This window comes from Equus asinus, chromosome 3, assembly GCF_041296235.1.
Source record: "Equus asinus isolate D_3611 breed Donkey chromosome 3, EquAss-T2T_v2, whole genome shotgun sequence".
Taxonomy (NCBI): domain Eukaryota; kingdom Metazoa; phylum Chordata; class Mammalia; order Perissodactyla; family Equidae; genus Equus; species Equus asinus.
In genome coordinates, this window is record NC_091792.1 from 78,201,724 (window position 1) to 78,490,081 (window position 288,358).

Consider the following 288,358-nt stretch of genomic DNA (forward strand, 5'->3'; position numbering starts at 1 on the left):
CATGATCAGGCAAGGGAAACAATAGAAAAAATGAACAAATGGGACTACATCAAACTAAAAAGCTTCTGCAAAGCAAAGAAGACCATCACCAAACAAAAAGACAACCTAACAACTGGGAGAAGATATTTGCAAACCATATATCTGATAAGGGGTTAATATCCAAAAAATATAAAGAATTCGTACATCTGAACAACAAAAACACTATCAACCCAATTAAAAACTGGGCAAAAGATCTGAACAGACATTTCTCCAAAGAAAATATACAGATGGGCAACAGGCACATGAAAAGATGTTCAATATCATTAGCTATCAGGGAAATGCAAATCAAAACTACAAGATATCACCTTACTCCTGTCAGAATGGCTATAATTAACAAGACAGGAAACAAGTGTTGAAGAAGATATGGAGAGAAGGGGACCCTCATACACTGCTGGTGGGAGTGCAAACTGGTGCAGCCACTATGGAAAACAGTATGGAGATGCCTCAAAAAATTAAAACTATATCTACTATATGATCCAGCTATTCCACTGCTGGATATTTATCCAAAAACTTGAAAATACAAAGGCATAAAGATACACACACCCCTACGTTCATCACAGAATTATACACAACAGACAAGATTTGGAAGAAACCTAGTTGCCCATCAAGGGACGAATGGATAAAGAAGAGGTGGTATATATACAGAATGGAATACTACTCAGCCATAAGAAATGATGAAGTCCGGCCATTTGTGACAACATGGATGGACCTTGAGGGCATTATGCTGAGTGAAATATCAGAGGGAGAAATTCAAATACCATGTGATCTCACTTATAAGTACAAGATTTTAAAAAACGACAGACAAAAGCATAGAGACAGAGATTGGATTGGTGGTTACCAGAGGGAAAGTGGGGAAGGAGAAAGGCAAGTGGGGTCATTAGACACATGTGTGTGGTGATGAATTGTAATTACTCTTTGGGTGGTGAACATGATGTAATCTACACAGAAATAAAAATATATAACAACGTACACCTGAAATATGTATGATGCTATAAACCACTGTTACCACAATAAAATAAATAAATAAATAAAAAATAAAAAAAAGAGAAGAATGTTCCTGCTGAACTCTGATTCCTGGTAGGTGTTAAAGGTTTTGTTTCTAGAAGAGATTTAAAATTTTCTTTTAAAATTGCCACTACAGCTGGGACACATTATCTGTAACATCCAGTACAGTGCTGAGAAAAAACTCCTGCTTATAGTTCTTTAGGATGATCTCATAGTGACTTTTGATAAGTTCCTGTTCAAGTTTACACACAGGCTCTCATTTCTATGTGAGGAAGAAAGACTATTGCTGAACTCAGCCTGCCAGGAGCAGGAAGTGAAATTTCCCAGGAGAGTTTTTTCTTTTTAAAGATTGGCACCTGAGCTAACAGCTGTTGTGTTGACAAAAATAATCCATAACCAATCTATAAGTAAAAATTTGACACAGTGTATTCTGAGCTGAAATCTGAGGACCATGGCCCGGGGCCTTTCTTCCCGAAGGAAGAAAGGGCACCAAAGAAGTGGGGTGCCCAGAGTGGTTATATACCCCCAGAGAGGATGTTTCACATAGGATTGAAATGTCCCTTTTACAGTAGTCGCGAGACTGCTCTGTCCGCACAGCGATTGATGGAAACAGCAGGTAGGTCTGCTGTCTCAGTGAACGCAGCAGGGTGGCAGTCTGTTGTCTGCAGCTGGGTTGTCACAGGTGAGCTGGGTGGTCCAAGGTGAGTGCAGCAATCAGTTCCTAGCCTAAGGAAAGATGCTTATCCCTAAGGAAATGCCAATGTGGGGGGAAGTTGCACCTTTATCTCAAGGGCCTTTGTTCTTGCCACAGGAAATGTCTAAGCAGATATGCAATGCGTGCTCAACAGCCACAGTCAGGCCCTTTTGGAAAAAACAAGGTCAGGCCGAATTAGGTTTATACCAAATGGCTTGCTCATATACTCCAATATATCCTAATGCTTGCCATTTTTATTTGTCAGTTGCCAATCTTTTCTTTTTCTTCTGCTTTTTCTCCCCAAATCCTCCCAGTAAATAGCTGTATGTTTTAGTTGTGGGTCCTTCTAGTTGTGGCACATGGGACGCCGCCTCAATGTGGCCTGATTAGCAGTGCCATGTCTGCGTCCAGGATCCGAACCAACAAAACCCTGGGCCACCGTAGCAGAGCACGTGAACTTAACCACTCGGCCGCGGGGTTGGCGCTCCCAGGAGAGTTTTTAACCATTTCTCTACAGCTGGGAGAGAATATCTATAAGCTCCATTAGAGGAAAGTGCACTCTGCAGAATCGCCATGGCTTCTAGCTGCTTCAGATCGCCTAGGTAAGGCTCACACAGTGCAGTTCACCGCTTTCACTCAGGCTCTCCCATGTCATGGAAGCATCTCCCTGCTGATCTCAGTTGCCTGTAGCTGTGAGGGGACTTCTTCCAAGGAGAGATTTAAAAGCACTCACTGCCCCTGGGACAGATGAACTGTCTGTTCATTCAATGAGGGTACATGGTGGAGAAAATCTCCTGCTTGTGGCTCCTTAACATCTATTGAAAAGTGACTTCTAACACATTGCAGTTCAGTCTACGCACAGGCTGTCACTTGTATGTAGTGAAGGAAAACTGTTGAGAAGCTCAGCTTGCCAGGAGCTGGGATTGACATGTTCCTAGGAGAGCTACCAAAAGTTTCACTACAGCTGGGAGAGAATAGCTATCATATCCATTCAAGGAAAGGACACCGTGCAGAAAATCTCTGGCCTGTAGCTTTTTTGGATCACCTGGTTAAGTGCCTTCTCACACATGGAAGGACAGGGGCTTCACTCAGGCTCCCTATCCTCTGTCATGAAAGCACGCTCCTGGTGAACTCAGCTTTCTGTAGCTGTGAAAAGTCTACTCCCAAGGAGAGGTTTAAAACCATTCACTACAGCTGAGACAGATTATCTGTATATTCATTCTATGAGGTCACATGGTCAAGGAACTCTCCTGCTTGTGGCTCTTTAGGATTTTCTTGATAAGTGACTTTTAATTCAGTGCCAAGCAGTTTACACCCAGGCTCAAGGACATGTGATGAATGAAAACTATTGCTGAGCTCAGCTTGCCAGGAGCTGGAAGGGACACTTTACTAGGAGAGCTTTTAAACATTTCACCAGAGGTGGGAGTGAATACCTATAACATCCATTCAAGGAAAGCACAGTGTGCAGAAACGCTCTGACCCGTAGCTGTTTAGGATCATCCTGGTACGCTCCTTTACACACATTGCACTTCACGGCCTTCACCCAGCCTGCCTCTCCCCTGTCACGAAATCATATACTGGCTGAACTCAGCAGCCATGTAGCTGTGAAGGGACTTCCAAGCAGATATACAATGCGTGCTCAACAGCCACAGTCAGGCCCTTTTGGAAAAAACAAAGTCAGGCCGAATTAGGTTTATACCAAACGGCTTCCTCGTTTACTCCAATATACCCTATTGCTTGCCATTTTTATTTGTCAACATTTTATCAATACAATGAAACACTACGTAGCCAGTAAAAAGAGTGATATAGCTCCTATGTGTACTTTAGAAAAGCATCCCAGATGTTTTATTAGCTGAAAGAAACCCAAGGTGCAGAATTGTATGCACGGTAGGGTCGTATTTGATATTTTCAAAGGACATTTATATGTCTTGATAAGCATACATGATTTCTGGAAAGATACACATAATATGCCTAGTTACTTTGGAGAGTTCGATAATGGATCAATCTTTTATTGTATAGCAGTCTCCCCTTATCCGTGGTTTTGCTGTCTGTGATTTCAGTTACTTAAGGTCTCTCACGATCTGAAAATATTAAATGGAAAATTCCAGAAATAAACAATTAATGAGTCTTAAATTGTATGCCATGCTGAGTGTTGTGATGAAATCTCACGCCATCCTGCTCTGTCCCTCCCCCCGAAAATGAGCCATCCCTTTGTCTAGCGGGTCCACACTGTACCCACCACCTGCCCACTAGTCACATTAGCAATCTTGGTTATCAGATCAGCTGTCAGTATTGCAGTGCTTGTGTTCAAGTAACCCTTATTTTGCTTAATAATAGCAAAAAAGTGCAAGAGTAATGATGCTGGCAATTTGGAAATGCCAAAGAGAAGCCATAAATTGTTTCCTTTAAGTGGAAAGGTGAAAGTTCTTTACTTAATAAGAAAAAAAGTCATATGCTGAGGTTGCTAAGGTCAATAGTAACTTTCATTACAATATGTTGTTATCATTATTCTATTTTATTATTAATTATTGTTGTTAATTTCTTACTGTGCCTAACTTGTAAATTAAACTTTATCATAGGTATGTATGTATGGGAAAAATCATAGTATATTTAGGGTTTGGTACCATCCGTGATTTCAGGCATCCACTGGAGGTATTGGAATGTGTCCCCTGCAGATAAGGAGGGACTACAGTATACTATTTTATAATGATTAATATTTTAACTATGCAAATATTAAGTAGTTTCATTCAACTTAAAGAAACTAGTTAATAGAAAAAAACAGTAAATATAAACGAGTTTGCTTGTTCAAGAAGTGTTTTGGTTAACAAACTGTGAGCTAGTATGGACTACAATTTTAGTTGCTAAACTGTGAAAATATTTGGCTATGTCTAATAGAATATAAGGTTAAAAAAAGTGTGTTTTAACTGGTTTTTTAAAAATAGTGGGAAAACTTTGCACATACTTAGCTGAAAGGAAGCAGCCTGAGAAGAGGAGGAAGGGATGTGCAGTTAATGAAAGAAAGTCTCTGATGACCCGAAAGGAATCTGTTCAAGAGCACAGAGGAGGATCAGCCTTCCACAACTGTGCTCATGGTTGTTGACATGGTTGTCTATGTTGTCATTGTAGCCACTCACGTTTACTGAAGATTTACTATGTGCCAGGCACTCTGTTATATGCTCTACATATGTTTTTTCACTTAATTTTCCAATTATGTTCATCAAGAAATATTTAATGAGCACGTACTATGTGCCAGATGTGATTTTAGGCTCAGGAGGCACCTGGTCAATAGAATAGAAAAGCACCTGCTCTCATAGAACTATGATTCTCTGAGGGCGATGGATAGTGCACAAATCTCTCTCTCTAGTCCTATCTCTATCTCTGTCTCTATCAGGTGGTGGTGAGAAGAGGAAAAGCCAGATCAGAGGAGAGAGAGAGTGATAAGGTGGAGGTGGGGTGAGGGTGATAGTTTCTTATGAAACACATTCTTGTGGGAAGAAGCAGACAATACAGAATAAACATGTAAGTAAAATAACATGATGAGAAGAGAGGCCACTTTAGATGGGGTATTCAAGAAAGGCTGAGGGAGGGGACCTTTGAGGTGAGACCTATATGATAAGAATTAGCCAAACTTAGCAGGTGGGAGAGAGGGCTTACCAGACAGAGGGACAAGTAAGTCAAAGAACCCAAGCTTGTAAGTTTGCCATGTGTCTGAGGCACTGAAGGAAGAAGGCCCCCATAGCTGGAACATTTTGGGCAGTGGAGAGAGGTAGATGGCGCCAGGTCCTGTGGGGCCTTGTGGGCCATGATGAAATGTTTGTATGTTATTCTATTGGTGAAGGGAAGCCTATGGAAGATTTTAAGCAAGGGAGTGAAAATGGATTCACTAATTCCTTCCAACAAGATTTTCCTTTCTATTTCACTATGAAAGTAGAAGCAGCCAGAAGAAACTTTGCACTGACTCCTGTCAGCCTGTCTACCCACCCACTTGTCTGTGCCCATTTCCCTCATCTTCTAGCTTGCAATAAGTTGAACAGCCGTCTTCCACTCTAACAGTCTCCCCACCGGTGCACTGGATCCTACCCCTTCCTGCATACTCTTCTCTCTCTTGCATCATCATTTCCCCTGTTCAAATAAACCAGTCACATCAGCAAATAGGTCTTAATTTCTCCCTTCTTGGATACCTAATAGATACTGCGAACTAAAAATGTCTGATACTAAATTCATGATCTTCCCCTCAAATCCACAGTTTTCCCCTGCTCAATCCACAGTTCTCTACATCTTAATTGATGGCAAGTCCAACCTTCTGGTTACCCAGGCCACAAACGATGGAGTCCTGTTGCTTAACTTCTTTCTCTCCAAGTTCACCTTCAAAGCACCTGAGAATTCTGTTGTGGCTACCTTGAGAATATTCCAGAATATGACCAGTTATCACAACTTCTGCTATCCATCTGATCTCAAACAGCATCATCTCTCTCTGAACTCACCTCCATGTTTCCATCTTTGCCCACCCCCACTGCCAGTCTATTCTCACCACACCAGTTTGAATGATCCTTTAACAATGAAAGTTAGGTCATGTTAATCCTCTCTCAAGATGCCCAGGACCACCCATCCCAATTTTTCTCAGAATAAACCCACAGTCTCACTGTCACCCGAGCCTCACCATAACCCTGCCCCTTGTTACCCCCTGGCCTTACCTCCACTCTCCCTTTTTTTCTCTCCACTCCAGCCACATCAGGTCTCTTGGCACTTTCTTGAATACTAGTCAGTCTCCTTCTCTTTTTGCTGAGGAAGATTAACCCTGAACTAACATCTGTTGCCAATCTTCCTCTTTTTTTATATGAGCCACCACCAAGCATGGCCACTGACAGACGACTGGTGTGGTTCCACACGTAGGAACCGAACCCAGGCTGCTGAAGTGGAGCATGCTGAACTTTAACCACTAGGCCATCAGGGCTGGCCCGACAGGCTCCCTCTTAATTAAAGGATTTGCACTGGTTATTCTCTGCCTGTTAGGCCCTTACCTGAGATAGCCATAATTTTTTTCTTCCACTTAATTCTGGTATCTACTCAGATGTCACCTTCTCAGAACTCAGTACAAAATAGCAACTCTCTTGTCTGCCACTTCTGTTTTTTTACTCTTCTTTTTCTTTTAAAAAATTATAACTTTCAGACATAATATCTATGTATTTATTTGTGTATATATTATCTGTCTCCTCCCACTAGAGTGTCACCTGTATGAGGTTAAAGACATAGTTTTTGTTTACTCCTTATTCCATGCACTTAGAAAGACTCTTGGGGTATGGTAAACATTCAATTAAAAATTTTGCTTATTCAATCACTCAATAAATTTGTATTGATGTAATTTCTGGAAAGATACATAGAATACACCTAGTTTCCTTTGGAGAGGAGGACTGAGTTAGAAAATAGACCTACCCTTGGTGGTGGCACCTGTGACCCCAGCCCACTTGAAGTGGCGATGATGCCTGCAAAGCCAGAACCCCCAGTAGTGGTGGTGCCAGCACCCCTAGAAAACCCAGGAACAGCAGTAGAGGCAGCACGAGTGACTCCAGCCCCCCTAGTCACAGTGGCACATGAATCTGCAAAGAGCCAGGTAGAAATGGCAGTGGAGCCTGTGACTCCAGTCCCCTCCAGCTAGAGCAGTGCCTGAACCCTGGCCCCTCACCTGTGGCAGTAGCACCTCTGGACCCAACAACTTCAGATGTGGCAGAAGTGGTCCCCAGCTCCTGCCTCATTCTCTCCCTGCCCCCATTGCAGGGGAGAACCCACAAACCAGGTAACACTGGAAGCAGCAGAGGGACACGCCAGCCTGGACCTTGGTGGTGATGCCTGCTACTGCTAAGACACCAGCAGCAGCAAGCCACCAGCAACATCGGAGGCACAAGCAGCACAACAAGGGCACCAAGGACACTGCTAACAGAGGCAGTGGAGGGTGAAAGTACCGGTTCTCAAATACAACCAGAAGCAGCTCAGAATCAAAGTGAACAAAGCATTACCTGAATAAGCAAGATACTCACTATTACAAATGCACCAGCAGAGGAAAAACTCCTCAAGCACCATGAAAAATTATGGTGACATGTTATTACAAAAAGAAAATGACAATTCTTCAGAAAGCAAACTTGAAGTTATGGAAGATTGTAATTTAACCAACAGAGAATTCTGAATAGCTGTCATAAAGAAACTCAATGAACTAGAAGAAAACTCAGAAAGACAGTTCAATGAACTCAGAAATAAAATTAATAAACAGAAGGAGTACTTCATCAAAGAGATTGAAATTCTAAAAAAGAACCAAGCAGAAATTCTGGAGTGGAAGAACTCAAAAAATGAGATGAAAAAGACAGTAGACAACACTGGAAATAGAGCAGACCATGTGGAAGGGAAAATTAGAGACGTTGAAAATAGAACTTAGAAATGATGCAGGTAGAAGAGGAGAGAGAACTAAGATTTTTTAAAAGTGAAGAAATTCTATGAGAAATATCCAACTCTATTAGAAAAAGCAACATAAGGATAAGGGGTATCCCAGAAGGAGAAGAGAGGGAGAAGGGAGCAGAAAGCCTACTTAAAGAAATAATAGCTGAAGGGCCAGCCCCATGGCTGAGTGGTTGTGTTCACGCACTCTGCTTCAGCAACCTGGGGTTTCGCTGGTTCGGATCCTGGGCACGGACATTGTGCCACTCATTGGGCCACGCTGGGGCGACATCCCACATGCCACAGCTGGAAGGACCTACAACTAGAAATACACAACTATGTACCACGTGGCTTTGGAGAGAAAAAGGAAAAAAGTAAAACCTTTGGAAAAAAAAAAAGAAGTAATAGCTGAGAACTTCCCAAACCTAGGGAAAGAACTGGATATATAAGTATGTGAAGCTAATAGAACACTTAAATATCTCAACACAAAAGGACTGTCTCCAAGACATGTTATATTAAAACTATCAAAAGACAGGGACAAAGAAAGAATTTTAAAGACAGCCAAGGAAAAGACAGTAACCTACAGAGGAACCCCCATTAGGCTATCAGATTTCTCAGCAGAAACTCTACAGGCCAAGAAAGAGTGGAACAATATATTCAAAATATTGAAAGATAAAAACTGTCAGCTAAGAATACTCTATCCAGAAAAATTATCCTTCAGGTATAAAGAAGAAATAAAGACTTTCCCAGACAAATGAAAGCTGAAAGAGTTCACCACCACTAGACCTGCCTTACAAGAACTGTTGAAAGGAGCTTTACTACCAGAAATGAAAAGGCAAAGGTAAAACTTTGAGTAAGGTGATAAATAGAGAGAACCAGGTAATTTCAAAGCTATTACAGAATAGGGTGTTAAACACTTAATTGTAGCATAAAAGTTAAAGGAGAAAAAACCATTAAAAATAACTAAAGCTACTTCAATATGGTAATGAACTCACAACATAAAAAGAGATAATTTGAGACAACAAAAACATAAAAGGGGAGGAGGAAAACCTGTATAGGCAAATCAAGATATGATGTTATCAACAGATAAAAGACTATTTTATCTCTGAGACATTGTATACAACCTCATGGTAACCACAAAACAAAAATCTAGAGCAGACACACAAATACAAACAAAAGGAGAAACTGAGAAACACATCACAAAAAAACCACCAAACTAAAATGGCAAGCAGAAACATAAGGGAAAAGAAACAATGGAAATATAGAACAACCAGAACACAAAAGATAAAATAGCAGTAGTAAGTCCTCATATAACAATAATCACCCTAAATGTAAATAGATTGAATTCACAATCAAAAGGCAAAGAGTGGCTAGATGGATTAAAAAACAAGACCCAACAATATGCTGCCTCCAGGAGACCCATCTCAGCTCTAAAGACAAGCATAAACTCAAAATGAAGGAATGGAAGAAGATACTCCAAGCAAATTGCAACCAAAAGAAAGCAGGTGTAGCCATACTTATTTCAGACAAAATAGACTTGAAGCTAAAAAAGGTAACAAGAGACAAAGATGGACATTACATAGTGATAAAGGAGACTCCTTCAAGAAGATATAACGTTAATTAATATTTATGCACTCAATGGGAGAGCACCAAAATATATAAAACAACTATTGACAGAACTAAAGGGAGAAATTGAAAGCAATATAATAGTAGGGTTCTTTAATACCCCACTAGCATCAATGGATAGGTCATCCAGGTAGCGAGTCAACAAGGAAACATTGGCCTTAAATGACACATTGGACCAGATAGACTTAATAAATATATACAGAACATTGCATCCAAAAGGAACAGAATATGCATCCTTCTCAAGTGCACATGGAAAATTCTCAAGGATAAAACATATGTTGGGAGACAAAACAAGTCTCAATAAATTTTAAAAGATTGAAATAATACCAAGCCACAGTTTTTCTGACCACAACAGTATGAAACTAGAAATCAACTACAAGAAGAAAACTGAAAAAAATCACAAAAATGAGGAGACCAAACATCCTACTGAACAACTATTGGGTCAATGATGAAATCAAAGGAGAAATAAAAAAATACAGAGAGACAAGTGAAAATGAAAATAAGACATACCAAATTTATGGGATGCAGCAAAAGCAGTACTAAGAGGGTAGGTTACAGCAAAAAGGGACCTACCTCAAGAAACAAGAAAAATCTCAAATAAACAGTCTAACCTTACACCTAAAGGAAGTAGAAAAAGAAGAACAAGTCAAGTCCAAAATCAGCAGAAGGAAGGAAATAATAACAATCACAGGGGAAATAAATGAAATAGAGACTAAAAAAATCAGTGAAATTAAGAGTTGGTTCTCTGAAAATATAAACTAAACTGACAAACTTTTAGCTAGACTCACTAAGAAGAAAAGAAGACTCAAATACATAAAAACAGAAATAAGAGAAGCCGTAACTGATACCACAGAAATAGAAGTGATCATAAGAGACTACTACAAATGGCTATACACCAACAAATTAGAAAATCTAGAAGAAATGGATAAATTCTTGGACCATACAACCTTCTGTGACTGAACTATGAAAAAAATAGAAAATCTGAATAAACAGAACACCAGTAAGGAAACTGAAACGGTAATGAAAAACTTCACAAAAAATAAAAGTCCAGGACCAGATGGCTTCACTGGTAAATTCTACCAAACATTCATGGAAGATTTAATGCTTATCCTTCTCAAACTCTTCCAAAAAATTGAGGAGGAGGGAATGCTTCCTAACTCATTTTAAAGGCCAACATTACCCTGAAACCAAAACCAGACAGGGACACCACCAAAAAAGAATATTACAGGCCAGTATCTCTGATGAACATACATGCAAAAATTCTTACCAAAATATTAGCAAACTGAATACAACAATACATTAAAAGGATCATACAGCTCAATCAAGTGGGATTTATTCCAGGAATGCAGGGATGATTCAAAATCTGCAGATCAATCAACATGAAAGACCACATTAATAAATTAAGGGATAAAAGTCCTTGATCATCTCAACAGATGCAGAGAAAACATTTGACAAGATTCAGCATCCATTTATGATAAAAAAAATTCTGAATAAAATGGGTACAGAAGGAAGTACCTCAACATAATAAAGACCATATATGACAAACCCACAGCTAACATCATACCCAATGGTGAAAACTGAAAGATATCCTTTTAAGAAAAGGAACAAGACAAGGATGCCCACTCTCACCACTTTTATTCTTTTTTATTGCGATAACATTGGTTTATAACATTGTATAGGTTTCAGGTGTACAACATAATAATTTCACATCTGTATATACTACAGCGTGCTCACCACCAAAAGTGTAGTTTCCATTCATCACCATATAATTGACCCCCTTTGCCCATTTTGCCCCCACATCCTTCCCCTCTGATAATCACTAATCTGTTGTCTGCTTCTAAGAGTTTGTTTCTGTGTCGTTTGTTTTGTTTTGGTTAATCAGCTGTGGGCTAATATAGACAAATTTTTCATAGCTAAATTGCGAAGATACTATGCTGTATCTAATGAGATAATACAGAGTTCAGGAAGCTATACTTTAATTTAAATTGAGTGGTCAGGGAAGGCAAAGATATTTGTTAAAAGATAAACTGAGGCACATTAACATTTTTTAGTTTATTTGAGCAAAAATTGATTTGAATCAAGCATCATCTAATTTAGACTGGATTGCAATATCTTCAAGAGTTAAGGAGAGCTTCCTGAACATAGCCTCATTTGCACTTACTCCTAGCCAGGGGAGTAGAGATCTGCTGAAGGAAGTGAACTTTTTAAATCATGGATGCCTCCTGGCAATTCCAATTTTTGTCTGTGGCTCAGGACTAGAAAGTTGACAGCCATGGAGGTGAGTAAAACTTAAGGGACTGTAGACTGCATGGGTGGTTTTATTCTGGTTGCCTTTATCTTGTGTCCCTTTCTTTGTACAGAGCCTAGAAGCAAGGTCCCCTGGGTTTGGAGCTGTTAACCAGAAGCGGGCAAATGGACCCCCAGGTTTGGAGAGTCTGGCATGATAGAGAAAGGAGTCAGATTGTCCCGAGAAATGGAGGCATTGGAAATCAGGGAGAAGTTTGTGAGGGCAGGGTCAACACCACTGTGGCAAATCCAACAGCCATGTTGAGGTGGGAGTACCCTCCTCTGCAGTGGCCTGAGATGTGTGAACAATGATATTATCTTTCCAGGCCAGAGCAAGACAAAACGTGAACAACCGCAACAACAAAAATAAAGACATTCATGGTGTAAAAATTAGGAAAAGGAAGGTCAGAGAGGGGAGGAGGACTGGAAAGAGACGTTCTCGATCTGACATCTTGGGAGGAAGCATCTACCTCGATGTTGGCCACTGCTCTTCCTACTTAATTTGATTTCGATGTCTCCAGCATTTGCACAGGACCAGATGTCAGGTGGAGCTTTCTTCGGTTGTGAAATGTGCACCCAAGTTTTGACACTTTGTAATTTGGCAGCAGAGTCATGGTCCAAGAGTACTTGGTAGGGTCCTTTCCATGAATCTTCCTTTTGCAAAAGCATTAGAGTAAAATAATATCTGTTTGGAAATGACAAAAGACTTAAAAATCCCCATGGTTAAAGATCTGATCAGAGTTCATTATAATGGAATTGACAAGGAAATTTTGTTATGTCTGTGACCTACGACATTTTAAGACAATTAGTGGAATTACAACTAATAACATTATACCAGGACATATCAGATTTTTAGGAATTTCATATGGCTTCTAGAACACATATTAATAACATGTGTCATACGAATATAATCTAAGAGTGTTTATCATCAGTTATTTGACAATGCTTCTGCTGTAATTTTTTTTTTTTAAAGATTTTATTATTTCCTTTTTCTCCCCAAAGCCCCCCGGTACATAGTTGTATATTCTTCATTGTGGGTTCTTCTAGTTGTGGCATGTGGGACGCTGCCTCAGCATGGTCTGATGAGCAGTGCCATGTCCGCGCCCAGGATTCGAACCAACGAAACACTGGGCTGCCTGCAGCAGAGCGCGCGAACTTAACCACTCGGCCACGGGGCCAGCCCCTCTTCTGCTGTAATTTAACATACCAAATAAGCCTATTAGTTTAATATCTCTCTTTTACAAAGTGAAAGACAAATCTTTTGAGATTTTTCCAGGGGCCATCTGAGAAATTTTAAAGTTATGTTGCATTCAAAAAGATTCCACTTAGAGTCTGATTTGGGGAAGTTGTCAAAACATCTAAAAGTTTGAACCATTGACTTGGGATCACAAACCATTATGAAATAACACTTCATTATCCATTTAACCAAAGTGACAATAGAAAAATTTAAAGTCTAATACAGAAGGTTACATAGTTGTAAACAAAACTTAGCTTTTTTAATATTGAGAAGATTGGGTTTTCTTAAGTAATCAAAAACCTAATAAAGACAATGTGAAGCACAGTAAATCATTTTGGTAAGACACAAAATCTTTGCTTTCAAGCTTTCCAGTTAGATTTAACCAAAAGGTAAAACAAACAAACAAACAAAAAAACCCCAAAAAACAAAAACTTTCACAACCTCTTATCAAGGGCAGACCATAGTCTAAGAAAACTTTGTTCTCTTAACAGAGTGAAACCAAATTCTAGTTTTGCACCAGTGCACTTTTGATATTAAAATTCATTGTTAAAAAACTTAAATAAATCCATGCCGAACACATAAAATTTCTTTCCCAAGATTCCTTTTTCTACAAACCTATAGCTTTTGATATCCATTCAGATTTTATCCTATGCTGTTTCCTCTTTCTCGTTCTGGAACAATCAGTCATTTTGCTTTCCTTACCTACTTTTCATATGCATTGTTTTCTTCCACTCTTGTTATTTCTAAATAGTTTTAATTAAATGTATTTATTAGAATTCTTGGCCCTTAGAATCCTTTATTCCTAGTGATAACTAAGAAGTAAGCAATTGTGGACTATTACACAAGCATTCTGTGAGTTGGCAAATTTGTAAACACATTTCATAATTTCTGGAAGTTTATCTTCCTCACAATGAATTTTTCAATGTGGCACAAAACATTGTGACACATTCCTTGCTAATAGACCACAATATCTTTAGTTACTTTGTAAAAGGAAGCCAAAAGTGGATAAACCTATGTTCAGTAATTAATGTTTCAGTATTTTATTTCATTTGGAAATGATCTAGACGTTCAATTAATACCCATTATTTAACATATTTCAGTATAACTTTAAGGTTTCAAGTTACCAAAAAAGATTTTGGAAACTATTTTTAAATAGATATACTATAAAGAATAATTATTGTTGAAAAGTTCACTTATAAACTTTTATCTATTACATTTATTTAATTCATTTGCTCCCTAAAAATTATGCTTAGATTAGTCATTAAAACATCACAAGATATTACACAGCTAATCATCATCTTAAGTTATCTTTCCTGCTGACAAATTCTGTAACAGAGAGAACATGAGCTTATTTGACTTTTGCTAAACCTAGGTAGAATAAAAGTTTTATATTTAATGCTGATAACTCTCAAGACATGCCTGTTTTAATTAAACCAAAAAACTTAAACTAGCTTTTATTTACTGAAGATTATTCTAGATCACATGAAATTGAAAAACATTTGGGTTAGTTTGTATATTTTTGAGAGTACACTTGATTTATATAAACTCTTGTTTGCCTTTAAGCCAACTAAATAGAGCTCTTTACAAATTAATTTTGGCAATACCGATGCGGGGTTGGTGAGCCGAGGAGTCGAAAGAAAGATTTCTTGGATTCTCAAGGTCTGGCAGTAGTGTTCTTTTATTTAGAGAATAGTGTGGAATAGCATGGGGACAGGATCCATGGGCAGTCAGAGCTGCTGTGTGGGGACAGGACCCATGGGCAAGAGGAGCTGCTGCTGCCACTTCTGCTACAAACATGGGTGGAGAGTAAGGCTAAATTTAAGGCATAGGTATGTGAGCCATCTCTTTACAAGACAAAGGAAAGAACATGTAAAAAAGTTAAAATGTTATCAGTGCAGGTGGGGTCTGGCCATTGGGTGGTCCCACAACTTTTAGATAAGAATCAAATCGGATTCAGTAAAGGCCAGAAGCCACCACCCTAAATCAGTTACATGAGGTTGCCAAACAGTAACCAACTTAAGTCCTTGCCTTCCCCATTAAGAGTTCCCAGAGATAAGGCCATCCTGCCTTCTTCCTGACACAGAGAGGAGGCATCTTTACAGATGGAGGTTTCCCTTACAAATGTAAATGTTTCCCAACAAAGAGCAAGCAAACTCCTCTCCTGCTCCTCGGAGCCTGCTTCTCATCTTCAGTTTTAAAATTAACCAGCCTAAAACCCTCATTAATACCATCTGGAGGTAGAAAAAATACAGATTTATAACATACATACATAGACAAACATAAACACGCAAACAGATCAAACAAAGATCTCCTAGCTTTTATTTTAAAATTTTAGCTGAGAGACAGGTATGGTAATGCAAGACTCACTAGTTTATAAAAAATCAGTTTCATCCAAGTTGTGTTTCTGGCAGAGGGAGTAAATTAACTGCTCAGATGGCTAAAGCTTTTTACTATTATTTGTGGAAGAGATTTTCAATAAGCCTAGTTTTCAAAATTGCCTTTTCTTTTTCTTTCTTCTGATATGAATGACCTTGGTTCCTAGAGAAGACCAGGTAGAATATTTACATTTCAAAAGGCACAGAGAAAGAATACAAGTTCCACTTAGAAGGACTTTTGTTTCTGAAGCCCAGATCCTTTAGAATATCTGCAAGTCTTCTGAGATGAATATCGGAGGTTTTGGATTGGTAAAAAAGAGAGATGGGCTTTGAATTGTTTCTAGATCCACATTTCTGTTCTTGTAAAGACTCAATTTGTAAGACAAGTATGGTTGTTTTTAATTTCTCAGAGAATGGGATTGCAACCAGATTAATATCAAGGAGGGACCCCATCTACCAAGCACATTATCCTCAGTTTGCTTCTTTATATAAGGGAGAAGATCATCAACTAAGATGGAAAACAAAAGATCCCTATGTTCTAGAGTTAGAGCTGTGTGCCTTTGGAATATTTTAGTAAATTCTTCCACAAAGATTTCAGAATGTTCTTCTTTCCCTCTGGGTATATAGTTTCATTCTAGCTTAGGGGAGAAGGCCTAAAAAATTGTTTTCTATCAGGCTCTAAATATCAGCTTCTTATTGGGCCAACTTTTGACCATAGAGATACTTAAAAAAATCCTTTTGAATATCTTGTCAGATTTCAGCCAGGGCAAATAGTGAATATTCCTGGCAGTACTGAACAACTCCATGGACACAAGAGGTGTCCTCAAAGAGGAAAAAAAGATACTACCTTCTCAGGATCCAGAGCCACTCTCCAAGATAATCAAAGCAAGAAAGAAATAATTCCCCTGAGAGCTGGCAACAGTGGGTAGAATCCCAGCTGCAAGTGGAGTGCAACCCACATTTCTGTCCAGCCATGTCCAGCTGCAGATGGGGTGCAACCCACATTTCTGTCCAGCCATATCTAGCTGCAGATGGGGTGCAACCCATATTTCTATCCAGCCATATCTAGCTGCAGATGGAGTGCAACCTACATTTCTGTCTTGCCTTATTGTAGGGGTCCACAACCCGATGATTGCCAGGCCAATTTCTCTGGCCACTAAAGGAGACAAACAATAAGGCAATAGTTATCCCTAGGAGGGAAAGGATCAACAACCAATGGGTACCTGAAAGCAGATTCATACTTTCAGTCAAGATCTAATTCTTACAAATGTTTTGTCCTGCCAATCTGAGTTTGGAATAGAAGGAATAATGTGAAATTTTACCTTCCTCTCTCAACCAGGCACCACAGATAGAGATCTGGAGGGTGACTTTGGTAAGAATTCTCACCCTTTGGCAGCTTCTACCAGTTTTCCTGGATCCTGTCTGCAGGCTCTGGAGCGAGTGGGGTGTCCCAGCAGGCCTCATCCTGGTACCAGACACAGTAGAGGAGGAAAAATAATTTTCCCTCTTCGTGTTTTGTGTTTGGCTGAGACCCCTTTTTCACCAGGGCATCTTCTAAATGGATAATCTTAGCTAGGTTAAAAGTTCTCCACCATGGCCACTATAATTCAAGACTGTCTTTGGTAAGGTTAACTTACTTGCCCATCCTTGAAAGAAAATTTTATCCACTCAAGGTCTCACACTGGACCCAGTCCAGCTTAAGTCACGTCCAGTCCAGACCCAGACCCAGCCCATGTTTTTTTTTTTTTAGATTTTATTTTCCCTTTTTCTTCCCAAAGCCCCCCGGTACATACTTGTATACCTTCAGCTGCAGGTCCCCCCAGCTGTGGCATGTGGGACGCCGCCTCAGCATGGCCCTACCAGCAGTGCCACCGCCGTGCCCAGGATCAGAACCGAGAAACCCTGGGCTGCCAAAGCGGAGGCGTGAACCCAACCACTGGACAACAGGGCCAGCCACCCCCTCCCCCGCCCCTGTACCGCCCAGCTTGTAAGTCGGACCCAATCTGACTCCCGTCAGTTTCCAGACCCAGTCTGGAAAAAGAAATGTTCAAATAAAGTTTGAAAACTCATAAAGCAAGAGCTGCAGAGCTAGGATCCCAGAAGGACTTAACAACCACCTCCAGAGGCAGCGAGAAAGCAGTGAGCTCAAGGGGCTCCACACACACCCACCTGGTTGCTCATTTCTCGGGGGCAGGCACCTTCAGGGTCTCCCTCAGTTCCCTCATTTAACACCAGGACTGTCAACAGGTACAGAACTGTTAAAAGACAAACTTAGGGATACTTAAAAATTTTAAGAGTTTATTTGAGCAAAAATCAATTTGAATTGGGCAGCATCCAATGTAGCACGTAGAAAGGAGCCCCGAGGGGCTGTACAAGATGAAAAACCTTTATAGGCTGAAGGGAGTGGGGACAAGGAAGTTATACTAGGCAAGCAAATTAGTTATTGAAAAGTCACTTTCCTTTAGAGGATGGAAGGGGCCTATCAGGCAGATTACCTAACTAGTGCTGGTGGGGTGATTCCTGGTTGACTGGTGTAAAGTTCCTTCTCTGGGAAAGCTGAACCTGTAATTAAGTTAAGTCTTGGTTTGATGACGTGGGGCTTAGTATAAGTGACTCCATTTTGGGCCTGTTGTCTTGTTTTGAACAGATTAAAGAACTTCAGTTATGGAACTTCTGGAGAGGGAGGCTTGAAATTTGGATGCAAGCTATTGCTCTAAGTGGTAATTAAAATTTTTGTTGATTAACTTTTTTCTTGCCTGAAAGATTAATACATGCATATGATAAAAAATTTAAGTAGTACAAGAAGAAGCACAGTGAAAAGTAAATATTCCCACATCTGATCCCTGAGTGCCAGTTTGTCTCGCCAAAGGCAACTGTGCCATTTCCTAGAGTGTTACCCTCAAATTAATCTGTAGATATGGACCTATATGTATCTTTTTCTGTATTGCATATCTTTTTATATAAATAGGTACCTGCTATACAGGCTGTAGTATACTTTGCTTAAAATATGATCTTTACATAAATATCTTCATTCAATTCAAGAAGGTAAAGTGAATTTCTGAGGCATGTTAATTGCACATACTTGCATGTTGGTGTTCTCATTATTTTTTCCCCCAAACTGTATTCATTTCTGCTAAAGCTGCAGAGGGCACCGTGGTCCTTCCAGAGGGAGGCATGGCCTCACATAGTGTTTGGCAGTTCTTGATTATGGTGCAAATTTTAGGGGTCAGAGAGCTCCTGGTATTACAAATATACATGAATTTGAAATACTTACCTGTGCTCACTTACTTTATGAATTTCATATAAAATTAATTGCAATGTATATTTATATCATTCCATCCCCTTCAACAGGAGTAATTTTTGTTTAATAGATAAACAGTGTTTAATTTCAAAAGCACAAGTCTTTAATCTTGCAACAATTATCTGCAATGATTACAGACATAGTGTCCCTTTCCTTTTAGTCATGGTTACAAAGGAGTTCAGTGGCAGATGGAAACTGTACTGGCTTGGGTCAGTCCAACTCCACCATTTATAAGCTATGCCACACTAGAAAATCATTTATCTTGTAATTCACCATTGTCCCATCCACAAAATGAGAAAATTGTATGAGAATATTTCTAAGGTTCCTTTCAGCTTCAATAAGTCTATGACATCTTCATAAAAAAAGAAACTTGCTAAAATTGAGTATGGATGAGTGTCAAATAGAATACAGATGTATGAGAGGAAGGGAAAAGCAACCTAGGTTACAGAGAAAATCTAAGGTAGTCAGAGTGTTGCAGAGGCTGATGGCAGTCCACCAAAATCCACTCTCCTCTTTCCAACCAGAAAGCGAGACTACATTCCCAGCTTGTGTTTGACAAATAAAAATGGCAAGCAATAGGATATATTGGAGTATATGAGCAAGCCATTTGGTATAAACCTAATTCGGCCTGACCTTGTTTTTTCCAAAAGGGCCTGACTGTGGCTGTTGAGCACGCATTGCATATCTGCTTAGACATTTCCTGTGGCAAGAACAAAGGCCCTCGAGATAAAGGTGCAACTTCCCCCCACATTGGCATTTCCTTAGGGATAAGCATCTTTCCTTAGGCTAGGAACTGATTGCTGCACTCACCTTTGACCACCCAGCTCACCTGTGACCACTCAGCTGGAGACAACAGACTGCCACCCTGCTGCGTTCACTGAGACAGAAGACCTACCTGCTGTTTCCATCAATCGCTGTGCGGACAGAGCAGTCTCGCGACTACTGTAAAAGGGACATTTCAATCCTATGTGAAACATCCTCTCTGGGGGTATATAACCACTCTGTGCACCCCACTTCTTTGGTGCCCTTTCTTCCTTTGGGAAGAAAGGCCCTGGGTTATAATCCTCAGATTTAAGCTCAGAATAAACTCACCCAAATTTTCATTTATAGATTGATTATGGATTATTTTCCTTGACAATGTCAACCACTTAACATATTTATTGGCATTTAATGTGTTTTCAGTCATTTGCTACTGTCAACAATGCCGCAACTGATAGCCTGATATACATGTCCTTGCACAGTCATTCAAATATATGTATACATTCTTAAAAGCAGAATTGCTCGCATAAAGGGTACATGCGCCTTCCATTTTTTGATATTGCCGAATTACCTTCCAAAATAGTTTTATTAAATCAATAGTGTTTTCTACTCCTAAACAACGAACAATTATTAGCAACTGCAGGTCATGTTTTTGGTGAGAGAAAGGAGATAATTCTTGATGCTTCTTAAATCAACTAAGAAAAGGACTGAAAGGAAATGAAATTGCCTAAAGAAAATGTTAATACTTTACTGGGATACATATTTAAAACAAAGGAAAACCAAGCACTATTTCTGGGAAAGAATTCAGAATCACTTTTCCACTTTCGCTAATAAAAGTTTGAGCTCATTACTAAGTGAGTTTTTCCACTCTTCAATAATTCTTTTCCTAAGTCAACCTTTTAGGAACTTACAGCCAATGGGAACAGGAGTTCAAACAAAAAGAAAGAGGAAAAACCTAAAACTCACAGTTTCTAAGGAGCACAAGATTCTTTTGTTTCTGGGCTGGGTAGTAACTTTCAACTCTTGTCGTTTTAAAGGTTTTTAGATTAAAACAGGAAAAAGTATGACTGTTTAAAGGTGGTAATTCTCTTTTGATTGTGGAAAAAAATTTCTCTGCCGTGTTTTCCCACCGATTGCGAAGTCTTCAAGGGTGGGCGAAGGACGGCGTTCGTACCGGCTGCCCGCCCTCCAGAGGCTTCCAGCAGACGGCCGTCGTCCCCGCTGCCGCCAGGACAGCCGCCCTCCGCGCCCCGTGGCCGCCTCTGCTCCAGACGCTGGAAACGCGCCTCCCCCGCGGCGAGCGTCCGGGGACGCAGGGGACGACGCGTGACGCCACGGGGCCGCCGCCCAATCAGACGCGGCGTCGCGGAAATTTTGACCTTTAAGGCGGCGCGGGCGTCTAGCCGGCCGGCGCTCGGCGGGATGGCGGAGGAGGCGGCGGTGGCCGTGTGCGTGCGCCTGCGGCCGCTCAACAGCAGGTAGGCCGTCGGCAGCTCGGCCGCTCGCCCTTGGTGCGCGGTCCCGGCCCGGGCGAGAGACGGGCCGGCCGGGGCTTCTCTCGACGCTGCGCAGCCGGCTCCCTGCGCGCTGGCCGCTGGCCCGGCCGCCCGGTGTCCCGGGGCGCGAGGCCCAGGCTGCTCGCTGCGCCCAGGCTTCGCTCCGGCGGCGGCTGGCTCAGCGTTCAGGACGCTGCGAGCCTGATATTCGCCCATTTGGAATTCTTTCCTTTTGGTACAGTGTAGACACTACCGTCGTTGCCCCGTGGATCTTACATTCTAGAGGAGGAGACACAGAGGTCATGAACCCTATAGAGAGAGCAGGAAGGGCAAGAAATGATGTCTGTTTGCTTCTCTAGTCTCTGCTCCTCCCTCAGAATACTAACACATTTTTGCATTTGAGAAATATGTGTTAAATGTTACTGTGTTAAATAAAGGGGAATATCAAGACGAGGACTTCCCTCTTGTCTAGGAGCTCATTATCTAATGCGTTAGAAGACAGCTCCGGAACAAAACCATCACGACACTGTGACAGGTGCTGTGACGGGCAGGTGGGGAGTGTGCCGGAGGGGTCATTAGCCCCACAGCGAGATGACGGCGTGGGAGACGGGCAGGGCTGGTGTCAGGAAAGTCCTGACACTTTTCAGGGAGAAAGAATAGTTACGTTACTTGATGGAAACGGAAGTCGGGGTATTCCAGGCACAGAGGGATTAAATCTCTTCTCTTGGGGGAACCTTCAGATAGTTGATTTGTCTTGAGTTAGGGTGTATATAGGAAGTCAGAGGAAGCAAAGGTTGAAGAGAGAAATAAACATGATCGAAGTCTCACGTGCCGTGTGTTGAGGATTTCGGATGGTTTTGAAAGATGTTAAGCAAGAAGGATAATCGGAGTTGCGTTTGAATGTATCTTTTCAGCATACAGTGCTGGGTGGGGGAAGGGCGTGAAGACCTTCCCAGGGACGCTCCGGTGAGAGGGCAGGAGGTCAGGGAAGCCCCATTGAAAAGTGGTGACCCCTTAAAGGTGGACTTTCCACATTTCTCCCAATTATAGTATAGGTCATTACCATCCTTTAAAATATTCTTCAGAAGACGAAATCTTTTAAATTATCTTTCATATAACAGACTTCAAAACTAGTTATAAAATGCACTGTTTTTATTCTTTTAGAGAAGAAGCTCTTGGAGAAGATACGCAAGTTTACTGGAAAACTGACAATAATGCTATTTATCAAGTTGATGGAAGTAAATCCTTCAATTTTGGTAAGCTTATAATAGCATCAAAAGTAAACATATTATCCTTTTCCTTTTAAGAGTACAAAAGGCTTATCCAGAATACTGGATTTGACATTAAAGATAAGACTAAGCCGTCTGTAAACTGCTTCAGTGGAAGATTTGAAAAATTGCTCATCCATCCTTTATGATAAGTAAGATAATGAATTGATGTTTAAAACACAGTTATAGTCATAATGCCTTATGACTGAAACTAACATTTTTCCTCTTATTCATTAGTGTATTTGTGGCCTAAGACTCCGTAAGCCCAAAATATGTTGCTTAATGTCAAGTCATCTTTAAGATCTTTCAGTTAGGTATATTCTTTCCACAATTATTTTCAAGAAAACTCTTTAAAGAATAAATAGTGAAGATATTCCTTCTTGGCTAGAATACAGCGGGTACCTACTGCCCCTTTTGTGGAGCTTGTCATATGGTGGGAAGAAAGACTTTAGACTACTAATTACACTTATGATGACATGGCTTTGTGGGAGTTTCTAGCAGGGGATCTAACTAGCTTAGGTACCCGGCACCTGTAGGATGAGCGAGAGCTAGCTAGGGCAAAAGGACTTGGAGGCCCTCAAGGTTGGCCAGGCTGATTTGTGTATTGATTTAGCACATTCTGTATAGTGCTGACCATGTGCCGGACACTGTTCTAAGCACCTCATATATATTAACTCATTTAATCCTCCTAACAAGCCCATGTGATAGGTACCTTCCCATTTTAATGAGGAACTGAAACGCAAATCACACAGCCAGCAAATGGAGGAGTCAGATCTGTGTTCCAGCCACACTGCCATGCTGCCACGTAGGCACCACAAAGCACAGTAAGGTCCCCTCAACAACCTTAGGAGTGAGAGTGATTAGGTTGTTGACTTAGTGTTATGCTAGAAAGCCAATATCTAAGCCTTTAGAGTAAAGATGTATAGAATAGAAAATGATTCCTGGTAAAGGACTATTTGATAGTATCAACATAAATTTTTAAAAGGTAGAACAGTATGTTCCAGAGATGATAAAACCAAGAACAAGGGATACACAGGCATTCTGACTCAAGTGCTGCAGGTTCTCAGTAGCTGTGTATGCTCACAAGGGGTTTGGACTCACCTACCTGTCTAAAGCAGCTGGTATTAAGATTTGAATCATCCTGCCATCTCTCCTTGCCCTGAACTCCTGACCCCTGGCAGCATTCAGATGGCACTTTGGTTTTCCATAGGGTTCTACCTGCAAGTGCAGATGTTGGTCATGGTGCAAGCCGTGTGAGCACTGAATTTCTCAAGACAGTTGATACATTTCCCTCCTGACTGACAAATCCATTTCTTGGGGGCTTTCTAATGTGAGCCCACCACTGAGAGAGTGGTCCATTTTTGATGCACCAACAAAGGAGAGACCACATCCTGGACTGGTGGATTCATCATGGCAAATGCTACCTACCCCCAGCCCTCAGCAGCCAGCCAACCAGCTGTTCTCTGTAACACTTCAGCTTGGCTCGGTGCTTTTCTTCCAATTGTCTGTGTTTCTTGGTTTAGTTTGAGCCAGGCCTTCTTGCTAGATATGTTATAAACACTAAAATTTCTCAAAGAATAGTAATAGTTTGCATTTCCTAAGTATTAACCATATGTTCACAGTAATTCTCTTAAGGAAGATAATATATATTCACTTTACAGGTTAGGGAAGTGAGGCACAGAGACATCATCCACGTTGCCCGAGGTCACATACCTTGTAAGTGACAGAACCAGGATTTGCAGGCAGTCTGATTCCAGATCCCCAGGTTCAGCCACTATGCCTCACTGCCTCTTGAAAGCACATAAGATAGCTGACTTGTGTTTTTTTGTGTGAGAACCAGCACATTTTACTTTATAGAGAAGTGTATTTTCAGAGGACCAATAAGTTGAAGAAAATATTGTGAGTTAAATATTTTATCATACCATATCCTGACAATTTTATTTCTTTGGGCAGCTACTAATTCAAAGTGAAAACACAGTTGATTTGTTTAGTTTAACTTGTGTGGTTTTTTTTTTAGATCGTGTCTTTGACAGTGATGAATCTACTAAAAATGTGTATGAGGAAATCACAGTACCAATCATAGATTCTGCCATACAAGGCTACAATGGTTTGTATCCACTGCAGAAACGTTTTATTTAGTCTTGGGTGTGTGTTCAACGGTATTGATAGTTTTACATACTCTCGATGCTTTTTCAATCTTTGTGTGTGTGTGTTTTTGTGTCCCCAGGTACTGTATTTGCCTATGGGCAGACTGCTTCAGGAAAAACATATACCATGATGGGTTCAAAAGATTATTTGGGAGTAATACCCAGGGCAATTCATGACATTTTCCAAAAAATTAAGAAGGTAAATAGCCAAATTTCCGGTACATACGGGTAAAAGCAGTCACCTCTTGTCATGGTGGAAGGAAGCAGGTTTACAGTTCTCTTTCGATTATCCACGGGGAAGGAAGAAAGGCATAGCGTACATTTGCTTTCCCCACAGCCTTGCTTTAGAGCTTAGAGTCCTTTCATTCTTTCCCTTGAATCCTGAAGCAGTGCTGCTCCTGTCACAAAGCAGGCATTGAGGAACAAGAAATCTTAACCCTGCCTTTGAGGAGCTGTCCGTGATCGTTCAGGAGCAGGAGAGGGTAGATGTGGTGAGAAGACCAGGATAGGCAACCTAATCAGTTAAGGCGGGTTTTCAATTTGTTTTTTCCTTACTGTTTTAATGATTTTTAATGTTCTTATTTGAACATCTGTTTGTAGGGTTTTATTTTAAGCTTAGAGAGTTGGACTGGGCACCCTCTTCTTCGAATTTTATGATGCCATACTTTTCATTATTTCTGAAACAATGCTTTTATATTTCTTTTTTTTTTTTAAAGATTTTATTTTTTCCTTTTTCTCCCCAAAGCCCCCCGGTACATAGTTGTGTATTCTTCGTTGTGGGTTCTTCTAGTTGTGGCATGTGGGATGCTGCCTCAGCGTGGTCTGATGAGCAGTGCCATGTCTGCGCCCAGGATTCGAACTAACGAAACACTGGGCCGCCTGCAGCGGAGCACGCGAACTTAACCACTCGGCCACGGGGCCAGCCCCAATGCTTTTATATTTTTGTGTTTACTTTTGTCAATATAGAACCATAGGATTTTTTTTGTTTGTTTTACAAAGATAACTTCTCAAAGAATATTTTAATGTTTATTATGAGCACATCAACATTCAGTATTAGGTTTTCATAACTGGGTGATCTCTGATGTTTTTACATACGTTTTCCCCTAGTTTCCTGATAGGGAATTTCTCTTACGTGTGTCTTACATGGAGATATACAATGAAACCATTACAGACTTACTCTGTGACACTCAAAAAATGAAGCCTTTGATAATTCGGGAAGACTTCAATGTGAGTAACAGTGGCTCAAACAATACAGTTACTTATTGGGATTATAGTTCATGAACATTAACCTTTACTTTCCATTATTTTTTAAAATGTCTCCTGTTTCTGTGATTTGTTTTTTGTTTTCTTTCTTAAATGTTTATGAGATCATCTTTTAAGTGATGTGTATCATTTTGAAATATTGACAGTTGTAATATTTTTGTGTAAGGGCCTCAAAAGAACAAGATGGAAGTATCAGGTTAGAATTTGGTGTGCTTTGGTATAGGATATAAATTGTAAATATCATAGATTTACTTCTTATTTTTATACAGAGTAATATTCTCCATTTTCTACTTTTAACTTCTACAAATTAATTCTGTAATAGTTTGCACCTTCTCTTGAGATGCACACTTTTAAGTGACTTCTATTTCTCTACTCTTCCCATCATTAACCTTGTTTCAGAGGAATGTATATGTGGCTGATCTCACAGAAGAAGTTGTTTATACACCAGAAATGGCTTTGAAGTGGATCACAAAGGGAGAAAGTAAGACTTTATGCTGTATTTCCTCAAAACACTTGTAGAATAGTAAAAACTATTCACTTGAATGTATTTAGGCTTCAAATCACACTTTTCACTTTTAAGCTACAGTAAAAGTTAATGTTTTTCTTTGGATTTTAATATATGCCGCTGAAATATGACTCATTTTTACAGAGAACAGACACTATGGAATCACAAAGATGAATCAAAGGAGCAGTCGTTCTCATACCATTTTTAGGATGGTGGGTAATTCTCTCTCTACTTGGTCTTTCCAATTAAGAAGACACTAATTTTTCTACAAGTTGCCTTTTCTGTCTAGATTTTGGAAAGTAGAGAGAAAGGTGAACCCTCTAATTGTGAAGGATCTGTCAAGGTGTCCCATTTGGTGAGTATTGGTAAACCCTGCTAATGTACTCTATGGGCCAAAGCAAAATTTAATTCAGCTGCTGGATGTTTGGTTTCATAAGAACTGTTAACTAAATAGGGAAAAACATCTATAAATTGGTAGTTTATTCTTATCGGTAGCATGAGATAACTAGTTAAAATATAGGAAAAATTCGGGGGTCTTTCTTCCTGTTATGTTATGGCTGCCATCTCCTAAAATTTAGATGTAATGGTTGTAGGAGTTGAGGCCTTTCCTAACCAGTAACGAAAGAGGATTTGGGTTTTTTTTTCCAGTCTACATTTAAAACTTAATCTTGGAATTTGGTGATTTTTTTTTAACTTAGTCTCAGCCAGTAGAATTGAGACTTGTGAGATCAACAGAAACCTAGATGGGATGGTTAAAAAATAAATCACATATTCAAGTTCGTTCTTAAGTACAATAAAAAAATACGTTTTATATTATGAGCACAATGTTTTATGGTTTTTATTTTTTTTAATGAAAAAAATTACATTTATTTAACCGATGGAAATGTTGCCACTGTTGACGATGTATTCAAAGTATGCATTCTGTAGATGGCACTCTCTTTGGTTTACAGCACAGGCCTTCCCATGCATCCTCCAAGTTGTGTTGGATCATATGCTGATTCACCCAGAGTTTCTTTTTGTTTTCAAATGGAGTGTTTCTTCCAATAAACTTTATTTTTCCCCCAAGGTAGTTTCTTTCTTTCTTTTTCTTTTTTCTTACTGTTCTGTTGGACATGCGTGTCAGTGAAAGCAAATTAAAATGAATTGAGGGGGTTTGCGGCATTCTACAGATCTGAAGAATTTATTGCAACAGGAGAAACCATTGTGGTCTTTCTTATCATTTAATTTTAACAGTCCGTAGATACTGGGACTTTTTGTTCCCCCTTAATTGCAATTTTTCTCCCAAATGGTGGGTTGAATTTATTTATTTATTTATTTATTTTTTATTGAGTTAATGATAGGTTACAATCTTGTGAAATTTCAGTTGTACATTACTGTTTGTCATTCGTGTTGTAGGTGCACCACTTCACCCTTTGTGCCCACCCCCCACCCCACCTTTCCCCTGGTGGCCACTAATCTGGTCTCTTTGTCTACATTTTTAAATTCCTCATGTGAGTGGAGTGAATCAGAGATTATCCTTCTCTAACTGGCTTATTTCACTTAACATAATTCCCTCAAGGTCCATCCATGTTGTTGCAAATGGGATGATTTTGTTCTGTTTTGCATCTGAGTAGTATTCCATTGTATATATATATACCACATCTTCTTTATCCATTCATCTGTTGATGGGCACTTAGGTTGCTTCCATATCTTGGCTATTGTAAATAATGCTGCAGTGAACATTGGGGTGCATAGGACTTTTGGAATTGCTGACTTCAAGCTCTTTGGATAGATATCCAGTAGTGGAATGGCTGGATCGTATGGTAGTTCTATTTTTAATTTTTTGAGGAATCTCCATACTGTTTTCCATAGTGGCTGCACTAGTTTGCATTCCCACCAGCAGTGTATGAGGGTTCCATTCTCTCCACAACCTCTCCAACATTTGTTAATATTAGATTTAGATATTTTTGTCATTCTAATGGGTGTAAGGTGATATCTTAGTGTAGTTTTGATTTGCATTTCCCTGATGATCAGTGATGATGAGCATCTTTTCATGTGCCTATTGGCCATCCGTATATCTTCTTTGGAGAAATGTCTGTTCATGTCTCCAGCCCATTTTTTGATCGGGTTGTTTGATTTTTTGTTGTTGAGTTGTGAGAGTTCTTTATATATTATGGATATTAAGCCTTTGTCAGGTATATGACTTGCAAATATTTTTTCCCAGTTAGTGGGTTGTTTTTTTGTTTCAATCCTGTTTTCATTTGCCTTGAAGAAGCTCTTTAGTCTAATGAAGTCCCATTTGTTTATTCTTTCTATTGTTTCCCTTCTCTGAGTAGACATGGTGTCCGAAAAGATCCTTTTAATACTGATGTCAAAGAGCGTACTGCCTACGTTTTCTTCCAGAAGCCTTCTGGTTTCAGGTGTCACCTTTAGGTCTTTGATCCATTTTGAGTTTATTTTGGTGAATGGTGAAAAAGAATGGTCAATTTTCATTCTTTTACATATGGCTTTCCAGTTTTCCCAGCACCATTTGTTGAAAAGACTTTCTTTTCTCCATTGTATGCACTCTGCTCCTTTGTCGAAGATAAGCTGTCCATAGGTGTATGGTTTTATTTCTGGGCTTTCAATTCTGTTCCATTGATCTGTGCACCTGTTTTTGTACCAGTACCATGCTGTTTTGATTACTGTAGCTTTGTGGTAAGTTTTGAAGTCAGGGATTGTAATGCCTCCCGTTTTGTTCTTTTTTCTCAGGATTGCTTGAGCAATTTGGGGTCTTTTGTTGCCCCATATAAATTTTAGGATTCTTTGTTCTAATTCTGTAAAGAATGTCATTGGGATTCTGATTGGGATGGTGTTGAATCTGTAGATTGCTTTAGGTAGAACGGACATTCTAACGATGTTTATTCTTCCAATCCATGTACATGGAATGTCTTTCCATCTCCTTATGTCGTCATCCAATTCTCTCAAAAAGGCCTTGTAATTTTCATTATATAGGTCCTTCACTTCCTTAGTTAAATTTACCCTAAGGTATTTTATTCTTTTTGTTGCTTTTGTGAATGGTATTGTGTTCTTGAGTTCTTTTTCTGTTAGTTCGTTGTTAGAATATGGAAATGCTACTGATTTATGCAAATTGGTTTTATACCCTGCAACTTTGCTGTAGTTGTTGATTACTTCTAAGAGTTTTCCAATGGATTCTTTGGGGTTTTCTATATATAAGATCATGTCATCTGCAAACAGCGAGAGTTTCACTTCTTCCCTCCCTATTTGGATTCCTTTTATTCCTTTGTCTTGCCTGATTGCTCTGGCCAGGACTTCCAGTACTGTGTTAAATAAGTGTGTACAGTACTGTGTTAAATAAGTGATGATACATGTCTCGTCCTGTTTTCATGGGGATGGTGCTCAGTTTTTGCCCATTGAGTATGATGTTGGCTGTGGGTTTGTCATATATGGCCTTTATTATGTTGAGATAGTTCCCTTCTATGCCCATTTTGTTCAGAGTTTTTATCATAAATGGCTGTTGGATCTTGTCAAATGCCTTCTCTGCATCTATTGAGATGATCATGTGGTTTTTATTCCTCAGTTTGTTGATGTGGTGTATCACGTTGATTGATTTGCGGATGTTGAACCATCCCTGTGTCCCTGGTATGAATCCCACCTGATCATGATGTATGATCCTTTTGATGAATTGCTGAATTCGGGTTGCCAAAATTTTGTTTAGAATTTTTGCATCTATGTTCATCAGTGATATTGGCCTGCAGTTCTCTTTTTTCATGGTGTCCTTGTCAGGCTTTGGTATCAGCGTGATATTAGCCTCATAGAATGTGTTAGGAAGTGTTCCATCCTCCCTAATTTTTTGGAATAGCTTGAAAAGGATAGGTATTAAATCCTCTCTGAAAGTTTGGTAGAATTCCCCAGGAAAGCCATCTGGTCCTGGGGTTTTATTCTTTGGGATGTTTTTGATTGCTGTTTCAATCTCTTGCCTTGTGATTGGTCTGTTCAAATTGTCTGCTTCTTCTTGAGTGAGCTTTGGGAGATTGTAGGAGTCTAAGAATTTATCCATTTCCTCTAGGTTATCCATTCTGTTAGCATAGAGTTTTTCATAGTATTCTCTTATAATCCATTGTATTTCTGCAGAGTCTGTTGTTATTTCTCCTCTTTCATTTCTGCTTTTGTTTATTTGAGCTTTCTCCCGTTTTTTATTTGTAAGTCTGGCTAGGGGTTTGTCAATTTTATTTATCTTCTCAAAGAACCAACTCTTTGTTTCGTTGATCCTTTCTACTGCCTTTTTTGTTTCAATAGTATTTATTTCTGCTCTGATTTTTATTATTTCTCTCCTTCTGCTGACTTTGGGCTTTGTTTGTTCTTCTTTCTCTAGTTCAGTTAGGTGTAGTTTAAGATTGCTTATTTGGGATTTTTCTTGTTTGTTAAGATGTGCCTGTATTGCAGTGAATTTTCCTCTTAACACAGCTTTTGCTGTATCCCATATGAGTTTGTATGGCATGTTATCATTTTCATTTGTTTCTAGGTATTTTTTCTTCTTTAATTTCTTCAACGATCCATTGCTTGTTCAGTAGTGTATTGTTTAGGCTCCACATCTTTGTGCCTTTCTCAGCTTTTTTCTTCTAATTAATTTCTAGCCTTATAGCATTATGATCGGAGAAGATGCTTGTTATTATTTCAATTTTTTTTAAATTTGTAGAGGCTTGCCTTGTTTGGCAACATATGGTCTATCCTTGAGAATATTCCATTTGCACTTGAGAAGAATGTGTATTCTGCTGTTTTAGGATGAAGTGATCTATATATGTCTATTAAGCCCAATTGTTTTTTCATTTAGCTCCACTATTTCCTTGTTGATTTTCTGTCTGGATGATCTGTCCATTGATGTGAGTGGGGTGTTGAGGTCCCCTACTATTATTGTGTTGTTTTTAACATCTTCCTTTAGGTCTGTTAATAGTTGCTTTATGAATCTTGGTGCTCCTGTGTTGGGTGCATAGATATTTATAAGTGTTATTTCTTCTTCATGAAGTGTCCCTTTGATCATTATATATTGTCCCTCTGTGTCTCTCTTTACCTGTCTTATTTTGAAATCTGCTTTGTCTGATATAGGAATTGCAACACCTGGTTTTTTTTTGCTTGCTATTAGCTTGAAGTATTGTCCTCCACCCTTTCACTCTGAACCTGTGTTTGTCCTTGAGGCTGAGGTGTGTTTCCTGGAGGCAACAAATTGTTGGATCTTGTTCTTTAATTCATTTTGCCACTCTGTGTCTTTTTATTGGAGAGTTCAGTCCATTTACATTGAGAGTGATTATTGATTCATGTGGACTTAATGCTGTCAATCTGTTGCTCGTTATCTGGTTTTCCTGTGTTTGTCTTCCTGTGTGCTTTAGCCTACCCATTTAATACTGCACTTTCTTATGCTGGGTTTCTTAGCTTTTTCCTTATTTATGTTTTGTGGCTTTGTTGTGTTTTTTAGTTTAGTGTCTACCCTGAAGTTTGTATTTTGAATCTCGTGTATAATATAGTCTATTCTCTGGTGGTCTCTTACTTACTTGGCCTAGACTAATTTAGTCCCTTTGCTCTTCCCCTCCTAAATTATTATTTTCATTTCTTTTTTTTTAAGATTTTATTTTTTTCCTTTTTCTCCCCAAAGCCCCCCAGTACATAGTTGTATATTCTTCGTTGTGGGTCCTTCTAGTTGTGGCATGTGGGACGCTGCCTCAGCGTGATTTGATGAGCAGTGCCATGTCTGCGCCCAGAATTTGAACCAACAAAACACTGGGCCGCCTGCAGCAGAGCGCGCGAACTTAACCACTTGGCCATAGGGCCAGCCCCGTTATTTTCATTTCTTATTCCAACTCGTGTTATGAGTTTGTAGTTAGAGTGATAAGATCCACTTTGCTTTGGTAGTTTCCTTACCTTTGTCCTAATGCTATAGGTGAATATTTGCTATCCTATTCTGGTTCTATTTATCTGTCTCCCTACTCTGTGGATTGTGTCCCCTTTCTCCCTTTTTTCTTTTTTCAGGTATGAGAGCCTTCTTGAGGATTTCTTGTAGTGGAGGACTTTTGGTTACAAATTCCCTTAACTTTTGTTTGTCTGGAAAAGATTTAATTTCTCCCTCACATCTGAAGGATATTCTTGCTGGATAGAGTATTCTTGGCTGAAGATTTTTATCTTTTAAAGTTTTGAATATGTCACTCCATTCTCTCCTAGCTTGTAAATTTTCTGCAGAGAAATCTGCTGAAAGTCTGATAGGAGTTCCTTTGTAGGTTATTTACTTCTGTCTTGCTGCCCTGAGTATTCTTTCTTTGTCTTTCATTTTTGCCATTTGTACTACTATATGCCTTGCAGTAGGTCTTTTCACATTGACAAATCTAGGAGATCTGAAAGCTTCCTCTACACACATTTCTCCCTCAATCCCTAGATTTGGGTAGTTCTCTTCTATAATTTCATTAAGAACACTTTCTGCTCCATTTTCCTTTTCCACGTTCTTGGGAATTCCTATTATCCATAAATTCTTTCTTCTCATTGAATCCGCTATCTCTCAGAGATTTTCCTCATTTTTTTTAACTCTTAGTTCTCTTTCTTCCTCTGTCTGGAGCCATTCGGCCTGTATATCTTCAATTATGCTAATTTGCTCCTCTCTGGTGTCTACACAGGCATTCAGGGAGTCCGTATTCTGTTTTATCTGGTCCATTGTGTTTTTCATCTCTAGTTATTCTGTTTGATTCTTCTTTATAATTTCAATCTCTTTTGTGAAGTAACTCCAGAACTCGTTGGCTTGTTTCTCTATCTTTCTCTCTATCTCATTGGGTTTTTTGATTATAGCTGCTCTGAACTCATTTTCACTTAGTTTACCTATTTCTAAGTTCTCAGGACTTAATTCTGTGTTTTTATTGTTTTCCTTCTGGTCTGGAGCTTTTATAAATTGCTGGATGGTAGAGGAGCGGTTTTTTCACATGGTGGTAGAATTGAGTTGCAGTTACAGCCTGTTGCCACTATATGGGGGTTGAGAGCCGCGTGTTTTGAGCTCTCCGCCTTCGGACAAGATGGCAGCACCCAGCATTGTTTGCCAGGGGGAGGGGCTGTTTTTCTGGCTCGCCGATCTGGATTTGGATCAGTTCTGTTTTCTGGTCTCCTGAGGCCCTGGGTTTATGGGGTCCCCACACACGGAAGCTTTCCCCCATCAGCGGGTTTCCACTATACCGGCGGCAGGAGTCCTGGGCAATCCCCCGGTCACGTGGCCCCTCCCCCACTCCTTCCCTCACCTGCGGCAGTGATCCCAGACTCTAGGGGAGGGAGCGAAGTTCTCTCCTACCCTGTTCCAGCTCCTCTGAGGCCAGCAGCAGGGTCTCTGTCCTCCGTCTTTTTGATACTCTAGGTCTCTGATCTCCTGGCATTAGGTTTATTAGCTGAAATTCAGTTTTTTTTCAGTCCTTTGTTGTAGTTTGGAGGGGAGAGAGTCCCAGGTCACCTCACCCCGCCATTTTGCTCTACCCACCCCGTCCATGAGCACAATGTTTTAGACTGTAAATCACTTGAAGGGAAGAGTAATGTCTAATTCATCTTTATAGCCCCAACACATCGTATGTAGTTTATATTCAATACCTGTTTGTTGAATGAGTGAACATAAGCATTATGCAAACACTCCTTACCACATAAGTAAACCTCCCATTTCCTTCTTGCTGCGCTGTATCAATTCTCTCTGTTTTTGTGCTTCCTTCCTATTCCTTACCATTATTACTTTATTCTCTGTCTTCAGGACCTAAATTCTTTAGCTTGATGTGGGATACGATTTAAGATTATTCTGTTTGGGAGCTGGCCCCGTGGCCAAGAGGTTGAGTTCTCATGCTGCTTTGGAGGCCTGGGGTTTCGCCACTTTGGATCCTGGGTGCGGACCCAGCACCGCTCATCAGGCCACGCTGAGGTGGTGTCCCACATAGCACAGCCAGAAGGACCTACTACAACTAGAATATACAACTGTGTGCTGGGGGGCTTTGGGGAAAAGAAGAAGTCGGGGGGAAGATTGGTAACAGATGTTAGCTCAGATGCCAATCTTTAAAAAATAAAGATTATTTTATTTGAAAACTTCAGGGAAAAAACGAGTAAATCTATAATATGTTTATTCACTTTGAGATTTTGAAAAATCACTCAAGTATCTAATTCTAGTTCACCCCAGTTATTTTACTACACAGTATAATGTCTATTATAATAGCCTATTCTTTCTTCAGTTTAGCAATAAAAAACCCCACAAAACCTAACTTCTGTTTTGTTTTCCAAACCTGGCCTGTGATATTTCACTGCAATTTTTAACTTTTCTCTTAATAATGTAGCTTTAATACTCTTGACATATTCAGTGATCCATTTGGTGACTTTTCTTGTGTTCTTTGATGTTCTATTATCTGGCGACCTTAGATATCATCAAGTCCAGCCCTCCAGCCTCCCGCTCACTCTAAGTATCTTCTTGGAAAGAAGTCTTCCCCAGAGTCATTTTCTGGCTCTTTGGAGGGAGTCTCTGAGTGTCTCCTGGCCTTTCTGGGAGAATAATGTCCAGGTTCTCTTAGCTCTGCTCCGTCTCTGTTCCCTTCTGTGGCTTCTTTTCCCTACCTTTCTAACAAAAACTCAGGCGTGTTCTGTGGCCTTTCTTACTTCCCCGTTGCCCTCTGACATTTGGTTCACATTTGTCTTTTGATGACAGCCATATATTTATTTTGTCTAGAGCTCTGAGTTCTAATTCATATCTTCCTAAAGATTGTTATAATGGTGTGTCTCACTGATATCTCAAATTTTAGTATGTCTAAAACCAAGTTATTTCTTCCTACCATGGTGAATATTCCTTTTTTCCAGTATTATCAGTGTTATCCTGGTCACCTAGGCTGGAAACCCAAGTCAGTTTCACCTCATCTTTTTCTGCCTTCTCTTTTGTCCCGTCATCCCCGTTTTTTATTGATGCTACCCTTTAGCATTCCATGGGTGTCATACTCAAGTCCTCATCTCTTGATTTACTGTATCATTCCCCTGGACCTGGCCCCCATGACCTGGTTTTGCTTCTTCAGTCTGTTATGCAGATTTCTGATGTCACTAAGCTTGTGTCGTGTCACTTCCTTGGACAAGATCTGGCCACTCTTAACCAGTCTAACTTGACGTCCTTCTGCTCCATGTGCGCTCCTCTCTTAAGGATAGGTTGGGCCACTTGGTATCTTTGAACACTAATGCTTATTCCCATCTTTATACCTAAGTTCATGCTGCCTTCACCACCACTTCACCCCTTTATTATGTATCTAGGCCATCTGTGGTAGATACTACACAGGAAAGGTGAGACTTCTTTGAATGTTTTAAAGAAAGAAGTATCTGAGACAGGACTCCAAAGCAGAAGTGTGTAATCACCTGCTCATCACTGGAGGTCTCCACAGAGACAAATAATTTAAATCTTTGACTTTCTTTTAATGCATTAAGAATATTTGCGGAGGCTTTACAGTGTTCTGAGCCCAGGACTGGGCTCTGAGATTAAAAGAGTAAAGAAGACATCCCTCCATACTTACTGTCTCCATGGCAACCTCCCTAGTCCAGGCCACCTTGTCTCCATTCACATTCCTGCCCCAGCCTCCTAACTGGGCTCCTGGCTACGGTCTTGCCCCTCTCCAATCTGTTTGCCCCCCAGGGGCCCAGGTGACCCTTGAGGAAGTTCAGTCAAGCATGTCACTCTTGTCAAAGCCGTCCAATGGCTTCCCATTGCATCCGAAAAACCAGCTTCTGTACCCTATCTTGTCCCATCTCTCCTTCACCAACTCTGCCACACTGCCCTTTCCATTTCTTGAACACACCAAGCTCATTTCTGCTTTGTGACTGGTGTGCTGGTTGTTCTTTAATCTGGAGTATGGTTCCCTTGGTCTTTGCAGGGCTGGCTCCCTCTTCTCCGTCCTTCCAGATCTTAGCTGAATTGGGGGACTTCCCCTGCCATCCTGCCCAAAGAGCCTGTCCTGTCCTTTCCTCTTCCCACTTCTAACACTCTGTTTAAATTGTCTGTATTACGCTTAACATGCTATGTTTCTTATTTGTTTGTCTTTTTCTCTCCTCTCACTAACTTCCTCCTCCCCGAGTCCCACCCTGTGCAGAACATAAGCTGAGAGCAGGGTCCTCATTTGTCTGTTGCGCTGCCATATCCCTAGCACCTAACGTGCTGCCTGCAGCACGACAGGCAGTCAGTTTTTTCCAACAATATTTGTGAAATGGAAGAGAGGCCCATGGTTTTAAAGATGCTACAGTGTGGTCAGAGACGCAAATAAGTAGCTCAACACAGTAAGTGCTATAATAACCAGTCATATCTATAAAGACCTCTGGGTACACCGTTGAAAGGTCAATTCATTCACGGTATAGGGAAGGAAGGATCAAGTTGACAAAGCTACACTGGGAAGGTGGCAGTTGCCTTTGGTCGTGAAGGAAGAGTAGGGGCAGACTAGAACATCAGAATCAGCGAAACACAGGGAATGGCAAAGGGTAGCTGTGCATGGTGTGGAGGGCATAGTCCGTAGTTCAGCCAGAGTTAAGAGTAACTGATGGACAGAAATGAGGCTAGAGCAACACAAGTGCCGGATTATAAAGAATCGTATTCACCATGGTAAGATTTCGAACTTTGTGTAGGAAAGTGAACCTATTCTGGCAGCATTATGGAGGAGGTATTATAAAGAAGGAACAAGATGTTGAGCTCAGTTTGACTCAGACAAGGGAAGGCTTAAATAGTGAGGTGAGAAACAAGGAAACAGATGGGGTGTTCAGATAAACCATGGGTTAAAAATGTTCTTCCAGTACTTTGGATTTTATTATTTCAAGTTACACTTCCTAAAGGTTTATTTTCATGTCTTGCAGAATTTGGTTGATCTTGCAGGCAGTGAAAGAGCTGCTCAAACAGGTGCTGAAGGTAATGAAAACTCATGAAATATTTTGGTCTGAACGTCCTCCTGTTCTTTAACAGAGTAAAAGTGCCACCATGCATTTTAGAGACTAATAAAGTAATGATAATTTTGTGATAAAAGTCTTTAACAGAAAAAGCAGCTTCCTTATCTGGCTTATTATCTGCTTTGTGCTGCTGTAGCGTTAGTTAAAAAGATGAAACTCTGTCGTTGACAGGATTTATAGTTGGAAAGCTCCTGAGAGTCCCATGAACACCATAATCAGTAAGGAAATTCAGAAAAGTGGCAGGATACAAAATTAATCTATAGACATGAGCACCTCCTAACACAACAGCCGGTTGGAATATTTAATGTACGAAAAGACCCCCTTTGCAATAATGACTTAAAAGGCATAATACCTAGGAAGAAACTCAACAAAAATTGTATAAGACCAAAATAAGGAAAACATTAAAACAGACCTGAAAGAGGTAACCAAACACTGAGACAAATGAAAACGCATACTTAGATGGGAAGTTTCAGAACCATAAAGATGTCAGGCCTCTCTCTGTGTTAGTTTCCTGCAGCCTGACATAGAGACACTCAGCTGAGTGTGGCCTGTACCCACCACACCAGTGGATCCTCAGACCTGTGAACAAGAAATAAATGCCTGTTGCTTTAAGCTGGCTTGTTAAACAGCAGTATTCCAGCAATAGCTGAATAACGCACCTGTGCAATAACTGCTGTTCAGAAGGATTTGTTGCAGTATTTTTTTGTGTACATGGCAGATTGAACACCTGCATGTCCCTCAGCAGGGTGCTAGGTAAATAAATTCTGATACATCCATACAATGGAATTCTATGCTGTAAAAAAGAGTGAAAAAGACCAATGTTTACCAATAAGATAGATGATATATTGCCAAGTGAAAAAAGCAAAGTGCAAAATAGTGTGTATAGTATGTTACTATTTATGTAAAGAAGAAAGGGGAAAAATTAATACGTATGAACTTGTATTTCTAAAAATCTCTAGAAGAATAAACTAATAATAGTTCTTGGTTAGAGCGATAGGAACTGGTTGAAAGGAGAATAAAGTGAGAGAAACCTTTTTCAGTAGACTTCCGTTTAAGACATGTGAGCATATTAACAGTTTAAAAATAAGGACTTTTGGTTGTGAACCTCTAGGAACTAACTTGGTTGCACGTCATTAGTTGCCTGTATTGGAGGTTTGGAAAAATAGATTTGAATTGAGGAGTTCGAGGAGCTCTTTTAGGACGTGGTGCAGACATGGGCTTTCCTGCATTCTTATTCTTTTCTTAGTCGTCTTTTTCGAGCTGTTTCTCTTGGGTGAGAGCCTTTCTGCTTCACGTGATGGGTGGGAGGAAGGGAAGGGCGCCTGTCAGCAGTGGGAGGAAAGGTGGGCGCAGATCTAATTTGAAGCACAGACTGTAGCATCTGACCCTGCAATTTCTAATTTCTCCCATAAATTACTGATAAATAAGTTCATCATCTAGTACAGGGGCCAATTTGTTTTCTTATTTATTTAATAAATGCAGGTGTGCGACTCAAGGAAGGCTGTAATATAAATCGTAGCTTATTTATTTTGGGACAAGTGATCAAGAAACTTAGTGATGGACAAGTTGGGTAAGTTTGTCCCATTGTACATTTACCTATTAATGCTTACGTTTTTCATTAGGTTGAAAATTATGATATTTCAGTGACACTCAAATAAATGTACTGATACCCCTGTATGTTCAAAAGCTTCTGTGATTCTATGAGCATGCGTTGCTTCTTATATGTATGACCGTGACCTACTAAATTTACTTTATATTTTAAATATTTTCTAGTTAGTAGTTTTGCTCTGCCTCAAGTAACCAGTAAAGAATGAATTTTTTAAACTGTAGCAAATTTAAGGTTCTGCGTTAAAAATAAACCACTTTTGTTATATAAAAAGTTTTACTCTTTTTCTCCCCAAACTCATCTCTCACTAAGTGGTTTCATAAATTATCGAGATAGCAAATTAACACGAATTCTCCAGAATTCCTTGGGAGGAAATGCAAAAACACGCATTATCTGCACAATTACTCCAGTGTCTTTGGATGAAACCCTGACTACTCTCCAGGTGAGTTTGATTTTTATCTCGAATCAATATGGGGGAAATCATCTTTCAGAAGGAAAAATTAGCTACTAAAATTAGGTGTAATTTTTTGTAATTGACATAACATACCTGTTAAAATAAAATTGGTGTGTCTACTAAATAGCATTCCTTAATCTTCCCAAACTTCAATCATTCATATCCTGCCTCCCCAATTTTTGCCACATCCAACAATATTTTATTGAAATTGACTTGATTTTTTCTTAAATAACTCACTTTTTAAATTTATCTTATTATAAAAGGAAACTTTCTATCAGTCCCATAAATGAAAAACTGGTTATCACTTGGAACAAACAGAAGGTGACCCAAAAAATGGGTGTGTGTGTTTATAACAAAATAATTCCTAAGTTCCTGCTAACAAATTGTTGCCTGCCTTTGCTCTGAGCCTAAGGCCTGTATTTTCTGTTTTCAAAAGAAAAGAAGAATGAGAACTGTCAGTAGAATAGCTGTCTCAATGAAGGGTTCAGTGTTATTTAATGGGCACCCTCACGTACCCAGTTAAAGTTACTTTTGACACTCATGCTCTAAGAAACATCACTTTAAGTAGCTATTGAGCGCTGGATCAAGGTTCTGTCAGAGAAACAAAGGTAGGAGATAGCGTTCCTGGCTTCACAGAATTTATAGTCTTATAGTGAAGATAAGACCTGTCTTCCAGCGTGATTTCCTTGGATTAAAAGTTAAGTGGCTAATAAGTAGGACAGAGTTCAAAGGAAGGAGAGGTGCTTTTGACTGGAAGTGAAGCTTCAGCGCAGAGGGAGCATTTGCCCTGGACTTTGAGGAGTAGATGGATTCCAGTGAGCCAGGGTGTGTAGGCTCTCTGTTGGCATCTGTCTTCAAGATATTTCTCTGACCCTCCTGAAGACTAGTGGCAAAGGTAAGTTATGGACATTGTTACAGGGACGTAGAATGCTGTGTGTTCAGAAGCTGTAAGCCACCTGGGAAGCTTTTACTGATGTTTCTTTACAAAAGAAAATTACAAGAAACCTAAATATTAATTAAACTAATCTTTTGGTGTCAACGTTTAACACTCTTGTATTTTTTCCCAGTTTGCCAGCACTGCTAAATATATGAAGAATACTCCTTATGTCAATGAGGTGTCTAGTGATGAAGCTCTCCTGAAAAGATATAGAAAAGAAATAATGGATCTTAAAAAACAATTAGAGGAGGTATGTATGAACTGTGTATTTCAGTAAAGAATAGAGATGGATTTAGAATTGAGATCTGCCTACATGCCCAGAGACTCTTAAATCCTCAATATCTGAGTTCTACAATCTAAATTTAAAACAAATAGTTTTTAACTAAGGAGAAATCAACCCGTAAAAACTTTACTATAAACTGCAAGATTTGGTTTCTTGAAATTATTTTAGATTTTGTTTTTCATTTCCAAAGGGCAAAATTTGAGATTTTCAAATGGGCCAAGTAGAGATACGTTTTTTTTTAGAGATAAAAACTGTCACAAATACAGAGAATTAGGTTAAAAAGAGAGACCATGAATAGTGTTTAAAACTACTTTGTTTCATTTTACATTATCTTGAATTCCTCTTCTAGCCCTAAGATAGCAATCTAATAAGATAGCATAATTGCTTGTCATTACCATTTGTTTGTTTAAACCATCATGGTCCCCAGTCTGTAAAAAACTTACATTTTACTGATCTTTTTAAAAATGACCTAAAATGTCAAATGGCGGTCTTAGAAGGATCTCTCTTCCTTTGCTATAGGTATTCAAGTCTCTGCTTTATGATTTCTCTGCCTATTTATATATTTTTAGTCAATTAATAGAATTGCTTTAACAGCATTGATATAATCTTATACATGGCATATAGAATAGTGACATGAGGAGAAATGTATATTTTACCCTATTATAAGTTTGAGAAATTATTGATTATGGTAACTGCATATTGGTGTTCTGCAGGTAGGGCATATTTTATTTCAATAAAATTCTCAGGCCAGCCCTGTGGCCTAGTGGTTAAGTTTGTTGCACTCCACTTTGGCAGCCCGGGTTCTGTTGCCGTCCGCAGACCTACACCACTTGGCAGCCATGCTGTCCTGTTGTCCCATGTACAAAATGGAGGAAGATAGGCACAGATGTTAGCTCAGGGCAAATCCCTTTCAAGCAGAAAGAGAAAGATAGGTACAGATGTTAGCTCAAGGTGAATCTTCCTCAGCAAAAAAAAAAGAAAAATTCTCAAAACTCACATACAAATTTATATTTTTTTAAACTATACTTTCAAGGTTTTAAAACCTACCTACATTTATTAACGTAACCCAATATTACATTCTTTAGGTTTCTTTAGAGACTCGGGCCCAGGCAATGGAAAAAGACCAATTGGCCCAACTTTTGGAAGAAAAAGATTTGCTTCAAAAAGTGCAGATTGAGAAAATTCAAAACTTAACACGAATGCTAGTGACCTCTTCTTCCCTCACATCACAACAGGAATTAAAGGTAAAATTTAAAAGACAACAGCTTCTTTTCTTCTTCTATTATTGTTTTTTTTAATTGCAGTAACTTTGGTTTATAACAGTATATAAATTTCAGGTGTATATCGTTATATTTCAATTCCTATGTAGATTATATCATGCTGACCACCAAAAGACTAATTACCATCCATCACCACACATGTGCCTAATCATGCCTTTCAACCTCTTCTCTCCCCCTTTCCCCTCTGGTAACCACCAATCCAATCTCTGTTGCTATGGGATTGTCTTTTGTTGTTTTTATCTTCTATTTGTGAGTGAGATCATACAATGTTTGACTTTCTCCCTCTGACTTTTTACTCTCAGCAGCAATACCCTCAAGGTCCATCCTTGTTGTCACAATTAGCCAGATTTCATCCTTTTTTATGGCTGAGTAGTATTCCCTTGTGTATATATACCACATCTTCTTCATCCATTCATCCCTTGACGGGCACCTAAGTTGCTTCCAAGTCTTGGCTATTGTGAATAAGCCTACAGTGAACATAGGAGTGCATGTATCTTTACGCATTCACGTTTTGACGTTCTTTGGATAAATACCCAAGAGTGGAATAGCTGGATCATATGGTAGGTCTAGTCTTAATTTTTTGAGCCATCTCCATACTGTTTTCCATAGTGACTGCACCAGTTTGCACTCCCACCAGCAGTGTATGAGGGTTCCCTTCTCTCTACATCCTCTCCAACACTTATTGTTTCCAGTCTTGTTAATTATAGCCATTCTGACAAGAGTGAGGTGATATCTCATTATAGCTTTGATTTGCATTTCTCTGATAGTGATGTTGAACATCTTTTCATGTGCCTGTTGGCCATCCGTATATCTTCTTTGGAGAAATCTCCATTCAGATCTTTTGCACATTTTTGAACTGGGTTTTTGGTTTTTTTGTTGTTGAGATGTATGAGTTCTGTGTATATTTTGGATATTCACCCCTTTTTTGATATATGGTTTACAAACATCTTCTCCCAATTGTTAGGCTGTCTTTTCCTTTTCTTGATGGCTTCCTTTGCTGTGCAGAAGCTTTTTAGTTTGATGTAGTCCCATTTGTTTATTTTTTATATTGTTTCTCTTGCCCAGTCAGGCATGGTATTTGAAAATATGCTGCTAAGACCAATGTCAAAGAGTGTACTGCCTATGTTTTCTACTAGAAGTTTCGTGGTTTCAGGTCTTACATTCAAGTCTTAAATCCATTTTGAGTTGATTTTTGTGCATGGTGTAAGGTAATGGTCTACTTTCATTCTTGGGCATGTGGCTGTCCAGGTTTCCCAACACCATTTATTGAAGAGACTCTACTTTCTCCATTGTATGCTCTTGGCTCCCCTGTCAAAAATTAGCTGTCCATAGATGTGTGGGTTGATTTCTGGACTCCTGATTCTGTTCCATTGATCTGTGTGTCTGTTTTTATGCCATACCATGCTGTTTTGGTTACTATAGCTTTGTAGTATATTTTGAAATCAGGGAGTGTGACGCCTCCAGCTTTGTTCTTTTTTCTCAGGGTTCCTTTGGCTATTCTGCGTCTTTTGTTCCATGTAAATTGTAGGATTCTTTGTTCTATTTCTGTGTAAAATGTTGTTGGAAATTTGATTGGGATTGCACTGAATCTGCTTTATTATGTTGAGGTACTTTCCTTCTATACCCAATTTATTTAGAGTTTTTATCATAAATGGATGCTATATCTTGTCAAACGCTGTCTCTGCATCTATTGAGATGATCATGGGATTTGTATTTTTCATTTTTGTTAATGTGGTGTATCACGTTAATAGATTTGCAGATGTTGAACCATCCCTGCATCCCTGGAATAAATCCCACTTGATCATGGTGTATGAAATTGTTAATGTATTGTTGTAGTTGATTTGCTAGTATTTTGTTGAGGATTTTTGCATCGATGTTCATCAGTGATATGAGCCTGTAATTTTCTTCTTTTGTGTTGTCCTTGTCTGCTTTTGGTATCAGGATGATGTTGACTTCGTAAAATGAATTTGGAAGCTTCCTCTCTTCTTCAATTTTTTGGAAGAGTTTGAGAAGGATAGGATTAAGTCTTTGAATGTTTGGTATAATTCACCAGGGAAGCCGTCTGGTCCTGGACTTTTATCTTTTGGGAGGTTTTTGATAACTGTTTCAATCTCCTTACTGGTGATCGGTCTATTCACATTCTCTACTTCTTCTTGATTCAGTTTTGGAAGGTTGTATTAGTCTAAGAATTTATCCATTTCTTCTAGATTATCCAGTTTGTTAGCGTATAGCTTTTCATAGTATTCTTTTATAATCTTTTGTATTTCTGAGGTATCTGTTGTAATTTCTCCTCTTTGATTTCTGATTTTATTTATCTGAGCCTTCTCTTTTTTTCTTGGTGAGTCTAGCTAAAGGTTCGTCGATGTTGTTTATCTTTTCAAAGAATCAGCGCTGAGTTTCATTGATTTTTTTTCCTGGTTTTTTTTAGTCTCTATTTCATTTATTTCTGCTCTGATTTTTATTACTTCCTTCCTTCTACTGATTTTGGGCTTTGTTCTTCTTTTTCCAGTTCCTTTAGGTGCACTGTTAGACTGTTTATTTGGGATTTTTCTTCTTTGTTGAGGTAGGCCTGTATTGATATAAACTTCCCTCTTAAAACCGCTTTTGCTGTATCACATAGACTTTGGCCTGTCGTAGTTTCATTTTCATTTGTCTCCAGATATTCTTGATTTCTCATTTGATTTCTTCTTTGACTCAATTGTTGTTCAATAGCATTTTGTTTAAGCTCCATCCATTTGTGGCTTTTCTGATTTTCTTCCTGTAGTTGATTTCTAGTTTCATACCACTGTGGTCAGAAAAGATGCTGGGTATTATTTCAGTCTTCTTAAATTTATTGAGACTTGTTTTGTGGTCTAATATGTGATCTGTCCTGGAGAATGTTCCATGTCCGTTTGAAAAGAATGTGTATTCTGCAGGTTTGGGATGGAATGTTCTATACATGTGTACTAAGTCCATCTGGTCTAATATGTCATTTAAGGCCATTTCCTTATTGATCTTTTGTTTTGATGATCTCTCCTTTGGTGTAAGTGGATTGTTAAAGTCCTCTACTATTATTGTGTTGCTATTTCTCCTTTTATGTCTGTTAATAATTGCTTTATATGTCGAGGTGCTGTTATGTTGGGTGCATAGATATTTGTAAATGTTAAATATTCTTGTTGGATCATTCCCTTTATCATTATGTAGTGCCCTTTGTCTGTTGTTACAGTTTTTATTTTAAAGTCTATGTTTTCTGATATGAATATTGCTACCTCAGCTTTCTTTTCATTGCCATTTTCATGGAGTATCTTTTTCCATTCCTTCTCTTTCAGTTTGTGAGTGTCTTGAAGTCTGAAATGCATCTCTTGTATGCAGCACATATATGGGTCTTATTTTTTTTATGAAAGATGACAGCTTAAACTTGATATATAGGGAATAGAATTGGTATTCTTATATGCTTATTATATAGCTATGTGTTTCTTATCCTTTGATACAGTATATTTTAGGAAAGAACCTTTTGTGTATTTGCCTATACCTCAACAACACCTAGAACGTTCATTAAAAATACTTAACCCTGATTCCCATATGAAGAGATCCTAATTCAGAAAGTCTGGGATGTAGTCAAGGAATCTATTTGCACTATACTTCTTATGAAATTCTAATGAAATTGATTAGGTGATTGGAAACCACAGGTGTCTAGAGTATGTGGTAATATTTTCTATTTAATGAAACAGAAATAGTAATCTCAGGAAAATTTATCTAGACTATAAATCAACATAGTAATCAAAATTCTGGCTTCCAGTCTGTGTGCTTTTGTTTTTACCAGAGTAGGGGTTTATTTATCCAGCAGATGTTTTGGGGAGTGATAGTGTCATGGTTAAGAGAATGGCCTCTGGAGCTGGACTTTCTGGATTTGAATCCCAGTTCTGTCAATTCCTAACTCTCGACCTTGGGCCCTTTCTTAAATACTTTTTGCTGCAGTTTCCTTATCTGTGAGAAAGCTTGATCCCCACCTCATAGGACTGATGTGACAATTAAGTGAAGTGATATATAGAATGTGCTTAACACTATACTCTCCATACAGCAAATCCTCAATAAGTGTATGCTGTTAAGATTATTATTAATAGACGCTACCTTTAAGTCCACCATACCAGGTAAATGGAAGGCATCAAAACCATCTGTTGGCTCAGCCATGAGTAGGAAACAGCCCAAGGAAAGGGGTAGGGAAAAGTATGCCGGTTAGACATCTACATGTACAAAAGCTTGGAGTCGTGAGAAAACATATTTCTTGGACTTAAAATATTCTGGTGGCAGGGGCATTTAAACCACATTGTAGGATTCGAACATTGCATTATGCTAAGGATATGGGAAAGCCTTGTAGGTAACATGATTGGAATTGCTGTTTAGAAAGATGTGGCTACTGTGTACCTACAATTGATTGGGCCTCCACAAGGCTTGTGGCTCTGGAGATGGAAAAAACATGGGTAAATTGGAGAGCTATTTGGGAGACAGACTCGACAGAACTTTGTGATTGTTTCAACATGGGGACATGGAAAGGGAGAAGGAAGCATCTAGAATGACATGCACACATTACTGGGCTTGCTGGATAGCTGGTAGCAGTATTTGTTGAGTTAAGGAACATTGAGTGAAGAGCAGTGGAGCTGTCCAGTGTTTTATTTGGGTCAGCTCTAGTTTAAGGTGTCAGGCAGTTGAAAATGCAAATATATGAAAATCAAGTGAAAGATCTGGGATGGAGATATCAATTTGGGCATTAACTACTGCAAATCCAAATTAAAGTCGTGAGAATGGATGAGCTTGCTCTGGGAGCATGTTGAGAATGAAAAGAACAGAGGGCCAAAGATAAGATCCTCCCAAACAACTTTTTAGGTAAAAGCAAAAAAGAGGAATGCCTAAAGGAGCCCAGGTTTAGCTCTAGAGTTAAGAAAGAAACCAGGTGAACGTGGTAAACTAAAAGAAGAGAATGTTGCATAGAGAGGTCACATTCTATGTCAGTGATGTCACGTTCTGCTGAGAAGTTAAATAAGACAAATATAGACTAAAACTTTTTGGATTTAGAAACAAGAAGCTCCTTCGCAAAAACAATTTGAGTTATGTATTGGGAATGAAAGCCACCTTGCAGTAGGCTGAGATGGCCAGTAGAAGGGTCTGGCCTTAGATAGAAGGAGAAACACTCCTTCATTATAACAAGGACAGAGGAAAAGGGTAGGAATCAATGCAAGTAATGCTTTTGTAAGTTTAGGCTTGTATTTTCTTTGTGAAATAGGAGGTTTAATTTTTCTTCTGTGGTGGCTGGAGATGGTAGAGACACAGTTTGTAGACCTGCTAAGGGTTTGAAATAGTCTCGCCTTTGTAGGGAATGGAAAAGAAAGCCAACGAGGGGGCAAGGAGTCTTGCCAGGCAGCCTTAAGGGCCCAGGTGATGTTGGTAGCCAGTCTTCTGGCTGTCCACACAGTGTTCAGGAGGCTAATAAAAGCTCAGATGGCAGTGTAATTCATCTGAGTGTACATTGTGATAGGATAAGTGTGGGGAACACAGAATGGGTCTAATAGTTTGAGACCATTGACCCAAAAATGTGATTGAACTGGTGATCTATAGAATCTAAGATGATGGGATGAGAGCCCAAAGGTAGCTGGCAGAAAGAAAACAGTGGATCAAGAGACTAGATGTCCCTCTTAAGCTAACTAGCTATAATGGGATTAACTGAATCACTGGGGTGGAAGGAGTTCTAGGTTTATGAGTTTCAGATGACAGGGTCCAGTGGCTTTGGGAGCGAATGGAGTTGAGCTGAAGGTCATGGGAATCAAGGATTTATATATGAATGTGCTTTTGCAGAGCAGGCTGTGGAAAGGGCTGGCCATTTCAAGCAGAAGCCATATATTCTGGGGACAACAGATAATCTTGACAGGCAACGCAGTGGAATGGGTGGTGGATAAGGTCTGAAGTTACAAGCATGGGCTCAGCCACCAATTGGCTGTATGACTGTACACAACTCATGCAAACTTTTTGGACACTCAGGCATCTATAAAGTGGATGTAGTAAGAGAGGATTGTTGAGAGGATCAAAAAAGATGAGATAATGCTTGTTCTAGTAAAGGGACAAGAGAGGAATATACCTGTAAAATATGGAAAAACACTTAGGCGGTGGTCAGAGAAAGAGAAAGCAGTAAAGCCAAGTGAGTGATGAGGACAGCTAGCTGGGTGGGACAAGAACCAGGAGACAGAGGTATCCCAGGAGGGATGAGGAAGAAGTAGAGAGACGAGGAAGAAGAGAACATAGAAACTAAAAGAAAATGTTGGCTAGAGAGAAGGAAGGAGTGAAGGGTTTGTTTTTGAAAAAATCAAAAGCAGAAAACAGAGGCTTGAGCATTCTTAAAGCCCAGTGGAAGAAGGTAGTGAAGACGACAGATAAACAGATACCTGAGGGAACAGAGTCCCAAGGGAGAACGGAAGGAACAAGATTAGGAGCGCTGGTTGGATCGTGAGCTTTATAAACTGGCAAAGAATTGGCATGGGAATGGCCCTGTGGAAGATTTACTTGCTGAGGGAAGTTCAAATGGGCTGCCTGTCTGTTCCTTCCCAGTTAAGGCTGGGTTCCCAGAAGTGCTTTTGGTCACTATGTTGGTGGCTGTGCTGTCTTCTGTAACACCAGATTACTTGAAGGATTGATACTTAACTAATTCCTTTCAGTAAATTTGCAGAAATTCTTGTAAGTAAGCCTTCAAATACAAAATGAAATTTAAATAATAGTTTCATCAAATTTATTATGAAGTTAACACTAATTTGAAAAGTTTGAATATGTTTTCTTATCTCAGGATGTCCTTAGACTGATAAGATATTAAACTAGGCTGAATAAGAATTCTACCAAGTCAATGGTTGTTAAAAATGGAAACTAGTTCCCTTGTTTTATGATGTTTGAGCCAGATCTGTGTGAGGTAATTTTGATTTCTTCTTCTTTAGGCTAAAGAAAAACGAAGAGTCACTTGGTGTGTTGGCAAAATTAACAAAATGAAGGATTCAAACTATGTAAATGAGTTTAATGTACCAGAGAATGTAACAACAAAGACACATAAGTCTGCTCTAACTTTAGGAGGAGAAATTGATGAATGTGAGTTCTTCTTCAACTACTTTTAATTATAAAAGTATCCCTATAAAGAGAGACTTTATTTATAACTCAGTTAATGTGATAAACACAGTTAAATAAAATGTATGTATTTTAGATGTGATTACGATGATAAAAATAAGTAATTTTAAGAAAGTGAACATTCATGAAGTTCTCTATTTTTTCCATATCTCTTAAGAATGATGTGCTGTAGTTGAAACATTTGAGACAGATATTTTTATTTTTTGTTTTTGTTTTAATCACTGCTCATTAAGTTAGTACCCATATAATGTCTGGCTTAAACTTTGCTAATCTTGAAAGGGTAGCATTTACACAGGAATCTGTTGCAAAGTTTGTCTCTAACATTATAAGTATTTTTTAGGGGCATTTAAAAATCTGCTTACAATGATTAAATCTCAAATTTAGAATTTGTCCTTTTAACCTATACAGTCGCACGTTGATTAATGATGGGACGTGTTCTGAGAAGTGCATCTTTAGGCAATTTTGTTGTGTGAACATCACAGAGTGCGCTTACACAAACCTAGGTGGTACACCCTGCTACACACCTGGGCTCTGTGGTACTAATCTTGTGGGACACCTGTTGTATATGCAGTCCGTCCTTGACTGAAACGTCCTTATGCCGTGCATGAATGTGTTGTACTAAGGATCCTACATTTTATCACTAATTCTAACCAGTGATCTTAATTCACACGAGAATATAAATGATCACATCTGTTTATATATTCTTGGCATTCATACTGTGAGCACATATTAACTAATTTGAGCTTATTACCTCAGATCAGAATTTTTTTAATCTTTAATTTGAGTTTTAGGAAACTTAATAACATGTTTATGGATAAATTTCTTTTCCCCCTAATTATAGCTCTCTATTCAGAGTCTGATATTTTCAGTAACACTCTTGATACATTAACTGAGACAGAGTGGAATCCAGCAACAAAACTACTAAGTCAGGTAACTTAAATGTATTTTACAGAACATTATCCTTTTACTCTTCTTTAAATTCATTTGTTATTGATGTTTGCTGTTGTGGCACATTTCTAGCTCTGACTGTTTCAGTAGTAGTTGAGGTTCTTATTAAGGCTTCCCCAACTTGTTACACTCCTCGTTGGTAACTGTGGCATACAGAGAGAGGCTAAATATTTCCTAAAGTATGGTAATAGGTAAACCTTTGCTTCTAGTTTTTACCAGCAGATCTTGGTATCTATGATTTTTTGGTAAGTTTCTGTTTTGCCTTGGGCCATCCCTTGAAGGTAAAAAGGGCTGATTTTAAAAGTATCAAAATTCTCAGGCATAAAGTAGAATGGTGTATCAGGGAAGGGTAATATTGCCAAATAATGCTGAAAAATGAAAGTAAATAAAATTATATAGTCTTATGAAAACTTTAAGAAATAAGGAATACTGTAGTGAATACTTTAGTAAGTTTAGATTCCATGTTTGCTTTCTAGGCTGCTAATATTCAAAGAAATATAACATAGTCATATAAATGTATTTGTTAAAGAAAATTTCATTTTAATTTTGAAATAAAATTGCAGTGATTCTTGGGAATTGTTATTATCATTAGCTAACCATTATAATTAGTTGTAATGGTTCTTATAATTAATTATTATGGGGAATTATATGCTTTTGTGTCCCTAAAACACTCTGGAAGGTTTGTTGTTTTTTTCAAATCCCTAGTGTTGGTTTAGTTTCTTTTAACTCATGGCTTACTCTTCCTCATGATGGAACAGAAAGCAGAAACAGGCCTCTGCTCAGCACGGTGAGGCCTGGCAGCCGTTGGAGTTTTAGAGGTCAATAAATAATGGCTCCGTGTCACTTCCTAAATTCAGAGCTGTCTGAGAAATTAAACAGGAGTCAAGCAGGTGGAGAATTACATTATTAGCTTTATTACCAAGGAGCTTAAGGATCTGTGGTCAGATGACTTCCCATTATGTGCCCTACTCCTACTCCCGACTGAATTTTAACAGTCAGGCACAGGCAGAGCATTTGTTTATATGATCTTTCTTTCTTTCTTTCTTTCTTTTTTAATTCTATCTCTTTGAAAATAGTCTTCCTCTATTCTATGTTAGCTAGTTTACCAAAAGGCAGACCTTCTGTTATGCTGTGGATCAAGCTAGACCATTGGGAAGATATTGGAGAATGGCCCAAACTACCAAATGATTCAAGGTTAAATGAATTATTTGACTAATCCAGATTTTAGTTAACAAAACAAAGAACTTGAATCCTCTCTGACTTGAAAATCTGGTTTTGTTTATAATAGGAAAACTTAGAAAGTGAGTTGAATTCACTTCGTGCTAACTATGATAGTCTGGTACTAGACTATGAACAACTAAGAAGAGAAAATGAAGAAATGGAATCGAAATTAAAAGAAAAGAATGGTTTGCATGAATTTGAGGCTCTAGAAAGAAAAGCGGAAAAAGATCAAGAGGTAAAAGATGAAAAGATGTGGAAACACAAAACTAAACTAAAACTACACTTTGTGTGTGTGTGAGGAAGATTGGCCCTGAGCTAACATCTGCTGCTAATCTTCCTCTTTTTTTTGCTTGAGGAAGATTGTCCCTGAGCTAACATCTGTGCTGGTCTCCCTCTATTTTGTATGTGGGACACCATCACAGCATGGCTTGACGAGTGCTATGTAGGTCTGCACCTGGCATCCAAACCCATGGAGTGCACAAACTTAACCACTACACCACCAGGCTGGACCCTAAAACCACACTTTTAAAAGTATCATTTTCTTAAAGATGTTTATTTCTAAGGTTGATATATTGAAAACCCAACCATTTTCCATTTGTACATACAATTTAGAGAATTTAAGAAATAATCAGTTCATTTATATTGCTTTAAAAATAGTTAAATCATAATTGTTTCACTTGTGCTTGTGTGCAAGAAGAGGAAGGAATCAAAAACATCTTTGAGCAGGTTTGGTGAATCTGCCTATTGATGAATTAATCTTGAAGAAATTATTTCCTGATAATTTGTATGTTATCAATAATTTATTGAGTATACCAGAATTGCTGCCTAGAGCATAGCTGTTTCCTTCTGAGACCAATATGAATTTTAATATCTAGTGAATGTTTTATGTATGGATACTACATATTAATGGACTTCATTTTCTTTAGAAAGTATGTACCTAAGTAGTTAGAACATTATTAGAATAGCTGGGAAAGCTGATTTTGCATGTTTCTTTTTCCATAAGAGAGTTATTGTAAAAATTAGTATAACTAATATCAAGTAGTTTTAATGGAATTTTTAGAAATGAAACAGATTAGTTAAATTTTCTCAGTGTATAATGTTAGGCTACATGTTAAGAGAACCTAATCCCCAAATCATCAGACTTTGGAGACAGAAATTGTCCAAAAGATTCAAGAGATTTCTTAGTGCAGAGAGTCATTTACTTAGAGTTTATAGACACGATGAAATTATTTTGCAGAAGTTTTGAACTCACTCATTTTTTGGGAACGAGAATCCATAGCTGTTATCATACTTGTGAAGTGATCTGTGATTCCCTCCAAAATTAAGAGCCAGTGTTTGGTGTGGTTAAAGTATGAGTTAATTTGCAGCTGCTTCTCAGATTTCTGTATGAATAGCCCAAAGGGACACAATCATTTTTCCTCTGTGTCATTGTTTAGTTTCTCACCCTCTTTTCCTTTTTAAAAGGAAAAAAGAATCCTGTGCCAAATATGTTATTTCCATTCTACCTACAAGTTAGTTAATCCTACATTTCATAGGTATTATATCCTAAGACGCAAAAGTTTGTAAGTTCTCCAGAGTTTCATTTACCTTTTTTAATATTCTCATATTGACAAAATGCAAAATGTCATGAAAAAAACAGTGGACTTCAGTCAGTAAAACTGGATTTTATTGAGAGGAGGTGGTCTGGCGTCGTGGTTAAGAACAGGTTCTCTGGGGCCAGACTCCATGGATTTAAGCCCCAGTTTTGCTGCTCCCGACCTCACTGCGGATTCAAGCCTGGCACGCATTATTGACAAGGCCTTGAGCAAGCACCGAATTTCATAGGGCTTCCTTCCTGCGCGTCTCCACCCCTGAGGTTAGATCAGGTGCTTGCCAAGGCCCCTTCGAACTCCAAAATTTCATCTAAGTTTTTGTGTATTTCTTATTATAAATAATATGATGTAAAATTAACTTCGGGCATAAGTGTAGCAGTAATTTCTCTAATTTTTTATTACGTCATTTATATGTTCAATTAGTAAAAACTGAAGCTCACTGAATTGTCACACTCAAAAAGATTACAAAATAACAGAATGTATGACTTGAATCTCACATCTGGATTTTTTTTTCTTTTTTAACCACAGTCAAAGGGGAAAATAATCCTATTCTCTTCAGTTTTTCTTGGACATAAATTGAAATTCTAGGTTCTGTAAGGTAACATAAAAGATCAAGTAATAAAAACTTATTCTTTTCAAAGACAGTTTTACAATATCCATTCCATTTTAAACTGAAAATATTGTAAGTTTATGTGTATGCAGTAAAATATGTTCCAAAACATATATTTTGGGGAAAAGTTTAACCAAAAAAGAGTAAAAGTCAAATTATGGCTTTAGGACCTATGTCATTGCTCTGGTTTGCCAAAGGGTTTCACCAAAAATCACCAAAGCTGTGGATAATTCTCAAGTGGGAATATCATAATATAGGATGTTTAAATAGTGATTTTAGAGGGAGAAATAAGGTCAGTATCATCAAGCTCAGGGAACAAGAGAAATTTCAGTCCTGCTGCTTAAGAAAACAATGCAGATTTCAGCTCTAAGTTTCAGCAGGTGAAATGAAATACTTAAGTTCTTAAGACAAAAACTTGATTTATTTAATTTTATAATTTTCACAACTTGGAGATTTTTGTCTTAAGAACTTAAGTATTTCATTTCACCTGCGGAAAATTACAGCTGAAATCTACATTGTTTTCTTAAGCAGCAACAGATTAACTTTTGATCGTATTGTACACTTTATGCTCAGCATCTTAAACAATATGTTATTGGAAGGTTACACTCAGATCTTTACAAAAGTTGCTTCATCTTTTTCTGTTTATGAGAACCAATACTTCAAATGAAGTGCTATTTCAAATGAGAAGTGGGAGAATTTTTCCTTCTAAATCTTTATTTTCTAAATATTTTCCAAAATTAAGAATGATCATTTAGTTCTTTCTTTTTGGTAAATGTGCTTTTCTTGCACAAAAATTAGAAATAGGCAGCTTTCTTGCACGAAAGTTAGAAACAGAGAAGAAGAGGTAAAAGATGAAGCCAGTTTAAATTACAACCTATACAAATGTCTAAAACTTTGCCAAACAATTGGGCAGCCACTCACCACATGTGGCAGCTGGGCACTTGAATTGGGGCCAGTCTGAATTGACTTCAGTATGAAAAAAGAATGTAAAATATTTCATTTTTTTTTATATTGATTACATAAAGAAATGACAATATTTTGGATATATTAGGTTAAATAAAATGTATTATTAAAATTAATTCTACCTGTTTTATTTTTTAATGTGGCTACTAGTAAATTTTAAATTACAAATTTGGCTCACATTATATTTCTGTTGGATGATACTGCCCTAAAATAAGAACGTCAACACTAGTCTGAAATCTGAAACTAGTTTAGGATGGAAACAGCCAGTCGCTTGCATTCTACTAGAATTTGCTTTTACTCTTTAAGGACTCATCTGATTATTAAGATTAAATAATTCTAAGGAAAAATATGTTTATCTTAGGAAATTGTAGTTTACTTGTTTTGAACACAAAAGTTTATGGTACTGAGATAGTTAATGCTATAGCTATTTTGATAGAAAGGAAACTTTAATAGAAATACTTATATCTTTAAGTATTCTTTATACTTTTAGACAGTTGGACAATGTAAAGCGATAACATCATCTTTCCAATATTCCCTGTGGAATAAACCAACAGGGTAGATAGTTGGTAATGCTGTGCATACCTCTGTAGCTTTGGTGAGCACCACATGGAACCAGCCTAATCCAAACCTGCATTCCAGATCACAACGCATTAACAAGCACGCCAGTGTAAAGCTAAATGGCTAATTCATGGGAAGAAAAAATCTTACGGGGTAAATACATTTATGCATTTAACTTACCCAAAACAAAAATCTATTCAGAGAATGTTTTTTAAAAGTTTGATTACAGTTCATCTCCTCCAAGTGATGCCTACTAATGTACTTTTGATGTTATTGTAACTTTATTAACAGATGATGTAACTGTTATTTGGGTTATGCTGAGGTTTTCTTCTTTGTTTTGTGGGGTTTTGGGATTTTTCGTTTGGTTAGTTGGGTTTGGTCTTTTGGGAGAGTTTTTGTATTTTTAAATAATGAGGTGCTCTGCTGCAGTAGCTTGAACAGTTATCTCTCAGCCCTTCTTACTGTGTTAGGTGATTCTGAAGCAGTGAATGAATGCTGTCTTTTTTTTTTTTTTGCTCTGTTTAACTATTGGTTTGCTCTGTTGCCTGTTCACATGCTCTTACAGATGCAACTAATTCATGAAATTTCCAACTTAAATAAAGAATTTAGTTAAGCATGCAGAAGTGTATAATCAAGATCTTGAGGTGAGCTTTTATGTTGATATTTCTGTTGATAAGGGACTAGAGCTATAAAATATACATCATATGTAATTGAACATGATTTCAGAAAAGAGAAGGAATTATATTTTTTAAGTATCAACTTTTAAATTTTACTGTCTAAACTATTAAATGTAAATTCTTTTTAATCCCTTAGAATTTAGATCCAATTAAATTGTGTTTCACTCTCCTTTGATTCTTTTAGAATGAACTAAGTTCAAAAGTAGAGCTGCTTAGAGAAAAGGAAGACCAGATTAAAAAGCTACAGAAATACATAGACACTCAAAAATCAGAAAATGTGAACATGGACTTGTCATACTCATCGGTAAAAATCAGGTTTATTTTGTTGTGTAATCATGTTGGCATTTATAGTGTACCATCACCATCATCATAGCAAATGCTTACGTTGAGCCTACTGTGTGCCGAGCGTTGTTGTAGTTGTTTTACATTTAGTATTTTATTTAATCCTATCACTAACACTATGGGAAAGGGACTGTTGGTATCATTGCCATTCTACAGATAAAGAATCGCTCAGAGAGTTGAGGACATCATTCTTTGAGTGCATGTAAGTAAGTTAGGAGTGAGCTTCCATTAAAAACCAGTAATTCAAAAAACATTTTAATTTTTTCAATTGTTTTATACAAATGCATGAAGAAGTATGTAGTTGATCTCAGCCAAGATATCAGATCTTGGCATTAAGTAACATTTGAATCTCATGGTGAAATTGTTAAATTTTTTTATTTGCTTTCAATCCACCTGATTACTTCAAGAAAGTATCTGTTTGATTCTAGTTTTTAACACCCTTTTTTAAAAGGCAACAGTTTCTAGCTAGAATTTTTTTCTTTTTTTAAAGATTGGCACTTGAGCTCACATCTGTTGCCACTCGTCGTCATCATTTTTTTTTTCTTCTTCTTCTCCCCAAAGCCCCCCAGTACATAGTTGTATGTTCTAGTTGTGGGTCCTTCTGTCTGTGGCATGTGTGATGCTGCCTCAGCATGGCCTGATGAGTGATGCCATGTCCGCACCCAGGGTCCGAACCAGCAAAACCCCGGGCCACTGAAGTGGAGCTCGTGAACTTAACCACTCGGCCACGGGGCTGTCCACTAGCTAGAATTTTTTTAATCTTAGTTTCTGTTGTTCTTTTGTTTTCATTTGAACTTGTCAGAGTACTTTTTGTTACCTTCTATTAATCACAAATGATTCTTTTTAAAAGTGTTGTTACTGTTTGGAGGCCCTGGGAAGAAAGGTACTTTCATATAATCTTCGAGTGTCTACTGACAGAGTGGCAAGCAGAATTGCCCACTTTTTAAAAGTTGTTCTTTATTTCTTTCTCTTTATTCATTCATTCATTCATTCATGCATTAATGTTTTCCCAAGGACATATGGTTGAATTCATGTCAGCTAAAGTCATGTTAAAATGCTGCTTCTCTTTAAAAATGACACAGTGGATCTTTTTATGTATTTATCAGTTATATTTTCTCTTCTGTGAGTTGCCTGTTCGTATCTTTTCTCTCTTTTGCTTTTGGATTGTTTGTCTTTTTTTTTTCAGTTTGTGATTTAATATTCTTAATTTTAACTATTAATTGCTCACCTGTCATGTTTTGGAGAGAATAATTTAAAAATACGTAGGAAACTTTAACAGGCTAGCTGAGCAACAATTGTGTTAATCTTTTTTAAACAATAACAGATTTCTTAAATTACAGTACTTCTATATATATAGTGCTTTTATAATTTGGAAAAAGATAACCAGAATTTTTAAAAATATTTTTATTTTCGAAAATGTCATTTCTTTTCATCTATCCTAAAAAAAATTTGGTGATTAACGTATTTTCACCATTTTTGATTTGTTAGGAATGACATCTGTGTGTGTGTTCTCTAAAGTCTTTTCCAACTCTAAGAAAGTTAGCTTTCAGGAAATCCTTTTTGTTGTGTGTATAGGAAAACATTCAAGACCTCAAACAGATGAAACAGACTCTGTTCGATGCTGAGGCTGTAGCCCTCGATGCCAAGAGAGAAGCAGCCTGTCTCAGGAGTGAAAATCTGGAGCTGAAAGAGAAAATGGTAAGTGATTTTTGTTATATTTATAATAAAGCAGTTGTAATGATCACTACATTTTTGTGAATTTGTATTGTTTCTCTCATAGAAAGAACTTGCAAGTGCATGCAAGCAAATGGAAAATGATATTCAGTTATATCAAAGGCAGTTGGAGGCAAAGAAGAAAATGCAAGTTGATCTGGAGAAAGAATTACAATCTTCTTTTAATGAAATAGCAAAACTCACCTGCCTTATAGATGGAAAAGTTCCAAAAGGTATTTTATAATTTCAGACTTACCTCTTTGCAAATCCAACTGCCTAAAGGATTTTGCACCTCCATTCCAATGATTAAAAGTCCATTGTTCTCTGATGTTTGTAAGTAGCCTAATATTAAATTTCAATATCATTTGGTGTCAGTATTTATAAGTGTTTCCATGGACTTCAAATTATAAAGGTTTAAGAATTATTTTTCAAATGAATTGGACCCGATCTTGAAAAAGGCGATTCAAGAACTTTTAACAATTGGATTACCTGTTGACCAACACTGGTTCTTTCTTTAATAAATTTTATATAATCTGATTAAGTAATCTAAGTTTGTATGTAATTTAAATTGTCCCAATAACTGCAAACTGTTTAATTTACCAAAAATATCCTAGATTTGCTCTGTAATTTGGAATCAGGAAGAAAGATTACTGATCTCCAGAAAGAACTGAATAAAGAAGTTGAAGAAAATGAAGCTTTGCATAAAGAAGTTAATTTGCTCTCAGAGTTGAAATCTTTACCCTCAGAAGTAGAAATGCTAAGGAAAGAGGTAAATATGTTTTTAAGCAAATAACTCTTACTTTGAAATAAAAACCCTTGCAATATTGCCTTAAATATTTTGCCATAGTTTGTTTTAAAGTAACAGTGAAGAGACTGTAAACATTTGACCCTGCTTGTTAGGAACATTTTCAAAGAATATGTAACAGTATACTTAGTAATGAGATCCATGTAGGGGCCATTTCTATAGTCCTCAGATGTAGTGCTTTTCAACAGAGATTGATGGCCCACCCTTAGTCTTTATCTTTTTTGGTGCTGTTGCTGTGGTCATATCACTATGTTGAATAAAGGAGAGTAAGGAGGTAAAGAGGGTGGCATTGATGAAGTTTTAGAGGTTGACGTAAATATTGCAGCCTAGTGAGCAATTCCAGAAACCTTCTGCCAGCCTTTCCTTTTTCTGCCTTTCTGAAAGAAATAAAAAGGACAAGAATTTGAGTACTTACTACATGGTGAGCATCATGCTAAACAACTTTAGCAACGTTATTTAGTCATCCTAAAAACTCTTTAAAGTACATGCTGTTTTTTAGCCCAACACATAGTTATGGATCTAAAAGCTGAGTTACACAGACCTGCCTCCTACCCTGAGCCTGTGGTTACAAGAGCTCTACTGTCTCGCTCCCTCTCCTTTGTCTCAACTTTGGCTCTCCTCTCTTTTTCCCACTTCCTTCTCCTTTATCTTTCACAATGATTAAACTATTTATAAGCTGGATATTGTTGGTTTAAATTAATTACTTAAATAATAGTTTAAATTTAAGTTATTTAAAATTTAAATTATTCATGGATTAAGTTTTTGGAAATCTGAGCTGCATTCAAAGCCTTTAGAAAGAAAATAATAAGTCAAATTCTAAGAAAAACCATAAGATGCCTGAAACACCATAAAGTTAGAAAACACTTTAGAATGATAGATAAGGAAATAAAGACATCCTAATTAAGTGTTTCTTCTCCACTCAATCCTTACTAGAACCCAAACAAAACTTTGATGGTAAAGTTAAGCAGGATAATATATTGTTATAAAGATGTGACAATAAAAATATTACCTTTCCTCAGTCAAATCTGTGCTTAATTTCAATGTCTTTTTTCTTTTTTGCAGATAAAGCTTTTCTTTTCCTGATAACTGCTGTAGTGGATCTTATATTGCTAACATAGCTAAATTTTATTTCTTTTCCGTAGATAAATGACAAATCTGAAGAGCTCTGTAAAATAACATCAGAAAAAGACAAATTGTTTTCTGAAGTAGTTCATAAAGAGAGTAGAATTCAAGATTTACTTGAAGAAGTTGGGAAAACTAAAAGTGACCTAGCAGCTAGCCAGTTGAATTATAAAAGAACTGATCAAGAATTCCAAGATTTTAAAAATCGACATGTTGAAACTGAGCAAAAGTATAAGATGGTCCTTGAGGAGAATGCAAGAATGAGTCAGAACATAGGAAATCTCTCTAAAGAAGCTCAAACACTTGGTTTAAGCTTGGATGCTTTGAACATGGAGGTTGGTACAACACACCCTCTATGGAAATGGTCTTTAGTTTTCTGGGGTTTGGCTTCTATATAGATGCCACAGAATGCTCTGCTTCTCACAGTAACTTTTTCTTATTTTAAAGCTTTCTTACAAAACCCAGGAACTTCAGCAGAAAACAGCTGAGAGTCAAGAAAGGTTAAATGAAGTGAAAGAGCTGAAGCAACAATTAGAAAGTAGAGATTCTAGGCTGCAAACTGTCGAAAGGGAGAAAGCACTGATTACTGAGAAACTTCAACAAACCTTAGCAGAAGTAAGAACCTTAACCCAAGAAAAAGATGGCCTGAAACAGCTCCAAGAGAGCCTGCAGATTGAGAGGGACCAGCTCAGAAGTGACATTCAGGACACCGTGACCATGGTGAGGCTTTGACAGAGTAAACTGAAAACTCAGAGCCTCTTCAAGACGTTCAGGAGCCATCAGTTATTATTTATGATCAAGCAGTAACTATAAAGTTATTTTCATTGTTTCACATTATTCTAATTGAAATTGTGTTCCCTTTCTCTGACAAAGAACATAGATACCCAAGAACAATTACGAAATGCTCTTGAGTCTTTAAAACAACACCAAGAAACAGTTAACACACTGAAAATGAAAATTTCTGAGGAAACTTCCAGGAATTTGCGTATAGAGGAAAACATAGGAGAAAATTCGGATGAATTTCAGGAAAAGGTAAAGGGTATTTCTGTTCGAGTTTTCATATACTATATGTGAGCTTTCTCCTTAACTTCACACACTTAAGTACATAATGGTGACCTCAATCTTATTGATTATTCACAGTGAATAACTAACAACAGTTTACAAGATTAGCCCTAGTGTCTTTGAAATAACTTCAGATATAACTGCTTACAATCAGTTGGAAAAGGAAAAGGCAAAAATGTTAGTTCAAACTTTGAGCTGATATTTTCCGAGGCCTGGTGTATTTTAAACATCTTTAAAAGCCCCTCTGAATTCTAAGAATGTAAGAAAGATTGAGTGCTTATTATTACTTATGGGTAAAATATTTGTTTTATATCAGATTTTGTGTACTAGTTGAGAGTTCACTATCGATGTGTGTGTCGTGTTCATGTCTGTTTCTAGAGCTGTGCTGTGCTTAAATCTCAGCTTATTCTAGGCAGCATGGTTCGTTTTGTCCTGAAACCTGGGGAGAAGAGCTGCTTTGTTATTTAATTATATACAAGAAAGGCTAGGATGCTAATGATGATTTTTTAAAAGGGAGGTATATTAGTCTGCCATCACAAAATATCATAGACTAAGTAGCTTAAACAACAGAAATTTACTTTTTCCCAGTTGTAGAAGCTAGAGGTCCAAGGTTAAGGAGCTAGAAAATTCAGTTTCTTGTGAGCCCTCTTCCTATCATGCAGATGGCACCTCTCCTCACATGGCCCTTCTGTGTGTGAGCCGAGAGAGCTCTGGTTCTCTTCTGCTTCTGGAGTGGACACCAGTTCTATGGGGTTAGGGCCCCAGCCATATGATCTCATTTAACCCTAATTACTCTCCTTAAAGGCCCTCTCTCCAAATACAGTCATTTTGGGGCTGAGAGCTTCAACATGTGGATTTTGGGAGGACATAATTCAGTCCATAACGGGATTGCCTGTAATTTTATATAACTGATTTATTTACAATGCATTTCTACTTTTCAAAAATGCCTTTTATATGTCAGAATTTTTTATACTATTTTTCATTGTTATTATACTTAATACTATTTAATCCAGAATAATTACTACTGGGAATTTAAAACGTTCACCAATAGGAGAATGGTGAAATAATCTTTCATACATCCATAGCTTGGAGTAGTAGTCATTCATATATATATATATATATATATATATGTATAAATTTATTTTTGTTTGTTTTGTATCTTTAATTGTGGTAAAATATACATAGCATAAAATTTACCATCTTTATCATTTTTAAGCAAACAGTTCAGTAGTGTTAGGTACGTTCACGTTGTTGTGCCACCAATCTCCAGAATTCTTTTTATCTTGTGAAGCTGAAACTCTATACCCACTAAACAATTCCTCATTCCCTCCCTCCTCTAGCCCCTAGCAACCACTTTTCCACTTTCTATCTCTCTTAATTTGGCTACTCTAGGTACCTCACATAAGCGGAATCATGCAGTATGTTGTCTTTTTTTGACTGGCTTATTTCATTTAGCATAGTGTCCTCAAGGTTCCTCTATGTTGCAGCATACATCAGAAATTCCTTCCTTTTTAGGGCTGAATAATATTCCATTGTATGTATATACTACATTTTGTTTAACCATTCACCCATTAATGGGCACTGAAGATTGCTTTCACCTTTTTGCTGTTGGGAATAATGCTGCTATGAACATGGTGTACAAATATCTCTCTGAGACCCTGCTTTCAATTCTTTTGGATGTCAGATTTACTGGATCATATTTTTTATCTTTTGAGGAACTGTCATACTGTTTTCCATCATGGCTGTACCATTTTACATTCCCACCAGCAGTGCATAAGGGTTCCAATTTCTCCAAGTTCTCACCAACACGTATTATTTTCTCCTTTTTTCACAGTAGCTATCCTAATAAGTGTGAGATGATATCTCATTGTGGTTTTTATTTGCATTTCCCTAATGACTAGTAATGTTGAGCATCTTTTCATGTGCTTGTAGGCTATTTGTATATCTTTACAGAAATGTCTGTTCAAGTCTTTACTCATTTTTAAATTGGATTGTTTGGTTTTTGTTGTTGAATTTTAGACATTCTTTATATAGTCTGGATATTAACCCTTTATCAATTGTGTGACTTGCATATATTTTCTCCCATTCCTAGGTTGCCTTTTCACTCTGTTGATTGTGTCCTTTGGTGCACAGAAATTTGTAGTTTTTATGTAGTCCAGTTTATCTCTTTTTGCTTTTGTTGTCTGTGCTTTTGGTGTCATATCCAAGAAATCATTGGCAAGATCCACTTTATGAAGTTTTTCTCCCATGTTTTCTTCTAAGCATCTTACAGTTTTAGTTCTTATGGTTAGGTCTTTGATCTACTTTGAGTTAACTTTTTTATATGATGTAAAGTAAGGGCCCAACTTCTTTCTTCTGCATGAGATATCCAGTTTTCCCAACACCATTTGTTGAAGATACCATCCTTTATGATTGAATGGTCTTGACATCCTTGTTAAAGATCATTTGACCATATGCAAAGGTTTATTTCTGGGCTCTGTTTTCTATTTCATTGGTCTATATATCTGTCTTTATGCCAGTACTGAGCTGTTTTGATTACTATAACTTTGTAGTAAGTTTTGAAATCAGGGTGTGTGAGACCCTCAGCTCTGTTCTTTTTTCAAGATTGTTTTGCCTGTTTGGAGTCCCTTGAGATTCCATATGAATTTCAGGGTGGATTTTTCTATTTCTGCAAAACACTATTAGGATTTTATAGGGATTGCATTAAATTTGTAGATCGCTTTGGGTAGCATTGACTTCTTAACAATATTAAGTCTTCCAATCTGTGAACATGAGACGTCTTTCCATTTATTTGTGTCTTTAATGTATTTCAGATACATTTTGTAGTTTTCATTGTACAAGCCTTTGCCATCTTGGTTAAGTTTATTCCTTAATATTTTATTCTTTTTGATGCTTTTGTAAATGGATTGTTTTCTCTATTTCCTTTTTTAATTGTTTATTGTTAATGTATAGAAATGTAATAGAGTTTTGTATAGTCATGGAATTTCTTTAAAGTAGACATCATCTACAATTGGAAAATTTCCAGGATACATTATTAAATAAAAACAGATACATACTAAAGAACAATTCAGTAAGATCCAACTTATGTAAAGAAACCTCTATATACCTTTATATACTATTACTCTATATAATGAGCTTCTTTTTTCCCATTTACTCTGGGGTACAATATTCCTGCCTTGGAAAAGGAGCTTTCTCTTCCTCTCTCCCTATGCTTCAGTCATTCTTTCCTAGAAAGCATTTTCACTTGCTCTGTATCTTGTATTCTCAGTTTATCTATATTTTGGGTCAACTATGGGCCAAAGGCACTTGACCTTGATTTAAAATTTATGACTTCCACTTTTATAAGGGGAAAGGTTTTTCAATAGTTTTTTGAAAATAAATGCACAGTCAGTAGCCGCTTTTAAACAAATGCAAAATGCAGTCACAGGGCCCCATGAGAAGGAGCAGTAGAGGCGGAGTGAGGGAAAAGGAGAGTTACACTCACCGGACCAGCCAGTCTGTGGTATTAAGTTCATGCTGGAATCATCTGTGTTGATAAAAGGGTCTAACTGGAAATTCTCCTGGGCCATTCTGTTCATCAGGGTTTCTGAAATCTGGGATGCAATGCTGAGGTGAGCTTGGTCTTGTGAAATCGTGTTCATGCTGGAATCACCCATGAGGATAAAGCAGTGGGTCTAGGGATTTCCAGATAAATCTGTTTATCAGAGCACCAGAGGGCAGCCTATGATAGCCTAGTAGGTCTATCATGAAGCCTCTAGGAGTGCCCATTTTCAATCCTGCTTGATGTGTCTCTCTCTGGAAATGAGTTTCTCTAGTGTGTCTCAACAGAAATTTTAAACTTTGTGATTAGTAGGCTTATTCTCATATAAAGGACACAATTTTTTTCCTTATTTAATAATTAGACCTATTAGATTTGCTCATAACCATGGTAGCTGGAATACTTTCTAGGCTGAGTTCAGTTTTGCACTTTGTCTCAATCTGCTTTGTTTTGTGTACATTTCCATATTTAGGAGTAAAGATGCAAGATTCTGAATTATAGTAGCTGACTGACTAATCCCAAAGACTCTGTGTTCCTGCCTTAATTTCTCCTGTAGTTGTAGTTAGCTCTCTGCTCATCCTTGTAGAAGCTCATGCAGATTGCCAAAAAGAAGGGGCTAACCAAATGAAATATGGTTTGTCTGTATCCACTCTAGAGAATTGAGCAACTACTAAAAATTATAATTTGGAGATTATGTAACAGCATGGGAAAATGCATATCATCTAATCTAAGTGGGAAAGAAAAACTAAAAAGGATCTTATATGTAAAGTAGTCATAATTGCAATGTTAAAAAAATTCTTTTAATAGAAGAAACTCTGGAAGGAAATATTCCCAAATTCTAATAGTGGTTGTGTGAAGTTGGTGTCATTGGATGATTTTTTTTCTTGTTCTTTTTTTTCTAATTAAATATAGATTATTACAAAAACTTTTTAAACATCTGTGACCAATATTCAGCTGAGTGTTTTTACTGGGCTAGTATAGGATTATATGGTGATACCCTAATTTCATACTGGTAACATCAATCTTTGTCTCCTTTTACCAAGGAGTCCATGTATCAGGTTACCTTTGGTTAAGACTTATTTATGGATAAATGGATTTATATAACATGCTTTTCTCAAGCAGTATATGAAAAATATGAAAAGGTGAATTATGCTACTATAATATGAAATATGTTTCTAACAAAACTCTTTTGCCCTCTTATCTATAATAAAACTCTGAAAATAAAGATTTGTTAGTAGTAGGGCATAAGTTATGGTTTCCAGCTTTTGAAGGAAAGAAATAAAGAGGGAGAGTTTAAGCTGGCTTACTCCTTCATAAAGTCAGGTTAACCCATCATACATGAAGATAGTTGTGAATTATCTATAGCTGTCCACATAGCTCTTACCAGTGAACAGGCACAAGAGCACGAGCTCTGGAACCAGACCACTTGGATTCAAAGCCTGATAACTTCTCTGAGTGACCTTGGGCAAGTGACCTACACTCTCTGGGATTCAGTTTCCTTGCCTGTCAAACGGAGATAGTAATAGTGCCTACCTTGTAAGGTTATGGGGAAGATTAAATGTGTCACTATGTGAAAATAGTGCCTGGTACATAATAAGTAATAGAAGTTTGGCTATTTTTATTATTAAAACTGTTACTAAGAAATTCTTCTCTAATGTATTAATATTTTAGATGGTTGGCATAGATAAAAAGCAGAGTTTGGAAGCCAAAAAAACCCAAGTGCTGATTGCAGATGTTGATAATGAGCTAACTGAACAACAGAGAAAGATATTTTCTTTAATACAGGAGAAAACAGCACTGCGACAAATGTTAGAGAGGGTTACTGCAGAAAAGGAGCAACTGAAGACTGACCTGAGGGACAGTATTGGAATGGTGAGATTCAGCAATGTGTTTTTGTCTTTGTATGTTTTAGATTTTTACAACTTTATTGAGGTATAATTTACATGCAATAAATGTATCTGATGTGAGTGTCCAGTGTGATGACTTTTGACAAATGTCTCTACTTGTGTTCTCTCCACCCCAGCAAGTTCCCTCCCACCTCCACCCAGGCAATCCTGATCTCATCCTCTGCCCCACATAGTCACTGTCCTGATGTTTTCCACCTCAGCTCACTGTCTCTTCTAGAAGTTCACACAAATAGAATCACACTGCATGTGCTCTTTTGTCTCACTTCTTTCTACACTCCTTTTTACTGCTTGGTAGTCTTCCAGTGTATGAATAGGCCACAATTTGTTTAGCCTTTCTCCTATATTGATGGAAATTTGAGTTATCTCTACTATTTGGGTATTTTGAATAAAGCTGCTATAAACATTCTCATACAAATGTTTTTATGAACATATATTTTTTATTTCTCTAGAGTATGGATCTAAGTGAAATAGCTGGGTCATAGGGAGATGTATGTTTAGCTTGGTAAGAATTTACTAGGCTGATTTCCAAAGTATAGTTGCACCGTTTTACATTCTCATCAGCACATTAAGAGAATTCTGATGGCTCCACATCCCCACCAACACTTCATATTATTGGTGTTTTTAATTTTAGCCATTTCTATTGGGTGTAACCTTGTTTTGATTTGCCTTTCCCTAATGACTAAAGATGTTGAGCATCTTTTTATGTGCTTATTGTGTATCTTTCTATAAACTGTTCTCTCAGTGATGTGTTGTATAGATTTCAATGTACAGATCTTGGACATATTTTGTTAATTGGTTCCTAAGTGTTTCTATTTTATTTATGCTGTTGTAATTTTTCTTAAATTTCATGTTTAATTGTTGTTAATGTTTGCCAATATTTTCAAACCTACTTTAGTTTTTGTTTCTATATGTGGGGGCAATCTAATGTGTAATAGATTGAAATTAATATTTTCAGAAGTTTGCTATGGATCACAGTAGACCCTGACCTTTTGTGTAATTTTCCATGTTTCTTAGGATTGTCTGTTTGGTCAAAGAGCTGAATGTAAATGAGTACAGACAAAAGTTGTATTTTCTTCTCGGTATCTGTCTTGTAATGTTTTTTGGTCTTGATACTTGAGAATGTCACTCTTTAAGCATAATAACTAAGATTAGTCCAATTCATGCTAGCAAAGGACGGCTGCTGTTTTGAGCTTGCTCAAAATCAAAGCCATCCCAGCATATGAAAAGCCTATAACCTGCAGTCTCATCGTCTATCGATGAAAGCTTAGAAACAGTCTCTTTTGGCTTCAGGGTAGAAAACAAGCAAACCTCTTATGATGGAATACTAAATCCAGTTCTAATTCTCGTGGTAGGAATGTAAGTTGAGCAATAAAGAAACAGCATAAGAAAGCAGATTCTTGGCATTTACATGATCAAAATAGACTCACTTTCTTTTTAAGTTAGTCTTTTCCAATATAGTTTGCCATGATTTCTCCATTTTCAGGCTGAGGTAAATGCTGATTTTTACCTGATTTCCTAAATGTAAGCTAGTGTCATTTAATCTCAACTTTTTAAAAATTCTAGACCATTGAAAACCAGGAAGAATTAAGAATTCTTAGAGGTGAACTTAAAAAGCAACAAGAGATAGTTGCACAAGAAAAGAACTGTACCATAAAGAAAGAGAAAGAGCTTTCTAGGACCTGTGAGAAACTGGCAGAAGTTGAAGAAAAGCTAAAGGAAAAGGTGAATTTTTAAAGTTATCTTCCTGGCCATATTTCCTGACTAAACTTTTTTTTTTGGTGATAAATTTTGGTTCTAATAGACCTAAATTCCAGAAATAGAATGTACCTCCCAAATGAACAGCTCTCAATGCTAATATTTTGGACAGTTTGAACTCACACTAGGATCTTAGCTAACCTCTTTTGTGTGTATTATATTATCCTAGAGTCTTTCAATGAGAGGGGGCCTTGGTTCATCTAAACTACTCATGATGTATTCATTCATTCATCAAATATTTATTGAGCATTACCGTGGGCCAGGCACTGTTCTGGGCACTTGATATACATTAGTCAGTAAAACAAAGCTCCTGCCCTTATATAGAGCTATATTAGTCATTCTCTAAACTCTAAGATTTGTCACTATTACCATCTCTTAGATGTTTGCAAGTTCCTGAATTATTTCTTTTTTAGAAGTAAGGTGCTGTTGTAATATAATTGTGTAAGAGCTAAGACTGTTAGAACAATTGTACTGCTCTAGTAATTCTAAAATGGACCCACTGATATCTTTCTGTTTATCCTAAGAACAGTGCTACATGCATTATAAATAGCGTAGTGTTTCCATTGTGCTTCTGTGGAATGTTTTTTTCCTAATATATGTTCTCTTAATTCTCATCCCTTTCACTATAACCTAATTGAATTTACTAAAACCTCCTGTCTATTTCATACTCCTCCCAAAGAGGTGATATCAATAGGCTTATGTAAAAGTTAATGCCTCAGTGTTTGTGTGGGCCATCCCCTAAAGACCTTATTGGAACTAAAAATAAATTATCCAAAAAGGTTTTAAGAGATGAGGAATTACAGTTTATTTGCCAGGTACATCTATATATTTAGTCAGTCTCTTTTCTTTTTAAATTTTTCGCATTTTTACTTTGCCTCCTTGATTAACCAAGTGACACTATGTTAGTTTCTTAGGACTTCTGTGTCAAATTATCATAAACTTGCTGGCATAAAAACAATGGAAATTTATTCTGTCACATTTCTAGATTCTCGAATTCCAAAATCATGGTGTCGGAGGACCATGCTTCTTCTGAAGGCTCTAGAGAAGAGTCCTTCCTTGCCTCGTGCTATCCTTGGCTCCCGCTGTCTTCGATAGTCCTTGTTCTGTAGCTGCATCACTTCAATCTCTGTCTCCATCTTCACAGGATCTTCTCTGTGTCTCTGTGCGTCCTTTCCCGTCTCTTATGAGGACATTCTCATTGGATTTAGGGCCCAACCCTAGTCCAGTAGGGTATCTTCTCAATCCTTAACTAATTACATCTGCAAAAACCCTCTTTCCAAATCGGATCACATTGAGGTTCTGGGTAGACTTGAATTTTGGGTGGGACCCTCTTCAGCCCAGTACAGACACTATGCCTAGAAGCTGCTTTACTTTCAGTGCTGCTTGTCTGTTTCCACTAGGGTAGTGTGCAGAGCTGTGATAATGATTCTCTCAGTTTGGCAAAGTACATTTTACATAAGAATTTTAAGATAATATGGCAAAATGGTAATAATAAAAACTTTATTTCTTAAGAGCCAACAACTCCAAGAAAAACAGCAACAACTTCTTAGTGTACAAGAAGAGATGAGTAAGATGCAGGAAAAGATGAATGACGTGGAGAATATAAAGAATGAATTAAGGAACCGAGAATTAACGTTGGAACGTATGAAAATGGAGAGGCTAGAGTTGGCTCAGAAACTCCGTGAAAATTATGAGGACATAAAATCCATAACCAAAGAAAGAAATGATCTACAGAAATTACAAGAGTCCTTTGAAGTAGAGAGAGAGAAACTTAAAGAATACATAAGAAGAATTGAAGTTAAGGTCAGTTAGACCCTTTTCTTCATCTGTTGTGTTTCCTTAAAACTGAGCCAATTGGGAAGGGGGGCAGTGTTGAGATGATGTTGTTAAAATATTCTTTAAACTTCACATGCTAATAAAGGGTCTGGAAACAAAAGAAGAACTCAAAATTGCTCACATGCATCTAAAAGAACACCAAGAAACTATTGATGAACTAAGAAGAAATGTTTCTGAGAAGACAGCTCAAATAATAAATATTCAGAAGAACCTGGAAAAATCCAGTACTGAATTAGAAGAAGAGGTTTGTCTTTTCTTCCTTTCTTTCTCCTTTGAAGGAAAGATAAGCAGTAAGTAGTGACTGAAGTCTGGTTTATTGATTTACTGGATATTATTTGTTGAGTATCTGCTGTGGCAGACACATCCCTGGGTTATACAAGTAAAATGGCAACAAGGTGGACAAAATCTCTGTGATCATGGAGCTTACTCTGTAGTGGAAAGAGGTAACTGATAAATAAGCAACCAACTGAATGAGATCACTTGAGATGATGACAAATACTATGGAGAAAATGAAACACTGGGATAACTGGACCAACCTGTTAAAAGCCTATGTGCCAGACATTGAGACTATGGCTCTGAATAAGACATTGTTCTTTCTCCCCTAGTAAAAAAAATCCTTCAATTCCAGTATGTTAAATGCAGAAATATGACATGCAAACTTATGTGGTATCACTAATGATCATGGGAAAGGGGAACCAATCTATGCATAAAAAAATTGAGAAGTAGCATTGGAGCTCATTTGAGAATGAGAACCAGTCATTTATTGGTATATAATCTGTTCAACTATGACTTTTTTTCTCCTGTAGCATTTGGAAACTAGTATAGAAAAATGGAGAAGCATGCAACTGACCGAATTAACAATTTGTTGGGAAAGTGCAAGGATTAGTTCACTTTGGATGTAAGCTGGAGAAAAAGAAAACTATGACAATATGACTGGCAGAACAGTCATGAGTAGCTTTAGTAGGAATCAAAGGAAAATGAATAAATAGGAGTTTGTAATTGTAATAGGCCATGAGGGTTCAAGATCACTTTCATTGCTCTGGAAAGAAAAGTTATGATAATACTCTCCAGATAATAACTTTGGTATTTTATGAATCTCAAAAGATCCCAGTGCTTCATGAGGAACAGGAGCTACTTCTTAATGTGGAAGAAGTCAGTGATACTCAGGAAACGATGGATGAACTGGAGCTAGTGAAAGATGAGTCCAAAACCAAGGATTCAACAACACTGGCAAGCACGGAAACGGAAAGGCTCAGGCTGACTGAGAAACTCGTCAAAAGTCCTGAAGAAATAAAATCTCTAACTGAGGAAAGAGATAACCTTAAAATGGTAAAAGAAGCTCTTCAAGTTGAACAGGAACAGCTGAAAGAAGACTTTAGAGAAGCTTTGGCTAAAGTAAGTTTCATCCTTTCCTCCTATTTAAGTGTTTTATAAGAATCAAGTCTTTGGGAAAGGGGGCATTTGTGTTATAGTTATGTTACTACCAATTTTGTTTAAATGTCTCTTAATTATGAAGTGATTGGAAACAAAGCAACTAAAAATTGCTCATAAATGCTAAGAAACTATTGAAACTGAGAGAAAATGTTTCAGAGAAGACAGCTATTTTCTTAAATATTCAAAATTTTTTAGAAAAAGCAAGGCTAAATTATAGGAAAGGATAAAGCGAACAAAGCTATTTTCAACCCTTCTTTAAATCTATTCCTCCACATCTCGTAAAGCGCTACCTTCTTCCTCAAGGCTTCAGTCAGAAGTCTGGCTGTCATCCCTACTAGTGTCCGTTCCTCCTTGCTCACTCTCTAATCCAAGACCAAACCTTGTTGATTTTAAGGTGTGTTTGTGTGAAATCCTCTTTCCTCTCCACATGGCCAACACCCGAATCTGAGCCACTATTCTTTCTTTCCCTGGCTTTCTGCAATCTCCTCCTAACTGGTTCCCCACATTCATTCTTATTCTTCTCTAATTCATTCCCCATTCGGAACCCAAGTGATCTTTTCTTCTTAAAGCCGTTTAATAGCTTATTGTTACTCTTGAAACGAAGACCAGAATCCCTCATATGGCCTGTGAGGCCCTGGATCACAGACCTGGCTGGTCTCTGGCCTTATTTCAGCTCCCTCTCCTCCTGCTCAGATTCCTGCAACTCCAGTCTACTGCTCTTCCTCATCTCATGGCTTTCACATGTTCTGGTCTCCCTACGTGCAGTATTTCCATACCCTCCTTTGCCTAACCATGGCTCTCATCCTTCAGATCTCAGCTGAAGATTTCCATCCCCTAGGAAGTCCTTCCTCACCACTCACAGTGGGTTAGGTTTGTTCTTAATACCCTGGGAGAACCCAGCACATCTGTTTGGTAAGATTTGGCATAATGTCTTTCTCCCTAAAGTATAAGTCTCAAAAAAGCAGAGATCGTATAAGTCTCATTTACTATTTTATCTCCAGCCTCTAGTAGGGTACTGATAACACAGTGAGCCCTCAATAAATAAATGTTAAATATCTGAATGATGGAAGAGTAGAAAGATTGCTCTATAAATGAGCCATTGAATCCTGACTTAATTGTTTTAGAAAATATCCTGATTTCTTTTCCTCTAAAATAAAATAAAGTATCTTTGGATATCAATTGTGTTGTGATTCTCTTAAGATCCAAGAGGCTCAAGACAAACAAGAAGAGTCCTGCAATATGAAAGAAGAAGACAATGAGACTAAGAAAATAGTGAGTGAGATGGAGCAATTGAAGGAGCAACTCCAAGCCCGAGAGTCAGCACTACTAAGAACAGAGGTGGAAAAGCTCAGGTGGTCTGAGAGACTTCAGGACAGTCGCGATGACATGAACTCTGTAGCCAAGGAGAGAGATGACCAACAGAGGCTGCAAGAAGTTATTCTGTCAGAAAGTGACCAACTCAAAGGAAACAGAGAAATAATGGCTAAAGTAAGTCTCACCCTTTTCCCCATGTGTGTGGTTTTTAAATAGTTTGGGAGCAAATATTTTCCTAAAAACTAAACCTTTGGAAAAAGGAGTTAAAATGTCGTGGTTATAGTGTTTCTATACATTTCTTACAATTTCCTTTAATAATAAAGCACCTAGAAAGTGAAGAGGAACTTGGATTTGCTCGTGGTCACCTGAAAGAACAGGAGGAAACTATTGCTAAGCTGAGAGAGAATCTTTCAGAGAGAGGAACCGAACTGTCGACCTCTCAAAAGGAATTAGAAACAAACAATGAAGAATTACAGAAAAAGGTAAATTGGGGGTGAAGGAACAGTGGGAGAAAACCTGAGGAAGGTACCTAACTGAATTGCACAGGTTACTGTGTACATTCTCAATTGTTGTGGAAAGCATCCTGGGTTTTTTCCTTTAAAAAAAAAATATATATATATGCATACAGAGGCCAGCCTGGTGGTTCAGCGGTTATGTTCTGTGGCATGTGTCCCACATATAAAGTAGAGGAAGATGGGCATGGATGTTAGCTCAGGGCCAGTGTTCCTCAGCAAAAAGAGGAGGATTGGTGGCAGATGTTAGCTCAGGGCTAATCTACCCCCCCAAAAAAATATATATATTATATACACACAGACACACACACACACACACACACACATAAACACACATGTTTTATGTATGTGTGTATTTTGGCTACTTAACTTATTTTATCATTATTTTAAGATCCAAGAGTTTCATGAGGAACAGGAACAGTTTATTAGCATCGAAGAAAACAGTGAGACTCAGGAAAAAATGAGTGAACTGGAACAATTAAAGGAGCAACTCAAAGCTGAAGAGTTGTCCCTACGAAGTATAGAAGGCGAGAGGCTTGAGTTGACTGAGAGACTTCAGGAAAGTCAAGAAGAAATAAAAGTTATAATGAAGGAAAGGGATGAACTGAAAAGGGTACAAGAGGCCCTTCAAATGGAGAGAGACCAACTCAAAGAAAACATTAAAGAAATTGTAGCTGAAGTAAGTTTCCTTCTTCTAACGTTTTTTGGATATAAAAATGGGGTTAAGGTGCTGACAAAGATGTTCACTATTAAGTTTTACTAATTTTCTTCTGATGATAAAGGGACAAAAAATGAAAGAGGAACTGAAAATTACTTATGTTCTTCTGAAGGAGTACCAAGAAACCATTAGTACAAGGAATGTTTCAGAGAAGACAGATCAAGGAGCAAATATTCAGAGAGATTTAGAAAATTCAGATGCTGAATTACAGGAAAAGGTAGGTCTTGTTTTGTTAAGTTGGGGAATGATGTCTGATTGTAGTGTACCTCAGATCCCTGTGGAAGAAAACAGTACATACAGTGGACTAAAATGTAAAAGTGATTACCTTTTTTTTTTTTTTTAAAGATTGGCACCTGAGCTAACATCTATTGTCAATCTTCTTTCCTTTTTTTTTCCCTCCTCCTTCTCCCCAAAGCCCCCCAGTACACCGTTGTATATTCTAGTTGTAGTAGGTCCTTCTGGTTGTGCTCTGTGGGACGCCACCTCAGCATGGCTTGGTGAGTGGTGCCATGTCTGGGCCCAGGATCCGAACTGCTGCAACCCTGGGCTGCCAAAGCAGAGCATGCAAACTTACCCACTCAGCCATGGGGGCGGCCTCAAAAGTGATTACCTTAATGTAGTAACAATTGTCTTTTTCCTAAAGATCTCTGCCTGTGTCCTAACTTGTTTTATGATTTTCTCAGATTCAAGAACTTCAGGAAGAAGAATATCAGCTTCTTAAGATGAAAGTTGTCAGTGAGATTCAGGAAAAAATGTGTGAAATGGAATACTTGAAGAAGCAATCTGAGGCTCAAAAGTCAACTCTGGAAAATATAGAAATGGAGAACGTAAGGTTAACTCAGAGACTCCAAGAAAACCTTGAAGAAATGAGATGTGTTACAAAAGAAAGAGATGACCTTAGGAGTGTGGAGGAGACCCTCAAAGTAGAGAGAGACCAGCTCAAGGAAAACCTCAGAGAGACCATAACCAGAGTGAGTTACCATCTTTCCCCATATAGTAAATAGGACATTTTGTCCTACAAGAGCCGTGGGCAGTAGGGTTGGTGGGAGTGTAAAATTGGTCCAACGTTGGGGAAAGCTGGAGGGGGCACATTTGGTAATATCTTCCAAATATTTCTGTGAGTTTATTCGTTGACCCAAAAAGTACAGTTGTAGCTATTTATCCTGCACACATTAGCACAATTGTCAAGGATATTTGTAGAAGGATAGTCATGGCAGCAAGTTGCAATAACAAAATAAAGCTAACAAAAAAATAGGAAAAATTCTAACTGTGCATTAGTAGCAACCTAATTAAATAGTGCAGCACATTTGGACCGTAGAATCCGGGAACAGATAGAGGGTGCGGTGCAGCACGGCACTGATCTGGCAGCATCCTGTTGGGGACAAGGGTGAGTTGTGGAGTGGTGTATTTAGCATGTATTGACTCCTAAAAGTAACTTAGAGGATAAGGACTGGGAGGAGTAGGGAGGGAGGGTAATCTTCTTACCCTGTAGCTTTCTACATACTGTTTGAATTGTATTACTCTGAATGTACTGTTTTTCTGTCTCTAAAATAAAGGACCTGGAAAAACAAGAAGAACTCAAAATTGCTCACATGCATCTGAAAGAACACCAAGAAACTATTGATAAACTCAGAGAAGTTGTTTCAGAGAAGACAGATGAAATATTAAATATGCAAATACATTTAGAAAACACAAATACTGCCTTAAAAGCACAGGTATTTTTTTAAAGTTGTTATCTGAGTAGCTGAGAGTTTGAATCAGGTCTTTTGTGTAAAGAAACAAGATATGAGTTAGCCTAAAATTGGAGACAAGTAAAGATTTGCCTATTAATTTAGAAACTATTATTTAGCTTTTTATCAAATCTATCTATATCATAATTTATTGTATGCTTATCTCAAGATCCAAGAACTTCAGGAGAAAGAACATCAACTTCTTAAGGCAAAAAATGATCTCAAGGAAAATATGCATCAAACAGAGCAATTGAAGAAGCAATTAGAGGCCCAGAATTCAACTCTGGAAACTATAGAAACAGAGAAGTTCAAATTGACTCAGAAACATCTTGAGAACCTTGAAGAAATAAAACTTGTTGCTAAGGAAAGAGATGGCCTCAGAAGAGTGGAGGAAACCCTCAGAACGGAGCGAGAGCAGCTCAGGGAAAGCCTGCGAGAGACGGAAGCTACAGTAAGCGATACTCCTTCCCTCCCTCGTGAGGAAGCGTGGGCTTTGCTGACAGCAGTGAGCCCTGCTTTCACATGATGGTGCTGCTGGTGTGAGTGAACTGATAGAAACTTTTAGGCACGTAACTTGGTATTGTTCTTGAAAATTGTAAATTCTGTAAGCAATATTTTCTTCATAGACTTTATCCTACATGTATACTTAATCAATTGTTAAGATAAAGAAATATATATATATACATACACATATATACACCACAGTGGTGTTCATTATAGCAATTTGTAATAAAAAATGGGATACAATCTGAATGTCCATCAGAAGGAAACTGGGTAAACAAGAGCAATATGTCAGAATACTATGCAACACCTAATAAAAAAATGGAATAGATTTGACCGTCCTAATATGGAAAGCCCAGAATGACTCTTAGGAGGAAAAGCAAGCTGTAGAATAGTGCACATAGAACATGTTTGCCTCTGGAAAGTGGGAGCAGGCTGTGGGAGGTGGGGACAGGGAGGAAAAGCTTATCACTTTCTAACAACAAAAATACAGAGTAAGAAGTAATAGTTTTATTATTTTTACTAAGAAAATATGTTATTTTCATTAAAAAAATACTAACATTTTAACATTAAGATATGTCACTGTTCTTAAAATTTCTCTAATGATGAAGAATCTGGAAAAACAAGAGGAACTAAGAATTGCTCACATGCATCTGAAGGAGCACCAGGAAATTATTGATAAACTCAGAGGGATTGTTTCTGAGAAGACAGATGAAATATCAAATATGCAGATGGATTTAGAAAATTCAAACACTAAATTACAAGAAAAGGTATGGGGGGAGGGGAGGGTTATTTGATTGGCTGTCTGACTTATTTGTGCCTATAATCCTCTGGGGATATGAAATAGTTTAGCCACATTGGAAGACACGTTGGCAGTGTTTACTGACACTGAACATGTACATGCCTGTGGCCCAGCGATTATAGGTATGTACCTGAGAGAAAAGAACGCATACTTCCACATAAAGATATGTACAAGAATGTTCATAGCAGCTCTAATCATAATAGTGAAAAACTGAAAACAACTCAGATGCCTTTCACTGGGAGAATGGATTTACACCTTGTGGTTTATAAGTTCAAAAATAGGCAAAGTCACCTAAGATGACCAAGGTCATGATAGTGGTTGGCTGTAGTAAGGGGGCACACAGGAACTTTTTGGGGTGCTAGAAATGTTCTATATTTTAATCTGGGTTGTTATTACATAGATGTAAACATATGTCAAGAATAATTGAACTATACACTTAAGATTAGTGCACTTATGTGTATATGTACATGAGTGCATCTATATACATGTGTATATATGCACAAGTATATATATGTATCTATATGTACACTTGTGTGTATATGTACATATGTACACACTTGTGTGTATATATATATACACTTACGTATATAATCTCAAAAGAAAATAAATTCTGTGTGGAATTATGCAGAATATTAATGAGTGACATTAGAAGCCTATTGTCTTAATCAATTTAGAAACTATTCTTTATACTTGTCTTAAAAACCATCTGTATCCTGACATGTTATTTTATGATTATCTTGATAAGATCCAAGAACTTAAGGCAAATGAACATCAGCTTTTTAAGTTAAAAGAAGATGTCAGTGAGACACAGAAAAAAATGTCCGAGATAGAGCGATTGAAGAAACAATTCAAGGCCCAAAGTTTAACTCTGGATAAAATAGAAATGGAAAACTTAAACTTGGCTCAGAAACTTCATGAAAATCTTGAAGAAATGAAATCTGTAATGAAAGAAAGAGATAATCTAAGAAAAGTGGAAGAGGCACTCAAACTGGAGAGAGACCAACTGAAGGCAAACCTACAAGAAACCATAGCTAGAGTGAGTTATACTCTTTCTTCCTGTCCAGCACACATATTTTTAATACAAGAAGCTTCCTTCTCTTTTAAATAAATGATACTGTTGGTGAAAAAGTAAATGTTATAGCCTTTTAGGGAGACAGTTTGACAATATCTTATTAAAAATTTATCAGCATATACGTTTGTTACAGCAATTCCATTCCTAGGAATTTATCCAACCAATATATTCACACATTTGGGCAGAAATACAACAGCACTCACTGCAGCATTGTTTGTGGTAAACAAAAGCTAAAAGCAATCCAAGTGTCCGCCATAAGGCACTGGCTAAGTGGGGTTTGTCTGTATAAGGGAACACTAAGCATAAGAATGGGACACTTTTTCTGTGACGTTGATCTAGAAGGGTGTCCAAGGGGTCTGAAAGGAGAAGAGCAAGCAGCCAGTTCAACAAGGAGCAGGACTAGGATGGGCGAGGTGAGGGACAGGGTCTGTACTCTCTATCCTTCCATACTGTTCTGATTTGGGGGTGGTGTGTTGGTGGTTTTTAACTGTGAGAATGCATTTTTTTACTTTAACTAGTTCATCATTAAGAAAAGATAATGTGCCTTTATATTATCATATTTCTCAATTTCTTCTAATAATAAAGGATCTGGAAACACAACAAGAACTGAAAATTGCTCGTATGCATTTGAAAGAACACCAGGAAACTATTGATAAATTCAGAGAGAGAGTTTCAGAAAAGACAACCCAGATTTCAAATATTCAAAAGGATTTAAATAAGGCAAAAGATGAATTACAGGAAAAGGTATTGTTGTTTTATTCTTTTGGGAGTAGTTGTGTCCAAAATTATTTGTAGACTCAGCAAGGAGATAGAAATAGATATATAGACATAGATATGTGCTTGTATGTAACAAATAGACTATTTTCCGTCCTTGAAGGAGTTCTGTTTGCATTCTAACTTGTTTTATAATTATCTCAAGATCCGAGAACTTCAGAAAAAAGAGCTTCAACTTCTTAAAGTGAAAGAAGATGTCAGTAAAACTCATTAAAAAATGAATGAAACGGAAGGATTGAAGAAGCAGTTTGAGGCCCAAAATTTATCTATGCAAAATGTGGAAATGGATAACTTACACTTGACTAAGAAACTTTATGAAAGCCTTGAAGAAATAAGAATTGTAGCTAAGGAGAGAGATGAGCTAAGGAGCATAAAAGTCTCTCAAAAATGGAAAGAGACCAATTCAGAGAAACCTTAAGAGAAATGATAGCTAGAGCGAGTTCAGAATCTACCCCTATCTAGTAACTATTTATAAGAAACAAGCTTTTTTGAAAAGGGTAGCAATGTTTTTACTTTTTTTTTCCGGGAAATTTCTACAAACGGAGGATAATGGGAAAACTATTACTATAACTTTTCACACAAACAGGCAAGTACAGTTTTAAAAGAAGCTAAAATCTATTTCAGAAAATACCATTTTAATTCTTTATTTTTAAGAAAAAATTTGTTAAATAAGCAGACTATTTTCTTTAATGAAATTTTAAAAGAGTTTTTAAACCAAGAAATAGCATTATTCTCAATGGAGAAATATTTGAAGGATTCGATTTACAAAAGATTAAATAGCCCATCTATCTCTACATGATAGGGTTAGACGTGGGCTCTTGTTAGTGACATTAGAAGGGAAGAAGGCAAGATGAATACAAAAAAAGAAATTGAACTGAATCCTCTAAAAAGTAATGTAAACTTCAGATCAATAAGAAAGTTTATGAAATCTATAAAAATCTTTTTCATTCTCATATTTCAATAGTGAAGAAAGAATAAAGTGGAAAACAGTATCATTTGCAATCTCAATAGAAACATCAGACACTTGGGAATCATATTTATGTGGACCCTAACTAAATTTATAAAGAGATTTAATTCATTCAACAAATATTCATTGAACCATTAGTCTTCTGGGTACTGCAGTAAATAAGATAAACAAATGGGAGAAAATGTTTTGTTTTGTACTTGTAGTCAGAAATACAAAATGTAGGCAGGGTATGAATTTTCTGGTCCAAGGTGCTGGGAAGAATATATGAATGGAGCTTGGAGCACCATGGACAGTACAGACAGTCGTGCTAGCATGTTTAGTTGGCAATAATTATTCTGATGCAGAGATCTGGAAGAGTAGGAACCAGAGATAAATCTAAAACCTAATTTGCAGCTATGAAGGTTACAGGAACAGATTCTGTCTCCAAAAAATATGTGGTTCTCCCACTTTTTTCCCCAATGAGTTGAGGTTACTCACTAAAAGACTTCATGATACTATTATTCATTTTCTGACCATTTTTTACATTTTTTTGTGTTACAAGTATAATATTTGATTCCATTATTGAAATAATGTACAATGTGTAATTGAAAAAGTAAATGATTAGACATTATATATGAATGGAGTTATAGCTGAAGCCTTGTTTATTTCTTTCCATCCAAGCAGGACCAACAGAACATCAAAGAGGTATTAAAATATGAAAAAATGTTGCTATGTGATGGAAAACAGCACCTTACAGAAAGCCTGAGAGAAAAGTGCTTTAGGATAAAAGTAAGTGCCCCTGTTCAAATTACAAATAAATATTGGGGCCCTTCCAAAGGCCTGTGGAGTCACAGGCACCTCTATGGAATGAATAGATAATGCTCAGTATTCTTCTAAACTTCATAATCTAGTACAGATATGTGTGTGCATACATGCATACATACACAAACAAAACAGTGGGGTTTGGGGCCGGCCCTGGGGCCAAGTGGTTAAGTTTGTGCTCCCGCTTCGGCAGCCCAGGGTTTCCCCAGTTCAGATCCTGGGCACAGACATGGCACCGCTTGTCAGGCCACGCTGAGGCAGCATCCCACATAGCACAACCAGAGGCACTCACAACTAGAATATACAATTATGTACTGGGGAGGCTTTGGGGAGAAGAAGAAAAAAGATTGGCAACAGATGTTAGCTCAGGTGCCAATCTTTGAAAAAAAACAGTAGGGTTTATGATTTTGAGGCTTCACTGGAAAGGTGGTATTTCAGCAGATACCTGAAAGGAGTCAATGGTTGAGACATACAGGTATCTGGTGGAGAGCAGAACAGGCAGGGAGAACAGCAAGGACAGAGCTCCTGAAGCAGAAGCTGCCTAGTGGGCTCCAGCAACATCAACAAGGGGGAAAGCTAATGAGAAACGAGGTCAGAGTTAACAGGAGGAAGCAGGCTGTGGGGCTTTTAAAAGACTTTGGGTTTTACTCTGAACGAGATGTGGATCCACTGGAGAGTTTTGACCACGAGAGAGACATGGTCTGACTTACATTTTAAAGGGATAGCTCTGATTGTTGTGTTGAAAATTAAGTGATAGCAGGAAGACTATTTGAAAGACTAATTTCAGTAATCATGCGAAGATGGTGATGGCTTGGCCCAGAGAGGTAGTAGTGGAAGCAGTGAGAAGTGTGTGGATTCTGAACATGTAGTGAGGGTAAAGCCAACAGGATTTACTGTCACCCCTATTAGAACACAAGATCCCTAAAGACTTCTGTGTGTTGTTTATGGCTGCATCACTTAGCACAGTCCTGACAGAAGTCAGCCTTCAATATGTATTTATTAAAAGTACAAATGAATGACTAGACAGTGCTGCTCCAACCATAAGGTGATTCCTCCTAAGACCAAAGGCAAGAATCCCCTCTCCAACATCCCAGATTAATGAACATCTATCTAGGTTTTCCTTAAATTATTAAAAGGAGAGCTCATTATTGTCAGAAGCCCCTTACTCTATTGTTTAGCACCCTGAACTAAATATGTTAATACCCGATTGAATGTAAAGTGTTCTTCCACCTGTGCCCTGACCAGCTTGTCACCTGTCTGGTCTCTAGAAAGTTGAGCTGCTGGGCCTAGGCCTAATGGGTGTCTGCCATACACAAGGCACTAGACTGGGTGCTTTACCTCATGAGACAGAGTTTATTGTTCCATTTATAAACAAAGAAATTGAGGCCCAGGAGGAAGTTTAGTCATTGCCCAAGGTCACACAGCTGGTAAATTGGTAAAATTAGGATTTGAAACCAAGTCTAAGTTTAAAACTTGGGTATAGAAGCATTTCTACAAATGTAATTTTATTTCCTTTAATTTATAGTGTCTGTATGTATTTTATAGGTTATATTTAGATATTATCTAACATTTTACTTAATTCCCTAGAAAACTTTGTGGAAATTATTGTAGTCTTCATTTTGTAGTTGGGAGAATGGCTCAAGGATTTCCCCAGTCAGGAAGTGACAGGGCTAGAACCTGAACTCTAACTCTGATAAAAGGTGAGAAATCTCAGATTCTAGGCAGATAATAGAACGTAGGTCATGTGATTTGTTGTCACTCGTTTTGATGCTGGCTCAGTGAGCTGAGGAGTCGAAAGAAACATTTCTTGGACTCTCAAGGTCTGGCAGTAGTGCTCTTTTATTCAGGAAGTAGCATGGAGTAGCATGGGGACAGGACCTATGGGCAGTGAAGAGCTGCAAACATGGGTTGAGGGTAGGGCTAAATTTATAAGGCATAAGTATGTGAGTTGCTTCTTTACAAGACAAAGGAAAAATTAGGTAAAAAAAGTATCAGTGCAGGTGGAGTCTGGTTATCAGGTGGTCTTATAACTTTGGGTAAGAATCAGATTGAATGAGGTCAGGATGTCCCATGCTTCTGTGAGGATGATATAGATTGGTGTGTAGGCCAGGAAGCCTTGGGCTTTTCTCCCTGAGGCATCCTTGATCCTCATCAGTTTTATCTGCTCACTCACACCATCTATTGTCAACAGAAGCTAGCATTCAGCCTTGAGCTACAATACATACTAGATTGAATTCATGCAAATTTCTCTTCCAACTTTGTAAATGTTCATTCAAATCATGGATGTTTAGAAGACTAAAAGAAAATGTATCAAAATGATAACAATGGTTGTTTCTGGTTTTCTTTGTTATAGCTGTTTTATAGAGGATTAGAATTGGCCACCCCAAGATATATCTCTTTGGCATGAAGATTATTTTGGGCTGGTTACTTTCAAAAACTGCAGACATGAGAGAAACTCTGAAAAGTAGAAGTTACCCTTTGTAAGAGACATTTACATTTGTAAGGGAAATCTCCATCTGTAAAGATGTCTCCCTCTCTGTACCAGGAAGAAGGGGGATGACCTTACCTCTAGAAACTCTTATCAATGCAGAAGGCAAGGACTTAAATCTGCATAATAACCTTACTCTTGTTTACTGTACTTGTCTGGTAACCTCCCATACTGACTCCCCCTACCCACAACATCCTCCTTTGTCTTTAGCTGAAGATGATATTTAAGGTGAGAGCTTCCGCCATTTTGGTGAGTTGCTCAGTTTTCCTGGGTCTCTCCCATGTATACATGTTATAAAGCTTTGTTTAATTTTCTCCTGTTATTCTGTCTCATGTGAATTTAATTCGCTGTCCAGCCAGAAGGACCTAGAGCGTGTAGAGGAAATATCTTCCTCCCCTACAGTTTAAACTTCTTAAATTTCCACAATGATTATAATTATTTCTATAATCCAAAATCGACAATAACATTTTCTTTTTGTTTTTTATACACAAAAGTCTCAATTTATTTCTGCCCTATAGAAAGTGTTAAAGCATAAATTTTGTTACAATTCCAGAGCTAGGACTACTTATTGTTAAAGTAGAATGAATTATTAAATTGAATGAATTCTCACTGCCTTTAGGAGCTTCTGAAGAGATACACAGAGATGGATAGTCATTATGAGTGCTTAAATGGACTCTGTCTTGACTTGGAGAGGGAAATTGAAACCCAAAGAGAGCTTTCAATTAGAGTAAAAGCAAACCTCTCACTTCCACATCCACAAACCAGACAGATTCAGAAACTTCTCGCTACCAACCAGAGATGTTCCATGGAGTTCCACAGAGTCATGAAGAAACTCAAGGTACCACCTGTTTTAGTAATATCTTTGTAAATATTGCCATTAATTTCAGTTACAAACCAGTATATTTAAGTCCTGCTTTGGGAGTTGGTGTATTTGCTAATTAGTACATTTGCTACTGAATTAAAGATGGCATGGGTCTGAGAATAGCATGTGCAGGATCCTCAGTGCATCTAGGACCTGCTCATTCAACAAAACCTGAGCTCTGCCTTTGGCCTTAACAATGTGTCAGGGTGCTGGGGAGACAGAGATGAGCAACCGCTAAATCTCTCCTAGTCCAGTGGGTGAGGCAGACATTTGAACAGGTGAGAAGTGCAGTAGTGGACAATGTCCTGGAGAACAAGTTGAAGACAAGACTGGACTGGAAGCTGGGCTCAAGCAGTAAAGCTTAGAGTTCATTTTAGAGATGAGGAGGGGTCACTGGACAGTTATTTTAAGTGGTGGCAGTAATGTGATCGGGTTGCCATTGTAGAGACTTCACTACAGACAAAGAAGAAATGAGTCTGCAGGGGATGATAAGCCTGGTGGCAGAGAGAAGAGACAAGAGGCAGTTACAATTGTCCTGATGAGATGTGATGGGTGACAGTACTATGGGGGAAGGATTCATAGGGATGGAAAGGATGAAAGAAGTTAAAGAAATATTTGGCAGTTTACAATAGTAGGTCCATGTGCTTGACAGTGGAGGGAGGGGAGGGAAGTTCAGACTGAGCCCCAGGATTTGGGCTTAGCCGGGTTTGTGGATAGTGGTGCCATTAACTGATAGAAAGAAAAAACGAAAGGGAGAAGGCAGGTGAGGCAGGAGGAGAGATCTGGTGTTTAATTTGAGATGTTTTGAGATAGAAATACCTATAATGGAACATCCAGGAAGAGAAACCAAGTAGGCTTTTAGTTGTGAATCTGAGGTTTGTCAGGAGAAAAATCAGGACCACAGATAAAGATGTGGGATCCATCAGCATTTGGTGATAGATAGTACAACAGGTGTGAATGAGGCCACCCAGAAGCATAATAGAGTGAAGATAAAAGAGAACTCTGGAAAAGATCAGTTCTCAAGAGGCAGTAGCAGAAAAGAGAGCAACACATGAGTTTGAGGTTGGAAAAGTCAGAGAGATAAGAGAGAACTGAGCAAAAGTGCCATTGGTCAAGTCAGTGGAGGAGAGTGTGTCAAAGATGAAGTGGTCAAGAGTGGCAGATGCTTCAGACAGCCAGAACATGAATGAAGAGATCCCCTCAATTGTTGACAATAGAGCTTACTGGTGACCTTTGTCAGAGCAGTTTTAGTTGAGTGGTTAGGAAAGAGGCCAGATTGTAAATTGTTAAGGAATGGTGGAAGTTGAGGAAGTAGGAAGCAGTATCTTCCCTACCTAGGTAGATTGCCCCTCAGGCTCTAATAGTCTTCAAAAGCCTAACAATCAGATATCCAGAACTTATTCATGAGGTCCATAGAACCAGGGCATTCGAATTCTTGTCCCCTTTAAGCCACACTTGACAGGTAAGTCCTGAGGCAGGGCACACTCACGTTGGCCACCCAGCTGACATAGGCAGGAGAGGATGTTGAAATGAATCTCACTGGGAAAACTGCGTGATATAATTAACCAAAAGGAGGCAATAGAAAAAGGTGGGTTTATAGGGAAAGGCATCATGTTACATTGTAAACATATTGAATCTGAGGTAACTGTAGGACATCCCTGAGGTAGCTCCAGAAGGAAGTCAGAAATAAGAAACTAGAGGTCTGGAAGTCACTCTCCGAAGACGCTGAGAGTAGAAACTTGGGAATAGAGAGAGGTTCTTCCCTTCTTCCTCACTCCTCAGAGGATAGAGACAAACAAGACAAGCCGCCCCACCTCTTAGTCTTGAGAGTTTAGAACTTCCTCTAAACGTGATAAAAGTTTCATTTCCCAATTTGTTTCATGTTTTCCTGCAAGTATGTGTTAAGCTATGTTACAAAGATAAAGGAAGAACAACATGAATCCATCAGTAAACTTGAAATGGTTTTTATTGATGAAGTGGAAAAGCAAAATGAACTGCTAAGTAAAATGCAGCATCTTCAACAAGATGATGATGTACCATCCAGAGAATTAGGGGACCTCCAGTTGAGCCAGAAAATGGATCTACATATTGAGGTATGATTTATTTAAAATGGATTTAATTAGATTTTAAGTCTTTTTATCAAATAGAAAGGTACCTCTTCATGTGCTTAGAGTCATTTTCATTTATGAAATTAAAAACAGCTTGCAGAGGGGCCAGCCTGGTGGCGTAGCAAGTGGGTTCCTGTGCTCTGCTTTGGCAGCCTGGGGTTCGCTGATTCAGATCCTAGGCGTGGACCTGGCACTGCTCGTCAGGCCATGCTGTGGCAGTGTCCCACAGAGAAGAACCAGAAGGACCTAGAACTAGGATATACAACTATGTACTACTGGGGCTTTGGGGAGAAAAAAAATAGGTTGCAGGATGACAGCTGGCCAGATGTAAAGAGTGCCAAGTCATAGACTAGCCTCCTTTCAGAACTACACAGATATAGAAAAGTAGACTTAATATCAGCAAGTAGGATTTCTTGGAAGGCCAGAATAAGTTTCCAAATGCCTTCTAAAACTTCCTAGATCTGTGACTGGGAGTCACAGACATTTGTATTGTAGCAACCCCACATGGAGTGTCCTGCTCTCACCCAGCAGTGTGAGGCCCCTGCAGTTCCCAGTATGCATGCAAGGCCTGCTGTATGCACAGAAAAGCTGCATCCAGAAGCACTTCAGACACTGTCACAGATTCATAGTTTCGAACAGGTTTTAAAAATGCCAAAAGGCAGAATTTGTAGATGTGCCTCTGTTACATAGCCTATACTGCCAAAATTTTATTATTTAAATTAGAATTATATTTCTAATATAATGAGGATAAATTAGAATTATGTTTACTTCAAAATATTAGAAGTGAAAGTTCAGTAAGGTTATTTTCCCCTTTTTATGATATTTGTCTGATATTTAGATAAAAACTTTCCTAAGATTCAGGAGATTCAATGCTTATTTTTCACACAGGAAATTCTCAAAGATTTTTCGGAATGTGACTTCCACAGCGTAAAGATGGAATTTCAACAAGTACTGAGTAATAGGAAAGAAATGACCCAGTTTTTGGAAGAGTGGTTGAATACTCATTTTGATATAGAAAAGCTTAAAAATGGCATCCAGAAAGAAAATGATAGGATTTGTGAAGTCAATATCTTTTATAATAAAAAGATAATTGTAAGTAGTACTTTTTTTGTGCTCATTCTTTTTTTTTGTTTGCTTTAACTTTTCTGCCTCATTCTTAAAAAGACTTAGAGCAACTTAATTTTAAGTATATTTTCTTTCATTTATTTGTATATGCTTCTTTATTTTTTTATTTGAAAAAGAGTGACTGTAAATGTGTTCTTCCTCTAACACATTTTGCTTCCTTAAGGTAATTAAATATATCAACTTGTAAAGAAGATAATAAAATGTTGCAGTATAACAATCCATTTCCACTGGTGAAACCTCAAATCTTGCCATTTTCCTCTGTCCTTTCTCGCTTCCGTAGGACCTGAGCCTTTTCCCCCAAGTATCCTCAAACAAGGTGAGATGCTAGCCTGTTTCAGGGCTGTGGGCAGCACCTGTGGTCAAGCCAAAGACAGCTCTAGTCCACTAATTAGTGAGGCCTTGTGCTTCTCACCTCGGTGCTGTTGCTATCATACGTGCTGATCCTTCAACTGTGAGGTTCAAACATGTGGTTTGTATCATTGTTCCCAAGGTGACCAGCCCTTGTGGACAGATTCATATGAACCAAGATTGCTTGAGATCAGTTTTATTAATTTGTTTTACTTTCCACTGATGAGAAGATTCATTCAGCTTTCTGAAGTAATCTCTACCTCATACACCTGGTAAAATTGTCATTAATCAGAAAGTTGCTTGTTATATAGGCAGTTGGAGCAAAGGGAGCTAGATTAATATTATAGCTCCTAAGATTGGTTTTATATTTCATTTGTTTGGGTAGTTCTTTCCTGACACTTTAATTTCATCTGGAAACTATACTTAAATCACATTGAAATGTAGATAACATTTTTAAAAAAGGTTTTCCTGTGGATAGTGAATCCCATTTGTCGAATACCCCAAGCTAGCAAAACAGTAAATGAGCTTTTAAAATAAAAAAAATGGTCCACAATCAATGAAGAAAAGCATAAAACCAGTGTTTGGGATAAGATAATTTCCATATAATTCAGTGTTTTTCTCATAATATTGAGGGCTCACTTGTGGTTAGAAAGTAGAGATTTCTGCTCTGTGGATCAGCATGGATATGTGGCTTCTTCCACCATCTGAGCATAGCAATTGATAACTTGGTGTGGTGTGGGGTCAGTAGTCCAGAACCAAGGAGAGTCCAGGGTGCCAGCAAGAACACAACTAATTTAGGATCCGCATCTCACAGAACTACCATAAAGCCACAAAGAAAGATACAGGTAAGGCCAAGAAGGCATTCATGATGAGAGCAAAAAGTACATCCCATAAGAATAGGAAGTAAAAAGATGATAGAAGCAATTTCAGAGTGAGTCAGCCTTTGATGTAACGAGGGTATGGATTGGCTGTGACTCCCTGCACGGAAATAGAAGATTTTCAGATTACGAAAAGTCAGTAAATTTTTTTCCTTATAAACACTGAGGTTTGAAATGAAAGAGGAAAATAGATTGTTATTAAGTTTACTGGGTATGCTCTGCTATTAGATGTCAGTTAATGTTTATATATGACATTATATATGTCATAACATACATAATGATTTTAACCTGACCAGTTCTTCAGATTCCTCTTCATATGTCAGTGCTGATCTAATAGAATGAGATTATCATCTTGCAAATCAATATGAATCCTCTCTAGTCCTTATTCTTCTTTTATTCTCATAATCAATATCCAGCGTCTTCTGAAATGTCAGGAACTGGTGCAAGCCACAAAGAATGTTCACATTCTTTTAAAGTACTATTCTAGAATGTTCTGAATAATGAATTTCAACATATGCCTTGTCCTAGAACTCTAGTATTTTCCATAGTGGTTTTTTTAATACGTAATTCATTTTAGAAGCTATAGTGTTGTCTTTACTACTCAATAGGCTATAATAAATGAATCAACAGAGTTTGAGGAAAGAAATGTGACCATCACCAAAGAATGGGAACATGACCTGAAATCAGTGAAAGAGAAAAATGAAAAACTGTTGAAAAACTATCAAACTTTGAAGATCTCTCAAACATCTGGTGCCCTTGTTAATCCTACTACACAAGGCGATAAGAATCTTCATGTCACATCAAGAGCTACACAACTAACCACAGAGGTATGAGATTTCTTATAAGATGTTTTTCAATTTGCAGCTTCATTGTAGAGTTAAAGATGTATCATATGTAACATTTCAGAGCAAAATCACAGTATTGAAGGTATTAGGGAACATGCATGATGGACTTGTTTTTTAAATATAGTTCTATTGGGGCGCTCACTCAACTAATTATAAAGCTACATGTTACATAAGATCTTACCTTTGAATTATAAAATAGAAGTAACTCATGCCTTAATTTGATTAATAGGTATGTATACCACTTAAGGTGTTATTACCATACATTATAAGTTTTCTAAATCATGTGACTTTCTATTAAATTATAATCTATGTCTATAGTACCAAACTAGTTTAGAGAGAAAGAGCAATTTAGCTTTTCTCTAATTATCATCAGTGTCTTTAATATTGGTTAATGTGATCAAAACAAAAATGGAAGAGGCTAAAAGTATAATAAATTTCTTATACAGATTAACCTGTGCCCAAGAATCAGTACATTATTTGAATAATCCAATAACTGTATTAACTGCCCTTACTTGGGAATCTGTACAGCAAACATGCTGTTTTATTTTGTTAGCACACACGTCTTAGTGGGGAACCCGAGTGAATTACAACTTAGCATTTTTACCAAAATAAATATTTATAATAAAACATCAACTGCCAGTTTAATAATTATTACTAGTGGAAACTAGAAGATCACTAATATAGAGTTTATTGATTTGCTGATCACTACAGACCTCAGTCAGCTGCAGAGGTAAAAATAGTGGAAATATGAAACCCATCTTCCAAAGCAATAAGATAAACAAGCACAAGGAAATCCCATTTTCAATGACCCCAGGAAATACCCCATCAGATAATAAATCGTATGTTATTAGTTTGATAATTAGGCCAAATCAGAGTAGCACAGAGCAGGTCAGTGATGTGGAGGTAGAGCAGTGGGGCAGGCAGAGAGTTGGGCAGTCCACCCAAACAAGTAGGAGAATTCAGTGCATGACAGTAGGAGCAGTCAACTCAGGGGGGAAAGATAGTCTGCTTAATGTTTGAATCAGAACAACCAACTAGCCATCTTAGAAGAATAAGTCTGGACTCCTACCTCATTCATTAAACAAAAGTAAATTCCAGGTGGACCAAAAAGAAACGTTTTCCAGGAAAACCTGCATGTGTGTATATGTGAACAGTCTTATATTATGAACAAATTAAGATATTTTTGTACTTATAAAAAACTGGAAATAACCTAAATGTTCATTAGTAGGTGACAGGTTAACTAGTTTATAGTACCTCCATGAAATAGGATATATTTACCCATGAAAACAAAAATGCGAGAGATCTATGTGTTGATAATGAAAAGATCTGGAAAATATATTATCAAGTGAAAATAAAATTTTTAATTTTTTAAAAAGCAGGAGGCCAGCCCCATGGCATAGTGGTTAAGTTTGCATGCTCTACTTCGGCGGCCCAGTTCATGGTTCAGATCCCAGGCACGGACCTACACCACTCATTGGCAGCCATGATGTGGCAGCAATCCACATATAAAATGGAGGAAGATTGACATAGATATTAGCTCAGGGCTAATCTTCCTCAAGCAAAAAAAGAGGAAGTTAGCTCAGGGCTCATCTTCCTCAGCAATAAAAACCCACAAAAAACCAGAAGTATATATTTATTGTTGTTATGTGCTGTAGAGTCAGCTCTGATTCCTGGCAACTCTATGAATGAGTGATGTCCAATATCCTGTCCTCAAGAGCCCTACTCAGCTCCTGTAGACTCACGCCTATGGCTTCCTTTCTGGAATTACGCCATCTCGTATTTCGTCTTCCTCTTTTCCTGCTGCCTTTTACTTTTCATCATGTCCCCAAGGTAGGATAGTCTCAGTTTTACAATTTTTGCCTCCAGAGATAGGTCAGGCTTAATTTGCTCTTGGACCCACTTGTTCATTTTTCTGGCAGTCCAGGGTATCTGTAGAGCTCTCCTCCAACACCATATCTCAAATGAGTCCATTTTTTCCTGTCAGCCTTCTTCACTGTCCAGCTTTCGCACCCACACATAGTAATTGGGAATGCGAGGGTGTCGATAATCTTGGCCTTGGTCTCTAATGATACTCCGTTACTGTTGATGATCTTTCCTGATTCTTCCATCGCTGCCCTTCTGAGTCACAGTCTTCTCTTGATTTCTTGGCTGCGGTCTCCATTTAAACTGATGACTGAACCAAGGGAAACAAAACCTTTAACAATTTCAGTGTCTTCATGGTCTACATTAAAGTTGTATAGTTCTTCTGTAGTCATATCTGTCTTCTTCATGTTCGAATGCAGTCCTGCTTTGGCTCTTTCTTCTTTCACGCTATTCTGTGTGAACTTTCTTCTTACACACTATTGTGTGTGTGACTTACTGTTTTTGTAAACTGTATATTCACATGCGTAGATACATATAGAAAATTTCTAGAAGGATACACTTGAAAGAGTTTAGTAGTCATCGCTTTAGAGTCAGTGGGGGTTCTGAGATGGGGGAACTTAATCTTAATTATATGCCTTTGGATTTTTCCACATACTTGTATTTTTCAGCATAAAAACTAGGTAATAAAAATAAAGGGAAAGATATGTTACATGTATTCCTCTAAAGTGTCAATTAACAAATATACTTTCTGTAAGTAGTGTTAATTTAAAATGTAAGTGCCTATTTAATATGCTTAGCACCATGCTAACTAGTAAATAAAATAAGTACTAACCTTATATAAAATCTGGGCCTCTTTTAGTCCTAAATGATCAGCTTCTAAATGAAAAAAATAATACATGTATAAATTGAGTGACATTTGGAGTCTCCATCTATCCTATGTTGATGCAATCTGAAAGATTAATACCTATATATGATCTTTGTTTCATATAAACTGTGATTCTGTCTTCAAGGCACACCTTATATATGTGTGTTTTTTTTAATAGAAGATTCAAGAGCTGGAAACTTCACTACGTGAAGCTAAAGAAACTGCCATGCAAAAGGAAGACAAGATTATAAAGATGCAGAAAGAGCTTGAGATGACTAATGATATAATAGCAAAACTTCAATCACAAGTTAATGAATCAAATAAATGCCTTGAAAAAACAAAAGAAATGATCCAAGTACTTCAGGTAACTTAAAACTCATTTTATAAATAAAGGCATAATTTTATAAATTATGCATAATAAATATAAATAAATGCATACGTTTATTTTCATGCCAAATAATGATTGTTTTCATCTTCCTGTAAAAATTATTTTTAAAAAACATAAATATTCTTGACAGTTTAAAATATATCTTATTTTTTTAATTTTTTTTAATTTTTTTACTTTTCAAAGTAAGGAAATTTTTTATTTTCACTTTAATTTCTGAATGCCAAAAATGTAGAGGATGTATGTTTGTATATCTCTAGTAGTATATTGAAACATTTTTTCATAAATATGTTTTTTTTTAATTTTTTATTATTGCAGTAACATTGGATTATAACATTATATAACTTTCAGGTGTACATCATAATATATTTCGAATTCTGTGTAGATTACATCATGTTCACCCCACAAAGACCAATTATCCATCACCACAAGTGTGTCTAATCACCCCTTTTGCCCTTCCCCCTCCTCCCTTCCCTTCTGGTAACCACCAATCCAGTCTCTCTTGCTCTGTGTTTGTTTGTCATTTTTATCTTCTACTTATGAGTGAGATCATATGGTATTTGACTTTCTCCCTCTGACTTATTTCACTTAGCATAATACCCTCAAGGTCCATCTATGTTGTCACAAATGGCCAGATTTCATCATTTCTTATGGCTGAGTAGTATTCCATTGTGTATATATACCACATCTTCCATTCGTCCCTTGATGGGCACCTAGGTTGTTTACAAGCCTTGGCTATTGTGAATAATGATGTGATGAACATAGGGGTGCATATATCTTTTATGCCTTTGTGTTTTCAAGTTCTTTGGATAAATACCCAGCAGTGGGATAGCTGGATCATATGGTAGATCTATTCTTAATTTTCTGAGGCGTCTCCATACTGTTTTCCATAGTGGCTTCACCACTTTGCACTCCCACCAGCAATGTTTGAGGGTTCCTTTCTCTCCACATCCTCTCCAACACTTGTTGTTTCCTGTCTTGTTAATTATAGCCATTCTGACCAGAGGGAGGTGATATCTCATTGTAGTTTTGATTTGCATTTCCCTGATAGCTAATGATGTTGAACATCTTTTCATGAGCCTGTTGGCCATCCATATATCTTTTTTGCAGAAATCTCTGTTCAGATCTTTTGCCCACTTTTTAATTGAGTTGTTGGTTTTTTTCTTGTTGAGACTTTCTTTTTATTTTTCAAAAAAATATGCTTCTTATCTAAATATTTAATACTCTGTTAGATAAGTACATTTTAAAATTATATTTTTTTCTACTTAATCCCCTGTTATTGAGTCCCACCTGGTAGCCTATGGGCTTAATCTAACCTGTTTTCTCTAGAAAGAGCAGAGTTGAAATGTTTTTGAGCTTGAATGCTGTTACACAAGTCGCACCCTCCTTCATCACAGCCTTCCTTCCTCGTCTGAGCCACAGCTACTTCTCACTCTTCTGCTACTTGGGTCGGATCCTAATAGGCATTTTGTTCACTGTTCCTGCTCCAGTATCTCTTCTCTTCATTCCAAAATTAGAAACAAGCCAAGAATGCCTACTCTTTTCATTATTTAACATTGTTCTAAAAATTCTGGTTATTTCAATGAGACATGAAACAGAGAGGCAAGAGAAAATAATCTTAATTTTTGTTTTTAGAAATTGTTAGTATAGCTAAAAACCAAGAAAATCAACTGTAAAGCTTTAAAATCTTTGAGAGTAATTTTTTAATACTTCAAATAACTAAATGATCACATTTTTATTCATTCAACAAGTATTTGTTGAATACCTACTATGTGTTGGTCATTGTTCTAGATGCCATGTGTACTGCAATGGAAAAAAAATAAAGCCTCCTTGAAGAGGCTTACATTCTGCTTCATGAAGTCAGAAAATAAACAAGTATATATGTTTGTTAAACGGTGAGAAGTGCAATGGAAAAATATTAAGCCAGACAGAGGTATATAGGTGCAGGGTGAGAGTGGGTGTGAGTAGGAGTGTGATTTTGTAAGGGGAGTTGAGGAGAGCCGCACAATTAAGATGACGAAGTGATGGTGTGAGCTGTCTGGTAGGGAAGGGCCTTCTAGGCAAAAGAAGTAGCAAATGCGAAGGCCGCAACACAGAAGTAGTTGAGATGTATTCAAGGAAACAGCAAGAAAGCCAGCGTCTCCTGAGCAGCGTGGGCAAGGATAGAAGGGGAAATAGGTGAGAAGTAGCAGAGAGCCAAATCATAAAGCATCTTGAAAGCTATTTGTAAGCACTTTGGGTTTTATTCTGGATGAGATGGGAAGTCATCAGAGGATTTTGGCAAAATGATATAGTCTGACTTAAATTTTTAAAGGCTGCCCTTTGAAAATAGAATCCAGGAAGGCGTGTTTGTTAGTGACGTGCCAGCTCCTACAACAAAGGGAACCACAAAATGCAATGGCTCAAACAAAACAGAAGCTTATTTCACACGTAAAAGTGTGGGTTCCAGCTTGGCAAGTGGCTCCTTTCCACATGGTCATTCAGAGGCCCCCGTTTCTCCCATCTTGTTTCTCCAGCACTTCCTTGGTGCTGTTTTCATCTGCATGGTTAAAGCCCAGTTGTAAGCTGTCCGTGCTCAGGCTCACAGAAAAGGGACAAGATGGAGAAGCTAAAAATTGTCTTAAAATCTGTACTCATAAAGGCTCTGGCCCAGAAGTGGCACATGTCTCTTCCTCTCATATTTCTTTTTTTTTGCAAAATATTTAGATTCAATTTATCAAAGAGAAAGCCAAACACGTACCTCTCGTATTTCTTGGAGTCAGAGATGATTCCAAAGTTTTTGGCCTGAGCAGCCAAGAAGATAGAGTTGCTACATACGGAAATGGGAAAGACTGCCAGAAGAGGAAGTTTGAAACCAGGAAAGTTCAGTTTTGGACATGCTGAATTGGAAATGCCCACTGGGGACACCCAAGTTGAGATATGACTTAGGCAATTGAATATCTGAGTCTGAGCAAGATATAGGCGAGAGGTTTAAGTTTGGGGAATCATCAGCATATAAAAATCATGAGACTGGATGAGGGCATAAGCATAATGGAGAGGAGATGTGGAGTAACCAAATGATACTGAGATGGAGCAGCCAGTGAGTGAAAAAGAAAAGGGGGTCTGGGCAACAGAGTGGTTCCAGTTTCTTCATATAAGTGAAGCTAGTGTTTCAAGAAAGAGGGAGTAAGCGACAAATTTCTCCACACTCAGTATAGATTGGTACAGGTGTCTATGGAGAGAGGAATATCTTTCCTGCATACTAAAAGTAACCATTTAGATAATATAATAGAGTATGCCATTGTACAGCATCCATGAGGAAAGAAAGCAAAGTATAGGGTATCCATAAAATCTTTATACAGTTTGAATTTTTAAGAATCTGTTTCTGTATTTTATATAAATATTCTATAAAATGCAACAGTATATTTAACTCGAGATTTGGCATAGTAAAATGCAAAGATATTAACTTTTAACCTATTCACCACTATTTTAATTCACCTGGATATAGCTGTCCAATATAATGTAGGGTTTATTAAGTGAATATAGAAGAAAGTAATTTGAACAAATGACTCATTAACAGTTTTGTTTAAATCTTGATACATTTCCTCTGTTGTATCTTTACAAATTATTTATATCAAGTAGCAGTAAATTTGTTAAAAATTCAAACTGTGCTAGTACTTTAGGGACATCCTGCACAGTGGGAAAAAAAGATCTTATTTATAACTGGCACAAAATATAAAATGCTCAAGTGACTAACCTTAACAAAAAATGAGACAACATATATGAAAAGAACAACAAAACTCTAAAAGGAAATATAGGAGAGCATGTGGTTTAAAATAAGAAATATGCCATTTCCTAGGTTGTAACCTAAATACTGTACAACCATCAGTTTTTCCCAAATTAATTTCTAAAGTTAATGTAATTCAAATCAGAATCTCAAAGGAATTCTTTTTCTGGTAGAGCAAAGAAAGTTTCTCAGCAGACTCCATCTAAAATAGGATGAGCAGGTGCTGTTCACTGAGAACACAGGCGCTCAGACTCCTCAGGCGGCTAGAGGATGTTTAAGGCTGTCAGCGCTTCTGAGTGCAGCTTGGGCACACGTCGTGTGTTTGAAATAAGGAATTCTCACTGTCTTTCATTTCTAAGAGAGTATTTCCAATTTCAATTTCTTTTACTCAAGAATTGTTTTAAAACTGTTATATATGACTAATTTATTTCATTATATTGTGGCAAAAAAATTACTGCAATTTCTCCATTTTTAGAATATATTGAAATTTTCTTTTAGGTGTCATAAATGAATAAATATTTTTAGAGTTCTTTGAACTTTTAAATCAAAATGTATACAAGTATATCAATGGAACAAAATAGAGAGCCCAGAAATATATACACACAAATATAGTCAGTTCATCTTTGACAAAAGAGCAAAGGCAATTCAATGGAAAAGGATAGTCTTATCAACTAGCGGTGCTGAACAACTGGACACCTTTCACAAAAATTAACTCAATTGATTGTAACCTAAATCTAAAACACAAAACTAGAAAATGCCTAGAAGATAACGTAGGAGAAAATCGAGGTGACCTTGGGTTTGGCATTGACTTTTTTTACATACAACACCAAAAGCATAATCTATGAAGGAAAAAAATTGATAAACTGGACTTCATTTAAATTAAAAATGTTTGCCCTATGAAAGACAAGCCACAGACTGGAAGAAAATCTTTGCAAAACACATATCTATCAAGAACTGTTATCCAAAATATACAAAGAACTCTTAAAACTCAATAATTAGAAAGCAAACAGCCTGATTTAAAAATAGGCAATGGATCTGAACAGACACTTCACCAGAGAAGATACACACATGGCAAATAAGCATATGAAAAGATGCTCCACATCATATGTCATTAGAAAATTGCAAATTAAAAAACAATGAGATACCACTGTACATCCACTGTATCTCAAAATATAATGGCCAAAATCCGGAACACTGACTACACTAAATACTGGCAAGGAGTGGGGCCAGGAGCTCTTGCTCACTGCTGGTGGGAATGCAAGTGGTACAGTAGCCACTTTAGAAGAGAGTTTGGCAGTTTCTTACAAAACTGACACCACTCCAGCCAGTCATATGCTCAAGGAGTCCCTGATATCAGCATCTGGTCCAGAAAGCCAGGGTATTTTACTGGTGCCATGACTGAGCAAATACTGGGCTCCTCCCAGAATGGGCTTATCTGACCTAGTCAGCAACCTCCTTAAGCTGAGCATCTCAGCTTTGGAAGCTTGCATCTTTTTAGTCTTTGCTAACTACGTGTGTGTGCAAATGTTTTTATAGGCACTGGGGGTAACGCCTAGAGGAATGAAGAGCTCTCTGGGTCCCTATTTAGATGGGTTTATTTTTGTATTCAATATATAATAGTAATCCATAGTATGGCTGTGGTAACAGCAATAAAAGAAATGAATGATTTATTCAGCAATAATAAGAAATGAGCCATCAAGCCACAAAAGACATGGAGGAACCTTAAATGCACATTGCTAATTTTAAAAAGCCCATCTAAAAACACTGCATACTGTATGACATTCTGGAAGAGGCAAAACTAGGCGAACAGGAAAAGATCAATGATTACTAAGGGTTCTGGGGGAGGGTGGAGGGATGGATAAGTGGAGCACAGGAGATTTTTAGGGCAGTGAAACTATTCTGCATGATACAGTGATGATGAACACGTGTCATACATTTGTCAAAACCCATGGACTATACAATGCAAACAATAGACTCTAATGTAAACTGTGAACGTCAGTTAATAATGTATCGATATTGGCTCATCATTTGTAACAATCATACCACACTAAGATGTTAATAATAGGAGAAACTAGGGGAGGACACGGGTATTACCGGGACTCTATGTACTCTGCTCAATTTGTCTATAAACCTAAAATTGCTCTAAAAAGTTAAACCTATTTATTAAAAAAGATTTTTGTATATGTTTGTATGTATATATGACTGATTTTTTTTCTGAGTCGAAGTAGATGTATGGCTAGATTGAACCAACCTTGAGTACAGAATATCCCCAATAATGTTATATAATATTTTGTGCCTTGAATTCAGTTCTACTTTGATATTTATATTACTGTTCATCTCTTGTCTTATTTTCCTGATTTACCTTTATCTACCCATTTCATTCGTTTCAACCTTTCTGTTTCATTTTGTTTAAGTATATTGTTTTTTAATTGGGAAAAATATTTGTTTTAAGAAATAGAAGTCATAGGTTTTCTAATTACACATTAGCTTCCAATAGCTTCACATGTACTTCACATCAAATATCTATTTGTTACTCATTTTAGGGTTAAAATTTGTGCCTTTCCTCCTTTTCATATGTTTGGAGTTTGCTGTTTTAAAATGTTCCTACTATATTAGGTAGTTAACAAGTCTTTGAAACTGCTCTAAAATTACTTTATTTCTCTTTTCTCTAAAACCTTTAGGACAAAGTTGCTTTAGGAGCTAAGCCCTATAAAGAAGAAATTGAAGAGCTCAAAACAAAGCTGGTGAAAATAGACCTAGAGAAGATGAGAAATGCCAAGGAGTTTGAAAAGGAGTATGTCTTTGTCTTAATTGAATATGACTTTAGTAGCTTAAACTTCCTTTCTAAACTGTATAAATTTAAAATATATTAAGATATTGTTATTGCTTTTTATAAAATAAATACAAACATCTACAGATTTTAAAGTTATTAAATTCTCATTATGTATGCAAAGGTTTTGAAAACAAGCACAATTCTGATCAATTACTGACATACTATGTCGTTGGATACTTCTTGTTCAATCATATAGGAACAGCTTAAAAATGGCCTTTTTTGTTTGAAAGTGAATATTAAGAACGTGTGTGTGTTTTTAGCAGTTTGTCTAAGGTTTCTGTTGGTTCTCTTAATTTCATTTGTTCTTCCTATTGTATTTTTGTGTAAGGTTTTATTTCCTTTTAAATTGTAGTACTTAGTGCCCAAGAGCATATTCCCTTTTTATTGATTTATTTATGTATAGTACCATATACAATAGCATGCCTAAAGTTCTTTGTGGTATAGCATAATGAAAAGAACATTAAACAGAGAGTCAAGGAAACTGAATTAGAAATATAATGTTGCCACTTATTAATATGTCACCTCTGACTCCTCACACTTTTTATTCTTCCTGTAAATGTTTAATAAATGTTTAATGATGATATCTAATTTTGCCCAAAAAGTCGCACTCTGAATCTTCATGCATTCTAACCAGCCTTCTATTGATAGGACTGTTGGTTTTAGTGGAGCATCATTAAAAAGGCAATTTTAGTGGCCAGCCCAGCGGCACGGTGGTTAAGTTTGCACATTCCACTTCGGTGGCCCAGGGTTCACCATCCTAGGTGTGGACCTACACATCACCTGTCAAGCCATGCTGTGGTAGGCATCCCACATATAAAGTAGAGGAAGATGGGCACCGATGTTAGCTCAGGGCCAGTCCTCCTCAGCAAAAAGAGGATTGGTGGCAGATGTTAGCTCAGGGCTAGCTAATCTTCCTCAAAAGAAAAAAATTTTTTTAAATAAATGCAAAGCAATTTTATATAGAATAGAATCAGCAGATACTTTCAGTCTCTAAGAAAGGCAGAAAGTCTCATAATTTAGCATTGCCAATTAACACTCAAGCAAATAATTAACAGAATGTCTTTTTCTCCTGGGTGCAATGAGCAGACTGTGACCTCTGACTGTCACCTCAGATCAGAGCTGCAGTCGAGTGTGCTTTCCTTACAGTGTATACAGAAGGTGCTTTTGGTTTTACGCTTTGGTAATTGTTGTACCTTCAAGAGGTTTCTAGGACCTCATGATAACAACCCAATTATTTGTTTTATGGTGCCCCTGAAAGTAATTTTGCTCAATATCCAGTTAATAATACCTATTGGGCTTTCAGAAATTTTAAAAGAATTGGTTTCTCAATGTTAAAAAAAAATTGCCCCTGCAGCCAAACAGAACACTTCCAATTTGATGGTGTTATTTATGGCTATAAAGTGCATGATACCAGGGGGTATCGTGAGGGCTTACCTACTGCTGCTTATGCATATCATATCAATGTGATGTATCTTATCAGAAAATTCTTGACAGCAGTTCTGTTTATTCTTCCATTAAAAATTAGTTGCTGGCCTTTTACATATTTCTGTTGTTATTCTTAATAGAATTACTTGTACAAAAGCCACTGTAGAACATCAAAAAGAAGTTATAAGGCTATTGAGAGAAAACCTTAGACGAAATCAGCAGGCCCAAGATACTTCAAGTAAGTAGAAAATGCTGATATTTCCAGATCTTTTTCCATCTTACTTCTCAGTATACTTACACATTTTGAAGACTGCTATTATATATATGACAGTCAAGAATAAACCTGTTAATCACTAATTTATAAAGAACTATTTTTAAAATGAATTCATTGAGATCATATTTATCCTGTGATACCTCCTTAAGTTTCCTGTAATCTCAACTATTTATCCATTATAGATTCTTAAAAACTATGAATGTAACCTGTGCGCTATCAGATCTTTACATATTAGTGAAGATACCTTCAGTAGTATACAAGAATGACTTACCTGTCAAGGTAGACGTACCCTTCCCAATAAAACACAAGCATATCTTAATAGATTTTAACCATGTGCACTGTAAAAACATAGTCAGTATACAGTAAATATTATCCTACTTGTTGTTGGTACTGAAAATACAGACTTGATGCTTACTGGCAAACTCTTTGAAACTTATCTTAGATACAGTTTTCAAATCTAATCATCAAATTTCTGCATATACATTCCTCAAACTGTATCTTTTCCCATATTTCTGTCTCTTATGTTTCATTTGAAAAGAGAGAATGCTGAACAGTACTTGGGGCAGCTTTGTGTAGTGGGTCCAGCATCGAAATAACGTCACGAACAGTTCTCTAAGCTGACTGCCCTCACTTAACAGCCTGTGAAATCATGAGGAGAACGCCTGACCTTCTAGATTGGATATAGACTTGTAAGGATCAGGCTAAAAGTTGTGTGTGAAAGCACACTGAAAATTCTAAATGTCAGGCAAATGCAAGATGATGTTTGTGTGTATTATTGTCCACGCATTGTCTGGTGCTTGTTTAGTTTGAACTGCCCTAGTGTCCATTGCAGGATAATTGCAGCTCCTACCTGGAAAACTTCAAGGGGTAAAAATAGAACTTTTGTTGTTAGAGAAGGGTCAGGATGATTCCTTCTAATTTGTGACTTTCAGGTACGTGTTGTACCTGAATTCAGAATAATTCAAAAGGAAATGGACATTGAGTGTCTTCCCCACACTCATCTTGCCCCTCCCTTGTAAACAGTCAGTGACCCAGTGGATCATTCCACTTTCTAAGCACCTCACACTTTTATGCAATTTTACCTAAAATTTACAAAACAGTTCTTTACATTACTTGTACACATATGGTGTAAAATACTGAATAGTATATTCTTTAATAGCAGTCTAAGGTTTATTTAGTTAACAAATACGTGTTGAGTATTGGGAGCACATTGACTGCCTTGGGGTGGACCCCACACACGCTGTGTGGTGGAAGCAGCCCTCCAGGGGACCCCACTGGCGTCGAGAGTAGACAGTGAAGGGCAGCTCCGACTGCTGCCGTCACCGTGAGTGATCCTAGCAGGTGGTGGTGGTGGAGGTAGTGGGTGGAGAGAAGCAGGGGTTCCGCAGATACTTAGAATCCATGATGGAATTGGCATAGGAGGTGAGGGAAGAGGAGGAAGTCAAGGATGACGTTCAGGGAGATGGTGCTGAGATGTTTTGTTTTTTATAGTGATTTATTGAACTTACTAATGTTTGCTTTATTGTGAACTTTGGAGATAATTAAAATTATCACCTGTCTGTGTGTTTGCCTCCCACAGTGATATCAGAACATACTGATTCTCAGCCTTCAAGGAAACCCTTAACCTGTGGGGGTGGCAGCGGCATTGTACAACTCACAAAAGCTTTTATTTTGAAAAGTGAATATATATGGCTAGAAAAGGAAATTTCTAAGTTAAAGCAGCAAAATGAACAGTTAACAAAGCAAAGGAATGAACTGTTAAGGTAAGATCTGCTTACCTGATACAGGAATTATGCTTATGGTGGTACGTGTGGGAGAGGATGATGCCTACACATGCATATATATTTTTTGCAGTGGGCAACCCCTCACACATATAGGGGAAGTAATTTTTAGAGCTCATGTAATGTGTCTTTTTTGAAAGGAATGAGAATATGGTAGCACCATTCCAGAGGTTTGCTATCCATCAACTGACCTTTTTTTTTTCCTGAGGAAGATTCGCCCTGAGCTAACATGCCAATCTTCCTCTATTTTTAGTATGTGGGCTGCCAGCACAGCATGGCCACTAACAGAGTGATGTGGGTCCACACTCGAGAACCAAACCCAGGCTGCCAAAGTGGAGTGCCCGGAACTTAACCACTAGGCCACAGGGCTGGCCCATCAACTGATTTTAGCTAAGCCTGTTTTTAACTAAGCCAAGAACCAAAAAGTAAACCAAGATCTTTGAGGGGAGCTTAAATATGCCACAAATATGCCCAAGTCAGTGAGGCTTTACTCAAAGGAGAATCCCTGAGGTCCATTATTGTAGCCCATTAACCTTTATAAACAGTTGTAAAAAATTTAATTAATTGGCTTCTACCAAAGATTAGAATCTTGTGCTAATCTTTACTAATGATGCAATAGAAGAAAAATAGGCATTAAATAAATATGCAAATAGCTACTGTTCTGTGTGAGGCTATTAAACAACAAAAAAAGCAAACAGGACATTATGAAAGGGTCCAACAGAGGGATCAGACCTTATCTAGATGTGGGGAGGGGCGGTGATCAAGAAACTAATATGTAAGAGTAGATCTGAAAATGAGTAGCAGTTAGGCTTGATGACAGGAGAGATGGCTAAGCCTTCTAGGCTGAGGGAACAGCATGTGCACAGGCTTTGAGTCAAAGAGGAAAGTGGAACAGAAAGACATGCAGTGTGGCCAGAGCATACAGAATGAGGCAGAGTAAGTGCAAGATGCGATGCCAGAGGCCACTGGTCCAGATTACACATTGCAGGTCATTCTGAGGCAGCTGGGGTGGTCTCCTAAATGTAACGGGAGGATTACCACCACTGGAGGATTTTAAGCTGGGGCCTAATGAGCTCATACGGCGTCTCTAGCTGCTAGAGCAGAATGGGGGGGAACCCAAAAGTGTGAGGTTGTATCAACACACTTGGCTGACTGATCAAAGAAAGGAGAGCAGGGCCTAGGATTGCTTCCCAGGCTTCTCTGAAGGAGTGAATAAATGCAGGCAGCATTTCCTGTGGGAAGCAACACTATAAGTAATCCAGAAAAGCACAGTGTAATATATCTTTTAAAATAACAAAGGTACATTAAAGATTCATCCATCCAGAAGACTAACTTATCAAATTATTGCCACAGAGCATCAGTAGATAAACCATGCTGGACGACATCACTGATTCATTTGAAACCTAATATCATACTTTTCAAGATTCTGTGATCACGGAGATTTAGTACAATTTTTCAATTTATATTGACCTCATTTCATTTTCTGAACTGTGGAAATAATCCAAACTTAGGAAGCATTAGGTTGAAATTAAAATGTAAATATGATAAAATGGTAAATTATATGTCACATATATTTTACCACAATTAAGAAAAAAAATTTTATGTAAATATGAATATATTTCTGGAATTGAGCAGTCTTACAGTCTCTTTTATTTTTCCCCACATTTAAGCAATAATCATCATCTTTCCAATGAGGTCAAAATGTGGAAGGAGAGAACTCTTAAAAGAGAAGCTCACAAAGAAGTGACTTGTGAGAATTCTCCAAAGTCTCCTAAAGCGACCGGACCAGCTTCTCAAGAGAGACAGCATACGCCTTCTCAATGCAAGGAACAGAATTTACAAGATCCTGTGCCAAAGGACTCACCGAAATCTTGGTTTTTTGATGGCCGATCAAAGTCTTTCCCAGCACCTCACCCAGTTCGCTATTTTGATAACTCAAGTCTAGGCCTCCGCCCAGGTGGGTAAATATACTGGTTACTTGGGGATCGGGGATAACGGTTGGAACTCATTTGTCCCCTGTGGCCCCAAAGGGCAAGTTTAGACAAGAGAAGATGTCATGGAGAAGCTGCACTGCAGAGATGTCATTTGCTGTCTCTGTGAGAAGTTTCTCCAAAGCACAGCACTGAAGTGAAATCACTTTTTACCCCGAGGGAAGTCTTATTCTGCCTCCTGAACCTTCAACTTTTCCCTCAGATAGACAAGCAGCTCTCGAGGACACAGAGAGACACCATCCTACAAACATAACTACTTTTACTGCAAAAGACCTTCTTATCAATTCAATGGGCCAGTATTTCCAGTAGCATTATATTCATTTTACACAAGCCAGATCATAGACTTATATCATTTACATATTCATTCAATGAACAGAAATTTTTGGTCTCCACCTATGTGTCACATATTGCACCCTGATGGTACATTGATAACCAAACCAGATATGGCCCCTGACTTCCTGGAGTTCACAGTCTAGTGCGTATAGACGGTGATCAAGTAGTCAAAAAAGGTACAGTTCTAGAGTTCAAAAGCCTATGAGTTTTTAATAGGTTGTTTTAGGAACATAAGGAAGTCTTCCTTGAAGAAGGGGACTGAGATCTAACAGGTTAAGGTGAGTTAGCTTAACAAAGAGGGGAGGGGAAGGCGATTCAGGCAGAGGGAACAGGGTCGGCCCAGCTGGGAGAGACCGTAACCAGGGGAAGGGTTGGAAAACCACGTGTGGCCAGAGCGCAGTGCACACAGGTTCCTCTGGGTGAAGTCGGTGAAGCCAGAGAGAGAAGAGCCAGATGCGCAGGACTTTGTGGGTTGTGGAGAGGAATTTTTACTTCATCCTGGGAGCATGCTAGAGGAAGCTGTTAAAAGATGTTAAAGAACAGCAGGAGAACATAATGGGTTATCAATTTGAAAACATTACCTCAGCTGTAAGGTAAACTGTATATAAGCTGTATGTTGTGTTGCAACCAAACGTGTTTTTTAATAAGATGACTTTTGCTTTCCATTTTTTTCTCAGAAGAACAAACTGCTGGAGCAGAGAGTGTGGATCCTCAGCCAGGCCCTTGGCACGCCTCCTCAGGACAAGCTGTGCCCGAGTGCAAGACTCAGTAAACTCTGCTGTCACTTTTCTAGGGGCCTAGTGTTCCTTATTTAGAAATGACTGTATTTGTTACTTTATTTTTCTATCCCTGGCAATGATGTCACAGTCCAACTTAATTTCAATTCAGTTTGCACTTTGCCATTAGAAATTGAGGCATTCCAGTCATTTAGAATGGTGATAGACTGCCTTCTTCCTGAATGTGGTAATACTTTAGAAGTTGAATTGTTTTATTTATTTATATATTTTGTGAAGAATAAAGTTATTGAAGGAAATTTCCAGTCTTTCCGTGTATACATAAAATGTATACATTTTCATTAATCTCGTTATCCACATGTGACTTAGATAATACATAAATTAAAGCATCATTTAATTAACAAAATTCCTAAACCTGGGCTCCCCGCAACACATAAAGCATCTATGGATGGGCTTCACACAATCTGTAAAACCTCTGAAATTTTATCTTTTGTGTGTGGATTCAGTTTTCTAGGATACTAGGGTCCCTACTTTCTTATAACATACTCTCTGAGAGGTCTGTTACTCTATAAGAGGTTAAGAACTGTGGTTTTAGAGAGTATCTGATAGTACTTTTATATCATATGACTTTGAAAAACCATATAAAACAGCAAGTTGCATAAGGTTTAGAACAGAGTTAGTGATTTCAAGGCATTCTTGGCTCTTTGGTAAGAAGACTTATTCAAAGGGAGAGATTATTAATTGTATCATAGCCATCACTGTTAAAGTCTATGAATTGGTTATTTCCCTTACCTTAACACACTGTCACAGGTTCACTAGGGTGAAGTGAAACTGTGCCTTCCTATAACGCTGTCCCTCAGGCCTGTCCCTTGGGAGTTTGGTTTCTCCTCTGCACCCAAACCAGACATGATTACAGAGCTGCAGGTTGATTCTCTACGATGTTCACTCCTCCACTGAATAAGAGTATTGCAAAGTAGTAGGTATGTTCACCTGGGTAATAAAACGACTTTAAGGCCATTAAAAATATAATCAGTCTTAAAAATAGATGATGACATAAAGAGATGGAAAGAGATTCCACGCACATGGATTGGAAGAATAAACACGGTTAAAATGTCCATACTACCCAAAGCAATCTACAGATGTAATGCAATCCCAATCAGAATCCCAATGACATTCTTCATGGAAACAGAACAGAGAATCCTAAAATTCATATGGGGCAACCAAAGACGCCAAATTGCTAAAGCAATCCTGAGAAAAAAGAACAAAGCTGGAGGTACCACCATCCCTGACTTCAAAGTGTACTACAAAGCCATAGTGATCAAAATGACATGGTACTGGTACAAAAACAGACACACAGATCAGTGGAACAGAACTGAAAGCCCAGAAGGAAAACCACACATCTATGGACAGCTAATCTTTGACAAAGGAGCTGGGAACATACAATGGAGAAAGGAAAGTATTTTCAACAAATGGTGTTGGGAAAACTGGACAGCCACATGCAAAAGAATGAAAGTAGACCATTATCTCATGCCATACACAAAAATAAAATGGATCAAAGACTTGAAGATAAGTCCTGAAACCATAAAACTCCTAGAAGAAAATAGAGGTAGTAGACTCACTGACATCAAACTTAAAAGGATCTTTTTGAATACCAGGTCTTCTCAGACAAGGGAAACAGAAGAAAAAAATAAGTGGGACTTCATCAGACTAAAGAGCTTCTGCAAGGCAAAAGAAACTAGGATCAAAACAAAAAGCCCACCAAGTGGGAGAAAATATTTGCAAATCATATATCTGACAAGGAGTTAATCTCCATAATATATAAGGAATTCACACAACTGAACAACAAAAAGACAGCACAATCAAAAAATGAGCAGGGGATATGAACATTTTTCCAAAGAAGATATACAGATGGCCAAGAAACACATGAAAAGATGTTCAACATCACTAATCATCAGGGAAATGCAAATCAAAACTACACTAAGATACCACCTTACACCTGTTTAAATGGCTATAATCACTAAGACTAAAAATAACAAAAGTTGGAGAGGGTGTGGAGAAAAGGGAACCCTCATACACTGCTGGTGGGACTGCAAACTGGTATAGCCACTATGGAAAACAAGATGGAGGTTCCTCAGAAAACTAAAAATAGAAATACCATATCCAGTTATTCCATTACTGGGTATCTACCTAAACAACTTGCAATCAATAATCCAAAGAACATATGCACCCCTGTGTTGATAGCAGCACTATCCACAATAGCCAAGACCTGGAAGCAACCCAAGTGCCCATTGACCAATGATTGGATAAAGATGATGTGGTATATATACAATGGAATACTACTCAGCCATTAAAAGAAGACGGATCCATCCCATTTGCAACAACATGGAAGGACCTGGAGGGAATTATGCTAAGGGAAGTAAGACTGAAAAAGACAAACACCAGATGATTTCACTCACATGTGGAATATAAACAAACACATGGACAAAGAAAACAGTTCAGTGGTTACCAGGGGAAGGGGGGTGAGGGGTGGGCATAGGGGGTGAAGGAGAACACTTACGTGGTGACAGACAAGAAACAATGTACAACTGAAATTTCACAATGATGTCAACTCTTATGAACTCAATAGAAATTATATATATATATAAGATCAGTCTTCAGATATCCAGTCTAGTAGAATGTTGCTTAACTCTTGAATTTGGATATCTTTCATTCCTCAGATTTGGGAAGTTTTTGGCCATTATTTCCTCAAATAAATCTTTTGTCCCTTTCTCTTTCCTTCTGGAAGTTCCATGATGCATATATTGGTCCACTTGCTGATGTCCCATAAGTACCTTAGGCTCTCTTCACTTTTCTTTATTCTTTTTTCTTTTTTCTTCTCTAACTGAGTAATTTCATATGACCTGGTTTCAACTTATTGATTCTTCTGCTTGATCAAGTCTGCTATTGAACCCCTCTGTGAATTTTTCATTTTAGTTATTTGTATTCTTCAGCTCCAGAATTTCTGTTTGGTCCTTTTTTATAGTTTCCATCTCTTTAATATTCTCATTTTGTTTGTGCATCATTTTCCTGATTTCATTTAGCTGTCTATTGGTGTTCTCTTGTAGATCATTGAGCTTCCTTAAAACTATTATTTTCAAGTGTTTGTCAGGTATTTGTTCATAGGTCACCATTTCTTTGGAGTTGGTTTCTGGAGATTTAGTTTGTTTCTTTGATTGCATCGTGTTTCTCTGTTTCTTTGTGTGCCTTTTGATTTTTTTGCTGACTTTTATGCATTTGAAAAATAGCCACCTCTTCCAGTCTTTATGGGCTGCTTCATACAGGGGAAGACCTTCATCAGTCAGCCCAGTTATAGACTGTGGGCCCTCTGAAAGCTTTTGGGCAGATGTGACTCTCTAGGCTTGTGTGTGTGATTTGCCAATTAGAGAGGTTTGCCAGTTTCTTTTTCAGGAGCTCATAATCTCTTGCTCCCTCTAATATCTGTCTGTAGTACTGCAGCTTCTTTGGTGCTGCATCAGGAAGCCACCCCACTCTCCTTTGTTCTCATTGGCCCCCAGGCATCCAAATTACGTCAGCTCCCATCAGCACCCCAAATCAGGTGAGATAGAAACCAGTCCCAATGGCAGCCCTCCAAAACGCTGGCACATAAGACACACGCTCTGCTCTCCTCCCTCCCTCCCTCCCGAGGATGAAGCTTCGAGTTGGGCACCTACTCCTGATGGTGCTGAGCCACGCTAGGCTCTGTCTGGTGCCAGACCATGCCAGTTCCATCAGCAGTTCGGGTCAAGTGAGACAGAAACCAGTCCTTCAGGCAGCTCTCCAAAAAGACGGAACTGTGAATGAATTTTCCTCTCTTTTCTTTCCCCTGCTCCTCACGATGGAGGAGCTGTAAGCAGGGGTGAGCTGTGCTGGCTTGGGGGAGAGGTGGTCGCAGGGAAAATGAAAGGGCTCTTCTGCCTAGTTTCAGGGTGGAAGTTGTTAGCTTTGCCCTTACCCAGGGGACTGCAACTTCTTACCTGGCTTCTGAAGTTCTCACAAAGATACTTTGGTCCATGTATTGCTGTTAAGACAGTGTCTCTGTCAGGGAAGAAGAGCTGGGACTTTGTATTCCTCCATCTTGCTGATGTCTCCCTCAGAATGTTGCTTAACTCTTATGACCTGAGTTTCAGTGTCATGATGAAAGATTGTGAAGGAACAATGATGAAAGTTAGCAATGGAAACTTGCGAGAATGTTAAAAAGCAGTAAGATGGTCAGACGACGCTAAAATCTGAAAAGTCAAGTCAGGACCAGAGAAGACAAAATACAGTATTGTTCATAGGAAACATTTTCTTGAGAGCCTAGCAGAATCATGTTCAGGAAACTTATTGAGAGCCTGCCATTCATACTCAAATATTTAACTACCTTCTACTGTGTGCTGATCACTGGTCTAGGCACCGAAAGGCACTGCCTTTGTGGGACTCATGTTGTAGCTGGAAAACAAATAACTCATACTTTTAATATGAGCTGATCACAATGTAAGGGTGAAAAAGATATGGTCCCTAACCTTAAACAAATTTAGTCCACTGACTATACAGGGGGTAAGCAAATATCTGCAATACCATGTGACTTAGGCGGTCGTAGAGTAAGCATAATTGTTGAAGATCTGTGAATAAAGGGAGGCTGAAGACAGCTGCATCGAGAAAGAGGTACCTGAGTTGGCCTTGATTAGGGAACTCTCATATTCATAAAAAGTCTATTCCAAAATCCTCAAAAGTCAAAGGAAAGGTATTGGCGCTGGCCCCATGGCCAAGTGGTTAAGTTCGCATGTTCTGCTTTGGTGGCGTGGGGCTCACTGGTTCAGATCCTGAGCGTGGACCTACCACCGCTCATCAAGCCATGCTGTAGCAGTGTCTCACATAGAAGAGCTAAAATGACCTACAACTAGGATATACACCTATGTACTGGAGCTTTGGGGAGGAAAAAAAAAAAAGGAAGATTGGTAACATGTTAACTCAGGGCCAGTCTTCCTCACCAAAAAAAAAGCATAAAAAAAAAAGAAAGGAAAGATGTTGTTAGGAACACAAGGAGCACAGCTGCGTGTGATTACAGTCATTAGACCCAGTGTTAGAAGCTACAGTGGGGCAATGAGAGACAGTTTTACCAAAGACCTTATGTGAACACAAGCAGAAACTAGGGCAGGGTTTTAAAAAATCTTTAAGGGTAATTTTTACCATCCATTATAATTGAATTTCTAATAATCATTCACATTTTTAAGTACAAATGTAACAACTATTGTACATGCCAAGTCCTTCCTCCTCACAACATCCCTGAGGTAGGTGCTATGCCTACCTTCATTTTACAGATGTGAAACAGGTTTGGTCAGCTGGGTAACTTACTCACTTAGCTGGTGAGGGAAAGATGTGGGACTTACCTGCATCTTTCTGACTCCACAGTCTGTTCTTAACCACTGTGACTGTTACGGATACACTTAGCTCCAAGAACAAAAAACCTGAAAAGTGACTAAAGTTTATTTTTCTCACATAAGAAGTCCAGAGGAGTTACTTTAGGGATTTTGTCTTAAGCCTGTCTTCAAGGAACTAGGTTCCTTTTCTTCCCTATTGTCCTTAGTGTGTGCCTCTGACCTCAGACCAAGTCACAAAATGGCTGCTAGGTCCCAAGGCATCATATCCACGTTCCAGGACCGCCCCCCCCCCAAAAAAAGGAAGGAGCAAAAGCCAAAGGCCTTTCTATCCAAGAAGAAAGGCCTCCTCAGAAACTCCAGCCCACATTTCATTGGCCAACCCTAGCAGCAAAGGAAGCTGGCAATTTGAGAGTTTTGTTTTCAGCCCCTTGACACAAATAATCCACATCAATCTACAAATCAAAATTGGGGTGAATTTATTATGAGTCAGGTCTGAGGACTAGCCTGGGGCCTTCCTCCCCCAAGGAAGGAAGGGCACCAAAGAAGTGGGGTGTACCGAGTGGTTATACACAGTCTTGGAACAAAGAGCATCCATCATATATGGCAGGAATATCCCTTTTACAATTATCGTGAGATGCTTTGCTGGCCCAGCAGGTCAGAGGTCAGTAGGTCAGTGGTCACAAGGTGGGTGGTCACACAGTGAGCACAGCAGGTCCATAATTAATCCTTAGTTTAGGGAGAGATGCATATTAAAGGAAATGCCGATGTGGGGGGAAGCTACCTCCTTATCTTTAAGGGCATTGTTCTTATCTTTGGGACATTGTAAGCGTTTAAAGCAGATGTACAATGCATGCTCAACAGACCTTTCTGGAAAAACAAGGTCAGGTCAAATTAGTTTCAAACCAAATGGCTTCCTCATATCCTCCAATATAGCCTACTGCTTGTCATTTATTTATCACCCTTACAGTGTAGGAGGCAGGGGAAAGTGAGTTGGGTGGGTGCTGAGTGAACCCACTTAAACAGCACGTGCACAAACAACCTACACACTCACTCTGCTCAGTTACCTGCCTGAGAAAGTTGGAGTTACGAAGCCTAGTGTAGAGGGCTCACGTGACCCAGTCCTTTCTTTTCCTTCTTGTGTCTCTGTTCTCTTCAGCCAGACTTGGCTTTTTGCTCTTACCCAGCATGTTCTTTCCTTGAAGCCTCCACACTCCCACTGAGGCTCAACCTGCTCCCTGACGCCACCGCCAGTGCAGTCAGGACGCCTGCATTCCGCCACTAAGCGTGTATTAGTGTTAGAAGAGACGGCGCGTCACAAGAGAACCACAACCATACCTTCAACGCGAGAGAACGTGTGCTGCCCTCTCAGCAATCATGTCAAGGGCCAGGAGAGAAGGCTCTAGTATCTTCAGTGACCTGGGCTCCTTCTGTTTCGCGGCTCTGCCGTCTTCCACATGCGACTTCTGCCTCATTCCATCTTGAACACCGCAGAACGGCACGTAGTAGACACAAACGACAGGGACTGAGAGGGGTCAAAGCCAAGGGAGTGGTTTCCAGTCCTGAGCATGCTGCGGGGGCTTTTTCCGCTTTTCACCGTTTACTCGGAGTTAGCAGTTCGACCTGAGCTCCACTAGACGGCAGCACGTACACACATTGAGTATACCAATGTGCGAATCCTTAAAAACTCAAGGAAACAGAACCAGCAAACTCGGAAGAAACCTGAACTACACATCCCAGCATTCATCATTAAGCGCCTGACTTGTCTGCACGAAGGTCGGTCTCCGTTTGCCGCTCGCGCAGTGACCTGGAGGACGCCATCCACCTGCTGCTACTCTAAAGTAAGATTTCCTGGTATTTTTTCAATGAAACTTTAAATGGACTGGGAAAAGGAAATGTTTAATTTTTATGTGTTGCTTTGCTCTGCACGTTACTTATTTCAGGAAATCTTAGCAGTTAGATCAGGATTAGGGTGCATTTGGAAGTCTGGTATCTTAAGTTTTTCAAAATAACCAAAGAAGAGAGGATTTTTCAGTGAACATTTTTCTTCCGGGTTCATGAAGACAGAATTCCCGAAAATGCTCTGCCTCTGATAACGAAAAATTAACACTTTGATTCCAGTGTTTACAGTAAGAAAGCCATCACGTTTGCTTTTCATGTTGGAATTTACCATTTCAGGCCATGTTTGCAACTCATTTTCCCAAAAACTCTGTTTTAGCGTGGCAGTGCAGTTGACCTAACAGTAAACCTTCGGCTCCAAACTCCGGGCCCAGAAAGGCGGGGAGGCCGCCCGGAGCCCGGCGCCCAGAGCCGCGGGGCGCACGGGCTCAAGTCACAGCGTTTGATCCTCACGCTCAGGACTGGGGGTGGGTAAAGGTTCCTGGAGTCTCTCATTCCTAAAGTACATATTGAAAATATCTCAACTCTCCCCAAGTTTAAAGTGAGTATGAACCTCTCGTGTAAGAAGGGGGAAAACCAGTGAAAATTTCGTTGCCTCAGAGTGGCTGGGCTTCTTGGTGGCTGGCGAGGGCGGCCGCGGTCGGAGCGCCTCCGGCAGCGGCGAGCTGGTCCCGGAGTCGGGCGCCGGCAGCTCGGGGCAGCGCTGGGAGCAGAGGGAGCGAGCGCCCGGGCAGGGGCGGGGACGGCGGGGCACCCCCTGGAACGCCCGCCTCCTGTCCGCGCGTGGACGCCGCGGGCCCCGGGCGGCCGAGGGCTGGACGGCAGGGGTCCGGGCGACACGAGGCCCGCTGGGCCGGCTGGTGGGAGACCCGGGTGCGACGCCGGCTGGGACGCGGGAAGGAGCGCGCGAGACCGGGCCACGCCTTCGCCCCGCGCCCCGCCTCCCCCGGCGCGCCCGCCCCCGCCTGCCTGACGCCCCCCGGCGCGCCCGCCCCCGCCTGCCCGACGCCCCCCCACCCCCACCCCGCCCCGCCCCCCCCCGGGCGCGCCCGCCCCCGCCTGCCTGACGCCCCCCCGCCCCGCCCCCCTGGCGCGCCCGCCCCCGCCTGCCTGACACCCCCCCCCGCGCGTCCGCCCACGCCTTCCTGACGCCCCCCGCCCCCGCTTGCCTGACGCCTGCCCGCGTGAGCGCCCCCGGCGGGCGGAGCCGCGCCTGGCTGAGGAGCACGGAGTGGGGCTCGGGAGGAAAGGGCTTAGGGGCCCAGGCCGGAGAAGCCGCCTGCGCCTTCTCGGGCGCGGTGTGTGTGCGCGCGTGCTGCTTGAGTGCGTTCGCTCAACGCCCTCCCAGCTCGTTTCCCTGCCTTTCCCATCCTGAGGGGGGAAGACGGCGCCCCCACATGCCGGCCCCCGCGGCTGCTAGGGCTGGCGGGTGAAACGTGGACCGGGGTTCTGAGCAGGCCTTCCTTCTTGGGTAGAAAGACCTTTGGCTTTTGCTCCTTCCCTTGGTGTTTTTTGGCGCGGATGCGGATATGGTGCCTTGGGACATAGCAGCCATGTTGTGACTTGGCGCGAGGTCAGAGGCACACGTTGAGAACAGCAGGATGGGGGAGAGAGCCTGGCTCCTTGAAGACCACCTCATTTGATCATCGTTTGACTCCTCGCCACCCCGACCTCAGCACTAGCCGTTCCGCGCGCCCTGCAGTCGGCACTGGTCAGACCTGATGCATGCCACCTTTCCCCCGGTCACAGTGTCTCAGTCCTGCCTGTCAGAAGTGACTGACTGTGGCTGTTAAAGCGTTAACTCCCGCCGGCTTAAGCTTGAGAAGAGGATCGGCAGCGTTATGGGGAGGCCTGCGTTTCGTCTGTCTCTCTCACCTGGACCAGGCCACATCAGTTTCCTCATCTGTAAAATGGGGGTATTGGACATGATTTGATTTTCCGGTTCTTTTGTTCAGTGACTTTCTGAGGCCGATGGTGAAATCTTTCCAAGGGACAAGGAAAAACCACAGATGAGAGCCAGCCCTGATGGCTTAGTGGTTAAAGTTTGGTGCACTCCACTTCAGCCTCCTGGTTCAATGTTAGCTTAGGGCGAATCTTCCCCTGCAAAAATAAGAATATAAATAAACAAACTAGAAATGATTGATGGTGCAAACCCAACGGAAGTTTACAGGACAGAAAGCAGGAAGGACATGCCCAGTGGCATAGCAGTGCGTGCGGGCACAGCGGGGAGGATGGGGAGGGGAGGACTCCACCCCTTCTGGATCAGCATTGGGTTCTCAAAAAACCGAAAGGTGGGTCAAGTCCAATGTCTGTCTCTTACTGAGTATCAGTTGAGTGGGCTGTGCCAAATGGTTTTGATGTACAAAGCTAGGTATCTAGAGTGGGCGCTCTTGGAGAATTCTCATGGTGGGAATATTTGTGCTGAGGTGCCATCTTCAGGTTCTTAAAGGAGTACATTGAACCATTCATTCTAGATGTTACTGCATAGGACCATGTCTACAGTGCATGCCATTAAATACACGTGTCTGTAGATTAAACCGCAGGTTCCGTTATGGGTCGACTTGATGGGAAGGTCATCGTCCTGACAGCTGCTGCTCAGGGGATCGGCCGGGCCACTGCCATAGTAAGTTACTATCTCTGTTTGCTTCCTGCCTTTGGAGGTGTTGAATCACGTGGACAGATCCCATGGCTGTTTAATTCTGCTCTACTTTTTTTTATTGGCTTTTGTGCTTCTGTTGTCTTAAGTTACAAAAATAAAAGTTGCTACTCCTGATCCCAGGCGGATGAAGCAAGGCTTACCTCACATATTTATTATGTGACATCTCATAACTTTTGACTCTGAGAACTTATTTCTTTGCCTCAGTTTCTCTGCACTGTAATAAATTTATTACAGGGGGCCTAAAGGAGTGCATAGCCCTCTGAAATCATGTCAGTTCAGACATAGGACTCCAGAGTTCTAAGACTATCAGGTTACCGTTACCTTTACCTTGTAATTTATAGCAGCTTCTTGCACATTATATTCCTCACCTGAGCTAATAATGCAGCTTAACTGTAACGGTAGGATATAGTTTGATATTTGTGAAAACACTAGTATACTCTTAGGAGGAAAAGTGTTGAAATAACCCATTTTTCTCATTATTTGGGGTTTAGTCACCTCAGAAATGGAATAAAGGCTATCAAATCACAGAATAGTAGTATTTTGAGAGGTGTTAATAACAGAATCCTAGTTTTTTAAAAACACTATTGTATTTGATGTTACTAAAAGGGACAAAGTCAGATGACAAGCACAATGTATGTCATGTTGTACTAATTAATGATAAAAATAACAAAGGGAAGGGCGAAGCGAGACTAGATAGTTTGAAATTCCACCCATGAATAAGGAAAACAATGAAAATAAGATAAAGGGAGAAAAGGCTAAAGGATTTTCTATTCATGAGAGCAGCTTAACCAAGTAAACAAAGGATTCATTTGTGTGTTGTCTTCCAGGCTTTTGCAAGAGAAGGTGCCCAAGTCATAGCCACAGATATCAATGAGTCCAAACTTCAAGAACTGGAAAAGTACCCGGGTAAGCAACTCAGCAGCTTGAACTTGGGATTCAGAGTCCATAAGGTATTATAAAAAACAGTACTCGTCTGCTGAAAGAAAATTACTTGGCTGGTCAGCTCCACCGGCCTTCTTCTTAGAGCCTGATTCTTTGATATCAAATCTATATTCTGTGAACCTACAGACAAAAATCTGTATACTTAAATATATAAAAGTTGTATACTTAAAATTTTTTTTATCCAGCATGTTGAAGGATTCAGTACCTAATTACAAAGTTGTATGTGAAATTTAACAGTTGTTGCGTTAACTTTTAATGACAACTTTCACTTCTGTGCCCTACTCAGCACAGTGCTGTCCAGTAGGAAAATGATGTGAACCACGTGTGTGATTTAAATTTCCTGTGGCTACATTTAAAAAGTAAAAAGAAACAGATGAAAATTAATTTTAGTAATGTATTTTATTTAACTAAATATATCTAAAATACCATTTTAACATACTCAATATAAAAAAAATTTATGGAATATTTTACATTCTTTTTTCATACTAAATCTTTTAAATTCACGTGTGTTGTACACTTACAGCGCATTTCAGTTCTGACTAGCTGCATTTCAAGTGCTTAGTAGCCACATGTGCCTGGTGGCTACCATATTGGAGACAGCTCAGCCCTAAAGTCACATATGATCAGAAACCCTAAGAGATCATGCAGATTATTTCGCTGTGTATCACCCCTTACTGCACCACACTGAACTCAACTCCAGCATCAAAGGACTTCAACTAGAGTTCCTCTGAAAGAAATCAGAACAGACAGCTCATTTGAAAGTTAATTCTTCCAGCAAAATAGAACAGGTTATATAATCAAATGCAAATTAGCACATTGAATTCATGAACGGAATTAGACTATGCTATTTTAATTATTGGATTGTTTATTTATTATTGGAAAATTATTTAATTTTAATAATAGGGAATTTTAACTCCAAGTCAGAAAAACGCTGTTGTACTGAAAAAGTACTAAGGGAAGAAAGTCCTCCCAAAACTTTCTCCCCTTTCTCTCCTTTTCTATGTTTATAATCTTTTCTTTCTATATCTATAAAAGAATAATAAACCATATTTTTTTTAAAAACATTAAAATAGTGACTTTCTTTTATTAGAGAATGTTTGGGGTTTTTTACTAACTATTACAGTGTGTCTCTGAGATCCAATGCTGGATCTCTCATGTCTAGCTTTCAAGTGTTTCATCCCTTCTCCTGGCCCCTCATTTCTTCTCCTTGCAATTTAGTGCAGAAATAAGTGATTATACCCTTGACTGACAAAGTTGTTTCCAATAAATAATGGAATTGACATGAAGGTAAAGTGCACAAATGGAAACAGTCTCCTGTCTCACTGCCCTGCCCTTCCCTACCCCTCACTCAGATAGGATTCAGTGTTCCTGGGGCAGTGACTCACCTCTGGGGAAAGAGCAAGCCTGCGCTCTGTTATTACTGCTGGCTCACTGAGAAGCATCTAATATAGATCATACTTCACTGTAAAGTCTTTTCTCAGAAAAGGCCTTTAGTATTCAATTTAGAGAGTGAAGAGAAAGGGAGGGAAAGAGAGGTGTGTTATTGGGAGTTCAGGATGGGGAGGATTTTAAGATTTTTATTAATGAGATTCTTAAGATTCTTAAGACCCTACCAATGGTCAACAATCCTATGAAGGCAAAATGGACAGATACTGTAATCTTTGTACTTCAAAGCAGCTACATCTACAAGACTAAACATTTTTTATGGGTATAAGTAAATAGTTTCCCTTGTTTTATGTTTCAGGTATTCAGACTCGAGTCCTGGATGTCACAAAAAAAAAAACAAATTGATGAGTTTGCCAATGAAATTGAGAGAGTTGACATTCTCTTTAATGTTGCTGGGTAATTCATAACTTTTTAATTTCATTCTCCTCACAGAAAGTTTTCTATGTCTTTTATTAAAAGAAATTTGATAATATGGCCAAATTATTCTTTGTGAACCCTAATATATTCCTTAGGAAATAAAGCTGGATTTTGGACAGAATTTTTGTTACAAGTAAGATTCAGCAAGTAAAACAGCCATAGAAGTTGACATGTGCTTGGGGCCTAAAGGCACTTAAGGATACTCAAGACAACTGCTACCAATCCAACGCTGTTGATCTACCTAAGGCTGGGGACAGGCTCACACCAGTGGACTTGTCACTGATGTTCCACTAAGACTTATAAAATAAAATTAAAAACTGTTTTCCAGGAGTGTCTTTAAGGCAAAGTATATCTGCCAAAAACTGAGTACTCAGTTTATTGAAATGCGAATGTTCCCCATTTGTTGGCACAACATTCTGGCAAGTTCTTTCTACCTCCCAAGCGCAGCATTTCTTATTAGGACAATTAATCCCAGCAAAAGAAGTTTCACTCTGTTGCTTTATATACAGCACAAAGAGAATGGCTTAATTGAACTTGATAGAGTAGTACCAAACTTGCTGAACCATGCTTGAAGGATGAGAGACTGGAGCTGGAGCAGCCCCATGTGGAGCAGCTAGTGCTTGTGCTCACTCTCCCTTTTCAGGCATGACAGTAGAGATGAGGACAGTTGAGGCTTACGCAGGACTAAGTAGATAGAGTCTGATGTTCCACTTTTCTTGTGTGGTGTTAACGTTTATACTGTGGCATTGATAGAAAAATCCTAGAGCCTTCTTATGTATTTTTATGATTCTTCCTAATCATGTTTCAGTATGAAAAAAGTCTGTCTATTCATAGTTTATCATGTGTTACAATGTATGGAAATTAAAGCAACAATTTATGATTATCTATTTTATAAATAATCTGCTCATCTTTCATAGAAGAATATATTCAGAACCATGAAAAAATCAACTAGCAAAATTATTTTTTGAGCATCTATTAAATTTTCAGCAAAGTAAGGGATATAGAAATATAGCATGTGGTTCTTGCTGTCATTTGATTGAACTGGAAGTACAGTGGTACATGGGAATCACAACTGACAATATTTTATAAGTAATTACATAATCTTGGTCCAGGGGACAGTGAAATCAATTAGGACCCCATTGTTATAAAGCTTCCTTGAGGAAATGTGACTTGGAAAATAGCAAAGGCTATTTTGAGGGTTTTCTTTTGTTCTGCTTTGTTTACTCAGTATGTCAGAACTGTACAGTAGCGATATTACTTTGCTGCCCTGAGATGGTGAGATACTTGTTTTCCCTGCAACTTTGATTTCCCTTGAGAATGATAAGTTCTTGCCACCTGAGGGCACTGCTGCTCTTGAAATCAGAGTCCACTGGGGCAAGTGTCCTCAGTTGTTTGTAATGGCGTTGATATTTCCTGTGCATTTGGTATAGAGCTTCTTATGTTTGGGGGCTCCAGACACTTGCCGCCTTCTTTTAAAAGAAGGATCTTGTTTTCAAATAACAAATTTTTTACCTTAAGTTGTTGAGACACTTACTTACCTAATGTACCAAGTGATACTATGTTTGAATTGTTAAAAGTCTTGGTTAGGGAAGGGACAATGGTCTAAGTCAATAAATGAAAATAAAAATGAAAAGGAAGTGGAATAGAAATCGTTTTTAATGATAATTTTTCCCCATTGTTTAATTACTCTTCCAGTTTTGTTCATCATGGAACCATCCTGGACTGTGAGGAGAAAGACTGGGACTTCTCAATGAATCTTAACGTCCGCAGCATGTACCTGATGATCAAGGCCTTTCTTCCTAAAGTAAGGTGACCACCACCAGGATGACCACCACGTTAGTCTCCAGGTCTCCATCCTGGGCATCCAGAAAGAATCCTCACATGTGCTGAAGAGTAATGGTAGTTAACGTAATGACTAACATGTAGTGAACATAAATACCAAGGCATTTAGTATAAATTAATTCGTCTGACCTTCCAGTTCATCCATTCAAAGAATATTTATTAAGCACTTTCTACATGCCAGGCTCCATTCTAGGTGCAGAAGACAAATCAGAGAACTAAACAAAGTCCCTTCTGTCAGGGAACTTCCATTTTGGAGAGGTGAGACAGGATAATATGTAATCAAATAAACATATAACATGTGAGGTAGTTATAAGTACTATGAAGAGAAAAAAAGCTCAGTTATTAGAGAGGTCCCAGAGGGCCTCACTGATAAGGTGAGATTTTCATAGAGGCTGAATGGAGCAACGGAGCTAACCATTCAGGTGTTTGGGGAGAAGCTTCCAGGGAGAGGGACAGCAGGAGGCCTGTGGGACCAGAACAATCCGATGAGGTAGGTACTACTTTGTCCCATTCACTGTACAGAGAAAGAAACTAGGAGGTTAAGTAACTTGCCCAAATCACATAACTAGCAAGTGGTTAGAGCTAAGATTAGGCACACGCTCTCAGGATGGATGTACCCCACTGCTTTTCTGTACCTTGAGTACCCTCCTTACTCTCCTGTCTTTAGCTGAGCCACTGAAGTTCCAGAGAGGTGAGAGACAGCATGTGCTGAAGAGAGAGTATTCCTCCTGAGTCTGCCACCCTTGAATTCTCCAGCCTTCACACAGCTCATCAATGTTTTTCATTTTGTTATACAAATAAGCTTTAAGTACCTTTTGATACAAAGCACCACACCAGGTGCTCTAGGGGAGACAGGTGTAAATATGAAAAATGTTGACTTCAAATGAGCTTGTAAGCCAGCAGTAGCAGACAGCACGGGCTCAGACAATGGACGGGTTGACTGTGTACAGAACCAGCTCAGTTCAAGGTTGTAAATTAAATCCTAGTGAAATGCAGAAGAGCCATTCTTTCCATCCATCCCTGCTGGATGAGATGACTGGAGTACTGAATGCTGCCCTGTGCGGGACAGGAGAAGAGCTTTTTAATGGCGCAGCAGGACTGATACTTTGCTCTGAACATTCAACCTAACGTCAAGAAGGATGCAGATGAATGCTAAAAGGAAAGTTAGAGAAATTGACTTAGTAACAAAGGAATTTGTTTTTAATCTATTTGTTTAGTGCCTAGAAGGGATCTTTGGGTGGGCCCACAGATTGTTGAACTAGCAAATTTTTTAAAAATATAAATTGCCTTTTTTACCTATCTGGAGGTGATGAAAATCTGTTATTTGGAACTTGGATGCATTTTTTGAAGGCTGGTCCTTAACACAGGATTTGGGGAGAAGCAGAGGCTGTGGTAAAAGGGGAGAGCGTCCGTCACAGCTGGTGAGACGTGTGAGACTCATTTGTAAAATGAGCTTGTTCGTGTCTGCAGTGCTTCACGAGTATCAGTGAGGAACGTAGGTGTGAGGCACAGTGGAGCTGAAATTTACACTTGTAAGTGTTAACTTTTAAAATATCGAACAATAACTTGCAAATTAGTGAGTTTGCCTGTGATTTAAAGCACCTTAACAATAATCCATATGAAACAATGACACTCGTTTGTAAAAAACGAAAAGAAAAAAATCCCCCAAAATATTAACCAGTGGGATGGGGAATCAAAAGGAGTCAGTGCCACTTGTTAAGGTGACCCTAACCAACCTGACCCCAAGGTCAGACTCTGGTGTCAAAAAACCTTCGGCACAGCCTGAGCTCTGCCCCTAATTCGCCAGGTGCCCTAGGAGATGGTACTTAGGCTCTCTCAGCATCTGTTTCTTCTATTTATTTATTTACTTTTTTTTTTCTAAGATTTTATTTTTACTTTTTCTCCTCAAAGCCCCCCGGTACATAGTTGTGTACTTTTAGTTGTGGGTCCTTCTAGTTGTGGCATGTGGGATGCCACCTCAGCGTGACTTGATGAGCAGTGCCATGTCCACACCCAGGATTCAAACCAGCAAAAGCCTGGGCCACCGAAGCGGAGTACGCAAACTTAACCACTCAACCGCAGGGCCAGCCCCATGTTTCTTCTGTTTAAAATGAGGGTGATAGATTACACAATCCCTTGCAGCAGTAATTGTCTAGGATCCTCTTGTGTTCGTTAACCATGACACACATATACCCAGTTAGAACTTTCCAGAGGAAGCCAGGATTTGGAGTCCAAGCAGATCTGCAAGGTCAGGTGGTCAAAATATAGGAACACTTGTAGGAAATTTCTGTTCATGGATAGACATTCCAAGACTGAAAGATCGGTCAAAAGGCAGAGGACAAATTGAAGATTCTGTAAGAGGTCAGTGCAGAATCCAAGGTCCACTAGAAAAGAAGATCCATTACGGCAAGGATCTGGGGAGGGCTTGGATGTTTGGGGATTTTTCCTCCTTTGCTGTATTGTAGAAGAGTCCCTAGCACACGGAAGTGCTTAGCAAATGTTGGTTGAATGAGTAAGTGAATCTAGGTTATCAGTCCAGGTTGGGGTCAGGCATGGAATCACTGAAGACCCAAGGAGCCAAGGTCTGCCAAGTTTAGGAGCTGAGTTCTGGTTGATGGGGACAGAAGAGCTGAGTCAGAGTGGGACTGACTAGATACAGCTAGAGGAGATCTTTAGAGACCTTTGTAGCCCTGCCTGAGCTTCTGGAAGATCAGTCCTATGTGGCCTTACTATGTACAGACACTCCACTTTATGGGCCACAGAGGGCTGCTGCTTGGCAGGCAGAGGGAGCATCACACGGGACAGCAGGTTCTGAGCTGGGGGTAGGAAGGCAGCATGGAGGGAGGCAAGGACTTTGGGCTGGAGAATCAGCAGACAGGCCCAGCCGAATGTATGGTACCAGTGTTGGGGCAGCAGTAGCATCTCTAGGCATGAAATTCTAGTTTGCCTGAGAGATTATTGCATTTCAGAAGATTGGAGACTGAACTCACTTAATAGCCCATTTTTATATATTAAGTTGGGCTGTATGTATTAAAAATGGATTATGTATGTTAATTATATTTCAATAAAACTGGAACAATAAAGTAAAATGGGTTATTTGCTAAAATGGATAAGAAAGAATAATTTTAAGGCTTAGTTTTCAACACCATTCTACTCTACTAATTTTCCTAGTGTTTTTTATGAGGACCCCATTTCATTATGATTCTCTTTATTTTATAGACACACAAGTTGAGTTAAATATATTCTCCCCTCCATCTTCCTTGACTTGGTGGGTCACCTCAGCCTCTCCCGGTGTCCTTCGCTGTCTCCAGCACCATGCCATAGGCTGGTTTCAGACTCTCTGCTTTTAGTATGATTGGTAGCTAAGTATCAAAACGGAAAGTAGGAAGATGACCATAAAGAGATGTATAATCTTGGCAGCCTCATCCCTGATCCATTCGATCATTCACCGTCTCCATTCCTGCCTCTGTCTGAAAGCTACTGGAGAAACTCACCCCAACGGAAGTGACTTTTTTCTCTAGACCCTTTACACTGCCTCTCAAGACTCTGCTCTTTTAGAAACTTCACTTGATTTTCATGATAGAGTATATCCTGGTTTTCCTTCCTCTGTTCTCTAGTTGATATTCTCCCTTTTCCTCCCGGCAGTTATTTGAACTCTTCCCCACTCTCTCGTGGCCACCATCTCCCCTTGTTCTCTATAGTCATCCTCCCAGCCTCTGACTTCCATGAAAAGTTAGTGCCCATTAGGCCCATTCTCTCAACCTCTTGCTTCTTCCTCCAAAACGTTTATGAGTACCCATGCCCTTGCATGTACATAATATTATCTTGAAAACATACGTATATGTTATAATTAATAAAGTGTAAGTTCATTGAAAACAAAACATTTTTTAAGTCATAGCAGCCTGTTTCATTATATATTCTTTTAGGTCTGGGGCAGGGCCCAGTAATCTGCACTTTAAACTAGCACCTCAGGAGATCTTAATTCATCAAAACGTATTGACCGCCTACTGTGCCCCTTGTCTAGGAGGACAACACAGCCCCAGACCCTCCTCTCTCAAAGTTCACAATTGAGTGGGGAAATCCTGCAGGACGTATTTTTAGGAAACACTGCCCTTGACAGGAGGCTGCCATCAGTGCATGTGGCCATGGACTGAGCTCTGCCTGCTGTGTCTGCTTTTACCACTCCTTTCCCGAACCACTACTGCAGCTTCCAGTCGTCTCCAGCATAGGCTGCCAGAGGAACCTGTAATCCCCGGATCTAGACATACCGCTCCTCCTCTGCACTAAGGCCTGCCTTATCTTCAGGGGAAATCCCAAATTCCTAAATTTAGTCCCTGTTGGCCTCTAAGGCCTCTTTCCTCCCAGGGCCTGCCTTCCAGCCAGACCCATCCCTTCCCCCCAGTTCCATAATAGAACCTTTATACCTATGGTTCTCATTCCTTAAAACACACTTCTCTTTTGTTTTTCTGACTGTTACTCCACAAAAATGGGGTTCTCCTACCCAATGCACGTAGAAAAAAAACAATTAATTACAGCATCAGATTTGGGGAAAGAAAAAAGCTTTATTGCTAGCTTGATCTGCAAAGAGACAGGAGGTGTATTCTCTCAGATCTGTCTCCCTGATCAAGGACTTGGGGCAAAATTTATGGGATGAAGGGCAGGGTGGTCTGAAGGGTGGAGACGGATACTTGGAGGTGAGAAATGAGGTGAGTGATGATCTGTGCAAGTGCAGTCAGCTCCATGGCTCTTCATAGGACGCATATTCACAGAATGGTGATGTTGGCATGATCTGAGGGTGGAGTTTTCAGCCCTTTGATGTCAAAAAGATTACTTAACAGGCATTTGCGCAGGCCCACTTGATGGAATGGTGGTCTTACCTGGCCTGAACTGGACAAGGGGGGACTCTCAGTTCCTGAAAACCCACTCTTATTACTCTGTTGGTAAGACGGGGTCAGTTGAACTGGTCCTGGAGGGCCCACGGTTACACTAATACTCTAGTTTTCAAAAATCGACCCACATATTTCCTCCTAGGAGCCCTCCTCTGAGTGTCCAACAGTGGATTGGCCCCTTCCTACCACCCACCACCTGTTCTCTGTGAAGGCCCATGCTGTCTCTGGATGCTGATTATGTCAGCCACCCAGTCAGACTGGCAGCTCTCCATAGGCAGGGACTGTGTCACTTATCTTTGAATCTCCTGGACCTACACAATACCCAGCCACTGTAGGTATTCATCAAATAATGTGTTCACTGGAGTAAGAGTTTTCTAACATCAGGAACACAGTAAATATGAACATTCATTTGCACTGGCTTAGAGTTCATCCTCGGTCTTGCTGATACTCTTGTGACAGGGAAGGTGGTAGTCCCCCTGGGAGATGTTCTTGCCAGTGAGAGTGTACTCTGCCATCAGTTCCCAGCAGTGATGAGGAGGTTGTTAAGACTGCTTAATAGTACTTCATGTTAACAGCTAATAAGATGGTTCTGCAAACCCAGAGTAAATGCAGATCTTTTAAAGAGGTAGTATTTTTAGCCTGCAGAGTGGCATTTTTTTTTTTATTATTTGTTTTATTTTGGCAGATGCTTGCTCACAAATCTGGCAATATTATCAACATGTCCTCTGTGGCTTCCAGCATCAAAGGTAAGTCTGTTTTCCTCTGGGGGTTGTGATGAACATACTCATAATCTTCACAAGCTAAGGGTTTTGGAAACAAGCATAGCAGATATGATAAAACTTACCCATAACTTCAAAACTGCTCTTTTAAAATTAGTATTAAGTTCCTTGTCTACCAGTCCTTTCACCTTACATGTGATCCAGTGACATTAAATGAAAGTTTGTTTTTTGTGCTCTCCCGTTTAGTTCTTCTAATGGATATGGCAGTGGAGATCAAAGTGGGAGAAGGAAACATTTATTCATTTGATTAATCAAAAATGTATTGAACACCTACTGTGTGCCCCTGCCCCCAGAGAGTTCACAGTCCAAAACGGGGAGCGGGGAGAGGCTCAGGCAAACACACGTCTTCCACCATGTGATAGTTCCACTAAAGCGGAACACGCGCACTTAACCACTGAGCCACCAGGCTGGCCCCAGCTATTTCATTTTAAACTTGAAAATCCATGTGTGCCAGACTGTGCCCTTATCTCCATCTTGCACTGCAATCCTGGCCCTTCAACTTGACTTCTCGTTTAGGGCCCAGATCAACTGTCTTTGTGAAGCACCCCCCCAAGCCCACAGGCAGAGTTACTTCCCGTATTGTCACAGCACTTCATACAAAGCTCTGTTACAAAAAAAAAACAAAAAGAAATAGCCACTGCTGAGAGAACATTCCTTCTCTTTGCGAGGATACACACATTAAGCCTGCATGAGACAGAAATGCAAAGAAATGCCTAAGCTTCTTGGTCTTTTGTTTTGCTTTGCTTTACCCTAATTTTCTTTTCTTTTCTTTCTTTTTTTTTTTTTGAGGAAGATTAGCCCTCAGCTAACATCTGCCGCCAATCCTCCTCTTTTTGCTGAGGAAAGCTGGCCCTGAGCTAACATCCATGTCCATCTTCCTCTACTTTATATGTGGGACACCTGCCACAGCATGGCTTGATAAGCGGTGCTGTGTCCGCACCCGGGATCCAAACCGGCGAACCCCAGGCTGCCAAAGCAGAACGTGCAAACTTAACCACTGCGCCAGTTTTCTTTTTTTATCTTTTTTATTTTATTGAGGTCATAATAGTTTATAACACTGTGAAGTTTCAGTTGTGCATTATTATTTTTCAGTCACCATATGTTGCCCGCAGCCGCAAAGGGCAAGGAATGACAGGCACCGCCAAGGCTATTTGGTTGTTTCAGCAATCAAAGGTTTTGGATAAAGGGAAACAGAACAAGGAGTGGGCATAAGGGAGAACAACAAATCGGTACTTACAACATCCACACCACAATCAGCTGGGGAAGTCCCAATAGTTTGTACGGCGGGTGGGAGTGCCGATTGTCCGGGTCTGAGGCAAGGTGTCCTTTCCTCAGTGAGACTCCCAATTGTTCTATGCCTGTGACTCCCTTTTACCCTAAGGTTTCTCTGGGTTCTGACTCAGGGTTTTAGACATTTGGATATTTTGAGTTATTTCTTCTTGTTCCCACAGATGGGGTGCTTCTATCTTTTTCGTTCCCATGGATAGGATGTTTCTAAAGTCCTGTCAGGTGCCCGTCAGGGTGGCCAGCCCAGACAAGGAACATGACACAGGACTCATTCTTTGTAACTTGTGCCTTAGAGTCAGGGCCGAAGTGGCCCTGAGCCCAGACACATTCCTTTGTGTAGGGCCCAGGCCCAGTATCCTTGGAAGGTGGGGAGGTCAATGAACTCTGTGCACCTTATAAATGGTGCCTCTTCACCCCTTGTGCCCACACCCTAACCCCCTTCCCCCTGGTAACCACTAAACTGTTTTCTTTGTCCATGTGTTAGTTTTTCTTCCACATATGAGTGAAATCATATGGTGTTTGTCTTTCTCTATCTGGCCTATTTTGCTTAGCATATTACCCTCCAGGTCCATCCATGTTGTGGTGAATGGGACAATTTTGTCTTTTTTATGGCTGAGTAGTATTCCGTTGTATATATACCACATCTTTATCCATTCATCAGTCGGTGGACTCTTGGGTTGCTTCCACATCTTGGCTATTGTGAATAATGCTGCAGTGAACATAGGGGTGCATATATCTTTACACATTCATGTTTTCATGATCTTTGGATAAATACTCAGTAGTGGAATAGGTGGGTGGTATGGTTATTTCTATTTTTAACTTTCTGAGGAATCTCCATACTGTTTTCCATGGTGGCTACACCAGTTTGCATTCCCACCAGCAGTGGATGAGGCTTCCCTTTTCTCCACATCCTCTGCAACATTTTTTGGTTTTTCTCTTGGTAATTATAGCCATTTTAACAGGTAAAAGGTGATATCTCATTGTATTTTTGATTTGCATTTCCCTAATAATTAGTGATGTTGAACATCTTTTCATGTGCCTGTTGGCCATCTATATATCTTCTTTGGAAAAATGTCTGTTCGTGTCCTCTGCCCATTTTTGGATCAGCTTGTTTGTTGTTGAGATGTATGAGTTCTTTGTCTATTTTGGAAATTAACACCTTGTTGGATTTATGATTTGCAAATATTTTCTCTCAGTTGGTGGGTTGTCTTTTTGTTTTGTTCCTGGTTTCCTTTGCCTTGCAGAAGCTCTTTAGTCCAATGAAGTCCCATTTGTTTATTTTTTTCTTTTGTTTCCCTTGTCCAAGTAAAAATGGTATTCGAAAAGATACTGCTAAGACTGATATCCAAGAGTGTACTGCTTATATTTTCTTCTGGGAGTTTTATGGTTTCACATCTTAGCTTCAAGTCTTTAATCTGTTTTGAGTTAATTTTTGTGTGTGGCAAAAGATAATGGTCTAACTTCATTCTTTTGCATATTTCTGTCCAGTTTTCCCAGCACCATTTATTGAAGAGACTTTCCGTTCTCCATTGTATGTTCTTGCCTCCTTTGTCGAAGATTAACTGTCCGTAGATGTGTGGGTTTATTTCTGGGCTTTCAGTGCTGTTCCATTGATCTGTGTGCTTGTTCTTGTACCAGTACCATGTTGTTTTGATTACTACAGCTTTGTAGTATATTTTGAAGTCAGGGATTGTGATGTGTCCAGCTTCATTCTTTTTTCTCAAGATTGTTTTGGCTATTCGGGGCCTTTTGTTGCCCCATGTAAATTTTAGGATTCTTTGTTCTATTTCCACATCATTGGGATTCTGATTGGGATTGCATTGAATCTGTAGGTTGCTTTAGGTAGTATGCAAGTTTTAACTATGTTTATTCTTCCAGTCCATGAGCCTGGAATATCTTTCCATTTCTTTATGTCATCATCAATTTCTTTCATTTAACGTCTTAAAGTTTTCATTGTGTAAGTCTTTCACCTCCTTGGTTAAATTTATTCCTAGATATTTTATTCTTTTTGTTGGGATTGTATATGGGATTGTATTCTTAAGTTCTCTTTCTGTTAGTTTGTTATTAGAGTATAGAAATGCAACTGACTTTTGTAAGCTGACTTTGTACCCTGCAACTTTGCTGTAGTTGTTGCTTGTTTCTAATAGTTTTCCTATGGATTCTTTAGGGTTTTATATATATAAAATCATATCATCTGAAAACAGCAAGAGTTTGACTTCTTCCTTGCCAATTTGGATTCCTTTTCTTTCTTTCTCTTGCCTAATTGCTCTGGCCAAAACCTCCAGGACTACGTGGAATAAGAGTGGTGAGAGTGGGCACCATTGTCTCGTTCCTGTTCTCAGAGGAATGTCTTTCAGTTTTTCCCCATTGAGTATGATGTTGGCTGTGGGTTTGTCATATATGGCCTTTATTATGTTGAGGTACTTTCCTTCACTACCCATTTTATTGAGAGTTTTTATCATAAATGGATGTTGGCTCTAGTTAAATGCTTTCTCTGCATCTCTTGAGATGATCATGTGGTTTTTATTCCTCATTTTGTTAATGTGTATCATATTGATTGATTTGCAGGTGTTGAACCATCCCTGCATCCCTGGAATAAATCCCACTTGATCATGTTGTATTATCCTTTTAATGTGATGCTGTATTTGGTTTACCAATGTTTTGTTGAGGATTCTTCGTCTATGTTCATCAGCAATATTGGCCTGTAATTTTCCTTCTTTGTGTTGTCTTTGTCTGGCTTTGGGATCAGGGTGATATTGGCCTCATAAAATGTGTTAGGAAGTATTTCATCATCTTCAATTTTTTGGAATAGTTTGAGAAGGATAGGTATTAAATCTTCTTTGAGTGTTTGGTAGAATTCTCCAGAGAAGCCATCTGGTCCTGGACTTTTATTTTTTGGAAGACTTTTGATTACTGTTTCAATCTCTTTACTTGTGATTGGTATATTCAGATTCTCTGTTTCTTCTTGGTTCAGTTTGGGAGGTTGTATGAGTCTAAGAATTTATCCATTTCTTCCAGATTGTCCAATTTGTTGGCATATGGTTTTTCATAGTATTCTCTTATAATTCTTTGTATTTCTGTGGTATCCATTGTAATTTCTCCTCTTTCACTTCTAATTTTATTTGAGCCTTCTCTCTTTTTTTTAAATTAGTGAGTCTGGCCAAGGGTTTGTCAATTTTGTTTTTCTTCTCAAAGAACTAGGTCTTAGTTTCATTGATCCTGTCTACTGTTTTTTTGGTTTCAATTCATTTATTTCTGCTCTAATTTTTATTATTTCCCTCCTTTTGCTGACTTTGGGCCTTTTTTGTTCTTCTTTTTCTAATTCTGTTAGGCGTAATTTGATTGCTTATTTGAGATTTTTCTTATTGGTTAAGGTGGGCCTATATTGCCATGAATTTCCCTCTCAGGACCACTTTTGCTGCATTCCATGTGAGTTGGTATCGTGTATTTTCATTTTTATTTGTCTCCAGTTGTTTTTTGATTTCTCCTTTAATTTCTTCAATGATCCATTGGTTGCTCAGTAGGTTGTTGTTTAGTCTCTGCATGTTTATCTCTTTCCCAGCTTTTTTCTTGTAGTTGATTTCTAGTTTTATAGTATTATGGTTGGAAAAGATGCTTGATATGATTTCGATCTTCTTAAATTTATTGAGGCTTGCCTTATTTCCCAACATGTGGTCCTTCTTTGAGAATGTTCCACGTGCACCTGAGAAGAATGTGTATTCTGCTGGCTTTTGGGTGGAGTGTTCTATATATATCTATTAAGTCTGTCTGGTCTGTAATTCATTTAGTTCCACTATTTCCTTGTTGAGCTTCTCTCTGGATGGTCTATCCATTGATGAAAGTGGGGTGTTAACATCACCTGCTATTACTGTGTTGCTGTTAATGTCTCCTTTTAGGTCAGTTAATAGGTGCTTTATGTACTTTGGTGCTCCTGGGTTACATACACATATGTGTTAAATCCTTTTGGTGGAGTGTCCCTTTTGTTGTTATATACTGCCCTTCTTTGTCTCCCATTGCCTTTTTTTTTTTTTGGGTGAGGAAGATTGGCCCTGAGCTAATGTCCATGCCAGTCTTCCTCTTTTGTATATGGGATGCCACCATATCATGGCTTGATGGGCAATGTGTAGGTCCACGCCCAAGATCTGAACCCATGAACCCTAGGCCTCCAAATCAGAGCACGTGAACTTAACCACTACATTACCAGGCTGGCCCCATCTCATTGTCTTTTTTATCTTGAAGTCTACTTTGTCTGCTGTAAATATGGCAACACCTGCTTTCTTTTGTTTGCCATTGGTTTGGAGTATTGTCTTCCATCCTTTTACTCTAAGCTTGTCTTTAGAACTGAGACGTGTTTCCTGGAGGCAGCATATTGTTGGGTCTTGTTTTCTAATTCATCCAGCTATTCTATGTCTTTTGATTGGGGAATTTAATCCATTTGCATTTAGAGTGATTACTGATATATGAGGGCTTAATGCTGCCATTTTATCACTTGTTTCCCAGTTGTTCTGTATTTCCCTTTTTCTTATCCCGTGTATTTCAGACGGATGATTCAGTTTGGTGGCTCTCTATGATGGTTTTCTCAGTTTTCTGCTTATTTATCATTTGTGTCTCAGTTGTGATTTTTTTAGTGGTTAACCTGCACTTTGTGTACAAGATCTCATAGATGAGATAGTCCATTTCTGATAGACTCTTATCTCTTTTGACTAAGCAGTTTCCATCCCTTTCCCCTTCGCCTTCTGCATTATTGTTGTCACAACTTGTTCCATTTTGTATTGTGAGTTTGTGGTTAAAATGATGAGACTATATTTATTCTTGATATTTTCCTTCCCTTCATCTTTAATGTTATGCTAATCTGTTCTGATAAAGAGTTGCAGTTTTCTGATTTTGTCTGCCTGTTTATCTCCTTGCTGAAGGCTGTGTAAACCCTTTCTTCTTCTTTTCAGGTATGAAGGCCTTCTTGATCAAATCTTGTAGGGGGCCTTGTGGCAATGAACTCCCTGAGCTTTTGTTTATCTGGGAAAGATTTTATTTCTCCATGATATCTGAAGGATATGTTTGCTGGATAGAGTATTCTTGGCTTAGAGTTTTTGTCTTTCAGAATTTTTAATATATCATTCCAGTCTCTCCTAGCCTGTAAGGTTTCTGCTGAGAAATCCAATTAAAGCCTGGTGGGGTTTCCTTTGTAGGTGATTTTCTTCTGCTTTACTGTCCTTAGTATTTTTTCCGTGCCATTAAGTTTTGCCAGTTTTACTAATCCATGCCTTGGAGAAAGTCTTTTTACATTGATGCAATTAGGAGTTCTCTTAGCTTCTTTTACTTCTAATTCCAGCTCTTTCCCCAGGGTTGGGAAGTTTTCAGCTATTATTTCTTTGAACAAGTTTTGTGCTCCATTCTCCTTCTCTTCTCCCTCTGGAATACCTGTATTTCTGTTCACTAAATTGCTAATTTTATCCTCCGTAATATCAGCTCTGTCATTCAAGGTCTCCAAATTTTTCTTTATCTCATTTATTGTGTTTTCATCTCCAACATTTCTGATCGTTTTTTTCTTTATAGTTTCAATCTCTTTTGTGAAGAATTCTCTCCGTTCATTAATTTTGTTCCTGATTTCATTGAACGGTCTTTCTGAGTTCTCATAACTTATTGAGTTTTTTATGATGGCCATTTTGAATTCTCTGTCATTTAGATTGTAGACTTCTGTGCCTTCAGGATTGCTTTCTGAGTATTTGTCTTTTTCCTTCTGGTCAGGAGTATTAATATACTTCATACCATTCAATGGGGTGGATTTGTGCATTTGCATACTGATAGTATCTGGTCATACATTCCACCTGCCACCACTGGAGAGGGGGCAGCACCTGTGTAATCTGAGCCCACCGTGATCCCTGTCAGCCCTGCTTGTCCGAGCCTGGGCCACTTGTTGGGACTGCAGAGGCCCTGTGGGCTCTCCCACCAGACAAGAAAGCGATTATGCAGGAGCTCAGGGCTGCTGCCTGCTCCCACAGTCCCACTGAGTTGCAGTCCACCCCTTGGGGCTGCAGTGGTACTATGGGCATTCAAGGCAGCTGGGAATTTGTTTGCCTGGGTGCACAGCTCCACTGCCATCTGCTCCTAGGTCACACCAGCCATTAGTGCTTTGTGGGCAGGGCCTCCCCACTGGGTCTGAGCCTAGCCATTCCCTGGGACTGCAGTGGCTCTGGGCTCTCCCACCAGACGAGAAAGCGATCGTGCGGGGGCTCAGGGCTGCCATCACCTGTTCCTGTGGTCACGCCGAGGCACGCTCCCACCCTTGGGGCTGCAGCAGTACTATGGGCCTCCAGCTGGGAGAGCAGCTGCATGCGTGTACAGGTCTGCTGGGGGACCAGAAGAGTACTCACCTATCTCCACCACCTCTCCAGGGGTAGTCCATCCCCCTTCAAATGTATAGCTGCGCAGGTCTCTCAGGCATCCTGAGGTGCTGTGTGGGTATCTTCTGCTGATCAATGAATGACCATTTAGTTGTAGTTCGAAGAGGGAGAGACAAAGGGAACAGCTCACTCCACCATGATGCCGATGTCACTCCTAATTTTCTTTTGGAATCTGCCTAAGGTTTCTCCCAGCTGATGATGAAAAACTAAAACCACTTGTCATTTAAGTGCAGCATCTCAACACCTGAGTCTCAGTTGAGTTGTGCCGATAATGATACTATTTTCCTAAATTCAGAAACTCACCCTATTAAGGGAGAAAACCTGATATCAATTTTTAAAAAACAGTGGGGTGAGAGGAAGCATGACACTGGTTACTGGGGACACTAATTTGTGTTCCCTTTCTAGAGGAGACTGTGTTTTTCATTCCTTCACTTGTCGAACCTTCTCTTCATCCTCAGGAGTTGTGAACAGATGTGTCTACAGCACAACCAAGGCAGCCGTGATTGGCCTCACAAAGTCCGTGGCTGCAGACTTCATCCAGCAGGGGATCAGGTGCAACTGTGTGTGTCCAGGTGAGTTAGGCTCCACAGGGCTATGAAATTGTCCTTTGTGACATCCCACTTGCCACTGTGAGAGAGATCTCCATAAGCTTGTTTACTACCTGTTACTGTGGCCTGTCATTGGGACAAGTTCAAAAGGGAAAGAGTCCCATCCTGTTAAGGTAACAGTCTAACAGTCAGTTGGGAGAGAGATCCTAAGTCATCAGGAATAAGCCACTGAGGCAAACAGTTTACATGCTGCTCATGCACGTGGCGGCAATTCTAAACCACTGGGTTAAGAGACATGAGTCACCAGGGCTTACTGTTTTGGAAGCAGACCAGGGATGACTGTGTCGGGGGGAAGATGAAAAGTAGCCCATGCTCACAGGACAGCGGAAGAAAGTAAGAGGAGCCTCCCAGAACACAGGGGCTCTGCCGTGGAAATCACCTGGGTTGGCCCAGGGATAAAAAGGAGGGATTAATACCTTCCTTGATGCTATACAAAGTGAGTCAGCAAACTATGGCCTGCAGGCCAAATCCAGCCCACCGCCTATTTTGTAAATATAGTTTTATTGGAACACATCCACACCCAGTTTGCTTCTTGTATTGGCAATGACTGCTTTCATCCTACAACAGCAGAGTTGAAAACAAATGGTTCTTAACACCAAGAATATTTACTGTTTGGCTCTTCACCCAAATGTGCTGACCGCTCATAAAAGAAAGGAGAAAAGCAGAACTTATTAGTAGCAAGGACATTCAATATGTCCAAACTAAAGCATTCAATAACCTATTTCTTAGGAATGACTTCTCATTTTCTTAATATCTGTAGGTGTGTCTATTAATTAGATATGCCCTTTCACCTGGTTCCACTGACCAAAATGAATATAGGCTACCTAAGAAGAATTACTAACTTCCTCTCTGGAAAGAAATGAAATGAACATCCAGGATCCAGGTTTTTCTCAGTAGTTCACAGCTGGTGTGGGGATTGAGGAGGGGAAGCATTGCAGTTCCCTGTGGGACCTTTCACGACCTGGAGGGTATGCTAGGATCTGGGGGGGAGTTGACGGGGAATAGGCTGGACAGCCCCACAGGAGATTCTGATGTAATCCAGCCTGGTCTCCCCTCAGGTTGAAAACCACTGATTTATTAAAGAGGGAAGACGACTATATACCTTTTGTTGACACAGAATAACCAATAACCATTTTATAGATAAGAAAGATAAGGTGCGTTTTACTTGAATCAGGCAGTCTCTACAAAGGAAGAAAGCGTTCCAGAGAGGCATGGTTTTCAGTACAGTTTTATACCTTTTTAGAACACAGAACATCCATAAAACACACCCAGGATACATATTCATCAAAGTTTCAGAGAGATACTCAGTTGCAAATTAGCAAGCAGGTCAACATGACCCTGATGTCAGGAAGGGGAACTTATCTTTAAAGAGTTCTGATACTGGTGGGCACAGGAGGGGAAGTGTGCATCCTTATCTTCAAAGAGTGCCTTCTTTTACTTTGAGATAATGCATAATGCCCTCTTTAATGGTTAAGGCAGATGTTTGATAGGCTATAAGTCAGGTGTCTTTAGTTCAAGCCAAATCAGTTTTAAACCAAAATAGCTACCCCATATACCTCAATATGTGAAAATTTCTTGTCACTTTCAAGCTACAGCATTCCCCTTATGGAGGTGTTGTGTATAATTTTTCTTGGACTAAAAAGGTAAACATCGGTAACACTAAGAAACAGGAGGATACAGAAGAGACAGTTTCACTTGGTTTTAACATACAAACTGGTGATACCTGAGCCTAGCTGTTCTTGGTACCATTTACCCGGTGGAATAAATGGCAAAATGATTTGGAAAATGTGATTGTTTTAGCAGCTAGCCTTTTCAGAAGATTGGAAAATATGTTATCAAATTCTCTGGGACAAGGAACTAGCTGTGACTCACTGAGCCAGTCCCAGAAGGAAACATGATGGGGAATGAGTGTGTGTGGGATGGTGCTGATGGCTGTAGAGTCACAGCTGGTCAGCACGACTTGGGTAGACAGTAGCATGGTGTGTCAGCCTGTGCCATGGACACAGCAGAGTCAGGTGACAGTGGAATGAAGCAGAAGGCATAGGCTTGATCCACAGCTCTCATTTAATGGCCATTCATACTGGCCACATGTAAGATGTGACGCTCATTTTCCTCAGTGGGAGGAAGCTGTAGAAGCTGTAAGGATTTTGAGGAGAGTGTTAGAGAAGCTCAAGGCATCTTGAGCACACTGCTGGTGAAATTTTGGACTTTAAGGAGGCTGTTGATGAGAGAAGTAAGCAAAATGTTGTCTGAGGGGCTGGCCCCGTGGCCGAGTGGTTAAGTTCGCGAGCTCCGCTGCAGGCGGCCCAGTGTTTCGTTGGTTCGAATCCTGGGCACAGACATGGCACTGCTCATCAGACCACGCTGAGGCAGCGTCCCACATACCACAACTAGAAGGACCCACAACGAAGAATATACAACTATGTACCGGGGGGCTTTGGGGAGAAAAAGGAAAAAAATAAAATCTTTAAAAAAAAAAATGTTGTCTGAAACTGGATACAAGGGGGTCTTTGTTATGTGGTTTCAGAAATTTTATCAGCACTATTGGCTGCAGTGACATGGAAGGTATAAAATGTTTCTAATGAACCAGGCAATGTAGCGAAGGCAATTTCCTCCCAGAGTGGGGAGAGTGCCGCCCCTCCGAGTAAAATGTGAGAGGAGAAAGAAGCTAAAGAAAGGGTTCTTAGAAAAGTGTCAGAAAGTGCAAATTTTGAAGCTTCCCAGCCTCTCCAGAGAAATGGCAAATGGTCATAAAATTAAGGAATTATTTCTGAGCAGACCTCAAATCTGCAGTGCTGTGAGGAGCCCGCTCTAAAGATGGACCTGAAGGATGACTGCAGATCATTTTCCGTGACCGTAGGAAGACCGTGTGGCCTCCTGGAGTACTGTCAGTCAGAAAGAGGCTTCCTGAGAATTTACAGGTTACATACGTTAACAAAAAAAGTCTGGGGAACTTTCTCTGTAGGAAGGTGAACTAAGTGGGGTTGTAAAAATTTTAGTGTCATTCTTATTTTTCTTTTTTTAAGTAAAATATTGTAAATTATATTTTTCAATGAAAAACATGAAACAATGTTAAAATAGGAATTTGAAGCCAATGAAAACTGGCAAGATAATGAGGAAAATTTAGAACCAAGGACTGTGACAAGCATGGAGCTGTCCCTGAGGATTCAGAGTGAACGTGACAGCAAAGAATGGTTTTGAGATCATTGAGACAATGTGGGTCCTTGTACTGGTAAAGAATTGTGTGATATTACCTAGCCCTCAGGGTTGTTGTGAGGATTACTGAGATAATACCTGTAAAACTGCATACAGTCCATAAAGTATCATGTCAGTGTAATGCGACTAAAATGCTGGTGTTTCACTCAGAGTCCCTGCCTAGTGTCATAGTGAATTGTAGTCTGTGCTTTTAAAAATCATGGAAATGCTGTTAAAGAAGTTATAAGCCTATGAAATAAAAGGGCAGGCAGAAGAGGTGAAATTGCTGTTCCAAGTTATGGACAGGATTTCTCTGGTACCTGTATCCTACGGAAAGGAAGTTTAAAGTTGAGTTGCCAATTTCTTTTTCAGTCTAAGTAAGTAACCAAGCTGAATGTCACCCTTTGATTTAGGAACCGTTGATACCCCATCTCTGCAAGAAAGAATACAAGCCAGACCAAACCCTGAAGAGGTATGTCTCCTATTTTAAATGTGTTTAAATCTTTTAGTTAAAAAAAATGCCCTCTTCCTTACGCAGAGTAGACAAATGCATAGAGACAGAAAGTAGAAGGGTAGTAGCCGGGCCTGGGGGAGGGGCCTGGGGAGTTAGTGTTTAGTAGGCATAGAGTTTCAGCTTTGCAAGATGAAGAGACTTCTGGAGATTGGTTGCACAACAGTGTGAATGCACTTCATGCTACTGAACTGTACACTTAAAAATGGTTAAGATGATAAATTTTATATTATGTATATTTCACCACATTTTCAGAAAAATTTAAAAACCCTCTACTTTAAGATTAACTTCCTGATCTGTCACAGTGTCTGTAGGTTTTAGTATAACACAAATAGTTTGAGCAGCGTAGGAGTCACCATAGTCCTGCGTGGCCCACAGTTAATAATATTAATGATACTCTCATGTATCATGCGTGAATAATCGAGGCAGCAGGCCAGTGGCCTCTGTAGATCTCTCTTGCTTTGCCTCCTGAAGGAGCTGCCAGTGAGTTCATACTTTAGCTCACACCACTGATGTCTGGTGTGGTGTCTGGTCACAGGCACGGAGCGACTTCCTGAAGAGACAGAGGACGGGAAGATTTGCAACCGCAGAAGAAATAGCCCTGCTCTGCGTGTACCTGGCTTCTGATGAAGTAAGCGCTATTCTTCCCAGGGAGGTCATTATTCTCAATCACATTGGCCCGCTATTTTTGCTCATCAAGTAATGTCATTTTACAGAGTTACAGCATATGATCGTTAAGTTGCTGCATTTACGAGGTAGGGATAAGTTCTGATTTAATTTGCTCAAAGAAAGACCACTTTGATCTGAGCCACTAACTCTTCCTCATTCAAGTTTATATGTCACCAAATCTTGTAGCAAATAAAATGGAGGATGGAAAAAAATTAAATCACTCAATTTTATGAGAAACAGTTACTTTCAAAAATTACAGTTGGGGAAGCCTTGATTAAGTGTAAATCAAACGAACCTCCAAAATCATGAGAGCTTCAGGTGAAATGGGGAGAGAGTTAACCAGATATAATTGTGTCCAGGAGACACAGAATTGGCATCTGGTGTTCTTAGTTTTACTGGAAACTTATTTAGAAGAATCCCACTGACTCTTTTCCTATGAATTTTTACTGTTTGTCATCATATATGGAAATTCCTAATTCTGTCTCTTTCCACTTTGCATCTATTTAGTAACCAGTTTCTTCCTTTTTTTTTTTTTTGAGGAAGATTAGCCCTGAGCTAACTACTGCCAGTCCTTCTGTTTTTTGCTGAGGAAGCCTGGCCCTGAGCTAACATCCGTGCCCATCTTCCTCTACTTTATATATGTGGGACACCTGCCACAGCATGGCATGCCAAGCGGTACCATGTCCACACCCAGGATTCAAACCAGCGAATCCCGGGCCGCTGAGAAGCGGAATGTGCGAACTTAACCACTGCGCCACCGGGCCAGCCCCCCAGTTTCTTCCTTAATGGCTATTGTATATTTTTAAATGGCTTACAACTGTGAAGGCAGAAACTACATTTATAAGGAATAGAGCACAAGAATATCCCCCTATGTTATGTCTTGAAATGTTACATGCCCTGGAAACTAACATGTGAGCAGAAAGAAGGAAAAGGGAGCAGGCAGGAGAGAGGTGTGTCACTGGCCACTTAGCTCCTCTTTACAGTGATTTGGTGCACATGAGGTGGTTGATGAATGTGGCAGATAGAAGGGTTGAAATGTTTTAGTGACAGAGCAGTTACTACTTGTCAGAACTATTACAACAGCTGTTAATAGCTGGGGAAATTGCTAGGCATTTGATTAATGGAGCATACATTGGCTTTTGTGATTTCTCTGAATCTATATCTTCAGAAGAGCTCACTTGATTTTGAGGTACTGCTGATAAGCTAAATTGTCCTTGTTTAGCCAGAACTTAAGTTACCAAATATTTAGAAATGTTCTGGCTTGAAATGTGCAACAAAAGGACCATTGGCCTTTTAGAGGAGACCAGAGGAGTCCATATATAAAACAGAGAACTTGCCTTTTTAAAAAAACTTGAGGGAATTGGGGTTGTTTCTTGATAAACTGATTTATCTGCTTTATATGATCCGTTTTCATATATTGAACTTGGGGCCAGCCTGGTGGCGCAGCAGTTAAGTTTGCAGTCTGCACTTTGGTGGCTAGGGGTTCACTGGTTTGGATCCCAGGTGTGGACCTATGCACCGCTTGTCAAGCCATGCTATGGCAGGCATCCCACATATAAAGTAGAAGAAGATGGGCATGGATGTTAGCTCAGGGCCAGTCTTCCTCAGCAAAAAAAAAAAAAAAAAAAAAGAGGACGATTGGCAGTAGATCTTAGCATAGGGCTACTCTTCCTAAAAAAAAAAAATTTCTGTTCTTCTATTATGATGTCTTTCCTTCTTGCCTCTTCCATTGTCTCAGGCTTTAGATGAGTTTAAAACTAAGAACACAAATTTGAGTCTTTATTATCCATGTTTAAGTTAAAAGACTGTTAAACCTCTACCACAAGGATCACTTCACCTTGAATTCTTTAGAAAATGAAAAATTCTGTGGGGAAAAAACAGTAATATTTTTAACTCCTTTAGTTTTACACAGATTTAGATGTCTGAAGTTAGTATAGAATATTTTTTTGTAGTTCAATAGATAATTATTAGTATTCACATAAATTTTAAAAACACATTTAGCATGCTCCAGTTCGTGGAATTACCTGTGTATGTTGACCAACTAAATATACACCATCTTTTAAAACAATTCTATTTGTAAATTGACACCACCACTTTATGACTGACACACTTGATTATGTTCAAAAGTTTATTAGTGGCATAAAACTCAGCTAGCTTAGAATAGTTCTGAGTCTCAAAATTAAAGTGTACTATTTTAGCCTCGACTTTATCCTAATTTGGAGAATGGGTATATATCACCAAACTGCTTAATTTTCTGATTCTGAGACCAAATACCTAATAGCCCCTGCGTAGAATGTGATACATGCTCAAACACCAGCTAGAGGCCACTTAGCTCTGGATCACAAGAACACTCAGAAGTTTTAAATCACCCGAAACTTAATTCTAATTTTCCTAAATTCTGTTTGTTAAGTGAAGTTTCCTGTTACCAGGAGAGTAAATTGTTTAGTTATCTCAGTCATACAAAAATTGAAGAAACACAACCTGTGTTAAACCTGGCTAATTGTTGGGTCTCCTTGTGTTTATCACTACAGTCTGCCTACATCACAGGTAATCCTGTCATCATTGATGGAGGCTGGAGCTTGTGATTCAGGATCTCCTTGCTGGGAAGGCAGGCCCTTCCTATACACTGTAAACCCGGCTATGAAGAAAACTCACTCATCATCTCTTTCCTATTAATGGAATATTAATGAAAACAAGCCCTTTTTAAGGATGTCATTGTTCACAAGAATTTGATTCTTTAAATATATTAATCTCTTTTGAAATCATTGTAGCTTAATAACATCACTGCAAAAGAATAGTTTTTAAAATAAGCCTCAATTTGTAAGCATATAAAATTAAAATATGAAGGAAAAAAGTAAGTTTTTTAAAAGAAAAGTGTATTCATTTCTATTTCCCAATATTCAGATGTTTTTGTTCAGGTCTGCATTGGTCTGTATGTGGATACTAATTTAAAATTTTTACACCGTTATAAATGAACAGCAAAGGTAGGAAGGAGTTTGGCTTCACTAACTTATGTTAAAAGAACTATAGACTATTCAGAACTATATGTTGGTCTGTTATATAAAATAAAAATAATCATCAGGTGTTTATACTTAATGGATGTTAGCACTTGGAATTAAGTACTATTTTCTTAGTCTAACTAAAAGATCTTTATTAAAATAAACAATGACATTTGACATGAGCCTAAGAAACATAATAGTTAACTAACGCAGTGATGCAGGCTTGGCGAGCCGAGGAGTCAAAAGAAAGATTTCTTGGACTCTCGAGGTCTGGCAGAAGTGCTCTTTTATTAAGAGAATAGCATGGAGTAGCATGGGGACAGGACCCATGGACAGTGAAGAGCTGCAGGCATGGGGACAGGACCCAGGGGCGGTGAAGAGCTGCAGCATGGGGACAGGACCCAGGGGCGGTGAAGGGCTGCAATGGGTTGAGGGTAGGGCTAAATTTATAAGGCATAGGTATGTGAGTTATTTCTTTACAAGACAAAGGAAAGATCATGAAAAAAATGTTAAAATGGTGTCTTTGCAGGTGGCGTCTGGTTATTGGGTGGTCCTAGAACTTTGGGTAAGAATCAGATCAATGAGGTCAGGATGTCCTGTGCTTCCCGGAGGATGATGTAGATCGGTATGTAGGCCAGGACGCCTTGGGCTTCTCTCCAGCGGGCAGCCTTGATCTGCATCAGCAGTATCATCAGTTTGAGGGATATTTTTTAGATTAAGTATAGATTTCTTCACCAAATTCCAGGATAACAGACAGGAGGATATAAAACTTAGAAATAGTCTCTGGATAAATAAATATAAATGAATCATATAACAGGAAACAAAACTAAAGAAAATAAAAGTTCCAAGAAAAAGTTCAAGTAAATTCATGTATGAGAGAGTACTAGGAAGTTTTTTCTTGTTCTTTTAGTTTTAGCGTTTTGTGTTTGTTTTTTATTTGTAGCTACCTCAAAAGACCAAATGGTATGATGCACATATAGATAATAAATGAGCAGTCTTTTCTCTTAGAATGTTAATTAATATTAACAAGGAAATTTTTAATGGACAATGAAAGGATAACATTTTGTTATAATAATTGCAGTGGATTCTAACATTAACTCATGACCCTCAGGGTCAGTTCTCTCAGAGCTAACTGTGAACTATAAAACAGTGTCAACAATAAAAGTAAACTGGAGCCCAAAAGTTCATGTTCTCTAAAGTAAGGTTAATTAATCAGGTTGATGGATCAATGAGGAGCATATGACTGAAAGAAAAGGAAAAATACATTTCACTCCTGTGGTAAGAGGAAGCTGGATGTCACCAGAAGCCTTTCAAGCTTTAGGGAGGAAGAGTCAGTGTAGGAAAATAACCATTGTAGACGGCCTGAGCCAGGTCATGGGACGGGACTTGGGTTCCTCCATCCTGTCCACAAAGGAGCACCTGAGAGACGAGGAGGAGCGGCTCCTGTCTGCTGGGGATGGTCCTGGACACTGTCTGTCTCGCCTGAACAGCGGTGATTAAAACTGGCAGTTGCTTAAAGGAGTAAAAAACAGGTAAGAAATTCTTTATTTCTGAAGGACATGGAAATGCCCCGGAAGGGGCGCGCGCCCAGGCTCACACTCGGGTGGCGGGGTCAATCAGGGAAGGCAGACCCGAAGCGGAAGGGAGGGGAGGGGAGGGGAGGGACGCGGGCTGCCGCCGGCACCGCAGCATCCACGCGGGCCAGCGGGAGGCTCGAGCCAACACGCGGCCGAGGGGACGAGCCGCCCGCCACGCCGCTCGCTGCAAGGGTCCTGTTCTCGCGGCGCCTCGGAGAAGACGCGCCGCGGTGCGCCCGGAGCGCGCGACGGCCCGGCCCGGGAACCGGGCTCCCCGCCGCGGGCTGCCGGCCCGCCCTCCCCGCGCGGCCTCGCCCGACCCTTCCCGCCGGCTCCCCGCCCGCACAGCGCCTAAGGCCGCCAGCGCCGCGCCGCCGAGCCCCGGACCCGTGGAGGCCGCGGGCCCGCCCGGGTCTCCCGCGCCGAGAGGGCGGGGCGCCGCCTGGGGCGATGCGTGCGGGCGCCCGCCCGGTCGTCCCTGGGCCGCGGCGCAGCCGGGTCCCCCGCGGGCCCGCCCGTCCCTGAGCCGCGGCGCAGCCGGGCCCCCCGCGGGCCGCGAGCTGGGCCCCCGAGACACCAGGGTAAGCGGAACCGGCGGGGCCTCAGGGCTTGCGGGCCGGGGGCGCGGAGGCGGGCGCGGCCCTGGGGTGCGTGGCTGTGTGCGCGCTCACTTGTTAGTTGTTGCTGCCGTGGGTTTCTCTCGTTTATTTTAGTTCTTAAAACAACCGGAGGGTGTGGCTCCTGTGGGCCGAGGTGCCGCTGCGCCCAGACGCCGCCGCTGGAGCCGGCACCACTGTCGAGTTGGGGGCGGCCGTGCTGCCCGGGCCTCCCGCGGGGGCGTCAGCGGCCCTGCAGCCGGCGGTGCGGGCTCTGCCGCCGGGGCTGCGTGCGCGCTGCGGGGCGCGGAGAGATGCTCCTCTGCCTTCTGGCTCTTCTGGCCGCTCTATGATCAGATCGCCACGAGAGACTCTAACGGGAGAAGGAAAGCCTAATAGCGTGTGTACACGAGAGAAACCCAGGAAAACAAGTAACTTGCCAAAATGGCCGAGGCCCTCGCCTTAAATGCCATCCTCAGCTGAAGACAAAAGATGTTGGGGGTGGGGAGAGCCAGGGGCTTCAGAGGGTAGGAAGGCAGTTCACAGGTAGGAGAAAAGGAGCAAACATTTGGAAAACAAGTGTTTGGCCACGCAGAAACAGAAGACAGAGGGGAGCCCAGCAAACAGGCTTTTCTAGGCTCCTCCCGCTCTACTGCCTCGTTCTTGTCACACCAAGGTGACATAGCTCGCTTCCTGAGACAGGTTTTTGTATCACTTTTAGGCGCTTAAAGTGAAGGTAACAAGAAAAACCTCTGAGTCTTTTTTTTCTTACAAATAATCCTAAAATAATGTTCATGTTGAAAGAACACATTTTGGGGTCACACATTTTGTTCCGCTTCAGTACACTCTGATGCTTGCACAACAAAATTGCCCGAGAACGCATTTCTCAGAACTATCAACATGTCAAGTGACTGTACTTCCCAGGCAGCAGCCTGTTATCTCACCCTAGAAGCTGGTGTACTTGTTGCCCTAGAAGATTAACAGCAGGAAGCCGCATTTCCTTTAGCCTCCGGTCAAGAAATGGATAACATGAGTGGATAGAGAGAGGCAGATACCCTACTGAGACAAGTCAACCTCTGTTTCCACTGAAAGACTAAAAGCCCTTTTCAACCCCACTCCATCTCTCTAATGGGGCCTCCGCCTGAAGTTATTGCTGCTACAAAGTGCTCTCGTGAAATTCTAGTTTACTGTTTCTCTCCAAGTCAAGAATGTAACGTTTCAATTCAGCAAGTACCCGTGTGTCTTCTCTGGGCCACGCAGGCATGGGGACAGGAGATACAAATATGAATTAAATAAAGTTTCTGCCATTCAGTAACTCAAAATCCAATGGATCAGAATATACCTAACAAAAAATTAGGTAGTGGATTCATGGTATGCTAATGATGTGAGCAAAGTGACTGAATCGCATAATATATTTTCCAGCATATTTTGCCTGTATTTTTATTTTTTAATTTTTTCCTTTTTTTAGGATTTCCCTAGAAGGCATTGTAGAATAAGTGGGAAAAGGTCGATGATGTAGGTCTGAGCCCTGGGGCCTACACCAAAAGTTGCTATCCTGGATGTGGAAGTTTGGCCCTCACATCCATTCCTGCTTGCTTCTTGTATGCCTCTTTGTACAGGCGAAACTGGAAAGCTAAAGTATTTCCTAGACTCCCTCGCAGGTAGAGTTCTGGATGTAAAATTAGCATCTGGCAAGTAGATGACTTGCCTGAGATTTCGAAGGCAGGGATGAGGCAGAGGCATCTCCCTGCTATTTTTGGTGAATTTCTGTTGACAAGGACGGTGCAGGAGATGCGAGTGTCCAGTCTCCAGAACTGTGGGTGTTGGGAGGGCCTTAGAGCAGCAGGGACAGCCAGGTCAGCGTTGTCGTGTTGAAGCACCAGCTCTCTGGCTGTCCGGAGGTGGTTGAGGGAGGTGGGAAACATCTTCTGTGTTCTCTGTCCAGGCAGCTTCCAGATCCCAGCCTCTCTGGGTCTCAGCTACAGTGTTGTTCTTGAACGCTGTAGTCCCTGTGGGGTCTCCTGATTGAGGCAAAAATAGTACATTCCCCAGTGGTTCAGTTACTAGTGTTCTAGAAGTCCTTCCTGGAGGCCCAGCGTAGACCCTGCTCTCTAGCCCTTTCAACAGTTCACTCAATTCCCTGTAGAATCTCTTTCTGCTTAAAATACCTGGAGTGGTTTCTATTTTCTGCGCTGACTCATTAATATGTTTGCTCTGTAGCCTCCAAGAGTCATCTAAACCTAATCTCTTCAGTTTCTTTTGATGGGAAGTGAAGACATGAGATGAGGCCCAGGGGCCTGCAGTGATCTGATGCCTTCAGCTGGGCTGTGCCCTCACCGGGTGCTGCAGACCCCACATTGAGTTTATCCCTGAAGGTATTTGAGTTTGTTACGCATAGACTAGATTATCTCTGACATCTCTTGCTGTACAAATATAATGTAAACGCCTTCTTCATTTAAAACATTTACAGAATGTATTCTGTAACAAGAAATTGTTGAGTATCTGGTTCATGCCCAACTGTTTCCTAGTCCTATTGATAATTGATAGGCTGCTCACAGACCCCAATGATAGAACAGATGTTTCCTCTAGGGGAAAGGGTTTACATCTTTTGCACACAAAGCCTAGGAACACAGTATGTGGGGAATGGAGCTGCCTGTATATGCACTTGTGTGAGGCGGTGGTGTTCTCAGTGTTTTTAGAGTCATGTATCCTGCATGTTAAAGAAAGCACAATTATGATAAGTTCTAAAGAGTTTTTAACAGCTTTATAAAGTTATTAAAGATATCTTGTTGATATCATAAAAGCTCTTTGCCTTTTTCGAAATCCATTCCTTTATTTTTCTGTGGTTTACATGAAGGACTGAAAGGTTTGAATTTACCAGTGTCCCTTCAGCACATGTATGCTTTCTTCTCAGGGAAAATCCTATAAAAGGAGGAGAAAGCATTGAGGGGACTATTTTGGGACTGCATGATGTACTTAGTACTTTTTTAAGATTTTCTGTGACATAGGCATTTTCACCATTTTACTGATGAAGAAACTTATCTGTACTGGTTAAGTAACTTGCCCCAAATGGCCCAACTAGGAGGCAGTGACACAGGATTTACAGTAAGGATTAATCCCATTGTCCTCTAACCACTCCGCATCTTGCCGTTTATGGTGTAGTTGATGCAGATATACACAGAGTTCCCTACAGACACATTCTCTTTCACCTCTCATCCTTTAATCCTGTGGTTTCTCTGCCTGTACTGGTCTTTATTTTCTTCACAAGAGTGGGTCCTCTTTCAAGGCTTGACCCCAGCCAAGTAGGCAATACCTCCTTTCTCCGTTTAACTATGTGACTGTACTTCTCACATCACAATTAAATTACCTTGAGGTAACACTAGCTGCTATAACAGATAAACTCAAGATCTCAGTAACAACACAGAGGCAGCTTATTTCTCCCTCATGGAAAGTTCAATCAGGTGTTCAGCTAGTGGCCTTCTACTCAGTGATTCAGGAACCCACACTCTTTTTATATTATGGCTGTGCCATCCCCTAAGACCGTCGAGTCCTTAGTTTCCAGGCAATGGACAGGAAAAGAGAGGGTATGTGGAAGACTGCATGAGAGGTTTCTTACAAGTGAAGAGTAGAAGTAGCAGACATTGTTCATGCCCACGTCCTGTGGCCAGAGCTCAGTAACATGCCACACTGACTTGCAAGAGAGGCTAGGAAATGTCAAATACCTGTGTGCGCAGGCAGCAGGGGAAACTGGTTTGATGAACACATATCAGTCTCTGTGCCTCCCTTAAAGAATAGAGACTGCATCTCAGTCATCTTGGTATCTTATCCAGTGAAAGTCTGATGAACGTCACTGATTTTGAAGTGATGGCGTTGCTGTCTTATGTGCCCCAAATTGAAACTTACTACATTCTATTATGGTTGCTTAAGGAATGATCTGTCATTCTCTGATTAGGTTTTAACCTCTGAGTAGAGGAACTATGTCAGACTGTTTACTTTTGAATCCCCAGCACAAGGACTAGAACATAGCAAGAGCTTAATAGATGTTTGTCAAATAAGTGAGTGAGTCCTCAGAGAGAAGAAAGAGGGACAGAGCTAGTCTATGTGGAGTTAGGAAATACTAATTGACAAGGTGACTTGTAAGTTAAATGTTGAATGACTGATAGAATTTTACCAAGTAGAGAGAGCAAAAAGGAAGTGCAGGCAGGGATGGTAGTGGTGTTGTGTTACTGTTTTGTTTGTTTCATGGGTAGAAATTTAGAAAACAATCACATGTTTATAAGCCCAATTTTTTTTAATTCGATATTCAAATATTACAAATGAACTTCAGGGATGGGGAGGGAAAATATACAACTTTACAATGTATATGATCTCTATTGACTAAAAGGGTGGTCCTAAAAACCTTGGTATTGGTCTTTAGCTACTAAAATTGTTATTTTCGGTTTATTTGTTGAGATATATCAATACAAAGGCAGTGTTCTGGTTGTGTGTCCTCTGAAGATTTTGCACCATGTCAAGAAGCTAGGGAGATAGATATGTGTGAGCCAAAGGTCCCTCATCACTGTTCCTCATCAGAACTTCTCAGAGCTGGCTCTGCGTCAGAATCACCTGTTGGATTGGTTAGGGTGCTTTTGGCTGCAAGTAACAGGATATTTGGCCAAAATTACTTTCAAAAATACAGGTTTAATTTTTCCCACACAACAAGATGTCTGAAGGTAAGCGCGTCCAGGGTTTGTTCGGTCCCCAGTGATATCAGGCTCTAGGTCACTTTCTATGAGCCAATCTTGCCTTTTTCTTCATGGGTGAATGATGGCTGCTAGAGTTCCAAGAAACATAGTGCCCCTCCACAGCTCCATTTCCACACACACACACACACACACACACACACAATTTAAAGGCACAAAGAGGAGAGGGTTCTCTTGCTTCCCTGTCTTTTTATTAGGAGTCTTACCCAGTGGCCTCCAATAGCCTTGCTCACAAACTTCATTGGACAGAGTGAATTACGCTCAGCTCTGAACCACCAGCCGGCAGAGAGGAATGGTGTTAGAGAGATTGATTTAGCCCAGTCGTGATTTACCCCTTGGGGTGGAGGAGGGCCCCACCGGCATGCCTGAGCAGTGGTTTTAGGTAGTTAGTAAGTCCTGTCTGCCACACTTGGGGGGTTCAGTCTCTGGAGATTCTGATTGTAGTAGGCCTAGAAATAATATTTTAAACTTTCAATTAAATGCTTTTTTCCTAGGTGAGGAGAGAGATTACAAAGGAGAAAAGCAAGTACTGGGTCCTTTCTTACCTAGGGATAATTTCCTTTCATTCATATCTCATTATACAGTGTTTTACTTTACGTGTCTGTATCAGTTAACCAAACAGCAGAGCAGTTGTTTTTCTCTGATAACTTGGTCCCATGTGGTTGGCACGCTAACACTTTCAGATGAGGTCGTTCTTGTTCAGGGAAACATTCTCAGTCGTTTCAGTACTTATTTATCAAGGACATTTTAAGCCCTACTCTTCACTTGATCTGAATTCGTCACGGCTGGGCAGTGCTCCTTTTGGAAAATGAGCCTTAGATCAGAGTTGGTTAGCAGGACCCAGGAACTGGAAGGTTTCTGTATGTTCTATATAGAAGTACTGCGTGAGACTGAGAACCCCCCCTTTCAACACGTGAATGGATAAACCCCGAAGGTAGGTGATGTTTATCATTGTAATCATTATAGAAGGCTTCATGAACAGTCCTGGAGATGCTCCTTCAAATGTACGAATACAGCACATATTGTACTCCAGCAATATATGTAAATTCTCAATAAGAACATCCCAGTAAATGTTGGACAGTCCATATCACAGACAACAAACAACAGGAATAATCAGCCTTTATCCATGTAATGATCTTTTAGCAGTAATTCAGTCGATAGCAGTAAGCCTTTGGACATTTGCAAATCATAGTTCTTTTATTTCCTCTGAAATATTACTGAAAGCACTTTTTTTTTTTTTAAGGAAGATCAGCCCTGAGCTAACATCTGCCTCCAGTCCTCCTCTTTTTGCTGAGGAAGGCTGGCCCTGAGCTAACATCCATGCCCATCTTCCTCTACTTTATATGTGGGACGCCTGCCACAGCATGGCTTGACAAGTGGCATGTCGGTCCGCACCTGGGATCCGAACTGGGGAACTTTAGGCCACCGAAGTGGAACGTGTGAACTTAACCACTGTGCCACCAGGCCAGCCCGCAGAAAGCACCTTTAAACATTTAGATTAATAAGATAACCTGAAAAAGAGAAGGCTGATTTAACAAACATCTCCTCTATGTGAAAGCGTGTTTACAAAAGGGTTTTAATTGTGCTTCACTTGCCAGAAGGAGCAGGGCAAGTGATAGGCTCCTTCAGCTCCACCTTTTCTCTGTCCCATTTGTTGGGTTTCAGGAAAAGGTTTCATTTGGTGAAAGATTTTTGGCTTAAGAAATATTTGAAAACTGCTGTAGAAGATTCTAGGCAGTTCTCCATTTTCTTAACCACAAAAACAAAAATGACCTTAAATTGTAGCGGGTGGGATTAAGTTACCTAAAGTCAAATGACGAGATTCTATCTCTGAAAAATAGTGTTACCAAGGAAAGCTGTATTCCTTTTCTCTAAAGCTTTAAGAATTGCATAAATTTTTTCAATGTATTTTAAATTGCGTAAGAAAGTCTTCTTGTAAAAATCCTAACAGTACAGAAATATAGAGAATGAAAATGAAATTTCAACCTCTTGAATTCCATTTTCCACCCCAAAGGCAACTACTATTAACAGACCTTTTTTCTCTATTTACATCCATACTCATATACAGAACTGCTCATCTTCTTGATGTGCAGTTTTCTCTCAGGTTTGGAGGAAAGACTAAGGAAACTGTTCAGGTCCACAGCTCTATGATTTTGGTGGCATATATCCATAATACTGGAAAGCAAAGCTCAAATTGAGCCAAGATTGTTTCTAAGTGTTTGGGTCAGTCCTGTAGGAAATTCTGTATACTAAGAATGCTAGAGAGTCAGCAGCCGTTGGCGTGTGTATGCAGGTGACACCTGACCTACTGACCTACATGCAAGTGGACAGGCAGATGGTCTTAGCAGCCACGTCCCTGGGCTCAGGTCAAACCTCCTTCTTCTATTGAAATCTGTATTTGAGTCACAGAATTTGATTAAATTCATGTTATTTACTGAATTTATGAAATCTATAAAATTTCACCATTTGACACAGGATAGGTTTTTTTTCCTAATATAGTGTACAGGTTGTGATATCAGTCTGAATAAGGCACTACCTTGATGGAGAAGCAGAAAAAAACTTGTTTCTGTGTATAGGCGCTTTTATCTAAAATATCTTCCGAGTTCTCAGTGTAATTTTCTGATAAACAAAAATCTCTCAAAGCCTCTCAGCTTAACTGGATTTTTTTAAAAGAAAACCTCCTTAATTCTTAGAATCTTAAGACATGGTTAAGTGGCAAGGTGTCAGCCAGTTAACTATTAATTGAGAATATGTAAATAATATTTGTCATGAGAATAGGACAAAAGTTCTTGTTCCATTCATTTTGTCACCAATGTTGTACAACCATTTAGGTTAGTACAATTTTTTATTCATAATAAACTCTATTAACATTTCTAACAATGGGAAAGAGTAAAGCTGAACATAATACAAGGTAGAAAATAAAAATATTTGTATTTGCTTGTAGAAGATGTTTTCAAACTTCTTGTGGAATGTGTTTTCAAACTTAGAATTAACTATGAGTATATATGAGTGGGATTTTAAATAAAATATTATAGCAAAAATGTAAAAATATAATATAGTGATTTGGTAGAGATGCATGAAGTCAATGATACAGATTAAAGAACCAACTCATTTCACAAGTTTTTACACGGTTTTATTGTGAGGCTTGGCTGACATTGGCTATTAGTTGAAAAAGTTACTTAGCTTCTCTAGGCAGTAGTTTTCTCATTTGAATGTTAAAGAGATTAGACTAGGATATTTCTAAAGACCTTTCCAACTTTTTTTATACCATTACCCTGTGATTCTTAATTTCTTGGAAACCACCTAGTTTCTCTGAATTTCCCCACTTTTTCATTTTTCCATCCCAGATACTCAGCATCTCAGATGCTTAACAGCTCTTAAAACTTCCCTGGGACTGAGGACTTCAAAAGTCTTCCGTGAACACAATGAAAAAATAATTAAGGTCCATTAACTAGAGTATTTTATTTAACCAACATTGTTTAAAGAAAGAGCATTTCACTTAAATTTATTTTTTGGATAACTGACACCTATTTTATTGAATACCAGATTTTTGCTTATTTTAACATTCTCTTTAAAGAAAATCTCTAAATTGTATTATATATTTTAATGCCTTTAATAACAGAAAATATCTCCACATCATTTTCTTTTCTTTTCTTTTCTTTTTCTTGGAGATGTAGAATCACCTTTCTAAACATCTCTTATAATACTGGGGATCTTTCAGGGCAGTTCAGGTATGAAGGTTCTTATGAAGGATGCATTTGGTGGCAAGTGACAGGAACCCAGCTCGAACTGGTGAGGAATTAATTGGCTCACCTAACTGAAAGGAGCTGCTTCTAGGTGTACCAACAATATGAGTATTAATCTGGAGCTCTCTCTCTCTCTCTCTCTCTTTGCATATTCAGAATCTGCTTTGCTCTATGATCATTCTTTGGAAGGCTTTTCTTATATGTCACAAAGATTGTCAACAGCAAGTCTGGGCTTAGCAACTCTAAAAGAAAGCAAGCTCTTTCCCAGTGATTCCAGGAAACACCATAAAGCTGACTCTCATTAGCCAGGTATGAGTCACTTGCTCATGCCTAGAACAGTCAGTGTGACCAGGGAAGGAGCTCCTCATTGTCTAGGCCTGTCCCCCTCTCTGGAACATTGGTGCAGTAGGGGGTTGGGGAGGTGAGGATGACGTGAGCCTCACATGAACCATGGATGGAGACTAGGGGAGCTGTGGATTCCACAAGAGAAAATTAGTGTGCTGTTGCCAAAAAAGGAGGGGAAGAGACACTTGGCAGGACAAAACTGTAAATACTCCTGTGGAAAAGACATTTATCCCCACGTTTTGTACACCTAGATTGCTCTTTTCCATCTCTTTCACTGTCAGCTGTCACTCGTGCTGTTGTCAGTTTGCTTCTTTACAATCTCTTCATTCGTTTGTTTTAATTTATAACGTCTTATCTTCTGAGGGTTTGGAAACCAGATGAGCAGAGTCATTAGAGTTGTTTTCAAAATAAGAGTTAATCGGCTCTGAATGAGGACTGGAGAGCCTCTCTCTGAGTAAGGGGTATAAACTTTCTACTTTTTAATGGATTTCATCACATTTCTTTTGGCCCTTCAAAAGTCATTTCTGGGGGCCAGCCCTGTGGCCGAGTGGTTAAGTTCACACGCTCTGCTTCGGCGGCCCAGGGTTTCGCTGGTTCAGATCCTGGGTGCAGACATGGCACCGCTCATCAGGCCACGCTGAGGCAGCGTCCCACATGCTGCAACTAGAAGGACCCACAACTAAAATATACAACTGTATACTGGGGGGAATCTGGGGAGTTAAAAAGCAGAAAAAAAAAAAGATTGGCAACAGTTGGTAGCTCAGGTGCCAGTCTTTAAAAAAAAGTCATTTCTGCATATTTTCTGATTTCTTTGCCAAAACTGCTTTCTTAATAGGTGATATACTATTGTAATTTTAAGATCCAATGACTATGAACAGTAAATGCCATGAACACGGTTGCTTTAAGTAAAAGTTACATTTTTGTGATTTTTCTAAATTTAAGTGGGTTTCTGACGATAGCTTACGTGTTCTTTTGGAAATGAAAACAGCAGAGAATAAACAGAGCTGAGCAGCTGTAAGTTGCTTTACTGGACTTACTAAAAGACTGGCATTTTATTTTACCTTTCCTCTTTGTAATACTGCTCTGATTGCAGATAAGTAGTTTAGCATTCATGGTGGAGTTTAGGGGAGAATAGGGAAATTTTTTTGAAACACAAAACTATGTATTTCCACAAATATCATATACTGTGCAACACACCAAGTTTTGATCATTTATGTTAAAAAGGACCAGAATAACATTAATAAAATAAATTCTCAAAGGCTTCATTTTAGTCAATAGTTTATCTCTACTAGAAATAATCAGTTGTACTTGTTGGCTGTTTAAAAATACTCTTCGTAAGTAGCATAATTGGCTGATTTTGAGAATTTGGTGGAGGTAGTTCTAGTGGCGCTGCCCAAGAGTTTCTATGTAATTCTACTAAAGAAAAAGGTGAAGAAATGACAGTGGTGAGTGTTACATCCACCTAATCAAGAAGCTGGCCTTGACAGAAAGAAGTAAAAAATATGGTCAAAGAAAATCAATGGGCTTAAGTAATAAATTCTTCAAGGTTAATAGGAAAAGCAGAAGGATTCTTAGAGATTTATGATAATTAGAGAGAAGGAATATGAGTGGCTTATAACCAACACTGTTGGATGCTTATCGTGTGCATGGTTGGAACTACTCGTCTCCATTTTGTAGATAAGGAATTAGTTAGAGAGAGGCTAAGCGATTTGGTATATGATGGAGCTGAACTTCAGACCCAGGTTTGTCCAACTCCAGAGCCAGCAGACCTGGTCACTTACTCTGAGATGAAGGGTCATTCTCTACAGAGGGTAAAGGCCAAGCCCCATGGTTTTGGACGTGATATTCCAAATCTCTACCCTCCTCCCCCGTTACTCTCAGCCTCCTCCTACATGCAAAGTGGGAGCAGCAAAGTTTCCCTCACACCCCACTGGCTTTCATGCTTCTATGCCCTTAAGACAAGGGTTTTCTGAGCCCAACATTTTCCTGTCAAAATGCTGTTCTTTCTCATTATGAGTCTAAATTTTGGAGTAAGTTTTTTAATTCAAAAAATTATATATACATATATATAATATGTCATCATATATGCATATGTTTATTATACATAATAAAAATCAAGCTGAAGGTTCTTTGAGATGCCTTTCTGGCTAACACTGTGTTTTGTAAGGAAGAAAAATGGTGGTGGTGATGGTGGTCGTGGTGGAAAGGATATAATTTTCTTTGAAATTTTAAATTCAAACATCTTGGCACTTTGTTAAACAGAAAATGATTCCTTGAGGCAGGAGTCCTGTCTAATTAATCTTTGTCTTTATGGCCTAGCATAGTGCCTGGCACATATTAGGCACTTAAATATGTGTTGAATTAGATTTTCCCTTATCTTACATAATTTTTCCTTTGGTCCTACCTAGGTTTGTAGTTTGTACCTCTACTATAATATTCATCATACATGTTGCATTAGGAATAACTTTGGTTACTAGTAAAAAGAAAACTTGACTAATAGTGGTTTAAACCATTACCTCAAAGCTTGGCAGCCCAAGACTGATGCAGCAACTCAAGGATGTCATCAGGGAACCCACTCCACTTCTGTACTCTCTTTGGTATAAGGCTTTTTATTCTCTTGGTGGAAAGAGGGCTGCTGTCCCCCAGGTAGTGTATCTACATCCAAGGAAGGAGAAAGGGAAATGTTAGAGGTGAAAAGTAAACAGTATGATTCTCAAAAGTCCTTCCCTTATTATTTGGGAATGAAAGCCCTTCCCAGGGACTCCCACTTATGTCTCATTACATAGAGCTGGGACACATGGCTACCTCTAGCTGCAAACATGGCTAAGAATTGGATTATGTGGCTTTTCAGCCTCTATAGCCTGGGCAGCCAGGGGAGAAAAGGTTGAAGTGGGTGTTTACGAAGCCAACCTTGTAGGTCTGCCCTACAAGTTTTTAGTTACTTGGTATAAGTTTATGTTTCCTGGCATACCATAAGCCTATGGAAAACAAAGAATGTGTTTTGGCAATCTTTGAGTTACCCATAATAACCAGCAGGAGACTACCATAGCACTTATAGTGTCTAAGACATTGTGGCTACTCAATCAATGTTGTATTTTTTTACTTTAATTCAGAAATAAGAGCCGGGCAGGAATTAGTGACTCTGGTTTCTCTGAAAATGATGGAGTCCATAGATTTCTCTTTGGTGACTCATTTCCTCTATCAACATTGGAAAATTACCTGGAGCTTTCCTGCTTCATCAAGTTGGCCCATTACAGAGGACAATTTAACAGTAATATTGCCTGGAATGTGTAAAGTATAACTCAAAAAACAGGATGGGAGAGAAATCATGAACATATGATGGTCAACAAGGGCTTTTTTAAGAGAGATAAAAAGGTAGATAAGCAATAGGATAATATATTGTAATCAAAGAAAAGATTAGCAATTGAAAGTTAAGAATAATCTAAAATATCTTAGCCATTCAGAGTTCTAAGGGGAAAAATAAGTACAATTCATTCCTTTAAATGGCTCAAATTGCTGTCTGATTCATTTATTTAAATCCCAAATTGCTATTCTATATCTATACTGTTTCTCCTTCAGAACAGATCTTGTTCCTTTTCCCTCTATCATCTTACTCTTAATTATCAATCATGGAGAATGAAGATAAGACAATTGAACATGAAGATTTGGCACCATCCACAGAGATGAATAACATAGCCTCTACGGATCAAGAAACCCAGGTAAATCTGTGATCAAGTGTAGACCGTCTCAACCATTTCCTTAAGGAAGGGACTTCCAAATCTATGATAGCAACGTGTCCTCTTCGTTCTCTGTCACTCAGTTAACAATTCTCCCATTCTTAATCCCCAAGCTTGTACAGTAGGTGTGACTACCAATTTTCCCAGTCATTTTAGCAGCTAGCCCTACATAAAACTGCAGAAATAGAGAGCCTGTGAAATGCTTTGTGTTCGCAGCCTAAACCCTAGAATGCTTCTGGTTTCTTCCCTCTCTGTTTTTATTGCTTAAATTTAAGTAGATGAATGAATGTGAATTGTTTTTCATCACAGATAGTTATTTTTTTTCTGAACCACTTTGATATATTTACCAACTATTGCTTTGAATCATATCTTAAATAGGCTAATTTTTAAACAGTATTGCAAATGTAATGACATTGTATGTGACTCAGGCATTTATAATGCTACAATAGTGACTCAGTGGTAAACACCCCTAAGAGAGTTCTTGTTCCAAGCAGTAGCTGATTAGCTAGAAATGAAGCTGTATATTTCCCCTATGAACTGTTACCCTTAATTCTAAAAATGGAAATTTTATTCGTGATGTGGTGGCTCAGTGAGTATAAAAATGGACAGCAAATATACAGTTTTAAGTATTTTTTTAATTGCTTTAAACACAGGAGGAGACAGTTATGAACCTCAAAGGTACAGAGGGAAATGAACCAACAGAAGGAAGTAACCTATTGAGTAGCAGTGAAAAAAGGCTGCAGGAAACACCAACTGAATCAACTCATTTGCAAAGACTGAGACAAACATTTGCTTGCCTCCACATGGTTTACTGGATAGAGTGATAACAAATGGTATGTAAATGGTACGGGTGAATTCAGAAAGATGGTAAAAGATGAAGTTGTCATATAATGAAAGATTTCAAATAATATGGTTTAAAGGACAAAAAGAAGTTTATTTCTCTCACACATAAAAACTACTAGGTGGGGTCAGCCAGGTGGTGTACTGGTTAAGTTCACATGCTCCCTTTCAGCAGCCCAGGGTTTCACCATTCGGATCGTGGGTGCAGACGTAGCACCCCTCATCCAGCCATGCTGAGGCAGCGTCCCACACAGCAGAACTAGAAAGATCTTCAACTAGGATATACAACTACGTACTGGGGCTTTGAGGAGGAAAAAAACAAGAAAAAAGAGGAAGATTGGCAACAGATGGTAGCTCAGGGCCAATCTTTCTCACCAAAAAAAGGATACCTTAAAACCATATTTAAAAAAAAAAGAGGGGTCGGCCCCATGGCCGAGAGGTTAAGTTGGCAAGCCCCACTTTGGTGGCCCAGGGTTTCACCAGTTCAGATCCTGGGCGCAGACATGGCACCACTCATCAAGCCACACTGAGCGGCGTCCCACATGCCACAATTAGAAGGACCTACAACTAAAAATACACAACTATGTACCAGGAGGCTTTGGGGAGAAAAAGGAAAAATAAAATCTTAAAGAAAAAAAGGGGAGAGTAGAAACGGGTGGGCTTCCCTTCTGAAAAGAAAAAAAAAAGTTACTGGGTGAACAATTCACAATGGTATGTGTCTTTATTCCACACAGTCACTAGGGGCCCAGGCTGAAAAGCTCCACCATCTTCAACATGGAGGGCTTCCAAGAGCACTGTGGTCACCACCATTCCAGCTGTCAGAAAGAGGAAAAGAGCAGAGATCAAGGACCTTTTCCTCTTCTGCGTCAGAGTAATCTCACAGGATTATGTTAGACCTCCAATGAGAAAAGTGATTGAGAAATCAGTTGTAAACAGAAAAGCATTACATAAATGTTGGTTGTTATTACTGTTAAGTAATGCAACTAAGGTTTAAGCCAACACAGCTACACTTCCAAATGTCACATCATTTTATAAGGAAGAATCCTCGTTTGCAATTCAATTTATTCCCATAGAGCTGCTATTACTTAAAACATTTGGGAGGAGTGACGTCAGCAATATGGCTGAGTGAGCTAGTCCCTTCCTCGCTCTCCCTTTTGAGTTATAACTAAATGGACACTTACTGACCAACAGAGGAAACCCACACAGCACAACAGGATGCCTGAGAGACACACGCAGCTATAAATCTGAGGGTGGGTGGACTGGCCCCCCAGGAAGTGATGGAGACAGGTGAGCACACCCTGTTCTCCCCGCTAACCCTGTGCATGCAACACGAACACTCCAACCTGGTGCAAGCACCTGGAAAGTGGGAACACGCAGCAGGGCAACCATAAGAGGAGGCGGCGGTAACCCTTAGCCTGCACTCGTGGTTGATCTCCCAGTGGAGAGAGGGAGCCCACCACACCCCTGTGCGGTAAAGGAGCAGCCATAGCCCAGGTCCCAGCAGGGAAGCCCTGACCACCAAGCTCAGCAGCCCCACGGACTGCAGATCGTAAACAGGGACCTCAGCAGATTTCCAAGCTGGGGCAAATACTTCGCAGGTGTGCATGAATGCTCACAGTGCAGCTGTGCTCCCAAAGAGGTAACCAGTCCAGGCAACTGTGGGAATAGGTGTGGCAGCTTTGAACCCACATGCACTTACTTTCCTGGCGGGGAGGGGGAGCCCACCATGCCCCAGGGCTGTCAAGGAGCAGCCATAGCTCAGGTCTCTGCCTGGAAGCCCTGCCCACCAAGCTCAGTAGCACCATGGACTGTGGATCATAAGGGACCTCAGCAGATTTTTGTGCTGGGACAAACACTTCCAGGCACACATGAGTGCTCCCAAAGAGGGAACATGTCCCAGGCAGCTGTGGGAATAGGTGAGGTAGCTTTGAGCCCACTGGTGATCACTTTCCGGTGGAGAGGGGGAGCTCAGAGTGCCCCTGAGGCACCAAAGAGTGGCCCTAGCCTAGTGAGGAAGCCCCGCCTGACAAGGACAGTCCACACAAGTGCCTGAATGCATCCCAGGCTGGGGCAAGCACCCATAATACCCCCACAGCTTCCAGCAGATGGGGTACGGCCAGAAACACTACTCCTGCTCCCCGCTAGCGGTAACAGGGGGAATCTGCATCCTAAGAATACCACAAATGCCACAACAAAAGATTAGTTCATCAAACACCATGAGAAACTGCAGCAACAATTCAGGCCAGGCGGAAAATGACAATTCTCCAGAAACCAACATGGAAGATACAGAAATATACAAGCTAAATGACCGAGAATTCAAAATAGCCATCATAAGGAAACTCAACGATTTACAAGAAAACACAGAAAGACAGTTCAAGGAGCCCAGCAACAAAATGGATCTCTTCACCAAAGAGATTAAAACTATAAAAAAAATCAAGCAGAAATTCTGGATATGAAAAACACAAATAATAATCTAGAATCATTAAGAAATAGAATTGATCTTATGGAGGAAAGAATTAGTCTTCTTGAGGATAAAAATGTAAAAATTCTACAGGTGGAGGAGGAGACAGAACTAAGATTTTTTCAAAATGAAGGAATTCTTCAAGAAATATCTGACTCAATTAGGAAAAGCAACATAAGGATTATAGGTATCCCAGAGGGAGAAGGGAGGGAGAAAGAAGCAGAGAGCTTATTCAAAGAAATAATTGCTGAGAACTTCCCAAACATGGGGATGGTTTCAGATTTACAGATAAACGAAGTTAATCGTATGCGCAACTTTATCAATGTGAAAAGACCCTCTCCAAGGCATATAATAGTAAAAACGGCAAAAGTTTGGGATAAACAAAGAATATTAGGAGCAGCAAGGTACAAGAAGATAACCTACAGAGGAAGCCCCGTCAGGCTTTCAGCAGATTTCTCAGCAGAAACCTCACAGGCTAGGAGAGAATGGAATAATATATTCAAAATACTGAAAGACAAAAACTTTCAGCCAAGAATACTCTATCCAGCAAAACTTTTCCTCAGATACAATAGAGAAGTGAAAGCTTTCCCGGATGAACAAAAGCTGAGGGAGTTCACTGCCACCAGACCTCCCCTACAAGAAATAATTAAAGATGCCCTCACACTGGCAACAAAAAGGCGAAGGTCTACAAAGCTCTGAGCAAGAAGGTAAATAGACAGACATGATCAGAAACCTGCAGCTCTCTACCAGAATAGGAAGGTAAAGACTCAATTACAACTTAAAAGAGAAAGGGAAAGAAAGCATCAGAAGCAATGATAAACACTTCAACTTAGCCACAAACTCAGGAAATTAAAAACAGAACATTGTGTAACAGCAATTACCCAGAAGGGGAGAGGAAATGGAAGGAACTTGCTTAGGTTAATGGCGATAAGAGGCTATGAGAAAATGGACTGTCTCATCTCCAATATCTTTCATACAATCCTCACGGTAACCACTAAACAAAAAAATCAGAGCAAAACCACAATTCACAAAGAGAGAGAACTGAGAAATCCCTCTTGGAAAACCAACAAAATGAAATGGCAGTCAGAAATGCAAAGGAAGAGAAACAGTGGAATCATAGAACAACTAGAAAACGAGATAAAATGGCAGCATTAAGCCCTCATATAACAATAATCTCTCTAAATGTAAATAGACTGAACTCTCCAATCAAAAGACATAGAGTAGCTGGATGGATTAAAAAACAAGACCCAACAATATGCTGCCTCCAGGAAACGCACCTCAGCTACAAAGACAAACATAGGCTTAGAGTGAAGGGATGGAAGACAATACTTCAAGCTAATGGCCAACAAAAGAAAGCAGGGGTTGCCATACTTTTTATCAGACAAGGCAGACTTCAAGTTAAAAAAGACAATGAGAGACAAGGAGGGGCAGTATTTAACGATAAAAGGGAAATTCCATCGAGAGGACATAACACTTATTAATATATATGCACCTAGCACAGGGTCACCAAAGTACATAAAGCGATTATTAACAGACCTACAGGGAGAAATTAAGAGCAACACAATCACAGTAGGGGACCGCAGCACCACACTTACTTCAAGGGACAGATCATCCAGACAGAAATTCAACAAGGAAATTGCAGATTTAAATGAAACACTTGACCAGATGGAGTTAATGGACATATATAGAGCATTCCATCCAAAAACAGCGGAATATACGTTCTTCTCAAGTGCCCATGGAACATTCTCAAAGATAGACCATATGTTGGATAGCAAGGCAGCCTCAATAAATTCAAGAAGATTGAAATCATCCCAACCATCTTTTCTGACCACAATGCTAGGAAGCTAGAAATCAACCACAAGAACAAAACTGGGAAAGTCGGAAATATGTGGACATGCTATTGAACAACCATTGGATCATTGAAGAAATCAAAGAGGAAATTAAAAAATAACTGGAGACAAATGAAAATGAAAATACAACATACCAATTCTTATGGGATGCAGCAAAAGCAGTCATGAGAGGGAAATTCATAGCAACACAGGCCCACTTCAACAAGCAAGAAAAATCTCAAATAAGTAATCTTAACATACAGCTAACAGAGCTAGAAAAAGAAGAACAGATAAAGCCCAAAGTCGGCAGAAGGAGGGAAATAATAAACATCAAAGCAGAAATAAATGAAATATAGACTAAAAAAGCAGTAAAAAGGATTGATGAATCTAACAGCTGGTTCTTTGAGCAGATAAACAAAATTGACAGAACCTTAGCCAGACTCAACAAGAAAAAAAGAGAGAAGGCTCAAATAAATAAAATTAGAAATGAAAGAGAAATTACAACAGATACGGCAGAAATACAAAGGATTATAAGAGACTATTGTGAAAAACTGTATGCCCACAAATTTGATAACCTAGAAGAAATGGATGGATTCCTATACTCATATAACCTCCCAAAACTGAATCAATAAGAAACAGAATCTGAACAGACCAATCACAAGTACAGAGCTTGAAAGAGTAATCATAAACTTCCCAAAAAACAAAAGTCCAAGACCAGATGGCTTCTCTGGAGAATTGTACCAAACATTCAAAGAAGATTTAGTACCTATTCTCCTCAAACTATTCTGAAAAATTGAAGAAGAGGGAACATTTCCTAACACATTCTGTGAGGCCAACATTACCCTGATACCAAAACCAGACAAAGACAACACGAAGAAGGAAAACTACATGCCAATATCACTGATGAACTTAGATGCAAAAATCCTCAACAAAATATTGGCAAACTGAATACAGCAATACATTAAAAGAATCATACACCATGATCAAGTGGGATTCATTCCAGGGACGCAGGGATGCTTCAACATCCATGAATCAATCAGTGTGATACACCACATTAACAAAATGAGGAATAAAAATCACATGATCATCTCAATAGATGCAGAGAAAGCATTTCACAAGAGCCAACATCCATTTATGATAAAAACTCTCAATAAAATGGGTATTAAAGGAAAGTACCTCAACATAATAAAGGCCATATATGACAAACCCACAGCCAACATCATACTCAATGGGGAAAAACTGAAAGACATTCCTCTGAGAACAGGAACGAGACAATGGTGCCCACTCTCACCACTCTTATTCCACATATTACTGGAGGTTTTGGCCAGAGCAGTTAGGCAAGAAAAAGAAAAGGAATCCAAATTGGAAAGGAAGAAGTGAAACTTTCACTATTTGTAGATGATGTGATTCTATATATAGAAAACCCTAAAGAATCCACCAGAAAACTCCTAGAAATAATCAACAACTACAGCAAAGTTGCAGGGTACAAAATCAATTTTAAAAAATCAGTTGCATTCCTATACGCTAACAATGAACTAGCAGGAAAAGAAATCAAGAATACAATCCCATTTACAGCTGCAAGAAAAAGAATAAAATACCTAGAAATAAACTTAACCAAGTAGGTGAAAGATGTGTACACTGAAAACTATAAGTCATTACTGAAAGAAATTGAGGAAGATGTAAAGAAATGGAAAGATTTTCCATGCACATGGGTTGGAAGAAGAAACATAGTCAAAATGTCCATACTACCTAAAGCAATCTACAGATTCAGTGCAATCCCAATCAGAATCCCAATGACATTCTTCACAAAAATAGAACAAAGAATTCAAAAATTTATATGAAACAACAAAAGACCCCAAATAGCCAAAGCAATCCTGAGAAAAAAGAACAAAGCTGGAGGTATCACAACCCTGACTTTAAAACATACTACAAAGCTACAGTAATCAAAACAGCGTGGTAGTGGCACCAAAACAAACAGATCAATGGATCAAAATTGAAAGCCCAGAAATAAAACCACACATCTATGGACAGTTAATCTTTGACAAAGGAGCAAAGAATGGAGAAAGGAAAGTCTCTTCAATAAATGGCGTTGGGAAAACTGGACAGCTACATGCAAGAGAATGAAAGTAGACCATTATCTTTCACCACACACAAAAATTAACTCCAAATGGATTAAAGATTTGAATGTAAGAACTGAAACCGTAAAACCCCTACAAGAAAAAACAGGCAGTACACTCTTTGACTTTGGTCTTAGCCACATCTTTTTGAATACCGTGTCTACTCGGGTAAGGGGAACAAAAGAAAAAGGTAACAAATGGGACTACATCAGACTAAAAAGCTTCTACAAAGCAAAGGAAACCATCAACAAAATGAAAAGACAACCCACCAACTAGGAGAAAATATTTGCAAATCATTTATCAAACAAGGGGTTGATATCCAAAGTACATAAAGAACTCACACACCTCAACAAAAACAAACAACCCGATCAAAAAGTGGGCAGAGGATATGAACAGACATTTTCAAAGGTAGATATACAGATGGCCAACAGGCACGTGAAAAGACGCTCAACATCACTAATTGTTAGGGAAATACAAATCAAAACTACAATGAGATATCTCCTTACACCAGTCAGAATGGCTGTAATTGCCAAGACCAAAAACAACAAATGTTGGACAGGATGTAGAGAGAAGGGAACCCTCATCCACTGCTGGCGGGAATGCAAACTGGTGCAGCCACTATGCAAGACAGTATGGAGATTCCTCAAAAAACTAAAAATAGAACTACCATGTGACCCAGCTATGCCACTACTGGGTATCTACCCAAACAACTTGAAATCAACAATCCAAAGTAACATATGCACCCCTGTGTTCATTGCAGCGCTATGCACAATAGCCAAACATGGAAACAATCCAAGTGCCCAACGACCAATGACTGGATAAAGAAGATGTGGTACATATATACAATGGAATACTACTAAGCCATAAAAAGACAAAATCTTCCCATTTGCAACAACATGGATGGACCTGCAGGGTATTATTTGCTAAGCGAAATAAGCCAGACTAAGAAAGACAAACACCATATGATTTCACTTATATGCAGAACATAAACAAACACACGGACAAAGAAAATAGTTCTGTGGTTACCAGGGGAAGGGGGCTGGAGGGTGGGCACGAGATGAAGGGAAGCACTTATGTGGTGACAGACAAGAAATAATGTACAACTGAAATTTCACAATGATGCAAACTATTATGAATCTCAATTTTAAAAAAACAAAATATTTGGAAGATTTTTCCTTGAGAATTTATCTCAGCACAATTTTGGATATTGTTAGAGTTGGGGTATATTTGTCTTTTAGGAATGGATTTGGTCTTTGGAGGCAGCCAAACATTAAGCTGATATCAATTTGATTAATAAATGGATGTTCAGATTCAGTAATGCTGTTTTTTGTTCAAAAAAGAAGTGTGTGAATGTACCTGTGTGTGTATGTACGCTCTGAAGCTCACGAAATGAAAATGAAAGACATTTTACCATTCTCAACTGGAACAATGGTATGTTATACTTTAGACTCTGAATATGTTTTTACTGAAATTAGTTAATTTTCTAAACTAGCATGAGAAAAAAATCTCAAACTTTATTTAAAACACATGGAGAAAACCAGGTTCCAAAATGTACACTAGTTCATAAGGCAACAGATAATTTAATACCTTTTCTGTCCTTTTTATTATTTTTTTAAACTTTTACCCTTCAAATTATGGCACATTTCTAGTTAAAACATTTACAGGAAAACTGATACAGATTGACATAGGAAAGGTGTAAATGAACGATGTGGTCTGGAGACTCACTGTTTTGAGTTCTGTAATCGTTGTCCATCAGCTGCCTGAGAAGTGGACTCACGTGTGTGAGCGCCTCTTCTCTTGTTTTCTGTACTTCTGTTCCTGAGGCTCACAAGAGGGCTTTCTCCTGTACTCCTTCCTGTGCCCATTTAGAATACATAAGTATTTGTCTTAAGAAGTCAATCTTACATGTGAAAAAATGATTTTCCAAAATCATAAATGAGAAGTAAATTATTAACTAAATTAAAGATGATTTAGAGAAACCTTATACACATATATTTACTGTGTATTTAGAACTGAATTTTGAGTATGGGAGAGGAAAGGAAAATTAGAGATTTTTTTTAAAAGTGGTCTTGAAGTAGAAAACTACCTTGCTGAATTTAGTATAAAATCAGGTTCATGCTGTGATACAGTAAAATTTAGTAGCTGGTAATTCCTACTTTCCCATTATACCTTCAATACTGTATAGAAATTTCAGCCCCTATAGCCAACTGGAAAATACTGAAGGCCTTAAGTTATTTATTTCATTGTAACATCATCATAAGCCTAGAAAATCAGGAAGAATTCTGTGAGGATGTAAAAACTGGGGCATTAGATTCAGTCTCTAGCAGTATGGTAGACAAGATTCAGTGAACAATTCTCTCACTTATGCCAAGATGAAAACAGTATTTTAAGTCTTTTTAAATGTACCTTTTTTCTGTGAAGAAAACAGGAAGTCATTGGACACCAAAACCAAACTGAGCAGAGGAGATAAATATGCACTCAAGCTGGCCTTCACCCTGGAGGCTTCTGCAAAACACCTGTGAGCTTGAGAGTCATTCTGAGGCCCTGAGAGCATAGGGGGCTGCGCTGGAGCTGGTCCAGGTGGGCAGAAGTCTCAGGAGCATTCATCCTCCCTCACCCACACAAAGCTGGAGCCCAGCGTGGCAGCTGCAGATGGGGCCTGCACCCACACCTATCTCAACTATGGTGCTGGCTGGGGGAGAGGAGCGTCCCACTAAAAATGTGTAACTCCATGCTGATCTGTGCTCCAAATTCACATAAAAAACACAAGCTGAAAATATATCTAAAAGTGATCCCAGATTGGAAGCTTCTAAGCACATGGTAGAAGCAAATGCAGATCCGATCCAGGAAAACTCACATTCAACCTAAGGCTCCAACAATCCCCAAAGGTAAAGTTCCAAGGAAGAGGTCACTGTCACAACAAATTTTAAAAGATCACAACATGCACAAGGAAACAGAGATTTCAAAAATTTGCATTATCAGAAAATAGAAAATATTTTTGGTATCTGTAAAGAAATTAAAGAGGAGATAGCAAATATAAGTACAAAACAAGGAACTATTTTTAAAAAATAAACAAACATTTTGCTAACGACCAAGTCGAATTTCTAGAAATGAAAGATATAGTACAGTAATTGAAATGTAAAACTCAGTGGATAGATGAAGCAGTGGGTTAAGTGACAAGAGAATTGGTGAACTAGTAAGAGATCTGAAGAGATTATCTAGAATGCAGTTCACACAAAGATGGAAAATGTGAAAATGAGGGATAGCAACATGGAGAAGAGTATGACTGTCTGATCTTAGTTCCAGAAAAAGAGAATAGAGAATGGAGAAGAGGAAATATTTGAAGAAATGAAGACTGAGAATTTTCCAGAATTAGTGAAAAACTTAAATCCCAAGCAAACCGAAAGGAAGTCATACCTAAATACATCAAACTGAAATTGCAGAAAACCAAAGAAAAGGAAAAAATCTTAAAAACAGCCAAAGAAAAAGAATTCCCTAAAAAAGCAGAAATTAGACGTAAAAGCAGCAATGAAAGCCAGAAAGCCAAAGAGTAATATTTTCAAGGACCTGAGAGAAAGTAACTCTCAACCTAGAATTGTATATGCAGAAAAACTCTGTCTTAAGAATGAAAATGAAGATAATTTCAGACAAAACTAAGACTTTACTACCAACAGAGCCTTATGAGAAACATAACATGCTTTGCTACAGAGAGTTTCTGTACCATCAATTAGCTCTTATGCGATGGTAAATAGGGAATTGTGTGAGTGCCAGATGGAATTTGCATTTTTGTACATAATTTTTCCTGTCACCTTAGTATTTTTCATCATCAAGCAATAGCAAGTGAATACAAAGTGAATTGAAAACAAAAATCAGATAGATGTTTTCTTACAATTAAAGATAAAGCCTTATCAACTTGAGGACCTTTTAAAAAGCTGAAATCTCTGTGAAAGTGCGTTCTTTTTGGGCAGTTAGTTGCTGGTTTAGGGGCTTCAAAGACTTTTTAAACTTCCCACAATGTTAAGCTATCTAATGAAACCACACGTGGATGAAGAAGCTGACAGTACAGGTGAAGAAGCTGCCAACACTTTTCCCTCAGTTAAAAACAAACAAACCTTTGTTTGATGAATAAGCTACAATCTGCATAAGATTTTGATGGAGCTGCTCTCTATTTAAAGCAAATGCCCTCAAGATTCTACATCTCGGGAAAAAGGAAGTGTGGTTCCAGGGTTTAAGTCTGCAAAGAAGAGACTGACTTTAGATGCGATGTCAGTAGAGATTTAACTGTGCTGATACTGTATTAGAATTGTTACTGTTTTTTAGTGCTTTGGTCACAAGTTTTGAGTTTTGAGTTTTGGGTCGTCTGCTCCAACTCTGTTTTTCCCATAAGTCTTTTTGTTTTCAGTGTCTGATTTTGTAGAACACAAGGTTTTTGAAACAGGGAAACATATTTTGCATTCTAACAGAAATGCCTCTACTAAAGCAAATACTTCAGGTAACCAGATGATTGTCCCAGAGGAAAGGTTTGAGGTGCCACAATGAATGATGGCCCCCCCAAAAAGGTAAGTATCTGAGTAATTCTAAACAAACGTCAACATAGAAGAGAAACAATGCTAATGTTTAATTCAAGGCAGAGCTAAAATAGGGGAGTGTGGTTGTTCAAGTATTCTCATGCTCCTGTGAAGAGGTTAAAGATAGTGATTGTTTCTCTTTTTATTAACTACTGATATATTTATAGTAAAATTAAAAAGAATAATAAGGGAATGGTAAAAAGAAAAAAAGTTCAAGGTAGTAGTTGTAGCAGTGTGGAAGGCGATGGGGGATGGGATTAAGAGGAACACAGAGGTGCCTTCAAGGCACTGGTAGTATCCTATTTCTTCAGATGGTTGGTAATTACCCAGTTGTTCATATCACTGGTGTTCTTCAAAACTTACACATGGTTGTAAATATTTGTATGTGTATTCAGTATTTATTTTTAAAAACTTTTAGATTATATCAAAACCGACATATGACAACTTATTGATAGAAGTTTTCCTGGTTTATTTCAGTTACCATCCTTGTTCTTCTGTGGGCTGTAGTGTGGTCAATTACTGGCAGTGAATGTCTTCCTGGAGGAAACCTATTTGGAATTATAATCCTGTTCTATTGTGCCATCTTTGGAGGGAAACTTTTGGGGCTCATTAAGTTACCTACGTTGCCTCCACTGCCTCCTCTTCTTGGTAAGTACCAAACACTTCCTGTGTCCTTCAGAGTAAATCATATTTTTAAAATAGTAGTTTGGGAAATAAAGGAATAAACTATTTCTGTATTTGCTGTGCTGGCCCTTAAAGCTGATTGTTAAATTGTGATGAGTTTTATGAGCCAGTTGGTAAACAGCAATTTGAAAATTAAATTATATATACTTACAATTAAATAACTTGCATTAAACACAAGAGCAATACTCAAAACCAATCACTTCTTAATTATTTTACTACATTTTCCTCTTATCTCTCCTCTTGAGATTATGGAAATACTATATCACGGTGTGTCACTGCCCATCTGTTCCCAGCTCCACGTTCAATGACGTCAGGTTGGTAGGTTAACATCAGCCCTGGTAGAAGTATCTGTAATACAGAAATCAGCAAATGCTGCAGCCCAGGGCTTAATATGTTGTCAGTCACTCACATCATTGACAAACGAGTGAAGTTCCAACATGTATTACAAAACTATTCTTCCAGAGGCCATGAGAACTGTGCAGATACGACACGTAAAAATTAGTCTTAAAACTAGGTATTATATCTTTAATGTTTCTTTTAAAAATTCCATATTACAAAATTTCAGTGTACTACTTTCAGTATACCACAAAAGACATTTTGTGTCCCTTTCTCACAGATTTATAAATCAAGTTTTATTTAAAAACCATGTACCTTTTACACATGCATATTTGCACACATCTCCTTTTTTTATTTCAAAAGATTGGCCCTCAGCTAACATCTGTTGCCAATCTTCTTTTTTTTTTTTCTTCTTCTCCTCAAGGCCCCCCAGTACATAGTTGTATATTCCAGTTGTCGGTTCTTCCAGTTCCTCTATGTGGGACACCACCTCAGCATGGCCTGATGAGCGGTGCTAGGTCAGTGCACAGGATGCGAACCAGTGAGACCCTGGGCTGCCAAAGCAGAGTGCATGAACTTAACCACTCAGCCACAGGGCCAGACCCCCCCACACACACACATTTCCTAAGTAAAAATTTTTTTCTATTAGTGAGGACCTCAGGATTGGTTAACATAGACCAAAATTATTTTCTTGTGAATTTGTGGTGAGCAATTGAAACTAAATGTAAAAAGAAGTAGAATTATTTACATCTTACTCTACACTGTTTCTCAATATATTTTTCAATTTAGGTAAAATTCAAGTTATTTCACTTAATTCATATTGTTTATCATGGGTGCTTTTTGTTAAAGTTTTTAATTGAATTATTATGACAATGGGTTGTTTCTAGGCCAGCCCGGTGGTGTAGTGGTTGAGTTCCGTGCACTCTGCTTCAGTGGCCCAGGTTCGTGGGTTCCGGTCCTGGCTGTGGACTACACCCTTGTCAGCTATGCTGTGGTGGTGTCCCACATACAAAATAGGGGAAGCTTGGCACAGATGTTAGCTCAGGGCAAATCTTCCTCACCAAAAAACAAAAGGGGGGCTGTTTCTAAATATGCCTGTGTGCTATGATAAAGGGTTGGCAAACCATCTCTTCTTGGAAATAAGATCTTATTGGAGCACACTCATGCTCATTCATTTACATATTGTCTGTGGCTGCTTTTATACTACAGTGGCAGGGCTGAGAACTTATAACAGACACCATGTGGCCCACAAAGCCTGCAGTGTTTCTTGTATGGCCCTTTACAGAAAATGTTTACTAACCCCTGCATCTAAGTCAGAGCTTCTCACACTTTATTATCCAGAGAATGACCTTGGATCTTGTTAAAATGCAGACTCTAATTCAGTAGGTCTGGGGTGAGGCCTGAGATTCTGCCTTTCTAATAAGCTCAAAGACCACACTTTCCACAGAAAAATCATAAGTTTTCAAACCTGGCTGCACGTAGGAATCATCTGGGAAATTTTTTAAAAAGCTGATGCCTGGGACCCACCCCAGAGATTCTGAACTAATTGAATGGAGTAGCCCTGGGTATCAGAATTTTTAAAAGCTCCCCAGGTGATTCTAATATGCAACCTAAGTTGAGGACTACTGTTCTAGACGCCATGAAAAGGCCCTTTACACCTCATCCTTCTCTTTTCCACTCCATGCCTGTTATTGCAACAAGCAAAATACACATGTTGCAAAATGATAAATCCTTGGGCTTTGTGATTACATGAAATCTCCTGAGGTCACTGAAATCATTCTTAAAAGTCACGTACGTAATGTGTCTTACCATCCCTTTCTATAGTGGTACGCTTGTGACAGAAGTTTACTGGCTCTTAGCGTATTAGGGCCAGTATCTAAAACTGAAACATTATCTGAATCCATAAAGAAGACTTGTTAAGGCAGACATGTGTGGTGATTGCCTATTCCATATTTTTAAAAATTCATTGAAATAATTGCCAGAGATGGAGGATGAAGGAGCATTTTTTATTCCAAAAATGAATGTGAAAACAACTTTCCTAGGACACTGTTTCCTTTGCTGATGGTCTGGGTTGCTGGAAATTTTTTTCAATAATGATTTGCTTCAAAATAACTTGAGAGTAGATGAAATAAGATTGGCCATGTATTGATAATTTTTGCATGTTTTAAAAAATTTCCGTAATAGAAATTAAGGAGGAAAGAAGAATTCTCCTTATCAAAGAAGGTATTCTTTTCTCCACACCCAAGGGAAAGGCCCCCCCAGGGGCTCAGAGGCCAGAGGGGGCGCCTTCCTAATCACAGTCAGGTGGCCACATCAACGGAGGCCATCGGCAAACAGAACTGTCTCGGGGAAATTGTTTGTACATTCATCTCAGAAATGAAAAATGCTCCTTCATCCCCTCCAAAACTCCAAAAGAAACTCCTACATATTTGTGAGTTCTTATTAGACTATTATTCCTTTTGATTTCAGGTAGTTGTATGCTATAATCAATTTAGGGCTGGTTTAGATTCACATTTTAAGTTTCAGTAAAGAACTGTTGACAAATTAATGAAATGTAAGGTTAGTGCAGCATTTTTGGCTGGTAATTCATTAATATCTATAAAAATGATATACACTGTACCCTGGAGCCTAACATTTCCACTGCTAAGAATTATCCTATGGATATACTTGCACAAACCTACAAATATGTAAGCTCTATGTGGACAAGGCCCATGTTGGTGTAGCTCGTCTCTGCATTACCAGGGTAGAGTAAGGGTCTGGCATGCAGTTAATAAATACTGTGCTCATTTCAGCACTGTTTGTAATGAAAAGTCTGGAAAGTTCCTTCAAGTCCCTTACTTAGTCCAAAAATTATGGTACTTCCACACAACGAGAAACTATTCCAACTATTAAAAAAAACAAGGCAAATATATATGTGCATCATTGGGAATATGTCCACGATATATTGTTAAGTGGAAAAGAAACAGATTATACAATGGTATTTAAACATGCTCTCATTTGTGTCCAGTGCAAAAGAGCACACGTACACACACACAGAGAAGCATGCTTTAATAGGTAGAGAAACTTTCTGGAAGGGCACAGAAAACTCTGGACAGTGGAAACCTTTGGGGAATGAAGCTGGAAAGTTGCACTTGGGGTAGGACATGTACTGGTCACTTTACATTGTCTGTCATGGTTTAATTTTATCATGAGCAAATATATTATTATTCTTTTAAAAACAGCTATTGTAGGCTGGTTCTTACTTTCAAAAATTCTAGAAAGATCATGACTGCAGAATTCATAACTTCTTCTAGATTAAATGGCAGCAATGAGAAATGCCTGGAAGAGATGCTTCCTTGCCTAATGGTGTCTGGAACAAGTCACAAAAAGCTATACTTGTAATTCATCTCTATTCTCATAGCTTACATATAAAACAACCCAAAGTTAGTAAATTTATTTAGTCCTTTGAAGTGTGGTCCATATAAGGACGTGGTAAGAAAAGAGTCCTGCTGGAGAAGAACGGAGTGTGGACGGCTTGCAGTCTCTGAGGAGAAATCCTTCCCCTATCTGGGCATGTGGTATCAGGGAGGGCAGGATTCTCTGACAAACTACCCGGCTTCCTCAGGCACACTCAACTACTTGCAGTTCCCAGAATGTGTCACACTTTCCCTTCATACCTTGGAAGAAACTGTTATTTCTCCCAGAAACTTCTCAACTTCTCCAGCCCCTTCTTCATTCCCCTTCCCCTTCTTTGGCCCCTGCTGACTCACCCTTCCTTGTCTCAGCTTGTATAAGGCCTCCTCATGCTTCCATAAAATTGAGGTTGCCCCCATAGACTGAAAGCTTGTTGAGGGATAGTACTGAGCCTTTGTTCATTGCAATATCTCTAATACCTACTATAGTGTCGAAAGTACCGAAGGCATTTGATAAATGTTGAATGGCTGAAGGAAAGAAGAGTCACCAGCTGACATGACAGAACAATGTCTATTTCATGATAACTCACTTCTAAGCCTTTGCAAAGCAGGTTATATGTTTTTTATTAAATTATCTGGTTTGAAAATAGGTAAAATAGAGCCCATATAGGTATTGATATTTCAAGTAATCTGGCATGGTAAATAATTTTAGAATCTTTCTGCTGTTTGCATACAAAGAGATGACTGAATTGGGCCTTGTATTAAAACATTTTATATTCAGAATTTGATCATACTTTCTACCCAAATACTACATCCTGTTTCTCTCTTTCAGGTTCAATTATTAATGAATTATTAATTATTCTAATCTTTCATTTTTATCTGCATATTAAAGCCTTTTCTTAGCTCCTGTAATTTTTTTTTTCATTAAAAGTTTGACATAATTTCATCTAAGGACTAAGCATAAAAGAAGTGGTTCCTGGGATTATAATCCTGGGATAGTCTCTTCTACATCTAAAGTACTGAAAATATTTTCTGTATTTGAAAACTAAAGATTTGTTTGATTTCTCCATCCCAGGCATGCTGCTTGCTGGGTTTCTCATCAGAAATATCCCTGTCATCAATGATAACGTACAGATCAAGCAGAAGTGGTCTTCCGCTTTGAGAAGCATAGCACTATCTGTCATATTGGTTCGTGCTGGCCTTGGGCTTGATCCACAGGTATTGAAGTATAAATTTCTAATTATTGACTTGGAATTTTGTTCTTCCAATATTGCAAGTATTTAGAATGACTGAGCTTTAGGAAATGGATGTGGACACTTTGCACAGCATTCAGAACGACAGAATGAAATTTATTTCATACAGGACTGTCCCCAAAAGATGTTCCCATACTCTCTCTTGGAGAAAGGTGGAGTTACTGTCTATCTAGGGACAGCACCAAGAATAAAGGCTCCCCTTTTCTCTGACAGAGATACAGGCCGTAGTTATAAATAAGGGTTGTGAGAGAGAAGACATCATATTTTTGGTGTGGAAAGCCCTATACGAGTGTTTAGGACTAACTATGCTGGCTCAGAAAACTGCCTAGCATACAGAATGAGTCTCAAAGTGTGCTTTTTTCGTGTTTGCTTTTGAAAGCAGGAATGAATGTTCTTGAGGATTGCCTTTACATCAGGTTCATTCTGGGGCCACAAATTATACATATGGCCAACACCGAGACGGTTAGATCAGCTAGTGTGGAGGTTATGAGCACAGACTCTGAAAGCAGCCTGGCCGAGCTCAAACCAAGCTCCACCACTCACTAATTTCATGATCTTGGAGAACAGCTTTAACTTGTGCCTTTTTGGATGAGAAAATCTAAACAATGATGATAATATTATCCCCTGTGTCATAGGTTGCTATGAGGACTAATAAGCCAACTCTAAAACACTTAGAACACTGAAATGTTTGTTAAATAAAACTCATTACCTGGAAAATTCATGATGGATGATCCAGACAGTCTGAACACTGAAGAAAAAGCATTTAATGTCATTCTCTCTGTGTGTCTTTAGAGGGTTATTTCGTATGTCTATTTTTATATTTCAGGCCCTGAGGAAGCTGAAGGGTGTCTGTGTAAGATTAGCCATGGGTCCCTGTCTTGTGGAGGCATGCTCATCTGCTCTTCTTGCCCACTTCCTAATGGGTTTGCCGTGGCAATGGGGATTTATACTGGGGTAATGATTTTTCTTTGTCGTATGAAAATACACACGGACATTTAGGACTTTCTCTGACGCTATACAAGTGAATGCATAATATTTTCGTAAGGACATCAGAAAATACAATACAGATATTCCAGCATAATATTATGACTATTAATATACCAGCATATAAACATTATAACTTCAAAATATAGTGTATGTCTTTGTAGGTGCTAACTTTGACAGTTTTATAATAATTTAAACTATTGAGGAAGTAATAGACTTTTATTATGCCTGATTCCATGCCAGTGAGAGATGCCAGATCTCTCCTCAAAGTCCATACAAAGGATAACGAATGCTCAACGGTGATCCACACCTAGCACAGGCCTCCTCCTCCTTTCACCAGGCTCTTATGATTATCTGTTCTGCTGTATTTTCCTCCTGCTGTTAGTTCTTTCTTCTTCTTCTTCTTCTTCTTTTTTTTTTTGGTGAGGAAGATTGGCCCTGAGCTAACTTCTGTTCCCAAGCTTCCTCTTTTCTTTTTTTTTCTCCCCAAAGGCCCAGTATATAGTTGTATATCCTAGTTGTAAATCCTTCTAGTTCTTCTATGTGGGATGCCACCACAGCATGGCTTGATGAGCAGTATATAGGTCCACACCAGGATCTGAACCAGCAAACTCTGGGCCGCCGAAGCAGAGCACATGAACTTAACCACTATGCCACTGGGACAGCCCCCGGTTCCTACTTCTAAGATTTAAGAGCCATAAGAAGTAAATAAATATGAAAGTACTTGGTAAGAATTTGGTGTTGGGGTCAGCCCCACGGCTCATGTTGAGGTGGCATTGGCGTCCCATATAGCACAGCCTGAGGCACTCACAACTACAGTCTACAACTATGTACTGGGGGGCTTTGGGGAGAAAAAAGAAAAGATTGGCAACAGATGTTAGCACAGGTGCCAATCTTTAAAAAAAATAATAATAATTTGGTGCTGATAAGTAGGCAAGAAGTAAGAACTACTTACTTCTCACGGTTAACACTCTCGAGCTATACTGCCTAGATTCAAATCTCGGCTCTGACTTTCCAGTATGTGATCTTCGGCAAATTACCTAATCTCTTTGTGCCTCCATTTCCTCATTTGCAAAACAAAGATAATGATTGTAGCTACCTCATAGGGTGGTTGTGAGGATTAAATTAGTTAATATATGTGAAGTGCTTAAAATGGTGTTAGGTACATAGTGAGCTTCATAAATGCTTTCTGCTATCCTACTGCTGCCGTTATCAGTGTCACTGTTACTGTCACTATGGCCTTCCTCTTCTAATCTGTTGTCTGATTTTTACATGCCAGGTCCTGATAGAAGGCCTCGCATCACTGGATTCCAATCCAAAAAGTCCATGGCCGTGTTTTTCAAACCTCATGCCGTGGATGTTTTGTTTAGATAGAAGGCAGATTCCTGGGGCCTCACCCCATTAGGTCTTCCAGACCAGCCATAAATACAGATTTCAGACAGGCTGCGTAGTCCCAACGCAAGTTGTCCATGGCCACGCTCAGAAGAAGTGTTCTGTAGAACTTGTAGCTGTGCGTGTGTTTCTGTTTGGGACTTCACTGCCTTTGAAAGACTGTAATTGTCTAAAGTGTAACCTCTGAAAGAGTGGAGGTTATTATAATTTCACTAATAATAGTAATAATGAAGAAGATGCTATCATAAATATTTAAAGTGCTGCCTGCTTAGTTTTGTCTTAGGTGCTGTGTCTCCAGCTGTGGTGGTGCCTTCAATGCTCCTTTTGCAGGAAGGGGGCTATGGTGTTGAAAAAGGTGTCCCGACCTTACTCATGGCTGCTGGCAGCTTTGATGACATTCTGGCCATCACTGGCTTCAACACGTGCTTGGGCATGGCCTTTTCCACAGGTAAACTGATCAGTTCATGTGTGCTGTTCTCTTATGCTCTAGCGACATAGATATGATGTTGTGAGTGTGGCATATTTCCTTGATAATTGATTAAGGCAAATTAAAATAGAAAAAGCAACTCCAAGAGTTAGTTCTATACCTAAGGAGAAACCAGTGGCTTCTTGTCTTTACTCCCTTCACCCTCTAAATATAAAATGCTCAAGTACTGTGGTAGGTGTGTGAGGGGGCTTCAAAAGAGCAAAGTCGAAAGAAGGAGAACAGCTTCTGCATGCAGCCACCCGGGAGGGTCAGCCTTCGAGACTGCGCACAGAGGGTGAGCAGGTGTTTCAGTGAGCACAAAGGACAAAGTAGTCCAAGTGGGAGGGACAGTTTCTGTTCTCTCGTCTTTAACATTTTAGGGGAAATAATTATTTTAATGTGTATCTTATTAATACTTAATAACTGTCTGATACAGACATATTTTGTTTTAAGTAGTAATAAAACAGGAACTTAAGGCATTTTTTCCCTACTGTTATTCAACACCTTTATTATCCTTTGGGACAGCACACATTTAAGTTCACTTTTTAATCTGTTTCCAAGACTGGAAGATAAGATTTGCAATTTCATATTATTGACAAAATGTAATTGTGGGCTAAGTTTAGCTTCAGATTATTTAGTGGGAACGCACCTTAGAAAGTCTTGTGTTCTCAGTCTCTCTGCCCCATGGTTATCCTCCCATTTTATGACTATATTTGACGTATGCCAATTACCTAGTACTTCACCTCTTCCCACACCCTGAAGTTGCCTTACGTCTAGTCCCCACCGTGTATCACTGGTGAATTAATCTTCTCAAAGCATTGTTTTGATAGTCTTACTTTCTTGTTCAAGCACCAGCAAGGATTCTCTATTACCAATTAGGTCGAATCTACACCCTTGTCTCTATTTTAACTCTACTGTACCTGTCCAATCGTACATTCTCCCTGCTTCCTGGTATACACCTTTAAAACAATAGTTCTCAGCCTCAGCTGCACACTATAATTACCTGGGAACTTTTTAAAAATACTCATATGTGGGCCCTACCTTAGGCCACTTAAATCATAATCTTTGGGAATGGAAACCACAGCTTTAGAGCAACAGAGTTTGCATTAAAATCACACAGGAGCAGGGTAGGGAGGGCCGTGGGGAGCGGCTGCTGGGGTTTTCATAATCTGAGGGGTGGGGGTGGGGGTGGGGCTAGCCTGAAGAACCTTCCTACTTGACAATACTCTGTACCCTCTGCCCTGCCCTACTAAATGCAGTCCTTAGACCATCTGGATAGGAGCTACCTGGAGCCTCTTTAAAATGTGGATCCCAGGCCCGGCCAGACTTACTGCATCAGAATTTTCAGAGGTGGGGCCCAAGAAGTCTTTTTTTCTTTTAAACAATCTTACTATACGGGAGACTGAAAGTGGTTAGTTACTTTCTACACATTTATAGTAAATTATTTACTGTAATATCTTGCAACGTATACTATTATCACAGATAAATGTTTTTGACAGTCACACTATTACCTAATAGAGAGCTGTCCTAGCTAAATAAAACTACTACAGAGGTAATCATTTTTTTAAATACAAGAGATAATTGAAACTGTAGGGGAGGAAAAACCGTTTCCCACACCAGGTTCGTTGACTGGGGCCCTGTAATCAGACTGACAAGAGACAGACTAACAAGAGAAAAACAGTTTATTAACGTGTGCATTGTGCTTACACAAGACCTCAAAGATGAGTAAGTCAAAGGAGCGGTCAGAATTTGGGCTTGTTCAGCATTTTAGCAAAGAACAATAATTATGTGGAGAAGCACAAGATAAAGGAGCTTTGAGCTTCTAGAGGCAGCAAATTGTGGGAAAAGAAACATATGGGGACCTAACGGTAGATAAGGGCTTGTTTTAGCAAAGTTTGTGATGTGAATTCCTCTGGTGCTGTCTTGGGGCTGATAAGGGCCCATAAGTGTCCCAAGTTGTCTCAGTGATTAACTTCTGTCCTTCCTGGTAAAAAGGAGAGGGGACACCTTTATGAATGTATGTCCTGCTTTTGGGCAAATAGTGAGAGGGCAGAGAGCTTTTCTTATATCTGCTTCTTCTCAATTGCCTTCAACTCAGAATAATCCTTATGCCCCAGTGGCATATTTGGGGTGACATATTGTGTACTCTAAACCACAATGACAAAAACCCACAATAACTAGTTAGTACATTTTTTCTTAGAATAGTGTGTGAAGAAGGGCTTTATGTGTTGAACAACTTTTTTTTTTTTTGAGGAAGATTAGCCCTGAGCTAACATCTGCTGCCAATCCCCTTTTTTGCTGAGGAAGGCTGGCCCTGAGCTAACATCCTTGCCCATCTTCCTCTACTTTATATGTGGGACGCCTACCACAGCATGGCTTGCCAAGTGGTGCCATGTCTGCACCCGGGATCCAAACTGCCAAACCCTAGCCGCCAAAGCGTAATGTGTGAACTTAACCATTGCACCACTGGGCCGGCCCCTTTGAGCAACTTTAATATAATTTTCTGCACAATGTGTTCACAAAGTTTTTTTAATTAAAGTTTCCTAAGTTCTGTATGATATGGGGGAAAATATTGGTTCTACTTACCTCTCTATTATTTCAAAGAAGCTGAGTAAGAAATAAAGATTCTTCTAAGAGCAATTTCAAAAATAATTTGTTTTCAGTTTGCTTTTAGAATAAACATTCAAGAAGGAATGAGTCCTTTACACTCATCATAGTAAGAAAAGATTCTTGATTTTAATTCTCAAATTAAGTTCCTGTATTCTATACATATCAAACCTACTAAAATCAGTGTACATTTGTTATTTTAAAATCAGGCTCGTAGGGCCAGCCCTGTGGGGTAATGGTTTAAGTTCGTGTGCTCTGCCTTAGTGGCCCAGGATTCGTGGGTTCAGATCCCAGGCACGGACATAGCGCTGCTCTTCAAGCCATGCTGTGGCGGTGTCCCACATAAAATAGAGGAAGACTGGCACAGATGTTAGCTCGGCGACAATCTTCCTCAAGTAAAAAGAGGAAGATTGGCAACGGATGTTAGGTCAGGGTCAACCTTCCTCACACACAAAAAAATCAGGCTATTAAATGGCTGTTTGAAAACTAGATCAGTCTACTCACCCAGCCTATGCATATCATACCAATTAGCTCTGAATCATGAATTTTATCTTTCATATTTTCTTAGGCCCTTTAGGTAAAGTTTTTTGAAGTAAATGTACAAAAAAGTGCACAAATCATAGTTTATGCCTATTTTGAAGTTTATCTCTAATAATGCATACCTTTCTTATAAGATAGGCCCATTTTATTAGACACTTTAAGTCACATATATTTAAGACTGTGGAGAGCAGGAAATATCTGTAAACTTTTCCTTCTGTGTAATCAGATGCTTTGTGTGATGATTGAAGTAAAGTCTTTGTATTTATGGATTTAGAGTTCTGACTGAAGATTTTTTTTTATGTGTGTCTAAGGTTCCACGGTTTTTAATGTCCTCAGAGGCATTTTGGAGGTAGTAATTGGTGTGGCAGCTGGGGCTCTTCTTGGATTTTTTATTCAGTACTTCCCAAGCAGTGACCAGGTAAAGGAAACCATCTGTGGGAAAGTCGTGCTCTAAAATGTCACGGGAAAACATTCTGGAACACTCCCTCAGAGCCATGTGAAGGACGTGATTTAGCAAATGACCCCCATTTTAAAACTGCTTGCTGCTCTGTCAGTGCTGTCTGTGAGGCTTAGGAAGACAGCTAAACCTTGAAGATGTTAATGCAGTCCTGGGATTTTCTTCTCCTATTTATATTCTGTACACTTCAGCTTGCACTGTAAAACAAATAACATGAATTCCAAACTAATAGGATATGCAAGTCTTATTTTTATTTTCATTTTTTTGAGGAAAGATTAGCCCTGAGCTAACATCTGCTGCCAATCCTCCTCTTTTTGCTGAGGAACACTGGCCCTGAGCTAACATCCGTACCCATCTTCCTCTACTTTATATGTGGGACGCCTGCCACAGCATGGCTGGACAAGCAGTGCATAGGTTGCACCTGGGATCCGAACTGGCCAACCATGGGCCGCCGAAGTGGAACGTGCGAGCTTAACCACTGCGCCACCCAGCCAGCCCCGCAAGTCTTATTTTTTTAATTAATTTATTTTTTATTTTTATTATTATTCATAATACTCAACTAAATCAAGATATAAAATGGTTCTTTGGGCCCACGGTTTTAGTGTCAAAATACCTTAGATTCTAATACTATCAAATAGATAGACCTTAACATTTCATTAAAATATAGTCTCTTTCTCACCGAGTAGATTGAAGTTCTTTACTGTACATAGTGATTCTTAATGAGAAACAAAGGCTTGTTTGTTTTCCTTTACCCTCTTTAGTCTCTTCTGATAGGTAAACATATAAAAATCTTTTCTTTTCTAAAAGAATTGGTGTTATTTTGAGATTTCAGAGCATTTTGAATGGAATTCAAATCTTAACTGAAGTAAAACTTTAATTAAGAAAATTAATGTTTGCATTATCAGAATGTATGTTGATTTGAATTTTTATTGTGCTGCAAAAAAACTCCAAGTAAAATAGTCTGTAAAAGATTTTATGAATGCATAAAAGAAAATTCAAGGATTTTCTAATTATGCAACAAAGTACAAAGAAAAATGATGGCTTACATTTTGTTGCTTACTGTGTATAAAATGACAGGTGAGTTGAGTAAAGTCCCGCTGTGCTCATCAGGGCAGCGACTATCTACATGCAGCTCCAGCAGACACAGGACATTTCCAGAGACAGTACAGACATAGAAATTTCCAGCATCACTGATCGTTCTGTTGGGAAGCGCTGATCTAGTGCAATCCACACAATAACCCATGAAGAGAATACCTTTAATATGACCATTTCACTGCTGAGGCTCAGGGAGAGATGACTTAAACAAGGTCACGTAGCTAGAACGCCGTAGAGCTGGGTATGAACTCAGTTCATCCACTGCCAGGGCCTGTGCGCTTCCAGTCGAACCCTTCTAAGGACCTGCTGCCTTCTAAAGCAATCAAGAAGTTTAAAGGCTGAACAGGGACAAGTAACGAAAGAGAGGAGCACATTGCTTAGATTTTAAAAATCAACACCACAGACTCCTCTCAGTCTACAGCCACGTAGAGTTTCTTGGTATTCAAAGATTTAGAAAGAAGAACTGGAGAGCATCACATTAAAGAGTAAATAGAGAACCTAAAAATAATAGAGATATCATATCTTTAAGCTTCACAAAAACCCCATGATGTAACTGCTTTCAAGGAGGAGGAAACAAAGCTTGGAGAGGCTAAGTAATATGGCCACTGCATAGCCAATGGTGGGAAAGAGCTTGCATTTTAACCCTAATTTGTCCACTTCCAAAGCCCACACACTCTTTTCTGCTGCTCCGTTCAGCCCTGCGGACTTCTGCGTCAATGACTTCAGAGGAGGCTCACTGAGGTTCCTGAACGGGGAAGCTGCGTTTGTACACATGCTAACTCTACTTTTGTTAAGGAAAAGAAAGTAAATGTTATGTCATGCATTTATGTGCACAGATACAGACATTTTTATTTTCTACTAAGTCCTGAATATGGAAAAATCAATAATTAAAAATCAGTTCTATGAAATAATTGAGCTAACCCACGTTTTTTCTCCTCAAGGACAAACTTGTATGGAAGCGGGCGTGCCTTGTTTTGGGGCTGTCTGTGCTGTCGGTGTTCAGCAGTGTGTATCTTGGTTTCCCTGGGTCAGGAGGACTGTGTACGTTGCTCATGGCTTTCCTTGCAGGCATGGGATGGAGCAGTGAAAAGGTGAATTTCATTTTAAGTTCTTCTTCTCATGACTACTTTCTGATTAGATTAGTTCTTTTCCAGATACTTTCATAATATCAAGTTAATAAAATTAATCATAAGAGCTATTTTCTGTACATATACAAATGTATGCCCAAATGCACACATACACTTCCTTTTTTCCTGTTACATACCAATCTATAACTTGATGTTTTTACTTAAAATGTATCATGGTCATATTTCCATGATGCCTCCCTTATTCTTTGTAAGGGTTGCAGAGTATTGCATTGTATAGCTGTACTGTACTTTATTTAACCAGTTTCCTGCCTAAATTTAATTTAACAGACATTTAAATTGTTTCTAATTTTCTGCCAAGACAAAAAGTGCATCAATAAAATATCCTTGCATATACCACTAAGACACTATCAAGTCTAAGAAGCACCATTATTTTACATGCCACCAAGAGAGAAAAAGAATGCTGCCAATTAAACTATGACATCACTTCCTAATTTCAGAAATGAAAAAGTGTGTTTCTTAAAATCAACAAAATATAGCATATCTTTGAGTGTATCTATAGGATTAATTTCTAGAAATAGGATTTCTCTATGAAAGAGTATGCACATTGATACTTTTGATAGTATCAATTTGCCCTTTTTTTAACGTATGCTTTTTAAAAATTTTTTGGTGAGGAAGATTGGCCCTGAGCTAACAGCTATTGCCAATCTTCCTCTTTTTTTCCTCCCCAAAGCCCCAGTACGTAGTTGTATATCCTAGTTGTAGGTCATTCTAGTTCTTCTATGTGGGACGCCGCCACAACATGGCCTGACAAGCGGTGTGTAGTAGGTCTGTGCCCAGGATCCAAACTGGTGAACCCAGGCCGCCAAAGCAGAGTGCACGAACTTAACCACTCAGCCATGCAGCCAGCCCCTTGAGTTGCCCTCTTAAACAGCAGTACCAATTTATATTCCCACCAACAGTTTGTGAAAGGATCTGTTTTTCTGATCTGTGTACTTTCAATCTTTAGATATTTTGCTAATCTGACAGGTGAAAAATGTTTCTCATTATTGATCTGATTTGTATTTCTTTACAAGTGGAGCTAATCATCTTGTCATATATTTACTAGCCAGTTTATTCAAAAGCCTGTGCCCATTTTTTATGATTGTCTGTTTTTCTTACTGACTTTCAAGATCATTAAAATTATTCATTTCCTTTATGTGTATTATGGAAATTAGCTGGTTGCCATTTATTTAATTTCAAGGTACATTTTCATGGATTTGAACTTGAGAGGATCATATACTATTCTGCTTCATGAAGAAATTAGATGTGGGTGACCTAAACTAAATACACATATATCATTTGGGAAAACCAAAGACAACTGTTGAAAATAATTCAGCTTAAAATAATACTACATGAAAAATATATGTTGATTATCAGTCCTGAGGTTGGGTGTGCAGTGCCCTGCAGGTGAGCGGTCTCTGCAGAGGTCTGTAGAGGCAGGGCTTCACTGTGGGCACATGGCACTCCGTTGGAGGCTTTCACTCTCGGGAGGCAAGACATGTGCAGTTGGGCATCCCTTTGCTGTAGAGGAGGGTGGATTGGTGGGGCTGCCTGGAGCCTTGTGTAGATAAGGGACTGAGGCCCCAGGAAAGCAGGCCGCAGTGGATTGGGCTTTGCAGGCAAGGAGCAAGGCTCTGCAGAGCCCTGCTGCAGGCACTGCATGGGCCCAGGGCTGCTGCGTCCTCCTGGGGAGGCTTGGTTGTAAGGCTTATTTCAGGTCTACTTTTTTTTCCTTAGCAGCACCCGTATTATTAAATTCTCCTTTGTGATTTCACGTAACTTAACATCTGACAAGAGGAAAGCTAAAACATAAACTTCCCAGTATAAATTGGGTCCTCTTATCATCCCTCATCTCTTGTAAACATTTGCTCTTGTCAAAATTTGCTTTTCCGTGGCTTCACTTTCCTTGCAGGCCGAGGCAGGTGATCACACATTGCTGTTCAGTCTCGGGTCTGATCTCAGCTCCCTGGCTCCTCGCTGAGCGCTCACTGCTGAGTGCCTTCCATCCTGCCTGGGCTGCTGACCAGCGCACTGCTCTCGGAGCACTCTGGCCCCCTTGTCCGGGACAGAGCTCGCAGTCTTCACTCCGTGAAGGCATGCCACTGTGTGTGCACTGTGACCCTTGTCGAGCATCTGGGAGCTTGCCTGACATTAGCATTTTACAAACTGTCCCTTCACTTTTGAATGGTAACCTTTTTTAGCATTTAAAAAAATAAATTACCAAAGAGAATATTGTTTAGAATAAAGTTTATTTGATTTCTGAGTATGAAAGCGGTATATGCTTATTGTAGAACTTTGAAAAATTTTTTAAAAGTCAGATAAAAGGAAAGAAAAAATGATTTGTAATTTCTCCACCTAAAGCCAACAGCTCTGTAAACTATTTTGGTTTATTTCCTTTCATTTATTCAACAGGAAAATTCTCAAATATGCTTGTAGTAAGTTTCTTCAAATTGAATTTTATAGGTAAATGCTTTCTGTTGTCACTTGTTTAAAAGTCTTCAAAAATTACAACCAACTCATTATATTATACTGTCATGGGTGAAAAGAGGGAAGAGAATTAATCAATTTTTATTGCCACTCCGTATGGCCCTGTGCTAGCCAGTGAGGGGATATTCTCATTTATTCTCATCAAAAAAACCTTTGAAAAAATATTACCATTTACATTTTATAGAGACTGTAAGTCAGAAGGACTTAAATAACATGTCCAAGGTCACAAAATTAGAAAGTGGCACTGGGATTTAACTCAGGTTTATCGACTCCAAAGTGACCAGAATATACCATCATTGTGCAGGGCACGTTTTTATGTTTCGACATCTATTCGAATAACATATAGCAAGTGTATTAAAAACATTATACTTCCAAACTTTGCAATTTCAGATTGTTTGTAAATTAATAAATGATAGGATAAAAAAATAAACAGTGAAAAGGAACCATATCATTTGGAATAGAACATAAAAGAGTAGTTTTAGCAACAGACGTCGAGGGGAAGACGGGTGCCCACCGCAAGTGGACGTGAGCCACTCGCGCAGAAGACAAGGGAGGGGGCCCGGCCAGTTCCGGTTACACGATTCTTCAGAAAACGAGGATGTGAGTCATGTAGAAAAGACCGTTATAAACCAAACAAATCATCTGTTTTTCTGCATTTGCCATAACTTTGCCTGAATTGCCAGCAGCCTGGCTGATTACATAGAAGATCAATGTAATCCCAAAACCCGGAGAGAGAACTGACAGCTTTTTTTTTCATATTTACCTCTGGTTAATCTCCTATGTATGTCTCTTTACACACACACACACACACACACACACACACGTGGATGCACCATAAGCTTTTTAAAACCAGTCTCTGCTATTTTAAATTATGCTGAAATCCAATATCGTTTCCTTAGGGCAGATTCTTAATGCTAAATTTTTTGGGTCAAATAACATGAACATTTTTAGGTTTTTGACACGTATTACCAAACTGGTTGCTTTCTAGAGTTGTATCCATTTACTTTTCCACCAGTAATATGTGAGGTACCTATATCATTACATCGTCATCAGCTTAGAATAATGTTTATCCAACTTTAGCACCACCTGGAAGTCTTGTTAAATTGGACTTGTGGACCCCACTCCCGAATTTCTGATTTAGTTAGACTACGGTGGGGCCTGAGAATGTGTACTTCTGATCAGTTACCAGGTGATGCTGATGCTGCTTCCCTGGGGACCACACTTTGTGAAACACTGCCTTAGAATATTATTGTTTTTAATTTTTATCCTTACTGATAGTCAAAAGTGGTATCTTTTTTTGTTTTATGCCTCCTTGCTTAACAATAAAATTGAATGCTTTTTCATATATTTAGCTATTTGTATTTTTTCTTTTTCTTTGATAGGTTTTTTGTCCATTATCTCCTAAAGTTGAATGTACTGATTATATATATGATATTAGCCCTTTGTGCCTTTTTTTATTGTTCATTTTTAACACACAAATATCTTATAGTTTCACGTGGTCCGATCTATCAATCTCTTATTATGACCTTTCCTCAGTTTATTTTTTCTTAAAGATTCCTTTCCTAGTGAAATCTTACCTATGTTATCTCATTTATTCTTTGCAATAACCTTGAGAGGTAGATACGAGACCCATTTTACAAATGAGGATACCAAGGCCTAGAGATAGTAGATAGAGTGCCTAAGGTCACCAAGCTAATAAGTGGCAGAGCCAGGATGAAAACACACTGTTTGAGTATATGAAAATGATTTTCTAAAGACAGGGTAAAAAAACCTTCATTGAATCACTTATATGGCAGACACTCTCCATATCTTTTCTAATTTAGTACTCAGGCAAGTCCCTACTTCTGGAGGCACCAAATCAATGAGTCCAGGTTTTGGACTGCTTTTCCTCCTTGTTCCATGGTGTAGCATAGGGTCTGAGCACTCAGACTTCCTGGATTAAGCTCAGCCCTACACCTGAGTAGCTGTATGCCCATGTACAAAGTATCTGACTTCTCAGTCTTCGATTTCCATATCTCTCAAGTGGGGAATGATAATAGCAACAACTTCATAGAGTGGAGGATTAAGTGAAATAATCTATATAAGGCAAAGTGCTTAGTCAGAACACACTAATAATTTTTATGACTATCTCTGAGCAGCACAATGTAATAAAAAGAGCATAAAATTTAATCTATGGAAATTGGGATTCCAGTCCCAGAGATTCTACTGTCTAGATGTGTAATCCCAAGCAAGTCACTTACCTTCTCTAATACTCAGTTTCCTCAACTGTACACTGAGAAAAATAATAATAATCACTAAAGAATTATTGTGGCTATTATGTGGGAAAATGGAAATAAAACACTTGTAAACTCAGTGCTGTAGCTATATTGTTGTTAATTATGCTTTGACAAGCTACAATATTTTATAAAATTTTGTTTGCGCCTGTAGTTTTCTGACATTATCTCATACTTTCCTGCTTGGTTTTCCTTGTAATCTTGCCATTATTGTATTCAAATGCACTCACTTTTTTAAGGCCTTTTTCATCTATATTTTTCATCTGTTTTCAAATGCAGTGCTTCTTCTGATGACTTTAACAGCTACAGGATGTTTTTCTTGATATATTTTCAATCTTCTGAATCTTGAAATCTTCTCTCTAAGAAGAGAAGTGTCAGCTTAAGTAGATATTTAACTCATGATGAAACTTCTGTTTCTCTTAACTTTCTCTTTTTGTCCATAATGGAAAGTGATTTCCATTGTTGAAGATTCTTACTAATGGTGCATACAGATAGGTAAAGTGGCCTTAACTTTCAGTGGACACCACAGTCTTCATTCCTCTGAACTCATGTCTTCTTTTGTACTTAGCCTATTTGATGACTCCTTTTTCTTTCTTTTTTTTTTTCCTGAGGAAGATTCACCCTGAGCTAATATCCATTGCCAATCTTCTTTTTATTTTTGCTTGGGGAAGATTGTCACTGAGCTAACATCTGCACCAGTCTTCCTCTACTTTGTATGTGGGTCACCACCACAGCATGGCTGATGAATGGTGTAGGTCCACGCCTGGGATCTGAACCTGCAAACCTGGGCCACCAAAGTGGAGTGTGCCAAACTTAACTACCACACCACGGGGCCAGCCCCTCTATTTTCTTTATAAACAGATTCATTTTAGTTTTGAAGTTACAAAAAAACCCACAAGAAGGTACATTGTGGCTCCTCTCTCATCTTTAAGTTTTACAATATATAGGGCCATGTCTGATATTAAATTAGTCTACAGTATTACAATCAAAAACCAAATCGTGGGGCCAGCCCTGGTGGTCTAGTGATTAAGTTCAGCATGCTCCGCTTTGGTGGTCTGGGTTCAGTTCCCAGGCGCAGATGTACACCACTTGTCTATCAGTGGCCATGCTGTGACAGCAGCTCACATACAAAATAGAGGAAGACTGGCAACTGATGTTGGCTCAGGGCGAAACTTCCTCAGCGAGAAAAAAAAAAAAACCAAATTGTGGCCTTTGTCCAAGTTTAGAAATAAAAACAATTTGATAGAGAAAACTCAATATGCCTCTGCTTTCATTGGAGTTCTCAGTACATGAAATACTTTCGAGGACTTCTGTTAAGCCATTAGTCATGGCAACAGAAGGCTAAGTAACCTAAAATTAATGGAGTTGATTTTTGTTCTTTACAACTATGGATATCAGCTAAAGTCTGAACTTTAGCTATGATATACTCTAAAAACTAAATTAAAAAGTAAAATTTAAAGATATGTAGAAGGGTGGCATCTGGACCTTAGTTTGGCAGACGATTCACTGTCATTAAGTGATAAAGGATCTTGGACGTTATCTAATGTAAACCTCTCATTTTACAAATGAGGAAAATTAGGTGCTGAGAGGCGAGTGGCTTGCAGTTGGTGTGTGGCAGAATTTGAACCTCAGTCATGATCTGATTCCTTACGATGTGAAAACATAACTTTATAATGATATAGGAATAGAACTATATAAATAAATCAACCAACCCCTCATATACGGTGTCTTTAAACATTTATAAACTAAGAGGAAATAGAATCTTCACCTTAATAAACATACCAGAAATAACAAAAATTAAGAAAATAGGGAAACGAGGTAATCCTCCTTTGTCAAACTGCTGAGTACGTAAATGAAAGTATAGATCCTTAGATGTGTAAAAATGGTAAAAAAATGTTAAAATGTCGTTCAAAAACATAGATTCTTATTAGTTGATTGAAAAAATCTGTTAAATGTAAATTCTTAGACACTGTTAAGGGTACTGCTAAATTGCCCTACAAAAAAAGCATTATCAATTTGCTCTCCTACCAATTGCTGAGTTTCCTTACAGTCTTATAAATACTAGACATTATTAAAACTTTTTAGTGTTTTTTTCCAATATGATGGCTCCCCCCCCAAAAAAAATATATGGTATATCATTTTAATTTGTGTTTCTCTGATTACTGAGTTTTAGTATCTCATGTTTTTTGGCCCTTGTGTTTCTTCTGGTACAAATTACTTGTGCGTATGCCTTGCCCATTTTTCGATTAGGTTCTATGTCTGTTTCTTATTGATTGGATATTGCTCCTTATTCTGTTACACATAGTACAGATATTTTCCCCTGGTTTGTCACCTATCCTTTTTTATGGTTTCTTTTGCCACAAAATATTTTCGTTTTATTCTAGTCAATTATGTCAATCTTTTCCAAGGGTTTTTGTATTGTGTGTTATAAAGTTAGTACTTATATCAATTAGGGTCTTAGAAGGAATGAGAAACCATATAGTAACTGGAATAGGGAAAGCTTATTATTAACCATACTAGGGATTGTCTTGTAAGATGTAAAGAGGCCCCTAAAGAATATAGGAATAGCAGCTATAAACCCCTAGGGCTGAGATGCAGCATCCGCTTCCACCTCCCCACCCCACCCCAACTACTTCGGCACCCAGGGCTGAGAATCCAAGCCTTGTTAGAGCCTTGGTTCACTGGATGGCAGAGAAGTCACCATGGTACCCTGCCTGCAGAAGTTGCTGGAAATCTACCCTCTAAAGGTGTATGGGGTGGTATGTTGCCCAGGGCAGTTGGCTATGAAATCACCCGAGGAGGAGGCTGGGGGCAGCTGCTGACCGCTGAGTGCTGCTGGCCGCCATACACCCTAGGAGCCTGGCTCTGGAGAAGCCACCCGGGCCGCAGGACCCGGTGCGGAAGCATCCTGCTAGGAGGAGCCACCGAACCAGACGAGCGCCTTCCTCTTGGAGTAGCTCTTGGGCGCCCTCTAGTGGCAAAATTTAATATGGTCCAGCTAGCAAAGGGGAAAGACTTAAAAGGGTCCAGCTCCATCTTCTTTTTTTTTTTTTTTGAGATTTTATTTTTCCCAAGCCCCCCGGTACATAGTTGTGTGTTTTTAGTTGTGGGTCCTTCCAGTTGTGGCATGCGGGATGCCACCCCAGCATGGCTTGTTGAGCAGTGCCACGTCCACATCCAGAAATCGAACTGGCGAAACCCGCGGCCGCCAAAGCAGAGCGCGCGAACTTAACTACTGGGCCACTGGGCCAGCCCCTGGCTCCATCTTCTGCAGAGCAACAATTGAAAGGAGGATTTGGAGCCGAGGGGCAGTAAGTTAATAACTGGCACAGCACTTCACTATACCGGAATTTTATTTTTGTGCATGATTTGAGATAGTCGTAAACAGTATTCTTTTATAATAAAATAAAATTGGAAACAACTTAAAGGTCTATTAATAAAGAAATGGTTGAATAAACTATGGTACTTCCATATCATACATTATTATGCAGCAATAAGGTGCATTTCTAGATATATGTATAAATATTACAAGATCTTTTAATCATATTGTTGAGTGAAAATTAACTATAAAGTAATACTAAGTATTATGGACACACACATCATGTATTCAGAAGTCGAAGTCCTCCTGAGATGACTTGATGAGATTCTTTATAGTTAACATCCTTTTGCAAACCAACACCAACGCACCTTATGTAATACCTTAACTGTTAGAAGTATCTTTATGCAATTTTTTTGCTGTATTCTAGCTACCTTCTTATTTATAGATGCCACATAGATAAAGCCTATCTCAGGTCAAATTGACTCAGATTTCAAATTAGTAAAATTCTTAGATCTTCTAACTTCACATAATAAAAATCCCTGTATGTGTATGTGTGTTTCTTTTAGGCAGAGGTTGAAAAGATTATTGCAGTGGCCTGGGATATCTTCCAGCCCCTTCTCTTTGGACTGATTGGAGCAGAGGTATCTATTGCATCTCTCAGACCAGAAACTGTGGGTGAGAATTTCAAAGTAGTGTTTTTGCTAAAATCAACTTTTTATATTCAGTTGTAGTATCTGTAGTAGGTTTATATTTGGTGGTTCCCATTGTCACAATTATATAAAAAGTTAATACTGATCTTTTAAGCAGTTGGTTAGAAAAGAATGTTTGTCAATCTAAGACAGTAAATTTTATGCCTTAAATATTGTTGCTTGTAAAGAAAAGTGTCGCTCTTAACTACTATCAAGAAAATGCAGGCCTTAAAATTTTTTTCCAACGATAAGAATGTTCATCTAGGCTTGTCCTGATCAAGGGCCAGAATTTTAAAGATAATTAGGCAGTTCTATAATATGTATCCATGGGATAGAAATGTTTGTTCATTCATTCTTTTATTCATTCATACATTCAAAAGCCATCATATTAAAACTGTTGACTTTTAGTACCATACTCAAAAATTAATTTGTACACGTATACAGATGGTCCCCGACTGACGATGGTTTGACTTAGGATTTTTTGACTTTACCATGGTATGAAAGTGATATGCAGTCATTAGAAACCATACTTCGAATTTTGAATTTTGATCTTTTCCCCGGCTAGCGATATGCCATATGATCCTTTCTCGAGATGCTGGGCAGCCGCCAGTGAGCTGCAGCTCTAGTCACCACAGGATCATGAGGGCAAACGACCCATACACTTCTACCCTTTCTGTTTCTCAGTTTCAGTAAGTATTCAAGAAATTACATAAGATAGTGAACATTGTATTATCAAATAGGCTTTGTATTGGATGATTGCCTAACTGTAGGCTAATGTAAGTGTTCCTAGTACATTTAAGGTAGGCTAGGCTAAGGTATGATATTTGGTAGGTTAGGTGTATTAAATGCATTTTTTTCTTTTTCTTTCTTTCTTTCTTTCTTTTGGTGAGGAAGATTGGCCCTGAGCTAACATCTGTTGCCAATCTTCCTCTTTTTGCTTGAGGAAGATTGTCGCTGAGCTAACACCTGTGCCAGTCTTCTTCTAATTTGTATGTGGGATACCGCCACGGCATGACTTGAGAGCTGTGCTAGGTCCACACCTGGGATCCAAGCCTGGGAACCCTGGGCTGCTGAAGCGGCAGGTGCGAACTTAACCACTATGCCACCAGGCCAGCCCAAAGTGTATTTTTGACTTACAATATTTTGACTTAAAGTTGACTTTCAACTTATGATTGGTTTATCAGGATGTAACCCCATCGTACATCAAGAAAGACCTGTACTCATTATTTCCTTCTTTTCTTGCATCACAGTATTATTCCGTCCATACTAGGGATCCCATCCCTGCCACCTCCTTCTAGATCTCACACAGAGTCTCCCCTTTTTCTGACACATCTTCAGATATCCTTGTCACAGCTTTCTCTTCTGCAGAATTGAAACAGATTTTAATCTCTCCTATCTTAAAATAGTATCTTTCTATTCTGACGCATGTGACAACATAGATGAACCTGAGGACATTACACTGGTTAAGATAAGCCAGTTACAGAAAGACAAATCCCGCATGATCCCACTCCTGTGAGGCATCCAGAGGAGTCAAATTCATAAGGACAGAAAGGAGAGCGGTGGCTGCCAGGGTTTAGGCGGGGAAATGGGGACTTGCTGTTTAATGGGTGTAGAGTTTCAGCTTTGCAAGATGAAAATGTTCTGGAGATTGGTTGCACAAAAATGTGAGTGTTTAACTTAATGCTGCTGAACTGTACACTTAAAAATTGTTAAGATGGTAAATTTTACGTGTATTTTACCACAGTCAAAATTTGAATAAATATATATACATATATATATATATATCCCTTCTTCATTTCACTTCCCCCCTCACCTACCACTCTCTCTCTCTTCCTCTTTTCAAACTTTTCTAAAGAGGTAACTGTGTCCCCCTTTTCCATTTCAACTCTCATGCCCTCCCTCAGAACATTTCAGCCCAGCTTCTGCCCCATTCCACAACCAGCCCCGCCCTCACCACGGTCGTATTGCTGGATACACGAAATACGTGTTAGTCTTGACTTGACTTGATCTCTCAGCAGCATTGGACGCTATTGACCTCTTTACAACACTTTTTACGTTGAATTTTTACATTTTCCAGTGCCCTCTGAGTCTTCCTTTACACTATATATGGCTTAAGTGCTGCTCTTCCTCCAAGTTCTTTCAAAAGATTTCTACACTTCACGCTGGGTATCATTTCTCTGAGCTCAGCTACACTCAGTGGCTTCGATTATAAACTATGTAATTGCAAAATCTTTATCTCGAATTCAACATAGCCAGTTGCTGCTTGGACATCACCACTTGTAAATCCCACAAAACTTGAGGCTCAGTGTGTCCAAGGCTTCCTCATCATCCTCCCCAGACTGCTCCCTCCTGGGAATGGGATCGTCCCTTTTGTATCTTGTACTTAAGGCAACAAATACTTTTGAAAATCTACCACGCTGGGAAAAATACCCTCCAATAAAGAGCCACAGAACCTTTTCATAAAGAAACCATGTTGCAGATTCACAATAGAGCATCAAGCAATGTCTGTCTGGTGTTTTACCAGCCTCTTGAACTTGAGAAAGTTATTTATCCTTTCTGATCTTCATTTTTTTTCAACTGTAAAGTGAGAATAATTACTCCACAGGTTGTAAAGATTAAGTAAAGAGATGCATTTAAAGCTTAATACAGAACCTAGCACAGAGCAAGCACTCAACAAATGTTACTTTTTCAAAAACCACCCTATTACCTAGTACTCACCTTAGCTTTGCCTTTCTCAGGTCCGGTAGCTTGCCTTGCCCTAGTCACAATCTCTTATTTTGCAAATCAGAATGAACTTACCTTTATCAGCAAAGGATTCTGAAGGACTGAACGAAGTAGCTGTACACATCAGCCAGGGTGATGGGCAGTCAGTGCACACACCAGTATGGGGAAACAGGTGTAGAAGCCAGTGTCTATTCTGACTGGTCAGTGCCCAGCCAGCTCTCTTCTGACTGCCTGATTGCCTCCATACTTGCTGATAAATATTTTGAATATCACCTCTGGTCTTATCCTCTGTAAAGAATTCTCAACCACTTTGATGAAAATATTAAGTTTTTTCTCTTCTTCGCCCTCTTACCAGTATATTTACACTGCACTCACCTTTTGGTTCTTTATGTTTCTGTCTTCCTCTGACTTTGGAGTTCATGGAGGCAAAGTCTGTACGTTATGCGTGTTTGGGTATCAGAACCTAGTCCAAATTCTGTTATGCGTAGTTATAGTTTAATAAATTCTTGTTAAATAAACACATGGGAAAAAGTGTGGTTCTTGCTATAAAGCATAAGATAAATAACATTCAAATCTCCTTTGTGGAAATTCAAATATATTTAGTTAATTTCTGGCTTTAATTTAGGGCAAATACCTTCTTTTAAACAAATGGTCTGATTGATCCTTAATATTGATGTTTTGACAAATTATGCCTAATCATTTTTGTCTTTTTAATTTTTTAATGTTTTTAGATTATTTCTGTTGATAGAATTTTGAATCAATAATCAGGAGATTCCATTTCTTCCCCAGTATTTCGTTATGTCTAAAAATTGAGTATTTCTTACAGGCCTTTGTGTTGCCACCCTGGGTATTGCAGTACTGATACGAATTTTGACTACATTTCTGATGGTGTGTTTTGCTGGTTTTAACATAAAGGAAAAGATATTTATTTCATTTGCATGGCTTCCAAAGGCCACAGTCCAGGTAATGATGGATCTTAACTCCTATTTCAATATGATCCCTTAAAATTTTGAATAAGAGGGCTTGTCCAAATTTGGTGAACAAAAGTAACTAAAGTTTGATTTATGAAAAGAATTTTTACTAATCTACTCTAAAAGTTTTATTTTTGGTATGCTGATTCCTTTAATATGATGGCTCATTTAAATTTCTTTAGATCTCCAGGGTACAACTGAAAATCCAATAAATCCCTATGTTACTAGAAAGCAGTAGTAGAGGGAGGGAAGAGTTTGAATTTTCATCAGTCAGAGCTCTCTGAATCACCTAGAGATTTTTCGTTTTGATGTCTTCTAAGAAGAGAGTGAAACAGAAATAGCGCGGCCCATGTTAGTGTTTGGAAATACTTCACTGTCAATATGATTGATGATCAGTTATGCTCAACCTCGGTCTTTATATATAATGGAGAAAGATTTATTGAGAAACAACTCAGAAAATGCTTTATTGATTTCCTAGATTATTAGTTAATATTAAATTTTTCAAACTAGCTGTACTTCCTGTCAGTTGTCTCAATCACATGACCCAAAATTTGTGCACTCTAACAAGGCACTAACAGGTGCTTGAAATTATTGACCATGCATTTGGTAGAATACCTATAATTGCTAATTAAATTAGAACTGTATAGATTATCATTTGTTGCAAATAGCCCTGATTGTATTGTATATTTTCAGACTAATTATAGCAAACAAGATTTAACTGTTGCATCCTTGATTATTTTGCAATTATTTAAATATGTAAATTTCTATTTCATGAGATGAAAATCAGATATTTTTAATTTAGGAAACTTTGAGGGTTGTGTATGCTCTGTAACTATATGCCAGATTTGGTGTGGCTATAGGTTTGGGCATTATCCCAGAGAAGTTTTTTTTTCATCAGACTTTGAAAGATGTCTGGGACATAATGGCTAAGAATACTGTGAGGTTTATATGGTACAATAAGTGGAATAGTTTCTCCCTCAGTGTCTCCAGCTTCTACACTACTTCTGGTAACTTTATTAGGTAACTATCAAAATAATTACTCTAGTAGCTTTGGTTTGAAAGATTTGTTTCTAAAGGTTAAAATTTGAAAGACAGCACTTTCCTGCTGTCAAAGCAAATTTATAATAAGGAGAAATTATCTTGGATGTGGTGAATAATGTATGTACTGTGAAGCAAGTATTGTATGGAATTTTCTTTTTTCTTCTTTTGCCACTGCCTAAGAAACAAGACTTTCTTGTATGTTTTTTTCCATATTAGTGTTCTTCAAACTTTTTGGTCCATGACCTGCTGTAAGAAATATATTTTAAATCACAATATATTTTAAATCAGCATACCTACAAACCTCAAAACATACACACACAACGGAGAACTGAAAGAGAAATATACATTGTAATGAGTGCAGTTCTTGCCAAGAATTCTTGAAATGTTGAATTAGTTATGGTACAAGGAACCTGAAATAACAAAGAGCCCTCACATACAGGGACTAAGTGAGATAGATTTTTCCTTCTCTCCCACCAGCAGTCCAGCATGGACACTCCAGAGCTGGCAGGGTGACACTGTCCTCAGCGTGTGCCTTCCATCAGTTCACCATTTCTCATCAGGGGGAAGGGGAAAAAGAATGATGTGCAAGTGTCCATTTCTCTTCAGGGAACAATCCAAAAGTAGCATTTATCACTTCTGCTCACCTCTCAGTGGCCAGAACTTAGATATATAGCTTCATCTAGTTGCAAAGAAGGATGAAAAAAAGTCTTGGTTTGGACAGCAATGTGACCAGCTAACACTCAGGAGTTCTAGTTTAGAAGGGAAAAGGGGCATTCAGATATTTGTGGGCAATTAGTAGTCTCTGCCATTGTGTCTCATCCACACCAGCATTCTCTCTTCTGATTCATTGTCCTAGAGGACAACATTGTTGTGTTTTGTGGAATAAGGGAATAACCAGATTGATTAATATATTATTTTCCCAAGTGCACTAATATGGCATTTTGCCTCTAAAAGAAAATGAAGGTTTTCATAATACTTCCCAGTAGACAAATTTTAAATAAAACATTTCACCAAGACCTAAGGCAAAGAGTTCACCAAATACCTAAAAAGATTACCTTCAAGTTTTGACAGTGCCTACCACTTTCAGGTTTCTTTATGTTTAACAATTAGTTTAGCTCTATAGCAATACATATTCTTATGTTTTTTCATTTAAAACTTTGCCATCTTCCAGTAAGTATCACTACACTTTTTTTAAAAGATTGGTATCTGAGCTAACATCTGCTGCCAATCTTCTTTTTTCTTCTTCTTCTTCTCCCCAAAGCCCCTCAGTACACAGTTGTACATTCTAGTTGTGAGTGCCTCTGGTTGCGCTATGTGGGACGCCGCCTCAGCATGGCCTGATGAGCGGTACCATGTCTACCCCCAAACTAGCAAAACTCTCAGCCGCTGAAGTGGAATATGCAAACTTAACCACTCGGCCACAGGGCTCACTGCACTTTTTCATCTTGTTCTTTTTTAATTCCAGATTCCTGAAGATAAAAGAGTGAGATGACCAGTGACTTTCTTTACTCATAAGGAATTTAGCATACAGAATCGTCTTATAGTCAATTATATCATGAGGCTGTATTTACCTTGTGTTTTGAAATATATTTGCCTGATATTTTTGTAACCCTGCCTTCTGCAACTAAGTACATATGAATCACCATCCCTTCCCCATGCCAGGGCAGGAGAATTTTCAGAATACCAAAACCAATTGCAGTACACTTTGAAAGAAAGAACTTTCTTAGTTGAACAAAAGAACAAGCAGTTTGTTTTTGCAAATGATAAAATAATTCACCTTTTTTCTATGTGCCTGTCTTATATGCCTGTGTCCAACTTTACCATTAAACTTTTACAGGCTGCAATAGGATCCGTGGCCTTGGACACAGCAAGGTCACATGGAGAGAAACAATTAGAAGAATATGGAATGGATGTGTTGACAGTGGCATTTTTGTCCATCCTCATCACAGCCCCAATTGGAAGTCTCCTCATTGGTTTGCTGGGCCCCAGGCTTCTCCAGAAAGCTGCACATCAAAATAATGATGGAGAAGTTCGAGGAGAGCCCTCTGAAGAAGTTTAGAGGTGAAAAGAGAGAATGCTAAATATATGATTAGAAAGCTGTACCAGAGGCTGCTTTTATCAAGATAGATATTGAAATATATAATATTTAAGCTTAAAATGTAACAGAACTTAAAGTGTGGTTATTTCTTTAAACAGCATTTTCAGCCATTACCCTTTCCATGTAGGTGGTAATGTTCTACATTTCTAGCCTGATTTCTCTATCTTCTTCTTTTTGCTTCAAACACTCCATCATTATCTTAATCTGTGTGGGGAGAAATACTCTTTAATGTACTACCACGATATCAGATTAACAGGGGAAAGACCGAGTTCGGTGTGGCGTTCTGCTGGCCAACAGCTCGCTCTGAGTGACTGTTGCCGCCACAGTTTTATGATGCGTGGCCACCTAGCCTCTCATGCCTTGAGTTGTTTTTGGATCCTCTTTTCTTTTTAAATACATTGTAATCTCTCATCAGTTTCTCCCCTCGCTTTCCCTGTTAATCTGCCTCTTCTCCATTTCTGCCCCTCTTACTACCTTTCTGTGAAGTATTGTAACTGATTGGCCCCACCAAAATTTTTATGTACACAAAGTATCTTCATTGGCTCTTCCTCTTGCACCTATTTGGATGACAAAAGCCCTCATTCAACTTCCTGCCTGGCTCCACAGAGTCCCCCACTTCAGTGGCCCCTCTGAGTTTGCCTCCCGCTAAGACGTGCCCTGGTCTAGCCCTTTCTTAGTTGTTTCTTGTGACCCACGTCTTCAGGCTCTTCCTGTTCTCTAGGTGACAGAGAGCCAATTTTCAAATCTATGCCACTCTCAAGAATATCATATTAATCAGGGTAAGTTAAGCTGCTATAATGAAGAAACAAGAAATACAGTACTTAAAAGAAAATGGAAATTTATTTACCTCTCATGAAACTGGCTGCCTGGTCGATGCTGACAGGGTTACTCTGCTCATGAGGTCTACTGAGATTTGTGTCCTTTTTTTTTTTCGGAGGAAGATTAGCTAACATCTGCTGCCAATCCTACTCTTTTTGCTGAGGAAGGCTGGCCCTGAGCTAACATCTGTGCCCATCTTCCTCTACTTTATATGTGGGATGCCTGCCACAGCATGGCTTGCCAAGTGGTGCCATGTCCGCACCCAGGATCCGAACCAGCGAACCCTGGGGCCGCCAAAGTGGAATGTGCGAACTTAACCGCTGCGTCACCAGGCCAGCCCCGATTTGTGTCCTTCTGTCTTGATGTTCCGCCACGCCCTAGCTTAGGACACAGGTTGGAAGTAGATCTCTCCCATGTCTCCTTTCTAGCCTTCAGGAAGAAGGAAAAAAGAAAGTCCAAGGCAAGCAATTTATTTTTAAGAAAGTTGTGAGGAAGTTAGACACATCTCTTCTCTTACCTTCTATTGGTGATAACCACACCCAGCTATGAGGAAGCTGAGAAGTGTCTGTCAATAAACATTCACATTCCTATGAAGATGGAAAGATCAGATTTGGGAGTCAGAGGTACCATTGTATTGGGTGTTACCATCACTTAGTAGCATGTTCTTGCATGTTAACAAGGGCTTTCTAAAGATAGTACCTTTGACCAAAAAACTGACTTCTGTGGCAGGAATTTCAGACGTTGTGACATGACAACAGAGATGATATTAGAAGAAAGGCTTATCTGCATAGGTCGTATTTTATCCCACTTATTCAACAGACCATCTTGGCTTTTGTGTATCACCCGTAAGTTTCTCTTTAGTCTAGGTCAACTCCTGCCTAGTTGCTAGAATAATCACGTTTAAATACAGTTTACACCTTTTATCATGCTGTATACCTGAAGCGTTTATTACTTATCACTTCCCATCTAAACTCTTTAATCTAGAATTTGAAGTTGAAGCTAATCTTGAAGGAGATATTAAATACGTATTAAATGAATGAATTAGAATCTTCTGATCCCACCAAGCTGATCTGCATATGGCCTGTCCACTCCTCTCGTCATTAGACTACCATTCCAGCCACTGCCACCATGACTTTCACCCCTGTCCAAAACTAGCTTAATTCTTATTAAGCTAACACAATATGAAGCCTTAACAGGCTTAATTTTTATGTCAGCCTGACACTGGTTACTCCATGGTAATATATTCCCTTAGTGTTTGTGCTGTCAGTTTGGACTGGGTTAATTCATGCCGAAGTTCAGACAGATGTTTCAAACTGCACTTCGTTGGTTAGGTGCCCCTTGGTGGTACCATAAACCGAATGCTCATCTGGTCCTCCACTTTCACAGACTCTGAAACTAGATCCATTCAACAAATACTTACTAAAGGGCTTTGGTGACCCAGGCACATTATTAAGACTAATATTGTTCGTGTCCTTAAGGATCTGACAGTCTGATAGAAGAGAGAGACAATTAAACAAGAGATTGAAGAATGGTGTGATAAGTGCTGTGAGGCAAGAAGTACAGGAGTGCTAGGGAGCTCGCAGCAGGAGCCCCCAGCTAATCCAGGGGGTGGCCTCGGCTGGGACATGGGGGACGATGAGGACCTGGACAGCAAAGGGCACGTGAGACCGAAGGGCGCAGCAGTTAGCGCTCGTTCCCACCTTCACCAGTAGTTTAAGTACCAGGCTTTGAATACTTACTAACTTATACAAAGTACAGTTAGTATAAGTAAATGAGAATGTTATTATAAATATCCAAGTCCCCAAAGAAGTATCAGAAATGGAACTTCAGTGTGAAGAAATAGTTGAAGAGCCCACTAAGCCCCTGCCGATAGCGTGTTCCATTTTGCACAGCAGGCAGCAAGCTCTTTCCTCCCTCTCCTCGGTGGATGGCCACTGTCTAAATCTCTGTGACTCTGTCCAGTACTGGCCTCTGCAGGGCTCACCGTGTGAAGTCTCAGGTTCATCACCACATCCTAAGTCACAGCTCTTGACTTGGTTGGTGAACTCAGAGTTAACTTGATACAGAGTGTTGACTCCCACCAAGCTAATTTACTCCACCCCAACCACAGATAGAAAGGGTTACTTTAACCTCTGGGTGCCTGAAAGAAGGCTGTATGTACCCTACACACACTTCTGTCAGAGGACTTAGAACCTTTTTTCAGTTTTTTTTTTTTTTTTTACAGGTTTGTCTCCTATTAAATCAGCCCCTTAGGGGTGGGAGCCTTGCCTTGGTCATCTTTGAATCCTCAGCACTTTGCACAGGGCATGGAACACAGTAGGCATTTAATAAATGTTTGTTGACCAAATCAGGAGATCCTCTTCCAGTATCAGAAAACTCCTTGCCACTTAAGAGTTCAGATCTTAGACTGCTTCATCTGTCTCAGTCAGCGCGGGCTACTACAGCAAAACACCATAGACGGAGGGGCTTAAACAGCAGACGTTGACTTTCTCACAGTTCTAGACACTTGAAGTCCAACAGGAGGGTGCCAGCACGATTAAGCTCTGATGAGGGCTCTCTTCCTGGCTTGCCGATAGCCTCCTCTCCCTGTGTCCTCACATGGTGGGGAAATAGAGGGGTTTGGGGCAGAGTGTGCAGCCTCTCTGGTCTCTTCTTATAAGACACTAATCCCATCATGAGAGCCCCACCCTCAAGACTCGTCTAAACCTAGTCACCTCCCAAAGGCCCTACCTCTAAATACCATCACACTGGAGGTTAGAATTTGCTGCGACACAATTCAGTCCACAGCAGGGGTGTCAGAGTTCCAAGGATGGTGCTAGATAAACAGAATAAATTCTTGTTCTTCAGTGCCCTTTTCTCCTAGGGCTGGTGTCATCCATCTTCCCTCTGAGAAGCTCTTTTTTTTTTTAAGCAGACTAAGTTTCAGCTCTTTAAGTATTAACTCCAAATAACCCTGATGAGATTTGAGTGTCCTCAAAATTTCCTCAGCCATAGATTTGCAAATGATCTCATCCATTACATTCTTTAAAAATAATATTATTTTTTCTGATTACAAAATAATATATTTCCATTGCAGAAAATTTAGAACACAGAAAAGTGCAAAGAAGAAAACTGAAACTACTCTTAATGTAAACACCCATTTTATGATTCTTTTAAATTTTGCTCTTACAGTTTTGGGAGGTGTCTTATTTTCAGAAAGATATATCATCCACTGAATTAGTTGGGTGAAAGGTAACATAAATACTTTATATTTGAGTTCCGTGAAGATATATAGATTGAAGAATTTTTGTTGTCTATAATGAATGCTAAGCTTTCCAAAAAAATCATTTATTCACCTGGTAATATTCAAATATTCACTTTGCAATGAATAAAACAGACAAATCCCTGCCTTCATGGAGCTTATGTTTTAAAATCCATTCATTCACTCACTCGAAATATTCTCATAACATGCCTACTATGTGCCAGGCATTATGGTTGCTGGGGAATACAGTGATGAACATGATAGTCAAGGGCTCTGTTTGGTGGAACTTGTATTCTAGTTGGGAGATTGACCCTGTGGGGAATACAAATATGAATGAGACATGATACTTGCCTCCAAGAACCTTACAAGAAAATAAAATATGTACAAATAGCTGTAATCCAAAGGAAGGATTCAGAGTCTGAGTGAGGGGAACTTCTTAAAGGAGATGACACTTGAATTGGACCTTCAAGGGTGGCTATGGTTTGCATTGGTGGGTTAATATTAGGGAGTAAGGTGAAGAAAGGATTAAGTAGGTGGAGGGCCAGTATATTAGCAAAGTTTAAAAACAGTAAAGCTTAGGATATAGTAAATGATTGACACTTAAGGTTGATAGAATTAGTGAGAGGTAAGACTGGAAGAGAAGATTGGCACTTAATTCATACCAAATATATCATTAGCCAAATTTCTATTTTTATTGAAGTGCTTTCAGAAGTACAGAACCATTTATATAGAAGATATTTTAAAAACTATTTTTGGGGCCGGCCCCGTGGCTGAGTGGTTAAGTTTGCGTGCTCTGCTGCGGTGGCCCAGGGTTTCGCTGGTTTGGATCCTGGGCGCAGACATGGCACTGCTCGTCAGGCCACATTGAGGCGGCGTCTCAAACTCCACAACTAGAAGGACCTGCAACTAAGATATACACCTATGTACCAGGGGGGATTTGGGGAGATAAAGCAGGGGAAAAAAAAAAAAAAAGATCGGCAACAGTTGTTAGCTCAGGTGCCAATCTTTAAAAAAAAAAACTATTTTCATCATATTAAATTTATTGAAAAATGCTGTCATGAATAAGGTTCTCCTTGTTCCTCAGAAGTTTTTTGCTTTCAGTGGCATTGATGCTAATATAAACAATTTAATTATTTTTAAGTTGCTGTTAATTTTTTACGAGAAAAAATATCAGATGTTTCTTTAGATGTTGTTTAATCCATTATTAGATGTTCATCACATTGTCCTTAAATAAATGAAGGACATTATTTTTTAAACATTTCTGAACGTATTTCTATATGAATAATTTCTGTAGTTCTCCGTAGCAGGTGGGAATTGCTTCATGCCATTTTGGGAGCAAGTAACATCACAAGTGTTAGTTGACTAACTCAAATCTGGCCTGAGCCCTCTGACCTGGTGAGAATTCCAAAACGCCATTTGTTGATGTGCCCTTCACTTCTTTAGATGGACCCGGAAGCACTTCACCTCCAGCAGTCCACTGCATCTGAGGCACAGAGCCGTGCCCTGGAGGTCATCGGACTTCTCTCAAAGGTCCTTCCTCCCAGTATCCTTGGGGATCTACCTGCTTTCCCTTTCCCTACCATGAGAACAAAGCGTTTAACACTATAAGCACAAAAGACTTTGTCTACTCTTCTAAAACGAGGAAAATAACTTTCCATCTTTGCTGAGATGTCTACACCATGCTGAAGGTGGGAGGGGGTTACAATGAAAAGAGAATTTCTCATTGTCACCCAAGAAAGAGTTGTAATCTGAATCAGATCTTAAGTGATAAATAGGAAAAGGAGAAAGAGAACACTGCCGATAGACAAACTAGAAAAAACACAGAGGCAAAAAGGAGTACTGTCTGCAGGAGGAAAAGTTCGGATTATCACAAGAAAAATTAGATACAAAAGAGCAGTTTGTCCTTCTAAGAAGTTTGGATATTCTCCCATAATAGTTGTTTTTGTCTATATTTTAGGAAGCTTGGAGATTCCATTAGAGGAACCTTATAGACAACCTTTGGGATTGAGAAATCAAGGCTTCTGGGCCCACCTTCAACCAGAGCAGTTCTGCTTTCATTTGTTTCCTATGAAGGTTATTTTGTGAGGGGGGAAAAGCCAAAGGTTCTATACTGATAACAGGATATTGTGTTTACTTTGTACCAAGCCCTATTCCAGACACTTGCCAGGTATCAATTCATTTATTCTCACCACCACATCCTTTACAGTGAGAAAACCGAAGCTCAAAGAGATCATGTAATTGCCGGTGGTCCCATAGCTAAAAAGTGGCAGCGCTGAACTTTGAACCCTGACGGTCATGACCCCACAGACTATGCCCTTTTACGATTGCACTATACTTAAGCTGATTTAAGGGGAAATACGATCTGAGTTTTGATAAATTACTTCTGGCACGTGCAGCCCCTGGCGCTGTTTTTTGGCTAACGGGCTCTGTGACGTCAACTCTGTCCCTGGACTTGTATAACCCAGTAGGTCAATAGTCAGAAAAGACTGAAAACACATCAGGCGGTCCCAGGTGATCCTGGAACCCAGGCCTCCGCAAGCCGAGGCGGCCGCCAAGCCACTGGAAGGCGCCGCCGCCGCCAGCCCCGCCCCGCCCCCACTGGCCTGCACCCTCAGGCCCCGCCCCCGACCCCCGACCCCCGACCCCCGCCCCCTGCCCCGCCGGCCGGCCCGCCCGCTCAGGCCCCGCCCCCGCCCCGCCGCCGCCACCCGCCCCGCCCCGCCCCGCCGCCCCCGCCGCGCCCGCGGCCTTCAGCCTGGCCCCGTGACCCTCGCAGAGGTCCGCTCCTGGCGGCTTCTGCCAGAGCGGCGCGCGGTCTCCGCGGCGGTTGCTGGGTGCCAGGGCCGCTCCTGGGGCGGCGGGGGATGCTAAAGGAATTGTAGGTAGGGTCCATTTTTCTCGACACTGCCCCTTTCCAGGCCCCGGGGCACCAGCGCCTCGTCCCCCGCGCTGGTCCCTTCCGGCGGCCGCGGGAACGCCGCTCCCCCTCCATTCGAGGGAGCGCCCGTCTTCTCCCCACGACGCGGGGCACAGCCGCGGACCCCTCCTCTCCCCCGACTCGGTCCTTCACGCCCTCGCGTCCCTCGCATCGCTGCTCCTGTTCGCTGCCTCCTCTCTCTCGTCTTACAGGTACTCACAAGTAAGAAAAAAGCGGGTCTGTCAGTCCAGACCGCACAATCCATTTTATTCAGCGCAGCCTGTTGTACAAATAGTGAATACCTGCACAGGAGCCTTCACGCGCGCCTGTGACTGGAGACGTGGCCCAGGATTGGCTGCTGATGCAGGGAGAGCGCTCCTCCGTGCTCCTTCACCCTGCCCCGCTCCCGGTGTTGGCTTTCTCACAGTGGACCGCGCTGTAGCTCAGTGCGTTTAGAGGATGGGACAGCTGTTGCACATGCACCGTGTGTCAGGCGCATCATTTAGGAGGCCGCCCAAGAGCTCTGCAGGCCCACGCCAGGCCCCTGACGCCCTCCAAGTGTGCCCTGTAGTCTGTGACAGATCAGACGCAGTGATGGAGAGGGCGATTGGCCCGGTGGCACTGAGGGAGGCCACACCCTACTCCCTGGTTTTTCGCAGGGAGGTAAATAGAACTGTTATTTGTGCAATACAAATGCAGAAAATTAACAGATTACTATCACATCTAAAACATTAATGCGCCAAACGTCTTAGTCGTTTGGCACATTATGAAAACCTATGAAATGCTATTCATATTTGTTACTTTCTATGAGTACCAGAATTTATACTTGTGTTTCTGTCAGTTGATTCTCTCTTGTCATAAGCTCCTGCCCATTACCAGACAAAAAGAAAGAGGCAGGTGCAGGGATAGTAATATATAAGGTAACATTTTGATAGCAGTCCTCTTTTTGTGCATAATTTTCATACTCATCCTGTTTATACACTCTGTGAGATAGAGTTAGTTAACAAAACTCCATTTTACTGAAGAGGGAACTACATAATGACATTGAACAGGACCTGGAACATAGTAAAATATGCATTCAGTATATATTTGTTGAAGAGATAAATGGATAAGATTCTCAAGGAGCCATGCCTTATTCACCTTTGTAATCCCGACACCCAGAGCTAAGTCTAGCAATAGTAGCCCCACAAATATGAGTCAGAGAAGTTGAGTGACTTGCTCAGAGATGGGCATATGTCACATCTTTTTAAGGAATCTACTGCTTTGCCAAGCGTTGTGAATACAACGGTAAGGAAGACTGGTAAGATTCCTGTTCTCATGGAGGTTAAATTCTGGTGAACAAAGATAGAAAATAAACAGGTAATATATGAACAAGGAAGTGTTGATAATGGTGAGTGCAGTGAAGAAGTAAAACCCTGTGAAGTGAGAAAGACTAGGGGAGGGGTTACTTTAGATTGATTGGTTAGGGAAGGCCTCTCTGAGGAGCTGACATTTGTGCTGGCCTCAGTGATATAAAAAAGCCAGCCACAGGGGCTGGCCCCGTGGCCGAGTGGTTAAGTTCGCGCACTCCGCAGCAGGCGGCCCAGTGTTTCGTTAGTTCGAATCCTGGGCGTGGACATGGCACTGCTCATCAGACCACGCTGAGGCAGCGTCCCACATGCCACAACTAGAAGAACCCACAACGAAGAATACACAACTATGTACCGGGGGGCTTTGGGGAGAAAAAGGAAAAAATTAAAAAATCTTTAAAAAAAGCCAGCCACAGAAATATTTGGGGCCAGAGGATTTCAGGTAAAGGGAACTTCAATTGCAAAAGCCGTAAGGTATGAAAGAGCTTGACTCTTTCAAGGAACATCATAAAGACCGCTGTAGCTGGAATGTAGAGACAGCGGTACAGGATAAGCATGAAGAGATAGGGAGGGGCGAAATCAGGTAGTGCTCTGAATCAGCCATGGCAATATACCCGTGGTATACATTTGGAATGTATGTAAAGTGTGATGAGAAACTAGTACAGAGTGTTTCGGAAGGGAGTAATCTGATTACTTTATGAAAAGGTTTGTTCCACCTGTCATGTGGTGAATGGGTCATAGGGATGGGGAGCAGATTAGTAGCAGAAGACACTTGCAGTAATCCAGGAGGGAAGGAAGGACAGTAGCTTGGGCTAAAGTGGTAGGAAGTAGATGACTGTGAGATAGATTTGGAGGCAGAGCCTACAGACTTGATGATGTTTTAAATATAGAGGTGAGAAAAAAAAGGGGAGCTCCTGATTTTCATCTTGAGCTTGAGTGGATGGTTGTGCCCTTTACCAAATGGAAAAGACTAGGGAAGAAATAGTGTGTGTGTGTGGGGGGGGGGGTATATTCTTGTTTTGCTCACCTTAAGTTTGATGTGCTTATTAGAAATCTAAAGTAATTTGGGAGTCGAGTTCTGTGTAAGGGACGAAAGATAAAAGTTGAGAGTCATCAGCATGTAGGAAAAACTACCTAGAGAAAGTGTGTTTGTAGAGTATTCCAATGATCAGAGGTAACGCCGAGGAAAAGAAGCAACCAAAGGAGATGGAGAAGGAGTATCTGGTGAAGAAAACCTGAAGAGTATGATGACTTAAAAGCCAAGACAACAAAGCATGGCCAATGGTATTGAAACATGCTGAAGAGTCACGTAAATAAAGAGATCTGACCATTGGATTTTGGCAACATATGGTGATGTGCTCTGACAAGCACAATGAAGACGAAACGTGACGTGAAGAAATGGACATAGCACAGACTTCTCAAGATACTTTACTATGAAGAGTTGAGAAACGGAGGTAACAGAGGAATATGTGGGGTCAAATTAGGGTCTTAAAGATGGGGATAAAAAGGCTGATGGGAACGATCCAGTAGAGAGGGGGAAAAATTATAGTATAACAGAGAATGTGTATATTAGAGGAGTAAAGTCTTTGAGGAAACAAGAAGGAATAGGATCCAAAGAACTTGTATGAAGTATTGGCTTAGAAATATGAACATAAAATTTACAGTAATAGGAAGAAAGGTAATGAGTATAAGTAGAGATGCAGGTGGATGGGTAGATTCAGTGATTAGAAGGTGAGAGAGTTTCTGCCTGATATTGATTCACTTTTTCTCAATGAATTATGAGCATGATCAGTAAGAGGAGACTAGGGATGTTTGGGTAGGCAGTTTAAGGGGCAAAGGGAAAGTAGAAAATAATCATTGGGAGGACAGAAGGCAATCATACTTGTCTTAGTCTGGGACGCTGTTATAAAAATACCATAGGCTTATAAAACAACAGAAATTTAAGAATTTTTTTTTCTCTAAGTATACTTTTTTGGTGAGGAAGATTGGTCCTGAGCTAACATCTGTTGCCAGTCTTCCTCCTTTTATCTTTTTTCCTCCCCACAGCCCCAGGACATAGTTGTATATGCTAGTCGTAGGTCATTCTAGTTCTTCTATGTGGGATGCTGCCACAGCACGGCCTGATCATAGGTCCACACCCCGGATCCAAACTGGCAAACCCCAGGCCACTGAAGTGGAGCACACGAACCGAACCACTCAACCCTGGGGCTGGCCCCTAAACAACAGAAATTTATTTCTCACAGTTCGAAAGGCTAGGAAGTCCAAGATCAAGGTGCCAGCCTATTTGCTGTCTGCTGAGGGCCCAATTCCTGGTCCATGGATGGCCAAAAGGGGCAAGGGAGCTCTCAGGGTCTCTTTTAATAAGAGCCTTAATCCCATTCGTGAGGGCTCTGCCCTCATCACATAATCACCTCCCAAAGGCCCCACCTTCTAACACCATCACGTTGGGGGTTAGGATTTCAGCCTAAGGATTTTGAGAAGACACAAATCTTCAGTATATAGTAATACTAGAGGAGCATGGTAGCATCGCTGGGCTCGATGGAGTGGCCATTTGATATTTGTGGCCTTCTGAGTGTGTGGCTGAGATAGGGTGGAAAAAAAGATGATAGGAGCCAAGGAGATCAGGAGCTGAAAGACCAGAGTGTGGGGTGGGTAGACTGCCTGGGGATTAGTGGTTAGGTTCGTAGCTAAACTAGTTCTTGAACCCAATCTCCTGACTTTGCAGCTCAGTGGGTTACCATTTTACTGAGAAGTGATTCAGATCATTACTCTTTTGTGCCACTTACCCTTCTAGTTAATATAAAAATAAAAAAGTAATTGTGGCCTGATTTTTTTTGGTCCATATATCCAAATTCTAGACTTCATAGGCTGGTGCTTCTGTCTCTCTTGTCCCTTTAATATTTACTTGTTAAATTTTTTGGCTTGGTTTTCCTGGTGTTGTGGGGTGTTTTTTTTTTTAACCATTTCCATCAATATGTGTTTATTAAAGTACAGAAGCCTACCTCTTAAATGATAAAGGGAAGGTGAAGGATGAGATTTGGAAATCTCGTTGCCTGTAGAGCTGGGATGACCAGTGACAGGGAGGCCTGATCTGTGTTCACTCTAATAACAATCGTAATAATGGCATTTGGATAGCCCTTTACATTTTGTGCTATGCTTTTATTTTCTCATATCTCATTTGACTTTGTAACTAACTTTTTCAGATGAGGAAACTGAGGCTCAGAGGGGTTAAGGCTCTTGGCCATGGACACAGCCTAGTAAGCGGCAGCATTATTACACTGTTCTGATACTGAGGCTCACGTTTTTCACTGCAGAAATTTGCCTAAGTGTTTACACTCCATTATATCCAAAGTGATATCAAAGAAAAACTCTGCTAGGTAGAAAGTAATGGCTGGGTGCAGTCCTCTTACAATGCAAAAATTGTTTGTATATGTTTAAAATCCAACAGTTAATGAGATTAGATATTTATCTACCATCCACTGTGTTAGGTAATTCAAAGAACTCGGAAATGATTATGAAATTTAAACTGGTAGGGAAATAGATGGAAATGCAAGTCATTAAGAGACATTTCTTGGACCGTCTCCCACATACCTTAAGTGCTTACACAATACCCTGAATTGACTAAATTCTATATGCAGAGGAGAATGCAGTACCAGTGACATAGTGGACTCTCAGTGAATATTTGTCAAATAAAAGAATGATAATAGTTAAACAAGCAATTACAGTAGTAAGGTGGATGCTGTGAGAAGGGGTAGATGCTATGATAAGGATGCATCCTGGGGGCCGGCCAGGTGGCATAATGCTTAAGTTTGCACACTCCCCTTCGGTGGCCTGGGGTTCACAAGTTCGGATCCCAGGCATGGACCTATACACTGCTCATCAAACCATGGTGTGGCAGCATCCCAGATACAAAATACAGGAAGACTGGCACAGATGTTAGCTCAGTGGCAATCTTCTTCAAGCAAAAAGAGGAAGATTGGCAACAGATATTGGCTCAGGGCCAATCTTCCTCACCCCCCAAAAAAAAAAAAAAAAAGAATGCAAAGTGAAGAGAGCTTCCACAAGAAGGACTTCTTACACTGACATAGAGTTTGCTGAGCAAAAAGCAGGGGTGTGGGGTTAGAAGGCAGCATACAGAATGTAAAGTCTCAGAGATGTGATGCATGGCAAGTTTGAAGAACTGAAATTTCATATGCCTGAAGTTTAGAATGTTAAGTGAAGAATGAAGAGATAGGCAGGGACAAGGTTAGCCCTTATTACAGAGGGCTCTGTAAGCTATGTTTAAGGAATTTGGACATTTTTCTTCTATGGGAAGCCATTGATGAATATTAAGCAGGAAGTTCTCATAATTGCCCTACATTTTAGAAGATTACTCTGGATTGTGGAAATTACACTGGGGAGGACCAAGACTGGAGGCCCTTATGGTGTTTTGGGGGAAAGGTGCTTATGGCCTGGACTGAAATAATGGCAATTTATATGGAGAGAGATGGACAAAGTTTTTAAATATTTAGGAGCCTGATTTAACATGATCGAGTAACTCAGTGGATGTCAGCAAGGAGGGGTAGTGCATAGAAGGAATGACTCCTCGGTTTCTAGTTTGAGCAACTAGGTAGATGGTGGCTCCAATCTCTAAGACAGGAAATTCTCTGAAGAAGGAATAGGTTTGGTGGGGAAAGGTCTTGAATTCAGTTGTGCGTATGTTGAGCTTAAGATACTTGTAAAGACAATCAGGTAGAGATATCCAATGAATAGTTAAATATGCTAGTCAGAATCTCAAGAGAGCTTCTCTAGGCCAGGCTCATTAGCATACTGGTCACCATTAGAGCCACAGGAGTGAAATACATTGCTTAAGAAATGTATGGAGAGCAAGAAGAGAAGAGGGCATAGGGCAGAATGCCGAGGAAGTCTAACATTTCAGTGCGCATTGAGGAATGGACAGAGGAAAAGAAGCCTGTAAAGAAGACCAAGAAGGGACAAGCAGAGGGAGAAGGAAGACAGAGCAAGTGACAAAATGATGTAAGAATTCCAAAGGGGAAGACGACTGCCAGTTTGGTGGTACACCTGCAGGAAGCTTTCCTTGGAGTGACCCTCAAGCGATAGACAGATATCATTTACAAAGAAGAGATGCGGTGGGAAGGTATTCCGAGCAAATAAAAGAAAACAAATAATGCGTGGGAGAACATGTAACAGTTTAATTGACTGAAATGCAGGGTCCAGAGAACTCAAGAGAAAGCTGACAAGATAGTTTGTGCCATGTTGTGGAAAACAGATTCTGGGTAAGTTGTTGGCAACTGTTCTATAGGTGAGAAAAACCAATGTGTTTGGTGCTAAGGGAAAGAGAATAATATAAAGCATACTCTGAACCGTGGAATGCCATTTTATTGTGGAAACAAGATCTAGGCACTTGAAAAGAATATAAATTCAAGATAATATCTGATTATTGAGAACAAACACCAAATACTATAGGAATTTTAACAGTAGCAAAGTCTATTTGAATTGGAATAGTAGTTTTGCCCAGAGTTGTATTTTTCTGATTGAACAATAATGCCAGCTAGTCATTATCTTAAAAAAGAAAAAATAGATCTAGTTTGAATGCTCTTTATAAAGAATATTCTGTTTGTGGGTATGACTCTCAAATTCATTTGTTAAAAGATTTATACTGTAGTTGTTTTTAGTTGATGACCTTTGATGTAAACTCAGACTTGTCTGAAAGACAGCAACAGTTCCAAAGACTTCAAAGGAATACAGCCTCACAAACACAGAATTGATGCACATTGATTTGATTTTGGAATGCTGATACAACCTTGCATACCTGAATAAATTTCCTCTTTGTCCTGGTGTATGATTGTTTTACATTGTTGGCTTCAGTTTTCTAATATTTGTAGAAGACAGTAATTGCTCATTTCTGAGACTTGCTGTTCTCAAGTTTTCCCTACTTTTAAACTCTAGTTTTGCTTTTAGGGTACTGCTGGGCTCATAAGATGAGTTGGAAAGTGTTGTCTCTGGTTATATTTTCTGGAACAGATTGTTGGGAGCACGAGGTTTCTGGAGGGAGACCTGGCTGAGGCCCTAAAAGCTGCATCCCACAGCTTTCCCCTTGGATAGGCAACAAGCAGGAAATGGTATTCGGAGTCAGGGACCAGAAGCCCAGGGGGATCCAGTCTAGGTCAGAGGTGAACAGGGAGCCCCTAGTGGGCCCAAGAAGGAAGAGTCCTGCCTGCCCATGGTCCATGTCCACAGGACCTTCCTCTGGCCTCGTCCTCTCTATGTGCACGTTTTGAGCTTTTGACGGTATTTTCCCCACTTAGAGCTGAAGCCATTGCGGAGACTGAATCAGAAAACAAGGTCCTAATCTGTGTGCAAGAGAAACCGGGAAAATGTTCCCTCTTCCGGCAGAGTGTCGAAAGGCAGCCACTGTCCTGGGCAGGACGTGTGCTAGGGACAGGCACGTGCTAGTTTGACAGACACGCCCAGCTTAGTGGTTGTGGCTCTGCCTGAGAAAACGCCTCCAACCGCTTAGTCCCAAGAGGTCGGAGGGGCCCTCTCTGCTCCTGGACAGGGTGAACCACACTGCAATGATCCTGTCCTCGGCGGGAGGGGCACTTGGGCACGTCCTTCAGTAGCCAGGGAGGGGACTGGCACTTCTCCCTTCTCCACATAAACTGAGCCGCTCACTCTGGGAGATTTCTAAATTCGAGGAGGAATGTGAGTTTCTGGATCTGGTTTCCATGAGCGCTGCGAGCGAAAGACTCACACCTCCACTCCCAGGATTAGAAAGAAGCAACAATTTAATATAATACTCAAAGGGAGCATTTACCATTGACAACAAAATATGGCCCCGCCAAATAGGGAAATAGGTGCTGGGCAAAAGGGGGGAGGGGGAAGAGGGGTTGGTGCCTTCCCTCGTGGCCAACAGGGGACCCCAAGAAACGGATCACAAAGTTCTCCTCATCAGAATCAGGGGAGGTGGCCCTGTGCACCCTGAGTATCAACGCTGTGTCCCCGCTGTAGCTCAGCTGGTCTCAGGAGGGTCATCGACCACCACCACTGGGCCCTTGGTTGGGGGTCTGGTGTCTGGAGAAAGAGAGGCATTTCCTGAGCGGCCTGCCCTGGAACCACAGTGCACACCGCATCCCGGCCCCCACTGCGCTCTGTGCTCCAGCCCTGTGCTCAGTGCTCAGTCAGCCAACAGCACCCCATCTGTCCCTGACACAGGGGCTGATATTTAGCGTCACCCACTTCACAGAGGAGGAAACCAGTCCCAGAAACGTGAGTGCAATCGCCCAGGACGGGACTGCTCAGCAGTGGAGCTGGAACCCAGGGCCAGCTGTCTGCCTCCCCAGGCCCACGCTCAGCCTGAATGTTTCCTGAGCCCATGGTTTCAGCCACTGCCGGTCTGGACACTCACTCTGGCCTGAGCGGTTCTTCTTGCCTTTGAAGAAGAGTCGAATCTTTCTGACCCAGTGGTATCGGGGCTCCAGCTGGCAGGACAGGCTGTAGCTACGGGACAGAGCGGAGCTGGGAGCTCTCAGGAGCCACACATCACATGTGCGTCCTGGAGCCTGCCAGCAGCTGGGGTCGAAGAGCCCCAGGGGTCGCCATGCAGTCAGATCAGGGGCTGACCATGGAGCAACGGCCATGGGCTCTGGAGCTGGTCAGCAGAGAGAGGCTGCCCTGCCCTCCCCCAACTCCTGACCCGACTCACCTCTCCTCCTTGCTCAGGGGCTCCACGGCCTGGAACCAGGCCCCAAAGTGCTCGTCGGGCTGCACGGTGTACAGATTTGCAGCCTCCTGGAGCAGCTCGATCTCGTCCATCAGTTTGAATTGCTAGGACAGAGCAAGCACAGGATGCCCACAGGGCCTGAGTGGGGGACCCTGCAGGGCTCGTGGAGGGGGTGAGGAAGGGGGCAAGGGGCCAGTCTGGGGCCTTTGCCCACTTGGGAGCCCTCCCTCCCTGCGATTCCAGTCAGGGCTTGCCTGCTCTCACACTTGGCCCAAAATAGCTCCTCCTCCAGGAAGGAGTCTTTGATGCCAGCCCTTCCCCCACCCGCCAATGCCATAGGATCCCTAGCTCTGTATATCGAAGTGGGCAAATAAATGTTCCACCCTGGGGATTGGGCCAGAGGGGGTCCTGCCCACTGCGGGGGGGCGGTCTCTGATTTCCAACCCCCACCCTCCCCACCGGGAGGCCGCAGCCGCTTACCTCATTCCATTTCCGACAGTTGAGCACATTGCCCTGGAAAGCAGACAGCCGCAGTCCATCAGAAACAGCCCCCTGGGGCCAGCACTAGCCCCCGTCCACACCTCTTGCAATGTTGCACTACTGCCAGTGGGCAGGCCCATCCAGAGCCCGGACTTGGACCTGGGCCAGTCTCTGGGCTCCAGAGCAGGGGGCGCAGAGCAACTGAGGCAACAGACCTTGTGACCCAACCCTCTCTGATGACACGTGGGGAGACTCAGGCCTCAGGCAGGAAGGGACAGCTCAGCCTCTGATGTGCTTCCTGACTGGGAGGGGCCCGACTTCTCTTCCCTCACTGGCAGGGCCAGAGGGAGACGCTGAGTCCAGCTCAGACACCACCTCCTGCGGCCACACAGTCAGGCAGCTCTGAGCCTCAGCAGCCCAGGGAACCTGGACGGTGGCTTATGCAGAGCCTGCATCACCCACTGGGGAGATGGGCCTGACACCCCAACTCCCACACGAGGCTGGAGGCCCTGCTGAGAGGAACTTTGCCAAACGCAGAGAGCTCAGGGCTCAGGACAGGACTCTCTCCTCCCCACCCTCAGGAGCCTGAGCCCCCGGACCCACCTCCGGGCTCACTCACCTCCACATAATCCTCCATCGTAGCGTCCAGCAGCTCCAGGGAATGGAAGAACGTCACCAGGGAGGGGACGACACCCTGTGCCGCCATCGGGATGGGCATGGCGATGAGCTCCCGCTCTCAGGTGCCCCCATGAACCTTCCCCTGAAACCCCTCAGCCCAGCCTCCTGCCCACCCCACGCTCCCACACAGAGCAGCCTAGGATCCTCGGGACACCCCAACACACACAATTCCCTCCCCCGCTCCGCGCCAGGAACACCAAACTCCATCAGTCAAGTCCCAGGGCTGGCTGTTGGCCCCTCCCAGGGGCAGTGGCCCCTGCCCTTCCCCACCCCAAATCTGCCCTGCTGCCAGCCCTTCCAGGCCTCCTCCTGCTCACTGCCACTGCAGGCCCGTCATGCTTGGCAGCCACAGCAGATTCGCCTGAGGAGGAAGGCCCCTCTCCTGAGGGAGGTCTCCAGCTGGGAGGGGGAGCCCCCTCTCCTCTGACTCCTAGGCCCCTCCCCCACAGTCACCCTCACCTGCTGCCGCTGCCTCTCCTGGGCTCCCTGGCGGGCCCTCTCTGCAGTCTTTAACACGGAGGTCGCCTCCTGTCGGGGCCGAGGACAGGGTCAGTGCGCCCATACTCCCCTCCGCATGTCCCCCAAGGCCCCTGATCTCAGACCCTGGCCATCGGCTCCAGTCCCCTGCTGCCTCTGCTGCTCCCACCTCCAGGGTGCTCTGATTCTAGACCAGTCCCAGCTCCAGGACTCAGCCCTGTGTGACCTTGGGCCTGCCCAGGCCTCCCTGGCCCTCTTTCCTCAGCTGAAAAGTGTGAGGAGAACGTCACCTGCTTCCAGGAGTCTCCTGAGGACTCAGAGTCATCTGCGTGTCATCACTGCTCTCCCCTCACCTCTCGAGGAGGAGCCGGCACAAATCTCCTTGCGTTCCTGTCCTCCCTTGGATGGTAGCACCTCGCTGGGGGGCCTGCACCACTGATCAGTTCCCTCCACTTCCCAGAGGAGGAGATGGAGGCCCCCAGAGGGGCAGTGACTGGCTCAAGGACCCACTGGGAGAGGCTGCTCCCCGTGCCAGCTACAGGCCCTGTCCCCGCTGCCTTCACCCCAGCCCTGGCTCCAAATCTGACCAAGGCCCCGACCTCTGGACTCCAGGGGTGCGTCCAGACCCCAGCTGAACAGACAGGGAGGGGGAGGGCAGGGTGTCTTGGGGGACCTGGCCGAGTGGCCCCGGCCTGCCCCACCCTCACAGGGCTCTCTGACCCCCAGCCTGGGCCAAGCCTTGCCATAGCCTCACCTCCTAGGATCCCCTCAGGATGCTCCCCTCCCCTCTCCTTCTGGCCTCCTTCCAGATCTCCAGCCTCCAGGTTACCTGCACTAGCAGCTCCCTGCTCACGCGTTTCTCTCTCCTGACCCACTTCTTCCAGGTTCGAGAACTCTCCCTGCGGGGTGGGGAAAGAAAGAAAGCAAGCAAGCAAGAAAAACTGTGGGATGCTTGAAGGCAAATCCCATTTGTTTGAGAACCCAGCAGATCCAAACTGCCTGGGGCCTGGATGAGGGATTTCACTGGGGTGTTCTGAGCTCTAAGGTCCCCATGGGACTGCGGAGGGGCCTCTCCTCTTGTCCCTTGGGGCCTCCATTCCCAGATGTCCCAAACAGATCTCTTTGGAACAGTGTTGGTTTCAGCTGCATAGAGGCTTCTGTTGCTGCAAAGGAAACACCTGAGAATCTCCACCTGGGCTCAAGCCAGGATCTGGTCTGGAAGGAAATGAATCCCTGGGATGGAACTGCTGGCTTAAGGGCGCTGAGAGACTCAGAGACCCAGCACCCAGGTCAGTCCCTGTGCCCGGCGTTCGCTGTCTCCCAGGTGGTCTCAGCTGACTTTGGGGGACATGCCGGCCCAAATCAGGCTGCATGGGCCACCTCGCCCTCATGGTGCTTGGCTGGAGAGCAGACCACCCACTACCCACCTGGAAACTTGTCCCCAGGTGTCTTGGAGATGGGCAATGGCAGGGCTCTGCAGGGCAGAAAGGATTGTGTGGAGGGAACAGAAGTTCCCGAGGCCTCGACACTCCTGGGGAAGCGAAGAGTTGGAGCCGTGAGGGGGAGCTGAAGCTCTGCTGCCTCTGGTTTCTGTCCCCTCACGGACTTCCCCTGTCCTGGAGGAGACACATGCCCAGGGAAACCAGGGAGGGCACACCTGCCACCCGATGAGTAACACTGCCAGGCACAAGGATTTGTAGCTCAACACAAGGGAGGAAGTGAGCTTGTCCCCACTGGGACCTCAAGTCAAGGTCAACGTGGCCCTGGCATGAGGGTCAAGGGACAGTCCAGGGACTAAGACCCCAGACTTCAATCCTGAGAGCTGAGAAACAAGAGGCAATTCCCACGCATCCAGACAGAGCGTGCCAAGGCTTACCTCAGCCACCCTGATCCACAGCTCAACCACCCTGGCCCTGTCCCGCGCTGTCATGCTGGGGTCCCCAAGGCAGGTGACGAGGATGCAATTGGCCACGGTGTTGTCGTGCATCACACTGTCACGGACAGTGGGTGCCAGGTACTCTCGTTCCCTGTTGTCGCACTCGGACCAGATGGAGCCGAGGCAGTGGGCGGGCACCAACGTCTTGAACAGCTCCTGCAGAAGATTCGGAGTGTCACCCGGTCCTGCCGCACCCCAGCTCGGCGTCCACAGTCCCCCATAGGCCCAGCAGGGTGAGATCAGAACTGGAGCTCAGGAAGCAGAGCATGTGGCCTGAGGCTTGTGGGAGTCCCTGGGTTTTGTCTGTGTCCACTGAATGCACCCAGTCCAGGATGACCCCGGACACAGTACTGTGGGGAAGGGAGGGGACATTTGCTCCCAGCCCCGTCTCACTTCCTCCAAGCTCCAGAAGGCAGCCCACACATGCCCACCAGAAGGGCCATCATCCACCCATCCCAGTGCCCCTCGGGTCCCACTCCCCATTCCCATGCACATTCCCCCTGAGGCAGGGACAACCCCCGGCTTTGTTTGACTGTCTCCACTGGAGTCAATACACATCACCTTCCTGCTAAGTGCTGAGGCTGTCCGGGCCACCTGCACAGATGGGGGATCCACCCAAGGACCTGGCAGCACTTCAGTGAGTGCCCATCCCCCACCAAAGGGCCAGACTCTGCCCACCTTCCACTCTCTCCCACCTCATTCACCGGCACAGCCACCCTGTACAGCAGGTGCTCTGAGTGTCCATCTCTACTGTCCCCTGTTCTCTAGGGGACAGCGAAGGCTTGGGGAGAAAGAAAGCTGCCCAGGTCACAGTGTTGATAAGGGAGGGAGCAGGGATTTGGACCCAGATCATCGGAATCCCGAGCAGGGAATGGCAGGTGTGGGGCGGCTCATGGCACCGGGAAGGCAGGGGCCACCCGCCCCGTGAGCTCCTCTGCTCACCGCAGCCATCCTCGTCAGCTGCTCTGCCACCAGCTGGGGAGGGAAGTCCAAGATGTTCAGCTTCTCCTCCCGCAGCTGGTCCTCGGTGGTCACGGCCCTGGGGCAGCTGGGCTCTGGGGCTGCCTCTAATGGTGGCCCTTGCTCTGGTCCTGGACTGGCCGACTCAGGGGCTGCTGGCTCCAGCTCTACCACACGTGGTGAGACTGGAGGTGCAGCTGGCTCCAGCCCGGGGGCTGGCACTGGCTCTGGCTCTGGAAGTGGCAGGAGCTTTGGAGCTGGCTCTGGAGCAGGATAAAGAGAAAGTTGCACCCACACACCTGACAGTTTCTGTGCCTTTCCAAAGATAGGAAGGGCTCTACTGCCTCTAAGGGAACGCTAGCCCATGAACCTCAACACAGACAGTCTTCCCAGACTCCAGTCCCCTCACCTTTCCGTTCGGCCTCAATGGCCTTGAGATGCTCCAGGTGGCCTGGCAGAAGGTAGGCATGGCCCTCCACGTGGGAGCCACCAAAGCTGACGTGCAGAGTGGCCAGCTGCAGGGTCCAAGAGGGAAACCGCAGGGGCTCCCTGCAATCCTGCCCTTGGCCCAGCCAGGTTCCCAGCAGGAAATAGATAGCACTGCGTGGAGGCAGATGGGCCAGAGAGTCAGTCTCCTGGCCTTTCCTTAAACACCGTCCTCCCAAGGCACTCTTGTTAGCATCTGCGCCCCTTTGCCAGACCCTCCCCCTCCAGAGGAGGGCCCCATCCCAGCCCTGAGCCCTGGCTGGCTGTCCTGGCTGTGGCAGGCCTGCTCATCCAGCAGGCTGAACACAGAGTCTGTGAGAGTCTCTTGTTCCCACCGATACTCTCCTCCCCAAGGGTCTGGACAGAGCCCACCCAAGCCCTGCATGAATGTGGGCCACTGGAATGAAGACTCCAGCAGATTTGGGAGCAGCTTGCTCACACACCTCCTACTATGGACCTGGCGGTGGTGCTCACAAGGTGTGGATGTGGAGAAAGGGAGGCAGGAGGGGCTGGGACTCTGCTGGGAGTGGGTCTCTTGGGGACAACGCAGCCCAGCCTCCCTTCCAATTCTCAAGGGGCCTGGGACCCATGCACAGCTCTCTTTGAGTCCAGTCCTGCCGGAGTGGAAGCCACCAGAACTCAGCCCTCCCATGGGGATCAAAAGATGGGTGAGATGCAGGGTTCTCCCAGGCCTGACCCGGCCACAGCCTCCATCCTCTCCCCACACCCTGTTTGCTAGAGACAGGAGGCCCTCCTTCTCGACCCAAAGACCACTCACTTTGGGAGGTGGTCCTGTCCTCCAGCATCCCGCACGCAATGGGCCAAGCTGCCTCCATGTGTCCCAAAGGGGATGAGGGCATCGCCCGGGATGGAGGGTAGATGGGACCTGTGAATGATGTCAAGTGTGACTGTCTGACTCTCAGATTAGAGGGGAGGGCCAGGGAGGCTGTCTGCTTCAGTCACTGAGTGACACTTAGTGTGTCCAGAAGTCCTGCTCAGAGTAGGTCCTTCATAGACATTGTTGAATGACCTCCAACCAGAACCACCCCGGGTGTCTGAGTGGGCCTGTGGCCCCTCTGTGGCCCTAGAGATCCCTAAGTGGCTACACCAAGGACAAGCACCAGGACCAGCTGGATGGCATCTCAAACTCCTTGACAGGGTGCTCTCCAGGTGCTTTTCCAAACTCAAAAAGCCACAAGCCAGTGAAGGGAGAGGAAGACTACTTTCCGTGGGGGGCAGAGAAATAATCACCACCAGCAACCACAGCATGGCCCACCACCCTCTCTGCAGAGCCGGGCACCAGGGCAGCACCTGGAGGGCTGATCCCATTCATCCCTGGGAGAAGCCTAGCAAGTTCATCCTCTCCCACCCCACGTTTCAGAGGAGCCAACTCAGGCTCAGAGAGATGCGGTGACATTCCCAAGGCAAGACACACAGCTGGCAGTGGGCAGAGTCACCACTGTGCTGAGGAGGAGGCGGGCAGTCACCTGGGAAACAGCTGGTCCAGCACCTGGTGGGCTGTGCTGGAGCCTGAGTAGCTGCAGAGGGAGGTGATGACACTGCAGAGGACTCTGCTGGGGAAGGCTGGCAGCACAGTCTCTGAGAGCCTCTGCATCATGCCTGCCCGGAGGGCACGCATCCTGCAGGCCTCAGTGACAGACGGAGTGGACTCATCTTCACTCTGGGTGGGACGAGGAGGGACACAGAGTCAGGGTCACCACTGCCAACCACCAGCGTTATCAGGGTCTGCAGCTGACCCAGGAACTCCTAGCCCCTCCCAGACGTGTGCGACAGGAGAGACAGGGGTCCCAACTCAGCAAAGTTCTGGGCTCTCAAAGCACAATCTGACTTTGGTCCTGCGAAGGATTCCACATTGATCTCCCTCAAGGCCATTTGCTCGCTGAGGGACAACAGACCTCCGTCTGTGCAGGGCACCAGCCCAGTGAATCCTCAACAGACACCCCTCTCTAGAGAGGAGAACAGAGGCTTAGGCATGCCAAGTGGCTTCTCTAGGTCCTGTGGCTCAGAACTGAGAACCGCCCAAAGTGAGGGCTGAGGGACATCCCCTGTAACTGCCTGAGGCTTCATCAGACCCTGACCTGGAGGGAAATGTTATGTGGCCACCTCACCCCTCCCAGGTCTGGAAACAGTGTACAGGGCAGTGACACGTTCTGAGAATCCCTTTGACTTTCAAACACGCTGATGGTTATTTCTTTTACATTAAAGGGAGTTTGGAGACCCTTGTTATCGAGGTTTCATTTTCCAAAAAAGGCGAAATTCAAAGATACTCAGGGCCTATTGGGAAGTGACAACGACATCAACGTTTTCTCTAATCTTCCTAGGAAAATGCAAAGAGTGCCCTCCTACCCTCCTATGCAGCTGGTGGGGAGGAGCGGAAGTCCAGATTCCTTTGGGAATGGGACTGTGGGACACTCATGGGGGACAGCCCTGTTAGGGTCCCAGGAGAACGGCAGTTTGAGGTTGGATTCTGGGCCGGCCCTGGTCATCTCAGGGGCCTGGGTGGGAAGAACCCTCCGTGCCCACTCTCACCTCAGAGCAGCCCTGGTTATTGATGGTGGCGCGGTGCAGCTGGTCCCTGTCCAGGGAGATGGAGTACCCGAAGCCATCCGTCAGCTCTTCCACCACCTCCTGCGTGCAGCTCTGCAAAGACAGTGCCCGAGAGCCGGGCCGGGAGGCCTGAGGGGCATGCCTCGACTTGGCCACAGGAGGAAACCCCAGCACAGATCAGGTACCGAGCAGCATCTGCATAGACCTCTAGCCAGGGAGGGAATGAGATGACACCTGGATGGCTCGGGACTAACCTATGGGTAGAGGAGCTTGGTTCCCAGCACCCACTCTCCCATCCTGCTAGCCACCACCTAGGCTGGGGACACGACACACTGCCAGGCTTCCAACACCGAGCAAATGGCTCCTGCCCAGGGTGGGTCCCCGCTCAGCACCGCCGTCCGTCTCTCACTCCCCTCCGACACACAAGGAGGCTCAAATTGTTGTGCGGGTGGCATCCAGTTGTGGCCTAACCCGGTTGGCTTTCCCTGTGTTACCTGAGTGCTCCTCCTGCCAGTTGGACAGAGGCGGTGCAGGTGAGGGCCAAGCCAGTGTCTATAGTGACTGAAAAGGCTCTTTTTCTTGGCTTTCCTGAAGCCAGAGCCTCCACAACTCGGGAGACAGCAGGAGAACATCCTCTTGTCTTCAGTGTCGCCACTCAAGTGGGCTCAATAGGATGCTATGTCTAGAATGTGGGCGCCTGGAGACCAGTGTGCTAAGTTCTGTTGGGGTCTGTCTCCAAGGAAGTGAGGTCACTTCCTCAAGTTTCCCTTACCTGGGCGCCTTCTTCAATCACACCCACCGAAAACCTCTCTGGGATCTTGACTGCTCACCCTCCTTGCCCATGTCACCTCCAGAACTGTACACAAATAGCCAGCACAGATCCCAACACAGGACCTTGAGATGGAACCAGGGTTCCAGCTTGAGGACATGCAGCTGAGTTCCGACCTCTTTTTTCCTACAAGCTCTGTGTCCTGGAAATGCCAATGGGCCTCCCAGGGCCTCCTCAATCACCCAACCTGCACAATGGGGACGAGGCCAGAAATATCTCCCTCGGGACGTCCTCAGGTGTAGAAGAGACAATAGCAACAACACCTGTGGTCTGGTTTGCATGTGTCTGATGCACACACTTAGAGATGAAAGAATGACAAGAAGGGGTGGGATGTAGTGTGGAGTACCCCTCAAAACAGGACTGGGTTCCAGCTCTGTGACCTTGAGAAAGTCACTGCCCCTCTGGGCCTCATTTCCAGGTCTGCACCTTTAAGAGGTGGAAATTAGGGGAAATTCAGATACTTCCATTCACTGGCATGAAACCTTGCAAGGTCTCCTGTTTGACTTAGAATCAGACCCAAGTGCCTCGTGTCGGCCTATGTAGTGGGCAGCCTCCACTATGGCTCCTGGTGCTCACTGTCTTCTGCTGTGCACGTCCTTGTGGAACCACAAGTGGTCAGGAGCTGCCTTCTGAATAGAATGCAGCCAAGGTGATGGGATGGCCTGCAACCCAGGGTTAAGAACAAAAAGCCTGGCCCTTCCTTCTTACTCATTGGCTTTAGTCCCCTCCGTCTTTCCCTCCTTCTGTTTCCATCTCTCTCTCTCTCTGCATCTTATATCTCTGGAACTGGGGGAGCAAGTGTGCATGTTTTCAGTTGTCCTATGAAGATGTTCCATAGGAGAGAACGGAGGGAATGATTGGCCAACAGACAGGCAGGAACTCAGACTTTCAGTCCAAACAAACCCCGTCAGCATGCATGTGAGTGAACTTGGGAGCAAACCCTCCACAAGTCGAGCCGCAATATAGCCGCAGCCCCTGCTTCACAGAGACCTTGAGGCGGAGGCACCCAGCTAAGCTGTGCCCCATTCCTGGCACACAGAATTTGTGAGATGTTAAGGATTTGTATTTTCTAGGTGCAATGTCTTAGAGCAGTGTCATCAGAGAGTGACGGGAAAAGCACAGTCTGCCAGTTCCTGCCCTCTGGCTCTGCCTGTCCCCATCTACCCTCCTCTCTCTTCTCAGGCTCCTTCCAGCTACACTGCCCTCTTTCGGACATTGTCTGGTCAGACTCACTTCTTCCTGTGAGCCTCTGCGCCAGCGGTGCCTTCTCCCTGACACTCAAACTGTTCCCAGACACAAGCAGGCGTGCCTCTCATCTGGCACCCTGCTGACAGCAAATGTCACCCCTATGATGCCTTTCAGAGCCTCCCAGGCACAGGCTCCACTGTCACAGGTCTCCCACCTGCAAGGGCATCTCATGATGTCCTCCTTCTTGGTCTCATCTGGATAAAGTGAGTCCATGAAGGAGGGCTTTCTGCTTGGCGGACGAGGAGGCAGCTTCTTCTGGTTTCCTCAGGATCATGACTGTCTCTTCTGGGCTGAATGTTTCCCCTCCCAAGTCCATCGTGAAAGGAAATTCTCATTCCCTTGCTTTCAAGGGTCTGGTTTCCCCAAGAACACAGGGAGACTGGCCTCTCCCTGGAATGCGGCACCAGCCCCTACACCCAAAGCCAGAAAATTAGCACCCAGCTTGAAACACCACCAGATCCTGAAGTCAATTCCTGCTGAGGTCCCCCATCCATTTTGTAACCCCATAGTATCTCCTGATCTCACCTTTCCGCTAAGACACAGCTCCCAGCCTGCCCTTGGCTTCTTACAGGAACAGTGGGATTTCCCAGAAGCACTCCCAGCCTGGGCAAGAAATGTTTTGAAATGTTCTCTATGTATTTTCCAGGACATGGGATATGGGGAGAAGTCATTTTGGTTGTGTATGTGCAACAGTTTTGATGCGAATAGCATCTTTTTCAGACAGAGATCAAAGAGTGGGGCTACCGGGTGTAACAAGAAAATGGATACACTGAGCCAACGTCTTCATGGTGTGAAGTCATAGGGAGCAAAGAACATGGTTAAGAGCAGAGAATATGGAGCCACAACTTATGTTCAAATTCCACCTCAATCACTTCCTAGATATTGGTAGAGGGCAAAGTACTTACCTCATTGGTGCCTCAGTTTCTTCATCTGTTGGCAAGAAGGATAAGCGTACCTAATTTGTGAGGATATGGAGACTGCTAAAGGAGTTAATGTTTCAAAACACTTGCAACATCCAGCACATTGCATGCCCTGTACGCATACATTACAAATGAAATGTAAATGTTCTTCTGACGCTGTCTGTTTGCTCCAGACGGGAGACTAGGGGCTGGAAGGATGTAGACAGCACTCCCTGAGACAGGATGAATCGATGAATGAACAACCCTGTTGAAGGCATTACCAATGGCAAATCCGCCTCCCTATGGACATTCCCAAGGACAATCACACCCAAGCATCCCTCCTCCGTCCTGCATCGTCTTCTGGGATTCTATCCAGGAATCACGGGGGCTTCTTGAACCCTGGGACCCACACCCACCACAGGTTCTCTTCTGTCTGACAGCAAACCCCAGGCCTTGTCCTAATGGCTGCAGCCCACAGGCTCTGAACTCAGATCCTTTTCTTCACTTGAGGGAGACGTGTCATTCCCAGAGCTGGGCACACAGAGTGTCAGCCTTGGAGGAAATGCCTCCCTGGCCAGTGGCAGGTGGAAGAGCGCCGTGACGGAGTAGGATTTGTGGAGAGTCCTCCAGGTGTGGTCAGAAGGGGCCCAGCCAGGGCATTTGTCAGCAAGGTCTGGTTGGTGGACCTTGGTGGCAAAAGAGTGGTGGGGACAGCATGTTTTAGAGTTCCTGGCATGAGACAATCCACAGGATGGTCATGAAGTCAGAATCAGCCTAATGAGGTCCAGCTCAATGCACTGTCATCTGTTCCCTGACTGGCTCACTAATCCAGGAGTGATTTACAAGGGCGATATTCGTGTTCTACCATCTTTTCGTTGATTGGCAGGAGCTAGTATTCTTTACAAAACTTGTGTACTTTTACATAGGAAAGGATAGGTGAGTTCTGTAACAACCCTTCTTGCAAAGTTCTCGCTAACGTATTGAGTCTCTAACAGAATCCACCGCTGGGAACTTCACCAAAGATCCTGACCTTTACTCTCTGGTTTTAGATCTTCCTGGTTGGTAAATTTTCTTGACTCCTGGCTCCTTTCCTGAGGTTCGTCCACTTAAAACAATGTAGGACTGCAAGCTCTTGCCACTTGAGAAGTAGTGGTTCAACTCTATGATGATGTTGGTCTTGCTTTCTAAGTGTGTGTGTGTGTATGTATGTGTGTATGAGACTGTTGTCTGCATCTTGCCACGTGGGTCAGATTGACTCCTTTCCTGGGAAAAATTGTCCCTAACCACTTTCTCTGGGCTTTATTTTCACGTCTTGAACAGTGCTGTCCAACAGTAGAATTTCACACTCTATCTAATGAAATTTAAACTTTTTTTAAATACTCACATTTAAAAAAGTAAAAATAAACAAGTGAAACTAATTTTAATGGTATATTTAAACCCATTATAACCAAGATATTACCATTTGTCCAGGCAATCTATATAAAAATTAATAGTGAGATAGTTCACATTTTTTTTTTATTGGGATCAACAAATCCATTTACATAGTCTCCGTTTGTAAGTTGAAACTTTTTACATATGTGGATTCTGTGTCCCCCACTCAGAACCTGGGCTGACGTGTTAGAGAGGAAATAAAGCAGAACGGGCATAAGTAACGATCACTGTCAATCCAGCTCAGCACGAGCACTCACCACCGACAAAAAGGCTGTCCCTGACCAGGGAGTAGAGGCCCCTCGGGGTCACATGGTGGATCAGCTGGTTCCGCACCCAGGAATGCTGCTCTCTGTCACATGGGGTCTCTGTCACACTCTCCATCATGAGCCATGGGGTCAGGGTGTTAGGTGCAGACAGCTTCCATGCTGGAGGCTGCCCCTTCCTCCGCAGGCCCGGGGAGAGAGGAATGTGGGGACTCTAGAGAGATGTCCTGAATCCTCTGATAATGGGGGCCAGAGGGAGGGAGGAGCAAATTGGCAGTCAGTGGGAAGAGTGAAAATTGGGGTGGTCACCGAAAGTGTTCATGACTCTCAAATGCTCAGAAAAGGGACTTCCCTGAGGGAGATCAGTCTACAGCCCAAGACAAGGGGCCCAGGCTACTCTTCTTGAACAAGGATCCAAGCAGGGGAGGAGGCAGGAGGAGGACGAGCAGGAGAGACAGCAGGTGGGGTGCGGCTGGCTGGGACTCATCCTGCCGGGAGCTGCTGGCACCAGGGTCTCATCAGGTGCTGCAGGACTCTCTCAGTGGAGTTCAATGTGGCTGAGCTCTTGCTCATGTCTGTCAAATACTGGATGTTGGAGATGGTGGAGTTCAGTGTGAGGGCCTTCAGGTCATGCCCCTTGGCTGCAAGAAGAGAGGGAGAGAGATGGCCATCAATGAGAGCTGGGCTGAGACCAGATCAGAAGCCTGAACTCAGTATCATCTGTTGCCTTTGCTCCCAGTGGAACCACCACCCAATGCTGCGCTCATCCAAGTTGAAGCCAGCATATCTCTCAGCTCCTCCTCCCTCCCCTGCCAGTAACACCAACTGCACCTACAGATTGCTCCTCAATGCATTCCTTCTGTTCATTCACGTCCCAGGTAGGTCTTATCTTTTCTCACCGGAACCAACACCCTAACATGCTCACTGGATGCATTGTCTAAAGGATGTTCTCTGCCTTGAACATTAGAAGCATTTTTCTGAAATGAAGATCTCACTAGAACACTCCTGCTCTAGCATCACCCATGGCTCCCTAAGGCCTTCAGGGTTAAGTTCAAACTTCTTGACCTGGCACTCAAAGCCCTTGCACATCTGGCTCCTGCTGACTCTTCAGCCTCATTGATGCATTCACTCTGAGTTAGGCTTTGTGCTTCAGGCAAACCAAATTCCTGTCACTTCTCCCGTACACTATGCTGTTTTTGCCTACAGGGCCATTGCTCATGCAATTTCCTCTGCCAGGAACACGCTCCACACCTTATTTCCCTATATAACTCCTACTCCTTCTTAAAGACCCCAATTGGGCAAAACTCCCTCCAGAGAGCTCTTCCCACCCAAAGGATGCCAGGTGCTTCTCCTCAAAACATCCCACCTTGTATTAGAATTTTCTGTGACTTTCACAAGACCAGGGGCTCTCTGAGGGCTGCATCAGATTGAAATATTGGTATAATCCTTGTGATCAGCATGCTTGCCCTCAAAGCAGAATTGCACACCTCGGCTTCCCAGCTGCCCAGTAAGAATTGGTCAGTTGAGGTGTGGGGCTGGAGAGCTCCTCTGGGGAAGGAAGAGGGGCCCCCTAGGCCTGTGGTGGCTTCTGGTTGCTCAAGCAATGAGGAAGTAGGCAGGAACATGCTGCCCAGCTCAGGAGCTGTGGAAAGGGCTGTCGTCTGGGAGACACAGAGACCCCACACAGTGGGTGAAGCCCCACAGGCTCATCTGCACTCCAACAGTGGCTGTCCCAGGACAACCATTCACAGGTGAGCCATAAATGTGAGTGACAGAAGGAGGGATTGTGTGAGTAGCGGGATGTTCGAGCCTGTGAGTGAGATGAACCCAAGAGAGACAGTGTGCTTGAAGAAGAGAGAGACGCAACAAAGAGACAGGTAGAGGCACAGATAGAGGGGATACCTGGATGGACAGAGGAAGAGCGGACAAATGGAGGGTCACAGGGAAAGCAGGAAGAACAAAGACAAGGAAGAGAAGTTGAGACATGGGAGGAAAGAGGATGGAAGGAGAGAAGAAGGACAAACCGGCGAACAGGCAGGAGGACAGTTGGACAGATTGATACCTGGACAGATGCTCGGGTGGATAGATGGAAGGAAGGAAGGAAAGAATGGAGGGAGCGAGGGAGGGAGGAATGAAGGATAGGAGGAAGAGAGGAAGGAAGGAGTCTGAGAGGAGGGAGAACTGGGAAAGTCACCTGCCCACGTTCAGAGGGTGCTTTAAAGGGAGGGTAAGGCTGAGAATACAGGACCCCTAACTCCCAGGCTTGTGTCCACCTGTCCCAATGCTGCCTGTTATTACTCGTAGAGACGGGCATATGGATGTAAAGGAAACCTTGAGCCCTACCCTCACAACACACAAAACTCAATTCCTGGACACTTTGACCTAAAGGGGAAAGGTAAAATAATGAAACTTCTAGAAGACAACATAAGAAAACATCCTCGGGACCACAGGGTAGAAAAAACTTCTCAAAGAAGACACACACACACACACACTCTCCATAAAAGAAAGATCGGTAAACTGGGATTCATTAAAATTTAGGCTTTCAGTTCATCATAAGACACATTACAAGAGGGAATTTGCAAGTCACAGGATGCGAAGAGATTGTCCCAGTTTCAATATTCAACAAAGGATTCACATGCAGAATACAGAAAATCTTCAGCATATTTATTAGATAAAATGCAGTGAAAGAGATACATATTAATGCTGCTTATTTTAATGAGCCACATTTATTTTACAAGGACAGTGAACAAGGCAATCTGAAAAGCAGGGGGTGAAAAACGAACAGTAGATAAACAGAATCCCAGGAGGGTTTGGAAAAAGCAATTGAAGCCCCTTACATAACAGTTCATTGGCCTTAGAAAAGGAAAGTACTACTGGATTCTGTTAGGAAGTCAGAAAGACTGAAATATCTAGTGACTTCAGTGGAAAAATAAGATAGGAAAAAATAACTATGACAGTTATTTGATTTTCCTCCAAATGACTTTATCCCTTAGAGAGCAAGGCACTTTCCTTTTCAATCATCAACACATCAAAGTTTAATTTCCCTCCATTTAGCCTTTTTCGTGGCCATAGGTTAGAAGCAGCAAAGGGGCTCAGCAGGCTGAACCAGTCTGCAGACATACTCTGTCCTGTTCCACACTGGCTCACACACGTGCAAAGTGGGCGCTTCTCACAGGGGGAAAGCCTGCAGGGCTGAGGGGCAGACACCCCTTGGACCCTGTTTCTTAGTACCATTGGAAATTTCTCCTGAGTCCCTACTCAAAAAGGAAGTGGGTGGGGGGTAGAATAAGAAGGCCATATATTTGAAGGAAATAGGAGAAAATATTTCATTGTGAGAGTAATAAATGTTGCTTTTCAGAAGTCATGTGTATGTTGAAAGTCTATGTCTTAAGGTACCATAATGAAACAACGTACACCTCATCTTCTCCCTCTTTTATCTGAGCATTAGGTTAAAATCCATGAAATTCCTAAGCTTAAAAAAACACACAAAAATCACAAGGAAAGTTTTGGAGGTCATGGATGTGTTCAGCACTTGGTTGTGGGGATGATATGATGGGTGTATGCATATGTCCAAACTAATCAATACACATATAGAAAACGTGTGCATTTTTTGTCTATTACTCATACCTCAACAGAGCTAAAAATTCAAATAAATTCCTAATTACTTTTTGAGGGTGCATAAAAGTCAAAATTTCTAATAAAATTCAGATTGTTAATTTCTCAACATAAATAGCATTCCTGCTTTGATGGGTGACCCCACAACTCTCAAAAAAAATCAAGAGCAGTTGCTACTGTCAATCTCAGTGGAAGTTATTTTCAACACCTCACCCCCTCCTTTACACCTCATTATTTAAAAACCAAGGAAATAGTCTTCAGCTTTTAAAATGAAGGAGTAAATGAGTCAGCTTGACATTATACTTTATTCAAGATTTAATGTTAAGTAAAGGAAATAACTGAGCATGAGCAGAATCCCTTCCATAACTCATCTTTTCTCCTATGCTGATAATAAAAATGACACTCTACTGAAACATAGTTTGCATCATATATTCTCAAGTAAATATATTTCACTGCTGGAGATTTGATTTCGTTTTTTTTCTTTTTTTAATCAACAATTTACACAAAAAAATCAATTTAGGAGATAAAACGTATTGCTATTTAGAATTACTTCCTGATTGTAAATTACTAGAAGTGTAAACATGAAGTCAACGCTAAGGACGTTTTAAGTCCTTCAATTCATTTTGCCAAATTTCTTTTTTAGAAAATAATGTTAATATAGGACTTTGAGAAACCTGTTTCATGACACCCTAATCTGTTGAAGGATAATTTTGAGATTCTCATTCAATTTCTTCATATTCATCTATAAAACTTATTTGGCATCTTTCATCTTTTTAACATTTTCATCTTTTTAACTTTCGAAGGTTTAACTTTCCAAGAGACGATTTTTTAATGACGAGCTAACTGATGAATTTGTGCACCGACTGTTTTTTTGAGACTGAATATACAAATGGACAAAGGACAGATCATATATGACAGTATAACTCTGACCCCCAACGTGGGGAGCAAACATCCCAAGAAGCCAAGTCACAGCCCCTGCAGCATTCAGCACAGAACAGTCAGCACTTGGTCAGTAACTGCCAGTTTCCAAAACTCTCGTTCTGCTTTCAACACAGGACCGCCAGAGAAAGCCACGTATGCTCCCTAAACCATCACATAGGATGCCTGCCTTCTACTTAGTGAGCTCCGGCTTCCCCGTGTCAACAACTTCCAATCAGGCCACCCCTCCCCCACTCCTCTGCCCTCTGCCACCCTCTCCCCCCCTTTCCCTTCTCTCCTCTTCTTGTGCATGCAACAATCCTCTCCTGTCGCATTACAGTCTCTGCAATATTTTTAACTGTGATAGAGCAGCTCCTCCCTCAGAGTTCTTCCTGGTCCATATTTTCCTAACTTAGCTTATGCGTTTATTTTTTCCATGTAGGATCATTTATCTAACTCAACAGGAAAGCTCGTTAAAATTTTTATTGGCATTGTATTCAATTTATAAAGTAATGGGACTGACCATTTAATGAAACTTCCTAACTTAAAACATAGACTGACTTTCCATTGCCAACTATTTTTAATTGAAATTTATAGTGTGATCGTTGTAGATTCCACACTGCTGTAAGGAATAACTCCAAAAGTTCCAGTGTACACTTTACCCAGTTCCTTACAATGATAACATTCTGCAAAACTATAGGACGATACCACAGCCAGCTTGTTGGCATTGATGCAATCCACTATCTTATTCAGGTTTCTCCAGTTTTACTTGTACTAATTTGTTCCTGTGTATTTAGTTCTGTACAATTTTATCAGATGTGCAAGTTTCTGTATCCATCACAGCTAAAATAATGACCAGTTTTATCACTACAAGGTATTCTTGCATTGCCTATTAAAAAATCAATGGATGTTATTTTTTAGAGCAGTTTTACGTTTACAGCAAAATTTAATGAAATACACAGTGTTCTCACATAGTCCCTGCCCCCACATATGCATAACCTTTCTGTTGTCAATACCCCTCATCAGAGTAGTATACTTTTCACAATTGATGAACATACATAGGCACATCATTATCACTCAAAGTCCATAATTTACATTAAGGTTCACTCTTGGTGTCAGAGATCACTAGGGTATAACTCTGTGGTCCATTTCTGGATTCTCTACTCTGTTCCATTGATTTATGTAGCTGTCCTACAATGAAAATGATGATGCTGTGATTACAGTATGTACAAGGCAATACTAAATATTGTTAAAGTGTTTACTGCCGCATTATTCTTCCTGTCATGATTGTTTTAGCTACTCTCAGCTATGTGCCTTTCTATATAAATTTTAGAAAAAGGTGTCTCTGTCTACAAACTGTGGTGGAATTTTTATTAGAATAATATTAGACCTATAGATCAATTTGGGGATAATTGAGACCTGTCCTCATTATTCTATCCAGTAACATGGTGAGGACTGCAGAATTCTCAGCACGTAACAACTCCTTCCAAACCCCCACACCAGGAGGAGACTCAACCAAACTCTGGCGTGGCTTCTAGCAGCATAAGGCTGTGTAACCGGAATGACTCCAGCCCACCATTAAAATGCCTTCCTGAGAGCTCAAAGCTGACAGAAAAATTTGCTATTTATTTTAGTCAACACCCAATTATAGGCCTCTGATCCCCCTTCTTAGAGTATTTACTAAAGAGGGCTTACAACTGTCCATATGTATCTCTCACAATTCTCTAAAGGACCTAAGAGCCACTCCTTTGAAATACGATCATTAAGACAGATAGAGCCTCTTTCTCTCAACTTCTGAGTGAGGATAGAATCCTAACTTTGATAACTGCAAAGTAACGAACACAGTGGGTCTAATCACAGTTACACTGACCAACGTTTGTACTTTTTTACCTCCTTGACTCTACTGAGCCCCTGAACCCTGCTCCTTCATTCCCTCTTTAAAATTCTAGATTCACCTCCGTACAAATCTGAGCGCAGCTCAGCTTCTGTCAGCTGTTACTGAATAAAATCTGCTTTCACCACTTTAACTAATTTCTGCTGCATTTGTCTTTGACAATAGTAAGGCTCTCAATTTATTTGCATCTTCTTTAATCACTGTAATCAGTATTTTATAATTTTCAGCATCAGATCCTGTACACATGTTCTTGAATATATGCCTGAATATTTCATGTTCTTCGGAGTGGTTTTAAATAATACAGCATTTTCAAGTTTATCATCTGCAGGTTCCTCATTAGTTGTAGAAATAAAATTGTCTTTTGTGTGTTGATCTTGTACTTTGTACTTGGTGAACTTTTTGTACTCATGTATTAGTTCTGATTTTTTTTTTTTTTGTAGATTCCCAGAGTTTTTTTTACACAGACAACAATGAAACTAGGAATGATTACATTTTTTCCTTTCTAAACTCTATGGCTTTTATTTCCTTTACTTCTGTTATTGCCAGAAGCTTCAGTATTTTGTTGAATAAGAGTAGTGAAAGTGGTATTCCTTTCCTTGTTCCTTATTCTGGGGAGAATCCTTTAGTCTTTCCCTGTTAAGCATGAAGTCAACTGTGCATTTTCTGTAGACGACCTTCAACAAGTGAAAGTAGTTTCCATCTATTTCAAACTTGCTAGAAAATTTTATGACAAACAGGAGTTGGATTGTATCAAATGTTTTCTCTACATCTCTTGCTTATTAACAAGTCTTGCCCTTAAACAAATAGACAGCCAGTTATTTCTCTGGCAAAAATTGGTTTATCTGGGATTAGCAAAGAATAGCCATTTGGAGTGTGCAACCATGGCAAGCCATGCAGGAGCACCCAGCAAGGAAGAGAGGAGAAGCTCTTTTATCTCAGAGTGGGGAAAACTGTGGGGGCTATTGGACACAGTCTTGAGGGCAGTGGCTTTTCATCGGCAGAGTTGTGACAGTCTCTCCTTGGGTTAGTTTCTGACTGGTCAGGAAGAGAAAGTCTTTATTCTTCCTGTTGCACTGCGCTTTTGACATAGGGCATGAGAACTCCCTCTATTAGCCTTCCAACACTATTTCAACTACGTTTCCGTTTATTAACTTTCACATGTCCCCATTTTGATTGCCATCTTTCTCTGAAAGCACTGTTGATCTGCAGTCAGATTTTTCCACTTTCAGTAGCCTCTCGTCCCTCGAGGCCAGGAAGGAGCTTCTCTGGGAGTCATGTCCCATGTTGGAGGAAAAACACACAGATTGGAAACCTATTGTGGCCACATTTGAGGAACACGGAGTGAGAGGAGGGAGAACTCTCTGGCACTTTTTACCTGAAGTTTGCATGTTATCAAGATCATAGGCATTGGAGATGATCTGAAGTGTCATGTCATCCTCAAAGGTTTGGCAGACAAACTTCCAACAGACCTGGTCCAGACACCTTGGAAACCTTCGCATCAGATACTGTCTGCTTCCATTTGGAGAAATCTTTATTTTTAAGTCACCAAATGATGTGCAGTTCCCCCCAGAGTTTGTGCTTTCTTCAGGTGTGTCGCATGAATCCAAGTCTTGAGTTTTGTGGCAAAAAGCTTGGCTAGCAGCGCCCGATTGAGGAAAATACTATCATCTTGGTTGAGTTTTGTTAGTTTGAAATTTTTGGTAAGTTGTTCCTTGTTTTCAAGTTGTTAAATTTATGAGAATGGAGCTGTTTATATTATTTTCAATGGCTGAAGAACCTGCAGTGATCTATCCCTCTAGTGTGTCTCAGGCCTTTGAGGGTGAAGAGGCTTCCCCAAAGCTTCTTGAGGCAGAACCCTGTTTGCTGTTGGCCTCTAACAGCTTGAGTGCATCTGGGTTGGGGAGGAGACAGAGACTTCCAAGAACAAGTTGTTTCTTCTTGAAGGAATGCTGAAGATGCCCAAAGTATGGTACTTTGACATACAAATTATTTGGAGCCAAAAGCAATTGAGAGCCAGCAGATGCAGGAAAAACTCTTGATCTCCACCTTGACTGCTTTAAATGAAGGATAGACTTCCTCTTTGGAACGGAAATTTATGTTTATAAAGGAAATTTCCATTAGTAAAAGCTTCTGCAGGAGAAAGAGAATGACTCTTAGAGAATTTTTTTTTTGAGGAAGATTAGCCCTGAGCTAACTGCTGCCAATCCTCCTCTTTTTGCTGAGGAAGACTGGCCCTGAGCTAGCATCCACGCCCATCTTCCTCTGCTTTATATGTGGGACACCTGCCACAGCCTGGCATGCCGAGTAGTGCCATGTCTGCACCCGGGATCAGAACCGGCGAACCCCAGGCCACCAAAGCAGAACATGCGCACTTAACCAGTGAACCATCAGGCCAACCCCTAGAGAGTTTTTTAACTGAGAGATTTATCTGCATAACAAGGCAAGCTTTATTTATTATACATTTTCTCCCCTCATCTTCCCATAATTTTTCTTCAGCCACTTCCTGCTGCTGCTCACCCAGATGGCTTCCTGCTTCCAAGCTCCCCCATGTGCACCCAGTGTGGACTGGACTTGCAACTGGCAGCTGGTGTGGAGCTGCCTGCTCGAGGGCTGCAGAGCACCATCCTAAGTCTCATCCCCAGCATGACCTACCTGGCCAGCAATACTCAGGATCTGCCACCACTGCACAGGATTGGGGCAGCTGCACTGATGGTTCAGATTGTGGGCAGTACCCAGCCAAATTCCCTCTCACTTTTGTTGACCACACGCCTGTGCTCTTTGCAGATGGTACAGATTTAAAAGAGAAGTCATATCCTGTCGTTAAAGTGGAACTGTTGGACTGACTTGAGGGATTTTTCAACACCTGTAAAACTAAAGAGAAGCTGGGAGAATTATCAGAAGAGTTCTACAAAAATGAACTACTATCGATTGAAATGTTGAATATACATGTCCCTGCAGTTGCTAAATTGAGACGTCTTTTAGACAGTTCTCCTAGGGAAGATTTACTAGACATTCTGACATCACTTATCCAAACAAGCAACAGAAACGCTCCAAATTGTAGATACCGTGACTCTGGAGGAAACTGTCCAAGATGATGATACCACTGCTTGTGAAACAAATGCAAGAATTGAAATTGCTTTAAAAAAAAACGGAAAACATGGGGCCGGCCTGGTGGCACAGTGGTTAGGTTTGCGTGTTCTCCTTCAGTGGCCCAACGTTCGCCAGTTCAGATCCTGGGTGCAGACCTATGCACCACTCATCAAGCCATGCTGTGGCAGGAGTCCCACATATAAAGTAGAGGAAGGTGGGCATGGATGTTAGCACAGGGCCAGTCTTCCTGAGCAAAAAGAGGAGGATTGGTGGCAGATGTTAATGAGGGCTAATCTTTCTAAAAATATAATAATAATAACAAAACAGAAAAAGCAAGAAGGATGATAATAAATGCATTATATGAATATGCCTCAATAGGATTTCACACATCCTAGGTACTTTATTTTTTTCTTTTACTTTTTGAGGAAGATTAGTCCTGGGCTAACATCTGCTGCCAATCTTCCCCTTTTTGCTGAGGAAGACTGGCCCTGAGCTAACCTTCGTGCCCATCTTCCTCCACTTTATATGTGGGATGCCTACCACAACATGGCTTGCCAAGCGATGCCCGGGATCCGAACCTGCAAACCCTGTGCTGCTGAAGCGGAACGTGAGCACTTAACTGCTACACCCCTGGGCTGGCCAGCATCCTAGGTACTTTAAAAGATGAACATGAGGAAGAAGATAATCATGATATTGTCATGCTAGAAAAAAAAGTGAGCATCCAATATGTCAGAAGAAGCCCATTAGGTCTGTGTCAAAAAGAGAAAAAGACTAAAAAGATGCTGCAAGCAATGCCAGAATATGTTCAGATTAGAAATTATTTAGAATTTATGGTGGAACTTTCTGGAACAAAAGTACAACTGACCATCCAGACATTCAAGAAGCCTAAATTCTTCTGAATAATAAGCATTTTGCCTTGAAAACTTGAAGGAAAGAATTTTGGAATATTAGGCTGTCAAACAGCTGAAAAACAATCTGAAGGGCCCATTCTTTGATTTGCTGACCCTCCTAGAGTTGGCAAAACAATGTGGGAAAGTCTGTGGCCAAGACTCTAGATCGAGATTTCCACAAGATTGTATTTGGATGAGAACATGAATAGTCTGACATTGGAGGACACAGGCACACCTATGTTGGCAGTATACCTGGTCATACAATCAATGACTTGAAGACCGTTGAGGTTAACAATCTGGTGTTTCTATTAGATGAGGTTGACAAATTAGAAAAAATTGTGTCCAGGTGATCCTGCAGCAGCTCTGCTTGAGGTATTGGATCATGAACAAAACCATAGCTTCACAAATCATTCTCTAAATGTGGGCTTTAACCTCTCCCAAGTTATTTTAATGACTATCGCCAATACCACTGCTACTACTCCACCTGTCTTCTTGGACAGAATGAGGACATTCAGGTGCCAGGGTATACACAAGAGAAGATAGATTGCCAGCAAGCACTTGATCCCAAAGCAACTGGAACAGCATGGGCTGAGTCCTCAGCAGATTCAGATCTCTCAGGTTACTCCTCTTCACATCTTCACCAGGTGTACCAGAGAGGCAGGGGGTCATTCTCTGGATAGCTGGTTTGGGGCCATTTGCCCAGCTGTTGCTGTGAAGGTGGGAAAAGAACAATATAAGGAAGTCAAGTTGGACCATTTTGATGTGAATGAGAAAGAAATTTACAGAGAAAACATCTTAGAAGACGCAAAATCTGAATCTATCAATGACAGCACTTACTTGGCCCTACCACCTGAAACGCCAACTTTGATTGATTTCTATGCTCCAAAAGACATCTTTGGGCTCCAGATAGATAAAATGGGCATTTGAGTCAACCAGGAATGGCAATAAGTTTGGCTTGGTCTCCTTTAGGTGGAGAAATCATATTTGTGGAGGCAAGTTGAAAGGATGGTGAAGGTCATTTAACTCTAACTGCTCAGCTAGGGGATATCATGAGAAGAGTCTGCCCATCTTGCTATTAGAAGGCTCTGCAGCAATGCCGAGAAATACCATCTGCCCTGTGTTTCTGGAAGTTTTGATCTTAACAACACAGACATCCATGTGCACTTTCCAGCTGGAGCTGTCACAAAAGATGGACCCCATGCTGGAGTTATCCCAGTGACTTGTCTTGCCTCACCTTTTAGTGGGCTGCTTTTACATTCAAATGTAGTTATGACTGGAGAAATTTCAGAGGGGTCTTGGTCTTCCAGTGAATTAAAGAAAAAGTGCTGGCAGCACACAGAGCAGGATGGAAGTGAATCATCATTTCTCAGAGGAATGAAAAAGACCTTGAAGAAATCCCAGGTGACGTACGATAGCATTGAAGTTTTGTGACAGCAAACTGCCTGGATGAAGCTTTTGATGCTGTCTTTACCGTCAAGACCTACCTGCTCTCTTAAATAGCATTTTGTAGGCCCAAATCTCAACTTTACGGAATTTTCAGTTATGACGTGCCAACAGCACTGACAAAATTGATTTTATTCACAGCAGTAGGGGTAAGTAAACTGTCTCTAATTTTGAACACAATCACAAGAATGATTATGAATCTCACTCAAGTGGCGGTTAGTGTTTATTAGAGAAACATTACTTTAATAAATTGGTAAAAATTGAAAAAAATCTGAGTCATCTGGCTACCTTCTTGAGTCTCATATTTTATGAAATTCAAGCCATAGTTAAATTACTGTGTAATCAATTTATTTTCTTTTGTTAATTTGTCTCACGCAAACTTAATCTTCAGAGCAGCCACAGAACCTAAAAACCTAGGAGGAAGTCATTTTGTCCCCTCCAGTGGGCAAAGTGCCTCTTGCTGCTGCCCAGCAGGCTTGGTACCTCCAGGGAAAGGAGGAAAGTCTCATGGGTGACAGGGAAGGAGAATCTTCTCTTTGTTTCCTTTGTTAGTGACACTTTCCAAAGACCCCCTTGGGAGTGTTGCTGTGCTAATTCGGAACAGTTCCTAAGACTCATTACATCTGGAGGAGGACAAGCCTACCTGGGCTGAGTTCTGTTGGCAGGTCAGGATCTGAGATTACTGAATCTGGGTCTCCTTCTAAAGTTGGGGGGTAAGACACCCTGTCACTGTGTTGTTCCTCCAGTCCTGAAGTCCCAAGTCAGTTTGCCTTCTTCTTACCACCTTTCAGAGTTCTCACTAAATTTCTTCTTTTATGGTTGTCCAGGTTTTATGGCTGAACTTAGCAGAGAGGACCATCTTGTCTCTGTGTTTGTTATGCATTTATAGGTTATTTTGTACTTTTGTGCATAGAGGTCCAGGTCATTTCTTGGTAACCTTTTTTAGTTTATCTTTCCTTATTTCTATTGTAAATAAGGTCTACTCATCTATTATATGCTGTGGCTACTGTTTGTTACATGAAAGCTACTGACTTTTGCACGTTAGTTTGACATCCTGCTACGTCATTGGATGTTTTAACTGTTGGCATTAGTTTTAACATTGATTCTCTGTGATTTGCCATGTTTAATATCACATCATTTTTAAATGGAGCACATATAGGAGAGTTCGCCAGCCAAGGGGAAGCAGGCCTGTCATAAGGAGTCACATAAAGTTCACACCTCCCTCTGTTTCCTTTGCTTGTCCTCTGTGGTGTTTTCACATCCTTCAAGAGAAGGCTGAGCAGTTGCTGTGTACAATTCATTCTTTCATGGAAGAGGGGCACAGTCAATGACTTCCTGAGGCAGAAGGGCCACGTTTGTATGGAAAAGGGAGAGCCCTCCACTAAGTCCCTGGGGGATGGGAGGGAAGGGGTCTGGCAAGGGGTGGCCCAGAAGACTGTGCAGGTGGATATGGTTGCCGACTGAATACTCTGCTTATAGCAAGCTTGAACCAGACTGGAACAGCTGGCTTGCAAAGATCCAACAACAGGAACATCCCCCCACCTATGTATCACCTTTCTCCCCCACTTCCCATTATGCCTTAGTTGATTTCATAGCCAGATTATAAGGAAGATGGAGTTGCAGTCTGCAGAATGGACTTTGAAGCAGTGTCTCCTGCTTGTTATCATACTATCTTTGTCCTGTGATGTGAGAGAGGCCAGGACAACCAGATTTTAAGCTGCTACGTGAGGTCAGAGAGCCTGTGTGGGGGGTTAGGGTCTGCCTTCTCCACTGTCTCTGTTTGGGTTTGTTTCTGAGACTAGTTTTTAAGTTGATTATGGGAGAGAAGCTTATACAAGATGCTTACCACCCTGCTTTCACCCTCCCCTCAAAACTTGAGGGAACCTTTTGTTCTTCAGAGAAGCTTTGAGGAAGAGTGAAACAAGACCATAGACAAGATTTGGATTTGGAGCTGTGCTGGAGTATACACTGAATAGTTTCCAGGTTTGTGGTGACTTCTCCTTCCTTAGCATAGGAAAGAACTTGTCTAGTGTTCTGGCATATTTGGGGCCGTTATCACCAGCTTCCCCTGGTGAGCGATCAGAGAGACCTTCTCCTTATGACCCAGACATTCCCAGCTCTGAACTGTTTCTACAGTAGGCCCCAAAGCAGCAAATTGTCGACATTGCAGAATTTCTGCATTCCACAGTTTCCATGTCTGCACGTCTACCTTGTACTGGGGGCTGTGATCTTTTCCAACCTCTCAAAGGATACTTTCCTTGGTGTAAGTCCATTCAGCTGCTATAACAAGAATTTGCAGACTGGGTGGCTTAGAAAACAAAAATTTACTTCTCACGGTTCTGGGTGCTAAAACTACAAGATCAGGTCATGCAGATCAGACGTCTGGTGAGGGTTCATCGATGACCATAGTCTTGTTGTGTCCTCACATGGTGGAAGCAGTAAGGGAGCTTTCTGGCATCTCATTTACAACAACATTAATCCCTTTCAAGAGTTGCCTCCTTATGACATAATCATCTACAAAAGTGCCTGGTGTCTCCCAATAGCATTATACTGACAGCTAAGATTTCAACATATTCATTTGAGGGGATACAGATATCCAGTCCATAGCACTTAGTTCAAGAAAAGGGCTCAGATTTGGGCAGAATCTCGACACGTGAATGGAGTACATTAGCAGGTATTCACACATGCATGCATGATCTCCCCTCTTTTTGCCACAAAAATAATTTCATCTGTGGCATTTTCCTTTAATAGGCTTCATTTTTTCCCAGGATGGAAGAACTGTCATTCTAAACCTAAAGAAGGACCTTCCACCCAGAGTGAACCTCATACGGCAGTATGCCAGAGTGTGACCAGTGAGAAGAGGGGCATGAATGAGCCCAAACTGCCAAGTTGAATTAAAATCCCTACAGAGAAGACTGGTTCAGAAGTCGGGGCTTAGTAACACAACTGGACTCCATTTCCCGTCTCACCCCCTCCCCACCACCATCTCTTTTTCAGGTCATGGTGTCCGTCCCAGGTAGGCCGAGTGATGTTTATGATGGGCTTCATGGTGCCGGCAGAGAGCTGAAGATGAGGAGGTTTTCCCTCAATATTTAAGTGCATATTAACATAATTATTGCAATCAGCAGCAATAACAACTAAGACAACATATTCAAAGTCAAAACACAAAAGACATATCAGAAGAAAATATAGACAACATACGTGATGGAAAAAGGGTTGGTATAAAGAACAAGCCTTTTAAAACTCCAAAAAATTCAATAGGGAAAGATGAATAACTAAATAAATAGGAAAAGAGAAATGGATACCAACATGCAATTCACAGAAGAGGAAGATCAAAATGTTAGCAGACATTTCAAAAGCATGTCAAGCTCACTAGAGGTCAAGGTGATGCAAATGTGAACAAACAAGGAGGGATTCAAGTATGCCCACACATTACTTTGGCAACAATTAAAATTCTAACACTGCTGGAGTTTGTGTAAATTGGAGAGAACTATTTTGGGGAAAAATGTGCCTCAAGACTTGATACCCTGTGTACTAGATTCGACTTTTTAGTTTAATACAAGGAATAGTGCAAAACGTGCAATCTAATATTCTATAAAATTGATAATCACAAACAGAGCAGCATTAATGAACCTAAACAAAGAACACAGACTTGAAGTTGAGTATTAAAATCAAAATATAAAAGAATATTTTATTGCCATGACATTTATAAGACATCTCCAAATATGAAACTAATTAGCATACAGTTTTAGCAGGATATCTTGTAATCTGTATTGATATTCTAGGTGATGATAAGCAAAAAGAACCATATTGGAGGCTAACAATGGGGTTACTTCGGAGTATTATTTTAACTTTGGGTTTATGCTTTTATTCTTCTGGATATATTATCAAAAGTGAAATTGCTGAATTATAATGTAGTTCTATTTTTAATTTTTGAGACTCCTCCATACTGTTTTTCACAGCGACTGTACCAATTTACAATCTCACCAACAGGGCACAGGCATTCCTTTTTCTCCACATCCAGGTCAGTATCTCTTAACTGTTGTCTTTTTGACCACGGTCATTCTGACAGGCATGAGATAATATCTCCTTGTGATTTTCCTTTGCATTTTCCTAATATCAAGTGAGGTTCAGCATATTTTTATGTACGTTGGCCTTTCGTATATCTTCTTGGGACAAATGTTTATTCAGATCCCTTGCCCACTTTTTAATTTCATTGTTTGTTGCCACTGAGTTGTATGAGTTTTTATGTTTTGGATATTAATGCTTTATCAGATACATGGTTTGCAAATATTTTTTCCAATTCCAAGTGTTGTCTTTTCACTTGGTTGATGGTTTCTTTTGCCATGCAAAAGCTTTTTTGTTTGATGCAGTCCCACTTGTTTATTTTTTATTTTGTTCCTGTGCTTTATGCGTCAAAAAAATCCATATACAAAAGTTTATTGCAAGATCCGTGTCAAGGAGATTTATTCCTAAGTTTTCTTCTAGGAATTTCATTGTTTCAGGTCCTACATTTAAGCCTAATCCATTTCAAGTTAATTTTTGCAAGTGGTGTAAGACATGAGCTCAGTTCCATTCTTTTAAATGTGAATATGCAATCATCCCAGCACCATTGATTGAGGAGACTGTCTTTTCACCATGGAGCATTCTCAGCTCCCTTGTCAGATCTTAGTTGACCACACAAGCTTGGGTGTATTCTGGGCTCTCAAAGCTCTTCTACTCGTCTGTTTTTATGCCAGTATTGTAATATTTTGGTGACGATAGCTTTATACTATATCTTGAAATCTGGAACTGAGATTCTTCCAGCTTTGTTCTTCTTTCTCAGAATTTCTTTGGCTATTTGGGGTCTTTGGTCATTCCATGTAAACTTTAGGAGTATTATTTCTATTTCTGTAAAAATCGCCATTAGAAACTTGATAGTGATTCCACTGAATCTATAGATAGCTTTTGATAATGTTGACATTTTAACAATATTAATTCTTCCAATTCATGAACACAGAATACTTTTCCACTTGCATTCTTTGATTTCCTTCATCAATGTTTTGTAGTTTTCAGCAGAGATCTTTCACCTCCTTAGTTAAATTTGTTCTTGAGTATTTTATTGTTTTTGATGCTATTGTGAATTGGATCAATGTCTTTATTTCTTTTTCAGAAATTTTACTGTTTGTGTAAGAAATGCTACTGATTTTTGTATATTAACTTTGTATCCTATAACTTTACTCAATGTATTGATTAGATTTAACAGATTTTTGGTTGGATCTTTAAAATATTCTCTATATAAGATCATGTCATCTGCTACTAGGAACAATTTTATTTCGTTCTTTCCAATTCTGATAATTTTTGTGTCTTCTTCTTGCCTGATTGCTCTAGCTAGGATTTCCAGTACTCTGTTGAATAGGAGTGGTGAGAGTGAGCACTCTGGTCCTGTTTCTAATCTTAGAGAAAAATCTTTCACCCTTTTGCTATTGAGTATGATGTTAGCTGTGGACTTGTCATATATGGCCTTTAATATGTTGAGATATGTTCCATGTTTAAATTGTTGAGTTTTTATTATGAATGGATGCTAAATTTTGTCAAATGCTTTTTCTGTGTCTATTGAGATGATTACAGGATTCTTTTCTTTCATTCTATTAATGTGATGCACCACATTGATTGATTTGCATATGTTGAAACGCTCTTGCATCCCAGCGGTAAACCCAACTTTAACACGGTGAATGATCTTTTTAATGCGCTGCTGGATTCAGTTTACTAGTATTTTATTGATAATTCGTGCATCGATATTCATCAGGGATATTGGCTTGTAATTTTCTTTTCTAGTAATATCTATTTCTGGTTTTGGTATCAGGTTAATGTTGACCTTGTAAAATGAGTTTGAGAGTGTTTACTTCTCTTCAGTTTTGGGGAAGAATTTGAGGACTTTTTTAAAGTTTGGTACCATTCACCAGTGAAACTATCTGATCCTGGGCTTTTCTTTGCTGGGAGATTTTTGATTACTGGTTCAATGTCCTCACTAGTAATTGGTTTATTCATATTTTTTAATTCTTCCTGATTTGTTCTTGGTAAGTTGTTTCTAAGAATTTTTTTTTTAATTTCTTCTAGGTTGTCCAGTTTGTTGACATATAGATATTCATAGTAGCCTGTTTTGATCCTTTGAATGTCTGTGGTATCAGTTGTAACGTCTTCTCTTTTAATTCTGATTTTCGTTATCTGAGCCTTTTTTTTCTTGGTGAATCTAGGCTAACTCCTTTCTAATGTATAATTTTCTTGATTTGGGTTCTTTCTCTTTTCTCCTTGGTTAATCTAGCTAAGAGCTTGTTTATCTTTTTAAAGAATCCACTCAGTTTGGTTAATCTTTTGTATTGTTTTTCTGTCCTCTTTAATTTATTTCTGCTCTAATCTTTATGATTTTCTTTTTTTTTCTGCTAACTTTGGGCTCAATTTGTTCTTTTTCTTGTTCCTAAAGATGTAGAATTAGGTCATTTATTTGGGATCTTTCTTGCTTCTTAATGTAGGGGCTCATTGCTTTGAAGTTCCCTCTTAGAACTCTTTTTGCTGCTTCCCATAAATTCTGGTATGTTGTGTTTCCATTTTCATTTGTCTCAAGAAACTTTCTTATTTCCTCTTTGATTTCTTTTTTGATCCATTGGTTCTTCAGGATAATGTTATCTAACTTCCATGGGATTTTGGATTTTCCAGTTTTCCTCTTGTTTTGATTGCTGGTTTCTTGCCATTGTGGTCAGAGAAGATAGTTGGATGATTGCAATCTTCCTAAATTTACTATGACTTATTTTGTGGCCTAACATATGATATGTTGAAAAATATTTCACGTGAGCTTGAGAAAATGTGTATTCTTCTGTTGCTGGACAGAATGTTCATTATATGTTTGTTAGGTCCATTTGATCTATACTGTTGCTCAAATTTACTGTTTTCTTATTGATTCTGTCTGAATGATCCATCTGTTGTTGAGAATGTGGTATTAGAGTCCCCAATAATTATTGTATTGCTATTTCTTTCTCTTTTTAGGTCTGTTAGTTTTTGTTTTATATATTTAGCTACTCAGATCTTGGGTGCATAAATATTTACAATTGTTCTATCTTCTTGACGTGTTGATCCCTTTATCATTATGTAATAATCTTATCTCTTTTGATCATGTTTAGTTTAAAGTCTATTTTGTCTGTGATAAGTATAGCTACCACTTCTTTTTTTGTTTAACTTTTGCTGAAATGTCTTTTCTCATCCCTTCACTCTCAGCCTATGTGTGTCCTTAAAATTATGATGAGTGTTTTGTAGGCAGCATATCACTGGGTCTTGTTTTTATCCATTCACCCTTTCTTTATCTTTTGATTGAAGAGTTTAATTTATATTAAATTTTAAGTAATTATATATAGGTAGGACTTACTATTGCTATTTTATTAATTGTTTTCTGGCTGTTTTATATATCCATTGTTCCTTGTTTCTCTTCCTTTTCCTGCTGTCCTTTTTTTGTGTTTTCAGGTTTTTGGTAACTGTACGCTTTGACTTTTTATCATGTTCTTTTGAAGAATTACTATGAGATTTTTCTTTGTGATTACCATGAGGCTTACATAAAATACCTTAAACTTATAACATCCTGTTTTGAACTGTTAACAATTTAACATCAATATATTTTACATTCTTTATATTTTGGTTTCTTCTCCTCCTCAAATTTTAGATTTTTGCTGCTACAATTGAAATTTTTTTAGTATTGTGTAACTAATGACAGATTATTGAATTTTTGGTTATTTTTGCCATGTTGACTTTTTTACCTTGTAAACTAGAGTTGTGAGTTATACACCACTATTACCATATTGCAGATTTAACTATGGCTATCCATTTACCATTACCAGGGAGATTTGTGCTACTTTTTTGAGTTTTAATGATTTTTTTCTTTTGAGGAAGATTACCCCTGAGCTAACTACTGCCGATCTTCCTCTTTTTGCTGAGGAAGACTGGCCCTGAGCTAACATCCATACCCATCTTCCTCTACTTTATATGTGGGACACCTGCCACAGCACGGCTTGACAAGCAATGTATAGGTCCGCAACTGGGATCCTATCTGGCAAACCGCAAGCCGCTGAAGCAGAACATGTGAACTTAACTGCGGCACCACTGGGCTGGCCCCTAGTAGTTGCATTTTTAATTTTTTAAGGAAACTTCATAGTGTTTCCCATAACGGCTGATCAATTACATTCCCAGCAACAGTGTTCAAGTGGTCACCTTTCTCTAGATCTTCACCCATATGATGTATTTGGACTTTTTGATAGTAGCCATCTTAACAGATTTGAGGTGATGTCTAATTGTGGTTTGGACTTTCATTTTCCCTATGATTGGTGAAATTGAGCATCTTTTCACATGTCTGTTGGCCTTTTGTGTATCTTCCTTGGAAAAATGTCTATTTATGTCTTTTGAGTGTTTTTTAATCAGGTTATTTATTTATTTACTTAACTTTTGAGTTGTATGAGCTTCTTATATATTTTGGATAGTAATCTCTTACGGTATGTATGATTCACAAATATTTTCTCCCATTCAATAGAGTACCTTTTTATTTGTTGATTGTTTCTTTTGCCATGCAGAAACTTTTCACTTTGATGTAGTTCCATTTGTTTATATTTTTCTGTTTTTGCCTATACTTTTTGTGTCAAAACCACAAGGTCATGGCCAAGAACAATGTCAAGGAGTTTTTCTCTGTTTTCATCTAAAAGTTGTTAGCTTCAAGTCTTACTTGTAAGTCTTTAATCCATTTTGAGTTGATTTTTGTACATGGTATAATATGGAGTCTAATTTCATTCTTTTACATGCAGATATTGTGTTTTCTCAACATCATTTATTGAAGTGACAATCCCTTCGCCACTGTGTATTCTTAGTGCCTTTTTTTTTCAAAGATTGGCACCTGAGCTAACATCTGTGGCCAATCTTCTTTTTTCTTCTCCCCAAAGCCCCCAGTACATAGTTGTGTACTCTAGTTGTAGGTCCCCTGGTTGTGCTGTGTGGGCCGCCACCTCAGCATGGCCTGAGGAGTGGTGCTAGGTCTACAACCAGGATCCGAACTGGCAGAACCCTGAGCTGGCAAAGCTTAATGACTCGGCCATGGAGCCAGCCCCTTCTTAGTGCCTTTGTAAAAATGTTAGTCAGGTTTATTTCTGTTCTCTTTTTTCGTTTTTAGTGGCCTATGTCTTTTTTATACCATTACCATATGGTTTTGATTACTATATCTTTGTAACACAGCTTGAAATCAGCTTTGTTCTTGATCAAGATTGCTGTAGCTATTTGGGGTCTTATGGGTTCCATGCAAGTTTTAAGATTTTTTTCTATTTCTTGGAAAAATGCCATTGGATGTTGATAAGCATTGCTTGGAATCTGTAGATCATTTAGGGTATAACGAACATTATAACAGCATCGATTCTTTCCATGCTTGAGCACAAGATACCTTTCAGCTTATTTGAGTCTTCTTCAGTTTCTTTTACCAATATTTCATAGTTTTCAGTGTACAGATTTTCACCTCCTTTAGTAAATTTATTCCTAAATATTTTATTCTTTTTGATGCTATTGTAAATGAGATCTTAATTTCTTTTTCAGGTAGTGTATTGTTAGTGTATAGAAATGTAACTTATTTTTGCATATTAATTTTATATCCTGCAAGTTTATTGAATTCATTTATTGGTTTTAACAGTTTTTTGTGGAGTCTTTAGGGTTTACTATATGTAAGATCATGTCAACTACAAACAGAGAAAATTTTACTTCATCCTTTCTTATTCAGATGCCTTTTATTTATTTTTCTTTCCTAATTTCTTTGGCTAGGATTTTAGTACTATGTTAATTAGAAGTGGCAAGAGTGGCACCCTTGTCTTGTTCTTAATCTCAGAGAGAAAGTGTTCAGCTTTTTCTGTTGAGTATGATGTTAGCTGTGGGAATGATTGTATGATTTTAATTCTTCATTTTGTTAATGTCTCATTTATTGATTTACACATATTGAAACATCCTTTCATCGCAGGGATATGTCCTGCTTGATTATGGTATATGATCCTCTTAATATGCTGTTGAATTCAGTTTGCTGATTTTTGTTTGAGACTTTTTGCATCTATGTTTATCAGCAATATTAGCCTGTAATTTTCTTTTCTTCTAGTGTCCTAATTGGGCTTTGCTATCAGGATAAGTCTGGTCTTATAAAATGAGTTCGGAAGTGCTCCTTTCTCTTCCGTTTTTTGAAACAGTTTAAGAAGGATTGGTGTTAATTCTTCTTTAATTGTTTAGTCAGATTCACAAGTGAAGCCATCTGATCCTGGACTTTCATTTGTTGGAGGATTTTTGATTACTAATTCAATCTTATTCCTTGATATTAGTCTGTTTGGATTTTCTACTTCTTTTTATTTCTACTTTTTTGTTCAATTCATTTAAACGAGACAAAAACAAACAGCAATTTAACTATTTCTCCCATCTCCTTCCTCCCACCCCTGGCAACCACCAGTCTGGTCTCTGTATCCATGAGCTTGTATCTATCTATCGATCGATCTTTCTATAGTATATAGCATACATATCTAGCATACATATTATAGAGTATATACATGGTGTATAGTTCATAGTGTGTATAAATAGTGTGTGTTTGTATAGATATATTCCACATATAAGAGAGATCCTACAGTATTTGTCTTTCTCTGTCTGACTTATTGTATTTAGCATAATGTTCTCAGGGTCCAACAACATGGTCACAAATGGCAAGATTTCACTCTTTTTTATGGCTGAATAATATTACATTGTATATGTAGATATCATTTCTGTTTCCTCATGACAGTCTTGGTAGATTTTACATTTCTAGAAATTCATCCATTTCTTCCAGATCATCTAAATTGTTAGCATATAGTTGTTCATAATAATATGTAATGTGCTTTTTTATTTCTGTGGTATCATTTGTAATGTGTAATCTTTCATTTTTGATTGTATTTTTTGACCCCTCTTTTTTTTTCTTGATTAGTCCAGCCAAATTTTCGCCAATTTTGTTTACCTTTTAAAAAAAGCATTTCTCAGTTTAATTGATCTCTTTTATTGTTTTTAGTCTCAGTTTTATTTATTTCTACTACAAACTTAGGACTTAATTTATTCTTTTACTAGTTCTTTGGAAACTTCAAGGTTAGGTTGTTTATTTAAGGTTTTTTTTTATGCAGACATTAGCTCCTATAAAATTTCTCTTATTAACTATTTTCATTCCACCTCAAAAGTTTAGTATGTGGAAGTGTAGTTTGAGATTTTTAAATTTATTATATAAATTTATTATATTAAACAGAATAATTTCAACTAAAGATTGCATGGTAATAACTTTATATTTGTCAACTTTCTCTTTCACCAGTCCCCTCTTTTCTAGTGTTAAAAAATATACAAGATGTTTCCATTTCCAACATAAAAACAAATTAATTAAAAATGGTCTAAGTTTTTGGAATTGTTACATTCAATGACTTGAATGAATCTCCAGACAAGTATGCTCAGTGAAAAAAAGCCAATCCTGAAAAATTATATAGTGTATAAAACTCCTCTCATATAATATTTATGTAATATACATAAATTCATGTAATTCATGATGGAATTATAGAGTTGAGAATAAATTAATGATTTCCACGAATTAGGGGAGGGTGTGTTGGTGTGGCAGTAAATGGCAAACTGATGGACTCTCATGGTAATGAACCTGATCTGTATCTTGACCGCAGTGGAGGACACTCTAACCTACATTCATAATAAACTTACATAGAACTAAACGCACACACCCACACACATACTTTCGAGAAAAGTAAAACTAGGAAAATCTGAGAAATATTGAGAAATTTTATCAATGTCTCTGTGCTGGTTATAATTATTGTACTTTAGTTTTATAAGATGTCATCCTTGAGGAAAGATGGGTAAAAGTTACTTAGTATCTCTCTGCATTATATCTTACAATAGCATATGAATCTAAGATTACCTCTCAAAAGAAAAGAGTTTAAATTAAACAACAACAACAAATCAAGTATTTATACAAACAACATGGGTGAATCTCAAAAACATGTAGAATGACAGAACTCTTACTCAAAACTGGATGCCATAGAACTCCACTAGTATAAACGCCCAGAAAACAAACTAATCCAAGGTGGTAAAAAGTCAGAACAATGTGGAAACTTCTGGGGTTTGGGGCAAGGATTAACGGGAATGGGCGTAGGAGGAAGAAATTTTCTGCAGGATAAATTCAACACACTACGTGGGTGTATGCATTTGCCAGAATTCATTGAGTGGTACATTTAAATTTGTGTATCTGACTGTATTTAAGTAAAAATATAGCATATGTAGTTTCACATACCTATTTTTTTAATTGAAAATATAGAAATAAAATTTAAAAATAAGCAAACAACTCTAATTAGTTAATATTATATATCTATCCTCAGATGTTCAGGGGCTAAAGTGTACCAGTGTCTGAAATTCACTTTGAAACAAATAAAATAAATAAAATGGACTAAATGGAGAAAGGCATTCATAAATATATAGTTATGTGATAAATAAAAAACAGTTAAATGAAGATAGAAATATGAGCATTGACTGTATATAAGTCTTTCAACTTATTCATTTATAAAATAATTTTCATACTCCAATGTTGGGAGAAAAACAAAAATATCAAAGAATATATAAAAACAAAAGATGTAGCAGCGTGGGCGGGTCGCGCGGGCTGCGGAGAGGCGGGCCGGGCGCGGAGCAGGGGAGAGGCCCGCGGCGGCGGCGGCGGCGGCGGCGGTGGAGACTGGCCCTGGCGGCTCGGGCCCCGCATCGGAGCAGGCCTCGCGGCGCTCCCCCGGCCGGCGAGCTGGTCAGCGAGGCCCAGGCCGCCCGCGCGGCGCGGGGAGCGATTGTTACTTTAGCTGATGGGTGCTTATCGGACGGCCCACATGGAGAAGAGCTTCATCGCTGCAGAAAGTGCTGTTGGACAGCGCTGATCTGGACTCCTGTCTTAGCCTTGGTTGTGGATGTCATGTTCTTGAAATCATGAATCCTATTTATAGCCCTGGTTCCTCTGGGGTTCCCTATGCAAATGCCAAAGGAATTGGTTATCCAGCTGGTTTCCCCACGGGCTACACAGCAGCGGCTCCCGCCTACTCCCCCAACATGTACACTGGAACGAACCCCACCTTCCAAACAGGTTACACTCCTGGCACACCTTACAAAGTGTCCTGTTCCCCCACCAGTGGGGCAGTGCCACCATACTCCTCCTCCCCCAACCCCTACCAGACCGCCGTGTACCCCGTGCGAAGTGCCTATCCCCAGCAGAGCCCATACGCACAGCAAGGCACATACTGCACACAACCCCTGTACGCAGCACCTCCTCACGTCATCCACCACACCACGGTGGTGCAGCCCAATGGCATGCCGGCGACGGTGTACCCTGCACCTATCCCTCCACCTACAGGCAACGGGGTCACCATGGGCATGGTGGCTGGGACCACTATGGCGATGTCAGCAGGTACCCTGCTGACTGCCCACTCCTCAACTCCTGTCACCCCTCACCGAGTCAAGGTGCCCACATATCAGGCCCCCGGAACACCCACCTACAGCTACGTGCCCCCTCAGTGGTGATCACCCTGCGATGTTTGAGGATGGAGCTGTGCGGTCACATAATGGAGGTTCCACAGCTGGTGCTGCAGGCCTGGCGCCTCCAGCCCGGACTTTCTTCCTAATGCTCTGACACTTAGCTAGCACTCCTGCGGCCCGCCCGGCAGGTCCCAGCGCCATGAGTCTCCAGCTGACTCTGGGTTGTTCTTACAGCAAATCCTGTTTTGTGGGCTGCCTGGCAATTTTTTAGCTAACTATAATGATAAAAACGGAGTATTAATCTATTCAGAATCACATCTAGTTGAATGCATGTTTAAAAAACAAACACAAAAACAAAGCTTGCTCAATCTACCTGCAGTGACTGATGCAAACCCATCATATGCAAAATCCAAAGGAATGGGAAGTGTTTTATAGCTTGTATCCCTAATGCACTGTTGTAACGTATGCCAAGTCTTAAAGTTGTACGTGTTAAAGTGAATTTCTTCATAGAGCAAAAAAAAAAAACGAAAGATGTAAAGATTTTGAGTAACTCAGCTATACAAATACACAATTTATTAAGTGACTATTGATTACAACCCTTAAATAAGTTAAAATAAATTGAATATTTATAAGGAAAAAATAAGAAAGAATTCTGCACTTAGAAATTGAGAACAAGTCTTCTAAATTGCTATAGGTTTAGGAAGATGTAAAAAGAAATATATCAAGATGTATGAAAAAGAAGGAGATACTTTTCAAACTTGTAGGATATGACTGAAGACATATGGTAGAAGGGACATAAATTGCGGCCTGCATTTAATATTTAGTCACAGAAATACATTTACAGGAATGTTAGGCAATATATCTGGGGAATTAAGAGATATCTGAGAAAAACAAACTAAAAATAAAGTAAAACAAAAGTCTTCTGCCATATAAAAAATGATTAATTTACCATAAAGTAAAATTTAAAACAAACAGTAAACAGGTTCTGGAAGTTAAGGATGAAGATTTTATAAGAAACACAAAGGGAAAAAAAGTATAAGAAAAACTGGATGAAAATGCTACATACAAAAATTAATTGTTAAAGAATATATAACTAAAAAAAGTGCTAATTAACAGAACAGACATAACCAGTTACTGATTATTCTGCTGAATTGTCACACAGTGTAACCCTCTCAGACAACATCCAGGTAAACAAATTGCTTTAACATAATAAGCATCACCAAAATAAAGTAAATAAGTAAATGCACAGGAGGAGATATTTGAAGAAATAATGAAATTTTTTTCCCATTTGAAGCAAGATTATATTTCCCCCTCAAAATTGATATGCAATGCCAAACATAATATAGTAAAAAAAATCTACACATGGGCATATTTGTAAAGTTTAAGACCATGAAAGGTAAAGAGAAAATTCTAAACTTTCTCAAAAGAATGCCTTACAAAACAAAATAATTATGGTCTCATCTGGCTATTCCGTGGCAACACTGATATATTTTATGCTCAATTTTGCAATAAGGAAACTAAAAGCTTCAGTTATTTTCCCAAAAATACAGCAAATGGGAGAGCCTGTCAATGTTGTCCGAATTTATTCCTAAGTAGTTGGATCCCGAGTTTCCTATACTCATCACCATATACACTTGTGTGTGCTCCTCTATATACGTGACTTTTATTTATCCCTCAACTAGTATCTACCCAGTTGAATGCAAGTACAATATGGCAAGCAATGTCCTCAGCACTTTGGATGCATCAGTGAAGAACAAAGACAAAAATGCTTATGGGTGCATTATATTTTAGGTTGAGTGCATGTGTGTGTGGGAAAGGCAGATACTAAACGTAAACATAATAAATAGGTAAATTCTATTGTATGCTAGAAGATCATCAGTGCTACAGTGAAAGGAAAAGTGGGACAAAAGTGAGGCCCATCAAGAGTGACGGGGGTGATAGTGGGGAGCTCATGCTAGGCCCCACTGAGTAGCTACCTTTGGAGCACAGACTGGAAAGAAATGAGGGAATTCACCCCATAGATTCTTGGAGAAAGAGCAGTCTAGTAAGAGGAACCTCCAAGTGCACCAGCCCTCAGGCATGACTGTGGACAGTGTGTTCTAGAATCACATGGATGCCTGTTTGGTTGGAAGGAAGAGGAGAAGGTGAGAGCAGTGAGAGATGAGGTCAGAGGGTAAGTAGGACCTACACTGGTAGGGTCCTGGAGGCCTTCATGGGGACCATGGCTTTGGCTCCAAGGTTGCTGGGAAGCTGTTGCAGGGCTTTGAGCTGGGGAGTGCCATGATCTGACTCTCACATAGGACTCGGGCTACTCTGTTGAGGGTAGGTTGCTGAGGGACATGGACTGAAGAAGGGAGATTAGGCAAACATTTCAGAAATTCGAGTGAAAGTTATGAGCAGCTCAGAGCAGAGTGGTAGCTGTGGAGGTGCTGAGAAGTCACCAGATTCTGGGTGTGTTTGGAGGTAGAACCAACAGAAAAGCTGGTGGACGGGACACAGAGTGTGTGCAGTGAGAACCCTCATGGGTGACCTCAAAGCTTTGGGCTTGAGGCGCTGAAAAAAGTCACTGCCATTCAAAGTACTGAGGAAGGAGGTGCTGGGGCAGTATGGGATGGGGGATCAGGATACAGGTTTGGACTTATGATGTCGGAGATGTTTAAGAGCCATTCAAAGGGAAAGGTCACCTAGACAGGTGGATGAGTGACTGAATCAGCAAGCAAATATATATGAAATCTTTAGGAACCATCAAAACAAAGGCAAACAACCCACTAGAAAAAAAGTGTGCAAAAGGAATGAACAATAGTGTAACAGAAATTGTGGATGACCAATAAACATATCAAATACCACTGAGTATAATTAATAATTATGGAAATGAAAATGAAAGCATTAGGTAGTATTCCACACCTGCTATTTTTTTGTCAAATACTCAAGTGAGCGAACGGACCAGGTTTGGACAATGATGTGAAGCACAGTGAACTCGGATGCATTGGGGGTAGAAGTATAAATCTGTGCAATCACTGAAAAATAAACAGGAATTACCTGGTAAAGGTTCTACAATCATTTATTTTTGTCTTAAGTGTTCACTGTAAAACAATTTCTACTTTCACAAGGAGACTTGTCCAGATACACTCATTGAACTCTTATTTGTAATTGCAGAAAATTAGAGGAAAAAGACCTGAGTAGATTGTGTTTAAACAACATAAAACTATACAGAAGTTATTATCCTTTTAAGTGATTTATAAACATCAGCACATCAGCATATCCCAGGACAAAAGGCAAGAAAAGAAAAGACAAAAGAACACTTCCAGTGTGATTCTTTGAATATAAAGCTCAAAAGAGACACACACATATTTGAAGATACAAACACTTACGATAAGGTTATAAAGAAACCAAAGGATTGACTGAAACAAATTTAAAAATGTAGCTCTCTGGGAAATGTAGGAAGAGGCCACCAGGGGTTTGAATGGATTTCTGATGTATATTTCCTATATATGTGATGATCACAGGTTATTACATTTTATTTTAAATGTGTAAATATTAGTAAGATGTATTCTCTTGTGTGTACAATATATTTTATAATAAGAATTAAAATAATTTTAATTTTAAAAGTTTCAAAAATCAGCACAAAACCACTAAGGAGACTTCACCTTGTGGTTCTACTTCACCATATTAATGAGTACACTATTGTCATCCCACTCTCGATATACTTGCAAACACAGACCTGCTTCTGTTAAGCAAATGATCCACTCACTGCGTTCCAGAAATAACCTAAATATGGCAAGCACTCAATAACATTTGCACCAAAGTAGACCGGAAATCAGCAGTTGATTTGAACATTCACAGCAATGGGAAGTCCAATGGCTAACAAATACGGGAGGAGATGATCACTTCCATACCTAATCCATAGACAGCAATAAAATATTACTTTATTCTCACCAGAATGATGATAAACTTAGCATCATGGTTGTGGGATCCCAAACAAGCAAAAAGATGATGGAGGACGTATTACTGTAGATGCGACAAAAAAAGTGCATAAATTTGGACCAACTTGTGGAAGAATCTTAAACAATTTCTGCTCCAGACACACCCCAAAGACTAATAGTATGCATATCAAATACATGTGTATTTACACGTTTGGAGAAAAGTTTTCTGTGACAAGAAACTCTAGTTAAATATATCTGCAGATCTGAAACAGGTGAAATGTTGCAGAATGGGTGGATCTGAACTACAGGCTCTGTCACTGGGGCAGAGGGCAGCAGCTTCCCAGAGATAGAGATGAACTGGAGCAAGACCCTTTATGTGATGTCGGAGGACGTGGTGGGCTTTTGCCTTTTGCAAAGGGCTAATACATATTAATCAAACTGATATCTGTGGTTAAGCTTTTAATGGGAAGTTTTGAGGTCAGGAATTTGAGGAGAAAGGCTCAGTATTACTGCAAAGGAAATAAGACAAACTGTCTTCTGGCTGTGGACCTGCTATGTCCACAATATCTGAATGGGGAACACAACTCAAGTCATGAATCATGGGAACCAGTTTTGAGTTTGAACCCCAGATATCTGCTGAGAGGAAGTTATAAGCTGCTAGACAGAAAGGGTAAGCACAGATGGTGGGAGACAGAATATAATGTGTAAGTGAGTTTGTCTGTGTATTTGCGTGACACAGAGAGAGAGATCCAAATAGTTGAGTCTAATGTTAAAAAAAAAAATAACCCCAAACTACCATAGAAATAGGAACTTGTTACAGGTGGAATTTATATTGTGGATAAGAAAAGTCTTGCAACATACACATGCACACTTGAAATTTAATGAAATAGAAGTATAACTTCCATTTTAAAAGAACAGGAAATTTTGAAACAAATCAGGAAGGATGAAAGGAGAAAAATGAATGCAAAATAAACAAAACCAGAAACTTGGAAACGTAAAATATATGCACTGAAATAAAAAATAAAATAAATGGGACGCATTCTAGAATCAACATAGCCCAATAAAAATTTAGTTTACTAGAAGACAATAATGAGATATCTGCCCAGTATGTGACAAAGAAAAGAAGGTAAGAAATATAAAAAGCTGTTATAATATGGAGAAAATGAAGAGCGCATGGAGGTAAGGGGTAATAAAAATTAGCTATGAATTTTGCACCCTTTAATAAGATACACAAAGACTAAGCGCCATACAGTATGTTAGAAAATTGTGACTTTCCAAATCATAATTAATTATTTGGAGTATTATTAACATCTGTTTTATAATGTTATAATAATGATAATTATGTTATTATTATCTTAAACATTTATTGGATCCAAATACTTTCTTTCAAATTAGCACAAGAAAAAATGGGGGTGCAGAGATTGTGGGAGGCCTCAAACATGTTTCAATCCAAACGCTGTCTTTAAGTAGCTGGGAAGGTAGAAGCCTACGTAGAAGACGATGAATATAATCTTGCGCTGGTGCATTACCAGAGTAGTAGGAAGGAGAGACAGCTAATGGCACTTTTCTTATCCTAGAAGTTCTCCAAGATAATCAATAATTTTCCTTCCATGAGTGCTGAAATTGAAGTACCTACTGAAATAAGTCAATTCATCCTATCCTATGATTTTTGTATTTTTTACTGACTTGAGTGAATGTTTTACCAAATTGATACCATTTGCTGGGTTTTGTTTTTGAATAGTCTAGCCTCCATTCTTGGGCTTTATGAGTAAGTGAAATGTGTGTAAACTTTAAACAATCAAATACCTTCTTATGAAGTAAATTAGTTGAATAATATGTATTTCTACATCCAATAATATGCCCAAGTATATTTTTATTTCAGTGATAGTTTTGGCATAAATGCTGACATGGTCAAAATATTAAAATAAAGCTGTTATGAATCTGGAGTGATGACTTCAAGATACTGAAATAAGTGGTAATGTTGGAGAAAACAGTGCATCCTTGGAATGATGAACTTATTCCAACCGCCAATCATCAACCCCTTAGGATAGATTCTCAGGCTAACAGAGTCCTCAAGACCCACACTCAGAATGGGCCAAAAAGGCTGAGAAACTTCAGAATCCCAGTGGGAGAGGCAGTGAAGGCTACTGGGCTGTTCCAATTTCTGAGGAATTAAGCTTGGGGGTTTCTGGGTGTAGGATTTTGTTTGCACTTTAAGATCTCTTAAAAATGTCAACCAGATGGTTTTCAGCTTTATTATGTAGGTTTTTTTCCCAAGCAGAGCTATGATTAAACTAGATACTTCAATGGGCATCACAGTTTCTCATGTATTATAGAACCCTCTGCACTGGCACAAAATTTCTCAAACTTTACTCAAAGTTGTTCAAAGTTTCTCATCTGTGTCCCCCATTAGGCAGAGCAGGCACACGTCAGGCCACTGGCTGGACAGCATTTTCTAAGCAGACATCTCTCATCGTGGTCGAGGGCTGACTTCATCTCTCCCACAGACCCTCTGCGGACAGTGGGGGAGGCGGCCGTGGCTGCAAGTCTTCAGCTGCTGCCCAACCTTCTTTGGTGACAGCCCAGGTCTGGCTGGCAGTCTCTCACATTTATTAGCTATTTTGCCCCTAACCTAAAGAGAAATAAAATATTTATGTGTAATTAGGGAGCATTTAAAACACAGTTTCAGGCAGCATAATGCCTTTCAGCATCATGACAAAATTCCTATGACAAAGTTATTTCACCTGAACTGTAACATCCAGTTAGAAGTAATACGTGAGTTCAGCAAGGCTGCTGGATAAAATATTAATATACAAAATCAACTGCATTTTTACACACTGCCATTGCTCAATCTAAAAAAGAAATTAAAAATACAATCCCATTTACAATAACATCAAAAATACTTTGGAATTAATTTAACAAAAGCAGGGCAAAACTTATACTCTGAAAACTGTAAAACATCTTGGAAAGAGATTAAAGAAGACCTGAGTAATGGAAAGCCATCTCATGATCATGAGTCAAAATAGTTAATACTATTAAAATGACAATATTCCACATATTGATCTACAGATTCTACGCAGTTCTTCTCAAAATCTCATCCAGCTTCTCTGCAGAAATTAACAAGCTGAAGAACTTTAAAACAGAGCACTTAGAACATGATCTTAGGGGCTGGCCCCATGGCCAAGTGGTTAAGTTCGCGCCCTCCACTCTGATGGCACAGGGGTTTTGCTGGTTTGGATCCTGGGTGCAGACATGGCACCGCTCATCAGGCCATGCTGAGGCAGTGCCCCATATAGCACAACCAGAGGCACTCAAAACTAGGATATACAACTATGCACTCATAGGATTTGGGGAGAAGGAGAAAAAAAAAAAGATGATTGGCAACAGTTGTTATCTCAGTTGCCAATCTTTAAAAAAAAGGATGTAATCTTAAAAAGTAGTCAATTATTATATATAATAAATCATAAATTAGCAAGTTAGTGTCTTTTTCCTCCTGCATCCCAACAAAGACAGGTAAAGGTGAGTCATTTAGGTGACTTTTTCCTACTCAATTTCTGCCTCTGTACTTTTTGTAATTTACTGTCTTCTTGCAGAAATTCTGAAATGCCTTCTAGTAATCTAAGTAATCTTATCCAGAATTGGCTCAGATATCAAGTTACTTGCTAATGAATGCACTGATAATATCAGTGTAATGATAACATCATTGTAAAGCAAGGATGCATAGTCCTGTTGGGATGGCCGCCAACACTTGCGTGGTTCCCATTGGAATAGTTTCCCCACGCACCACATCAAAGAGCACAGCTAGACACTGTTTACTCACAATATCCAATAATAAATACCTTGAGTATAACCTCTCTAGTTGTTGTTTTGACTGCATAGATAATGATAATAGTACTTTTCTAGGCAATCATCATACAACAATTATAGCAATGATTAAAATATCATATTCCATTTTTCTTAAAGCTGTACCAGTAGATATCTACATTATCCAATCTGCGATCCTTGTCCAAAAGAGTTGAGTTCATTCTATTCATTCAGTATATATTGCCAGACATAAGGACCTTGTTAAGAATTGAGTATGGAAATAGTGTTTTGTCAATTTTTCTTCTGGGTTGACAGAGTTAATAATCCCAAGGCCACTTTCCCAGGCTGTGGCACCCCTTTCACTTAGCTAAATTGGTTTTGAGCAGCTCAGCATTTTAATTTCCAATCACACTGACTGTTGCTGATAGGAAGGTTGCAAGTCAACCACTTTATTTAGATGAAATGGAGTATATCTGAAGACCACTCATGATGGTAAGTGTGAAGAAAAAGATAATTCACAAGTCTTGTCTTTTAATTATACTGCTCTTCTTTGGTCATTATTTATTGACCAGGCTATTAAATAAACCTAAAAATGGTTGTTGCAGGTGTATTACAACAGAGAAAAAATTAATTCAAGATATAAGATTAAAAACAATCAGAGTCTTCATGGAATTTATGGTTATGGGGTGTAAGTAGGTGGTGGAGGAATTCCCAAGAAGGTAATATTACAGAGATTTATATTTAGATTATTTTAGGAAAAGTAAATGCAAAACTATTACCAACTTATTTGGTCTAACCATTGTTGAGTCTTAGCTCAGATAATGCCAGAATTTGTGTTTCAAGAAATGAATTTGCAATAATGTGGCATAAAATGCAGTTGGACAAAGCATGTAAAAGCACACCATGGGGCTCACTAATAAAATTCTCAAATTATGGCTGAAGGTGAGAGTGAACACTGAGTTAGGGTGTCACTATGAGCGCTTGCATTACGGTTCTCAGGGCTGTTGTTAAAATACAGAGAGTTGGGCTACAGACAGAAAAGAGAAATATAAAAATTTAAATTTTAGTTACATAGAAATATTTAAGCAAAAAAAGGAATTTCTGATAAAAATAAACAAACATATTCCAGCTTCATGGTAGGATGTAGAAAGTTGATGGACAGGGCATAGCTCTCACTCTTACAACACCACCAACAAGAACACCACCACCTGACAACCTGCAAATCCACATGTCCTTGAACACACCAGTGAGCTAATGACAGGACAGCCAACTGAGCCCAAGTCTGAGAAGAACAGGTGTCTCTGAAAAATGGCATGCGAGCACTAACTTACCTGGGGCAGGTGTTGCCTGACACCAGTGGGAGGAATTGGGCTAACGCTTTTAATGACTTAGGAAGGCTGCGTGTGGGCTGGTGAGGGACTGCAGAAACCCAGGGCCACAGACACAGGCGATCCCCATCCGCTGAAAGACTGCACTTCATGGACCTAAGAGGTGCTCAGGGAGAGACAGACAAGTGCTGAGGAGTCCTCTGGGTGCAGAAGAGTCAGCTACTTCAAGGCCTGACAACCCCACAGAATCCTTCTCTGCTTTTCTGCTAGGAATGAGATTGTGAACTGAGGGAGCCAGAATAAATGCACTGCCACCCCTGGAGCAGTGGAGAAGAGAGGAGACGCTCTCTTCCCCTGGTTAGGGGCAGGAAGGCACGCAGGCCCAGCTTGTTAGAGGCCTCTTGAAGCTGACCCCTGGAAGGCCACCTCTGGGACCCAGAGACAAGGTGATGACTGCCTGAGGCTGGGCTTAGACAAAACCAAAAGACTCCCTGACACACACACAGCCAAACTAACATGCAATGGGGTCCACTCCTGGGAGGGGATGGGGCGTGCTGAGGGGCTCTCCAAGGCACAGTGCAAAGGGAAGACTGAAGCTGAGGATGGAGTAGACATTGAGGAGATCCCTCTGAGAAACCAGTCAGACCATAAACACAGATGTCCCTACGGAAGCCTTGGCAGACTGAGTGTAACCAGAGCAGCCATAACAAAGAACCAAGCTGGACTCCTGGGGAGACTCACTCAGTGCCACACTGAGAAGTAGGGCAGAAGGAGAGCGCGCATTTCCAGGCCTAAACCTATCTACCTCAATTCCTACCACCCTACACAATATGTCTGGGTTTGACAAAAAGTTAGAAAGCATACAAAAAACAAGAAAAACACACTTTTAGGAGACAAAGCAATCAACAAAAGCAGATTCAGCAGGATTTTTTGTAGAAATCGAGTAGCCCATTTTACTGTTTTCATGGAAATGCAGAGAAACCAGAACTGCCAAAAAAATTTTGAAAAGAACAAATCAGACTCGTGATCTGATTTCCAGATTCACTGTGAAGCTACCGTATGAAGACTGTGGTATCGGAGAAAGGATAGACACATAGATCGATGGAACAGAATAGAGTTCAGAGATAAGACTGCACAGGTATAGAGCAGGAGGTTCGGCCAGGTTCTAAAGCAATTCAAAGAGGGAGAGAGAGTTTATTCAGTAAGTAGTGTTGAAGTATTTTGATATGCATGTGTGAAAAATGAACCTCTACCCATATCTTCTACATTAGACAAAAACGAACTTAAAATAGATTTTAGTCCTAAATGTAAAATCTAAAACTGTAAACCTTCTAGAATAGCAGGCAGCAAACCTTGGTCCTGTGGCCTAGTCTGGCCCCAGCTCGTTTCTGTATGCCCCAAGAGCTAAGAATGATTGAACATTTTTTAAAGCATTGTAATAAAAAAAAGACAGAGAGAGACCAACATGCAATGGAGATCGTGTATGGCCTGCAAAGCCAAAGATATTTCCTATCTGGCCCATTTCAGAAAAAGTTTGCCAATCTCCATTGTAGAAGAAAATATTTATGACCTTGGGGTTGGCAAAAATTCCTCAGATATTACACCAAAATGTGATTAAATGATGATCTTAATAGAATAAAAAACAAGCCATACATAGGGATAAAGTATTTTCAAATCATACATCCATAAAAGGAGTTGTATCTAGAATATATAAAAAACTCCCAGAGATACAGGAGGAGGGGAACCCAAAGCAGGTGAATGCTGAGGGATGTGCTTCATTGGGGCACCAGGACACAGAACTTCACACCCGGTCAACACGGTCTGTGTGTGAGAAGCAGCAGGGGCATCAAGGGCCCAGGGGAAACCTGTGTTGCCTTGCATCTGGGCTCAGGGACCACGGGCAGCTGTGCACTGTCCATAGTCCTGAGTCAGGTCACCACAGACTGGGAAACCCAGTCCTTGACTAACTGGCTGACAGGGATCCACATTGGGACTCCCAGCGGGTAGGCACTGGGAGGGCTTCCTGGCTTCCCCAGCAGCAGCCTGGAGAGGCTGGGCGATGCTCCTATTGGGTAAATTTTGATGAGCGGGAGGCAGTTGTTAAGTTTCTCCACCTGGAGAGACTCTCCTGCAAGGTGGCTGACTATCAGGTCTCTCTGCAAACACAGAGCAGTCAGCCGCACTCACGACCAGCTGGGCGGGTGGGTGCTGCTGTCTGTCGTTCTTGCGCTCCGTTCTCCTGTGTCTGATTTCTCCCTCTCCCTCCTTCCTGATTCCCTGGGACTGCACCCCCATAAACTGTGATCACATAAACTTGCCCTAAGTTGTGTTTTCTAGGGAACCCTCACTAACACAGCTTACAAAGATAATTACTTAGATGTTTATGCATGTTTTTATATATTTAAAAAGACAGAACCAACCAAAAATGCTTAAATATTATGGGTGGGATTGTGACAAGATAGTAGGAAGATTTTAAGTCGTTAAATGGATCAAAGCTACAGATGAGAGAGTGGGGATATACCTCCCGTAGATGCTTTGAAGGAGTTGTCCAGGGGGAATTAATGACAGAGTGATGAAGTCGGAGTTTCAGTGTGGATGTCAAGATCAGTTTTCCTGTACGAGACGGGAGTACTCTTTGGGCAAACCAGTGACTCTATAAAAATTGACCATGTTCTCACAGGGTTGGAAAATATACTAGGGAGTGAACACACACACTGCTACAATGGGTCACTTCTCCTTTTTTGGAAATATCCAAAAAACTAACACAATCATTGGAGACTGTAAACCATAAGGTGCAGAAAGTGTCTCAGAATCCGATGGCCTCTGTGGCCCCTAATTTCTCTCCTTCTGGGGCTGCCTACAAAACAAGAGACTCTGATGCTCACAACCAAGGCAGAAGCAAAGCTGATTCAGGAAATAAGTCTTGAAATAAAAGGCAAGGGAACACAGATGACAATGATACATAGCAGAAGAGAGGAGAATGGCCTGAAACTCAATTGAGAAGAAAAAAAAAAAAAACAAATGGGGACGGTGAGAGAGAGGCTAGACAGCTGCAAAGCCTGAAATAGGAGCAAACTCCTAACTGTCCAATCAAGTGGCTGAATTCCACAACTGTCCTCTAAACGAGGACTCATTGTCCCAGAAGTCCTACTTCTGAATCCTCTATGAATCTCGAGATTTGAACCTGTATGTCTCCAGGGCCCAGAGGCCGTGGGTTCCAGGATGTGGTATTTGTCTGGAGACCAGAGTCACCACCTTCAGATCCTGCTCATTCTCAGGATGGAATGTCTTTGCTATCTTCTTACCATCAGACCCTTGAAAACATGGAAAATGCTTAAAGACTCAGCACTATCATGGAGAAAACTCCATGTAGACTAGGTTTCCTGGGGAATAATTATGATAAGGGAGTCCAGTTACTTTCCACAACTATTCTAAACAGGAAATGCATTGATGAATAATTCCAGAGTAATTTTATACCTTTGTGAAACAAGTGATCAAGATGAGGTAATAGGTCCCAGTGAGCTGGCAGTGATGGGATTGGGGACCTGGGCTTGTTGGGTATCTTTGTGCTTGACTTTCCCAGGGGAGAGCCACCTTGGAACCTTCCTGCTTCCCACCTTCCCAGCTTTCCTCCTCCATCCTCCCCAGCCAGCCCATCTCACTCCACAAGAGGCTCCCTTGGGACCATCCCATGAATTAGACCCTCCTGTCACTGCAAAGACACTGCCTAGACAAGATCTTTGACTAAGAAACAGAAACGAGAGACTTTTTGCCTTGATGCCAATTTCCCAGATTCTAGTGTCTGGCTTTAGAATAACAAATGTTCTGAGAGTAATCTTGCTTCTGATTGATCTCGGGTTCCTGACAGCATCTGGCCTCTGTCCTGCTGCTGCTGTTCAGTGGACGTTTAAGAAAGGAACTAACAGTAGGCTAAGAAAACAGACGTCTCACAGTCAGGTCACCTTAGAGTAGTCGTTCTTAACCTGTTGGAGTGAAAGGCTATATAAAAATCAGATTAAAATGACATTCCTTATTCTATGAAAAAAATGAGCTTTGTTCCTGGAGACACTCACAATTTTGCATACAATTTCATAGGTTTTTAGACCCTGCCCCATGCTGATCCACCCTTTAGACACAGACGGGGCAGTTTAAATCACAGACATCAGTTGTCTCCAGTCTGGAGGCTGGAATCTGATATCAAGGCGTAGGCAGAACTAGTTCCTCCTGAGGCCTCTCTCCCATATCTATAGATGCCGTCTTCTCCCTGTGTCCTCACATGGTCATCCCTCTGTGTGTGTCTGTGTCCTGATCTCTTCTTATAAGGACACCAGTCCCATTGGATTATGGTCCACCCTAGTGACCTCATTTTCCCTTGGTCACCTCTTTAAAGGCTCCGAATACAGTCACATTCTGAATTCCTGGGGTTAGGGTTTCAATATAGGATTTTAGGGGGACACAACTCAGCCACGACAGTGTGAAACACTCATGAATCCTGTCTTAGCCACTGCCAGATTCACACAGAACCTGTGAAAATGTGCAGAACCTGGACTTTTTATCTTTCCTGAGGAAGATTCACCCTGAGGCAACATCTGTGCCAGTCTTACTCTTTTTTGTATGTGGGATGCCACCACAGCATGGCTGACGAGTGGTGTAGGTCTGTGCCTGGGATCTGAAACTGTGAACTATGGTCAGCAAAGCAGATGGTGCTAAACTTAACCACTAGGCAACAGGGCCAGCCCCCAGAAGCTGGACTTTCATTTTTTTTTTTTTGAGGAAGATTATCCCTGAGCTAACTGCTACCAATCCTCCTCTTTTTGTTGAGGAAGACTGGCCCTGAGCTAACATCTGTGCCCATCTTCCTCTACTTTATATGTGGGACGCCTACCACAGCATGACGTGCCAAGCGGTGCCATGTCCGCACCCAGGATCCCAACCAGTGAACCCCAGGTCGCCGAAGCAGAACATGTGCACTTAACTGCTGCAAACCAGGCCAGCCCCAGAAGCTTTACTTTTGATTCTCACTTTCCCATTTCACCTTGGGGCTTGAGGACTGATCCTAGAGGAGAGAAGTTCCCACTGGGATCTCTCAGCCACTCTGCGCTCCTCCAGCACGGTTGTCTGCCCAGACCTTAGGGACGGTCATGCAGCCGCTAACATTCCCCATGCACCACCCAAATTCTAAGCAAGGCCTCAAAGCCCCTCAAGACCCTCTCCCAGCCGATCTTTGAAGGCCTCTACCTCAGCCTCCCACTCTCCGAGACACCTGCCTCTGTGGCCTCTGTGCTCCTGACCTCGCTGCCCCTTCCTCAGTTCACCTGTCACCACAGTCTGCTCTGGGAACCCTCCCCCAGAGCCCATTACTTCTCCTCTACACCCAGCTCCCACAGGTGCCTGTAGATGCTTCCAGGCAGGATCATGCCTTTACCCCCATTGCTGCCCTCTTTCCTTCTTGGAAACCTGGGATGAGGCCTTGGACTGGCCGTGTGTTAAGCCCTGTTGTGCTTTTCAAACTGTTGTAGTTTAGCAAAGAAAAAAGATGTCACTAAAAGAAAGAATCAATTCATCAGACTCATTCTATTCCCTGGAATCAAGCAAAAGCCTATTCAATCCAAGAATGTTTCTCATTAATAAGTGGAAAACTTGCAGAATCCCCTTGTTCTTCCTAATGGACCTTGGTTGTTATGAGCTCCTCCTACATTTCCCAAAGGTAAAGGCAGTGTGTGTGTGGTGGGAGTGCAGGGTCCAAAAGAATAAATAAGTATTTTCTGCAAAGACTGGTGAAGGAGACTGCAGAGGGAGGCCTGTGGGCTTGGTTATTGATGCCACAGCTCCTGGTTGCAAACTTGAATGAAGCTCTTGTATTCTGTAGGCAACAAGAAAAAATATCCCGAGGTGGACAGAATCCTCAGATAAGTTTCTAGTTCCTGAACCCATCAGTGACATAGAAAACACTGGCTGTCATGTTAGACTGTGCATTGAGTTTAAGCAGCCCTGAGTCCATCTCTTCAATCTCCCCCCAAGCAGAGAGCTGGGTGGGCAGGGGCAGTGAGGAGGGAGGGGTGTGGAGAAAGAGGTGGTCGCTGTGTGCCCAGAACAGTTCTGCTGGGGATGGGGGTCAGGTGGCTGCGGGGTACGGTCTACATCCCCGTGACCTTACTGACATTGTCTGGTCCTGCCCAGTGCACCGAGGGCCCGGGAGTGTCCTGGAGTAACTGACTCTCATGCAGCAGAGCAGACACTGGCTGGCTGTGTGGAGGAGCTTCCAGGTCCTGGGAGCTGGGCTGCAGATGGGACTGGCATCTGTGTCACAGCAGGGCTCTGAGCTCCCCAGGGGCCCCAACTCCCACCTGGGTGTGGGTTAATTGTGCCGCCAGCTCACCCATGTCTGTGAGCGGGAGACTGGGGCATCGTCGGCAGATTTCACCAGATGGTGGTGGCCAAGGACACAGGTCTCATCCTGGAAGAGTGGTTGCACACCTGGGTGAGTTCACAGGATGTCTCCACAGGAAACTATGGGAGGAACGACAGATTGTCCTCTGTGGAAATTTAGGTCCTGGTGGCTTATTTGTTCCTGTTGGTGGGGAGGCCTCACTTTAGCCCAGCTCAGGGTCCATTTGCAGCAGAACAAAGTGGGCGACAGAGTCATGGATTTCCAGTGTCAATGAGGACACAAGCAAGGGGCACACCCTGGGGGGTGTGAAGTGGGCCGGCCACCATATGGAGGAGGATCTGGGAGGTGTGGATGGAGGCACCCCACGAGGCCTCAGCAGGAGAGTCCATGGCCAGTCTGGAGATTTCGGCAAAGAGGAGCCTGACGTTCTCTGCACTGTGGAACGGGGAACGTCTGCTTCCCCACACTTCCCACCCAGACAGCTGCTGCAAGGATCAGGTGGACCAAAGCCAGATGCTCTGAAGCAGCAGCACCACATCCTATGCTGGAAGTGTCTGACCAGGAGGCTTCTCTCCTTCCTACTCTCCTCCATGAAAGAATAAGGGGGAGAGTTGAATTCAATCTAATTCTTGGAAACTGAGTAAAGAGAGAAACAAGGAAGGGAGTATAACCCCAGAGAATGCTGTTCCAGGCCTGTGGGGATGAGCCACCCGCTTCTGTCTCCCCAGAGCTCCTGGCCGCAGAGCCCCAGCCTCCTCGATGCCGAGAGGACAGACTTGGAACCTAAAATTCGCACTCACATGCCCCATCTTCTGCCCACTGAGAGGTACTTGGGACTAGTCCACATGACCAGCAGCATCCATTTCCCTGACCGAGGGCACCTTGCTGTGCTGGCCAGGGGTTCACAACAACCAGGAGCAGGAACTGGAGGATAAAAGCCAGACTTCCGGTCCCTGCAGAGTGACTGGGACGTATTCACATGTCTCTCAGAGGGTCCCTTTGGGTGTCCATCCTTTATCGCCCACAAGGTAACTAGTTTGCTACCCGTCCCGTATTCCCACACCACTCCCGTCCCAGTGTCACTTCCCACACTGGGGTGTTTCCTGGGGTCACCTCCTGTACCCAAGGCCTGTCTCAGGGCCAGCTTTAGGGAGAACGCAACAGACAGAAGTCTCCTTTAACCTTTTCTGTTGCCAGTGACAGTTTGCTGTGTCCTTGCTGCCATCCGCATAACACATACATTTTGGGGCAGACATTCTTAGACTAGGGTTCTAACAGTCATTTAGGATTCTCTATTATAATTACCTGAAGCCATTCATCCTTCTCTTACACCTGGGCAACTTTCATACCTGAGAAAATGAAATGCACACCTAGTCCTATAGAATTTTATTCTATCTATTTTGCCTTTCCCTAAAATTGATGAGTCTTTGACATCCTCAGTCCTAGACTCAGTATAATGATGATTTAATTAGTGCCTATGTTGGGAGAATAATTTATTAAAATGTGAAAAAATTACTCAGTATTCCGATCACACTGAGTCATCAGATCTGTGTCTTCATTTGTCTAATGCATGCATTTGCTTTTTAACATAAGCAGATATCTAAGGCAGCTACTTTACTTGATGGGGGTTGTGGCCTGTGAGGAAGGAAATGAGACATTTGGAAGCCTTTGGTGCTGGAAAGTCTTCAGACCTCTCCGCACAGCCAAGGAGAGAACCTGGGGCAGGATGTGCCACCGCTCATCTCATAACTCAGGCCTGCCCCACTGAACGCAGACCCTGTGAGTCCAGAGCTGTCCACCAGCCTGTTCCTGGAGGGAGGACGAGAGTCTGACCTGTGGCCAGCCCACCCCCAGAGGCAGTGACAATGCAGTAAGTAAGGGTTCCTGTTTAAAAAGTTGTCTGGAATACCAAGACTGCAGAGCATGAGGCTGAGCATGGCCCCTTCCCAGTGTGGCCCATGAAGGACTTATCCCATGAGGGGCTCATGGTGTGAGACACAAATCCTGATTATCGTGAGTTTGCTTCTAGAGCAAACCTAGGGTCTAGTTTTCCAAATTTGCTGAAGAAACCAACTCAAGCTTTGGTTTCGTGCTTTGAAATGAAGGGTGGTGTGAGACTGGAGGGGAAGGTAAATCGTGGAGCACACTATGGGGGCTGAGGGCACGCATTCCACGATTGGACAGAGGGTGTTGGGCAGGCGTGAGTGACCAGTTCTGACACTGCCGATGTGACCAGCTGCTTAAAAATTTAGGTCGCAGTTTCCGTATATGTACAATGAGAATGTACCTAGATTAGGTTGTGAAAATTAAATATAAAACCTATGTAAGTGCCAGGACTCAGTAACTACTCAATGAAGGCTTGTTGTATTTTTACTGAGAAACGATGAATATGGCATGTTTTTGATAAACTTCTTAAATGAAAGATATTTTTGATTATTCTTTAATGCTGGTTCTTTGTAAGAATTGTCATTTTCTATTCAAACTTTTTGGATTAAAAAAGAAACAATCCTTAAACACGACTTTGCATTTTCCACCCTCAAAAACAAGCTATCCTTTTAAGCTCATCAGGCTTATTATGACAAATGCTCTGGAGCTTGATCATGTTTTTTTTTACGTGGCAACTTCAGACTGTGCGTCTGTATGATTACCTGCTCACATTGATCACAATAGTTGAGTTTGAACAAGAATCCATTAAAAACATAGTTCTTTCCATTTGCCGTGTATATAATTTCTGATAGCCGAGCTGGAAATGATGACTTTGAACACCTGGACAAACATCTTCACAATGTGATGTTTAGACCCTGAACTCGCCTTCAGAAATCACCTGGATGGGATTCCACCACACGGATGCCACTGGGCCCACCCTGTCTGCATGGGCTGACCATCAAGGGGGCGCCGATCCAGGAAGCCCTGAGGCCCTAGAACTGGATGAAAATGCACCTTGTTTACTGTGGCCCCCAATTTACCCATGTTTTTCTTATCCTAACGTTTCTTCCTCTTTTTTCCAATCACAAAACAACCACAATGAAAACATCGTGCAACATATACAGATATCTTAAGTTACCATTTATATTTACTGCAGGGCAATGGACATTTCACTTCAAATGTGGGTGTGTGTGGGAAGAGGTTTTGTCCAGTGTTAGCTAAGAGCAGGTCATTTTGATGACTCAGTGAAACATTCAAGTCCATGGAAATCTCCTCACTCAGTTGAAAGTGAGGCATTGTGGGGTGACCAGCTCCCTTACATTCCTATTTTCCAGTTGAGTTTCCCATGGGATTCCTAAACAAATGTGTGCACACTTACTGTCAGAGGGGAGAGAAGCTGCACAAGTGGAGATGACCTTTCTTTGGGCCATATGCAGTGAGTGTGGAAAGGGGCTTGAAGCAGAGTGTCTTCAAAATAGTCTCCTTTTTGGCTTCATGATTTCCAGAGGACCGAGTTCATGGAGGAGCCATGAGTGTGTAGGGAGGCACATGCCTGTTTCCTGACTCTTGGCCTGTTTTCCCTGGGTGTCGTCTACTGACCTGCACTGAGGCCTGTGTTTGCTCTTGCTCTGAAGACTAGCCAGTGGACAGTCCTCTTGATTGCATCACTGTGCACATGGACCTGATGGAAGCTCAGCAGCAGCAGGTTGGAGTGAAGCTAGTGTCCCCTGGCCTTCTGCCCCTGTCAGCCTTGGCATTGGCATTGTGTCATGCAGTGTTCCAAGGGGGCACAGCTGGAGGAGGGCAATGTCTTGCCCATGAGAGCAGCACCAGGCCATGGCCAAGACTGTCTTCTTCATCTGCCCTTGCTTTGGGGTAGTCATGCTGTTTCAATGGGATGGGGACAGATGAGCCAGTAGATGCCACTCCCCCGTCTGTATGAGGCAGAGTCAGGATGGGCCTCCTCCCAGCTTTAAAAACCACAACCAGATCTGTGTCTCTACCTCTGCTGTCCCCCGAGAGGGAAGGGGAGCACTGCTGGAAGGAAGAAGCATCAAGAAGAGAAACAAAAGAGCTGTTAGTCTCCTGCAGTGTTAAATCTGTGTTTGTTCTAACAGCTTGATAAAGCACAATTTTTCAAAGAGAACTGAAAAAAAATCTTAGAAAAAGTATACCTCCCATTAATTTTGCATTTAATTATTATTGTTTTTTAAAATTAGAAACCTAATCTGAGGCATCAGAGGTGAAATTTTATCTCTAGGAAGTTAGAGGCAATGTTAGTAGCTGTGGTCCAGTGTAATTTTAAATTAAATTAAGCATTGAGTTAGTCAAATAAAGAGTGCAGGATTGATTCTGAGCTGGAGTTGGTGATATTTTGAGAACCGTACTCATTCTGCACTGAGTGTGAGGCAAAGTGGTTATTATGCTTTAAAACAAATTAGAAACCTTGTTGATAAGCTGGGGTTTTTTTGTACTGCACTGAACAAGCAAACAACAGCAGCCAGACTAGAGCGTGTTAATGGATCATCACCGTCGACACTAAGGCACCTGCCTGACTGCAATTTCAAACGGCTATGATTCATTAGATATTTTCCTTCTGTCGAAAGTTATGTATGACCAAGAGCCCCACCCTGGTTTCCCATTATGTGAATTTGGAACATCGGTCACAGGCCTGGTGTGAGTTCTGACCTCCGGGAGAAGGGACACTAGTAAGTGAACCCACCATCATCCTCCATTTATGTTCAGTCACACGTCAATTAGCAACAGGGACACATTCTGAGAAATGCGTCATTAGGTGATTCTGTCATTGTGAGAACATCACACAAACCTAGATGGCGTAGGCTTCTACACACCCAGGCTACATGGTACTATCTATGGAACCACCATCGTATATGCAGTCCGCACATTTTCTGTGAAGCGTGTGTGTGGGGAGGGCCCATGGGTGGGCGCTGCTCTCCTCCCCAGCCTCCCTCCCTCCTGACAAGCCAAGCCTGTCTTTCCGACCTGGTTGCAGCCTGTGTAGGGCTTCCTGCCTCTCAGGCAAGCTTGGGTCTGGCCTTCCCATGGACATTCCCTTCCTTCTGTCCAGCCTGCCTGCAGTCACCAGAAATCAGCTTTTCCTCCGGAGGTGCCCCTAATGTGGTGTGCGGTACAGATTCTGAGGTTGCGGTCAGATCCTGACAGCGAAAGACGTCCGGAGATGCCACTAAAGTGACTGTAGCCAAATACCCCTTCCTCCCTTCTTTGTAAGCTTTTCCTGGGGGGAACATGTGTGCAGGCCATCCCCACCTGAGATCTGTGTATCCCGCCCTGGGTCCCAGGTTTACATGAAGCAGCACCCTGAGGAAGCAGCGTGCAAAGGCCCGGGGCTGGGATTGGCATCAGGAGTGTCCTAAGGAAGGTATTCACAAAAGAGCAACCAAGGGGAGGAAGGGCTTAGGGACCAAAAAGCAAGTAGACTGTGTCCTAGGACCAGCTGCGGTGGCAGGGGGGCTAAGTCATCTGAGTGAACTCATGGGGGATGGGGTGAGATACAGGATTCCACCCCACAGAGGGGCGTGCATGGGGTTTTCAGATGAGGACTTGATGCTAATTTAAGCTAATTTGACAATTCATGGCTTGGGGGAATTAGAGTGAATCCCATACCTGGTGATGCCATAAATATCCAGCACTTCAGATGTACAGTGAGATGCACAGGAGTGGAGCAGTGGGAAGAGGGTTAGATTTACTTGGAGGGGAATAAGAATCATGGAGAGCACTTAATGTTTACTATGCATTTCTGGCGCTCCAATTGGCATTATTCTTACTAAATCTGGGTAGAGAATAATTTATTACTGATATCCAGCTTTTGATTGATTATACAAAGACAAAACAGCAGTGCTGGGTCTGGGACAGAGGAGGAGAGAGGCCTCGACCCTCCACAAGGCAGGGCCTGTTATTCCCACCCTTATGCCCCAGCTCCCAGAGCACCTCAGGACCACCTGCTGAAGGATTAGTAAGGGAAAGATCAGGAAGACCACCCCTTGCCCCGGTGGCCTGTGCTCTAGTCTGGGTGAGTCTGTTCCTCCTCTCCTGGATGAATTATAACTATCACGGTTTATAATGAAGCCCAAGTTTGCAGTTGGGTTTTGCAGGAGATGTCAGAGTGGCTATGATGCGATGACCCCGTTTGCAGCCAGAGCCCTCCGTTGGACAGGGTAGCCTGGCTGAGACACCCAAGGCCCCCAGAGACACCCGCTGGATGGCACTTTCCTTCCTGAGACTGTCCAGCTGGCCGCCCCTCAGGCATCCTTTCTGGCCATTCTTGGCATTGCTGGGGCTACATGTGTGTGTAGGTATTAGTAAGTTTTGCTTCAGGTGCCTGAGTCAGTAATAATGAGCAAAATCATATAATATGTCAAATTGCTAGTGATTTAGGTTGTTTGACTTAAATAGAACACTTTTTCTTCAAGATTGGAGTACATTTCTTGGATAAATTCTTAGACTCTTACAATCTCCCAAAACTGAATCAAGAAGAAATAGAGAATCTGAATAGACCAATCACAAGTAAAGAGATTGAAACAGTAATCAAAAACCTCCCCAAAAATATAAGTCCAGGACCAGAGAGCTTCTTGGGAGAATTCTACCAAATATTCAAAGACAATTTATCACCTATTTTTCTCAAACTATTCCAAAAAATTGAGGAAGATGGAACTATTTCTAACACATTCTATGAGGCCAGCATCACCCTGATCCCAAAACCAGACATGGACAACACAAAGAAGGAAAATTACAGGCCAATATTGCTAATGAACATAGATGCAAAAATCCTCAACAAAATATTGGCAAAACAAATACAGCAATACATTAAAAAGATAATACACCATGATCAAGGGGGATTCATACCAGCAACACGAGGATGGTTCAACATCTGCAAATTAGTCAATGTGATATGCCATATTAACCAAAGGAGGAACAAAAACCACGTGATCATCTCCATAGATGCAGAGAAAGCATTTGACAATATCCAACATCCATTCATGATAAAAACGCTCAATAAAATGGGTCTAGGAGGAAAATACCTCAACATAATAAAGGCCACACATGACAAAACCACTGCCAACGTCATATTCAATGGGGAAAACTGAAAGTCATCCCATGGAGAACAGGAACATGACAGGGTGCCAACTCTCACCACTCTTATTCAACATAGTGTTAGAGGTTGTGGCCAGAGCAATTAGGCAGGAAAAATTCGTCTCATTTCTATACACTAATAATGAACTAACAGAACAAGAACTCAAGAATACAAGCCCTTTTACGACTGCAACAAAAATAATAAAATATCTAGGAATAAATTTAACCAAGAAGGTGAAAGACCTATTCTATAAGGAAAATCTATATATACAAGGAAAACTATAAGACATTACTGAAAGAAATCACTAATGACATAAATAAATGGAAAGATATTCCCTGGACGTGGATTGGAAGAATAAACATGGTTAAAATGGCCATAATACCTAAAGGAATTTAAAGAGTCAATGAATTCCAATCAAAATCCCAATGACATTCTTCACAGAAATATAACAAAGAATCTTAAAATTCATCTGGAGCAAGAAAAGACCCTGAATAGCCAAAGCAATCCTGAGAAACACGAACGAAGCTGGTGGCATTGCAATCCCTGACTTCAAAACCTATTACAAAGCTATAGTAATCAAAACAGCATGGTGCTGGTACAAGAACAGACACACAGATCAATGGAACAGAATTTAAAGCCCAGAAACACAACCAAACATCTATGGACAGCTAATCTTTGACAAAGGAGCCAAGAACATACAATGGAGAAAGGAAATCCTCTTCAATAAATGGTACTGGGAAAACTGGACAGCCACACGCAAAAGAATGAAAGTAGATCATTGTCCTTCTCCATACAAAAAAATAGACTCAAAATGGATCAAAGATTTGAAGGTAAGACAGGAAACCATAAAACTTCTGGAAGAAAATATAGGCAGTACACTCTTTGCCATCAGCTTTAAAAGGATCTTCACAAATGCAATGTCCACTCAGACACGGGAAACAAAAGAGAAACTAAATAAGTGGGACTTCATCAGACTATATAGCTTCTGGAAGGCAAATGAAATCAAGATCAAAATGAAAAACAACCCAGCAACTGGAAGACAATTTTTGCAAATCATGTATCTGATAAGGGGTTAATCTCCATAATATATAAAGAGCTCACACATCTGAACTGGAAAAAATAAACAACCCAACCAAAAAGTGGGCAGAGGATATGAACAGACATCTTTCCAAAGAAGATATACAGATGACCAATAGGTACATGAAAAGATGCTAAACGTCTGTAATCATCAGGGAAATGCAAATCAAAAGTACACTTAGATATCATCTCATACCCATTAGAATGGCTATAATCACCAAGACAAAAAATAACAAATGTTGGAGAGGTTGTAGAGAAAAGGGAACCTTCATCCACTGCTGGTGGGAATTCAAACTGATCCAGCCACTTTGCAAAACAGTATGGACATTTCTCAAAAAATTAAAAATAGAAATAGCATATGACCCAGCTATCCCACAACTGGGTATTTATCCAAAGAACTTGAAATCAACAATACAAAGAGACTTATGCACCCCTGTGTTCATTGCAGCATTATTTACAATAGCCAAGATATGGTAGCGACCCAAGTGCCCAAAAACTGATGATTGGATAAAGAAGATGTGGTATATACATATATATATATACAATGGAATACCACTCAGCCATAAAAAGATATAATTGTCCCATTCACAACCACATGGACGAAACTTGAGGGCATTAAGCTAAGCAAAATGAGCCAGACAGAGAAATACAAACACTGTATGACTTCACTCATATGTTAAATATAAACAAATTTATGGACAAAGAGAACAACTTAGTCGTTAGCAGGGGCAAGGAGGGGGAGGGTGAACACAAAGGGCACAGGGGTACATTTATATGCTATTTGACATATATTAAGATGCAACTGAAATTTCACAATGTTATAAACTATTTAGACCACAATAAAAAATTGTAAAAAAAAATTGGAGCACATTTCTGATGAGGGAAACGTACCACCTTAAAATGAGCATGTGCAGTCTGGTTTGTTTGCTTCCCATGGAAAGCATATCTACATGTGGACACATCGTGCCTGACTCGAGTGTTTGCATCCTTGAGGCATCTTCCTGCCTTTCAGAGGGGCTCCTATCAATCTGGAGGGCAGATCCCAGGAGGGCGTGGGGAGAGGCTGAGTGGCTCCACGTGGAAGCCATACTTGCTGCTCTGTCTCCATCCTGAATGAAGGGAGGTAAGTTTAAACTCCTCAGAGTCATTTCCAGCTTTTTCCCGAAAAGAGGAAATGTGCAGGTGAGCTCAGCTGTGTCCTGGCAGACGAGGTGCCTGGCACAGGAACAGCTGGGTAGCAGACACCCAGGGCTCACAGCGAGTGGAGAAAAGGGGAAACACAATGGTGTTTGATGTGAAATTCTGTCTGAGATTGCATTGAATCTGCAGATTTCTTTAGGAAATATGGACATTTTAACTACATTTATTTTTCCAATTCATGAGCATGTAATATGTTTCCATTTTTTTATGATATCTTCAATTGCCTTATAGTTTTCAGTGTGTAGGTCTTTCACCTCCTTGGTTAAATTTTTTCCTAGATATTTATTATTTTGTTGCAATTGTAAAAGAGATTGTATTCTGGACTTCTCTTTATGCTAGTTCGTTATTATTTATAGAAATTCAACTGAATTTGTAAGTTGATTTTGCACTGTGAAACTTTGCTCTAGTTGTTATTTCTACGTTTTCTAGTGGATTCGTAGGGTTTTCTATATATAGGATCGTGTCATTTGTAAACAGTGAGAGTTTCACTTCTTCTTTTCCAATTTGGATACTTTTTATTTCTTTTTCTCACCTGATTACTCTGGCCAAATCCTCCATTAGTATGTTGAACAGGAGGTGGCAAGAGTGGGCACCCTTGTCTTGTTCCTGTTCTCAGAGAGATGGCTTTCAGTTTTTCACAATTAGTATGATGTTGACTCTGGGTTTGTCATATATGGCCTTCATTATGTTGAGATACTTTCCCTCTCTACATATTTTATGCAGAGTTCTCATAAACAGAAGTTGGACCTTTTCAAATGTTTTCTCTGCATATATTGAGATGATCATGTGATTTATATTCCTTATTTTGTTAATGTGGTGTATCACACTGATTGATTTGCAGATGTTGAACTGTCCCTGCATCCCTGACATGAATCCCACTTGATCATGTTGTATGATCATTTTAGTTTATTGTATTTGGTTTGCCAATATTTTGTTGAGGATTTTTGTGTCTATGTTCATCCATGTTATTGACCTGTAATTTTCCTTCTTTTTGTTGTCCTGGTCTGGTTATGGTATCAGGGTGATGTTGGCCCCATAGAATGAGTTAAGAAGCATTCTTTCTTCTTCAATCTTTTGGAATAGCTTGAGAAAGATAGGTATTACATTTTCTTTGAATGTTTGGTAGAATTCTCCAGAGAAGCCATCGGGCCCTGGACTTTTGTTTTCTTGGGAAGACTTTGCTGACTCTTTCAACCTCTATACACTTGATTGGTCTATTCAGCTTTTCTATTTCTTCTTGATTTGCTTTTGGGAGGTTGTGTGAGTCTAAAAATTATTCATTTCTTCTAGGTTATCCAATTTGTTGGCATATTGATTTTCATAATATTCTCTTCTAATTCTTTGTATTTCTGTGGTATCCATTTTAATTTCTCCTCTTTCATTTCTAATTTTATTTATTTGAGCCTTCTCTCTTTCTCTCTTAATGAGTCTGGCTAAGGGTTTGTCAATTCTCCTTATGTTCTCAAAGAACCAGGTGTTAGTTTCATTGATCCTTTCTATGTCTGTTTGTTTGATTTTTGGTCTGTCATTTATTTTTGTTCTAATTTTTATCATTTCCCTCCTTTTGCCGACTTTGGGCTTCATTTGTCCTTCTTTTTTGAGTTCTTATAGGTGTAGTTTAAGATTACTTATTTGAGATGTTTCTTGTTTGTTGATGTGGGCCTCTGTTGCTATGCATTTGCCTCTTAGAACCATTTTGTTGTATCCCATAACAGGTAGTATGATGCATTTTCATTTTCATTTCTCTCCAGGTATTTTTTTTTATTTCTCCTTTGATTTCTTCATTGATCCAATGGTCATTCTGAATTATGTTAGAGTCTCCATACTTGTCACTTTCGCAGCTTTTTCTTGTAGTTCATTTCTAGTTTCATAGCATTGTCATCAGAAAAGATGCTTGATATGGTTTCAATCTTCTTAAATTTATTGCCTCACCTTGTTTCACAACATAGGGTCTATGTTTGAGAATGTTCCATGTGCACTTGAGAAGAATGTGTATTCTGCCGTTTTGGGATGAAATGTTCTATGTATATCTTTTAAGTCCATCTTCTCAAGTGTTTCATTTAAATTCAACATTTCCTCGTTGACTTATCGTCTGGATGATCTACCCTTTGATGTAAGTGGGGTGTTCAGGTCCCCTACTATTACTGAGTTGCTTTTAATTTCTCCATTTAAGTCTGTTAATAGTTGCTTTATATACCTGGTGCTCCTGTGTTAGGTGTATACATATTCATAAGGGTTATTTCCTCTTGGTGGAATTTCCCTTTTATTATTATATAACACCCCTATTTGTCTCTCATTGTCTTTTTTTATCTTGGAGTCCACTTCCTCTGATATAAGTGTGGCTACTCCTGCTTTCTTTTGCTTGCCATTTGCTTGCCACATCATCTGCCATCCCTTCCCTCTGAGCCTGTGTTTGTCTTTAGAGCTGAGATGTGTTTCCTGGAGGCAGCATATTGTTGGGTTTTATTTTTTAATCCATTTGGCTATTCTGTGTCTTTTGATTGGAGAATTCAATCCATTTACCTTTAGAGTGATTATTTATATATGAGGGATGAACACTGCCATTTTATCTCTTGTTTCTCAATTGTTCTCTATTTCGCTTGTTTCTCTTCTCCTGTATTTCTGACTGCCATTTCAGTTTGTTGGTTTTCTTTAATGGTTTTAGCATTATTTAGGATTTGTGTCTCTACACTGATTTTTTTGTTTAGTGGTTACCATGAGGTGTGTATAAATGATCTCATAGATGAGACAGCCCATTTTTTGTTAGCCTCTTATCTCCGCTACCTTAAGCAGGTTCCATCCCCTCCTCTTCCCCATCTAAGTTATTGTCATAACAAATTATTCTGTTTTGTGTTGTGACTCTGTGATTAAAATGAAGTGTTTATAGTTAGTATTGACGCTTTCCTTCTCTTTATCTTTTATGTTATTAAGTGGTTTCTAACCTGTTCTGACAGAGAGCTGCGAATTTATCATTTTGTCTATTTATCTCTTTGCTCCAGGCTTTGTAAAGCTTTGCCTTTTGTTTTAGGTATGAAAGCATCCTTGATCATTTCTTGTAATGGAGATCTAGTCACAATGAACTCTCTCAGCTTTTGTATATCTGGGAAAGATTTTATTTCTCCAACATATCTGAAGGATAATTTCTCTGGATAGAGTTCTTTCCTGAAAGTTTTTGTCTTCAGTATTTTGAATCAATCAGCCCATCCTCTCTAAGCCTGTCAGATTTCTGCTGAGGAATTCACTGAAAGCCTGATAGGGATTCATTTGTAGATTATTCTCTTCTGGCTTGCTGCCCCTAATATCTTTTCTTTGTCGTTGACTTTTGCCAGATTTGCTATTATATGCCTTGAAGTTGGTCTTTTGCATTCATGGAATTAGGAGTTCTACTGACTTCATGTAATTGTAAGTCCACTCCTTCACCAGGTTTGGAAAGTTCTCAGCAATAATTTCTTTGAACAAGCTGTCTGCTCCTCTTCTCCCTCTCAAATGCCTATAAACCTTGTTTTGCATTTCCTAGTTGTCAGATAATAAAGAATTTCTTCATTTTTTTTTTTAAAGATTGGCACCTAGGCTAACAACTGTTGCCAATCTTTCTTTTATTTTTTTTTAAGGATTGGCACCTGAGCTAACAATTGTTACCAATCTTTTTTTTTTTTTTTCTGCTTATTCCCCAACCCCACCCCCAGGTACATAGTTGTATATCTTAGTTGCAGGTCCTTCTAGTTGTGAGATGTGGGATACTGCCTCAACGTGGCCTGACAAGTGGTGCCATGTCCGCGCCCAGGATCCGAACCTTGGGCCGCTGCAGTGAACTTAACCACTCAGCCACGGAGCAGGCCCCTCTTCATTTTTCTTTTTAGTCTTAGTTCTCTCTTCTCCTCTGCCTGAAGCATTTCTATATTTATGTCCTCTAAAGTGCTAATTTTGTTCTCTATAACATCAGCTCTGTTTTTAATGTTTCTAGATTTTTTTAGTCTCATCCGTTGTGTTCTTCATTTCCAGAATTTGTTTCATTTTTTTTTTAGAGCTTTAATGTCTTTGGTGAAGAATTTCTTTTGCTCATTAATTTTACTCCTGAGTTCATTTAACTGTATTTTTGAGTTTTCTTGTAATTCACTGAGTTTCTCTGTGTCAGCTATTTTGAATTCTCTGACATTTAGGTTGTAAATTACTATGAGTTCAAGCATGATTTCTGGAGACTTGTCATTTTCCTTCTGCTTTGGAGTGTTAATGTAGTTCTCGTGGTGTTTGATGAAGTGCTCCCTTGCTGGTAAATAGTGGTAGTACCAGGCCACAGATTCCACTTGCAACTTCTTGGAGGGAAGGTGCCATACTTTCTGAATCCTCACCCTCAACTGGAAGTTGTGCTGACAAGGACCATCTGTGTCTGCCTGCTGGCCACAGGCACCTGGCTGGTCACATACACTGTGCAAGTGCTCTAGCGTGGAAATGCTGCCTTGGCTTGGGACCATCTGAGCTAGTGTGCCAGGTGGTGGTGGGTATTTCTTGCACAAATGCACACTGCTCTGAACTTATGGGTGGTTTACCTGGGCTGTTGTGCTTGGTGGGGTCACCTACATGGTAGCTGCCTGCACCAGATGGTATGGAGCACCAAACTGTATGCCAGTCCTACATGCTGAGCAGAACTCTCAAAATGAAAGTGTTCACAAGAATGCCTGCCTGCTTCCCCACCTCTTCCCAAAGTTTTTCACTGGCTGCCACACAAAGACCCACAACCTAGATGATTGCAACTGGGGAAAGGCAGGTGATCTGATCAAATTCTTCCACTGTTTCTAGGAGATCCAGCAACCCCACCATTAGATGTATGGTTGTGTTAGTCTCTCAGACATCTTATCATGCCCTGTGTGGAATGCTTTGTCCAATAAGGAATACCCATTTGGGTTTAAGTTAGGGGGAAGAGACTAAGGGAACAGCTCACAATGCCGTGATGCTGACATCACTCTCTCTGTAATTATCTTTTTTTACTATCAGTCCATGGAGCATTAAAAGTTTTTGTCTGTTTTTAGTAAAAAATATTATTGAGACATAGTATACAAACACTTCATAGATTTTCATTAAAGGAAACCACTACAAGGGGCACATTTATTGGGGAGTAGACATAAAAGCACATGAAAAGCTAATGCTGTGCTCTTTTACATTGTCTATCACCCCAAAAGTAGCCCTTTTCACAACTATGGATAGCATAGATTCATTTCATCATTTAGTTTCTTTAAATCTTTATATCATGTGCCTGTTTGTATCTAGCTTATTTTTTCTTTTAATGTGTTTTGGGTTTTATTATCTTTTTATTTAAATTTTTTTCTGGGGCAAGATTTACCTTGAGCTAATATCTGTTGGCAATCTCTCTTTCCTTTTCATTTCCTCCCCAGAGTCCCAGTATGTAGTTGTGTATATGTTAGTTGTAAGTTCTTCTATGTGATGCACCACCACAGAATGGCTACTGACAGATGATTGGTGTGCTTCTGTGCCTGGGAACTGATTCTAGGCCACAGACACAGCACCAAACTTTAAGCACTAAGCTGTCAGGGTTGGCTCTATATCTGGATTATTTTCCTTCATATTATATCTGTCAAATTTATTTCAGTCATTTGTGCATTTGTAGATCATTAATTCACATTGCTCCTGAATTCTCCATTTGGTAACTATCCTCTATTTACTTACTCATTTTTCTTAAAGAGCATATGTGAATATTGTACAGACTAAGTGTTACAAATGCTCCTGCTATGAATGTTTTTATGCATGTCTATTAGAGAGTATATTTTTAAAAATTCTGTTGGAAATGACCTATGAGTGGAAGTTCTAGAGCATTGAACATGCTTATGTTTATCTTTTTTCCATCAGCTTTATTGAGGTACAATTGACAAATAAAAATTGTATATATTTAAGTTGTACAACATGAAGCTTTGATATATGAATGAACCATTAACTGGTAACCATCAATGACATTCTTTTTTCTTCTTCATATACCCACATCTGGAATATTGAGTGCTCTTCCTAACTTCAGAATATTTGCATCTCAAATACTGTCTTGGTTATTCTTAGCCCATTGTATTTTGACATAATTATTCAGAATTAGATTACAAAGTGGGATTTTGACTGTGATTCCATACAGTTTGTATGATAATTGTGAGAAGAGAAAATCTTTTCAATATTGACTATTTTCCTATTAACAAAACATATCTCACCACATATATGCCAATTTATAAAGGCTACAAACACCTCCATATTCTATTAAATTAGTATAGACATGTTTTTCTTTTATGAGCTCATGCATATTTTCAAAAACCTCTAATTAAAATGTTTATTGCCTAAATCTTTCATTTTGGGGTCATAGAATGTGGCTTCTTCTTCAAAGGAAGTAAATGTCATTATTCATTTTAATTGTGTTTTATGAATAATTCAACTGAACTGAACACCAAAATTTTAAAAAATAGCTCAGGATTTTGTTTGTTTCATACTCTTCTTTCTTCTCTTAGGATAAACCAAATCTCATAGCCCCATGCTATTCTTGGTTTTGAGGTGTCTTCTGGGGAAGTATGCAGCACACATTCTCACCTCCTTTCACTGTACTCTTGGAGATTATTAGGGTATTTCGGGATGACTTTATTCCATGGGTTTCTGGGGGCATGTTAAAGCTGTGAGGAACTCAGTAATTCTCTGACTGAGCACAGAATTTTCTTGGCCTATCTACACATGGCTATTGTGTCAGGAAAATGGTGCTATAGGAGGTTCTAGCCTGAATCCTTTCACAGAAACATGGATATAAATAACCATCCATGCATGAATTTACCTTCGGGAGAGCTCTGGATTCCAGATACGAGAACATAGCACTTAAGTGGAGCACAGAAATGGGGGAAGACATTTCCAAGACTGTAGAAAGGACAGTTTCAATTTACTTGAGTCACCCTCCCCATAGACAGTGCAGTAGAGAGACATTTCCTTTGCTTAAGGGCTCTCCAGGGGAAAGGATTCAAGTGAGCATGCAATATCAGTGTGGACCCAGGCTTCAAGCCCACTCACCCTTGAACCCTATGAGGAGGTCCATGTAGGGACAGGCAGCTGCTGTTCTGCCCAAAACCTCTGGCTGGGATGACTGGTGAAAGGCTTTTTCTCTCAAATTCAATCTGTAAATACTGGAGAAATTGAATACTTCTTCAAATATGCAAACAACAATGCAAGGCTACAAAGTTCACAAAAGGTAAGAGAAACTTGACACTACCGAAGGAACAAAATAAAGCAATGGAAATCTAAAATTTGCCTGATAAAGAATTCAGAATATGTAACTTAAAGAACTTAGTGAGCTAATAGAGAACACATATAGACAACTAAACAAAATCAGGAAAACAATATTTAGACAAAATAAGAAGTTTAACAAAGAGATCAAAACCTTAAAAAAACAAAACAAATACAAAAAACAGCAAACGCAAATTCTAGAACTGAAGAATACAATGATTGAACTAAAAAAAAAATCAATAGAGAATCTCAACAATAGACTTGATCAAGCAAAATAAAGACTCAGTGAGCTCAAAGACAGATCATTTTAAATTACTCAGTCAGCAGAACAAAAAGAAAATGGAGAGGGCCGGGCCAGTGACAGGGGTAAAATCCATGTGCTATGCTTTGTCAACCCAGGGTTCACTTGTTTATATCCTAGGTATGAACGTACACACCATTCACCAAGCCATGCTGTGGCAGGCATCCCGCATATAAAGTAGAGGAAGATGGGCACAGATGTTAGTTCTGGGCCAATCTTCATCAGCGAAAAGAGGAAGATTGATGGTGGATGTTAGCTCAGGGGCTAATCTTCATAAAAAAAGAAAAAGAAAAAGAAAGTAGAATGTAAAAAAGTGAAAAAAGGCTACAGGACTTACAAGAATCCATAAGCAAACCAATATTTGCATTGTGGGAGTCCAGAAGGGGCAGAGAAATGGGAAGACAGAGAACTGGACCTTATTTCTTTCTTATTTAAAGAAATAATAACAGAAAATGCTCCAAATCTGGGGAGGGAAAGGAACATCCAGATCCATGAAGTCTAAAGGCGTCAAAATAGATTGAACATAAAGATGTCTTCACTGAGACGCATTAGAATTAAAAATTCAAATGTTTTAAAAATCTTAAAAAAAATTAACTAGACCAATAATAATCCTTCCCAAGCAAAAGGTGTAATTACTTCAGTTACTGGAAAGCATGAGAAATATAAGAACAACTAAGGTATTATCCACAACAAAATTGTGTTGTTAAATATTTTGTAAATATAATTGCAATGAAGTGAGTGATATCATTATTGTCTTTAGTTTATTAAGCGGAAATTGTTTTATACTTTAATGGATTTTTCCAACAAAATGGAACAAGTTAGAAAATATGTAATAACTAAAATAAATTACAGATAAATCCTATATGGGATGTTTTAAGAATTTCTGCTTATATGTATTTATTTAACCACAATACATTTAATTTATTATATTTGTAGGCCAATATAATCAAAACTGGAAATAAGTTAATATAAGAAGTTTCTGGAAATTGGAAAATAAATTAATATGAGAAGATATCATTACTATGCTCTTACTGAACAACAACATATAAAATACATGATCCATAAAACTTTAAAGACATTATAATATTGGAGAAATTTGAACAAATACATTTGTTTCCTTCTCCAGTGAATTAATCCTTAAGACAACGGTTAAAATATCTAAAGAAAATATCAGAATTCCTCCCCAAACCTTGGCTTATGGCCATCCTGGGCTATTAGTGATTTAACCCACAATGTCCAAGTCTCAGGGGACATTCTCAAGAGAATGCAAAAAAAAAAAAAGACACCAGATTAATCCTCCAGGTAAAGAAGTCCTGGAATCATCATTGCTAATCCAGTCAGCTAATATAAACCATTATATACTCTTTCTCTCTTTAGTAGAACCTGTTGTGAAAAACTTGAAGGAAGGTGGACTCTCATGTAGCGCTCCGTCTAAGGATACTGTGGAGAACTATGCTTGTCTTCATTTTAGAGGACACTCTCTGGGTATCTGATGCTGATTCTATGAAAGCCATTTTATAATGCTGTGCGTCCTAACTGATGGCAACGTAAAACAATACTTATTGTAGCCATGCAGATTGAGGTATGATCAGCCAATTTTCAGAAACTAAGATTAACTTTATGTAGGTAATGCATTCAAAGCCCTCCCAGTAAAATTGACCTAGTAACCGGGTTTACTTCTTTCCTAGCCCTACAGATGAGTAAGGAAGGTCACTTTAGGGAATTTCCAGCATTTTAGGATATTTAAGGAATCTTGAGAAGATAGGGAGTGATCCAAATTTCTGTGAAACTTGGGAGAGAGTGTCATAATTTTGAGGCTTTTAAAAGTCTAATTTTTTATAACACTTCCACCACAGCCAACATAAGGAGACTTCTTAGGGAAGTCCTCACTCTATGTAAATGACCACACCTTATTTTGTGATCAATAACGATCTTACTTCGGGAATAGTTTTGATCAAAAATGAGAAGCATGTACGGTAAAAAAAATCTGTGCTTCAGTGGAAAATCCTGCATTATCTAGACTGGAGGACACTCCTCCGTTTCCCAACTCCATCACTAGGTAACTGTACAGGCTTAAATGGCTCATTTTGTATTTCTGTGATTCAGTGTCGTTTTATATTGTAATAATTAGACTATATTTTTAAAAAACTGTATGTTCCATAAATATATAAATCATTAAAATAAGGATTTTTTCAGTATTTAATTTTCAACTCTAAATACAACCATAGGAAAAAAGAGGTCTTCAATGATATTGATGCATATTGACTTCAAGAGATAGTAATATGTAATTCATTTTGAAATGAGCAGGATTTGGATGGTTTTACTCAACATATAGAATATGTACATCTAAAATCCAATTACACAGGAGATGTTATGGGTGTTTATTTGCAAGCAAAATCTCCTAGGTACTGACAATTTTGTATTGGAGCAAGATATGAGCCGGATTTCACTTAGAGGCTTTGAGAGACCATTTTTGTAAGATAATGTGTGTGGTTGCAGTGTGGTCAAGAGAAAATGCAGTGAAGCCAGTGTATATGAGAAAATAGAAGAATATGTTGAAATGGTTAAACTGTAAGCACTAAAATAATTATATTTGTGTTTTAAGGACATTTTCACCACCTATATAGAATTTCTATTTTAATAACTTTATTTTGTTTTCCATCCTTTTCAGTTTTTTTGTGTTGGTGGATAAAAAGTGACATATCCTTATTTCAGACCCATTACTACAAAATACTTAATATTTGAGGGATAATATAAGAGACTCATTTAGATAGATAGATAGATCTTAGAATCCAGCTATCCAACTATGTATCTTAAGGTAAAGTCACTTAAAATCTCTGAACCTCAATTTTATTATCTATAAAATGTGGGTAGTGATATCAAGCCCAACAATTAGTGGCCAATATTAAATACAATTTAATCCTAGAACATATCCTGACAAATTACATGTACAGACCTATGGGAATGGTCAATACAGGTTTACACAATTATCTTATTTTCCAAGTAGGACATGGTCCAGATTCAAGGCTTGTTTCTTCTGTTCACTATGAAGCCAGCATCAGAATTTTTTCTGCTAGTTCTTTCCTCCTATGAATAACATCATTAATGTTGAAGTCTAAATTGCAAAGTTTTTAGGGAAATTTAAAAAATCAAAAAGATGGAATATTTTGTGAATGGGCTGCAAATAGGTTATTGTTCTTCTAGTGGATAAAAACAAAATAAAATCACAAAAATAAGCTATTTGGATTTATTTTTACCTACAAGAAAAAGTCCCCTTCACTTTAGACCTTGAAATATTCAAGGCTGACAGTAAATAGTTGAGATTGCTTTCCCATCATGTACAGAGGTCCTTTGGATGATATCACATGACAGCAAATTAGAACATTACCACAAGAAAAATAAAAAAAAAAATACTCCATTGGCTGTCGTGATACCTGGCATCAAATACAAGATCTGAAGTGTCATTCATTATTTATGTTCTTTATGTTCCATGATATATATTTTTTTACCTTTAGAGTCGGATAATACTAATTCCCTCATGGAAACTTTGTCATGGACAGCCCCATGTAAAATACATATGATAGAAATGATCATAATTTCATTGGTAATTTCAAATACCACATTTTTTACCTGTCAATAATTAAGTTACTAATATAAATTATATACTATGGAATCGGTCTAATATGCTATATCATATCGAATCCAAATGACATTTATGAAAAAATTTGCTTTCCTAATTTTTCCTTTACAACATGTCAGAAGCTACACCTTATTCAAAGATGAATTGATCTGCACATGATTTGGACTCCGCTATAGGTTTTGTATAATATATTTGAAGTTCCAAATATGGAATATTTTAAGTTATATTTAAATTCTAATTTTTTATTTTAACTGTAGTAAATATACACACTATAAAATTTACCATTTTGTCCATTTTCTTTTTTTGCCCCTGAGCTATCATCTGTTGCCAATCTTCCTCGTTTTGCTTGAGGAACGTTGTTGCTGAGCTACCATCTGTGCCAATCTTTCTCTATTTTGTATGTGGGATGCTGCCACAGCATGGCTTGATGAACAGTGCATAGGTCCACGCTCAGCATCAACCTGGGAACCCTGGGCTGTCAAAGCAGAGTGCACAAACTTAACTGCTATGCCATGAGGCAGGCCCCCCATTTTATCCATTTTTAAGTATATAGTTCAATGAAATAAGATACATTCACATTATTGTCTAACCATTACCATCATAACCCCAGAACATTTTCATTTTAACCAACTGAAACTCTGTATCCATTAAACACTAACACCCATTCCTTTCAACTCCCAGCTCCTGACAACCAGCTCTCCACTTTCATCTTTAGACTACTTTGGGTAACTCAAATATGTGAAATTATGTGTATGGCTTGTCGTGACTGCCTTATTTCACTTAACATAATATCTACAAGTTTTATCCACATTGCAGCATGTAGCAAAATTTCCTTCCTTTTTAAGACTAATATTCCATTATATATATATATATATATATATACACCATATTTATTTATCCATTAATCTGTTAATGGATACTTGTGTTGCTGCTACCTTTTAGCTATTGTGAATAAAGCTTCTGTGAACATGGATGTGCAAATATCTGTTCTAAACTTTGATTTCATTCCTTTTGGACATAT

At 40.4% G+C, this 288,358-nt stretch overlaps 3 protein-coding genes, 1 long non-coding RNA gene and 2 pseudogenes across 10 annotated transcripts; 4 read left to right on the forward strand and 2 right to left on the reverse strand.

Moving 5' to 3' along the window:
- Nucleotides 1-21,082: 21,082 nt before the first annotated feature.
- Nucleotides 21,083-105,536, forward strand: LOC139044926 (centromere-associated protein E-like; annotated as a pseudogene).
- Nucleotides 104,414-112,258, reverse strand: LOC123284056 (uncharacterized). Its single transcript, XR_011502419.1, has 3 exons — nt 111,972-112,258; nt 106,030-106,227; nt 104,414-105,022 (listed from the first exon to the last, which is right to left on the reverse strand). It is a non-coding gene; the product is annotated as an uncharacterized lncRNA (long non-coding RNA).
- On the forward strand, nt 111,877-142,030 carry LOC139044928 (dehydrogenase/reductase SDR family member 6-like). 6 transcript variants are annotated; one of them, XM_070506507.1, is made up of 10 exons: nt 111,877-112,474; nt 115,064-115,155; nt 116,019-116,097; nt 117,878-117,975; nt 119,692-119,800; nt 125,413-125,473; nt 133,653-133,766; nt 137,411-137,469; nt 138,047-138,139; nt 140,709-142,030. In XM_070506507.1, the coding sequence occupies exons 3-10, from the start codon at nt 116,062-116,064 to the stop codon at nt 140,760-140,762; spliced, it is 624 nt and encodes a 207-aa protein (XP_070362608.1). In that variant the 5' UTR covers nt 111,877-112,474; nt 115,064-115,155; nt 116,019-116,061; the 3' UTR covers nt 140,763-142,030. The 6 variants fall into 6 exon arrangements, with proteins under 6 accessions (XP_070362608.1, XP_070362605.1, XP_070362606.1 ...); XM_070506504.1 differs by having other exon boundaries at nt 141,706-142,030; XM_070506508.1 differs by lacking the exon at nt 111,877-112,474 and adding an exon at nt 113,723-114,823.
- Nucleotides 142,031-143,194: 1,164 nt separating this feature from the next.
- LOC139044927 (sodium/hydrogen exchanger 9B2-like) lies at nt 143,195-197,739 on the forward strand (annotated as a pseudogene).
- A 15,028-nt stretch (nt 197,740-212,767) lies between these two features.
- LOC139044823 (ral guanine nucleotide dissociation stimulator-like) lies at nt 212,768-214,491 on the reverse strand. Of its 2 annotated transcripts, XM_070505267.1 has the most exons (4): nt 214,199-214,491; nt 213,701-213,822; nt 213,404-213,495; nt 212,768-213,069 (listed from the first exon to the last, which is right to left on the reverse strand). In XM_070505267.1, the coding sequence occupies exons 2-4, from the start codon at nt 213,808-213,810 to the stop codon at nt 213,008-213,010; spliced, it is 264 nt and encodes an 87-aa protein (XP_070361368.1). In that variant the 5' UTR covers nt 213,811-213,822; nt 214,199-214,491; the 3' UTR covers nt 212,768-213,007. The 2 variants fall into 2 exon arrangements, with proteins under 2 accessions (XP_070361368.1, XP_070361369.1); XM_070505268.1 differs by lacking the exon at nt 214,199-214,491 and having other exon boundaries at nt 212,867-213,069; nt 213,701-213,956.
- A 36,346-nt stretch (nt 214,492-250,837) lies between these two features.
- LOC123284021 (myelin-associated neurite-outgrowth inhibitor-like) lies at nt 250,838-251,425 on the forward strand. Its single transcript, XM_070506571.1, has one exon. It carries the CDS (start codon nt 250,838-250,840, stop codon nt 251,423-251,425), a length of 588 nt encoding a protein of 195 aa, XP_070362672.1.
- Nucleotides 251,426-288,358: the final 36,933 nt, after the last annotated feature.

What these genes read in the sequence shown, in the direction of transcription:
- LOC123284021 (XM_070506571.1), top strand. Translation starts at nt 250,838, where the DNA reads ATGAATCCTATTTATAGCCCTGGTTCCTCTGGGGTTCCCTATGCAAAT.
- LOC139044823 (XM_070505267.1), bottom strand. Translation starts at nt 213,810, where the DNA reads ATGGACGAGATCGAGCTGCTCCAGGAGGCTGCAAATCTGTACACCGTG. An exon ending in CCCCTGAGCAAGGAGGAGAG is followed by an intron (nt 213,496 to 213,700) that starts GTGAGTCGGGTC and finishes TCTGTCCCGTAG; the next exon opens with CTACAGCCTGTCCTGCCAGC. An exon ending in GAAGAACCGCTCAGGCCAGA is followed by an intron (nt 213,070 to 213,403) that starts GTGAGTGTCCAG and finishes CTCTTTCTCCAG; the next exon opens with ACACCAGACCCCCAACCAAG.
- LOC139044928 (XM_070506504.1), top strand. Translation starts at nt 116,062, where the DNA reads ATGAGTCCAAACTTCAAGAACTGGAAAAGTACCCGG. An exon ending in TCAAGGCCTTTCTTCCTAAA is followed by an intron (nt 119,801 to 125,412) that starts GTAAGGTGACCA and finishes TTATTTTGGCAG; the next exon opens with ATGCTTGCTCACAAATCTGG. An exon ending in TGTACCTGGCTTCTGATGAA is followed by an intron (nt 138,140 to 141,705) that starts GTAAGCGCTATT and finishes GTGTCTTTGCAG; the next exon opens with GTGGCGTCTGGTTATTGGGT.